Raw genomic sequence first — 288,358 nt, 5'->3', positions numbered from 1 at the left:
ATCTGTATTTCCACTGTCCAAAGATTGTGAAAGCTGAAAGTAAAATATAAAATAGACTTTGTGATTTCTGCCTGATTCTTGATGCATGAACATATTGTAAATGAAACTGTTTAAATGTCATAATAGAATCATGATCAAAGAACTGCAAATCATATATATATTTATTTATCTTCAACAGGAAGTCAATGTTTCAAACACTGATATGCTGGAATCCTGAAAGCTCTTTCAAAAATAAGTATGCACTATACATGCATGCATATTAATGCATATATTGCACATCATACAATGTGTTGCATTATTTAAATGTTTTCATTTGAATTCATCAGGATGTAAATCCCAGCAGATTAGTGAAATAAGCTGAATGTATATGAATTCAAACACTTTTTCTGCTCTGTATGCATATGGTTAGCGGATTGTGAATATTATGTGGCAAAATCCAATCAGTTTTCACCAGCATAACAAAAGTGTAAAATTGTCCGGAAATCTCCTCTAAGCTTTTTTGTGTGGCCAGAAACCACATAGTTTATTATGGATTTCACTTTGAGCATTTTAAAACCCTCTGACAGTGGACATAGACATGGAGAAGTGTTTTACCTGCACAGTGGATTTGTCATTTTGAGTGTGTTACAGGATGGCAGCTGGTGCATCCCTTCTCAGTTCTTTTATATGAAATTGGAGTTCTGTTTCAGCTCTAATCTCAGCCTATTCAACATATCTTTAAATGAATACCTATTGCACCAAAGCAAAAGTAAACCCCACAATGTCACATATCGGTGCTCACAGGGAGCCTGTGAGATCTATGCATGGGCGCCTTTCCTGCAGGTTGGAATAATCAGGCTGCTGGAGCAAGCTGGCCGAGCTGAAGGCAAGGTATGGCAGAAGAAGGTTCACAGTCAAGGATACCCTCTCCTCTCTGCTGAGGGTAAGCTTATCCCTGCAGAGCTTCTCCCAGCTGCCATGTGCAGGCCTGGGTGCTGTGCTGTACACACTGCAAATAAATAATCCAGTAAAGGGAACAAATATGCTCCAAAAGAGCCATTGCTGCCCAGCTTGCTTCTGTTGACAGATATACATCTGTAGGGATAAGCCTCATGCCAGAGGCAAATGTGCTCAGACAAGTGAGGAGAGGGCCTATAGATTAGCTCCACACTGCCCTGACTACTCTGCGTGCTGTCAGTCTCCCTTCGCCATGCTCTTTGTCATAGCTCTCTTACACACCATGCCCCCTCAGAGCGGGTATCAGCTTAGCAATGATGCTGAAAGACTGTAAGGGCAATTACAATATCAAAGATTATTCCGACCCGTATTTGAGAAAAAAAGAGGTTTTGCTACTTTCCCAGAGAACTGTCTCAAGATACTCATGATAACTTTAATGCCAGAATTGGTCACACTGCGAATTGGTTAAAGCAGCGCTTACATCAATCTGGGGCTCTAAGGAGGCACCTGTGTTCACACATCTTAAAGGCGAAATCCACCATAAAACAGAATTTACATGTATTCCTAGGGTCTCGGACAGCTGAGTCAATATTTCTACATGAGCTGCCCAAGCTGAAACACACACACAGCCGAGTAAGTTATTTGTCATCAAGTAGAAACAGAAGACACTTTTTCTCACAGCATAAGGAACGCTTCTGTTCAGTAAGATTTGACCCAGCGTGAGACTGATTTTATAGTTTGGGAGGATTATATTATACTATTTTTCAACCACATTGCTCCAAATCATCTATGAATGGAGGCTGATTAACCTAGTAGAAAATGTGTAATGCTGCTAATTGTGAGACTGTTCATGATGAATATATTCTCATGTATTTCAGGTATTTTTGTATTTTGTATCAAGGCGTGCAAACTATGGTGGGGATAAAAAGAAAAAGAGAGTAAATTTAATAAATCATGACTATCAGTAGTTAATTTCCTTAAACAATAACAAAACATTGTTTTAGGATTAAAAAATATGTACATTGTTGAATAAACATTATTACCTGAATTAACTCACTTTCTGTCAATCCTGCAAATGTATATGTGAATAATTGCAGCCATAAGTCATTGTGCTTAGAACACATTGCAGTTGTCTAACGAGTAATAGAAGTGGGAATTATATAGATGCTTTTTCAAATAGCAGTGTAAACGTAAGTGAGCCAGAGCTAGTGAATCACTGTATTGAACACCATAGGATATTACTTATCTTTTTTTTTTTGTCAGTATTTGTCTGAAAATGTCAAGGAGTTACCATGTTTACTCTGTCAATCGATTAGCTTCTTAACATTTTGATGCACATGTAAGTTATGTAGCCCATCACTTAAGGGTCAAAGGTCATTTAAATAAATCAATAATCTTTAAATATGCAGCAGAATTGATCCTACTTAGGATGTACTGAAAAAGAAATGTAAAACAATCAAAAATATAATAATCTGCAGTGAATGGACTAAACATTTCTAATGGAAGTCTCGATGAGTGATATTCAGCTGTGATATCGGTAAGGTGGTAGGTATTTGTACCATGAGAGGGTTATGCATTTTCCCTATATTTTGGTATTGTGCCCAAAATTAAGCCTATGCTTCATTTTATGCCCGTTTGCAGTGCTGCCCTTTACCAATCTCTCTTGGCCCTCATCTCTGTTGAAGAGGCTTTGTGCCCGACTATGGATGAGCCTCTGAATCTCTTGTAGCCTGTGTGATGATCTCCCTTTTTCTCCTCTTGCTGCAGCCTCTATGAACAAAGTTAATATTTTTTGTTCAGAAATGACAGCAATACACCATTCCCTGACCCAGCGAGCATGTAATCTGTTCGAGTCGTTTTTTCTGAGTGGATGTGTCACCTAAAAGTTATGCCACCTTTTGGTTTTCTGTGTTGTTTCTGGGGAAGTGGAAGACATCTTCACAGAAGTAGTCCTCATTTAGCTTAGAAAAACAAAACACAAGTTTCTTCATGCCAGTGAGAGGGGTGTTGAGATTGTAATGTTAGACATAAAATATGGGAGGCATTAGTATGTGTTTACGGTTATGGATGTCATTTTCTGCTTCTGCTGTGCGTGTTTGGGAGGTTTCCAAGAAGAATGATCGACTATTGAGGCACGGAAACCAACACCTGGCAGCCTGACCAGGAGTGACTGTACTGCGTTGAATTATGTCAGGGTCTTTTGCCATTGCATAAAACAAAGCTGCAATATGAAGTACAATAAACCCCTTTAAGCCTTTGTTTAGTGTTGTTTACATTACATTTAGATATGGCACTGACATGTGCTTTGAGTACACACAATGCTTCCTTTCTGTGGTTTTGTCTGTATGAAGCTTCAGTATTAAAGAACAGAAGTCCTCAGTGAGAAGGCAGCTGTGGTCAAGTTTGGAAAATAGTACTTGTGTTAAAAAGTAATCATAGTTGGTGCATATTGATATGGCAAATAATGGTGTTTTTAAAATGTCAGGATTGTCCTTGTGTTTTATATATACTTGCTCTCAACCAGTTTAAAATGCTTCTATTTTTTACGCGTTAACACAGTAGTTCAATCAGTCTCACTCAGTCAATAGATTTTGCATCTCTGGGTTGCTGTGCTCATAAAGGCCCTTCAGTCAGGCTGGACGTCTGAGCTCCAGATAAAGGAGACTCTGTTCATCTTTGGAAATTTGATAGCTTGGTGCAAAAACTCATGCATTTTCATGGACTTGTGCGAAGCAATTAATGGCAAATGTAGTTATTTATTCCAGGGTAGAGTTTGGCATTCTATGGCTGTGTAATTGTATACATATTTTGCACAAAATTAGAGTGTTGAAATAAATAAAGGATATAGGACAGATTTGAAGAGAAGCCATTTGAGGAAAAGAAACATCATATTTCCATCTTGCTGAATCCCTATGAGGATTATTTTGATCTGTAGTCTATCACAGAACGAAGGCAGGTGCACCTGTATATCCCAGGGCCTCAGAATCCACGGACACACAATGACAATCATGTTGTGAAGCAATTCAATGTCTCCGGTCCTCAGACTTTAATGTCTCTTAATTTGTGAGGATACCTTCGTGAACTTAAAAAAACCTGATGCAAACGTAAATAATCACCTGCTACAAAACTTACATGAAGCTAATTTGAAGTGTCTTTAAGTCTGGCAGTATTTCAGACTATTTTTGTGACATTTTACTACATGCTTATGTTTTTTCTCTATTCCTCAGTGTTGTTATCACTGCAAAATAAGTAAAGCAACTTTTGTCTAGCAAAGACATAATGCACAAGTCCAACCTGTTCATTGTCTTACAGCAATAGATGTGGCCATGTTAAAGAGCAAACTTTCTTGTAGTGATTAGTAGACTAATTCATACTCCATGCACTGTCTGGAGGCAATAGAAAACGCAACTGATTATTTGCATTATGAAAACAGTCCCTGAATGTTTTGTTTTTTAAAAACAAAAGATAAAACCTTTTATTGAGCATCTTACACATGGAACATGGCTGCTTTCCAGTTGTGTTAGCACATACTTTATATTAGAATATGGATGAACCAAAGACTGTATTTAATAAGCACATTTATATTGTGCTGGATACTCTGGTATATTATGTATTTAAATGTACACGCATTTACACACAAGTAAATGCATTTTCTCGTCAGTGAAGACATAGAGCTTTGGCTTCTGTGTAACAGCTTGAAAATTATTTAGTTTTCCATAGCCGTCCAGAAAAGTGTAACTTTGGAATAAAGACACAAAAAGCACACACTTAATCTCATGCATGTTTATACCATTTTATTGACTTCTTCTTTAAAGGCTTCCCACGGGTCTCCAAAGCTGAAGTGTAGATACTGAATGCAGGCATATTTGCAAGTGAAGGTGGGGGATAAAAGCATTGAAACTCATGTCCTCATAAAGAGGGATCAGCAGTCTGAACGGGAGCTGCATACCGATGCAAGAGATGCCAGTGCTCAGAGCCAGAGAGCATGCTTTGCTCGACAGAGAAAAAAAACGGCCTCAAAGCCACTAAGCTGAGAGCAAGTAGGGGAAAGGAAGAGAAGGTGTGAAGCAGTAGTGCACACAAACTGTCAACAGCAGAGGGATGTGGGTGTAGAGATATATCTGGCATTTCCTTGCCCTGTTATGATGGTAAACGTAAAAGGGGTTAATGCACTTTTGAAATAAAGGTTAAACCGTAACATGTATGATAATGTTGAACACCGTCTTCACACAGATTTACCTTTTTAATTGAAGACATAAATCCAAGTCGCAGTGAGTTCCCTGTGAGAGGATTAATACAATTAGTAAAGATGGCCTCCTCTTCAAAGAAACTAAGTGCATTAGGGGTGTTTTTTATGGGAAGGGTTTCACCACCTGCAGACTGCTGCATTAGCGTGACATTCTGAGGGTGTGTTCACACACAGTTTGGATGTGTGGAGCTGTATATTCTAACCTAAGAGCCCTATTGTTTCAATTTGTATGTATTATGTTTGGCAGGAACAGTGCCTCTCAACTGCAGGTGTGCAAGTTAAGTAACCACTCTGAGAATCAAGGTGCAGTCATAATACAGCATGATGCCTTGCACATGTTTCCCCCCAATTTTTGTGAAGGAAAAAGGGTTGTCTTTTGTAGAGTCAAAAAGGAGTACACATCCATTATCTTCATTTGATAGGACTTTTCTTAAAGGGTACAATGAAAAATACATATGTTTGTTTCATTAAGCATTACAAAAGGCTAGTGACATAAAAAAGATGTTTAGTGGAAAGATAGTAAAAAAGTAGACTTTCCAAAATTCATTGCAGCAGAACATTGATATGCCTGACTTTATATGCAGCTGTCAAATGCAGCCTCATGTTCAACAGTATTTAGGCAACATTTGGTCTAACACCCTGGAGACTTTATATTATGATACATTTAATTTACTATGTGCACTGAAATAAAGAATAACCGTTGCAGATGGGTTCAATTAATAAGGCCCGCTGCGGTTAATTGAATTAATTGCATATTCCCTGACAGTTTGCATTTGGCTAACTTAACCTGCTGATTCCTAAACAACATTTTTGCCGTTAAGTTCATGAATTGAAAGCATTTTATCGTTGGAGAGTTTTGCTGTATAATTAGGAGGCAATTATTATCTTGATTTGGATGTTCAGACTGCAGGGTCAGAGTTTTAAGTAAAACCACTCCAATTGTTGCTACTTTCAGCAAGGTTATTATCTGCTTCTAATTTTGTTAAACAATTACTTTAAAATGAACAAAGAATATCCAAAACCTTTTTGGGGAGTACAGAAAGGAACAAATTGTCACAGTCAGACCTGCTAACAAAAACGCAATACTAATTGATCACAATAATTATGCTTTCAGGACTAATTCAAACTGAGAGAACTCTCAGGATGAACTTCAAGCCCAATCCATTCTCCACTATAGTCAGGTATATCTGCTATATTTTAGAAAATGCCACAGGAAGAGATATGCTATTTTGGATGGTGTTTCTGAAATAGCAGGATATAGAGGTAGGATGGACCCTACAATAAGCTCTTATAATGACCAGCCTGGATAGACCCTGCCTTTTGTGGGCTCAGGGATGATTACACACTTAGTATCCTCCAGTACTCCAGGACTGTGAGGACATTCGGTGTGGACCAGGTGACCTTAACAACTGGAGCTGTAGCATCCCCCAGATAATGACCACTCTAAACCCCAGGAGCAGGCTTCATAACCCCATAAATACAGGGACCGTATGGACTCACGGCGGAAAGCTGCCGACAGTCACTTTTCAAATGGACATACACTTGTAGGAGGCCTTTGTGCTGTGAAAAAGGACTCTGTTGGCAAGACTGTGGTTTGTTGAGGCTGTGGTTTAGTAACAATGGCCAAACGGCAGATGTCTCTGAAAGTGTATTGCGATTTTCCAGTGTGTTCTCATCCTGAAATAAACAATACAGTCAGATATACTGAATACATATTTTGTTGTTGTCAAGTATTAAAGTTACTTTTCGAGGCCACATTCAGGAACATTTTTAAACAGATAATGTCCTATTTCTATTTCCCAACAAAGTTTACTAATCTGAGTTTGGACACATTTCTCACAGAACTGGGGTGGCAAAGGGGATGTTAGAAGCTATGTTAGCAGAACCACATGGCTCTTTGGTGTGTGTGTGTGATCCTCCAAAATGATGCTTAGAAGAAGGATTTGGTTATTTTGAAATAACATATTGGACACTATGAAACCATCCAGGATTTTCCGAGCTTGGAGATGATATAACATGTATATCTTCTTTCTTCTGAAGTAAAATAAAGTGCATGGAGTTTTATCTATCCATAGATTCAGCCCTGATTGAACAATCACTGCGTGTGAAGTAGCTTGATGTAGAAGCAGACTCTCTGGACACAATTGCTTTTTTTGATTTACACCAACCAATTCTGCAATGCTGGTCCTGAAGCACTGATATGATTCAACCAGGGATTACCATTCTACAATCTGAAGGTTGCGTCATATCTACAAGGTCCCTGAAGATACTGTACCAAGTTCTTTATGATAGGAGGTGAATTACAAGGTTTATACAATTTGGTTCCTTTTCTTCCTACTTGCATCAATATCAAGTGTTTGTACTTTGTTTTCATGAAGGATAACATCATATGGCTGTATCATTTCACCATAATCAATACATAAAAAGATAATATTAAACACAATTTTGACATCATCAACATTCTTATCATTCACCTTTTGGGATCAGTTTATTGAATGAATCGGGAAAGGACAGAGATTGGAGATGCTCCATGTTTGGATGTGTGAGCGTCTACATTGGCATCTGTGCCATTTTGCCTGTGTGTGTTGCAGTTTGTGCATGTGTTAGCAACCTGGATAACATCACAGCGACTGTAGTCAAGCTTACATTATTGATGTAACCTTGTGCTCGACTGAACACAATCCAAACTGTATGCAACAGTGCGACAAATACACTCTCTCTGACCTTGTTTACACCTCCATATATCTGGATTATCACATCTGATCACAGTTCTTTGCATTGTAGCCCTGGATTAGTGTTATCTAGATTTTGCAGACACTTTGATTGGATTTCAATGGGCAAACAAGGAAGGATGGGCTCGATAAACATGGTGCTTCCCACTTTTCATGGCTTTGAAATATCTTAAGGGCAACAAGAAAATGGCAAACAATATATTTCATCACTGAGATTTATAACATGAAAAAAAAAGCAATAATGGGAACAGTGCGAGTGTAACTGATGGTAGTTGTAATTCAGTCTGACTTTAAGCCGTTTTCTGTGCTGTACTTTTCTCGTTTTCCAAACACAATCAGTGAAACACAATCAGGATATTTTAAGATATTCTTTTTCGAAAACTGCACCAGGCTGATCCTGAATTACTTACACATTTGCCAATGGCAATACAGGAGCAGTAATAAGAAATATGGGTTTTTAAGATATTCTTAGCTCCACAAAGGCTTTATCAAATCCCAGATTGACAGGCTCCAGTGGGATTTTCACATGCAGCAGCGACACTGAAACTCTAACCCACTGTCATTTCTTCATGAGAACAGGGTTAACACACAACATTTATTAATCTAATATAAATTGGAGAAGCAGACGTCTTTTCGAGGCTCATAGAAAAGAAGGTTTAAATTCAAACTCTACTACAAACCCACATAATAGTATTACCAATCTTAAGGCTAAATATAGTCTTTCTCTAATCATTTAAAATACAAATTCTAAAGTGCATAAGAAATTCCCGTTTGCATTGTTTCTTTGAAGGTTGGCTTGTTGTAAATTAAATACTGATCTACAAAACTCTATTGACAAAAAATAAGCCTGCGCAAGCTGTATGCTATAGGCTACATGATTTACAAAGTACTATTTATTTAAAATTGTTGTCATGTCTTTTCCCAATCCCTACTTTCTTTTGATCGCTACTCGAACAATATCTTTATCGCTTTCACATTTCATCCTATTTGAAGCTGTTTGATGCAACAATCTTACGTACTGTGTCCCACACCGTACACCGTTTAGAAAATACATTTCTTAAAATTTAAAAAGTTTTTAGGAACACCAGTGAATTTCACTCAAGAGCCAAGGTAAACATCTAGGGGTTAACCTTAAGTTACGGTAAGATATGTTACATTATATTCAAGCAGAAAGTCTTAGATGTAGTGAATAAACATAAGCTTTATTGACAGTTAATTGGTATCATACTGTTGTTAAAAAAACAACATTTCTGTAAAGTTCTTGTTCCTGTTAATTGAATTCCCAGAGCAGAGGCACAACATCAGGACGTCATGGTATTGACTTTATCCTGCAGTACACACAGCTCCCTGCTGTTTGATATGCCTGGTAATGATGTGGCATTTTAGGAGGGAGTATAACATTTATTGCAGGAAAAGCAGCTCATTTTAACCTGTATTTCTAAGTAGTAGGGCTATATAGCATTCATATTGTGGCCGTTGCAAATTATTAAAAGCCCTCAAATGCTTGTTTTAAGAGGGAAATGCAGTTGATGCATTACTGCTGTGAATTAACAGAAACCATGGAAACAGCCCTTGCAATATGCTGTCATGAAGTCAAAGAGCACAGCTCTTAGAATCCTTTCCAATAATTGGCTTAATACTTCAACATTATAACACATCTCTCCAAAGAACAGAGATCAGCCACAAGCACATTCCTGCTGGACCCAACACACTGTTTGCTTTAATTACTCACTGTACCATTATTTCCACTTAATGATTTTCTTACATTCACGTCATTCTGACCCAATCATGTTTTTAATGAATACAGTGGAGGAAATTCATATTGAGCGTTGAATTATTTGTAAGCACAACTCTCAGTTTCAGTAATTGGAGATGTGGAGCCTTAAGGAGCTTTAAAGACTGGTAAGACTACTAATTTGCATTAAAAGGAAATGTACTTTACCTCTAATGTTTGGACGGTTTGAAAAAAACAGTATGCAAATAACTGATCAAATCATAAAGTGGAGCTGCAGGTAATACTCAAAATAAGGAGGATGGAAAAAATACAGAGCATTTTTCCCCCATCACATTTTACACATGCAGCAATAATTAAAGTGATGGGTACTATAATGGAAAAAGTATTCAAGTACAATGCTATTACACAATGAAAAACAGCAGATAAGGGCTGTCTGAAAGTGCCATATATGACATAAAACCATACACATGTATGTTTTGCTCTTTTTAAAATTGTCAGATTCCATATCTAATTTCCGTAAACTTTCTCTCAGAAGGGTTACATATCTCTACATTTATTCACCACATTGAGTTAAATGAAACAGCCATTGGTCTGATAGGAGTTGTATCGTACCAAATGATACCGCGCTAGAGTCATCACAACATGCCTTATTGAATTAAGAGTTGAACAGTGAGTCTTTTCATTTACGATCAAAACAATCCGTTATATTCAAATTATTAACTCGCACTTTATGGTCCGCTTCTCTAAGAAATATAGTGCTTCTGTGAAAATACTTTGCACATACAGTGTGCAATTAATTGTTTGATAATTTCAAAACCTCTTTGTGATGTATTTATTGCTATTTGGTATGAATTACATATGAATTTGAATAACAGATGCCTCATAGTCATGTCTCTCTTGATATAATGTTTAAAAAAATGGCTTTGAGTTTAAAAACAATCCCTTTAATTCTTAATCAGCAGCGTACAATCTGTGACGCACTTTATGCTTTTGATCAAACCTTTAAAAAAACAAAGCATTTCAAAGTACCAGAAGAGTCAAGCTTCCTGTCCTAGCAGATGAAAATACTGTAATTATGGATGTGAGAGAGAGAGAGAGAGAGATGTTGTTTTTTCCTTCAAATTATCCTTTAATTTACACTAATTTCCTCAGCCTCTGCCAAATACCATCCCTGTAAGAGCTGCAGACTGCTTCTGTCAACTGCTCATACTGGGCGAAGGTGGCAAAGTCTGTACTGACTTGACTGGAACCAGAAGGTCACCGTCAAGTCTCCGAAAGAACAAGTGCTACAGAGGTGTTCCTGAGCAAAGCACAGTTCCCTAAACTGCTCCCTGGGTGCCATACATACAGTATGGCAGCCAACTGCTCCTTTCACTTGGATGGGTCAAATGCAGAATTTAAAATGTCCCCTCTGTGGGACGATTAAGGGTTCCTTCTTCTTCTGAAACACCGTATGGAAGCTTTCAGCTGTCATTTGTCCTCGGCTTTCCAATTTGTTTGTTTTTTATAAATGTATATTAAAAGAACCATGCTAAGAAAATTATCTCATAGTCATTATATTAAAGCTAGCCCTTCTCTGTGTGATACATCTGAAGGAAGATTTTCTTTTTTTAATCTTTCATTAAAGATAACAAATCGTCCTCTTTTTCCTACTTGTACCGGAATAGCACCGTATACTGTAAGAGGAGTATACTTTTTCAATGTAGGGTTCGCAAATCCTTCTTCAGGTTACATTATAATCTAATCAAGCATGTATTTCTTTTAGTATATCCTTAAGCAAGCTGGCAGGAAGGATTTATTTTCATAATCTCTTGGAAAGTAATCACGTTACACCTCTCCTTCCATCCATCCTCCATCAGAGACTTTAAAGATAAACTGATTTACCTGGAAGCGCCCCATGTTTTTTAAAATACATTTACAGTAATGCACTCTCTAGTGAATTTTATTCAGCTGCCACTGTGAAGGGGACGTTTTCACTCCAGTAAAGAAAATGTGCTTCCAAAATTAAAGTTGCAACATTTGTAGAAATGTAAATTCAGAAATTATATTACAACTAGTCTCATATCTGCACACAGTAAACGTTCGACTCTGAAAACGAAACCTCTGTGAGAACTGATGATCCTGACTTACATTTCCACCGGCCACCCACATGGCACTTTGGGTTGGGAGATTTATTTTCTTATTGGTTTGTTCTGGGACGTATCTTATAGTAAAGTGAGAAACCCTGCAAGGAGAAGTATACTTTGTTGTGGCAAAGCTTTTACAACCAAAGAAATGGTTATAAAAGCTTTCTACAATTGAAACATTGTTCCTAAAAGTGGGTTCCTTAAGTGCTTTCTGCACCGACTTGCATCATCTCAGAAGCTGCACAGTAGCTGCCTTATAGGCCTTGTTGTGTTCCGCAGTTATGTAATTGGCCTGCATTCACAAGAGATTACAGTGGGGTGCCTGTTGCTTGCGGTTTTCATTTGAACTCCATCAGAAATGTATGTTAGGCCTAGATGTAGGGATTCAGAAGTAATCATAATAGTTTGAATAATAATTTTATGAGGGACTCAAAAGTTTTCTTATCCCTGGGAAGAAGTGAAGATTAAATGATATGTTTATTGTGTCATAGACTGATGTTGCTTTTTGGATCTAATGTTATGATCTAAACATTAGTACCTATCAGGGCTGCTGACTGCATCCATACCACGCAAGTTAATTTTCAAAACACCTCTTTTTCTCTTCATCTTCATTTTCTTTTTCATACTAAGCCAGCATTCCTCAGAATCTTATATTGAAAACACTTTCCAAACACATCGATGTCAAAATAATGGGGTCAGGATTTTTTTTATTTTAGATGCCAACTTCCTGTCTCCTCTTACCCACTCTGTGACCACTCATACAAATACACCCGATCACATCCAGTAATACAGGAGTTCATTTTGATTGTTTTGTCAGAGCACTTGGCAATAATAAAATAGTGGTTTGATTGACATTTCTGCACCACAGGAAATACACTCAATATGGTTAGTGTTTCATGTAGGAGATTTGCAGTCACTGCATTTTACTATTGCAAACAATTGCTGTGTCACAATTCACAATCTACTGTCTCTTCTGGAGTTCAGATAGTGTTATGCTCATGTCTGGCTTGCAGGTATTGCATTTGTTTAAACAAGGGAAATGCTTCAAAGTAGTTTAAGATTACATGCTTTTGCAAAATAGAAACTTGTTTAAATTGAAATGGCCCTTGATTAACAAATGGGAAAATATTGTACAAACAACAATAAATAAATGGTGAGTTTGGCTCTAATTAAACACGACATAGGGGACATTGAAGAGCATGAATGGACACAATAGGATTTAACTAGCTAAGACTCTGCTGAGCCTGTATTATTGGCCAAAATTAGCTTAGCTCATACATGCAGGTCAGTGTTTTTTTTAGAAAAAGATAGAATGAGAAGAAGACAAATTGGAGGATGAAACCCTCTTTTATTTATTTATTATCGTCATACATGTAGAGTACACACGCAAAATGTAACCTCTGAATTTATCCTATCCTAGTACTAGGAGCAGTGGGCAGTTATTGTACAGCGCCTGGGGAGCTGTGATGCGTGGGTTCGGTGCATTGTTCAAGGGCACCTTGGCAGTGACCATGGGTGAACTGGCACATCTCCAGTCCGACAGTGGACGTGAACCAGCAACCCTTCGGTTCAAAGAAAGTCCCTTAACGATTTGACACAATTTTCATAATTTTGGGGTTATCATACAGTTTTTGGCGAACAGAAATATTGTTTTAAAATGTAACGGGGGAAATCGGCTAGTTGGTATGAGGGCGCACGGCGAAAATAAGAGAGCGCAGCGCCCCTGTTACCTGGTTTATACAAAACCCTGCGGGTATTAGCATGTATGTTTGCCAAACTGTTTGTTAAATGCGTTCATGCGGGACACAGACGGTTTACTATCTAAATTGAGTGTTACATAAACTGTATTGAGGGTCCTAGAAACGCTCAGAGCAATGCCCATGTTGCTATGCTCGTTATTGTGACTCCTCTGAGTTTCAAGGGGGTGCTTACGCTTATCAAAGAGTGAATTATCAAGCATGACATAAACAGGCATAATTAGACGATCAATCAAGTAAATTAGTTATGGATTATCTCTCTGTAATTGACCCTTTGGTATTACCGGGCTCACAGTGAAACCTTGAGAATTTTAAAAGTGAGTTGGGTGGCCATGACTTATTGTTTTCTTCCTGCCTTTTATTAATATAGTAGAGGTTATCCTTTTGTATATGCTCATCCAAACCCATCAAATGCAATTGTTTGTACTGTGGGCGTTAAATGTGTCCAAAGGCTTACAGAATTGCTGGGGAAAGAGAATGGATCAACACTGGCGTTTAGGAAAATGCATTATTAGATCATGAAAAAGGGAAGGAATCTGTTTTAAGTGATGAATCATAGGCTGAAACTGAAAGCCAAAGCTTGGCTGTGAGATGTATAAGCCAATATGACACTTTTCAGGATCCTAGAATGTAAATGCTTTCTGGCCGGGGTTCTCTGAGATTTCTAAATGAACTTGATGTACTGTATCAGACGAGATAACAACAAAGGAGCTGCCAATGTGCGGAGGCGATTTGCATTGAGGCACTGCTGGGCCTTCTGCTATACCTGAGTGAGCTCTCAGACAGGTTTCCAGACACCCTTTGGTGTAGCAAGCAGCAAGCCAGTGATTGTGATGTCTTGAGATGTTTACTGCAGAGCTGAGCAGGAGGAGGTGGGGCGCTGGTGTGTCTCATCCTTTGTACAGCCCCCCTGTGTCTGTGACGACTGTTACTCGAAAAATCTCTTGACCACAAAGTTGACTGAGCAGCATTTTGAGATTTGGCACCATTTATTTAAATGTCACTGTGTTTTTCCAGGTGTGGTGGTTGTTGTGGTTTCTGTATATACCTGGCGCACATGTACATTAAATCGACACCATTTATTTATATCACAGTAGGCTACATATGATGATATAAAAGTACATATACAGTACCATACATATATTTTGCACACATCAGTTAATATTTGGGAAGCTTTGATTGAAATGTTTCACCTTCAAATGATCAATATTGAAATGTTCCTCTAATTGAATTTACAGCTCAATGCCATTTCATCAAGGAGCAAAACAAATCTAAATTTGGACAACAGAGGTCAGGCCATAGAGGATTTAAGGTGAGCCAGCAACCATCAAAGTGCAGTTTATTAGCACGAGACACCCATCAGTCAAGAAAACACGACCGCAGACACCACTCTTAATGCATTAACATCCTCAGAAAGGAAAAAAAAAGGCCCCGTAGAAGAAGTGGTATTAGCTATTCAGAGTCTTACTTCTGCAGAAAAAACTGAAAAACAATTGACTTTGTACTCCAAGAGATAAGTTGGAAGGTTTCCCTTTCACTTCCACACAGTTTTATTCAGAGCCAGCATCTAGCAGCCATCAGGGAGCTGCATCTTAAGGAACTTCCACATTAATTTCAACATTCATGGTTCCTTGGTTGTTGTTGGTGCTTTAGGCTGAGTACGGCATCTGTGGACCTTGGCATTTCTTCTTGTCCTTCCACAATTACTGAAATCTTCAAAGTTCTGTGCGTGTGCAAGGCTTTTAAATGAATTAATTTAGTCATTATTGTTGCTTATTGTTTTCTGAGTTTTAGCTGCATTTACATAATTTTACAGTATGCCATATTTGTTTGTGCATTAACCTGGATTTTGATTTTTATTGAGTTTCAATTGTACAGATTTTAAGTGCATTGAGGAGTAGTTGGTGTTGTGATTGTGACAAATATTCCCCTGGAATTGTTTCTCTCTGTATCACTATGTGGCCTGATAATAGTATTACTAGAAAACCTACAAATCATATTTAGACGTAACAGTAGCAGAGGGAGCGAAATCAAAAGTAGTGCAAGGCTGCTCCAACATAAGCTTCCTTTTTAGTTTTTTAACAATATGCCGTAGTGTCAGTGTCTTAATTATTGTCATTTATATTGCATGCAGTAAATGCATGCCTAAACAAAACTACTCCATCAATCAGATTTTCAGTGCCATTGGCGAAATCAAGCTCTGCTTTTCAGCATCTGAGACACTATCTGATATTCAAAACCAAATGGCATGAAGATAAAACTAGAAATGTGTTAGTCCGTCGTGATGCATCTGTTATAGGAAGGTAATGCCACACATAAATCAGAATGAGTGCCTCAATAAAACCCACAGTGAACACTTTTCACATCTGCTAAGACTGACCTCAAATTAGACAGAAGACAGAACCCGGTAATGAAAAGAAGGTCTGACAGGGTAACCTCAACGAAACCTTTTATTTCAAACTTATCTTGTTTTAAAAGCACTAATTTCATGGTGTGACCTAATTTACATTGTTTACGATTGCATTAGTTTGAGGTGATAGTGGAGCACCAGTACCTATAGTATTGGATAACTGCTGTCCTGTGTTCCAGTTGTCTGCTTAGTGTGTGTGTGTGTGTGTGTGTGTGTGTGTGTGTGTGTGTGTGTGTGTGTGTGTGTGTGTGTGTGTGTGTGTGTGTGTGTGTGTGTGTGTGTGTGTGTGTGTGTTTGTGTGTGTGTGTGTGTGTGTGTGCGCGCGCGCGCGCGCAGAAGCCTGCAGGGAAGGCCCATGCTGCGGATATCTGTCACTCACGTATTCCAAAGAGCTTATCACAGAGGGAACATTTTCTGCTCCACCAGTTATTTGAATCGAGATTTTTTTTTTTCTGTATGTCTGCATAGTACAGATTCTTACAGGAGGAAATTGACAGTGTTAATATGTAACCTGATATTGTAAGAGATATTGAAAACCAGAACGGTCATCATTTCATGTTGAAATACCACACTACTTTAAAACCCCTCACATTAGTTAAAAGCATGAATGAGCGGATGAGGTCGGCTGACCTAAGCAGGGCAGAAGGGTTTCGAATTTTACAGCGTAATGAATATGGCACTTTTCAAAGGTTACAATATTTATAGAGCTAAATTAATTTTAATTTTTGCCTTCAGTGTAGTTGGCATAGAGTGAAATGCTTTTGATGTTTAGTGTTCTCACAGTGGGCATTAATGTCAAAGCCGGGTGTAGCAGATGGTAAGGAGATGCCTCAAGTGAAAGTCCCTTAAAGGCTTCTGTTAATTGTTTTTATAGACGTAACACGAGTTGCGGCTCTTTGCAGAAGCTGTTACTGAGGGGGACATCTTTCTGAGTTTGATTTCTAAATAATATCAGATGACTTTCTGATTTAACATCACATGCAGTGACCATTATCCTGTGCATTGTACGTCTAATTTGGACTGTTGCTTTATAGGGGACATATACTCATTCTCAGGTTTAAACTTTGACTTTGGGAATCTATTTGAACATGGTTCTGAATATTCCTTTTATTAACCCTCTGTATGAAACGCTATGGCCTGTCTCTTTAAGCCCCCTCGGTTTCCCAGTCCTTTGCTTCTGTGCTCTTGCCGTCTCACCACAATTGCAGCCATGGGAAATGACTGTAGCGACACCTATATATGTAGAGTTATGACTTCACAACCCTGCAAACCTTACAAATTGGTTTGACTACTTACACCTGCTTCAAAATTAAATTAAAAGGTGGACTGAATGTGTGATAATACAACTGCATCATGTTCCTGATATAATAATAATGAAGCATGTTGTAAATGGTTGAAAGGATCAGTACAAATCAACATGGTTATTTCAGTATAATGTTCCCTGTGTTATGTGGTCTTAATACAGTATGTCTGTCAGATTAATATTCTTTCAGCGAGAAACCCACTCAATCTAATTTCAAAATATATCTTTAATATTCACTGGAGTTCATCTGATATTCCTCAAATGCATTTCAACAGTGATGAAATAAGCTGCTAGCAGGACATCACCCACAAATGCATGAAAGAGGTAAAACGGTGCTGATGTGCAAAGTTCATAGGATCTGGACTTTTGAAGAATCGCCTGATTTAATGTCTGTCAATGCAATATCAAACCTTACTTGTGAAATGTTTTCAGCAAATAACATAAAAGCAGTATCAAATTGCAATCTGACATTCATAACATGTGTAATTTACTTCCCACTGCTGCTTTAATTCATTGCCTGCAACACATTGATTTGGCCTCTGTATGCACTGGCAAGCCCCATACTAATTCCTAAAGTAAGATATTCAGCCATTGCCCTTTTTAACAGCCCAAAGTTTCCTGACCAACTTCGCGTTAATAACCAATCGGCCCCAGAGTCCGGTGTTGTGTTGTTGTCTGGAATTTATTTGTCCTCCCATAAATTATTCAGTATTTTGCATCGACTAACTGCCATACCTTTAAGGTTGCATACCAAGACCTTGGCACACCTTGCATGTTAATATGGCCGGACTCACAAGGTGAAAGACAACCCCAAAATTGCCAACACTTTAACAGAGTTATCCAGAGACTTAGAGACAGAAGTTTTGTCATGTATCCTTATTGTGTGTCAACGTCCTCTCATGCCAGGAAATCGGTAGATCCATTTGTATGTCACGCTCTAGGCCTGTAGCTATCTGAGCCGCTCTGTAACAGCTTGTTGGGCACAACGTCCATTATGGCACTGTGAAAGGATCCTTTGTTGTCAGGCCAACATAGTGTGAGGAATCATGGCCTGTCACCACCAGGAGGTCAATGCAGATCCTCAGTCCATCTGTCTATACACATCTACTGTGAGGACACATCCCATTCCCTCTGACACCCAGTGCAATTACAAGTGCCGGGCAGATGAATGACAGCCTGCAGTCGAGATTAAACAAGCTCACAGTGAACCATATTGCTTACATTCGATCCTGCTGCTTTTCAGGAAATGAAGTTGAACCCGCACATTGCAGTTGTCATGTTGTTGTGGGTACCTCGGATAACCATCTCAACTTTCCTTTTCTCAAAGGTGCAAGGCTATTATAGTCGCTGAAGAAAAACCTAAGAAAGCATCTGTTTTGCTTGAGGAGGGAGGAGACCTTAGTTTATAGAATAGTGCAGTTCTCTTCATGGTTAACAAAAAAATACATGTACAGTAAAGTGAGTAGGAAGTGTTCATGGCAGCAATGTAAAATTGATCAAAGTAAATGTTTGCTCTGTGTTTCTCTTGTTCTTCTCTTTGAGAATTGTTGGGAAGGACAAGATTCAATAAGACGGCAAAATAAAATTCACTAAAAGCCAGCCATCACAATAACTATTTAGGTGAGTAAAATGTGTATTACTCAATTACACTGCCATTGGATGAAAATAGAAAAACAGCATAGAGCTTGTCCACCACAATTTAGATCCTCTAGATTTGACCTGTTCACTCAAACCCACAAAATCAATTTGAATCTTATTCCAGACAGCTGCTGTCACAACAGTACAGCTAAAATATTCCTATTTCAGCATCTTCACTCTCACAAGCTACTAACAGGAAATATTCTAGGTCAGGGTAATATGCAGTCATGTTAGATAAATGAAAACTTTCAAACTTTCAAAAATGTAAATGGCTATCTCCTGCTAGCAGAAAGTGAAGTTTCCTACTGTGGGTCTTACGTGACTTAAAGACCCACCGATCTGCAGGTAAGCAGTGCTTTGGAGTGTTTGCACCTAAGCCATATCTGTGAACGTACCATAGGGTGGTGATTGAATAATTGCACTTCTGTGTATGTGCTATAGGAAGGTGAGGTGATGAGACACACGGAGTGTTAAGAAATTACGCACACTTCAGGTGCCACTTTGGTTTCAGCAATCACTGCAGTGAATCGCAGCACATTAAAAACGTGCGAGTTCAGGCTGAGAAATTTGTCACACAGTGGTATGTGAACATTTTGTTTTTGTGTTTGATAAAAGCTTTCAGATCGTGAAATTACCATCTGTTTTATAGCTATGGGAGTTTTCATCAAATAACCAACTTGATATAGTTTAAATACAAAATTCCCTTTGAATTCTTGCTCATTGTGGCAAATTGTATTGATTATGTGAGATAAAGAAAAACATGGCAAGTATTTAGTCAAAGTGTTGTTTAGATGAGTTTGTAATATCCAAATGAGATGAATTCATTTCTTAAAAAACAATAATTACAGGTAAACGTATGGCAGAAATGTGTTAATGTAATAGATGATTGCTTTACACTGTTGATTTCGTGAGAATAATTACAGCATCCACTAATTCAGTGAGCTGTGTGAGGGGAAAAAAAGAATCCTCTAACTTTGAGAGCATTTCAATTGAACTAGTGGAAGAGTATATCTGACTGACCATTTGCAGGCTCAATGTGCTGACATCAGCCATCTTGCTTCTTCAAACTGCCTATTAGCTCAGGTACAGCAGTGCTGATGTGCAAGCTGCAGGCTTGCAAGTTTTTCAGACCAGGATTGTAGCTCACGCATGCTCACATCCATTCACTCCATACCTCAGAATCAAACCACTAACAAACCTTGGAGCGGTCCAGTACAACTTCAGTCTTAAAGTACTGATCACCAAGCACCTTCTCAGGAGCAATACAATATGTGCCTTGCTTAAGGGCAGCTCGAAGGTAATCATTAAGCCGACTTTACCAAATGGTACATAGATTTCAACCAGTGACCTTCTGCTCATAAATCTGCCTCTGCAGTTTTAACCTAAAATCTTATCCTGAATTTTAATGTAATACTGTATTTTCTCATCCTGGCAATTGACAAAGCACAGATATTTTGCTTAGTCAAAGGTAATCATTTATGTACATATTTTACTGCAAAAAAAAGTCTTATCTAGGTTGCAGTTGACTTCAATAGGATGTTATGAAGCATTTGGCCGGAACCCATTAAAATGTTTGTTGTGATTTCTGGTGCACTCATAATTTCCTGTTGTGTTTATGAACTGAAAGGTAAAAAGAGATTAAATAGCATAGGCTGGTATTGGATTGTGGATTGAAGTGTTGCACATATTGAAATTTTTACCTCAAGATAGGATTAAATGAAAGGTCAGAGGATCACCAAAGTTGCTATGATTCATCCCGAGAGGCACAGGAATATCTCTTTAAGATTTCAGGACAATGCCACTTTTATTGGGAATTATGTTTAGCCTTGCAGTTAGCTAGCATGGCTAAATACATTGTCATTTTTCTATGTTTTATTCCCAATCCACTTGTTTTATTATCTAATGTCATCAAAAACAGACTTCAGAGTCTCTCTTGATGATGGTACTTAGAGGCTTGTCGTTCCATAAAGCTTTAAAGAGTCAGTTCATTATTTAAAGACCTGTGTTTCTACTTATTGCTAAATATCAGAAATCTTTCACATTCTGGCTGCCGTCCCAATACTGTACAGTAGAGGTAAACAGAGCTCAAAGCATCGGAAGACTGAACAACAATGTGTCTTTCTAGAATCAGTGTATCAGTAGTTTTCACTGGAAGATATTTACACATATTGTTTGAAAAAAAGCAGGAACAGAATCAAAATTATTATCACCTTCACTGTTTCTGCATGACTGCACATTGCTGGCGATAGCTGAGAAAATAGATGTTTTATTTGTAATTTAAGGGGTTTTCTCTGAAATATTTTTACTTTTGCAGATTCATTAATCTCCTGAGGCCTGGATGTTGTAGAGTATAGACACAGCTCATAACCCATGTATGTTTGCTCAACTCTGCATGCCACTGCCAGCTTGTTAAATGTGTTAAGATAACTTACAAAACATTGAAAATAATCCCCAGAGAGACCAGAACTCGGCACAGACTCACACTTCCTCCGATTAAAGGAAGTGTCGGAGGTGGCAAGCAGGGGGATTATCAATTCAATCTGATCTCTCACGCTCAATATTTACAGCAATATGGTGTGTGTGTGTGTGTGTGTGTGTGTGTGTGTGTGTGTGTGTGTGTGTGTGTGTGTGTGTGTGTGTGTGTGTGTGTGTGTGTGTGTGTGTGTGTGTGTGTGTGTGTGTGTGTGTGTTCTGCTGCACATTGCTTTGTAAAAATCATGCCTTTTCAGGAAGAAAATCATTCTAAGTTTTGAGCATACAGGCTTTTATTATTAAAGATGATTATCCATTAAATGTTCAGACATTAGAAACTTTGCAGCTGATGTGCGGAATTTGGGATATGTAGATCTTACACGGCAGACCCAACAGGTAAATGTGGGATACTTAAAGATTTACGAACAATACAGAGAACTTGAGAAACTGAAAATACTTCTTGAACTTACTCAACAAGTTTAGCGCTCATCTAAACATACTTATCCTTACAAGGTTAAAAGTTTGAATGATTCAAAGTCGCTGCTTTTGTTTTTTGCAGATGTGATTTTATCTCCATTATGCAACACCGGCTGTGAGCTCCGGAGTTCGCTCAAGCAACCTTCAGTACTTTTAAGCACAAAGTGCCTTCCATACTCGAAGCGAAGGACAGTTTTTGAAAACTATAGACGGGTCATTCAGTATATTTTCTACCAATAGTTATGCAAAACTGAACTCCAGACATACAGGGTCTGATTACCTCTTAAGTATTAACCCTAACCCAGTATCAAACCAGTGACAGAGGATAGACATCATATTTATCTATAAATATCTCATATTATGAAGTGATTAGTGTTCATTTGATCAGACTTTAATAATTGTTTTAATATATTGTCAATCATCTAAGATTCATTCAATTTCAAATGTATACTTTTTGTCTGAAAGCCCTGTCCCATCCAACAGTGCTGGTCCATATAAATTACACTTCACACTAAAAATAAATATCATTTCATTAGGGCTCAGACATTATCATCAACTATTAAAATGGAGTTATTCAGTGAGCACAAATGCACTTGCACATCCTGTTACAGGCTCTAAACCATTGGCAACATAAAATCAACTCCCACACATAAACTGTACTGTATAGGCAGTATTTAATGGTTCATAAAAAAACAGGTTCAGATGTCAGAGCGGGAGTGAACTCTGTAATTTATGTCTTTAACTGTCTGCTCGGTTGAAAGGTCTTAGGTAGTCTTAATAACTGAAAGCATAAATGATTGAATAAATAAAGTAGTTTCATCAATAAAGAAACACAAAAGTAAATTTCTTTAAATTGTGGTGGTACCAGGCTGATAATATCTACAAAGTTACATGAGAATTATTATTGTTTTGTTATTATTTTTAACATCAGTGTGTTTGAAGAAGTGTTTGTCTGTGATGTAAATCAGGTAAGCTTTATAGGCATATTTATGCTCAAAGCACGGCAGTACAATTAGGTCTCATTAGCATTTTGATTTAATGTAAATGCTGTTATTTTTACAGCTTCCTGTGCATTATACATATCATAATGTAATCACAATAAGTTTTGTTCTCTGATGATGATGACTGATCGCATTGATTAAAAAAGAAACTTTGTATATCAGACATTGCTATGGCAGTGGAATAAAAAATGAGATCAGTGTTCAGCTGCTAATTTATTTAGTAGCATGTTCAATGCTAAAGTAGTCAAAGTCATCATGTTGATTGACTTTAAAGTGAGTAACTGATGCACTCTTGCCTGCATGCTTCTCACCTTTAACTGTGATAAAGTAAAGAAAAACTAACTCAAGTAATCATCAAAAAACAAAACAGGAGGAGCCGTGATGAAAATGTCAGAATAACATTTGATGTGCATAATATAAATATCTTAAAACCTAAAACTCACATATGCATCTACAGGACTAACTCACTAAACCACAAAAACAGAAGCATCTCACAGTATGGGTTTGCTCTGTATACTCGCCGCTATACAAACAGTGCCTAAAGGTATAGGTTGAGATGCATGTTAGGCATTTGAATAGTCGAGGATGAAGTGCACTGTGTTTGTGGTTATTCAAAATGCTGGGTGAAACTCTCTAGGCTGCAGAGTTTCAGCTATTGTGGAATTATTTGCAAACTTTTCACATTGCTTCAATTTTAAACAGTGGTGTGTATTGTGAGTTTGTTACATGAAGCAGTCACTCCCAAGCAGGGAGTTGCAAACTAACCACACACTTATTTGAATATTTCACTGTGAGACTGTCAGACAATATTACACTTTCAGTAATAATAAGAGTTATGCGTCATTGTATAAATGCACAAAGACAAATATTGTTAGCTGAGCTTCTGAAGATCAACCCTTAAAGCATATGACTAGGGATGGGTACCGTTAAGATTTTAACGGTAGGCCTACCTCTTAAAAAATGTAGCCCCATGGCTCGTTTAATACATGGTTTCAGCACCTAACCCTACATATGATTTTGAACATCTGCTTGAAAGAAGAAATAGGAAATAGCTGTTTGTTTTTTTGGGATGATGATTCAATTCAAAAAGTAATTTTAATACCTGGTTAAGTTTTCTGCAATGTGTTCTTCTTTAAAAAGGTTTACACTTGAATGTATTCCTTCACATTTTGAAGATTTTTTTTTTTGTACTAAGTTGCTGGTGTACAATTTACTATTTTGATTACGATGTATTATGTTGCCGTACTAGAATGATCAGGTTATTTCCTGAGATCAGGTCTTTGGTGATAGCCAAATCCCAGTTAATTTCATCAGTATCTGGCCTGACAAAGTTGGATGTGAGCATCCCTAGATACAGTACAAGTTTCCACAAGTTGAAGCCCCCTCCCACAACTCGTAATGCCCCTTTCAGCTGTCAGATAATTGGAAAGTAAACTAGTTGCTGATAAACAAGATTTATTTCTTCTTCTTTAATTTGTCATGCTTCTCTCTGGTCAAAGTCAACTGAACTGTCAGGAACCTATGAGCTCATTTCCATATTGTTTGGAGTTGTATAATGACTCAAAATTAGCTTCTAATTAAATTTGAGGAATTCACACTTCAGTGCAGACTGTGTGTGTGTGTGTGTGTGTGTGTGTGTGTGTGTGTGTGTGTGTGTGTGTGTGTGTGTGTGTGTGTGTGTGTGTGTTTGTGTGTGTGTGTGTGTGTGTGTGTGTGTGTGTGTGTGTGTGTGTGTGTGCAGACATCTGAGTGTGTGAGGCGTCCACTGAAATTCATTTAGTAGTTCTTCACGGAGGAGGCAGAAAATAATGGGTGATACACTCAAGCGAAAACACATCATCAAGGATCAAGTTCACTTTGAGTGAAGGTAAAAGTTGTTTATCAGATAAAGATTGAAACTACAAAAATGATATTATTCGGTTCATCAGTTCTTTCACACAACCAGTGACTGATTCTAATGTGATCACAATAACTGTAGGTAATAATTCAATGAAACTTTTGTAAGTTTGCCCAAAGCCACCTTTATCTGAGAGTGAACTACATCTCCTACCTATTTGATAGGACTATTTTTGAAAACCAGTTTACAAGTTTGATAAAAAGAAACTGTGTAGCCATGTTTTAGTTGAATCGATTCGGTTGCCAATGTTACACCCTCGACATTTCAAATGTTTTTTCTGCACTTTGTCATAACCTGCCAGCTCCTGCGGGTGTCTGGTCTGAAAGATTACTTGCATGTTATCAATCACCAAACATGTGGAATACAGCAAACTATAAGTACAAAATGAGTTTGTGTTTTCTCCTTGTCGGTTCTTACCTGCAGACTGTAAATTGCATTATTCACTATATAACTAGCTTGTGTTGTCCCTTTTTATTTCACTTCTTGATGATTGTTAATTGCACTTTAAGCTCATAGGCAGTTTGCTAATTTACTGCACAATGTAAGTGCATTCCTGTAAACTATTCAGCTATTTCGGCTTTACTGTGGCAGATGGTTCCATTTGTATGTGGCCGTTAAACCACATGTCCTCCTCGCCAATCGGTTATTTGAATTTGCATTTAAATGTGTTTGACCTTGAGACTTTGCACACGCCGCCTCCTCTTTGTTGCTTCACACCTTTAATTGGCTAATTATTTTGGGTTTTGTGCTCAGCCCGCTTCATTACACTTTGTGTTTGTTTTTGCTTCCTCATGGGTTGCTGGTGAGAGGTGATTAGGTATGAGATTTGTAAGTGTCGGATTTTCTCAGTAATTGTGTTTTCAAGGATTGCGTGAATTATCTTGAAAATTGGCAGAAAGGAACAAAGTCGGAACTGTAACTTTCTATAAAGCGGTTTGCCTGCCCTGCTGTAAATGTAATCAGGTTAGAAGATTAACATTGTCTAAATCGACAAACTGACTGTGAGATCTGTAGTTTGGTCTTTTGAAATCAAAGAAATATATTAAAAGGTATTTTAGAAAGTCTGCAAAGCGCTCACAGCAGATGAGTTTTTGCATTCGACCACTGATCTCAGCACAAAGACAGAACAGGTTGCAGGTAACAATGTGAGCCAAGACTGAAATGCTGTGTGAAATTAAACAAATATTGGTGCATTGTTGTCTGTGTTAACATAGGCTTTTGAAGCTTTGGAGGCTTTATAAGGCTCTATGAGGCAGAGGTGCTTTGTTTGCTCATCAACAACAACACCATATTTTTAAGATTCTTCAATGTGTCAAATGTTACTCACAGTAATTGACAGTTTCTGAAACATACTCTATTCATTTGGTGATGTAGCTGATGGATGATGACATTAGTCTTGTACATAAGATGGAATTGCATGTGACAAATCCTGCAGGAGGAGCCTGCAATGACAGAAGCTTGTAGAAATATGCAAAAATACAGGAAAATTTCTTGTAACCTTAAAGCATTATATAGCATATCTGTGCTCTGAGTTACAAAGAGGAAGCCATTTTAAGGGAGAACCAAAGCGTATATGTTTTAACCAAGGCACAGGGACAGAACACTGAGTATATAAGATTTAGTTGGATGGAAAATAATTTCATTTTATATTATGAGTTACACTCCTTGAGATTCACTCCGTGATCAAATATAACTCTACAAATGAACAAATGAGAACTTAATTCTATTGTAAAAAAACATTGTGGCCCAGCTGCCCTGCGGTTACCCTACACAGAAAGAAACCCTTTAAATTATTAGCTTGTTAATGCATCCATGTTTCCTCGAACAAATGACATTTCAATCCCACATCAAACAAGGCCTTTCAGTCACTTTGCAAGCGATCTAGTTCTTCCCATCAGGAGCATTAGCATGCGGTGATGATCCCTGCAGCCGTATATGCCTAATGCCATTGAGCTGTCGCATCACAATAACAGTTTGTCATTTTGATCAGCCAGCCTTCCACCTGGCATAAACCATGGCTGCAATGAGAACTGTTTACATCCCAGTAAGCAGATGACACTGATGAGAAGGCGCGTAAGCAATCAGGTTCGTTTTAGGTAACATAAATATTCGAAGCAGATGGAAATTGGCCTCTTGAGGATCAGTGATGAAAGCGGTTGCAATGGCTAAGTGCAGTTCACGGGGAACAGGACTCAGTCAGATATAGACTCCTTTTATACCCATCACATCAGTCTCTGTCTGTGGGAGATCTAAGCACACAAAACTGGTTTACGGAGCTTTCAAAGCATCCTCACATTTTGACTTGTTTTAAAGACATACAAACACTAGTCGACTAATCAATCAAACGTGTCATTTTAGTGTTCATTTTTGGAATCTGTTATCAATGAATGTTAACAGCTAAGTCACATGGCTGTTAAAGCCTATGTCTATTTTTTTATACCAGTTAACTGGTTTGAATTTAAACTTCTATTTAAACATCAGGGATATGAGTTGTCTACATGCCCAGTTTTACATTTTTCATACTGTGTTCAGGTGTTAGTTAGGATTTCCTGATAAGTTGTTACATGCTACAGTTTTACAAGTGCTGCAGCCAAAACCAGCTTTTGAATTCAGGGTTTACAATAAGAAAGATGGAAGCAAATCCCTGCTACTGTGAAGGGGATCCTCGGAGGCAGCCACAGTTAAACAGAACTCTGCTTGTGTTGTACACATGACTTGACCATTACATAGACATCACAAGAATATAATATGCATTTAAATATGTTCATTTAGGGATTAAAATGCTAATAAGCCGTCTTTATGGTGGCTAAAGGACACATGTTAAAACCTTCCCCATTATGTGAGGAAAGCCTGGTGAAGAATAACTAAAAATTGAAATGTCAAGGCACCTCTTCATCTTATTTCAGCTTTTATTAGACTTTTATTAGAAATCCATCTCCTGCAGTATGGCAATTTCAAGCTGCATGGTAAATCTCCTCAATGTTCTCTTTTAGTTTGCTGTGTTTTGTGTTTATTATTCGGATTGTATATCACATTGTTGCCTTATTTTCTTAAGGCTTTATGCAATACAGACGGGATCATCATCAAGGTAAGCATGCCTTTGATAGATTGGTTGATGCATTCAGACCGAGCCTCTTCATCTTGTTTGCTTTCAATGCTTCTCAGTCTGGCAAGCGAGACCATCTGGTTGTGTGGTAACACTAAACGGCTTACCTTTCAGCAATGCAGGAAGATTCCAGGAGAAAAATAATTACCGCTTCCCGAAATGACTTTCCACAGACAGCTGACTATATTCAGATGTTGCTCCTAATTAAAACAACTTTTAAACATATGTTTTAACATGGTTTGAGGTGTTTAACCTTCCCAACCTATAATAGCAAGTGTAGTTAAGGTGCAAGCTGTTAGAAGTGGCACAGTGGAAGATGGCTTTTAGTGGCTTTAATATTTAGCGCCTGAGATAAAGTTAAATAGAAGAGGACAGACATCAAATAATTAGATTCATTGCCTGACTTAAAATCATGTCTGAATTTTGATTTTGTTCAGCTTTCCTGATTGTTTTTATTAATACCATCATAACAATTATCCAGTGATATTAATCATTACAGCGATTGGCCCCTGTGCTGTCATGTTTAATAATATCACTAGTAGTTAATTTTGCTCAAACAGACATCAGAATGTTCAACACTAAGAACAAGCACTGTGAAGAAATGCAATGACAAATGAATGATCGATGTGCAAGACAAAGCCACATGTCACATCTCCACATTACTATGGACGAGATGCTCTGTTCCTCGCTCTGCACCGGGTACTGTATGAAGAAAACATTATTCTTCTTTTCAATAGCGTTTGCCCTACCTGAATTTGGTGTTGTGTTATTGCAACAATAGAAGGTGCAGACCGTTTTCCAGAACTAATGGTGAAGAGCATGACCCTATTCTCAGAGGATCAACATCAACAACATAAAAAAATAATGAGTTCAGCCCCTAAACAAGGCAACCACAGCAGAGTAGCATTAGGAAGCTGGGCCCACTGTGGATACTGGCTGCTGTTTATGGCCAGTATCGCCACTCTGCATCCCAAAGCACTTTATTAAAGTGAATGTATAGAATCAGCAGATAAACACAGCGATATAATAATGTCACATGTCCTGCGATACACAAAGCCGACTCTTGTTTATGAGATCAGCTGGTTGTATGTACAGCTGGGTTGTTGTTTCTTTTTTAAAGAGAGTAAAATAGGACATCAAAAAGGGAAATGATCTTGAAGAATTAAGTAAAAAGGGGTGGGGAAAAATGTAAGCAATGTTGAAATCAAGATTCATATTATCTATTTCCTTTTTTTATGAATAGATGTTAAGCTGTGTCAAGCATTGCTTTTAACAGTGTACAGTTTTCTGAGAACCAATTTGATTCATGTAACATATTTTTATTTGTGTTACAAGTAACATAGTAGGTTATCAGCGACTAAAATTAATCTTTCTTCTAGTTCTTAAAGCAGTACTTAAACATTTTGAAAAGGTTGACCAATGTGAGTTTGTTATCGCTGTACATGATAAAGAGACACTGAAAACCACTAGAATTCTTTGTATTATAGTGTCAGAGGTTGATGGCTAGCCGAGTCAAAACAGGTACGATGTGTGCTCTGAAATAAATCTGATGCAGCCAGGTGAATTATTGGTTTGAAAACATGGGGAAATTTATTTTTCTCCCACATGATATTTCTTTAAAAATGTTCCACAGTGGCTTTTTGTCAAATGGTTTAGAGAAAAATAAAGTGCCAACCTCTATCGTCTGCTGAATTATTTCCTGTTACAGTGTATATATTTGTAGAAGGCATGCACGTAATTGTATACTTACAGCATTGATGGATGAAACGCAAGAGTTAAAGTCTTATAGATCTTGTAGGTTTGTGCGGTGTTATTTTAGCACTCTCTTCCGGCTTTCCCTGTTCTTTTGAGTAGACGGATGAAGGTAGGTATGGGCACAGAGAGGCCAATGGAGTGTGGCTTGCCTCAACCCTGTCACTTTGATAGAGTGAATACATTGTGGAAGATAATGGAAACTTTCTATTCAGCGAGGGCTAGAATAAAGAGAGCCTTCCTACTCATTCATCAACATTGATTACTGTACAGCCCATGGCCTGGAAAGAGCATGGGAGCACTACTTCTCACAAAGACTCTGCTGAATTGCAGGTAGAGGAATCAGAAAACAACAAAAGTGCAATACTGGCCTTTTAAGAAACATCACCCCAATTTGTTTTAAGGTGAAACCCAACCAGATCTACGGCACTGAGGTTTAGGTTTATAGAGAAGGTTGTACTGTATAAAGCATTGCAGAACAACCTGTAATCATTTTTGCTACCGGTATTGATAGGCAAATATTTTATTAAATATATCAGCGCAGAACAGGAGGCCAATGTCAATTGCATTCAGTGAAATATTACATGAGCGCTAGTGACACCATTAAACACTGATACTATATGATGTTAATAAAGTCACAGAGAAGACATTACATGATATTAGCACTTCAAACCAGTTATAGCTGCTCTGCCTTCTCCCGCAGTGGGATCTTGACACTATAGTATTTACATGACGTTTTTAGGATATTATGGCCTTAGAGGGCTTGTTACCAACACATATTTGGCACTATTGCTTGATAAATGACCAGGTATCGATTTGTTTTCTCTATATTTTGTTGCACAGTTATTCCCACCAGCAGGTGACACAGTTTAGACATTTTAACTCATAATGCCTTGTGAGAAGGCTTGTGTGCTGCAAACTCTATTCCTTTCACTTCAGTTGGTCTCCTTTCAAGCAAATTGAATAAGTCAGGGTCTATTCAACTTCTGTATCGGCGTGTGTGGGGGGCTGGCAATCTGAGCTGAAGAATGTAAAGTACTTCAAGTTTCAAGTGACAATCACAAACAATCTGAGGACATTTTTCTCTTGATGAAGCCAAGGCAGCGGCGATAATTGTCATTAAATTTGAGGTGCTTAGTTCCGTTGACACGCTCCATGGTGCTTGCTTGTCAATATTTTCCTCCTCCACCGCCCTGTAGCAAATACTGTTGGCTAGATAGCTCACCCTATGCCTGAGCCCTGTGTTCCTCACCTCATTTAGAATGTGTTCAGTCAGCATTACTCAGGTGTCACGTCATATCAAACTGTGAGCTGGTTTTCACCTAAAAACAGTTTAAGCTAAACGGATGTTGTTTCCTTATTCATTTGTTTGGGCCCAAGAGGACAGAAGCTGACTGCTGGCAAAGCCTGCATCAGTGGGCCGCCCTCTACATTACTCCTGAGTGATGTTTTCTCAGTCCATATCCTGTTATGTTCAGTGGAAGTAGTTGAAAAACATGGAAACAGAAAGATAATAGCATGTTTATTCACACATTACACCACTAAACCCATCGGCACAAAAGGACTTTAAATGAAAGCAGTTTTTTTTTTAGCATACTACAGTCTAAGGAATTGCTATTTTCTATCAAGTGGCAGTTAGTTTGATAACAACCTGGCGTGTTAGCTTAATATCATTTCACCACAGTTGTCTGGAGTATAGTGAAGGCTATTCTCTGCCACGGCTGTATGGCCAGAGGCCTGTGATGCATACTGAACAATTCAGAGAGCAACGCTATAAAAATACAAACAGGAATTCGAGCAGTGCTGTGAATTAAAACACTCTTCCTTTTTTCAACGTTTAATGTAAAAGGCGCTATATAAAATCAAAATTCAGATATGAAAACTGTCAAGTACACATGTGTCACATTCACTTTGTCCAGTTTGATAAATGCTTGTCAAACTGTTTCATTATTTCAAGTCCAGGCTTTGTTTGTGCTGACAATGTTTTTTCAATAACTAGAAATTAAGGTTCAGCACTTATACTTTCAGTATGTAAAGGCTTGCTCACAGGCGCATTTACAATGCAGGCGGCCTCGACAGATATAATTACACACAGCAGAAACTGACAAGAATGGATGAAAGAAAGCAAAAATACATTTATCCCCTGTTGATTTACTGCATGTCGCTAAGTTCCAAGCTTTCTTGTTGACCTGTCTTGCGGTAATGCCTCTATAATAGTTAACAATCAGAACAATAAGAAAACTTGCTGAATAAGCTGTTGGGTGTTCATAGGAGAGCAAGACCCATTTGCTCAACCTGTTGAGCTGAAGCCTCAGCATGAGGCCGATCCATTGGAAAAAGTTTTTACAGGCAATTCGTCAATGTACTTTCATTGGATTTCAGTTAAAAAGTATTGCAATCTCACAGCACTAAAGTAAAATAATAACAAAGAATGCTAATGTACAGTTGGATTATGTTTTATTACATCATTTAATTATTTAAAAAGCATAAATAGGACAAAGTGGTTGCACATGTATTGCAAAATCCATGATTAAAATGTCTCTGAAATATCTGAATAAGGTACAAGCGCAAACCAGCAGGCAGTGCCCTCAGCAGGTTAACAAAGCCGTGAATATGAAAATGAAGAGTGATCTCTGTTACAACAGCTGGTACTTGCATGCAGTACATGCATTGGCCTGATTGGTTTGACTGTTCAGCATAATGCAACTATTCCAAGTTAGCAATTCCTCCTCCATGAAATTGTTTTAGAGGAGATTTCGTCCAGAAGTGCTCCACAAAAACACTAACATGGCAGCAGAAAAGTCAACAAGAGCTTTGACACTTTTTGAAGGATGAAACCTCCAAAACATACCTTTTATTGAGAGCACCACAAGCACTCTCAGCTTGTGAAGAGTTAAACCAGATCCCAAATCTCCCTTAGGCACAAGAACACTTGGCCGCTGTAGTTTTTCCTGCCATCCTTGAGATGATGTTGTGATATTAAGGAGCAGAGAGAGATATCTTGCTTCCTGTTCATCTATACGACTCAGGCTGTAATAAACTTACGAAGTCTTATCTGGATCACCGGGATATAGAGATCAACTTGCACTCTCTGGCACAATGACATAAAGAATTGCATTTGACCTTCAACATGGGGGAATTTTACTCAATCCAAAATGGAGTCAAATTGATTATAGATCAGTCTTAATGTTAACACATATAGTGTTTATCTCAATGTAAAAATGACAATTTTAAGTACTTATTTGTATCTTTTATCTTTATAATTATATGAAATTGCAATACATGGCTGCATGATTTCCAATAGCAGTGAACGGGTGTGCTGCAGTCACATTTCAGCAGGCTGCTCCGGGCTTATTAAACATGTTAGGTACTGGGTGGTAGACAAATATGTCCTTCACACAGAGGATTAGATATTATCAGCCTGTGTTTCCCACAGGCAGCCCAGCCCACTCAGTGTACACCTCAAACCGCACAGTTAAGCAAACAGAGAAGCCTGGAGTCAGGCGTGGCTGCTGGCTGGCTGATGAGGATGAGTCACGATGGCTCTGGTATGCAGGTAGAAAGGGCCGGGAATATTCCTGCTTATGTAGCCTGATTTGATTAAGTCCTGTCATGTTGCGTGTCTGTAAGAAGTAGAAACACTTTTAGATCATAGCTGTTGTATTGATTTGTTTTTCCTTTATGTGGATCACTGCTTAATATTTCAGTCAGAGTTTCTCCTTCATTTTTGTCATATCAGTACTTACATGCTGCCGTCATGATTTTCTGCCTAAACACAGGTTTCTCACTCAAGCAGGAGTCCTAAAAGAAAAACAATTATACTAATAAAAACACAGTTTGTAAAGTGATTTCTATATGAAGCAGAACTGCAAATGTTTGCAATATTCTCACACTCTCTACGAGTCACACCTATTATTAAATTATTAATTATTATTAAAAACACACTCTTGCATTTATCTGCTAACATTTATTTCAAGCTAATCACCTGCACTGGAACCAACCACACAGTTGATTTCCTGGAATTTGGTTTGCCAGGAAACAAGGAACTGTAATTGATGGAGCAGGTCATCCATTCTGGGTAGCAAGCTGGGCTATATAGATACATAGCTACATATGGCAAGCACACTTCAGATTGAATAATGGTATTGTGAATGAAAAAGGTTTGCTGGGCATTGTAAAGCATTGTTTCTGACATGTTTTCGGGGGTTTGCAGATAGTACTGCTTATATGGTGGTGTGGGTGAGGGGTGACAATGAGACCAAACTCTAATTTAAGTTGATATGCCTTGTTGTTTCTGCAGGGCAGGAACAACAGAAGGTAGACCACAGAGCTTTTTTTTCTTTCCAATTAAGTTTGTTTGTTGCAGTGAGATCTAGGTCTTGCTTGTCATGACCACCCACTGGAAATGAAACTTGTCATATTTTTTTCAGTTCCACATCCACTTGATGAGATAAAAAAAATAGAGTGAACGTAGGTTCAAAGACTTACTAAGATAAATCTGTCTGAACTCTCCCATTATGTGCCAAGTGGGACACAGTGATTAAATCTGCTGTTGACTCGTGGGTTTATCAGCAGTCACATTGCCCTTGGCGAGGCCTCCTGTTGCTTGACTAAAGCACCGCTTGTGGCCATGTTTGTCTCCCTTTAAAATATATTAGCCTTAATAATTGAGATGGCATACAGTTGGCATACAGGCTCTGACGTCCTATTTCAAGGCTATTCCAAGTTAAGTTTATTTCTGAATGCAAAAAAACTCAATGAGCTCTCAGCTTTCAATCTTGAAAGGAGTGTATTTCAAACTAATGTATTATAAAATGACACTTACCCTCACAGGTATGGTTTTGTCAGTTGCTGCACGTTGTAGCTTGTCTTCCATCAAGTTTAGATTGCTACTGTTTGTGTCGACAGTCAATAGTTACATATCAACACTCGATCTATTTCCTCTCACAAACAACTCGTGATTAAGCTCTTCATCAGCATGTTTTCACTGACTTTAGTCATTTATTTTCAGAAATTATTGTTGTTGAGAGTACAACACTGACATAAGGTGGCAGACAAAAGATGATATCTGTTTTACCTGATTGTTGGAGGCTTGTATAAACAACCCCATTATAATCAGGGAGATTGAGCAAACTTTAGATTTGTGCATGTTGCCGTAAGCTCTGTCTTTATTAAGTGTGCATTTAGACCTGAAAATCATCAAAAATCAGGCTTCGAGGGCTCTCAAAAAGCTCCTAAAACATGTTTAATTTAAAGAAGGCAGCTTCTCTACAGCTCAGGTAGAGTTGCAGATCTTTATCAAACAGAAAAACGAGAGGAATTTTGTCAAAAGTTAAGCTTCACCATTTTCTTCTCTTCATGAAGCATGTAACACTTAATACTTTATAATGTTGATGGTCATTTTAGCAATTAAAACACAGCACCATTGTCATAACTTATATGTGCTAAAACTGAATTTTTCATAGTAGTTAAATTGGAGCAATGGAGATAGATTCACTGGTTACATGATCTTGTTGTAGTTCTGTATATTTTGCGTCGCCAATATTTATGTTTTCATTTAACTAAGAATAGGCTATATTGCACTTACTGTAAATGGGTCTACAAAGCTGTGCACTTTAATGCAGTTTTTGAAATGCAGTTGGTGTAATTAAATGATGACTTCTTATGTTATTCTCTCTTCATTGCTGCTGGGCAGTCTGCTGGCAGTCCAGTGGTGAAGCAGACAGTTTTGAGATGAAATCACTGTGCAGAACACCACTTTATGTTCTGAATTTAGTTATCCAACTACGGCAACATGACATCGCCGAGGCATGGTGTTCAGCCTTTAAGGCTCTGCTCTCACAAAGTGGTTTATTATCAGTTTTATCTTTATTTTGCCAGTGTCTTAAACATGTGCTAGAGAGTGCATCTGTCTTTGCCATCTTATATTTGGATCTAGTGGCTGACAGTTTAGTTACAAGGGTACTTCAACTTGGCAGAGTATCACTGCAACCCTTTTCAGACTAGGCAGATGTCATAAGCCAACGATTACGCCAACCAGCAGTCTATGAAATGGCAGATGGGTGGAAACATGTGAGCATCTCATTAGCTATTTGCTATAACTGTAATATTCGTAATTACTTATTCTCTTTCGGATCATACAACTGGATGTCACCATTTTTTAGCAAGAGGTACTGTTAATAAATGACTGACTGATGGAATTACTGTTTTGTTGTTTTAAATGGAACCTGATTTACATAATAATATTATTACATGAAAAGAGAAGTTAATAGTGGTTTGTTTATAGCCTGATGTACATTACGTTGTCTTAAGTTAGACCATTCAAATACTTGTATCAGCATTTGACTGATGTATGTTTAAAACCCCTTTTGGATTCCTTATTCAATTATGGCTGAATTGTCAGGGGCTATGAGGAAATGATACTCCACTGATGTTGAATAATTAGATTAAGACAATAATAGGATTCAATATATGTCTTTGTCCTCTGTGGCAGATATTTTAATAGGAGTTGAGACCCTACCAAGCCATTAGCCAGATGGGTGAGAGTAACTTAATCTCTAAACAATGTCTTCAATGAAGCAAATGACCTAATTAACTTCATAATACATGACACACCGTACAGTGAGTCGCAAATGATAATTATTATTGCAGTTCTCCATTAAGTGCAATCATACTTTTTTTAAGTGACAGCAGTATAACAGTGACACTTTTTTGAGAGGCTAAATGACACATCCTGTTAAACAAAATACACACATTTATGAAATATTGATCTAAACTAGGAAGAATATACTAATCCTTTTTAAAAAAATTTTTTTTACAACTGTTGACATTTCTGACAAACTCCAACAGTTAGGAATAAAAGCCTGTAAAATAATGCTTTACTATTAAATTGTATAATGGATTTGAAAAACAAGTCTGATTACGAGGTGGTACCCTTCTCAGTTAATCTCCCTTCTCTGTGTTAAGTGATTTTGAAAAGGAGCCTGTAAGAAATGTTCGTTTATTTGAAGCCCAGGAGTCGGTTTAAAATAAAGAAAGCAAAACTCCCTTAAAAGTTATAAAAGGAGTGTTTAATAAAAGGATGCAGTAGTAGGTTTTACAAAAGTTTCACAGCTGTGGCTCAATAGCCCGGGACACGCGTCCACAGGCCACTGACTCAGTGGAGCTCATCAGTAGTTACTGTCTGGCGGTCCGGAACAAATGAGAGCTCGATTTCACAATCCAAACATGTTTTATAGAACCACCCCTTTCCGACCATACAATAAACAACTTCAAAATCAGACGCGCCCCGCTGTCGTGCTCTCATTGGTTGGTAGCGGGGGGCTGGATCCTCCTCTATAGGCTGACGTCGTCGGGGGCGGGTCCTCTTATGACGTCACCGTCGCCATCTTGTTAGCGAAGTCCTGGAGCTGTCATCTACAATATTCTATTATGCAATTCTTAGGAGCTTTATCAGTTATTAAACAGGCAACTGTATTATTGCAGCATCAATGAGTGAGAGGTAGAGGCGGTGTGTTTAGTATGCAACTCCACTGGTCCTTCTCCCTCTACTCATATATACAAAACAATATTAGCTTTATGCTATCTGAGGCTAAAAACAACATCCTGTAATACTACCGGAAATGGACAAATATGATCCGTCCAGAAACAGTGAATTATCTTTTAAAGTTCCGCTCTAATATATTGATTATTTCTAACAAGCCTTTTCCATAAAGCATCTCGAACCCCCGTGGGTGCCATCATGGAGTTTGCTCATCTGGCAAAGTAACATGGATCATTTGTTTTGAGATACAACTGATTAGGTTTTGTTTACTGAAATTCAGTCTGCTTTTACATACTGCTCTGTAGATTCAGGAAGTATAGTGTGATGAGCTCGGCACATGATGGGAGACAGAAGTCAGAGGTTCAGTTTCAAACCGCCCCCTACACCCTACCCCTACACACTACCCCTCCGTTTGCGCGTTCCCGCGGAGGGTCCGCCAATTAAGTGCTATTCCAAATCAACGAGTGTGGAGGGGGAGTGGGTTATCAAGCCCTCCAACAGCAAGTCTGCATCGCACCTCACTTCACCTGCTGCACTACCTGACCGGACTCACCGCTGTGTGTGTCCGTCAAGAAACCTGCTGTGTACAAACAGTTGCTGCAAACATGTAGACTGGTGAACTGCGTAAATCAAGATACACATTAAATATCATACAGAAGTTACCTCGTTTTTTTTTAGTTTTTTTTTTTACTACAGTACCCGTATCTACAAAACGGTATGAATTTAATTAAAGGTTGTGTATATTTACAGACTAGTGCGAAAACTAAGCAGCTTATAAACATCATATTTTAAAAAATAGAAGAGGTTTGCAAATAAAGAAACGCCATTCAAGATGTTTGGAGTTTTATTTAAGTTATTATTTTATTTTTTGACCAAGAGATGCTGATTTGAAACTGTTGTTACGAAAAGTTACGCTATTTCCTGTTTTGGCTAGCCTGGGTGCCAGCCGAATTTAGCCCCGCCCATAACATTTTTGGTCGGGAAGTTCTGTCTGGCTCTGCTCCGTTGGGGAAACATTATCTCCGATCTTGCGACAGTCGAACCAATCACATTGCCAGGGCGGGCTTTATACGATGATGGACAGATGATCAACAGGGACGTAATCGACTACGTCACTAAAGAGCGCTGGGGTTGAATTCGTTTGAAACAAACATGGCTGCCGCTGGAGAGCGAGGATGTTTAGATTCTGCCATCGAGTCTGTTCTACAGGATCTCAACATTGCATTGCATTGCACAGTCATCTTCTACCCTCCTTCTTCCAGCTATCCAGCGTGCGTGCAGCTGGGTTCCGTTGACAACAAGTGTGTGTCGCTTAATCTACGTCACATACTACGTTGCTCTGATTGGTTGTAGGTCTATCCAATTGAGCGAAGAGGCATTTTTTTTCCTGGTTCGGTTGAAACACGCCCCATAATCAAAGCTCTATGGATCAGTTTCAGACTCACTTTCTGAATAAAATCGTGAGTATGACGTAGTCAGGCTACGTTTTGGCCGGAGAGAGGGGAGTTTGTCCCAAAGCTTGCCGCAGTATTCATACCCTCCACCGGGAAGAAGGGAACCTCATTCAGTTGCAAGTGAGACTACAGACCGAGTTCACATCATCACGTGGTGGGAGTGGGTAAGGTGTGGTTTGGAATTGAGCCAGATGCCTGATGTCGAGGTTTCCAAAGAAGCACAGGCAAGAAGGACTCAAATACATCCTCAGAGATAGAGTCCGAAAAAGACAGTCAGGTAGACCTGGTTGATAAGAGGAAATTATACCCAACAAATAAACTGGGCTGTCTAAAAAGTGAGTGACTAATAATAGGAACATGAGCAGGAGGTCGGGTGAGTGCAGGGTTAACGAGGGACAGGTGAAACTAATCGGGGCGGGCAGTCAATTAAAACAGTCGGGGAAAACACAAAAGGGCAAGAAGAAAGGGGACTGGAAAAGATAACAGAGGTGAGTAACAAAATAAAAAATAAACACTTAACATGAATGAGTAAAGCAAACAAAACATAACCTAAGGGCAGTGCTCATAATGACAGACAAAATATGCCATGGATGCAGCAATTGGCTGCTTATGAAAGAGGCCTGAGCACAAACACGCTGAAAAATGGTTGTCTCAGTCTCAGTTTAAAGTAGAAGAAAAATAATACAGAACAGACAAAATATCCTTATTATATATATTGTTCTTGGAAACAGATTGGTTGATGGTGAGACAGAACCTCCAAATGTTCACATAACATGCAGTCTGTTAGTAGGATCTTATTGGGGCATTGTTCCCTTTTTTCGATATAGTTGAAGCAAATGGGAAACACAGGGAGACAGAGGGGTTAACATGTATCAAGTCCCTGTTTGGACACAAACTGGGAAAGCTTCATGTGTGTGTGGCCACTAGGTGACAATGGCACTGTTCATGCCCATGTTTTAAAGGAATAGTTATTGAGGAGACTTGACCTACTGTATCGTAATGCCTTAATGCGTCCTTGAGTTATACTTGCCACAGCCGTTTTAGTCAAATACCTACTTGGAAGGAAAAATCCTCAAACAATAACTTGAAAACAAGTAAAGGGGTGAACAGATGCGCCAATCTTTCTTCTACATTATCAAGTGATATACCGTCAGGTGTTGTCCAAATAAACTCAGCTTGAATTGCAGTTATCCTATTATAACACTGGAGGTGCTGCAGTATGCATCTGTTCCGTAAATCTTGAGAAAAAAAAGCAGTAAAGAACAGAAAGTTCATGTGCGAGTTTTTGCAGCTAACGATCAAGAGGCACACAATGGTTGTAATGCTAACTGACAGTGGCTATCTATCCCATTTATGAGCACAAGGGATTGTGGGAATTACACATCTTTACACTCCCCTAACAAACACCCACAGCCTTGTTTGACACCTCATGCGTCCTGGTGCTAGTTACGAATGAATTGTGTTTAACTGGGGAAATGGCGGCTACATTTGTGAAACATTTGTGTGGAAACATTATTGGGCCTTGCGGGCAACCTGGATGCTCACAGAGTAGGTGTCATTTCCCGTTGAAGCGGCTATTGCGAGATGCTTTTATATCTCTGTGGATGCTTTGTGATATCCCGCTCTGCTTCTGTCTAACAAAAGAACAGCTGCCCAAAAAATATACGACCATTAAGAGTTGTTACTTGTTCGAGGCGCTAAATACATGTGCCATAGTACAGAAGAAAAAGTTATACAAAGCTGAAATAAATGAAGTAATATTCAGGTTTTAGGTTGGTCAGGTTTAAGTCAGGCTTCAGTTAAGATCATTTTTTTTGCTGGGTGTTTATTTTACATTTGAGGATCTGAAAAATTAGAAAAAGTAAATAAACATGTGGCTTCATTGTGTTTGTAATTTTTTCATGAATAATTGCCTGTACCAGACAATGTATCATCATGCTTTGGTATTTCCCTTATATATTGAAAGCACATGCAGGTCACATCCTTTGCCCTTAGGCATAAATGTAAAATGATTGTCTGTTGAAGCCCTCTGATTAACTGTTGAGCTGTCCATTGTGTTTCACCGCCTTTTGTTTAATGGGTGCGGGGAATGTCCCTGTGACCCTGAATAACAATAGGAGGGTAAATGAATTATCTTATTTTATATCGTTCATTTTCACATCTGGATGAACCGGCTATGTACAGAGTAAGCGCATTTTGGAAATGATGCATCATCTTCGCAGTGAATGACAGATCTTCGTTTACAATCCCATTATCCAAACTCTGTGACTGATGCGTTCTCAGTTGGCAAGTAAGCTTCTTGTAATGTTGTCTGTCCTTCGTCCTACTTTAGTCTTTAGGGTGCCATATCTGCTGTTGTGGAATGAAACATCAAAATTGTATGACAAAATGCGGTGGAGGTGTCACCGTAAGACTGATCTTTCACACCAAACAAAGCACAGGTCGGCCATGACATGAATTATTGTTTATATAGGGTCGATTACATTTGTGTAATTTATATTTGAAAATAATTTATGAATATCAGGGTTTTATCTAAACCAGGTGACAGGGGCGCTGCACCCTCCTATTTTCAGCGTGTGCCATCATACCAAAATGCAGATTTTCCACGTTAGATGTTGAAGTAATACCAGAAAACAATACTTCTGTTCTTCAAAAACAATATAATCCCTACAAAAATATGAAAACCGTTTCAAATAGACTGTCAGATGGCATAGAGAGCTTTTGTTTTTTGTTGGAGCTCCGACCTTGTGTTGTTGTTTACGTCCGTGGCGTCATTTGGTAAACAGGCTTCATGTTCTCGAGAGAATTGATATATATTGTATACAACATCAGCACCACAGTATTGCCCTCATACTATATTTTTCTAGAAAAACTCCATAATATATTTACATTCTTCCCTTCTACACTTAACGTTGTCCCCCTTTTTAAAGAGTCGTGTGTACCTGAAATAATGTAAACGCACACAAAATAAAGCTGTTGCTTAAAGATTCTTCATGGTTTTTTTAATGCAGTATTAGAGGTTATTTTTATTGTTTGAATGACATCATTATCCTTAAGGTTATTCCCTTTGTAAAGTATATTCTCCAGGTGGGATAACGCCATCATTTTTTATGTCAACAATCATTGATGTTTATTTTCCTTTCACTTTTTGCCCATAAGTAACATTGCTATGATTGTCCCTCCTTATGTTTTTTGAGATTCCATTTTTTTTTAATCAATGTTTGCTCTTCTTTATTTTTTCAATTCATCTATGGATCATAAGTTGTTTGTTTATTTATTTACATATTTAGAAAACAAGATCTGTTTGTTTTGACAGATGCTTGTTCTGGGGCAGTGGCCAAAGCTCAGCGTGATTTTCTGGATTGTCACGCAAGACTTGTGGTTTATACTTTGTTGTCGGACAAACAAAAATGTTCATTTGGCACATTGGTGGATATTTATCTCTCCTCAAAGAGATGTAATTGTTCAACTTGTGTTGGTTGGGGGGGAATTGCAGGACACTAATTTCTGTCTGGAACAGTGCTTTGGCCTACTTGTCACTTTGGCTGTGGAATAAACCCCAGATGCAGCTCTAGTGTTTTTTTTTATGTTGGAACGCCACTGCTGAAAGATGATTTCACTTTGGATTCCTGGGCTTTTTGGAGGGTATAATCGCAAGAAAAACCGTGGGCATAACTCGAAATATTGAGGAAGTTTTCATTTGCTTTACGGCGCAGTTGTTTAGTTTATGAGTCTGAGCTGATGTTTTGTTTGGAGCCGAAGAATTACTGTCGGGAGATTTAAGCAGGCCGATCAGACTCCCTTAGGATTTGACAAGTCATGCCCTTCATGCAGGGGCTGTTAATTATGTGTTTAATCATTTAGGATGTCTTTACTTTCAATCTTAATAACTCAACCTTTCCCCTCAAGCACTTAGCAAATGCAGTAGATTAGCAGTCATGTTCAGAGGTATATCTCTAAAGGTGGCGGCAATGTCATTTTTCACCGGGCATAAAAATGTGTGCCAGGCAGAGATTTTGTGTGGATTTACAATGGAAACAAAATGCATTTTATTTGTAAAGTGCAAAGTAAAGTAGAAACACATCTATTTAGTGTTGCTGTGACAGCCCCGAGTGATCAGATTTAATCCTCACAGGGAGCTAATGAGCTTTTATCACAGAAGAGGTTTGTTCCTTTCTTTGTGTGGGGATGGAGCTGTAAACGAGTACGCTGTTCTCCTCACTGACAAGAGTGTGTTCATTCAACTGTTTAACATCTGAGCAAAGGTCCTGCCTGCTCTAAAAACCTCCTCACAGAGCAACAATACACACATGGTGCTGAGTTGATTGAACCTTAAAATTAGGCCAATTGTTATTAATCCCTTATTTTCACTATATTTCCGCATACTATCCTAGGCCATTCAAACTAAAATCCAAATTCATTACTCAGGGGTTTTATTTTCGTCATAATTTAGTCAAAACTCAAATTTGACATTACCCCAGAGAACATCCAGAAAATGTGTTGCAGTGTTGTGTGTTCCCCCTCATTTTCAGACTGAATGCTGCCGCATCGTTTGAGCTGTATTTTCTTAGCTTTGATAACGTTCTATTGTAGCAAATCTTTTTATCCACGCAGATGTTTGCTGCAGCAGTCAGTAGTTAGCAGTTCACACAGCCCTCCTCCGGCAGCTGGCTTTACCTCTGAGGACTGGTTCAATCACAGGAGGCTTTCATGTGTCAAAGAATTTGAATAGTGACCTCTGTGACTCAGTGGCACGCTGGAGATGTGTTCTGCAGGTAGCTACGCTAATCTTGGCTGAAGTCTAAACAGGGATTTATTAGCATTGCTGAGTACATGCATAACAAATTCCCATCTCAGCCACTTTTTAAAAGCTTTTGAGTATTCTGGAGGTGTCGGGAAGGATTTTTGGAGGTGAGTTTAATTAGAGCACAACTCCCCTCTGCAGTGCTGGCAAAAGAATGCATAATAGCTTAAAGACACAAGCAAACCTCTTTATAAGCTTGTCATGGTTGTGATTTCTTTACTCTTTACTTTATTTCTTTACTGTCCTAGAGGATGTGTGTAGAGGCTTAATTTGTTTTTGTGTTATGGAAAGGACAAGCATTTTGGCAGACATTTAATAGCCTTTTTCACTTGTATAAGTTCACTTCAGGTCTCCCTCGCTGTGTGTGGCTTGTATGTAAATGTAGTGTTCAAATGTGAGTGAAAGCAATTGATTTTTCTTTTCCTCGAGGAAAGGGACAACAAGATTCTGCAGTAACAACGACACAAAGAATGTATAATCTTTGGTCACGTATATCCTGCCTAAATGTTGGCTCCTTAAACCTCACTTCCAAGTAATGGAAGTGGGCCAAATAATAACTTATTATAATGCAGCTGCCTTAGCCATTGCAGCCACAACCTTATGATAATATAGAAATGTACACTGCATTTTGAAATGAGATCAAATAGCAGTAAATAAAACAAGAGAAAATGTCCTTAACTGAACAAGGTTATTACCAGATTAAAGAATAATTTATGAATGTGTGTGCGGTGTGTGACTTGGTGATAACAAATGAACGTGTTCCCACCTGTTTTTAGTCACAGTAGTTTCCCCAGCCCTCACAGGGCAGCGTTATTTTTACACTGATCTCTACTAAACACCGATAACTGTGGAATTTGAGAAGATTTCCCTGTTGAAGATTGTGCAATGAGTGTAGGAGAGAGAGAGAGAATGAATGAAAATCATATTCCCAGATTAGTCAATGAGGATTAAAAGCAAAGAGCTCCTTAGTGAAATATTGAGAGGGTAGCAGCGTGTCGGTTAGATAGAACAGTCTGTTTCTGCACATCTTCTATTGAGATACCGGCAACGTTGTAAGCTGTTTGTCACCGTCCTGATCAGTGGCTCTTTCTAAATAAACAGTGCTGTGAGATTTTCGTGATTAGGTGTGTGATTCAAGATGTTCTGGTTACCTCTCGCATTAATAAGATATCACACTCAAGGACATCATTTTTGCTTTGCCACCTCTTCTATTTTAAAATATTATTGGTGCATTCAGTGCTATTTGTTCCACTGCTTATGTTCTTGGCTAGGTCTTAAGTATTTCACAAACTACGATTTCCGTTAGTGGTTATGAATTTTGAAGTGTTCATTTTTCAAGACTTTTTTAATGGGAGCTGAATTTTCTGCTGGGGTCTCCTCTCCAAAACAAACAGGACGGCTGATTAAAACCGTTTACAAAAAACATTGTTGTAGAATCTTTAGCATAATGATACATTTTATTTTACAAGTAATATACACCACCTGTAGAAAATATGATTCTGTTTTATCTCTACTGTCATCAAAAGACCTGATTTTTTGGAGACACAAAGGTGTTTAAATGTCAAATATTTTTCTGCACCCACATTCACTTTTAACTTTTTTATTCATGAAGTGTAATGCCTTGATGAGAACTGATACTGTAATGTTGCATATTGCACATGGGGCCTTCATTGTTATTATAAGGATGGAGAAGAAATGATTAAAACCGGAATGACGTTTTTTTTCTCAATTTCTTGTTTGCCGTTTCACTGAAAATTGGAACTAAATGGTGAACAACAGTGTGTAACCTTATTTACTTACATGACATAAATATAAACCTATAGGATCTTTTATTCTCAAGTCCTTTGTTTGGCAGGTTTCCACGTTTTTTATTCTACATGTAACTCATTTTGAAGGGGGATTGAGAGCGCTATTGTCCTCCGTAGTGAAACTCAACATGTAAGCAGAGCAGAAGGGTGACCTCTCTCTTGATGTGGCGTTCAGGTATGAATCAGACAGCCAGCTGTGACGGCTGATCATGGAAGCCGTCAGCCAGAGAACTTTTCAAGGCAGTCCAGGTTCATCACCAACTGTTCCAAGCAAGATTGATGCTGGGCCTGCGTTGAAGGATTGCTCTCTGGTGCAGTCATTGGGCACGGAGATTGAGGCTCACCCATGGCAGAGCAATGGTGACATGACTCATCACCGGAGAATTATATGGAGAGAAGGGAGATGGAAAACACAAGGCTCCTACTCAATCAATCCTGTTTACTGGAAATTCCGAATGAGCACCAATTTGGAGGATCAGAGTACAGTAAAACAGGAAGCACTGAGCTGACTTGCTTTTTATTCACAGAGCTGCCATTTGTTCAACTCTAAGGTTTTTTTTTACTGAACGTAGCTTGATGTGCTGAATTGCATAGCATCCCAGTGGTTCACAAACAAACCAGCAAAAATAAAGGTTTAAACAAAGCCAACATTCCCAATAGATTTGACTATTTTGTCCAACTATGGACGATTGTAAACCCTTGTTAGATTCTAAGGATGGAGGAAAACAAGCAACTTTGGCTCAAAAAGATGCATTTCAGCACAAATGTGTCAGAGTTGCTGAAACAGTATTCGGGCTGGTTTGCTCTCCCCATCAGGTTTGTTTAACAGTGCGTGGTATGTGGTGGAGTGCTGCAATTTCATTGTGCCACAGAGAAATGTCAAATGCTGTGTTAATATTTGGTTATGGTGCATTCATTATGTGACTCTTGATAAGAAAGGCATTTGTATTCCCATCCTCAGACTGATACAGTTTGTTGTTGTGAGACTTTTGTTCAATAACAATTTTTCATGAAAGATAAAGGCGTTGTCATTCTGTACCAACGTAGTTCAAAAAATGGCACAGTGCCATATTCCTAGCATCATTTATTTCTTGTTTTATAGTCCATCATTCATTACTTTCATCCCCCTATCGTTTTATTTTACTTCACAAAAGTGCCTCGTACCTAATCATTTTTTTAGAAGTAAAGATGGGCTCTCCAGACAATTATTTTATTAGAGTGAACGATTAGCTCTCTAAACAAATTCCTCTACCTATTCCCACCAAGGAGAACTGAAGGTCATCCATCTGTCTGGCTCTATTTTTCCTGTGCTTTGTTGTTAAGTTGCTTTTCCAATATGTGAGGCGAGTCATTCCGTTCAATACACCGCCTGCCCCAGCACTACTGCTCGGCATAGTGATAAATCACAACACTGAGAAACAGAACTTTATTTGCATTCAGCTTCCATCCACTTCTGAAGACGTGGATTTGGAATTGAATTTTTTCCCCTCCCAGCTCTCTTTTTTTTCTCTTCAGTAAGAGGCTATGATCCTACAGCTCTGAGCTTTCCAGCTTGTTTTGGAAAACCTGATTCTGCTTGAATCTGTTAAAGCACAGAAAACATTTGCATAGCAATATGAATGCCACTTGCAGGTTACCGTGTTCCCGGCTCAGTAGCAGGAAATCAGTTTTAGTGCAGTTATCTTTCAATCTAGCAAAAACATTAGAAAGTGCATGGTCATTTATGTTGCCACAAGTTACAGAGATTATGGTGAGAGGAGAGCGGCTGGGGCAGGCCCAGAGGATGCAACCCGCCACCAGATTTTGGAAGATAAACAGTGGGGCATGTGGCAGGATGTTGACTGGCTCCCTCCTGGCTTTGCGGAGCTGCAAAGGGAATCTATCACGTCAAAGAGGCCATAGCCTCCAGCACACACCAGATTGCTCCCTCTGCATACGTACTCACACACACACACACTCTCATAAGTGAGCCTGCTCAAGGGCTGGCCCCTTACACTTGACCGCTCTTGGTGGCAGAGAGGGTATACTCCCTGTGACAGTTGCACTCTGTTGTCCTCCTGGAGATGGAGCTCATCCCCTCCAACCTTCCTTTGCTGCAGAGAGCGTGCGCACATCGAGCCTCGTGTGCTGTGACCTTCATGTCATACAAGCAGGGGTGAAAGCTGAGCCATCCTGGCACGACACCTTCGATCAAGCCTCTTGCCGGACATGGTTTCCTCTATTTGCTTGTTCTGAACAAATTAGAGATAATTTTGCATTTATCTGTGAGTCAAATGACTCAGCGATGTTGCAGGTGTAGAGCCAGGGTAATCTGCTTCGCTCGTTCCTGTTTGAAAAAGACTGACAAAGTGCTGATAAAGCCTGAACAGATTCAAAGCAGGTTAATCGGAAGAGGCCGCAATATTGTTCCCACCGGATCACATTTCAGTGTGAGACACCCTTTGGACATGGGAACACTGTGATCCCCGATGTGTTATCCTCTTTCAAACTTACATCAGGACTCATGCAGAGGACATGCCCTTTACTTCTCTAGTTTGATATTCACCTGGCGTTGAAGAAATAGTCAACTAAGACTTCATAAGTAATTGGAAACATAGGAAAGATTGCATCATTTTAAATTAAACATCACCAATAAAAATGGTGTGCATTTTAAAAGTGTGGATATATCTCTTGCAGACAGGGAACTGAATTCCTGCTCTTCATTGTGCCATGTATAAGCTGCATAAAAAGTTGAGGGATTTCCCCAATTCTCAAGAGACGTCTAGCTTTGAAACTACACACTTCCGTGGCAGGACCGAACTTTTTGCTGCTGCATGGATTTACATTATATCACCATAATCAAGGACAGAAAGTATTACTGCAAATTTCAGAGTTACGAATACAGGGAGCTTGAAAGTTTGGAGCAAAGGCCAAACTTTTATGTCCTTGTTTTCTTTTTCTTTTCTTTTTTTCAGTATTGGGTTTTTATGTGAAAGGAAAGGTATTCAGCTCATTTTTAAACCATTGGTTGTTTATTCTTTCGGAGTGACAATAGTGGTTGGTGATCATTAGATCATTTTTAGATACCCCCTTATTGTCATATTAACCATTTACCGCCAGAGTGTCTCAGTCAACATTTACAGCAGTGGTCATTTATGTTAGCCTATACGTTGAAAGATATCAGGATGCTTCACCGAATCATTATAAAGGCATAAAATCAGTCCAACAGAGATTGATCTTTGGTGTAATTACTACTCTGAAAAGTTTCTGGATAGGATTCAACAGTCTCAGCACAGTAGCACTGGTTATAGTTACTTAAATCATTAACATCTCCACCTTCACATACATAGTTGTATGCACTGCTGACCTTAGCACCATTAAATACATTAAGCTAGCCGTGATTAGATCCTGAGTGAAGGCATTATGTGAACAATTGATTTGATCCGTTGAATAATCATTCTAACTCTGTTTAATATAGTCAATACAGTGGGCAGTAATGAGTAGCATGCAGGATTACATTAGAGGTCCTTCGACATTTCACTGGGTCCAAGATTGCTTTGGGCACAGACATCCCTCCTTGCTAGGCCTAATGAAGCATTGTGCACTCCTGTGGCAGCCTACTTAATCTCCCCACCATGGCTGCATTGTTTGAGAAAAAACTCAACTCAGGTTGGAGGTGTGAGTGCGAGCCCAAGTTACCATCAGGATTCCATGGAGTCGATATTAAGCGCCATCTGTTAAGATGTTCAGTCAGAGGTGCTTTAGTTTCTGATTGTTGAATTATGTCGCTGCTTCTTAATCTGGTGCAATTTTTGTGTTTTTGTTTTTGGTTGCTCAGATGTTTATTGAAGCATTGATGGAATGCAATATGGAAAAATAAAATTGTGTAAGACTTGTTAAGGAGGTACATTTTAAAGAATGTATTTTTTATATTATAATTTGGGTTTCTTGCTGAAAAATATAGATGAGGGTGCTAAAGTCAATACCGGGCCGAATTATGACCGCGCCCACTTTCCGTTAAAATTTTTGCATTAGTGCAAAGCAGAAAATAATTGTTTCTTCACGTCTTAAAGCTGCTGAGTCATGTATTCATACTCCTCAAACAACAAATGAATTCGGAGTTAGGGGTTCTTTACTTCCTCTACAGAAGAAAGGATAGTAAAATAAACTAATTCAGAAATCACAGTTTCAGTGTAAGCCTGCTGCGTGCCACTTGTCAACCGGCAGACCGACCAGACATCCATCCCCTATTTATTCATTGCGTTCGTCTGATGGTGTACTTGACATGATTTACATTTTTGAGAGTAATTATGCAGTTTTTCGGGCAAGCAGAAATATTGTTTTTTGGCATCACGTTAAGATTTTTCAGGGGAAGTCGTCACTTTGTTACTAGGTTAAGACAAAACCCTGAAAATATATAATATAAGCAGTTAATCCAATTTTCAATCAGCAACATAATTGTTTATATATATATATATATATATATATATATATATATATATATATAAATAAAGGCAGCTGGGATATGCCTAGATGCAGCTGGGATATGCCTAGATGATCAAAAAGGGAACATTTACTACAAATACCTATTGCCGCTGTACAAATATGTTCCCTCTTCAAGCACTAGAATAGGATTAGGCAGCACCTACAGCAGTATTTGAAAGAAAAATTCCAATGTACGTCTGACGAATATACAATATTTAACAGTTTTTTTTGTGTATAGAGAGTACGCTGCGGTGCCAGTTGCAGCGCTGCTTGTAGAATAGTTCCAGCAAAGAGACTGAAAAGAAGGAATTTGTATTGATGGCTACCCTTTGTAGGGTTGGATCTGCTCACTTGTCACAGTTTGCCTCATTGGAAGCCAGCAGGACGCTTCCAGAAAAAAGTTTGACACCTCCTTCATCTCTGAAAATGCCGAAGCCCTGACAGGGCCGTACAACTACTGGCTTTTCTTCTTCATGATTATAGACTCAGCGAGTGCTTACCCAGATGTCATCACACTGTTCTGTTTATGTTGGCATGTTGAGGGATGAAACATTGTTATTATAGAAATGCATTACCACCCTTCATTAAACTGAGACCAAGCGCAGGCAGGATTATGTAAATGAACCCCGAAATGAGAATCAGTATGCCCAGGACAGAAAGCCAGCGGTGCCAGGAAGAGCTGGCTGGGACGCTCTCACTCGGAGCCAAGAGTCTCTGGCTCCAGCAGTGGAGAGCATGTGTTGGTCCCGATGTTGGAGTTACTTTGCATTTTTGCTCCTGACAGTCTTCATCATCCTTTTGGAAATCGTTGGGGTAATTGGAGAATATGTCAGCACACAGATAAAAAGGTACTCATTAACTTTTCCTGGAGAAAAGCTTTTTTTTCTCATCATTGTTCGACAAATTAAGTGTAATGGTCCACTTTTAAGAACAATCACAATTGTATTAATCAAGTGACAACCTCAGCCAGTGCATCTCCCTGTTTTTTTATCACATCAGACAGGCTGGTTACAATCATTTGGCACACACACATACAGACACAGAGAGGGAGGATGACACCCAGTCATTAGCAGCATATTTTTGGAGAAATCACGTCTGTTCTGTTTTTGGAACTGTTGCTATTAATCTACACTGCTTGTTATCTCAAAAGTCTCTGTGATACGCCGGCTGCATATTCTGAAACAAAGGGACATTAAATACATACTTTTAGATGCAGCTGTATCCGACAGTTTAAACAGGCTTGATCAGTATATTTTAAAATAACATTAAGTGCACTAATCCTGCCAGCTCAGGAAAAGAACAGTACCTTCTCATTAGCTCCAAGAGTCTGCTCACATCCCCACGCAATAAAGATGAGACAACTTCCCAAGTGAGCACCACCAGGCACATTTTTAATATTGTTGCCATAAGGAGGAGCCTTCATAAGAAGCATCAGAATCTCAGAGTGTGTGGCTGCCCAGGGAAGTAAAGCTCCACAGCGCCGAAGGTAATGGCCATATTGCCCGCAGCTCTACCAGGGGAGGGATGAGTGTTGCCGGAGGCCACTGTCAGGAGAGGACGGCTGAGCACAGTACTTGTCACGGCTCTTGTATAAGAACCACTTTGAGATCCCTACCTCAACAGAGAGCTTTCTTAAGTATTGGCGGAGGAAAATCCTGCTGATTTTTACCGTTGCCGCCACAAAGCTCTGATGCCTTCTCAGTGAAATGATGATTAGATGACAGCAGCTAGAGACATGCTCTGGTTTGACAATTAGACTGTATCAATTATTCAAAGATTCACCTGGCTTCTTTGCTTTCCGGGCCCTAAGATTCAGTGACACTCCTTTCAAATCTCTTTGGGATGTTCACAGCGTGGCAGAGGCAGCTTGTATGGATGGCTGTGTAAAACAAGAACAACATTAACTTTGACTGATGTCCCATGTATCCATAATTAAACCAAACATCATCCCTAGGGCTAGATATATATCAGAAAAGATGAGTCAGGCTATGGGCCTGTGGAACAGCATGAAATAATGCCCTTGGCTGTTAGCACTTTGTCATGGAACCACAGATCACAATGTGCAGACCCCATGGCACCGTAGACCACCACTGGGCAGTGGACATTATTACGGAAAAGGCCTGTGGTTCTAATGCGATATAGAGTTTACCCTGAGGGTTTGCTACACAGACAGAATAGCTATTTTTCCTTTATGGTCAGTCTGTCAGTGATGTATTGTACATAATTCTAAATGAGTGGAAATGTGTGGCTTTCTTTAATAGCCTTTAACATCACACAGTGCTTTACTAATGTCTTTTTAAGTGTGCAGGCTCCTTCAGTTCCTTTGATATCAAATTGTGTTTTTGCAGGTTTGTGATGAAAGCCAAAATGTATCCCATCACATTTCAAGTCGTTTTTTCTCCGCCACGGTAATGACAGCATGCATTATATTCAATATATTTAGGTTGTTTGCAGGTGGTATTTACAGTCTGTCCTGCCTTGCCGTGGACAAATTCCTTGCCTATAGCATTAGAGAAGGAGAGAAAATGGTTTTGATGGACGTATCACAGAGAGCTCCAGAGTGCCGTCTGAGCTTTCTGCGAGGGATTATACAGAGGTTAGCGTAAGAGGTGCTTCTCTATTCAGCAAAGCCCTTAAGAGACCGAGTAAATGTTGTAAGTTGTATGTACATTTTAATCACAGCAATTTTGGCTTGCTCTTTTTTAGTTTTTGCATTGCCGTTGTCAGATTTTATCAAACCTTTAGTCATTATAGCATTAATAAAAGAGCTATAGTTTAATAAATCCAAAGGGTTCTACAATTCATTAATTTATTAATGGAGGCATTTGGCATTGAGAATGACAGCTAAATCTAAGGTCAATGAGGAGGAGGAAGGGGAAGCTGTGAATTTGGTGCAGCTGAACACTTATACTCGATGCCAACATATTGGGCAGCTCTGGTTGCTCTTTCTGGAAGTCTCCTGGGCCCCTCCCGGAGAAGAAACATGATCAGATTTATAGGGCAACAGCTGCCACCCTTCTTTCTTCAAGCTACTTGTGCTGCAGGGAGATTTGTTAGTATTCATTCTCATCACTGATAATCTGATACCAATCTTTGACCCAGCAGTATAATGATGATAATTCTTAAGTGTCAGCTTATCCCTGACTGCTTCAGTAGACCAGTTAATTTAGGAGTGTGGCTTCCTACCCTCATACAATAGAAAGGAGCGTAAGTGTGCGAGAGAATGTGTGGGTGTGTGTGACAGGGTGGATATTCTTGATGCAGCAGGAGGATTTGAGTATAGGTGGGTGTAAAAGTGGGGTCACACACCATAGCAAACTTGAAGCACATTGATTTGTCTCCGCAAGCTTCATTGACTGTACACTTTTTCACATAAGTCTGTTGTTGATCTGGTAGAACTGGGTGGCATTTTTTTCCAGTGAATCCATACACTGTTTTGTCTGTGAAAGGAGATCAGACATTTTCAAAGCAAGCTTCACAATGTGTTGCTGAAGCCATCAAGCTTTTCAAATCCTATAATACTACTTAGACTAAAATAGTATGGTTTCAAACTTGAATAAATGTGTGTTTCTACTTTTAACTGTGTTGATTGTCTTTTAATTGTATTGTATGTAATTGTAGTTTCCCCTGCTCCTTGTTGTGTATGCTGTACTACTCTGCCACCGTCTCCACATTGCACAATAGTCAGACATTACACCTTTTGAAATTTGCATGCAGTTTATTTGCCAGCTAAAAACACTAGTCTCTTAGAAAATTAAGGGTTTAAAACATTATCATCACCTTGTAAAATAGGATCTATTGCGTTTTTATCTCAGTGCCCAACATTACATAATGTACAAATGTTCCTCTCTCTGGTAATACATGTTGCTTGGACATTAATCACTTAGTTATAATCAATCAGCTAATTTGATAATTATCTTATATCACACTTTGCATTCCAATTTCAAGTTAGAGAACCACTGACTCAAGGAAATGATCTCAATTCTTCTTGTGGTTGTGCACTTGTTAGTAGAAGTAATTCGACATGGAATAGCAACAATTACAAATCCCTTCAGAAAAAAAAAAACTGTCAGCCACACAGGAGGAGTTCAGAGTGTTACCCTCACATAGAAGTTTTCTGAGTGGTCTCTATGGTTGGAGAGCTTGAGGACTTGTTGTAGGGAGTCACAGCTGTGAGTCCTGGGAAGCCAAGGCTGGATAGTTTCAGTGAAAGCGAATGTTCACGCTGAGCCGATGATACAGTCGACTGAAACTCCAGCGGTTTCTGTGCTTCTGTCTTCTGCCTGTGCTTCCTTGCCAAAATTGGATACTGTCCTCCTGTCATGAGTCATTGGTTCTTTTCAGAGATGTTAAACCTGTTCAATCTGGCTTCTTCTCCTGTGTGGAGGAAATTGAATGAACAGTGGTTTGCCTATGTGATACTGTAGCTTTACCCTAAGTTATATCCTTTTAATGTGAAGTTAAAAAACAGTTTTATTACCCAAATGTTGATGATTGATTCAAAATAAGTAGGTCTTAGACACTTTTAACCTGCTGTGACCCTCCCTACACACACTACTGATCTGGTGCTTTCCCGGTCCCAAAGCCTGCCTACAGCATATCTAAGACACTCATTAGTTCTCCTTTTTTCAGCATGGATCCTGGCCCAGATGCAAATGCTGTAGTAGTTCTTTCAGGCCAAGCTGCTGGTGTCAGAAATAATGGTACTGTAGGAGTGTGGGGAAGAATAGTGCGACAAGTGCACTTTCTTTCTCTCCAAAAGAGGAATAATGAAGTACATGGTCCGCGTTTCCCAGGGGAGGTGTAATTTCGTTTGCACACCTGACAGTCTGTGATGTGCATTCCTTTCTCAGGAGCACAGAACATGATTTATTTGCTCTGTTATTTTTGTCTGACCTAATTGGACATTATTCGTATCACATCAATGACAGGTGTAAATGTATCCAAGGAATTTCAAAGTTAAATATAATTCCCCAAAGGCTGAAAATATAGACGTTCAGGCTTTACAGTATGAAATACTTAATGCTTGCTTACTTCTATCCTTGGTAAGTGTTATTTTCGAAGTGGTGTCAGCTAAACCATGAACCCAGAATCATGAATTAACTGTGAGACAACACACTGTAGATAGAGACAGAAAGATATTGGGACAAATTTCGTCTCAGCTTTGCACCTTTTGTTGAGCTTGATTACTTGAACGCAGCACCATGACCACATGTGGCTGGATAAACTGATGTTCTGTCACCTGTGGCAACCAATCATTGTAAACTCATGGTCCTCTTTTGATGGTTCTGATGCTGTTCCAACCTTCACTTTTACGTGTAGTTCATGTGTAAAATTTAGTTTGAACCGCAATCTGCGGCCCAATATTTGCTGCCCTGTAAAACCAGAGCAATATCTCCTTGCAGCTCTGTTATGGGGTCTTCATCGCACGACAGATGTGACAATAATATGGCCCAGATACGTGAGCTGCTGCTATTATAGGCTGGTACACACTGAGTCCTTATAAGTCACGCTTAACCCCATCAGTGAAATCATCTGTTACCAAGTCATCTTGCGACAATGATTCAGCTTCACTTAGAAAATATATATCATAGTGATAACATATACTATACTGCAACTTATACTGTAGGCCTGTCTTTCGCTCCAAATCATGAGTGCTCAAAAAGTGTTTCTCTTTACAACAGGGAGAATGTTGCTATCCTAATATGTAAGATTACATTCAGTACAATCCACTTGCTCAACAAAAAATGTTTAATTTTATATTTCAAACTGATTTATTACCATTATTGGATGAGTAACATCCCCTTACAGTTTATATTACACTTATTTCCTGTGGGTGGCTAGGTTAGTTAAAGACCCGTTAATCATTTCATGTTTCACACGCAAATTACATTGTGAATTAAACACTGACAGCCATCCCCTTCACATAACCCAGAGATGTATCCCCTTATTCCCTTTTTTTGGCTCAAACCTTTAGTTTTACACCACATTCGTTGAAAGGGTGTCGTCTCAACACTCACATTTGTCTTAATTCCAACGCATATTCAGCAGCAGCAGACATGTTTTTTCAGCCAGGAAAATATGATAACAGCTACATATGATACCCCTCTACAAAAAACTGAAATGTTCACACTGTACCAACATAACTTGATAGACTTTTAATCAAAATCTGCAGATAAAAAAAGGGAAGTTAATAATTTAATATAAATAATGTTGCTCTGTTATCTCAGTTCACTTCCAAACAACATACTCATTATATCAATTATTCATACTTGGCCCAATACAAGATTAATCACTTTCAGGATGTTTTGCAAATAAAGTATTCTTTAACTGCCTTATTTTATATTTCTTGTAACCCAGAGCAACAATATAGCAAACCTTGTATGGCAGCCAACACAAACCTGTAGATTTAGGTAAATCTGAGAGGACTTTTACCAGTTTCAGTGATTCAAACTGGCCTGATTGGAAGAAAAACTTCCATTATTCCATTTTGTAATCCGATTGCTTTTTCCAATTAAAAAATGCCCGTAAAGTGAATTTTACCACTTAAATTAAATCAAACATTAACACAAAGTCTATGATGTATCATCAATAATGTATCAAAACAGAGAAATTTGTAGGGCACTGCTCTTTCTATCCTGGACATCCTGCTGCAGTGTGTATGTGGTTGGCACATGTTCGAGTGCTGAATCCTGGCAGTTATTGCTCGGCTGAAGATGTGAATCCATGCAGACTACATCCATTAGGAATATAATAGGCTATCATGGAAGAGCCAATCATCAAGTATTGGCATTTATTACGTGATACAGATGACATGAAACTCAAGCAGGTGGAGTTTCGCTTGTTTAATTGATGCACGATCAGTAGTTAAACTGCATAATAAAACATGGAAGGCTGTCTCAAGGCTGATACGTGATTATATTGTGATGTTCTGCTGGATTCCAGTGGAAATTGGCAGCGTTGACATTTGGAAAATAAGAGGGATGAGCTTCTGTTTGACGCTTTCCTGTTGTCAAATCATAAAGGAAACTCCAGTCTGTTTTGGTGGTGGTTGGGAGGGGGTTGGCGTTACAAAATAAACAAAATATTTGTTAGTATGTAGATGTTGGTGTATTACATAATCACTTAGTCCATACATTGCAGATTTTCAAGGGGCAATATGAGGAAACTTCTATATCTTATATAAGAAAAAATAATTTAAAAATATAACAAAGTATGTTGTTGTATTTTTCTGGTTCTAAAAGGAGTATTAGCACACATGTTGTTGTAATGTAATTGTTATATCTTTAATGGAGTCTTCTTCACATTTTCAATGGTGTTATTTTACATCCGAGCAGGTATAAATGTTCTAATAAATGTTCAACTGATCTGTTTATCTCCAACTAACCTAGATATTCTTATTACCTTAAATATTATATTCACCAAAGATGGTGTAAATACCTAACACATTCAAACTACACTGGACGAAGATACAACCTTACAGTTCCAAACTCACAAGGTTACCCTGCCAAGCAATACATCTTTGCGGAGGAAGAGTATTCTGTCCGTCCATCTTGTGAGGAGTGTGATGGAGGGCTTAGCCAGGAACATCACTTAGCCAACACCACACCCCGACTTTGCCCTCTCTACAGAGGCTGAAATGATACTTCAGCAGTGGTGAGTGAACAGCCCCTTCCCACACGATGCCTCCATCACTTCAGACACATAGCAATCAAGACACATTAGTCCAAGGGGATTTTATTTTAATTGCGAAGATGTTGCTTCGGAGGTAGGTTAATAACAGTAGGGTATATGCCACGGCATGCCTTTTCTTTGTCACATCGTAAACAAACACATGAAAAATAGCCTGCACCAGGGAGTGTTTTGTTGTCAAGGGCATTCAGTGTGGCTTGACTGGAATGACTGCTGAACTGACATTGCTGATAAAATTGAAGCTCTTGTTTTTCTGTCAACATGGGGACATGAAAAAATCTGATGATTGTTGGTCTATGAAGGAACTATCAGCAAGACTGTCATGGATATCAGTTATGACGGTGCGATATTAAATGTTGCACAGGAGACAGACAAACGGGGGAAAGAGACACTTGTTGGACAGGGGGTTGAGATCAGAACATGTTGATGGTGTTGTCTTGAGAATGTGAGAAGCTTGCCCTGGAAACTTCAGTCAATAGTAATGTATTTCCTGTTTCCTCTGGAATAAAGAGTAAAGCCATGAATACATAATCAACAAAAGGCAAAATAGTCCAGTACAAACATCAACCCCTGCAAGACCCATTAGTGTGAGCTGCTTGGGCAAACCCAAAAGCTAACTGCACTTTCTCTGGCAAAATAAAATGCTCCCAGAGCAGAGAGTGGCTTTCTAATAGATAATTTTCTTTAATACTAAAAAGTTTCCTTGTGACTGCAATAATGAACATACGAAGCCTTATCTTAAGTAGTGTCTTCACCCTTAGACTCTGTCAAGTGGTGGATTAGAGAGCTATAATTATTGAACATGGTGAGGCAAAATGGTATTTATTGGCATTATCTCAGTTCATGATGTCAGCCTTACTCGATTAACTCCTCGAGTGAAGAGTGAATGAGGTTATGAGCCTTATCAGGTGGGATTGTGCCTGTGAGCTGTTTGCTGTTTGCCTGTTTGCCTTTGTCAGTCATGAAGACCTTCTTATTGATGGCTGGGGTCCGGGAGGCTAAACCGATATTACAATTTTTAATGGCAGCCATGCAGATAGTGTGCTCCCAGTACAGCGCAGTGAAACCTTTTCTTCTTCCTGCCTCTAAGCAAACATGCATTTAATCAACTAGAAAGGCCTTGTGCTGAAGAGTAGCTTTAGTTATATATTAATGAAAGCAATGAAGAAACACATAACCTGGGTCCATAGGCAAGGACTGACACTTCAACACATTGCAGAAGATGTTTGCAAAGCTATCATCCTTACTACGTATGTCCCCTCTCTAGTGGTGTTATCATCTGAGGTGGACAAGCTGAAATGGAGCAACACAGCCCGATGACAGATGAGGTGTTTGTTCTGAGCTGAACATATAGCAAAAACAACAGATTTCAAATGATGGAGGAACGGAGTTGAATGCCACTCTGAGTGCAGGCTACAACAAGTCTAATAAGTAGAAAATCCATTTTATAAGGATTCTGGAAAATGGCTTCTTATCGAGTGACATATTATGAAAAGCAATAACGTGTGGAATTTACCTTTGTTTGTAATGCCACAATACACCTATGCTGGAGTGATGCGTTAGGATGAAGCAACTACAAGGGCAAATAACAACAAAATATGTTTAAAGAAAAAAAGAGATACTTTGCCGGCGATGTACAGGACGGTTCATTGCGCAGAATACTGGAATCATAATGAAGTCACGGCATGATATCTCTCTATAAGAATCCTGTTTGGTGAGAAATAAACAGCTGACCTCAGCTGTTTGATGCCCCGGTTATCTTCATACATATGGATCTCTCAGCTACTTCAGAGAGCATTGTTGTAGCCCATTTGAATCATTGTCAGCCTTTCCTTTCCATGATTGGAACAGTTTTGCTCCTGCTGAGAGATAAGAGGAAGTTTAGCTCAGTGTGTGAAAACGTGGTTTGAATAAATGAATCATTTGTTAATCATCAAAATAAATGTAGATGTGTCCTTGAGGTCAGAAAAGGGAAGTTTCAGCCTCTTGGTTTCATGGGTAATTCCAAACTATATCCTTATGCAAGAGGCTTTACAACTTCTTTCAAACACCTTTCAGTAACTTTAATCGGTGTCATTTCTCTTTCTATTTGCTGTGACATGTTGTAGAAAGACTGGATGCCCTCAGAGCACAACTCCGATGATAGCTTGTGATGGCCTGCCCAGGTGCAAGAATAACATTAGACTTTCTGGACAGGTGGCAATGTGAGAAAGGAGGGCTTGGAGGCTCAATAATGAGGGCTATGCCAGCTAGCCTCCCATCTGTTGCCATGAACAGAAACTCTGATCCATTAAATTGTGGCATACTCAAGTTTTGTCACAGATGAGAAAATGTCTATTCCTCCAAGGTGTGATCTCGGGATTTCTAGTACCTTGAAGCCATTTTAACTCACCTTTATATTTTGATGGGCCATTTTGTGTCTTTTAGTTGTATAATATTTGCATTAACAATTTTTGTTCACATGAAGAATACCAACATTTGCACAGTATTTTTTTTCTAACAAAGAGCATATCATTTTGTTTTGCCTATAGTTGCCCTGCAGGGAAGCTTTTTGAAGATCCCACTCAGCCTGTGTACTCACTAATTAGAATAGGTGGCAGTGCTCAGAGGGAAGGTGCCTCATAGGCAATGAAATGCAATGAAGCAAGAGATAAGAACTCCTTGAAAGCACTTAATAACAGGCTTCTTATCACACCCATTTTTCTTCTTAGGGGATCAGTTCACCCATTTTGCACCACCCCATTAAAAGCTTTTTTTTGTGGTGCTTGCAGTTTTGAACAAAATAAAGTTTAAATGTTTTTGTTCTAGAAAAATATTTATATTATTGTTTTATTTTGTTAATATTAAAAAGAAAGATCTCGTTTCAAATGTGTTTCTTAGCCTGTATCAGCTTATTTGTACTTGTGAAATGTGCCTTATTAATTAAGTAAATTATGATTAGTTTGTTATTACTTTTGGTCATCAACAGAACACTATTTAAACTGCTTCAACATAATTCAGTAAAGATGCACACGAGAAAGTGTATTTGAAAACTTCAGCAGATACAGTACCGGTAATACCAAAACTGCGATGCCATTTGGAGAAAATGCCATTTTGTAATTTGGAGATATATATATATCTCCAAATTACAAAATACATATATATATATATATATATATATATTGTATATGGCATATACTTTTTTTTTTATATACTTTTTTTCATAAACTCTTTCCAACCAAACTTGTTCCAAAAACACAAGAAAAAAACAAGATCCTTCTGAATAAACCTTGAAAGAAGTCCTGCTATGAAATGGCCACCTAGGAAGACGTTGATGGTTACATGCTGTTCATTCTGCTTTTGCCACTTTGAAAATCAGCTTTGACGATTAGTCTGTGACAGTGCCATGAACACTCAACTGTATCCATATGGAGGAATGTGGATAAGTACTGTACTGCCTTGGTTGAACCCAAACAATCTTTTCCTCAAGCATTCTTGTTTTTTGTTCGATGTTCTCTCTTTGCCTCTGCCTATCTCAGTCTCATTCCTTGTCCTTTTATTGCATTGAATCCAGCAATAAACATAAAAGGGCTGCTACAGCAAAACAAGAGGCTTGTGTTTTCTCTCTTTTGAGGCTCTGCTTAGATAATATGCATTGTTTTAGAAGGAAATTCGACAGTATTTTAGGGATTACAGTAAATTGTCTCACTGCTACTGGGAATGATCCTGTTTATGGGGATGTTTCAGAGGTGAGCAGTTTACTTGGATTTCCCACTCTTAGCCAAGTGGTTGCGAGACCCTGAGCTGTGCTTGGTGTCAAAGGAAAAGGAATTCCCACAATACCCTTCATCAAAACCCGCCTGGGCACTGCACTCAGTCCATCTTCTGGCTCATTTCCAGCAGACACATCGTCTCGTCCACAGCAGGGCGTGTTTCTGGGCGCGGTGGTTATTACCCCTCACCTCTCCTCTCATCCCTGAGCCTACTCCACAAAGATCTGGGTGGAATGGTCTGTATCAGTGTGGTGGTCACTTTATTATCCTAAAAAGACGAAGGAAACACATCTACTCAGTATGTTATTAAAACAGTGATATGATGTCATCATTGCACTTGAGTATTGATCTTACTGCTGCAAAATGGACCAGTTTGTGTCAGTCCCCTAAAGGAACAGGCACATTGGCAGTGACACAAAAGGAAAGATTGAAAAGAGTAAAAAGGCTTATATACTGTATTTAACTCAAATTGCTTTTTGTACACTTAACTCCTCAACTGGTTCAAATATTGGAAATCCCCAACATACCATTCTGTTTGGGGTGAATACTAGCTATTAGTCTAGTATCATTATTATTTAAATGGCCTTTTCTCATTTCCACATAATAAACAACAGTGGATTCTTGACACTTGCTAAATTGAATACATAAAAAAGGAACAGGGCAGGAAAGGTAATAATTAGAAGAAAGAAAACGAAAAAAACATTCAAAATGTAACCTCTGACCACATAATAATTAAAGAGTTTTTTCCCCAACCTCCAAAATAGATTTTACACTCCCATTAAAGAGAAAAAAACGCTGCCTAATTCCTAAATAGTATTAATATTTTTTTAAGTACATGTAGACATAAAGTCAAAGAGTCAAACATAAATAGAAGCTCAATTTGTTCATGCTTATTCACTTTATTGGTGAATGATTACAGCATTAAGTAGGAAAATAAACACACACATATATATATATATATATATATATACTGCCTGAGTGATAGGTAACTGTAGACACAATGAGTAGTTTCTTTAAATTGTGCAGTCTTGATTGTTCTTTGGTGCTCATGGCCTAATTACTCTAAACTGTGCACATTTTTGTACAACAATTTGACCCATGTACTCACTGCATGACATACTTGTCACTCACCAATAGCTTATGGAAATATTGTGAAGAAATATTCAATTAATAATATCAAAATATATAGTGGCACCATAAGCTTGACTAATGGATTTTATACCGGGGCCACAGTAGCTGTTAATTAGATTACTTAGCCTAATGCCGTAAAGCATTGACATGAATGAAGCCATTAGTTTCACCAGGTTAATTTGTTATGGTGTCATTGGGAAGCACCATGTTTTTAACAAGGAGGAACAAGGTTTATTAGAAATGTCTTCATTCGATGCACAGATAGCATAACTGGCATGAGATGAAGAGATGAGGCTTTCTGACCCTCAGACCACAGAAATTGTTTGATTTTTAAAATAAAATTAGAAAAATAAATATCTAAATGAATCATATAATCATAATAATTATTATTAATAATAGTAGTTGTATGCATGCTTACAGTCTATAAGGTATCCTCAATACATTCAGAAAACTCAAATTATCTGGTGTTTTCTTTCACAAGGAAACTGCTAGCAATATTTTTCACATAAAACATTCTTTATTAAATGGGTTTCCAGGTTATTTTACAATTATGTAGATCCATAAAGTTGATCTATTAAGCATTGCAGATAGAATTGTGTAATATTAGTCCAAATAAAAAAAATGTTTTACTTTTTATAACTTTTTTCATGTGTTGCTCAGAGATCAAACATCCATCACTGTCATGGACCCAGTTTCTGTTTCTAATGACACCATCCTCTGGCGGGCCACTGGTCCAGCAGCGGCTAAATCTTGTTGTAGCCAGGTGAGACCAGGTTATGCATCATTGATCCAAACAGCCTCTTAATTTCTTCCAGCTGCAGCTTTTATTGACTGTGTAAAGGGATTTCAAACGGGCACAATATGTGGTGAATGATAGACCGTTTGCCTAAAACCTGATGTCAAATCTTATTATAAAGTGAAACTGTTTTACTTTATGATTACTTTAAGTTTGCCCCCCAAAAAATACATATACAGTATATGTATATACAGTATATATTCTTCTGTGTGTTATTCTTAACTGTGAACAGATGATCAGATATTTGTCGCCAAAGTCTGGACTTAATGTATTTAATGACATCTCTTATAATCACACTACCAAGTTTATATCATATTCAGAAAAGGCTACGTGCCCTGTGGTCTGCATTGTTCAGATGAGAAGATGTTGTTAAAAATAGATTTTATAATATTGTATATATTTCCTATAATATTTATTCTAATGCCACCCTTCACATAGCTCCTGTTTTAGTTGTAGTAGTCATTTTAGTTTAGTAGTGCTTGTTATTACAATTGTGTATGGCTGCTGGCCCTAAAGTATAATATGTGGTTTCATTTTGAAATACTTAAAGTTCTGGATTTTGGCTTTCCTGGAAAACATTCCTTTTTATTGTACATTTTAGTTATGCGGCTTAGTAATGATTCTATATTACCTTTTAGGGTGTTTTGCATGAGAAGCTGTTATGATCCGTTATCTCAAAACAAATTGCTCATTGTTCTTTAGGACCTGGACAGCAGAGAGCTGTTAGAATAGGGATATGAAAAAGAGATAGGAGATTAATGTAGCCTGATAAATATTTTTGCCTGCGCTTGAGTTTTATAGCCATTCCTATAAAATAAAACACAAAGAGAAAATGTGATGATATTAAGATTTTGGAATCGCTCTGTTACAATGGTGCCAAGTCAATAAAAGGGCCTTTGAGTAGAAAGTCACTGAAGCAACTGTGGGTGATTTCATTCCACTCTGCCTAGAGAATGCTCCTGGTCAGCTTCCCTCTCGCCTCGAGCACCCGCCTGCTGGTGCTGCTGGCTCTGGCATTGGACAGGTTACCACCTGCCTTAAATCATTCCCAATAGGCTCTCAGGTTTTCCTGCTGCAGTAGGAATGGTTGACATGTGGTCATGCTGAAATGCAACTTTAAATGGTAGATATCAGGCACTCTTTGAAAATAACTTCTCTAATGCGTCTGGCTTGTGTCTTTGAAGACTTCACACTCAAACAGTTTGAGCGCCAAAGTGCAGAGCCCATGTCAATTTGCCCCGAATCAGGTTCTTTGGTCAGGGAACTCCAAAAATGATCAAATGGAAAATGAGTGTAGTGTTAACTATGCATCTATTTGAGAAAAAAATAGGGTAGCTCACCTATGGAAAATGCATGAATGATATTCCATTGGCTGGTTTAAATAGGTTGGCTATTTCTCCACTATCAAAACCTTATTATGTTGTTCGCATGTATACTCACCAGTGCTGTCATATAGAAATGTGTACATGGATGTTGGGAATTTGAGCCCTTCCTTGCTAAAGAATTCATCAAGGCAAGAGAAAAGGTCAACCACTCAGTCCCCCGCTCATTATATAGGATATATGGAAATAAATTCCTCCACCCCTGATCTTAAAATACGCCTACCATACCAACAGTGACAAAGGATTGTGTTTTAAAAAGAGTATTCATTAGGTGGAAAAGTCACTGAAATAACAATTTAAATAGAAAGTCATTAAGAAAAGTGTCACAGATTCAAATAGGTTATGTAATGCTTTCATCAAATACACATGGCGCTAAATGGCAAAACACGTTTGGTTTCAAAATTTGCTCTTCTTCAACTCTACATTTGAATGCCACTGTTATATTGTTTGATTCCAATTGTTATTCCCAATGTCTAAAAACAGTCACTTTTCTGGCCGCAGCTTCAATCCGCATTTTTTTTTCTTGAAATACTGAAAGTGTCAAGTACCCCTCATTGTAGCATCTCCAACACATCATATTGTCATTCTCAACAAGTTTTCAATTCAGGCTGAAGTCACAAAGAACACAATGTTTGCGAGTGGGGTGATTTATGAAGCATCTGTTCCATATTGAGGTGGACGTCGATGACTCCAAAAGGCTTTAGGGTGACACTTTGAGACTGTGAACAGATTCATCAAAGTGGATTATCTTTGCTGCCCAAAGTACTCTCCAGAGGTTGACCTTCTTTAGAATTCCATCACTGGGACATGGAACACCAGTGCGAGTGTGTTTTGAAAGATAAGGGACTGATATGCCGGAAGGGTGATGAAGTGAGTGTGTGTGCAAGTGCTCCTCACATGTGCTTACGTTGTGACATAGCAACACCCCCAAATCATTTGTATGAATACATTTGGTTGAAGAGTTTTTGACAAATGACAACCTGCTCTCCCCCAGTTTTCAGGCATGTAATAACCTTGAGAACGTCAGCTCCTCTTCGTCCCTCTTTGCTATCTGTTTTTTTCACCTCCAAGGCAGGAAACATGAATTCAAACCTGACACAACACACCAGTGGCCAATCAAAAGTGAATATGCTTGACCCAGCAGTTCATTCAATTATGCATTTAAGTTCCCTCAACATGATTTCCATAAATGGCGTCAAACTCACTTTGATTTGGCAAGAAACACTTTATTCAACGTGGTGAGACCAAGCAGTCAGGCTTTCTCCAGGGTTTAAGCTTTATGTAAACACTTGTAAAAGTAACTAAAGCCAATTTATACTCTCAAAAAGTCAGTTGTAAGCAAAATTGGTTATTACTTTGTTATTTGTGTATAATTAACACACTAATGAATCCGATTGTTGATGCACAACACACACTCTTTGCCTGGATACTTAGTGTTATTTTTTCCCATGAGTCTTGTATTTTAAGCAAACACCCTGCATGATATCGTCATGGGGTCCAATTCAGACTGAATTCTCTCTCAATATCCTTGCATCCCAGTTGTACACAGCTACAGTCAAAATTGAGATTGTGTGATGAGTGTTGAGAAATAAAACATGTAAACATATGTGTTTGTTACCTTTTCCCTACAATAATGTTCCACATTCATTGCAATTTTGGGATTTGGAAATATCCATCACCCTTGAGTGTTATTTGAAATCTGACAGTGGCGCCATCATGCTAGACTGGAGCCAGGGGTGGAGGGGTAGTGTGTGTGCCATTTTCCTGGGGGTTGGCAGATAAAGACTTGGGAGGTTTGAGTCCTGGATAGCCTTGAGCGGGGACCCTCATCTGCATGCACATGGCTTCAGTGAGCCAATGGTGCAGCCACATAATGTCAAGCAATTTTCTGTAACACAAGGACATTTGATTTCTAGTAGAGCAGGGAGTAGAGATGGACACTCCAAAATCATTTTGAAATATCAGAGTTTAAATCAAATAGAGCTCATTTGGACTTAAGCGTATCCTCAAGGCATGGTATCATGCACCCCACAGTGCGCACACCACAAACCATCTTACAGGTAATGCCGAATAATGGAGGAACTGCATGCACTGTGGTTGTCTTTGTTGTGGTGTGTTTCCCCTAGGGACAGCTATAGAAGTAAGGGTTCCATGGTGTAGCATACATGGAACACATTGAAAGTAAAATATAACTGCCACATGATTTGTATTATGGGGAACTCATGTCTTTTATTGCGATCACTTTGAAATTCTTCTAAACTTGCATTTGTCAGATTTTAGCAAAATAGCACTAGTTTTTTTTATTGTGAATGGCAAAACAAAAGTCACATAATGTCAATTGGTGTCATTGTGGTAAATATTTTGGGTATTTTAAAGAAGGCCAATGAGACATATGGGTGTTTTTAAAATGTGCAGTTGTTGATACCAGGTAGGAGTTATAAAAAAAAAAAGGAAATCAAATATGCATACAGTTCAGGTTTTACTCACCTCATGCATTACGTTCAAGGAATGTTTGTTACATTTAACACCAGTGTGGCATGTAGTGGTAGGTCTTATTCATTCACTGCTGCTGCATGTGACAGCAGTGTGAAAACAGGTTTTCTCAATTACTCCGGCTCGCCTTTCTATGTTTGTGTTGCTCTAACAGGAGGGCCACTCGCAGGCTTTTGTTACACGTAGTGCTCCGATGGAAACACAGTAGAGACAAGATGAGAAAATTGAAGAATGAATTGGTTTGGGGCGTTGTCGGGAGGTACACTATTTGTGTGCCTGTAATGTTACCTTCCACAGTGCTCTGGAAGTGTGTTTAAATTGTGGTTTTCTCATTGGATCAGCAGCAGAGATGCAGGCCTCTGCTGCAGTGTATGCTGCCAGGATAAAGGAGTGCCACTGTGTGTGGATGAGTTGGCTCTTAATTGGGTTATTCATTCTGTATTACCTCGGAAAAAACTAACAGCTCAACCTCATCAATAATAGGTTAAACACTGAATAATTAACAGAACTCTTGACACAGAAAAGCAAGCTGTCACCTTTTGTTTAATACATTAAAGACCTAAAGTTGCTACTTATGAAAGTCAATCCTCCCACTCACAAAAAGCTTACTTTTTTATTTAAGAGCTATGCAAAGTTAGAATAATACTGTTACTCTATTGAAAGTCATATCATGCACTCAATTAGCACCACTTATATTTTACTAAGATATAATATTTGTATTCTCCATATTTGCTCTAATGAAATTCTAGTGTTTCTAGAAAACTTGGTTTACGGTTGTATACAAACTAAATGTGTATTTTGATAATCCGTTGGTTGTTAAAATCTAAACATGCATTTTGAAAAAGTTTAGGAAATAGTGATTTATTTGAAATGTTAATAACCGTAGAGAGAATAGTCATAAAACCAGCAGATTATTAAAAGTTTAAGTGATAATACAAAAAAAATGTATTCAGTCTTTTAGATTAAACTGATTTAAGCTGATTTCGCTCTTTGAAGCCAACCATTTCAGTGACCGGCTTCTGTTTAAGCGCCACCAACATGCACAGCCACCCCGAGCAGCTATTTAAACTGCCTTGTGATTCCACTTGTAGGTAGTATGTTTGTGTGTGAGCTGAATTTGATGAAGTGCTTCCCTGTCAAAGGGTTACTTACAGCCGGGCTGTCTCAGGAGAGTTAGTTGTGTGACATTGGCAGAGGGAGAGCGCTGACCCCTGTGATGACCAGCTGAGGGACAGAGGCCAGCTCTCACTGTGTTAGAGGACAAACGCCTCAGTGGTCGGTTAAACTAATCACCACAGGGACCCGCCAATATTGCTTTGTTACTGGCCTGCTTTCTCGCTTTAGAACTACGTTTGATAGATAAACGAATGGACTTAATTCTGCTCGACTCTGAGCCTCACACAATGCAAATACAACTAACTAGCAAGCTTATTGACTTCCCTAATTGTATACCTCTGGTGGCCTTACTGGCCGAAATCCCATCTTCATGCCTCGTTGTGCTTCTCTTCTTCTAAATGCTTTTGTATCTCAGTATCATTGACATGCTTTAATCCATTTCATTATTTTCTTCCGGCACATATTGCACCCCATGTCTAGAGTGCATGGTATCCCTGTTTATCGTGCATATGGTGTCTTCCATTTTCTCTTAAAATGTTCTCCTTGTCTTTAATGAGGTTGTTGGGTAACACTAGGCATGCTATTCCTCCCTGTGCTCTGCTTGGTTTGTTGTGGAATATTTAGCATTGTCTTATTGTCAGTACAGTTAGCAATAATATTTGATGCATGGTTTGGGAAATCTGGTCATAATGTACAAACTACCTTGACTGGTATTTGTTTGCTAGAGACTGGCTTGTACATATTGTACATTTTCAGAACAATGTATCTTAAAACCAGGCTTTTAACAAGAGTTAACATTGCCGTTTGTTCATAAGCAAGTGTCTTTTATATCTCAATCATGTGACAGTGAAGCAGTTTAAAAAAAAAAAGAACTAACATGAGTCGGTTATTACAATTAAGAAGATATGTGAGATCGTAAATAGTAACGAACATGTGCAAAATGTATACTTATACCCATTTATATTCCATTCGTTTGCATTTGAGAAGCCCAAAACGCTCATCTTAAACACAATTCTAAGAACATCTGAGAGTTGATAAGGCTTCTAAAATGTTGAATATGATACTTATATGTAAACCTTTGTTTTCCTCATTTCACTACAATAACGACTGTCTACTATTAGTGTATTCAGGTTAGGTAATCGTAGAGCGAAAATGGGAAGGTGTTTTCAGGTAATTCTATGTAGGGTTGGATTTATTAAATGCACTCATGCATTTAACCATGCGATAAATGCATTACACACATTGACATTCTCCCGGAGAAGTGTGTTGTTATGTGCCCTGCTATTGATTTTCAGTGAAAAGTCCTCTTAGGAATGTCAAAGCGTTATACTTTTCAGATAGAATATATTGATATGCTTGCCATGTGCTTGCAAACATTTCCAGTTCACTGCAAGGAGAATCTTATCATGGTGTCTGACTCTGTCAACACTATTAAATTGAGAGGGAGTCAGAGATTAATAACTTCAACGTAAGGAGAAATAGGAAAAGGCGCAGGCTTGGGAGCAAACAGAATGATTAATGAGTGTCAAAAACCAAGAATTTACAATTAGGTTATAGTGTGGCAAACGTTATGTGTTAAGTCTCACCAGTTTCCCCAGCTCGTTGAAAGATCACCAAGAAATAAATCCTTTTGTTTTACATAAACTCTTTGTTCATTGTGCGGCCCTTAGATTAACTCTGACCTATTTCAAGTCAGAGATAGTTTTCCAAAAGGCACATTCCCCCCTCAGCTATGGGTATTGAAACTAACAGACTGATCACTATCTTACTGAATGTTTGGCCTGGCTGTGTAAGAAATGCAAAGATGTGTAATATGTAAAGTTGGTCTTATGGAGGCTGGTTAATGAGACAGATTGCAGCACCATCTTTACCACCAACACACACACACACACACACACACACACACACACACACACACACACACACACACACACACACACACACACACATACACACACATACACACACACACACACACACACACACACACACACACACACACACACACACACACACACACACACACACACACACACACACACACATACACATACAGAGAGAGAGAGCAAGCTATTGCCTTTCAAATTTCAAAGCCTTCCCTTCAAACATGTCATTATTGTTATGATGGATGCCTAGCAATTCCTGAATATCAGCAGGGTGTAAACATGAATCCAGTATTGATGAGCATTTTGAATACAGATGCAACTTTGAGCAGCAGAAAGATGTTAAGAAGCCAAAATGTTACAAAAAAGAAACGAGGAGTGCATAGTGTGAACAGTGTCGGGTAGGACACCTTGGTAGCTGTTAAACACAGGGTGTGATGGCACACGATGCGTTGTATACCAGCGGTGAAAGAGGGGTACATAATACAAGAGGAGCTTATTTCTCAAAGAGCTAACCAGTACTATTGTCAGCCAACCTCTGGGTCCACAAGAAACAGCAGGTGTTGTGCTCTCCAGTCGGTGCAGATTTGGTCAAAACCTCCAATCTTGTTTGTCCTGCATCTGTCAGAGGCTAAAATTGAGGATTGTTGCGATATACAGTACTGGCATTAATGTTAACTATAATAATTATTACATTAAACATTGATACCATGATAATTATACACATATGATAACATTGTGTAAACACTTTAGTCCCTCTTTAATCATTCCTTTTTCTTCTGTTCTCGCTTGTCTCTTACCCCTGATTCCTTGTTGTCCAAAGAAAGAAAAATACACAATAAATAAAGGTAAAGGGGGGGATATGTATTCATGTATTATTGTCTAATGTTGGTGTTGTACTGATTCATATGTCATGATATGGTGTTTTATGACCACTGACTATACTAATCCCTTTTCCGCGCCTAAAACATTTAATATTACACTTCAAGTTACCATTGCTTTGGCAAATACTAATCATGCTGTGGATCCTTCAAACTGTACTACCTATCTAACCTGCTGTTTCCTTGCTTTACCCCCTCATGCTATCAGTGGCTGGGACAAAAAGCAAAGCGAAAGGTGAGTTATTGCCTCCATTTTCTTGCTACATGATTTATGTTGCACACAGTTCCCAATAAACAATGTTTGGATCGCCCTTTTATCTCCCCCTAGAGCCTGGGATGCATTAACATACGCTGCTTTTTGCAAAGCTTTCTTCACGTTTTTTTTACCTTTATTTCTCCAGGAGAGGTCCGATGAACATGCTTGATCTCTCCCAGATATAACCTGCTTCTGCTTCACATATGTATAGATTCACATGCTCACACCAGGGAGCTGCCTGCCTCCCCCAGTCATGCCTTTCCTCTATTTGGCCGCTGTGCAGCTCCACTGGAGCAGCTGGGGGTTGTCCCTGGTTCAAGGACACCTCAGTGGTAGATGAGGGAGGAGAATATTTCTCATTTGCTTTCCCATCCCAAATGTTCCCAGACACACTGTGCAGACAAACTGAAGACCTTCTGACAAGCCTTCATACTTTTTATTTTTCTGCTGCCCTTCAGGACTTAATGCTTTGTCCTGATATTCCGTGGCGCAGGTTTTCCCTTCATTACCATTTAATATTATCTGTTTCCTATAAGATTTTTATTTTCATTATGCAGTGAGTGGTGAAATCATAGGATGTTTTTTCTTGCCACCCACCCTCAAAATGTACTTCTTCCTTGTGATTTTCTGTTACCCTGCTAGAGAATATTTGATTAATACACTGTCTCTTTCTCTTATTTTGCATATTCGTTTTCTGTTATTGCCCATGTTCTTCCTGGCTGACACTGTAGCATAAATACCAAAGTGTCTGACAATTTATGGTTATGGATGCCATTGTTAGTGATGTTACCAAATAATCTATAAAACAAATATACGTGCTAGTTGCTATGGCTTGTTTCTTTAGATGAAGTTAAACTGTTTGACATTTGAAGAGCCATCTACTGTTGTCTTTCCTGTGTCGTACAGTACAAGATTTACCTTTCTATCAAACCTTACTAACATCATACACTGGTATTTTTTAGGCAGTGTTTTTCTTTGTGTTGTTTGTTGTTTTTGGAAATGACTTTAACCAAACCTACTGATTAACGCTGCTAATGTTCATGAATGAACGCAGATTTTTTCCTTTATTCTCCCCACTTTAAAAAAAAAGCAGTGTTTTGTAATTACAGGAGCAATTAGGGGGCTAGTTTTTAATTAACAGAGGATACACATTCAGCATCCCCACCTCTGGAATCTGGTTCCACATTGAGAAGCCTTTTTCAACAGCACTTTCATCACTCTAATTACAACTAATAACTTTTATTAATAACTATGAAGATAATGAATTCAACCACATGTTTCAGTCTTGAATATTGATTAATGGGTTCTGTCAACTTTACCAGTGCATTCTTCTAATTGCTATGTCATTTGTGAAGTTACTGTTAAAAAAAATAATCGAGGAAAAACACTGTAGATGCCATTAAAATGGGAATCATGCCTCAGGGTTTATTTGGTGGGACATTAGAAACAGATTTTTTTGCATCTCTGAGGACTCACCTCAGTGTATGAAGCAATGCTTTGTTAGCTGCCGGTGCAAAGAAAGGGGTATTTAATCTATCCAGGTGTAAACACTGTAAATGAAAGGGAAGTGCTTCATGAGAGAACATTTCATGGTCGTCAATATGTTTTTCAGCTAGAAACAGCAAGGCAACTTGTCTTTTTATTTTACAAATGGGTAAACCATGCAGCTACTATATTAAACCTTAATTCTCAGAGGGAAAAGATGAAGCTGAAATTAAAGAGTTAGTTTTTAGAACTGTGTTATGTAACCATGGAAGTCATGTTCAGGCAATATGAATGTAAATGCAATACCTTTTTTTGATGAGGTCATGATACAATTAAAGAGGATAGCGCATTGATTCTCAGTGTGATAATGGTTAACTGAAAACATGTTTTTTTTAACCACGATATTCATAGGGCTTTGTGGAGATGGAACATTTATGCATATTTCTTACTAACAGTTTGTAATATTTAAAATGTTAACTACTCCTATTCACTCTTGGCTCCTCAACATTTTAAAGGAAATCCATGCTTGTGGTTATTGCAAAAATGTGCTGCAAAATTCACAATCAAGCTTTCGTTTACTGAATTCCCATCCATTAAAGCATTTATTAGTGTGTTAGCATTTTTTAAAGTTGGGTTGATCATTATTAGGAGCATTTCATATTGAACCGTGTAGACTTTATGCTTATTAGTGTGTTTGCAGGCACCAGGATTTGTCAAAACAACATAATCTCAAGTCATTAAGGGCACATCACATGCTCAGTCGGATAAGTTACACCAGTTGATCGTGTAATTTCTTGTTTCACCTGGAGATAGAACCGTGTTTCTGACCCACTTTCTAAAGCTGATGTATTGCCACTTTCGTCTTCCTGCACAGCAGGAAAAAAGAAAGCACTGCTAAGAGTTTTTCCCAGCAAGGATATTTATTGCCAGCTCTGTGTATTGTCCACCCCCTACCTTCCCCCACTGAGGCAAATCACAGGGGAGGATGGCGCTCAGTACCACCTCTGAGTCAGGGGAGGTTCACGTTTGCTCAGGTGCTACTCAGTAACAGGTGCCAAATGTCCTTTTTGATGGAGGGTAAAGCTGACAGACAACTTACTCCATCTTGGTTATTTCCTCTCTAGCAGGCTTCATCGGGCTCCGTAAGCTCAATCAACTGACTGCATCACTTTATATCACACCATCGCTGCCCTATGTAAATACAATGCAGAGCTCTACTCAGTTGTCATGGGCTGGGTCATCCCAACATGTGCATTGCGTCCATCTGCTGTCCACTGGTCTTGTTTACAGCTGACGGAAGCATTGAAGAAAACCAGTATATTCCCAGTGCAGATAAAGGATGCATGCAGCCGGATGTGTCTTGATAAGATTCAACGAAAAAACATTTAATGCAAGAAAGATTCCATATTAGATTTTCCAAAAACCCACGAGAGCCACCAAGAATGAACCAGCAGTTGGAATAGAAATCCCAGCTGGATTGCTTCTGAAATTAAACAAACCAAAATGCTCATGAACGACATACTGTATATTGTCTTCTCCATACTCTTTGCATTGGTTCTTTATTGCCTGATGGAAATGGGTGCAAAAGAGAGTGACATGGAGTACATGACTAATCTGGACAAAGGTACCGTAATCACAGCCTTTGCTTTTATCATAATTACATATGGATTTTCTATGAATGAATGAATTACATTATTGGAAGGCCCTTTATTCTAAGATTTGAAATGTTCCCTGATGATTTTAAATTGTGACATTATCTAAGCTGACTGAGTTGGAACCAGTAGTTGCACAGTTCTCAAACATGGATCACTTTGGAAAGGTAATTTAAAGATTAGCTTCAGTTAATGGATCTGATCTAGATTTAGTGCTAATTAGCTGCTGCCCTTAAATAGTTGCTTAAATCTATGTAATCAACTTGGCTGATAGCTTTTAAAATACCCACAGCTTATTGAGTGCCTCAGATCAGCAGGTTTGCAATGAACTTAAGACACATTTTTGTTGGTGTTGAACCAACAGGGCCTAAATAACACTGTCAGCGTAAATGATCGTTTTCTGGTGACAGATGTGACCTTTCTGTCATTGTAGAAATAAATTACAAGAAATGTGTTTTTGCCAATGTTTCGTCTGTTCCCAAAAGGTCACTGGAGGTGAAAACAATCAGATATGAGGGGGTTACTTCACGGGCCAGTTGATGAAAGAAAGCAGCCTGTCTTATCTACTCTCATTCACTTTCAAAGCTTTTTCCTATATCAACACGTACAGCTCAAAGTAGTTAATGAATGTGTCAGAGAGCATATTATATTATTTGAATAACACTGTGGTCAGATTCATCATTCTGCATCATCTCTTTATAAATTGTGTTTAATGTGCACATATGCATGATTATAGTTTTATTTCTCTACTTGTAGTATCTGTTTGGCGAGGACATACTATGTCTCAAGTTCATAATTGTTTTTTTCATTTTGATTAAAATGTCTTTTCATACCTAAATGTTTAACAAAACACATCATTTTTCTCATGCTGTCCGGCTGAATTGTTCTGTCACTTCAAGTCCCCCCTCTCGAAAAATCCCATTGTGCTCTGATTGGCTCAAGAAACGTATGACCTTTGCAAAGGTAAATCTGAAGTAAAGGTAACACTTTAGCTGTAGGTGCAGATATTAAGATAGGGTGTGATATATTCTGAAGAACCTTTGTGACATTGGAAGGGGAGCCAAATCATGTCTCTATCTTCGGCAGCCCACATTATACTGACTGAGGTCTCTTATTCCACAGTTTGTGGGTTGGTACAGTAAGAACAGATGCCCAAATGTATGTGTACAAGCCTTGGAGAGTCAGGTTAATGCTTTTAAATGTAGAGTAGAGCTTTGTGTTGACCATGTGATCTTATGCTCTCATACACACAAATATATTTTGTAATTCTTTTCACATCCTTTCCTCTCTTACCCTGTTCACACATGCTTTACATGTTTGATCATATGCCCCAAATAAATTAGTAATTACTTCCAGCTTCTAACAAAGCTGTTGCAATCTCAAAAATGTTTAGCATTGCGACAGACAGTAACCACAAGAGGGGTTTGCATGTATTAGTGTTCTCCATGCTTGCAATATCTGGTGGTTTTATTTGGACTCTAGTGAATGGAACATGTTGTTTACATGATATGCATCAAAGAGTGTTGGTGCACTCCAGTAACATACAGTATGGAATATTAATGTGCTGAAAAATTCAGTATTGCTATATGTTTCTAACCGGCAGATAAGATGGAGGCAGAGCTTCCATTAATAGCAGAAGCTTTTGTTTTAAAAGTAATGACAATAATTAGACTGTGAGAATTCTTTAATATACATAGAGAGTAAACCATTGTGTGAACTGATTTAATTGCTTTACAATGGAGGGTTGTGTTCATGTTTAGTAGTCACTATTAATCTTAGACATTTTACCCCCTTTGATGGATTAGCTGTATTAGTTTTGGCAAGAAGACCCCATACATAGTATACTGAGCAATAATATCAATACTCCTCTGGAGAATGGTGTGACAGCGAGCCATTATCTGGACAGCTCGAGACAGACACTCTCAGGACTGATTATGGGTCTTTTTCTGAGCTACTGCCTCAAGGTTGGGGTTGAGAACTGCTTAGTTTTATTCAATTTTTGATTACAATTTCACTAGTTCCTGAACATGGACATATTATCCTCAACCCATATGAATCAGCCAAGTCTCTAGACTGTGCATTTCTGTAGGAGAGGATACACAAGTCACAGTAAGTAACACTAACAAAAGCTGCTATTAACAGTCTTTAAAAGGAAAGAACAAACTCAGATTTTCACAGGTGAATCCAGTCTGGCTCTCTGGCAACAAACACGTCCAATAGTGAACTATTAATAAAGTCAAATCAAAGGGTAGGGTTTGTTCATTTGAACAGCTTCTTATCATTGAGCTTCTGTGAATTGAGCTGTAGAGAAAAGTCCTCCTAGACTTGACCAAACAAATTCGTTTGAAGTTGTATATAATGCCAACATAATCTTCAGCTGGTGATGTATATTGGCAAGAAAATTCTTTAAAAAACCACAATATTAAAACGGCAAAACAAATACGGGACTACAACCACGAGGAGAAAGCCTGCAGAAGAACAATATGAATAGCAATCACCTTCAGACATTTCATGCAGTATACACTGTACTGATTTCTTAACTGTATATTTACAACGTTGCAACATCACTAACATTTTGTACTTTCGAAATGGTTGTATTCAAACTATTTACAACCACACACTTTTTTTTAAATCTTGCACTACTTGTACATTTTGAAAGCACTTAAAGAGAGTACTAGAGTTGCTAGGAAATAACATCTCCTAAGTAGAATGTCTTAGTGTGCTGTGAAAAAATGAGAAATAAGGAGCTGCTTATCTTTTTACTGTTTATGAATGTGTATAGTACAGAAATTAGAATTTTAAGTAAACATTCATCTGTTTAAAGTTGTATTTTCTTCAGACAGAAAGAAACATTTGGACTTTTCACACCTAATGTTTGCCCAGCACCTTTCCACTGTTGTAGGTCCCAAGTTGCCAAAATAAATAGGAGTTTATCTTCAGCGGCCAGTTTGATTGAAAAAGATTTGATGTGTTACTTCAGAAAACGTCTACAGCAATGTGAGGATATAAAAGATAAAAGCATTTTGAAATGTCCTGGTATATTGGTAATAAGTTGACAACTGAGCTTAGCTTGGAAGCCACATAAACACAGTGTCTCCTGTTGAGTTTTCACAGTTCCCTCTGCTTACCCTCATGTCGCTCTTCAATAACCTTATTGGAAAATAATAAGAAACAATCGCCAAAAGCCGAATTAATGTGCTTATCAGCAATTATTTCCCTTGATATACCTGCTCTTGGCAGAGTGTCTGTACTTTAGACCGACTCTACCTTACACTGTTGTTTTAACCGTGGTTTTTATTTTGTGTGTAACAATGATTGTTATAGCAACAGTATTACAAAAGATTACTTCAAATATGGCTGCTGATGCATTTACCTCTACTGTATTCCTGCAAACAGAAATGAAAAATTGCCTGCAAAACAAGCAATTAAAACAATTACAATTTGAATTTGAAAGTTAGCTTCTGTACATTTGGGATTTGAGTGGATTTCAAGGGATGGTGCTGATTTAGCAGTCAGAGCTTGTCTGGCAGGACATTTTACAGCGTAGGTGTCCTGACAGTGAAATCCAGCCATCTTTCATCCTGAGCCTGGACCTTGCAACAGACAGCAGCCCTGCCTGTGGTGTCAGAGCTCCACTCTGACTTAAAAGGTCAGAGATATAGCTGGGGGCAAGGCCTCGACAAACCATAAAAAATGATCAATAAAATCTTGAAATGAGATTAAAGAAAAGAAATGGTTGCCAAATGGTTCTTCACTTAGACCTGGCCAAAAGCCTGGCTGGATTTTATATTATGATTGTCTGGTTGTTTGCTAAAAGGATAAGGAAGTTTAGTGAATCTTATGCATATATGCCAATTAAAATGTGCCTCAAGTAGGCATTTTTCTGTAGACCATAGAAGAAGGCATGAAAGGGATAAAAGAAGAAGTTGTAAAAGTAATAAGCTATATAAGAATATGTTTAAGTCTCTGCATTCCTAAAGCAATTTTATTTTGTTAGGATTCCCATGTTAATGAAAAACCTGGCTAGAATTAGGAATTGCCACCCAACCTTCAAACTCTAATTGAAGGTTGAAGGTTTTTAAAAAGAACATTCAGCTAAAATGACAGAAGTCCACCGTTTTAGAGATTGAATATTATAGTATGTTTTTTTTACTAACATACAGTATATGGCTATCACTAACTTGGCTCTAAAGGGAACCATCCAGAAAACTGACATTAAGTCTTGGTGTACCAAATGTAACTTAAGAGGTGAAGGAATATTTTCATTTCTTCATATTTCTTTCTTGTCTCATGTAAAATGTTCCTTCAATTTGAGCAGGATGTTTTCAGTGCTTCAAAAAATGTTGTTTTACGAGCACACAGAAAATATTGTATTTTTGTAATAATCTCTTTCAAGAATATTTGAGAATAAACTGTTATACTGTAGGTCTTTAGTTAGTAAAGAAGGTTGAGTCAAGGTTGGGTGTCTTCAGAAAAGGCTTCACGGGATTATAAAATATGTGACATTACCATTAGTCCTGAAGCAATTTACAGTGGTGTTACAACCTATGTGACCTTTTGAAGAATTTAGTAGGTATAATGTCGGCTGAACTGATCTAGGAGTCATGTGTGACAGTGTCTATTAGTCCTTGTGGAGAAAAAGACTGAACCAAGTGAGGATAAGTTATGCAAACACAAGTGAAAGAGGAGTAACACTGGGAATCCAACAGGATGTTGAGAGCAAACTGTAAGGCTCGTTTTACAAAACTTCATACTGAGTTGGAACTGAGAGCTGTCTGTATTTGTCTCACTTGGGAGGCGGCAAGCTCCATTATTTCTCTTTCCCTCCACCAAGGAACGCACACCACAAGAGGCTTCATGTTTTAATTAAATGGAATACACTGCGGATATTCAACTTCCATTTCTCCCAACATGCTGGCAAATAGGCCACACAGTTTAGACTAAGCAAATTAATTACACTTGTGTCAACTAACAGTAATTTCAGTGATTAATTACTATGTTCTCAAGAGTATATTGTCTCCTTTAATACCTTGTGACTATTATTGCAACATAGCCTGTTTTTTTTTTCTCCAAAATTACAGTTTTCAGCTTCACAAGATTAACTGTGCACACAAATGAGAATTAATGTTCTTTAGTTTATTTATTTTTTGTTTCAGATTTAGCAATAACATGTTGGGTTGAATAAAGTCTTCTCAGACTTAATAAAACACATTTAATTGTATTTGCATTCAAAAACGTTCATCCATTCATGTTTTTAATTTTCTATTGAGCTTTAGCACCATAATTAAAATAAAACTCTTGACATGTTAGTAGGTATTGCCTGTATTATCAAGTCAACGTGTCTTATATGAATCAAACGTGTATATGCATTGCTGTTAAACAGTCATTTATTACAAATATCAGATGTAATAATTGCTTGGCTCAATGGAGACCTATAGTGTAAGAATAGGCAGTTTTTCTTTGCAATATCAACAAATCAATTTCCATAAGTGAGTTTTCAGTGTGACATGTTTGATTTGTGGATACATATTGTGTTATTGCCGGCACCCTATGACCTTGCCATGACTCATTTGCATGCAGAAGGGAGCTCAGAACCTCCGACATCTTTCTTTGCGCTGATGCTGTCGTAGAATCAAGCACCAGAGGTGAACTTGGTTTGATAAACTGCCTCGAATTAATTTCATATGAATATTAACAATTGTTATTAATCCGTAATGAATGGAGACATTGGCTATTTCTTCAACTGTTTTCTGAGTTATTTGTTTTCTTTTTATCCTGCCCGCAGTTTACAGTTTATTCTGCAGTGGTGTGCTTGACTGCTCTCCAGCCATTCATCAAGGCACTGCTTTCCATTATTTGGTGCAGTCAGCTGAAACTGAGAAAGACTTTTGGGGTGGTATGGCTCATTCTTCCTCTACTAACTCTCTGTGCTGCTCAACAGAGATGCTCCTTGTATTTTTCTTACCCCCTGGATCACTGGTCATTAGAGGAGTCGGTAAAATTATGTATGCGATGTGGTTTTAAGACTGGCTTTCCCAGCATGCCTTTATTTTCCAAGAGATCAAAACAGAACCAACAGATTTTCACATCATCATCAATAATAATAAAGCACTCTATTTACATTCATCGGCCAGCTCTCTTAATCCTCCCTTTAAGATTAGTCATAAAGATTTATTTCACATTCACATTTTCAAGATTCCCACACAGCCCGCAACTATGAAAATCAATACTCAACTATTGTATTCTTGGCTTCTAATATTGTCAGACTCAGAATCCATCAGGCTACGGTCTGTGCTGTTCTGATAACAGCATGAAGAGCGGCTGGTTGAGATGAAATGAAATAGTTTATCACTAATGCACATACTCAACAGCCAGCCATTCTGGACATCTGTATTCATATTTATACTCTACACCTGCTGCACATCCCACGCTCAAATGTGTAGAGATGAAGGGCGGACAATTACATCTAGTCTGTGTTTTAGCGGACATCTGTGTCTGTGGTTTCCCTTGTAAATCAAATCATTAAATATTTGTGTACAATGGAGATGCTATCCTCTCTTCCCAATTTACATTTCTACCTCATTTCAGCTCTGCAGGTAAATATTTGATTCATGAGGCAGTGTCACTTGATGCTGTATGAAAGTTAATGTCACAGTGGAGGGATGTGTCAGCAGCATTCTGACTGTGAAGCACAGCAAACAACTTGACTAATCTCGTCTGTGCTGACATTGTGACTGATGATCAGTGAGCTGTGGGCCCACCTGAATGTGCTGGACCATAATCTCCCGGCTCAGGGTGATATTGCCAGTTTCAGCCTTCACTGGAGTGGGCTTTTAGCTTTAGCACTAAGAAGAAGAAAAAAATACAGCAGCTCTCAGATCTATGTGACCATCATAAAAAAAGAAAACATTGTGAAAGGGGAAAGCACTGCCAAGGGACCAATTACAGCTTTAAGGCTTAGGCCTATAAGCAGGCTGATGTTGGGAGTGTTTTGATTAAAAGCACGACACAAAATCAAATTGATTAAAAGCTTGGATTTGAATTGATTTAGTTAAATGTATATGCAAAAATAAGTTCATTGTAAGTTCAGGGTTCCACACTTCATGTTTTTATCTTAACCTCCCTTTCTGGAAAGCCATAAGGAGGCTGAATTGAAAAGACAACGAGACAGAGAAAAACACTGATATGACTTATCATATATTGGGTTTTTTCTTTTACCAAAGCACTTCAAATAGTTGCCAGCATGAAATAAAGCAAACGCTAATGTTACTCATGTGTCAGGGGCCACCAGCTTTCATCAAGATATCTCGGGTTACTCAATCCTCACCTCGCCTATTCACAGCCATGGCACCCTCGTGGCAGGCAGGTTGAATGTCTAAAAGCTGTCTGTAAATATGTGCACACTGTCAAACAGTACCTGGCCTTGATGGAAAAGAAAAAGTTTCCTCTTATTCAGTATATTACATTTGAGTGCATGAAAAGTGATACAGATATGCCCAGCATTGAAGTCCTTCAACATGTAGAACTGATATGCTTTGTGTTTTAGAGTTGGCAGTATGCCCTCCCCAAAGGCATATTGCAAAAGTACAGGTTTATTCCTCATTACATCACTGCACTTCACTGAGTTTTCTTGGATCATCAGTGGAGCAGACAACCTTCATATTTCCGTTACTCCTCTCAGAGATGTTTGTTCCCTTTCACTGGCAGGCTTTTACAGGAAATCACAGCCATGGCTCAACATAATCTACACGTTTACTTCGAAGCTTTTATTGTATCTTTCTTGGCCTTAAGTATTTATTGTTTTTTTGCGGTAAAGCCACCATGTTTATTTTTTATGTAAGACAATAGTTTTCTGTTGGGAATAAATTTGACAATCCAAGTGTAAATTGGTCTAGTGTAAGTCAGAAATGTTCAAATCCTACATTTAATTTAATCTGCAGTTCCCGTAATTTAAAGGTGCATCTTTCATTGGTGGAGGACAGTGTATTGCATCTTAGAAGCAGTTCATAATACATCTCAGGTATGACAAGTTTATGATATTTTTCAATAATAAATTAGGCAATTGTTAGACACCAAAATGTATAATCTTAAAAGTGCTAAAACAGATTTCAGTCAAACACTCTGCTCATGCCCAAGCCTTTTAAAATAGTTAAAACTACGATGTGGGTGTAGAACGTTTATGTCAGGTCTTTAAATCAGTATTGACACATTGTTAGGTTATTTTTTTTATTATTGTTCTAATGTTTTTTACCTATACCAATACTTGTTTTACATGGTGCTGCAACAAAAACATTTCTCAATTTGGGATTAATAAAATTGATCTTATTTTATGTTACCAATATCCCTCTGTTACTGGAGTAAAGCACCATTAATCTTTTATGATTAAAAAAATATGATCTAGTTGTTACTTTTTAATTATCAAGGCCTTCCCCATAACAATATAATAACAATGTATTATCTCTTATGTAACCACAATATAATAAACCATAATAAACCAAAGGTCAATTAAATATTGTTAGTGGAATATGCTGCCTTGCGGGACACACATGAACATATTTCTATTTAAGTGAGGTCAGTGTAGACGGTTACACAGCACTACTCAAAGTAGCTTTTGGTTACGTTTAGAATATAGTTTGGCGCTGTACTGTAGAAGTTAGACCCTCCAATCACCATCTCAAATAAAAATGAAATACAGTCTGTAGTCGGCACTGGGGATTATGTTTCCACAGAAAGGACAGTATTTGCCACACTCTAGGCTGCTACAGAATGTCAAGACTGGAATTTCATGAATGTATTAGGGGAAGCTCAGTAAGCTGCAGTGCACTGTAACCTGCACTGACACTTCTTTTAAAACGATGCTCAAGAGAGGGCCTTGTTACTGATTATGTGAACAGCCTTTATTGGCCTCGCTGGCGTAATTACAAGGAATTTCAAAACAGGTTTTTAAAGAAATCATGCATACCTCAACCAAAACTTGAGGGATTGAGTAATATATTCATTACCATTTGGATTTTCACCTTTTATTTCTTGCAATTCTGTGAAGAGTGAGTAGTATACACTGGAGACACTGTCAGAAGAGATGGTAGCGTAGATGATATGACAAGAGTTGAAAGTCATGCAACAACTGACAAAAACACCTCTGCATGGTTCTCCACATAAAATTCATTCACATCAATTTCACTTTTTAAATGACATGTAAGTCTGATTTTGCTGGACTATCTACTGACACCCAGCCAAATGCATTTCAATTATTGTAACGATGAAATGGTGACGTATTTGTTGATGTGATAGTGAGTGATAATATTTAATGAGCAGATAAGTTATGTGCACTGTTGGAATCATTTTCCTGTTGCTATTTATAGACAGCCTTACCTTCACCTATAGCTGACAATGGTCTCCATCAGGACAATCAAGGTCAAGGAAGGTCCACAGACCTCTGGCTGGCCCGATCGCCTCTGCTCCACCATTTGAGCTGGACTAATGAGGCAGACAGTTGCTCCCTTAGCTGAAAAGTCCCCGTGGTGAAGTGTACCTGGGAGAGGCAGAGACAATGTCACCTTCATATCAAGGCACATTACAAGAAGAAAACAAAGCAGATCTGTGAAATCAGGAGAACACATGAACAAAGATTAGCAGTGATAATGCAGCGCATTTAGCTTCAAGCATGAACTCAAGAGCTCTTACACGGTTGCTATTTACTGCTGTTATCCCTAAAGAGGCCTGTCTGGTCAGCCTCATTTTAAGCCTTCACTTGTGTTCGCACAAATAAAGAGTATTGGTTTTAGACATCTGTTTCTGAAGCTTGCCAGAGTTCAATAAAACATAGGCAGGAAACTCTTCTGCAATGTAATTAGGGGACTTTGCTGAGGCGACAAGTACAAATGCGGAATAAGAAGGTAAAATCCAGCAAGGCTGGGTGATTAGGCCTCATTTGGATGTCTTCTGCACACTGTGACGAGCGGCTGTTTCAGGGCAAGGCAGTCGCTCGGATCGAAGGCCCACAGTGTCTAGGATTATGTGTCAATTTACCACCCAGCTGCAGCTCTAGACTCTACTGCAGAACATGACTACCTCTAATTAGGCCATGCTACCAATTAGGGCCCTGCAATAAGGGAGCAAGGAAGGCGCTCTGGGAGAGTAAAACCTACCATTGCCTCCATTGTAAAAAAAAAGAAGACCATTGTTTTCTAGCACCAACAGCTGTCCAAGGCTAGAGTCCATGTCAACCAGGCTTCCATTAAGTTATATTTGGTTTACAGGGATGTAATGAAGACATAAATGTAATTGGGCGTAAGTGTAAATGTATGGTGATGGAAATTACAATGAAAGGTGTCAAGTCTGAATGGCATATTCATGTGGTTTAGTAAAAACACAATCATTCCAACACTCCAATTTATTCACGTCTTGGTGATGACCTCAGACTTTGTTTTTATGATCCAACAGGTGGACAAGGTCAGTTCCCCATAACTCAGAATGTGACCGTGGTGGAGGGGGGCTCAGCCAACATGACCTGTCGTGTGGATTACAATGATAACACTTCCCTCCAGTGGTCAAACCCTGCACAACAGACCCTATTCTTTGGGGACAAGAAAGGTGAGTAATGTTCCTGAGGATAACGGCTGTAATGATAAAATGATGAGATATGATAAAGATGTCTTACCCACACTTCATTACTGCAGAAGTCTTCTTCATTAAGTTTTCAAATTTGGAATGAGCGAAATTGTCTCTGTCTGCCTGCGAGCACACAATTCCACTGAATACAGGAAAAAGACAAGATAAGAGGGAAATGCATTACTCATAATGTAGACACAGACCTTTAATGAATTTATGTCTCCATTGATGTCCCAGGGCACACACTAAACAGAAATACGCTGTTTTTTAATTGAACTTTTGTAATCATGCAACACTGACAGTGTTGTCTACAACACAGTAACGCCTGTGGATTGTGAGATGATTTGGCTTAATTAGCGTTTTAGCTGCCCTACATTTGTATTGCTGTTTGGATGTCACTGGAAAAGGACAAAAAGAAGCACACTGTTGCAACCTCGTGAAACAAAACCCTAGCCAGAATTAATTATAATGTGCTCTCACCAGCCAAACCCAATTTAAAGGTGACAAAAGTCTGGAGTTGATAAATTGGAATTGGGGTGAAAGGGAGTATAACAGTGGACTGGTCTTGTAAGAGTTGGGTGTGTTCATATTTCAGTGTTTCTCACAGCATATTACCCATTTCATTTATGCTGTAGCTGCTAATACAATATCATTGGTTCAGTGATTGAAGATTAGCTTTTCCTTTGAATAACAATTGATAGGAGAGAGAGACGCCAGAGTGAACCAACAGAAAGAGAGTCACAGTCTGGTTTGAAGTAATACTTTCCCTCTCGCAAGTGATTGGATTTAGTAATGAGGTCTAAGGTGTTTTATTAGAAGAAATTACTTTCAATACCATTAAATGAAAGTTAACCAAACCTTACGAAACTCTTAAGTAAATGGTCTAAATGTGTCCTAAGCATTTGAATTCAAGCCAAAACGCTTATTATTTTTACCTCTATTTTGTCAATGTGCAATTGATAAAGCATATTAATATTTGACTTAGCACACCCAGTTCATTCAATTATATCACAAAAAAAACTTCTTAAATAACTTATTTTTGTTGTTTCATTTAACTTCATTAAATCAATCTAACAATGCTTCATCCATATTTCTCATCTCCTGTGAATGCAAATTCTTAATCTGTATCTATACCCATAATGCTGCTGTAATAACAATGTTGCGGGGGCTTGGAGAGCCCAGTATGTTAGAGCCATTTTGCCCTTCTTCGGCGGCCATTTATATTGCATGACAGATTTTTTTTCCTCAGCAATATGGATGACAAAAAGAATGTAGCCACTCAGCAGAGGTTGCCAGGGCTAAGTATTGGAACACTTCCTCTCAATCGCCTTTTAAACAGCCAAATGAAAAGCTTTATTGGCACAACTAATACGATACTTGTGAGGCCATCAGGAGAAATGGGAGGTGTGGATCAACACAGGCTTCATGTGGGGAAGAGAGTGGGACACCTGGGAAGAAATCTCTACTGTGCCAAATCACCAGTTAATTGCTTGGCAAAGGACTGCAACTGTCCTTCTTCCCCCGTTTGTTGTGCCTTCTTGTAGAAGCCAATAAGAAATGTTAGAATCACACTTATGCTAGCTCTCAGTCCAACAACTAACGGCCGACTGGCTGAGCTTGAGGCAGGCTGTTTCCTCCCTCTGATGAACATCTGGTCAGTGAGTAGATTAGATTAATATAACTATGTTGCATTCTCTTGATCTCAGTGTTTAGATTTTCTTTTTTAACCTGCTGTTTAGATGCGTCTATTCATTTTCCCTGTGTTTGTTGTCTCTGTCCTTTGTCTTTGTTGTCCACCTCTCTGCTTACAACATCCCCATGGGTGTTCATGACAGCATAGCCATATGTTACCAGTTGATGCACATGCAAGTTTCGCCTTATTCTCTTCCCACAAAGGTAGTTTGTCATTGTGCATGCGTGTCCCCAAGGAAATGCAGCCTTACCACTGTGTGGGATTTAATGCTCAACATAGACAAGTAGTGATGATAAACAAACATCAGATTTTCTGTCTTAAATTAGACAAAATGCATTTTAAGGCATTTTCTTAAAGTCTATTTTCCGTTAAGCTTCGTATTAAAGATAAGGGGCATTTGACTGGATGTGTTTGGAGTTTGAGTTAATATAGGAGGGAAGGGAAAGACTATTAAAATGACCTTTTAAATTCCTTTAAGCAGCTGTGGAGTGAAGTAAAGAGAAACATCTGTAGGAGGTTTGCTATTAGATCTATTGGGTTTGACAGCTGCTGGGTAAAGTAAGACAAAATCTGATCTTTGCCCTGACTATAATTTGCTCCATTTTAATTCAGGTCTGACAAATGAGAATATGAAAAAGCCCCAAAGAGTAGCTATTACAGCCAAGGACAAAGGGGATTTCAGTGTCCTTCCAGAATTTTAATGACCCTCAATACCTTAAGTCTACTTCAGTATATCAATAAGAAAAGCAAGTATGTGTATGTTTTGCATCAAACATTATTCACAAAAGTGCAATTTATGATCTTTTTCTGATCTGCTGAAATGGTTTGTTTGAATTTAGGCCACCTATATAATATTGGGAAAATATATTTGTAAAAATGAACATTGACAATTGGAAGGGGAGGGAATATGATCTGTGTTTTCTTAATGTGTAAAACAGATACAAAAACATACAGAGGTCATTTGAACCAATGACTGATGCCATAATTTTCTGTCAAGGACAATGTCCAGTAATGACAATGTGACTCAATTAACAATTATTCTGTTGCATGTTTCAATTCAATTACCATAAGGATCAGAATGGTACACTATTACTTTGTAAGCCGCTGGGAGTCTTCAGGTAGGTAAGTATGTATCCCAGCAGTGCGTCCTACAAGTTGTGACCTTTAATTTGTCTACACAGCAATGTCACATCTCATCACAGAAGGGGAACAGGGATAAGAGTTGTGGTTGCAGGTGGGAAGGAAATAGTTGGCAGGTTACAGCTTAATAGCTTAATGTATCTTTGGTGTGAGCGTAAATGGTAAGAAGGAACTCTATCTCATCCTCTCCAAAAAAGAGGATCAGTCAAACCTTGTGGAGCTCCAAGAGAGTGTTGACCTTGCTGGATTCCAAAGCCGATCCATATGGGTTGGACTGTCTTCGCACATTTGTCTAAAAGCTGAACACAGTCCTCCTCTTATATCATGCCAGCTGGCTTCTTGGCACGTTCCACCTAATCCATTATGTATATCTGAGTCTTGGTTGATTGTTTCCACCTCAAAGGCTTCCGACTACAATATGGCAAGGACCATAATGCAGATTCCTTCACACTACCGCCACAGATCTGAGAAAAACAAAGATAGATCACCTTAATAGCCGTGGCAACACATCTTTCATACATTAGACCAATTAGCGTGGACTGTCGACGAAGCGGCTCTCTGCTGGGCCGCCACATTGAGGAAATCGATTTGGACCATATGTCTTTTGTAGTATTATGCCTTTTATACGTTGCCGGGGTTATGAATTATTATTACTGAGCTGGACAAATGAGAGCAGAGCTGTCCGTTGCTGTCTTCATTATGAATTACTACTCTTTCGGGTTCTATGGGAAAAGGATAAAACTTAGGTTGCAATGCTGTAGAGAATGGTAATGACATCCTGAAGGCATGCAGGATGGAAGCAGATACTGTTGTCAGATACGGTGAATATGAATAATGAAATTAATGGGAAACTACTGCCAGTTGCATGTCAAAGGCAGATAACAAATTGCTCATTTGAACTACAGTAAGTGTTTGTAGCAGGGATATGGAGACATATACATACATGCTGTGGCAACTTGCACAGCCTTTTTCATCATCTCAATTCAATCTCGCAGAGGTTTATGGTTCATCGTTCATGACATTTAATTGGGGCATTCAGCTTGGACCATAAAGGTCACAAAGCAAAATTGATCTTAATCGGCTTGTAGTAATCAAAATGCTGTTATGTGCTAAATGAATGCTCTAATGTGAGCATTAAAACATTCATTAGCTTGAGAGAATGAAAGATAATTACCAAGGACGCAATTACTGCACTGAGCACCAATGAAAACACATTTTAGCGTCCATTCTAGTAAACACACAACATTTGATGGTGGGGCAATTTGAAGCAAGTGGACGAGGCATTTACTTGAGTTCAGTCTCAAGCATCTACATATACATCTCTTTATGAAACCCTCTTTATTGTCACATACATGCACACAGCAGAGCACACATAGGGAAATGGGTCCTCTGCATTTAACCCATCCTAGTACTAGGAGCAGTGGGCAGCTATCGTGCTAATTTATACATACACATAGAAAGCAAGAGGAAAAAGTCATGTACAGTACACAACAACTCCAAAACAACATATACATAAGAGAAATTCAGTTTGTAAACGTTAAGCACACTATGAAATTGTTTTATTTAATGGATTTGCTTGGCCATGCTTTGCCACACTTTCTTCACATATCTGTGGGAAAACATACACAGAAGCAATGCTAAAGGAACATTTGACAAGCTGCAAGTTTTATTCTCAAGTGGTTACTTTTCAGTCACTGTTTTTACTGGAACTAAATCTAAATGGGGTCTCGTGGCCCCAACTAATGTCTTTCTTCAGGGAGTAATGGGCTTTTAAGTGTAGTGGGTTACCTCCAGCTTCACTCAAATGAGAATCTACCATTATGGCGCGATACAGTTGGTTTATTATCACTAATGTGAAAAACTGCTCTTCAGTGTTCTGTACTCAGCTCGGCCACACTGCATTTTAATGTTTTAATGTTTATTAGAGTAATGAAGAATACGGTGTTTTTACATACCTGTAGTAGGTTGAGACCGAGCTGGATGTTTACCCATTGGTTTTTGCTGTAAAATAATTGATCTGTTGTATGGAAGAACAGGAAGATGTTAACCTACTGGTATTTATTGTAATGCAAGTGACATTTAGAGAGTTTGTATTGTATGAAAAAAAAGGGGATCAAGGGCAAGAGATTTCCCACAGTGAACATTCTTATGTCAGTTGGATGAAAAATGGACGGACAAAAATACATTTGTCTCATGAACTACTACTTAAAGACGGGACATAGGATTGCTGCTGGGAGAATTCCTCCTGCTTTCCTTCCGTTCTTTAAGCGCTGAAAATGACTCCAATTTGAGTAGCATCTGCTCTGTGGGATCTCTGAGAGGGCGGGCAGTAACAATGGCCCTCTGGAATATGGCCCTTTCCTTCTCTTAATTGCAGCCACATGTGTGGTGGGAAAGAGCCCCCTGCCTGCACAACTAGCCCTGGAACACATCCAGAATCGCCCACACAGTCGCTGAGTGAGCACAGCCAGCAGCAAACACACTCTAATTGCAAAGAGTGGAGCCCCTGGCTGGAGAGTGGGGGGGTGCGCCAGAACCCTGTGTTCTCGCTAAAGGACAGTTGGTGCTTTCACATTCCAGGACTGGCTCAAAGTGGTTACAGGCCACACAAAATGTGTCCAAATGAGGAGACTCTGCATTGCGGATGAAACATATTTTGGCTGAACCCGAGAGCCATCAGCTTGTTTCAAAACTAATGGATACAGTAGATGTAGAATCTCCTTTTCTATCTGGACTGTCATGAGATACTTCATGTTTTGGATTAGAAACATTGGTTAACATCTGTCTGCTGCTTAGTGGAGTGCAGAAGTGAAAGACATGATAAGTGCACTTGTAGTTTCTCTTCCTCCAGTTTCATCAGAGGACAGAGCTAACATAGCAACCCAACAGACTGGCAGCTCTTCTTTTACACATTAAAACAATGTAGTCTAAGTCGTTGAAACTGCTGGTTTACATGTTGGAACAGGATCTTGGATATTTCAAATTCAGAGAACTCAAAGCAAAATTGACCTTGGTTGTTAAATCTATATCTGACAAACTACAGTATTCTTGGGAGACTTCAAATTGGCCTTCCTCTGACATGTGGGGTAGTGCAAAGGGATGTCTGAAAAACAAGGCAAACATTACTTTGCATTAAGTGGCCAAAGCAACAGTATCCCTTGCCCTGAGGGGGAACCGGGTGTCAGTTTTACTGATTTGAGACAGCCTTGGTAAGGCCTCCATCACACGAGATCTACTGCACATTAAGCTGCCATGCTGCAAGGCTGTAGCATACACAAGGTCATGGTGCCGATTTATGCTTTCTGCTAAGCAGTCTGAACAACGCAGGAGCTATCTAGGGTTTGTGGGAAATGAACCTTTTCATCACATTGATTTCCTAAAGCACCTGGAAAAAAGCTTTGTCAGCCCCTGGCATTTGGGTCTGATTGTGACAGATCTGCCCACAAACTGGGCCTCTAGCCTGGATTGGATGCTAGTAGTATGGTTTCCTGGCCATATGCTGTTTGAGTAATAGAAAGCACTTGTCTTTGGGTTATTCAAACCTTTGTACAGCTCTTTCTATCAATATGTCATTGATTCATGTGCTGTGTAGAGCCAGTGGCTGTCTAAGAGATGCGTCAGTCAAGTCCATCTTTTGTAAAACTGTTGCATCTCTGCCACTACTTGCATTACACTGTCTGAATCAGTATTTCAGCTACTGACATTTAGATTTAGCTCTGTTTTCATGGCAGTGTGATATTGTTGAGCAGATAGAAAAACGATGGTGGACAGTAGCTTATCTAATACTTCAGAAATGTCACTTACTATAGTTAGGTCCATAAATATTTGGACAGAGACAAAGTTTTTCTAATTTTGGTTCTGTACAATACCACAATGAATTGTAAATGAAACATTTCAGATGCAGTTGAAGTGCAGACTTTCAGCTTTAATTCAGTTGGTTGAACCAAAAGATTGCATAAAAATGTGAGTAACTAAAGCATTTTAAACACAATCCCTTCATTTCAGGGGATCAAAAGTAATTGGACAAATTAAATAACTGAAAATAAAATGTTTCTAATACTACCGTATGCTGGCAATGACTGCCTGAAGTCTTGAACTCATGGACATCACCAGGCGCTGGGTTTCCTCCTTTTTAATGCTCTGCCAAGCCTTTACTGCAGTGGTTTTCAGTTGCTGTTTGGTTGTGGGCCTTTCTGTCTGAAGTTTACACTTTAACAAGTGAAATGCATGCTCAGTTGGGTTGAGACCAGGTGACTGACTTGGCCATTCAAGCATATTCCACTTCTTTGCTTTAGTAAACTCCTGGGTTGCTTTGGCTGTATGTGTTGGGTCATTGTCCATCTGTATTATGAAATGCCGCCCAATCAATTTGGCTGGATTTGGCTGGATTTGAGCAGACAGTATGTCTTTGAACACCTCAGAATTCATCCGGCTGCTTCTGTCCTGAGCCACATCATCAATAAACTCTAGTGACCCAGTGCCACTGGCAGCCATGCATGCCCAAGCCATCACATTGCCTCCGCCGTGTGTTACAGATGATGTGGTGTGCTTTGGATCATGAGCTGTACCCCGCCTTCTCCATACTTTTTCTTGCCATCATTCTGGTCGAGGTTGATCTTAGTTTCATCTGTCCAAAAACTGTTCTTCCAGAACTGTGCTGGCTTTTTTAGATGTTTTTTGGCAAAGTCCAATCTAGCCTTTCTATTCTTGAGGCTTATGAGTGGCTTGCACCGTGCAGTGAACCCTCTGTGTTTACTTTCATGCAGTCCTCTCTTTAGGGTAGACTTGGACATTGATACGCCTACCTCCTGGAGAGTGTTGTTCACTTGGTTGGCTGTTGTGAAGGGGTTTCTCTTCACCATGGAAATGATTCTGCAATCATCCCCCACTGTTGTCTTCTGTGGACGTCCATGTCTTTTTGTGTTGCTGAGTTCACCAGTGCTTTCTTTCTTTCTCAGGATGTACCAAACTGTAGATTTGTAGCAATTTCTTGGGTGGGTTTTTTTCTGTTTTCGCAGCTTAAGGGTGGCTTGTTTCACCTGCATGGAGAGCTCCTTTGACCGCATGTTGTCTTCACAGCAAAATCTTCCAAATGCAAGCACCACACCTCAAATCAATTCCAGGCCTTTTATCTGCTTAATTGATAATGATATAACGAAGGAATTGCCCACACCTGCCCATGAAATGGCCTTTGAGTCAATTGTCCGATTACTTTTGGAGGGTGGCACATGTTAAGGAGCTGAAACTCCTAAACCTTTCATCCAATCTGAATATGGATACCCTCAAATGAAAGCTGAGAGTCTGCACTGTATGTTCATGTCCATTATATAACTATAATGGGAATATTTTTCAGTAAACAGGTAAAAAAACAAAACTTGTGTCAGTGTCCAAATATATATGGACCTAACTGTATATCTGGTCACTGTTTTTTAGGGGGACCATACTTGAAATGTGATCCATAAAAATGTTTTGACAGTTTACCCTGTTTGTTTTTCTTTTAACCCTGTCAGAGACTTTATGAGTCAGCCTATCATTACAACCTAGCGAGGCTGTCCAACAACATCATCTCTGACCCAAACCTTGTTCTGAACAGTGAATATGAACTTCTACCATCTAATCGGAGATATGGGGTCCAGCCATTCAATAAAGTCAGACTGAAGCACTCCTTTGTGCACCAGTCAATCAAGTAAATACAGAGCTAAATCCCAGATCAAATGAAAGGGTCCTTGAGTAGTAAGTTAGTTAGTTTTTGTTCATGTATTGTGTCTTGATATTTGTCCATGTTGATTTTGCAAATGGAGCTAAAATGTTAGACTTGATCTGACCATTGAAGTACTTTCGTATCGTAAAAAAATAATAATAATCTTTTACTTTTTACAACTAGAGTTTTTTGGTGGAATACAACGTTAACCAAAACATGTCTGATTTCACTTAAGAAATCCTTCTTCAGAAACAGCCAGAACATTTATCAGCATCGTGGAGATGTTTGAGCTTTGAGGTTACGAAGAAGAATAGCTGGCCTGTATCTCCTCGTCTTTTCCTTGTGCGATGCAGAGATAAAGAGATACGCAGGGGAAGTACAGTATGTCATCTTGTCCAAAGCTTTGATCTTCTCTGCCTGCACTTCCATATCTTTTGAGTTCCTGCACGATGTTTGTTTAGACCCTATCACCTCTCCATTGCATCCACCAAAGGCATTGCTTTTTTTCTGCCAGAGCCTCTAGGCATTTTCAAGCTCTGTAGTGACTGTAGTTAACTACAAAGACCATCAAGATGCAGTTTTCTACAGTAAGACTATCAATTGTTTGTATTAAGCCCCGTAGCACATAATAAGCTGCTTCTCTGATGGCAAAGCTTGTTGTAAAGTTGTAATTCTGGTTTGAAGATTGTTTTTATTTACTGTTTATTCTTGGTTTACCAAGCGTCCTTAAGGGAAACTTCTTAGGGCCATCAGCATCTCCTTTGCCAATCTTTCTTTTTTTCATGTGATTAAATGATAATGATCATCAATTGATGTGGTGTTATTGAAGCTAAATACCTATGTCGGCGTAAATCTAATAATCATTTCAACCAATCTAATTTAACCGTGTATCACATGGCTGCTGTGCATGTTCATGGCTTGAATCACATAAATGGAATGGAGCAGGTGATTAATGATTTTCATAGAGATTTCTTCTTTATCTGAAGTGATTTTACATTGGCCACGTTGATTAAATCCTAACCAACACCCTCCACTTCTGCTGCATTTTGACCAGTGTTGTACAATCCAATAGAGTTAAAATTGCTGTAGATGAAAAAGTGTCCAGGGAGAGAGCTGCCCAGGCCTAGAGGGAGTAAAGATTAAGAATGTGTAATTTATTCAATGAAGAGCACTTTCCTCCCGGCCTTCTGTGGTTGGTTGCGTGTAGGAGTATGTGCTTCTCAATTTGAAATTATATAGGAGATGACAGGTGGGAGATTAACTTTTTTCAGCTGTGCTGCGTGGTTTTCCCAGGTTTACAGTGTTATAGTCTGAATGAGCAGTAGTGTGTGTGTTTAAGGAAAACTCTGAAATGTTTTTCTTTAAAGAAATTCCCATTGTGTTGGTCATGGTAGTAGTTAATTATTTGTATATTGTTATATCATAACAATATTTGACTAATATTGATGCTTATCAGAACACTGCCAATCTATTAACATTCTAATCTAAAATAATGTAATTGAGGTCCAATAGAAGAAATTGTGTTCAATGGTTATGTATTACTTTTCTATTTTCTTAGGCTTTTATTAAAACATCCTTAAAATCCCTTGTTTAGACAAATGACATGAATACTACAAACACATGTTATTATTAATACCACTATGAAAGAATGAAATATTGCTCTGCTCTTATCTATACTTTATTTGTTAGCGTACCGTTACAGTGGAAATTACAAACAACAAGCACTGAGTGGTTTGAATGATACCAGGATATGTTCAAAATTAGAAATCCCAACCCAGAGTCAGTTGCTGAAAATATTAGTGAGTTTAAATGATGAGCTGAATTTTTGATGATTACCTAAATAGATATGTTAATCGTAAGCTATTTGCAAATGAAGCTCACTGACTTTGCAACAATGTTAATGTAATAAGGGTTAAAGCCATTGGCCCCAATGTGTGTTTGATGCACTTAAAAACTATTTGAAATAAAAGAACAGTGCCTTCGGCCTTGAACTAGTAGGATTCATCGGGATAACAAATAGTATTTATACAAGCCAATTGCCATCACTGTACTCAGCGTGAACTTGCCCATTGGTATCTGAGTTTTCTGACTTGTTTCTGTTCACTCTGTTTCTTTGCCTGCTTCTTTACACAGCTCTGAGGGACAACAGAATCGAGCTGATACGGGCTTCATCGCAGGAGCTCACCATCAAAATCGGTGACGTCAGCCTTTCAGACGATGGCCTGTACACCTGCTCGCTCTTCACCATGCCTGTCAAGACCACCAAGGCCTTTCTCACTGTTCTGGGTGAGCATGTCCAATTTGCCCCAGCCTCTTTGCACTGTGGCTTACTTTACATGTTCTTTCAACATGAATACAGGCACTATGCTATTTTGCTCCACCAAGCAATACATTTGACCCTTATTTACTCAAATTCAGGATCACACCAAGCTTGCAAGCTAGTATGCTACTGAATGTATTTGTCTGCCAGTCAGGACAACCAAAAATAATAAAATCCTTTCACACCTGTGTAAGACAGATAGGTGTGTTGGGTCACCTCTACGATGACCTTCATCAGCCTCAGTCATCTTGAAGAAAAATGTTGGATATGTTAATTTTTCCTTTATTTGATTATGTTTAGTTTCCCAAGTACCACCTGCTGTGTTAATTCTGCTGTTTTTATCATACCCTTTTTCCTGCCTAAAAATCTAACATCAACGTCAAAGTTATGTATTATGATAATGCTAGTGAGAAAAGGAAGCGTGAATATCTGAATAGAGTAAATTATTCTCAATCTTTTTTTATCAGAAAAACACAGCCCTATTCATGTATTCAGTATATTCTTTGCATTTATATTTCCATGCTTTACAGGTGTGCCAGGACGACCGGAAATCACAGGATTCACCAAACCTGCCATGGAGGGGGACATAATCACCCTTACATGCTCCACACTGGGCAGCAAACCAGCTGCCAATATCCAGTGGTTCCGAAATGACAAGGAGGTTCAAGGTAGGCATGTAGTGTCGATTTCACAGAGCATCGTATCCTCTGTTACCTCATGTACACTCTTAGAGACATCTTTTCTGTCAAGTCAGTCTGCTTCCTGTTTTCCTTTGTGTTCATGCATTGTTCACTGGCCGGGGGTTTAGCACTGCCTGTTCGCCTGGCTCACAGCCAGCACTGCTGCTGACTTTGGAAGCTCTCCAAAAGTTGCTGGATTGTAACAGAGCCATCCACATCTCCCTACCTGACCAAGGTGAAGACATAAAATCTCGTGTTGATTCTAATTTTAAGGTCAAGTGTACATCCACAACATTCTGCTTTTACTGTTAGTTGCAATAAAGCAATGACTCAGCTGGTTGATTTATACTAAAGGTGATCCTCCAAAAGACAAATGTTTACTCAAAAGTTTGCTTCTTTTACATTTACAATGATTAAGAAGCTTCAAGTCCTTACAATTTAAAAGCTGAGACCAGCAAATGTTTGACACGTTTGCTTAGGTTTGTGACTTGAAAATTGTGTAGATTAGGGTTAGGGTTAGATAATCAACTCAAGGCCAAAGTTTACGTCAAAATGAGGAATCAGGTTTTCAAAGAGGGCTATCCTTACACTGCTGTAAGAGTGGACAAAGAAATAGAAATACTCATTCGTTGTTGGAGACTGTGTTAAAGATTTGTGTTTCATGTTTGTCTGCCTTCAAAGAAACACAGGTGTTAATTAAACGGTTTGAAATTCTCTGTACCTTGGCACTGTTTGCATGTGATGAGTTGATCTTGCTGGGCATTCGTTCCGCAGGAGGCTCTAAGGTGCTTTATTTTTCAAACAGCCGCATTTGATTAGTCATTTGAGTTAAGGAGGATACAAGAACACTCTAGAATGCAAACTCACAGAGGCCACATAACTAGCTTCACCCAGATGGAAAGAAAAAACATTGACAGAGACAATGCATTAGGCAGCAGATGGAGCAGCGTAATGTGTGCTGATAACACTAAACCATGCAGCTGAAGTTTTTTGTGGTTTCTCACAGTGTGCCTTACAAGCTTACACTTTCTTGTACACCTTTTTTCAAACTGTCTGAAGCTCTGTACTTTGTGTTTTTATAGAATTTATCACCGTCTTATTTATGCTTTAGAAATTCACAAAAAGACAAAAACATTAAGAAAAAACAGGAATGGAATGTTTTTCCTCAATTTGATGGCAGAGGTAAGCTGTGTGGAGCTCTTTAATGTAACAGAGCCCGCTGCAGAGACTCACTGTGACAGTTGCTCTTTATTGAAGATTTGCACCAGAGAGCTTTTCTTGGTGGTTCTGTCTGTGTTTGCCCAACATGGCATGATGATTGATGGGAGACGGGCCAGGATATGAAGTTTTCTTGTTGAAATGACATACACGTAGATTCCTGAAAGGCCAGTAGAGAGCCGGCTTACAGCGTCACGACCAGACTTGCTGTCCATCTCAAGAGGCATTGAGATGATCTTTTTTTGTGTGTTATGTCTTGAGGTAAACTTTAAAATACAGTTTCAAAGCTCATCATATAATATGGACAGGCACATACAACTAATCCCAAAAGTTAATATAGCAGAGTTTAAGGGGTGGCACAAATTCACTAAAGGCTCTAACGTATTTTTGAGGTTAAAAAACCAAAGGGCAGCAGACATACACAGAAGTGCATAAAGAATTATTAAGATTAAGTCATGATTCCCTATATTTTTATTTACTGTATGATATGAACAATAATGTGTTTGTTCAAATTCCATATTTATATATAAGAAAAAAATGATTTGCCTCAAGACTGTCCAAAACTGGTGCCTGGTATTTAAATGTGCTTTTATTAGTTTTACCTGGAAACATGGTTTATTAAGCCAATAAAGGCAAACAGACCTGCTGCGATGCATCTGCAAGTCAAAGAGAGAAACAGAACAAAGCGGAGACTGGAGGGCTTGACTTAAAACGTCATTTCCATGTCAAAGTGTCAAAGAGGAGGAGTGTCAATCAGTGCCCCTGATCCAAGTCTTTTGTAGGTGTTGCTTTAATGCTTTCTTTAGTCACTTTGTGCTGGGAGCAGCATGTTTTGCCATTGGTTCTTCTGTGGTAGATCATTGCCGCCAGTGTCTGCTGTCAGTCAAATCTATCCCCTCTGGGGGACCAGTCTACAAGGCTCCAAGATAACAGCAGGTGTAATAGCAAAAACATGTCATATTTATTTCATGCTCTAATGACTTGTTTTTCAACTATTTATATTAGAAGCACACACCATTACAAATGTCAATATGCAACTGTCATCCAGTGTCAATGCATTTGTTTGCAGAGTATAGAGCCTGAATGACAGCTATGCAGCAAATGACAGCTATGCTTCAAATGATAATCTATTGCGGAAAAATCCACCCACTGACATTTTGCATACGTAAAGTGACCTATATATTCCTTTTCACAGTGGCACAGAGGGTTGAAATATCTTTATTATTATCATTATTTGAGTATTAAATCTTTGTGCTTTTTGTGCTTCTCATTTTGATTCCTGAAAGATTAAGGACAGCATAGTTCACAAACCTTGACTCGTGCGTACACAAAAGATACACAACACTTGCTAATGAATATAACAGGCAACACATTTTGACCTAACTACTGGTGTATGCCAGACACAATTAAATAAAAACATGCTTCTGAAGTGTATGATTTAATTGTTGTTGACTGATTGCATTATGAATGAAAACCCAACATGACAAAATGAACAGGCCTGTTTAACTTTAAATCTATAACAATGGAACCCTGCCATCTTTCGGCTCTGTAAGCTCATGCATTATGGGATAGTGCTGAATGAAGGCAACATCATTCCTTCTCTTGGTCTGCTGACTTTTTTGAAAATGAGACGGTGTTCATAGTTTGTTCCCTTTTTCTGAGAAGATTAAGTAAATAATCGTTTACTTCTGTTCTTCAGTTTTATATTATCATCCTCATCAAGGCCATGATCAAGTGCCTCAATCACTGAGGAGCTCAGCGTACGCTCAGGTCAACTGTGACATTCTTTCAAATATGATTCTAACACCTGTGGACCCAACCCTTAGAAAATAACCACCTCCATGTTTTTCTATAGTAGCTTTATATACTTCCTCTCTCAGTTTTCACATAGGGGGGCATTCTGCGAAATATTGGTGAATTATAAAAACACATTACAGGAATATACAAGCATATGCTGAAGAACCACAGAGTGTTTTCTCACATTTATTGCCTTACATGGGGGGTTTGATGTATTTTTAGACAATACACACTCAATCTTTCTGTACATCTGTTTACCCCTTCAGAACTATATCAAGAAACAGATCAAGTTTAAGGGCCTTGAAACTATGGAGGAACTTAAAGAGAGTTATGGATGGTTTATGGATTTTTACATAGAGTGGTTAAATGGGAGATACAACTTGTTATCAACTGCAGCATTGTAAAAAATAGATATATTATCTATATGTATTTGCTAAATAACCTTGGGAATACATTTGGGTCATTTAAACAGCTCTGTTGAATTTATTTTGAAAGTACAGACAACACTTTGCTATTCCCAGATACACCCTGCATTGATCTTCATAACAGCAATACAGCACCAGAGGATCATCTGCTTTAAAAAGGGACCTGAGCTCAATACACATTTCAGCTCTGAATATATGAATGGTGATTCAACATTTTCAGCCATTTGTAATAATGTGCACTGTGATCTAAAAGGACAGTTAGACACCATTTGTTTAATACTGTGTTCCCTACTGAGCCCACTTGTGTGCTGGGAGAAGATGTCAATACAGTACAGTATGTGCATGCCTGTGTGTTAGTTGTAGCAGAAGAACATATAATCAAACATTAGATTCATTTGTTGTAAAGAAATGTTTACAATTAATCTAAAGTGAAAAATAGAATGGTTGTTGTTTTTTTCCGAGGCCTGAAATACTTAATATAATATCCATCTCATGTAAGTGTTATCATTAACAAATTGTGCATTGTACGGGTTTTTTTTTCCTGTTCCGTTTGTGTTGTGGTAGCTACATTGATGTTTATTTTAAGTTAACCAAGGAAGCCTTTTCAAACAGCTGTGACAACTGCTTTATCAAATAAATAAATAAATATGTTACAGGCATCTAATAAGGCTTAATGAATATGGAACAATACCATCATAGGCTATTAGTTCCAATGAGTGGATTAAAACCACATGTTAGCATGGATAGTATTGTATTAATGTGTAAGCATTTTTTACTATTTTACTACCCAAGGCAACATTGATTGGTAGAAAATCAACAGTTTTTACATTTAAAAAAATGAACATTTAGTGAGTAATTACTGCATAGTAAATCTTTCTATATAGAGAAACAAGCCTAGACATGCAAAAAAAACTGAGATCCTTATTAGGCATATCATATAAAAATATATTTTTCAAATTAGAGAGTGTAGAGGAGCCTCTTTGCACCTTGAGCATGTAATTATTGGTCAACAGGCAGTAAGCTGCAAATGGCACTCAGCACTAGGTGATAGCCTTAAAAGAAGTTCAGTCTAAAATAGCTGCATGGGAAAAAAATAAATGTGCTGTTGAATGCCTCCAAGGCCTTCATAAAATAACCAAAAGCTGAAATTGTTACACACCTATTTCCGCAACGCTGAGAACAACTTGACGCAATGATCATAAAACAATTATAAATCTGAAGTGAAGCCAAAAGCCGAGTATTACTCTTAGTATAACATAACAGGCATACGCATTTAGAAAAAATAAGATTCTGCTTTAACTAAGAACTAAGGTTCTTCTTTGCAGATGCAGACAAGGTGATTACAGGAGCCCACTTGCCTGAATGTATATCTGCTTGCCTTTTGGGGTTCTGGTTCAAAAGAGGTGAACCTGAGCACGTTCCCATTCTTAGGGAAAATGCCTCTGCATGCTCTCTAGCCATGCTAGCAGCCACCTTGAAACAAGCTGACAGCTTCTTTAACCACAGCTCCTACAATGCTGGAGAGATTTGTGTTTGTCGCCACAGAGATGCTTACTATCTCCCTTTGTACTTCAGGGCAAAATGCATGGTATATGACTTTCCTGTTTGTTTAAATTCTATGTGATGTTTGAAATTAGGTCTCAAAATTAATCTAATTTGTGTTGTATTTATCAATAGAAGTGCCATGTTTTTTAGGCTTTTTTTATCTTTTCTTTTTACTATCAATGATATTCTGCTCTAAACTCAAGCTTTTTTTGCATACAGAACCCTTTAATAAATCATATAAATCAGACCTGGAAGAAGCACATACTTTAAGTTAATTGCTAGAAAGTACAACAACCAACATTTCACATAGCTTACACAGTCATGTTCATGTGATGTGTAGACACTAAAGTAATGAATTATATGTAACTCATAAGACAGACTAAATCATTTTGTGCAGAAGAAGGATCATCATCAAACTGCAAGTGTAATGGCAAAAGAAAAATAGCAAAAGCTGTCATAGTAAAAGTAGCGGTTCCAAAAGAAAAAAAGCTGTGGAACAAATGGCACGGATCAGCCAAGAGGGATGATCATATCGGTGTTCTAGGTTTCATTGCATGGGGCTTTCTGTATTTAATAGACCAAGTGATTGAACAATTTGTATGCTGCGTGTGTGTGTGTTTGTGAGTGAGGTAGTGGAGTGTGAACATACGAATGTATTGATTGTTTGCAATGGATGGGGGGAGAAAGGTAGAAGTAGAAGTGAAAGTCTTTCTGACACAGTCCTGAAGTAATGCCTTTGTCTTTTTTTGCCTTGTTCAGGTGCATCAGTAGCCTTGTGAAGCTTTTTCCTGAAAAAAGCTATGCTAACACACAAAGCTTTGACAGGAGAGCAGCAGCAAACCACAAAGAAATGCTTCCAATTATAAGTTAAGAGGTATCTCTAAATGAAGATGGCATTGCAGGGCAGGGACAAAACAAACAAATCAAGATCTGAAGTTGCATAAAAGAGTGAATGTGTGGACAAGAAGACAAAAGAGAGGAGAGAAAGGAAAGGTGTCACTACAACTATGGAAACTCTGCACTGTCGGAGAGTTTGTGTCTGTTTGTGTTGACTGGGATGTTTGAGAGATGGTCCTGGAGGAGCAAACACACCCAACCAACCGAGTCAATGCTCACACTGCTCTCCCTCCTTATTCACTCTACTTTGACTTGACTTTCAAAGGCCAAGGATTCTCTCCCTCAAAGGAAATGCAGAGAAAAACAACAGCAACAACAACAACACTGCAGCTGTCTATGTCAGAAAAGCTACATCTCAAAATAAAATTTCATGTTTCACAAGTTAAGGTAGAAACTGATTTCAGTTTTTCACTGTGTCTTTCTAAAAACATGTTTTTGCATGAAGGGCTTGCACCAAAGACAGAACTGTTTCCCAATAAAATTAGTAATCCACTCATATTCATGTTCTGACTGTCTGCAGGCACAAAGGAGCTGAATGCCACAGGAAAATCCTTCACAGTGCGCAGTAGCCTCCAGTTCCAGGTGGACAGACGGGATGATGGGGTCGCCTACACCTGCAGCGTGGAGCATATGTCTCTGTCGAAACCTTACATGGCAACCGAGGTCCTAGAGGTCCACTGTGAGTGCAGTCATACACACCCTGCAAAGCTGGATTAGGAGTGAGATTAGCAATGAGAAGAAATACAAGGATTGAGATTACCTTTATGTCTGCAGGTTTAGCTTTGCATTTGCTCAGGATTAGTGTAGGATTAGTTTGCAGGTAAGGGATTAGTACCAAAGTAGAACAAGGATATGGGAGCTGCCCAGTGGGTAAAGAAATAACTACTGTGTTACTCTGTCAGTGTTAAAGTAGAAGGTTCTTATATTCAGCTCTGTGGTAACGTTCCATTCTTTTTTGTTCCCTTCTTTAAAGATGCTCCACATCTGGAGATCAGACAGCCACAAATGTATCCACAGGAAGGGCAATACTTTAAGTTGGAGTGTTTGTCCACAGGCAACCCAATGTAAGTTGACATATATTTACAAAATTAAATTTGATGGCATTTTCTTGTATGTTAAAAAATTGCTAAAATTCGACTTAAATGGGATTACAGAATGTTATTTTCTTCAGTTTTTCTTCATTGTTCCTTTGCATAATATTTGTTCCTATTATAAATTGTTTTAACATTAAGGAAATAATTTGTTCAATGATGAAAAATGATCATTTTTGGTATTTTTCTTGACCAGACCTGAACCAGTGCTGTGGTCTAAAGATGGAGGAGAGCTGCCAGACATTGAGCGTATGATTGTGGAAGGCAGGGAACTAACCATCACCACACTAAATAAAACAGACAATGGCACATACCGCTGCGAGGCCAGCAACCACCTGGGGACCAGCAGTGCTGAATATCCTCTGTTTGTATATGGTGGGTACAGTAATGGTTTGTCTTGTTATGTATGATCAGTTTCGCTGTTGCTTCATGCTCAAGGCTTTGCAGCACACTGTGTGCTTACTCAAAGAGGGTTAGTGTTCATTACAAATACACAAAGCCAGCAGAGGGCTCGACACTCCAGCAAATTCATTGTTAGATTTTCAGCCAGTGCACATAATGAATTCAAAGGACCTCCAATTAAAAATAGCATTATGCCAAAGGCTACATTAAAAATAAAAGACATTCAAAAGAATCAAATAGCATTTCCAGGAACCAGAATGTTTCTCTCCCTATCAAAATTCCTTCTTTAAATCATTTTTGAAAATATGGGAAAAAAGTAATACTATATTCTTGTTGTAAGTGCAAAATGATTTCATTGCATGACCTCACAGAAATACTGAAGTTTCTCATTGCCAGATTGATCTCTGTAACACTTTCTTGTTGTTAGTATACGTTCTGGCAGACCCATTATCATTCTGTTTCAGAAGGAAAACACTCTGGCTGGTTTGTATTGCTTTAAACCAACCACAAAGTTCTTGGCTAAGCAGAAAATGTAACAACGATGCCATGACAAAATACACTGAAAAAACTGAAACGCAATGAATTATGTCAACAAATTACACATGATTGAACGTTTCAATTCTTTCTGAGTAGTAACATGAAGACGGCTTAATGGAGGCTGTAAGGAAATACAAAAAGAATATCTGTATTAATCATCATATAGACATATTTTTTCGCAAAACATGTCCACATTTGAGAAATTAAGGCTAATGACAAATCTTGTCTTGGAACTGTGAATAACTTGGATTACCTCAATGCACTGTAAGTTTTGCCACAGGTTTAATTGTTGGTCTTTTCCTATGAGGGAACTTCCAAATACAGCCTGGGAGAGAGATAAATGAATCCAGAGACAGTGGAGCAGCTGAGAGAATAAAGACAGCATGGTGTTGAAAACGGATCATTAAGAACTCTGTGGCACACACATTTATAAAGTTTATCAAATACTGCCAAGTAAAAATACAAAACAAGTGCTGAATATTAAAATCCAACATGGATTTATTTGTTCTCTTTTTTGCCAATTAGACAGTCCCACAGTTTGTTTGGGAGCGACTTATCACGGCTCAGATGCTGGACTTATTTAAGCTCTCAGGCAGTTAGTGGATGCACAGCAGCTTCTTTGTTCGATATTAAAGGCTTTTGGGGAGAGAAAGCGGAGGAAAAGAAGGATGACACATTCGTCCATACAGCTTTTCTTATGTCACTGTTTTTTTCATTATGCTCGTTGAGGGGTAGGCGGCAGTGTCAGACTAGTCCATATCATCCTGTCAAATCTGGGAGCCATGTAATAGACCAACGTTTCAATCATTGCATTTCACAGTCAATCCAGAATCATTCAAATTGTTGATTCAACCTGGGGTTTTAGAGTCATAGGCTAGAGGTATATGTGCCAGGTAGCAGTTTCAAATTCTTGGCGGATTAAGAGAGGAAATCGCTAATTGTAAAAACCCTCGGCAGTCCTCTCACACTAAATACAAAAACCCATGTTGGTGGGAAGTATGAAAAATTGAGTCGAGCCGGTAAAGGATGTGTGAGATGGGCTCATTTCCACCGATGATGACAGTCATTCTTCAGAGCTACATCGTGTCTGGCTGAATACTTGCCGGGTCTCACTGGATCATCTCAGCCTCTAAGCCTAATTTGCTAATGACAGGAGAGCTGAGAAGCAATAAATGTCATCGCTTCGCCGCAATTTATCACCGTCTGCAATTATGCTCCTTAGTACGCTATATTAAATAAAGCAAGGAACCACTGTATATGAATTACTCTGGGTGAGATGTAGAGTGGTAGTAACAGATAGTCGTTTAGTAAAACACATTTAAGAAGTGACTGATTCTGATTGAGAAACCGCAGCCCTCACATCTCAATTATCTTACATGTTTACCTCAACATGGGGAACACATGATTGGTTCTACATTCCCTGTGTGTAGACTATTTACCAACCCATCATCAATCGCTTTGAAAATGTAATAGATGTAAGACATACGAGTCCTTCCTGTATGACTTATCCATTTACCAAAGATATTGCTGAACGAATTTACTCATTCAGAACTCATGTCATTTGTGCAACTGTTGTATTTCATCATCTGTGCATTTGTTTTTATTATTTTGCCTGTATTCACTGAGGTGATAGAACAGAATGAACCACTGCACTAGCCACGTGCAGTAATTGATTTGTGTTGTTTATTTTTGCTTTAAGTTTTCTCATATTGAACCAGTTCCTCACGGAGAGGTTTGTTTTTGCTCCCACCCTGTTCCTAGTGCCTCCATCTTCAGCTCCCTTGACTCCCTCTCTAGCCTCTATTCTTCCAGTATGCTAATGCCGACAATCCCACATCAGGCATAGGCAGTCACAGCTGCGTTTGCAGGTACGCTTGCAGCCCCTCCATGGCCCCGCCTCAACGTTCCATGCACCCACCAACATGACGCTGAACACACAGTTGATGATTGATGAGCAAACAACTGTGCTTTGAGCTAGAAAATAGCATTGTTTCATGAATTCAATACCCTGTCAACTAGCTGTTCCTAGTATTTTTGTAACAATTTCTGATTATCTATTATTATTGGTAGCTGACAATATGCAGACTGTGTAGGAGAGCATTACCACATCAGGTTGTTACTGTTCGCAAACCACTGCACAAATTACCATCTTCGCAGAAGCAGAAAATAGAAAACATTAGTGTTTATACTTTTGTACTTAGGCTGAGCGATTTTTACCATTATAAGAACACATGCAATTACCCTTGAATAACATTAACCAAAATCGCACACTCCATGTGTTTACTTCAGTTCATCTCTCCTGATGGAAAACCATGTTGTAGTGTTTGTATGACGTTTTCCACCTTGAGCCTAAAGAGCACTCCACTGGTAAAACATGCTAATTGCCTTAACAGTCCAAACAGCTCTGTTGATGCGATGGAGAAGACAGAAATGTTATTTTAGATTTGGGTTGTGATTTATTTTGATAATCAACATGACATCTTAAGGTGACCTGTGGCATTTGGATGGCAATTTAATGTTTCCTTGAGGTTTAGCAAACACGTATTCCTTTCAAATACTTGAAAATCCCTTTTTGGGTTAATATTTGAAATTGTGTATTGCTTACATTCAGTTCATAAAAAACACATAACTATTGGTGAGTAAAAAAAAAAAACGTTCTCAGGTTACTTTTGAATTTTAAGATTGTGATTTTAAAAGCTGGACTCAATATTGCAGACATTTTTGCGATTTGCCTAACCTTCATCATAGCCTGGCCAGTAGTTGTTGTTAAAGTGCTGGTTTTATTTGCCCAGACTTTAAAACATTTGTCTCAGAGATTCAAGCTTCAACCTATAAACCCAACAAAACCAATGTTGGTGACCAGAAGATCCCTATCTATTACTAAAGCATAAAAAAGTAACTGTCTTTTGAATAAAAATATGTGTAATTGTCTGGTTGACTGACATATTAAGGATTTACATAGCCAATTTAAGACACTTAAATTCTCAGTTTGTAAGCCTATGTTCTTCAGCTGGTCCTGTCGATGTATCTTGAGCTGCTCCCCCTGGGTCCATTTCCAGTAACTTCGATTAGGCAGGTTCACAGCTGTCACAGCAAGCATCGCTTCAATCACTTCTGTAAAAACACACCTTGCAAATTTCTCATATTTCTTGCAAACTTTGTGGTCACGTTTTTATATCACGGTGTTGTCCCCCTCGTCTTCCCTTACTGCTGTCACTCTCTGCAACCATGGCAACAGCCAAAGACTTTCCAGGGCCTACAACAGGTAAATATCCCACTGGACGATCATTGCCAGCCAGATTTACAGTGTGTGATGGTGGATCAAGATCTGGGTCAGGACACATCACAGCCTCCACACAGCATGAGCCAAACCATCACCTTGCATGGATGCTTCCTATGCAGACTCCCTCCAGCCATGTCACAGGCTGCATAAGTTATCACACAATGTGTTTCTGGTTTGCCTTGTCTTTGCACAACGAAGTAGACAGATCTATCTGAGTGTAGCTGGGCGGCAGATTGTATCAAGGCCAGTGTGTAAATATCTAATTTCAGATCTTGTGATTCCATATAAATCGAACGGAAAGCCAAAAACTATTGAGCAGTCTTTCACTCTTTTGATTACATGTAAATGTTTCCATTTACCATATTTTTCTAGTTATGTTCATGATCTATTCTATTTTCATATTTTGTTTTTGCTGCTTTAGTTTAGTTAGATATGGTATTTCTGAGATGTATTTGTGATGTTTACATTATAAATACAGTATTATTCATAAGGTCTAAAGAACATGGAGTATATTTGCAGACAGGATGAGAAAAGGATGGAACCAATATTCACATTTTATGTTGTCTTAAAGTGACCAAACACTATATCAGACAAAAATTTGCAAATGTAGTCATTGATGCCTCTGTGTGCTGCTGAAATATTTGTGGTTGTTCGTTCACAGCGGAGTGTGTAGTTTATTACGTGTCATCCTAATCTTTAAAGAAAATAGTTTTAATAAATGTTAACCATCTTGATTTTAAATGTTGCCCTTATGTAAATTGTTTAGGATTGACATAGGAATTATCAGTGTATTTACATTTGAATTTAAGCTCAATTATCTGTATGAATACTCATTTTGTCACACTTAGAGGGGGAAACATGAGTAGTAAGATGTGTCGAGAATATACGTTCAGCTTGTCTCTTTCCTGTGTGCAGCATGCACCAGCAGAGTGTGATATGAAAATTGCTTATGCTCCTTGTTGACAGTGAAGTCACCCATACAGATCATTATGTCCATCAACATGCAACCAAAATTGATAAATTGAACTGTTGTACCAGAACAGTTATCGCTTCAAAGTCTGAAGTGCCTGCTTGTGACTCACAAAAGAAAGCCATTGTGATTCTATTCTGCATGAAGTTTATTCGACTGCACGATTCACAGTTCCATCTCTTTTTATTTTTAACATCCCACACCGGGTTGCTGAAAATGAGGGTTGCATTCTGTTAACAGAGGAGTATAACAAGGTATGTAGGGAACATTGCCGCCGTCATTTTCCAGGGTCACTTTGCAAAACTGAGCACAAGCCATAGCCATTCATCAGCTTGAGATAATGAGAGCACACAAGGTGCACAGTAGAGACACAGCCACTTACAGGTTATTACAGGACTGACACAAAAACATGCTCTTGCCTTGGAGACCTTCAGCTCGTTCCCTGCCCGGAGGACGCCTTGTGTTAAATAACACTTATTTATAAAAAACATGATCCTCAGCAGCCGAATGTTGCGGTGGGTTAGGGGAAAACTAAAAATAGCATTTGTAAAGACTTTGGGGAAAGAAAACAAAACTTCAGTTGTCTTGCAGCTTTTCACTGTTGACACATTTTTTATTTAATACAATTACATGTTTTAAACCTACACACATGCACTTCAGAGCAGTGACATCAAGGAGGTCGGTCGACATTTGACAGTAGCTCTTTTGAGACTGTTCTGCTTTTAATCTTAAAGAAACATGTACAAAAAAAATGATGATTGCAGGAATAAAATATTTAAATTGCTTTTCGTTATATGTCTACACATGCACTAGACAGCAGTGAATCATCTTGCAGATGTAATATCTCTTTACTTTTTCCTACATTTCTCTCTGTCTGTTTCAGATCCTAATGCTTTAGGACAACATGGACCTGACCACGCTTTAATTGGCGGTGTGGTTGCAGTCGTGGTCTTCATCACCTTGTGTCTGATAATAGTTCTTGGACGATATCTGGCCAGACATAAAGGTAAAATAGGTCACTTGAGCTACCATGAATAACAATTTTCTAGCTTGAAGCAAGTGTAGGCTTATTTGGCATATAGATAACTTGCAGTGTCGCTCTGTATGTCTACAGGGACGTATCTAACACACGAAGCCAAAGGAGCAGAAGATGCCCCCGACGCTGACACAGCAATCATCAATGCTGAGGGAAACCATGTGCATGCAGAGGAAAAGAAGGAGTACTTCATTTAGACCTTTGTTACATTTTTTCATTGTTTCATGACAACTTTTGACAGCAGACATGCAATTTTATGCTGCCTCAGCCTCACGACATGATCTGTTTTAGTTCATTTATAATTATTATGTATACTTCAGCAGGCTCATACTTGGATTATGCTTGTATTCAAAGCATTGGCTGACAATATAGCTTTCCCTCATCTTCAACAATATAAATCATGTACAATTGGACTATTTTTAGGTTTAGTTTTACGGTACCTAAATGCTGTATACTTTCTGCATTTTGTTAAACGCTTGCATTAACTTTTTGGATTTACTCCTTTTTTTCTACTTAATTTACATGTTGAGTACTTCTGCAGATCTTTTGCAAAAATAATTGTGTTTCAACTCTAGTTCAAGTTAAATGTTTTGTTTTAAGAACAGTATAGGTATCCATTTATCTAACACTAAACAGGTTAAAATGTGGTTTTGGATGTTGCCTGAAGCTTGATCCATAACAGCCATACTGCATACATGAAATAACATAAAACTGATCAAATACTTTTACAAAACATAGAAGCACAATCTATGTGATTGGCTCTAGATGAAATCAAATCCCTCTTAGCACTGTCTGTATATTTCTGCATTGAGTTACTTTCCGTTATTGCTGATGCTGTTGATTTGTACCAATGGAAAACAAGTTAGAAAATTAAAGCACAAAGTCTGAGGACTAACACGGAAGGATAACACATCAACAAATCTTGTCTCAGGATTCAATATGAGTCTTGTTGGAGAGATGGTGTCGAACAGAAGACTTCAGTACACTTACAGTTTTCGTCATGGATGGTTAACTCTCATTCTTGTTGCTGAATTGATGTAAGATCCAAACTGAATGAGTGGAACCTTGTGGGGGTTCATTATTTATGTTGACTTTTATTGAACAACTATGCTCAATGTGTGGATATTGCTGTAAAATACTTTGCTAACGTGAATTTTGGTGACCAATATTGTTGAAACTTTGGATCCCTGACATTACAATTTGTATATTAGCATATACAGTATTTAACATATTCCACATCTCTTTTTTTTTCACCCATTTATCTAACAAGAGTTTGTTTTGCCAGGCGGCATGTAAATAATGTGTAAGTATTTAAATTTAGTAAAAGATAAAAACACTGGTTATAGCTTTTAGTTTCAGGTCAGTTCAGTCCCCATCACTTTGATGAGATTCTTTTCATATTTTTCAAGGTTTTTTCAAACAGGGATTCTAATAAATTGCTTAAAATGTAAAAAAAGAAAAAAAGGAATTCTGGTCTAATACTGTATATGTATTTATTATTATGATTGATTGACATTTATTATACTATATTGATTGATATTATTGCTGTTATTACTAAAGTAGTTGTCTGACATTAACTTTTCCATTTTTTAATTCTGTAACGTATCATAAAAAAAAAACAATACAAGGATCACCGTTATGGCCTTTGAGTTTGCTGCAAACAGTACTAATGACATGTTGAGGCATTGGTGAATCAGATATGCCCTCACTGTACTGTATATAGTCACTGTATCAAAGACATTGAACCACATTGCCAATGCTCATACATGTTATTTTGTTAGTTCGGTATAATGCTATAAATAACTCATTTTGTAAAAAGTTTGAATCACTGTAATTAATTTGCTTTTTATGGGGGATGTGTGAGGTTTGCTTTTTTTCTCAGTATTGAATATTCATTTTTCAATTATGCCACTGTAAAAAAAGAAAAAAGAGAGACAAAGTGCGGATTAAAATATGAACAACTTCAAAACTGCCCTTTTGTTGTGACTAGGTTTTGTACTTTGAAATGCACTCAAGACTAATGCTTTTTGCCTGAGAATTACAGCGCTATTAACAACAGTCAAAATACGAGTCTGCATCTCTACAGTTATAAAACAGGAAGCATATGTGGATGGACAGCACCAGTCCAAAAGCTGCAATGTAATTGTAATTCCATGCAACTGTCGAGTATTACACAGCCTTTAGAATTAATAATATACGCAAAGTTTTAAAGGATTAAAAAACCATGAAGCTCCTCAGGAAGATTGCCCGAGGCTCTCAGCTCAGCTCATGATTTGTGCATTAATACAGGGCGACAAAAGGAAGTCTTGAATCTCCCCGAGTCCCTCCCTGTCTCACTGGAGACAAGTTCGATATGCTTGAAGGGGCTTCATTAGCTTCCGTAGATGTCAATGCTGTAGGCTGCTGTGGCCTTTGTTTTAACAAACTTGAGAGAGGAAGTGGGCTGGGAGGCGAAAACTGGAGGCAAACCACTTTGTGATTTGACATTACGGTCAGGGATGTTAGGATGCAGCTGATTGCTTCAGCGGAAAGTGAAATGATAACACTTAAGATAAATGTTATTGATCCCTGTGGGGATACCTTACATTGGATCATTGACAAAACAAATAGTAAAAGCAGGAAAACACAAATGGAATAAATGTACTGCCAAATAAGAAAAAAATATCCAGGAACAACACTGGAGCATTAAAATAAATGGGATAAAAGTTATGCAAATGTTGTGAAATATGGAAGGAGAGCATGGATCACTGAAGATAGGTAAAGGTAATACTGCATGTTTTCTTACTTACAGGACATACATATAATTGCATTATATATGTGCTATGGATAAAGTTTAGTATGCTAAATAATGCTTTCATAAAATCAAAAGCAATATGCGTTGTGAATATTTCAGGGAAGAGCCTATGGGGAAATTTGAAATGCATGTTTTCCATTTACATGGTATGCAAATGCATATTACATGCACAGGGCTAAATGTTTGGTAAGTGTTATGGTCTGGAGATGAGCCCTATAAAAACAATATAGCTTTCCCTCATCTTCAACAATATAAATCATGTACAATTGGACTATTTTTAGTTTTAGTTTTACGGTACCTAAATGCTGTATACTTTCTGCATTTTGTTAAACGCTTGCATTAACTTTTTGGATTTACTCCCTCTTTTCTACTTAATTTACATGTTGAGTACTTCTGCAGATCTTTTGCAAAAATAATTGTGTTTCAAAGCCCTATAAAAACTACACATTTGACGAAAACAAATGTTGATTATATCTTACAATAATTAGTAATCCCCATACTACACATACAGTAAACCCTACCAAGAATGCACCTTTTGTTATCCATTATCACTGCCTCAGTGGCACTGGGGAACTTTCTGAAGTTTGAGGATGAGTATAATAGCCTTGTGCAGATTACTGAGCTCATATTAAATATCTTGACATCCTTAAAGGGAGATCTCGTTCCAGCACATGGCCATTATGACCCTCTATTCTTCAGCTCCGATTGACCTTGAGCATAATGTTGCTTCCCAGACTAATGTTGCCATTATCAACACTGTCCGGCCAGCCATCTGCCTGCTTCACACAACGCTTCGCTCTCCCTCTCGCAGAGACAGTTCCCAATGCTCACTTCATAATCATTACCACCAAATCTCAGCCCGTTCAAATAAACATCAGCTCCCACGATCACAGTGCTATGCGTTATTAAAAGCTCAGTGCTTTGTTAAGCTATGTAAATTGAGATAGACTGCTTTGAATAATGGCTGGCAGAATATATGCTGAAAATCCATCATAATATAGTAATTGGATATGGAGTGGGGAAAACATGGCATCTGCAATCGTAAATAGTGAGTAGGAAAATGGATTGTGTCCTTACCCTTGAAATGTGAGAACCAAACCCTGGGCAATGTTACAAACTCAGCATGACCTCTGAGGAGGCCTTGTAAGTCTTACTTAAGTGAAGAAACTGATCCCCACTGTACCCTGTAGGCAGGGTCCATATCAGTCCTCCAGCTCACAATAAGCTCTTATCATAGTACAACAGAAGTCTCTGACAAAATCCTTCAGGGTTGAATTGATATCTTAAAAAAAAAAAAACATGAATAAACTCAGATCTTCAGCACAACTTAAAATTTGAGTCCTGCACAATTGAAAATGTAGTCTGGGTGTGGTGCTTCATGAACATTTGCATTTTTTGTAGTTTAAACAACAAGTCTCTAGTTTCCTATTTCATAGCAACTTGGAGCTGATTGTTATCAAAACAGTTCGGGTTTTGTTTTTTCAGTTTCAACAGTTCTGCTGTAAATTAGTGACAACTAGATTTGTCATTGCGAGCCCCTAAACCCTGACACAAATAGTGATCCTTTTTTGGATTAACAGCACAACATTTTATGCAGAAATAATATTAAGTCCACTTGTTTCCACTTTCCAAGCATGTAAATTGCCTTGTTTAAATCCCGGGGCGATTTGCTTGGGAAGTGAAAGGATAAAAGGATTTCAAAGATGTGGTAGGATTGCAAGGCAAATGCAGTATTCCCAAAAAAATGATGAATAAATATTTGTCCTCTGGATCATATTTTTAATTCCAGATTTAATAGGTATTAGGAACACTGGGAAGTTAGCCAATGGTTAACCCAAATCTTTAGTCAGTGCTGTATTTACCGATAGCGATAATCATTACATTCCAAGATGGAAAAATTCCATCTAACTATGTACTTTTACTTTTGATTAATACTGTGTCATCTTTCATATTGCCTGCCAGGCAGAACAAATATTTTGGGAGAGTTTACTTGTAATCATTCCTGTGCACCAAAAGATGAGGCGCAAAGAGCAGACAGTGGAAGATGAAATTCACAATTTTTCAATATCTTCTTTTTCATTTTCAGAACTTTGTGTTGGGAGTCGTTTATCGTTGCCCAGAGAAGCCCAGGGTTGCATTGTTTGTATAAATAGTTTTGTTTTTGATTGACAGCTCATTGTAATGGAGAATTGGGCAGAATAATAAGTGATAAAAAAAAGTGCTACCTCTGAGAAGAGCCATAGCAGAACAAATCTCATGTTGAGGCCTGTAACATTGCAGGTATACTCCTTTAAGATCCTGGATTTGTCAAAATGGTCACAGCTATATTAGCTAAACGTTGTCTTAATTTTATATAAGCTCAAACAGAACATGTTATGTTAAGCAAAAAAGGTGGAGCTGAACCTTCCGTAGCCCCTGTTGACTTACAGCTTCTACATTTACGCATCATCTGTATTGCTGCTGAATCAGAGGGCTGTAAAATATTATCTTGAAATGTGTTTTGCCTAATCCTATTTGATGAGATTAAACAGATCACTCACACTTCCACTTGTGACAGGACCAAGTACAAGTGAGAAGGAGTCAAATGATCTGGAACAAAGAACATGAGCTTGTGTATCCCCCTGGATGCATCACCATGCCATTAGTCTAGATGAATGTGTACAGTCAGATACAATTCCCTTGTTTCCTGCATGAGGGCTTCCACTTTGGAAGGCTCCGCTGTTTGAATCAGGCCACATGCAGGCCCGTGGATTGATGACGGAAACAGGGCTACCCACTGTATTTTAAACTCATTCATCCACACTGACTCACATTCTCTGTGGTGCCTCTTTAAATAGCCTGCCCTGGGATTGTCTGTCTGCCATTTGATTTATTCTATATTGTATTTTTAGATCTAATTAAAACAAACTTTTTTCAGCATTGTTTGGCTGAATTTTGAATCGTACAGGCCCAGGAGAGTACATAAAGAGAAGTCTTATCTTGAGTAGTGTTTTTTTTTTCTTTTGGAGGGGGGGAAGGAAGTACCTGTTGCACAAGGTGTGCCATAAATAGAGTGCCATCTGTTTGGATTGAGCACTTGAGATTCTTCCAAGGAACACACCAGAGACTTAATTAAAGTTGGAATATTACTGAGTGGGAGACTGATGTTTCTCCGATGAAATGGCAGCTATAGAAATCTTAATAGTTTGATAACAGAGATTTTCTTTTGAGGCGGAATCCTGACAGAATGTCATAAGATATGATTTCCATGCTTTTTACCAGAGGTGTCTTTGTAGCCGTTCAATCTATTAAAGTTCTACATTTATTTTTTTTTAATCCTGGTTTCCATTTATGCTAGCAGGGTTCGCCATTTCCATTGGATGTAGAAAACAAGTGCTATTGGCTAAATCGTTTATTAGCCAGTGAATAAATGAAGGTGCATATATGGGAAAGAGAATGTTCCATTGGCTTATTGTTGGAAAGAGAAATAATAACTTGCTTTTATTGCATATTTGAAAAGTAAGTTGTCAAAAATGTCATGTCTCTGAAAACTGTAGTTCAAAACTCCTATCTGCTGCCATAGTCTTGTGAACCATTGCTTTATAACTGCAGTTAGAAGCATGTTTGTCATATAAAATTGACGCCCTTAAGATATAAGGTAAGATATACAGTACATATGATTATATGAGATTTACATGAATTTGTCGATGCAAAGAAATCTAACAACTGGATGATGTGCTGTCCATACAAAAAAAGACTATCATTTGTAATGTTGTCAGCACAATAACAGTTAATATTAAGGAACATTTTTTTTAAAACAATTACAACTACATCATTAATTAGCATACCACTACAGCATTATTTATCCTGCGTATTCTATTATAGATATTTCATCTTCAAATAACAAACACGCTCCAATGCAAACAGAATAATAATGTGTAAACAGTGTATTGAGAAAAGGTTCTGACAAACGGCTGTGCCTGCAGGAAGCAAGCTGTCTGGATGTAGGTGGACATCAGGCATTGGCATCAGCCTCATTATCATCAAGGTCCCCCTCTCCTCCTCTAGATTTCCTCTTTTTTTTTTTTTTCCTGTTTATAGTAATGGCATAGGAGAACATCAGGTTAAATTCCTCTGGTTCAAATCAGTGTCAGTAACACAACATATGCTTTGGCTTATTACACGGCTGTCTGTTGTTGCAATATGCTTTTAATAATGTCTGTCATCAAATATTCTGGGTTTCTTGAGTTTGCACAAGAATATCATTAACCAAATAGATTGAGTATTGGTTTGAAGTAGCTGTGAATGATTCTCAAAGAGTTTAAAATTAGCGCTAAAGCCAGTATTTTGTAATTCTACACGCAGATGTTTTAAGCAGACACTACTGTCAATGTGTGTAATGCACAAATGGTTTCTTTACGAATGTGGCTGTACAGGGTGAGATTTTCTTCCTTATAGAATACATTTTTGGCAGGCTGGATTTCTGCAAGGCCTTGACCCTAGTCAGTTTTATATGTTTCATTTCCAACATTAAAACATGTTGGATATCAACAACAGTGCCACAAAACTTCAGTGAAAAATCTCTTCAGCATGGTTTAGAGGGAAGTGTTTAGGGTTAAAGAGAGAAACAGAAAATAAATCTCTGCTCTTATTGGATTGCACGTACAGCCACTTCCTTAACCCTTATATAAATATAAATCTGTATTAATGCACAAAAAAATCACACTAGCACACTGCAAGCATATCACGAAGAACTTCACTTGATTTGTAGGGTTGTCGCTGTTAAAGAGTGCATACAAAGAGGGGATGGACCAGTGGGATTGCTATGGCTTGAATACTTCTTGAGCAGCGTGCCAGTCATCATGATGCCAGTCAGTGTGATGGTGAGCCTCAGGGATTACGCCAGACAGACAGCTCAGTAAGACAACTGATTAAATGTAGTGAGAAGAGAGAAAATGTTTAATTCAGCCATATTTAGTATTCATGGGATGGACAGCCATACAAGAGTTCACCTTGAGGGGTCATCAGGGGAGAAGGTCCAGAATCCCAAAGAGCTGCCAGGCCAAGTTTTCACACAGCACTTTGAAACACAACTGATTGTGTTTTTAATTGCTTTGATTATCAAGTTTACTTTGGCAGAATTGAAAATGGTAATGCAACACATAGCGAATTAAGAGACTGATATGCTCTGAAAGGGAGTTCTGTTGTGCAGCTCCTGTGAGATTGTGATAGATTTATCAGCAGACTCAAAGCTGAAGTTTAATGAAATACTGCATTTTTCAAACATTGAATCCAGTGCTTTAAAATATTACAGTCAGATTGTATGTATGTCTACCTGCTTTTGGCATAACACAGAGTATGTTACAAAACTAAAGTGAAAGATTGTGCCCATTATTTCACACTTTACACAGATATATTTTATTTTAAATATAATAGACGGCTTATGTCTCCACATTTATTATATCACAGTACATCTAATGCTATGAAATAACTTGTGGAGGAGTGGAGTGCAACCGTGCAACATCTAAAGACAGATGATTAATGCTTATCCAGGAGTCTCATCTGCCGCTGGTTTCTCTTATTTGCAAAAGGGTCAAAGAAGAATTATTATTGCTCACGTTGGCTACAAAACAATGTGGGATGAAGCCACAGCGGTGTGCAGAATTCTAAGCCTACGTTTTGGAAATTCAAATTCTCAAAACCTTCGGCTCAGTGTTTGCTGCTTCAAGTAATTCAAAACAATACTATTTATATTAGCTGGGCTCTGTGAAAGAGTGCCAGCTATGGAGACATGATGAAATCCCTCTGTTGAAATACCTCACCATGACGTTCAAAACTAATTCAATTATATGCATCACCAGTTCAATAGACCTACAGAATTGGGTTATTGTCTGAAATGATGAGAAAAGAAAAATACCAGTAAATCCTTTGTGAATGAAGTTTAGTGTAAAAATTATTTTCATAGAGAGTTGCCAAAATGGGCTTCAAGAACAAGGGATATGATTTCTGCAGTCATTTACCAAGATCTTGCTTGCTATGCATCAACCACAGAGCTTTTGGGTCTCCAAAGGTAGCTTTATCATTAAGCCTTCATAAGCAGTTTAGAAATATTTGATACATGGTGTATAACAAACTCTAATGTAGTTCAAAGCAGCTAAAAGGACACATATATAAGTGTTTATCATTAATCACTTATATCTGACTCCCCCCCCTGTGTTATAAACTATGTATTCAATGTTTTCGCTTAGCTATGCTAAATGAGGCGACACCAATTAAAGTGTGACCAACATGCTGAAGGGTTAACAAAGGGAAAAAACAGAACAACAACAAAAGGTGGAAAGCAAATTGGAAACTATGTGGAGTTTAAATTACTGGCTGCATTTAAGTGTATACAGAATAACCATACATCATGCACTGCTCTGGAGGAGGAAACATCCCATAAATGTACATTATAATTGCTTATCATACTGTTTAGGCTGGCTCATTTAATCAAGGCAACATTTTTAGGTTTTGATCGATTGATCAACCAGCTCATTGCATCAAACATGGGGTGTGTATACATATGTGGAAAGTAAATATGGATGATGAGAACCAGGAGAACTGTTGTCAGTAGGTAAACGTCTCAGTTGATTGATTCAGAAGCTGCTGTAATTTTTTCTCACTCTTTTCATGATTCTGCACCTCAATGACACCGGAGCAATTCAACGAGCGATAAAAGTACACAATGGTGTCTTAGCCATTTAAATACAGGGGTGTTTCCCATTTTCAGTTAATGAAAACATATTTATATGTCACAGACCAAATTGGCAATGAAAGGCTGTGATGCAGCACTGCCTTGCATCCTTTGTCCCTGCAGTTTTGTGATTATGCTGTTAGAGTTGCAGAGACCCCTGATCAGAGGAAACGAAAAGCACTCACGAGATTTCAAGATACTCTGAGCAAAACTTTGATCTGCAGAGTGGTCTTGGCATACTTCCATTAAACTATCAATGAAACTACTATATACAGTGCTGTCTGTTAGTTGAAGGACTGTGAAGTTTCCCTTCTTTGGGTTCTGTACAGAAAGGAAATAATGTATTGAATCTATACAGGTATACAGAGCAACTCTTAACTGTTTCAGGTCTCAATTTGACTTTCTCTAGCCGCATTTGTATGGTGTTTGCTATGTGGAATAGAGTCTGCTTTTCTTCTTCTCTGAGTTCCCCTAAAGGTAATGATTTCTTTCATAAATGTGCCAAATGTTTCCCATTGATTGCACTGTTTCAGATCAACTATATTAACATGAAGATACAATAAAGTCCAATCAGTAATAATTATAAGACTATATACTGATCTAAAAAATAATTTAATGTACATTGAGACTGGGACAGAATAAACAAGAATATTCAAACACACAAAGAACAGTCAAGAAAAAATACTGAAATGTACGTCTACTGTTACATAATTATACCGTTTTTTAAAATCTGGACCTTTTAGAATCTTTACATTCATCTGTGCATGGAATAAAACTAATTAAACGTTGGGGAGTTAAAACTATTCTGTCTTCATTAAAATAACTTGGCACCTCTTACTCCACTGGTCATTGCTTTATCAAGGCTATTATAAAATGATATAAATCATTACATTTAATCATGACAGGGGATATTTTAATCTAGAAAGGTGTACTTTTGTTTCATGCCAGTTCATTTAATGATATATCGACAGCTGTCCAGGTAATCTAAACTCTGCTGATGAGACTAGAGCTCAGCAATATAATGGCAGAAATACTGCTTGATTTACAATATCTTAATGCATTTGAAGTAGCCATCAAATAATTTGATTCATTTGTGTGTCAATTTGATTATTTTGAAGCCTTTACTGCAGGCTATCTTTCGATATTTTACAACCATACGCATGCGCAGCAGAGAAAGACACTTTCTCTATGCTGAATATGTTATTAACCAAGTTCAAATTAACACAACGTAAATTCAGTTTATTTTATCAGGAGCTAAGAGTGTTTAGTCAAGACCATAAAGAACACTTACGATAAGGTATGGTTTGACCAATTCTGTTTCCAGGGCTAACTGTAGAAATACTAATCCTGGGGGACAAGCTGGAGCCGTGGACTCACCTGGGAGTTCAGATACAATATACAAACAAACAAACAGAAGACTGCTCTGATGAATCTTCTGAAGAATTCTGTTCGAGTTGGAGTGAGAAGGCAAAGCAAAAACTTGTATCATCAGAAGGAGCAGGACCAGATGACTGACCAGAATTTCGCAGGAGAAAAAAAGGGGCCTGGGACTGAAAAATAGAATGAGCAACCCTTCCCCATAGCTGTTCATCAGTTACAAATTATAGAATACAACTTTTAAAAAGATGGCAATTATTTAAAAAATAGCACAAATGAGATGTTGTGAAAGTCCACATATAACCCCAGTGTATTTTGTATTATACAATACATATTTATACTTTTTAAATAATCATGATTGTTCTATTGCATTATTTTAGATAAAAACTGGTCTTTCCGATCAGGATTGTTTAAGGTTTAAATATGTTAACCTCCATAAACTACAGGTAACACCTAAGGCCATGTTTCCCAACTTTGATAATATAATGCTGCCATCTGCTGGGCATTGTAGACTCAGCATGTTTGTAAATCAATTCAATCCAGTGCCTGTAACTGAACAAGCAGTGCACTCTGGATTTCCTGATATCATACAAGTCCATGTTGAGCTGAACTTCACCAGGTCATCTAAGAATGATCTGGTACGACAGCCCTGATAAAAACAAGGCAGAACCAAATAGGAAAAAATGCTGATTTTCATATTTCATCTGTTAATTGTTAATTGTTAACAAAGCTTGAACTCTGAAATGCTCCCTTAGGGTTCAAAGTCCTATGAGTTACACATCTTCTGATAATGTATACATTTATGTAAAAAGATATGAACTGATGATAGACTTTAAAAGTGCTGCTTCCTGTGTGGAGATAAAATCAGCCAAAAGTTGCCTATAACTTTTGATAATCATACATTGAATCCAACAAGAACAGAATTCATTGTTTATTTTGGTCTGGGTTGAAATAAGATTAATGTTCAATAACCAGGCCTTTTCATTACTGGAAGTGTAATCCATTATTACACATTTTAAGAACGAATCATTCAAAGAAAATAGGAGGGAGACTTTCCACAGTTATTTTATCTATAATTCATAAGAGGAAAATCAACTGATTTCATAAACAGATATCAAGCATATTTGTGGACTATTTTGTCCAATTATTAATGTGGTATCTAGATCTGAAAATCCTATAATAGCCTGGCAGCAGTACACAGTGGTACCATTTCAGAAAAGAACACTTAGGGCAAGGTGTGATCTTTGCATGGTGTATTAAAATTGCAAATATATCTGGGGTCCTCGAGAAAAATCTCAAATAAACATCTTTTTATTGCTTTTTTTTTGGAAAACATGCCTAACAGCTAAACATAGGTTTTAGTTTCTCAACATTGCAGAAATGTTGTTCACGTCAGTGTTTCAGGCACGTGTGTGATTATTGTAATCTGAGTGAAACAGTTCTGAATCCTACTTAAATGTTTTAGTTAACACAGAATAAGTGAATTTAATGACAGGCACTAGTCAAATAACTATGTAAATTCAAAGTATGGTTCCAGCCATCACCTCCCTTCAATGCCAAAATACCTCTGAAAGATGTCACAACAGCCTTTCTCATTTAAGAACTGGTAGAGCTGCCCAAGGTCCATGTGATTACCTCTGTTCCCATGGGGGTCAAACATTGCCTCTTCAAAGCCTGTGAATTTGCGCAGGGAGTCTATACTTTCTACAGTCCTGCTGTCCCCGCACTGAGCATCAAGGGGAAAGTCCTCTCTATGTCGAATCATGATCTTCTTCCATGTCAGAACCTTCACTCTGTGAAATGGGAAAAAGTTTGGAAAATCAATAAACCTTGGACCACAGCAAGCATCTGGCTGTGACATCAGCAGCAACAAAATAACACTATTCAAGATACCTGGACCAGAACTCCTCGCAGGCAGAATGAAGACCTTCCACGCACACAATACCAGGTTTCCCAGGCATGCTAAATCCTGACAGGCCCAGCTCCTTGGACCACTCCAAGATGTTCTTCCTTTTTGTCTTGTTGTAGATGTGATGACTGTAAATCCACAGTCGGCTGAACACTTCCTGTGGCCGTGAAGAGGAAGACTCTTTCTTAGGTGTCGGTGCTGCTGATAAGCTCTGGTTAATGAAAAGCTGCAGGTTATCTTTCACCCATTCCACAGCAGAGAGCACACATACTTCCCCCAGGCAGTTTTCCATGAGGAACGCATTGAGATCTGTGTGGAGCTGCGTCTGCTGGGCCCTGCTGAGATCTGCACACCTAGAGCAAGAATAAAACATGCTGTGAGAGGGGTTCAAGGACATTCAAGGCCACATGTAGCTGGAAGCTTCCAACATTGGGAGCAAAAAATACTAAAGGAAATTTTGAAGAAGCTAACATTTGCTCTACAACATACTGTAGCAGAAAATCACATATCTTTAGGAGGTTGATTTACAAATAAATATGGATGACCAACCCTATATATTGACAAAATGTGTTTTTCTTTACTGCTTTTAATGCAGTATTCTGCACTGCAATTAACATATTTATAACCTGTTCTCTATAATGATTCAATATATTCATTGTGTCACTGACCTTTGTTGTTTCCTGGCCACCTAAACAGGCACAGGTGAATAAACCAAATGTCCCACACAAGCTGTGATGTCCACCATTAATCAATAGAGATAGATGAGTGTTGTTCTACCTCTTTAGCAGCTTCTACAAAGACTTCATAAAATTAGAACAATATGAATTAATGCTAGTGGTCAACATAAAGTGAAATCTAAAACGTGAACACATAGAGCGCCCAGCTAAATGTATGCTAACTGTATTTGTCATGCACATTTCTTAACCTCCTATAAAGCCATACCAGCAGAAAGCACTTCCCTATGTGTTGTTAGTTTGTTGCCAATCTATGTCATTTTTGATCATTTCATTTTCACATTAGACCAGATTACTAAACTGTTGTGCTTTGATTTGTTTCGGGGCTTGTTGAAGTTCAAGCTTTGCAGGTTTATGGGATGAAAACCTCTACATGTCAAACATGTTTTAAGCCTGCATATTCCACACAGATTATATCGTTTCTTCTGACCTCTCCTACATTAGGTTATATGAACATGGTATGTTGATGTTTTACAATATTATGTTTCCATTACTACCAATTGCATGCACATATTGAAAGCGTTATAAATTAAGACACTTAGAGATGTTGTTTATTAAAACTGCATCACCGTAACACTAAACTAAAAGTGGATATTGGCTTACCGGACTGTTATTTCTGGTAACACACTGGGATATTCGGATGGATAAGCACAGGATAGAATGACATCAGTCTGAGTGGAACAAAATGAGGAAATAAGTATATTTTAAGGACATATTCAAATCATTTAGACATACTATGACAGACAGTTGGGTGTTTTGTTACCCTCTCCAGCTTCTGTTTGATGAGAAAATGGGGTCTGGAGGGAGGGGGGCAGTCTGTTGAAGCTGAACCCTCCACATAGTCCCTGAGCTCAGCTAGTGCCAGCTGGTCTGTGATCTCCAGCTCCTCTCGGGTGGGAAACATGCTGGTCAGCAGCTCGATCTCTGCAAGCTGAGACTCAGCCCACTCCAAGTAAGACATAATGATAACAGCAAACTACAGCGTCGATCTTCACTACTGATATTCATAAACAATCACTGTAAATAACAGCTCTCTGTCCCAACATTCAAATATAGTTTGCTGTATGACCTGTCAAGCGTCAAACATCAGCAATACATATTTATGTCAGCTGTATACAGAAGGAGTTGAACAAGCTAGTTACACACCTGAACAACTTCAGTAATGTCAGTACTGCTGGTGCTGTGGCCAACGTGGAGTTTCTGTACGGTGGGTCTTAAATGAGCTAGTAGCGTTGTTTTACGTCGGACTGTTTAACGCGACGCACACAGGAAACACACGTAGCGAGCAGCCGATACAGCGGCACTATCACATTTTTTTATCTTGTTGTCCACATGTGTCAGCTGGCATTTCCTGCCAAATCAGCGTAGGGTCTTTTTTCTTATTTTTTAATTTTGTCACATTAGACCCCTTTATTATCAAACTGTAGACTTGCATCGTACGGCTGTCATTAGTAAACCAAAAGTGCTGTGTCCGGTTGAGATATTTAATCCACACAAAATAAACGTAACTGAAAACTGTGAAGGTTTTTATCAGGATCTGTTGTGACAGTAAGTTGGCTTGAATCTAATGAATGAACGAACCTGGTCATTGAAACAAATGTAACAGTATTCATTTGCTTCTGGCTGTGTGTGTACTCGCAGACTGGTGACTGCTGGTTGTGATTTCCATTAATTTCTTATTGTGCTTAACTTTAGGTGAAAATGGGAAAGAAGAGGGGGAAGGACAAAAGCTCCAGAGAGGATGATGACTTTGACATTACAGGTAAATAATATCATCATCATGACATGCATGTAATGTAACATATGATCACCTGTAGGAGGCCGGGGGTAACCTTCCCACATCGTGTGTTTTTATCTTAAGTTCCAAACTGTAGGCACATTAAGAAGGGCACAGAACAAACTCTTCTAAAGAAACTCTCTGGGAGTTGTGATTGGACAAGTTGCCAGGATTGTAAGCATGAAGAAAATGAAGAAAACAAAGAAAATATCAACACCTCTGTGCCACAGGAATCTGAAGAGGAAAAAGAAATGGCACCCATATGGATGTGCTTGAAATGTGGCCATAGAGTGAGTTAAACATAACATTGTGAATGTGGATGAAGTGATTTTTTGCTAACTGACAGGTGTACTTTCTACCAGGGATGTGGACGCAACTCTGAGGACCAGCATGCCATCAAACATTATGAGACTCCTCGGTCGGATCCACATTGTCTGGTGATCAGTTTGGACAACTGGAGTGTGTGGTGAGTATGTTGCAGTGGTGTGGTAATGTCAAAGAAAAAAGAATGTAAAAACCTACTTTCGTTAATCATGTGTTGCCAAACTTGCAGGTGTTACATATGTGATGATGAAGTCCAGTACTCCAGAACAGGGCATTTGGCTCAGCTGGTGACCAACTTAAAAAAACAAGCCTCTGCAGATCCAATAAAGAGACCACAGAAGAGTAGGTCCCGTTGGAAAGTTTAACACAAATACATGTTTATGGACATGATTAATGTATGTATTATTGGAATGTGTGTGTATATAACAATTTCCACCATGCGTTGATTGGTTATTTAGGAGTGAAGGAAGAAGACTGCTTGGTAGAAGTTGATCAGAAGACAGAGCCAGCAAAAGCAGAGGAAAAAGAGGACAAAGAGAACAAGGACCAAACAAAGAAAAATGCCAAGAAAGAGAGTGTTGGGAAATCACATAAGTCTGGCACATCCGAAGACTTGGGTGGTATTTCAGTGAAAGGGCTGAGCAACCTTGGAAACACATGTTTCTTTAATGCAGTTATTCAGGTATGATTGTGATTTATAGGAGTTAAAATTAGGTAGTCATACATTTTATGTCCTATTTAACTACTGTTATTTTCTTTTCCAGAATCTGTCTCAAACACAACTCTTAAGACAGACTCTCAACAAAGTGGTTGAAGAGAAAATAGAACTTAACATTCAACCTGTTGCGCCCTCTGATCTGGTATGTTTCCATTATTCTTTAAAACTTCTTTAACTATAGTAAATCTATCCACTATAATATACAAGGTTTTTTACTTAAATACTTATTTATTGTGATCGCAGGAGCCTCTCGTATTGCAGTTAGATCGGCCCGGATCCCTGACTTTGGCTATGTGTCAACAACTCAATGAGATCCAGGAAACCAAGAAGGGTGCAGTAACACCGCGGGAGTTGTTCTCACAAGTTTGTAAAAAGTAGGTGCGGCTAGCTTGTTTGCTTAAAATGTTCTTCCTAGCATCACGGCATTTACTGTTGTTTATTGTCTCGTCCTCTCTATTCAGGGCGGCCAGGTTCAAAGGTTTTCAGCAGCAAGACAGCCAGGAGCTGCTGCGCTACCTTCTGGATGGGATGCGAGCTGAGGAGATCAAAGTATGCATTCAGTTTGAAACATTTCTTGCTTTATCAATCAATCAATCAATCAATCAATCAATCAATAAAACACAAGTAACCCTAGGGGGAAATTGGGTTAGGTGACACCATATTCGAATACCATAAATAAATATTTATACCAACATAGGTTGAAGAAAAAGAGTCCTTCAAGATCTCCTCATGGTTGATCAAAAGGTAATTCTTAAAGTTTTAAAGATTGTGTTTTTCCCTACAGAGAGTGAGCTCAGGGATCATGGAGGCATTGAAAGAATCTAGAAAAGGCGCAGATGAAGAGAAGCTGAAAACACTAGTTAAAGGTAGGTAACTGGGCTTTAAATTAAATGTGAGCAAATAATACTTTTTTGCATCGTACATTGGTATACAATCTTGGTCCACCTAATTATTATATGTGGTCCTTTGACAATGTTCTAATTTCAGAGTACGAGAAAAACGGATTTCCCAAAAACTTTGTTGACCACGTTTTTGGTGGGGAAACAACCAGCACTATAATGTGTCAGCAATGCAAAACGGTATGCAATATGGATTTTACTGTTTTTAAATGACAAAAAAGCTGTTGTTGTCATGTCAATGTCAAGCTTAATGCCCACTTCTTGGCACTTACAGGTGTCCGTAGTCACAGAGATGTATTTGGATCTTTCTCTTCCTGTATCTGATGAGGTATGTCCCTTAGGTTTCTTTCTAAACAATTATTTGTTATTTTTTTTATATTTGTGTTACCCTCCTTTTGTTACTTCTTACAGGCATACAGGAAGAAGAAACTGAAAAAAGAAGTTCCGCGCACCAGTGAGTCGAGTCAGGATGGCAGAAACAGCCCTGCTTTGACTAACGGGAATGATGACATTCCCACGGGGTCCGGCAGCAAGTACCAGCAGAAGAAAGCCAAGAAGCAAGCAAAGAAGCAGGCAAAGGTAACTCCCTGAATGTTTTTCCTTTTATCCCAATTCATCAGTGTGCAGAATAAATGAATAAATAGGCTGTATTGTTCCCTTATCTTGGCTTACAGCAACAAAAAAGGCAGCATAAGCTTGACGGCAGAGTCACTTTGGACTGTCTCTCGAGCCCAACGGAGAGCGAACAGACCGATCCTACTGATCCAGATGCACAGGACGGGGAAAACGCTGACAATGAAACAAATGAAGAAGCCACACTAATTGGAGAAACTGCTGCACAAATCAGCGTGTCTGAAGAGGACCAGAAAACCCTTGACACGGATCAGGATGAGAAGGAAAAAGAAGAAGAGGATGATGATTCGGTGATTGAGTGTGACTCGTCCACTACATCATCAGTAAGCAACCGCTTTACAGTCTTATCAGAGGAGCAACCCTCAAAGGACAGCGTCTTTGACAATGACAACATTTCTGACATGGATCAGGAAGGAGAACAGGACACACAGCTAGTGAGTGAAATGGAGAAGGTTACCCTGGATGATGCCTTCATTCAAGATTCTATTGCTGTGGACCAAAGCATGGAGACTGAAGAAGAGCCATTGGAAGCTAAAGAGTACACTGTAGTAAGTCAGGACCCAGAGCTGGCCTTCCAAACTCTGGCTACGAGGAAAGCACCTGAGAAACAGGAGTGTTCAGTCCAGTCATGCCTTTTTCAGTTCACAGAAGTGGAAACTCTCACGCAGAACAACAGCCTGCTTTGCGTCACCTGCACTAAACGGCAGCCCAATAAAGACAAAGCTGGAGGTATGTTTCTGGACTTTGTGCAGACAATAACACAAATCAAGTAAATACCAAAACAAAAAGCCAATTAATATGTGTGTTGGTTGGTCTTATTTCTGATGTTTTCCTGCTTGACTCACTTTTTCATTTGAGGAATCAGTGAAGTTCATCGTCTTGTATTTTTCAATTTTTTCTAGCATCCAAGAAAAATGTCTACACTGATGCCTTGAAGCAAATGCTAATCTCGTCTCCCCCACCGGTGCTTACCCTTCATTTGAAAAGATTTCAACAGGTAAGACAGTTGAATAAAATGTCAACATTGCACACCTTTGATCCAGTAAGCAAAGCTTTTATTATTCACACAGCGGTGTACCAACTGTTTAAAGAGCATTACACGTTTTGTTTTTGATATTTTGTAAGAATGAATGTGGATTTTATGGATTTTGAAATCACATCGTTTGTTCTTTTCCTCTAGAATGGATACAGTATTTGTAAGGTGAACAGACATGTCCAATTCCCCCTGATACTGGATCTAGCTCCCTTCTCTGCGGTTAAATGCAAGGTAAATATTGCTATTAAGAACTTTTATTAAATATAGATATTCTTATAAGTCTATTATTGTTTTATAGAAGTATGTGCACTAACAGAAAGTTGTTTCCTAACAGAACTTGACAGAGGGAGATAATCAGATTTTGTACAGTTTGTACGGCATCGTAGAGCACAGCGGAACAATGAGGTCAGGTCATTACACAGCGTATGTGAAAGCACGACCTGAGTGTCCTAAACTCTCATCCAATGGATATACAGATGAAGGTAGGTGTACCCAAGCGGGACAACCTATAGAGTAATAAGTTGGTCCTAATGTTTTATGTATCTCCACTAACTCATCTCTTCCCTTAATAACCTGCAGATTCACCCAGAGGATCCTGGTTCCATATCAGCGATACAAGCGTTCAGCCTGTGAGCGAGAGCAAAGTGCAGGGTTGCCAAGCCTACCTCCTCTTCTATGAAAGAATCCTCTAATGAAACTGCGCCTCAATACTCAGGGAATCCAAACAAACCAACTTTCTGCTGCTGCTTCAGCTCCACAATACAAGGGATCTCAAAAAGTTAACCAATATTTGTGACAATGAATTAAACTAGGCTGTGATGAAATGAAATTGATTATACAGAATGGACATTTGAGAGAGTGGACATTTTCAACACAGTCGTTTCACACAGTATTTCCAGTAACCAGGACCAGCTGTATGTTTCCCACACTTGTTTGAATAATGGCAAAGTGTGTGTAATGAAAGTCAACAAGGACATTGTACGGATTGTTGTATTGGATTTGTGAGAAAAAAATATAAGACAAACAAATGTTGAGATAAAAAAACAACTTGTAAAACATATTTATACCTATTTTTATCAATATCATCATGTAATGAAATGCTTTAAAATCGGAAAAGTTGTTCCTGTCCTGTGTGCTGGATTCCCGAGTCTTACACTGAGCATGCGCAGTAAGTACTGTACAGTACTTTTTCCTGGTCCCAGTAGTCACATGACAAGAGAAAAGCCTGGCTCCGGATGAGTAGAAACATCTCTACTAAAGATTTCCTAATGCCAGATTTATCAAGCTGACATGGCAGGTCAGTGAACCTTTGCCCTTTTTAAAGAAATATTTAATCGTAGCGTTACTGTTTGAGCATGCCTGTGTGTTTTTTAGCCAACAACAGGAAGATCTGTCCGCTCGGTACAGTAGTCGAAACATGGCTAACGGTCTTGGCCTAGCGTAATGCCTCAGTTTGGATAAAATGATCGACCATTAACGTGACTTATCATAATGAAACGCTTCCAGTTATTGGAAACATAATGTTCCCTTAGTCACTTCGGTTATTTTCTGTACGCCTCTCCACCAGGGAGAGTTGTGTAACTTGGCTAAACATGAGTCAGCATTTATAACTCGCTACCCGAGTGAAAATGAAATGTATCCTGATTGCAGTCATTTGAGTTATCTTGTCATCTAACCTTAGCTAGTGGCATCAGCTGCCACATCATTAGATTTCTCTTTTGCTGACTTCACACTGGAGCATGTAATGGCCTTAACAAAGTAGGTAATCTTTTCTGCTGCATATAACAATAATGTCAATGAAGTTAAGTGTTTCTATACAATAAACAATGCATTTTGTTTTTACTTAGTATTAACACAACCTCTCCTTAGAATGTTTTGAGCCATGGTTTTAATGTATTCTAGTAGTGCTCGGATCAGCCTTCTCAGATGGCTTTTTTTTTTATTGTTCCTCAAGGGGTCCCCATCACCATGAAAATGAGCTTGTGCTCCTATAAAATGCTAGTTAATTGTGAAAATGTCCATTTCCAATTCAAGGTGATTTCTTCAAATCTTTTATTTCAACCCACCTGTCCAGATTCAAAAACTATTTAGTTTACTATCATCGTGTGGTATAGAAAACCGGAGTGTATTCACATTTGAGAAGTGGGAACACATGCATTTTTGCTTTTAAACTAATTTGTAAACTAATAAAAAAGATCAAAGATCAAATTCTGTTTATTTACTACTCAATAATGAACTTATCACTGCAGCTAGAATCCACACTGGTGTCTTTTTGACAGTGTTGTGACCATGACTCTTTTTGACTCCTCCCTGCTCCCTCTGTCACACAGGCTGAGCTTGTATGAACCATGTCGCTCCAAGCTTCTCGCATGTCAGTGTTCACCTTTCAGTCTGCAGTGCACAGTGCAAATGTGCTCCAGAGTCTCGATGACCAGAGGCAGCGGGACGTCCTGTGTGATGTGACGGTGTTGGTTGAAAACAGGAGTTTTCGGGCCCACTGCTCTGTCTTGGCTTCCTGCAGTGAATACTTTCAGAGCAGGGTTACAAATGTCACCAGACAGAATACCATCATCTGCTTGCCTGATGAGGTTGGTGTGCTGCTGATTCATCCTTTAGTCGCTTAAGGATTAGGGTCAAAAAGTTGACACTGATAATTATTTTGTTTGTGCATGATTGTGTTATAAGTAACACGTCACCAATAATTGCCACTGCTGAATTAACTTGCTTTATTTTCCATTTTAATTCAAATAAAGCAGTTTTCTACTTGAGTACAATTATTATGTGACTATTACATTATGTCCAAAGTTTTAACTAAGCCCTGACCTAACGCATCCTTGGAGGGAGTTTCTCTATCTATTAATGACTTGTTAATTTTGTGAATTGCTAAACATTACATTACACTAAGCAAGCAGCAATGTCTTTGCAAGACCAGCCACTGAAACATTTTTCAACAAGACTTTCAGTTGTCATCACGTGGACTGAAGCTTTTCTTCAAGATTTGCCAATAAAATGCAGCAGTCGTTGTGAAACATGACATTTGTTAATGTGCAGCCCTTTCAATGTGACAACAATTTATATCAGCCCCTTAAGCGATCAACTATTTTGAGCTTTGATGATTTTAGGTGGGTTTTTTAACCACTGAGCTTTATATTGTATTACAGGCTAAACTACATTTCAATGTTTACATTTTAGGAAACATATCAAACAGCCATATAGATCTTGATATAAACCTTTCTTCATTAGCTGGTATATTTTCTACAATAGGAATTTCCAAGCTTTATTGCTGCTGTTTAGTTTGTGGTGTGAGTTTTATTGTACCTTAATGTTTTATATTTCCTTTTCTCCACAGGTGACAATTGAAGGGTTTGAACCTTTGCTTCAATTTGCCTACACATGTAAGCTCCCCTTCACGAAAGAAAATATTCATGCCATTCACCGCAGTGCTGAGATTCTAGGATTTAATGACTTGGAGTCAGCATGCTTTGATTTCCTCATCCCAAAGTTTTCTGAAGGTAATAGAGCCTCTCAGGAGGTCAGGAGGAGAGCCTGTTGTCTGAATCGGGAACCCAGTGCCAGTTTTGGCCCCCGCGTAGAGAGCAGCCAACCAAAATCATTTGAGTCACACAGCTCACTGCCTTCAAGAGGTGATGAACAAACAGATTTCCCATCACAGAGTCCTCAGAGCGCACAGGGTCAGATGCACGGCACGGAAGAACATTTCTGCTTGGAGAATTGTGGGCCACAAATGGCCCCCTTATCTCTCGAGTTAGCGGCAAATGCTGTGTGCCCCATGTTGTCTTTGCCATGCCCAGCTGCGGAAAATGCAGATCATCCCACTCAGTTCTGCGAAAGAGACATTTTAGAGATGGGAGATGTGTGTAATCAAAGTGAGTTGAGTTTAGCAGACTGTGGCTTACCCTGTGAGCTGTCCGCCCCGGGGGATGTGAATCCGCCAGAACTCATTGAGCCAGCAGGCGATGTTAAGCAGAGTGTCGAGACGCTGGTTGCTGAAACCGACTGCAACCCAGGTTCATGTCCACTCAACACATCAAGGGTGGAAGATTGCAGTGAGTTATTAGGGCAGAGTGAGGCTGGTTTCATTCAGAAAATAGAAAGTGATCTGTCAGACCCGTCAGAAACTGATTTAAGCCATGAAGAGGGAACTGGGGAGAGGAGCAGCGTTGAGAGGGAGGTGGCTGAACATCTGGCTAAAGGGTTTTGGTCTGACATATGCCCATCTCAGGCTCAACAACTGCCCTTGGAAACCATTGACCAAAGCAATCTGGCAAAAGCATCAGACTTCCATTGGCTCAAGCAGCTGGACCTGACCTCCAGTGTAGGAGACTGTCCCTTCCTCAGGGACTTTGGGACAGGTGATGACCCGGCCCCACGCACTGACATCCTGTCCCAGTCAGAAAAGAGCCCCTACATGTCCTCGCTCAACTCTGGGGACGACTCAGACCTGGACACTGACGGAGATACTGAGGCCAACAACAAAAGAGCAGCAGAGGTCATTTGGATACACAAATGATTTTTCAGATGGATAAAGATAATACATTAAAACTGATCTAACTCCTTACCCCTGTGCTCTACAGATTCAGCTTCCATTCCCAGTGGAGCAGATCTCAGCGCTGAGTCGGAGTGCCTTCCAGCAGCTTCTGAGACACCATCAGCTGACTCAAGATCAGATGGAGTTTGTCCATGACGTTCGTCGACGAAGCAAAAACCGCGTGGCTGCGCAGCGCTGCCGAAAGAGGAAGCTAGATGGCATACACCATCTAGAAATTGACATAAAAAAACTAGTAAGTTGCATTTTTATACGTCTAGTGAAACAAGATTTGATTACATTTTGTGTTTTTGTTACCTTTGTCAGCCTCTAGTGGTGACCAGCATAAACTACAGCAATGTTAATTGTAGAACAAGTCACAGCCTTTCACCTCTTGTCAAACAGAATAATGATCTTCTAATAAATAACAATAATTTGAGCGTACATCCAACAGAATGACTATACTTAAAAATGTCTCTCAATTCTTCAAAAAGTTATTTGGAAATGTACATAGGGGAACATCTACATGGAAGCCTTTGCTGAACTGCTAGCTCTGAGGAGACTCAAATACATGTTATGATTGAATGCAGCTTGCACCTTTCGTCATAGATATAAAATAACTTCAAATATGTGATTCTCTAGCAGCTACAGATTGGACCACATCATTTTAAGTTATACTAATTTGCCAAGCTGCCATTTCCCTACAGAGTAACCACCAGTTGGAAGCTTTGGTCCAAAAAATGCATCTGTTATTACAATTTAAGGAAACAAATGAATCTTAACACTTGTTCTTTGTCCAGAAAAGTCAGAAAGAGCGACTGCTGCAGGAGCGAACTGAGCTGCAGCAAAACCTGGATGAGGCGCGGCAGAGTCTGTGCGGGTTATGTAAGTCCGTCAGCCTCGAGTCTGGCTCTGATCAGGACCATTTGCAGCTTGTTGCCAAGGTCTCTTCACCAGGCGCCCCCGTCTCCTCCCCTAGCTATTTGGGTAAAGTAGAGGAGTTCCAGATCCCTATCGAAATGGTAAGTTGTTCTTCAGAGTGTGACCCAAGCAAGCCGCCTGCAGGCTCTGTGCAAACTGCTGCACCAGATGCTGGCACTCAGACAGAGGAGGCAGGTTCTCCCCTCAGCTGCCCTGTTCCCACTGCTCTGCTCAATGTGTGTATGGACATTAACAACAGCTTATAATCGGACTCAATTTCTATTGTCATTTCTAATCTTGCAGGATCATGGAGCAGGGGTTGGACTCTGACTATATACTGTAAGCCCCCTTTGCAATGATGTGTAGGTATTTGAAAGTGACATTCAGAGATGTCAGTTTTCTTTTACTGTACTTCCAGTAAGCATTTCACTGTAGTTAAAATGGAATCATTCATGGTGACTTTGAAAGTGCGGACAAGGTTCAGGTTTTTCCTGGATGTTTCAATTTCTTAAAAATCTTCCTAAAGGGTTTTTTTTTCTCAGGGAAACTCATACCCTGACACCGTTTTGATGCCTCAAATATTTCTCACTGCACAACCATCTCATACACACATACAGTGGGGCAAAAAAGTATTTAGTCAGCCACCAATTGTGCAAGTTCTCCCATTTAAAAAGATGAGAGAGGCCTGTAATTTTTATCATAGGTATACTTCAACTATGAGAGACAGAATGAGAAAAAAAATCCAGGAAATCACATTGTAGGATTTTTAATGAATTAATTGGTAAATTCCTCGGTAAAATAAGTATTTGGTCACCTACAAACAAGCAAGATTTCTGGCTCTCACAGACCTGTAACTTCTTCTTTAAGAGGCTCCTCTGTCCTCCACTCGTTACCTGTATTAATGGCACCTTTTTGAACTCGTTATCAGTATAAAAGACACCTGTCCACAACCTCAAACAGTCATACTCCAAACTCCACTATGGCCAAGACCAAAGAGCTGTCAAAGGAGACCAGAGACAAAATTGTAGACCTGCACCAGGCTGGGAAAACTGAATCTGCAATAGGTAAGCAGCTTGGTGTGAAGAAATCAACTGTGGGAGCAATTATTAGAAAATGGAAGACATACAAGACCACTGCTAATCTCCCTCGATCTGGGGCTCCACGCAAGATCTCACCCCGTGGGGTCAAAATTATCACAAGAACGGTGAGCAAAAATCCCAGAACCACACGGGGGGACCTAGTGAATGACCTGCAGAGAGCTGGGACCAAAGTAACAGAGGCTACCATCAGTAACACACTACGCCGCCAGGGACTTAAATCCTGCAGTTCCAGACGTGTCCCCCTGCTTAAGCCAGTACATGTCCAGGCCCGTCTGAAGTTTGCTAGAGGGCATTTGGATGATCCAGAAGAGGATTGGGAGAATGTCATATGGTCAGATGAAACCAAAATATAACTTTTTGGTAAAAACTCAACTCGTCGTGTTTGGAGGAGAAAGAATGCAGAGTTGCATCCAAAGAACACCATACCTACTGTGAAGCATGGGGGTGGAAACATCATGCTTTGGGGCTGTTTTTCTGCAAAGGGACCAGGACGACTGATCCGTGTAAAGGAAAGAATGAATGGGGCCATGTATCGTGAGATTTTGAGTGAAAACCTCCTTCCATCAGCAAGGGCACTGAAGATGAAGCGTGGCTGGGTCTTTCAGCATGACAATGATCCCAAACACACCGCCAGGGCAACGAAGGAGTGGCTCCGTAAGAAGCATTTCAAGGTCCTGGAGTGGCCTAGCCAGTCTCCAGATCTCAACCCCATAGAAAATCTTTGGAGGGAGTTGAAAGTCTGTGTTGCCCAGCGACAGCCCCAAAACATCACTGCTTTAGAGGAGATCTGCATGGAGGAATGGGCCAAAATACCAGCAACAGTGTGAAAACCTTGTGAAGACTTACAGAAAACGTTTGACCTCTGTCATTGCCAACAAAGGGTATATAACAAAGTATTGAGATGAACTTTTGTTATTGACCAAATACTTATTTTCAACAATCATTTGAAAATAAATTCATTAAAAATCAGACAATGTGATTTTCTGGATTTTTTTTTCTCATTCTGTCTCTCATAGTTGAGGTATACCTATGATAAAAAATACAGGCCTCTGTCATCTTTTTAAATGGGAGAACTTGCACAATTGGTGGCTGACTAAATACTTTTTTGCCCCACTGTACACCTACAGTTCTGCAAACAAGACGTTTATTTCTATTATACTAATATGTCTATCATTATAATCGAAACACATTTTGTATTATTCTAGCATCATGCTGTTTCTTCGCAATATGTACAGCACTAACAGATTGTTTCCTACAGTCAACTACAACGAGTTGTTACAGCAAACATAAATTCAGCATTTTTTGAATATGCCAGTACATAGTTTGAATGATTAACTGTCAGCTTCCCCTGAATATTTGAGGAATAGCTCCTGTGTGTTTGCAAATGTTAGAGGCGAACATAGGAACTCATTGATGCAAAATGTGCCTTATGCAGTATTATAGTATGAATACAAAAAGGCAATCTTTGTATATCCTTCTCTCAAGCACTGTTGCACATTAACCAAGAGCCCGTATTGATGGCATTTTCTTATGCTAAGTTCTGTAGTCATGTTTTTTATTGAATGCTTCAATTGATTACAGATTGAATAAACAACATTTTGTTATCAACCGGTGTTTTTCTTTAACTGGCAATTTCATCTTCTATGGATGCACAGTACCACAGTTTGGCCAATAGATGGAAGTACAACTCAATTTTGCTCACCAGTTTATGTGACATGAATTGACACTACAACAACATGAATTGTTCCTTCTGGAATTCCTCCGTAAGATATTGGGCTTTTCTGCAAGACCAAAGCTTGATGTTGCCAAACTTTGGTAAACTTTGGGCCACAAGCTTAAGTTAAAAACCTAAACGCCATGTAGCATTGCACATGAAAGACCATGTGAGCATTGGTTTAAATAATCAACAAAACTAAACTAAAACTACGAAGAAAAAAAGTTGGGCTGGGGCTTTTAGTGAGGAATTTTAAGATGGTTTTCAACAACTTTCAGTATTCGAATACATTATTATCAATTATTTTTTCACCCCAAATTCTTGCTTATTGCACATATCGCTGCGGATATACATTAAGACAAAACTTCATCCTTTCCCACCGGATATTAAGATAAGGTTGGGTAATACTACTGCTAGAATCTTAACAGAACTAAACTGTTGTCTACAAATGTTATGGATCTACAGAGTCATTAGAAAGATTACAGATGGAACTGAATTAGAGTCGAATTAGAGTCAGACTCAGATAAGGCTGATAAACGACCTAAGCTCTGCAAAGAGTGAGTGTACCCAGAGACAGGAAATTGGAAAAAGTAAGGTGTATATGACAACCATCCATTCCTTTAACCCAGCAGTGCAAACTGATATTAAGACTTGTTATGCTGTAAATGCAAGGAAGAAAAAAATCAGATGTTCCAGGCTTACATTTATAAAAACTGCGATGAAACGTTGTATTTCTTAAATGTAAAAATAAGCAACACAAAGCAGGATTGGTTGCAAGTCATTACTCAATCAGTTCTACACACATTCCGCCAATAGAAAAAGAAAGGAAAGAGCCACCTGACGTCTTGGTATTGTGCCAAACATAAACAGAAGGAATGCCCTTTTTTTATGTGGCAGTCCTAACTTAAATGCCACGCATGAAGACAGTTTGCTGCAGATACTTTTGTTACCAATAGGTGGTGTAGTTTTGAGTTATCGTTTGCCTTCATTCATGGTAAAGTGTAGCACAACATTGTATTTTAAAAGAAGAAGAGGTCCTGAAGCTATCATCTGACGAAAAAAAGCTAGAGCTACTTTTCTTTCAAGGCAAGACCTTATAATGCAATCTGTTGTGAAGCAATCTCATTATCTATTTAAAAAAAACAAAGTACGTCATTCTGTTTGGAGTTTTTCCTCACATCATTCATTATAGCAACCCAGGTCTTATGCAGACTATGCATTGTTTTTAACAGTTTGTGCATGATGCTTGCTTTTATTACTCCTTATTCGCATCATTCCTCATCCCACTTTAGTTTCAGCATCTCATTCTTGTGAAGATCCTTGTTTGAGCAGGAAACATCATAACACAGTTGCAATCATTTATACCAATTCATTTTTCTTTGTTGGTTGTCCACTGTGTCTTTTGACCTGTTTCAGCTGAACACAATGGGAGTTTCCAACAGTTTTTTTGTCCATTAACATTATATTACTGTAGCACTTGAATGAAGGAAAAAGCAATCTCATTGTGTTTTCCTCAGAACACAATTTTCAAGGTTAAAGTGGTAATTACAGGGGCAACACTGAAGCCACTAATAAAACCTGTACTCATCTTTAAGAAGTCAACACACACACACACACACACACACACACACACACACACACACACACACACATGCACTGAGAAAAACAAAGCTCAGCTCTGAATTCGACAAGTGGTGTTGCATCTAAAAGTCAAAAGGATTAGATGATGATAATGCCACAGAGATTAGATATCATGACACACATCTGTAGAAAATCCTCAAATTGATGTTTGTCAAAAGTGGCATCACCTTCAAATACCAAAGCACTCCAAAGCATTATGTATTGGAACAGTGTATAATTTTCCCTTTCAGAAATTAGGATTTGTTTGTCTCTTGTATGCACAATTTGGATTTAGGAGCATTGTAGCGCAAAAAGTAAGATTATCCTCTCTTGCGAGCTACACAGGCAGAGAAACTTGATTTGAGGAGGAAGCAGCTGTGCGGCATGGCAAGGTCAGAGGCCCATAATCCGCGGCCTCATTCATGCGGGATTAAAAACCTGCTCTGAGTTCTGATTAAGAACGCAGGGTTAGAAGATTAAAGACCAGCAAACAAAATGAAAGCAGTTTAAGCCCAATCCTGGAATTCATCAGAATACCAAAACCTTAAACTGTCATTACAACGTGAGATTAATGCAAAGCCCCTCTGAACTCTGTATCAATCTTGATATATCTTCTGTGTCAGAGGCTACATTTCTCTTTCTTAAAAAAAAGGATGTCTTGATAAAGATCTCACACTTTGCCGTTTGTCTCCACCTCCCTCTTCTCAGCTGTTTCTTCTCTATTTGAATATATATCTTTTGTTAATCCTATTCAAACAATGTCAGTTTGTATTGGCTCAGATACTGTCAATAACATAAACAATCCTTATTATTTGATTTTGTTCTAGTGTTGTATGTTCTCCCTGTCTTAGCGTTTGTTTCTCTTGGTTCTCTTGCTTTCCCCCACAGTCTAAAGACATGGAGGTTTGGTTCATTGTTCTAAACTCTAAACTGCCTGTAGGAGTGAGCTTGAATGGTTGTCCCTCTGTGCCCTGTGATTGACTGGCCCACTCCCGCCCGTTTTCAGCTGTGATTGGCTCCAGCCCTCCCCTGTAAAGGATAAGTGGTTACAGATAAAGGATGGATGGGTTTACTTGTTTTTATTTTACCTACTTTTCACAATGATTCCAGTCGTTATCCTTTGATAGACAGACTCCACAGTACTTAGGTAGCAAGGATTAGGAAACAGGAGGCAAGCGGGAAAAACAAGGATTAGAAATTAAAACATCTGGAAGTTAGTTGGCCTGCAAATATAGTGCAGAGAATATACAGCCCCGGAGACCACTTCAGCATTATCATTTTCTCTTGTTTTATTATTTATAGGTATGTCTTTGAGTTGAATGACAATTTATCTTTTTTTATTCTATTCCATAAATTACTGACAACATTTCTCTGTGTTGGAATTCAACAGACACTGGAATGACTGCCTTACATGTAGAGATAAAGATTTAAGAAACATTTGGAGTGGTTTCTTCATTTTTTCCGGGGCTGTATAGAGTAATAACATTGACAAACACTGTTCAGTGTGTCACTCTGACTGCAGACTTGACTTTCCTGCAGGCTAAAACTGACCACAGATACAAATATCATAAAGTAGGTCTTGTTAAACAAGCAGCAACAATTGAAAGTAACGTGTGGTTGCTAAACTTTTCCTTATGCATATTTATTTTTCATTAAAAAAAAGCACAATCAAATGTTTGCAAGAGAAGAACAACAACAGTATGATACTAAATCTCACCGCTGTAAACACCGGATTATCAACTAATATCTCAATGAGCTTTTTCATTTCCCCTGTTTACTGATAAAAAAAACATCTTACTCTTTGTAAATATAAAATAGTGGCACAGCAGGGACATCTGTGACAGCCTTATGAATGCAGAGCTGAGAAGTGGACATAAATATAGTGTTGTAGTTTGTATACCAGGGGTCAAAATCCTAGAGAAAAACCCAATACTTGTGTAATCAATCCAAGCATACGGTCCATGACAACATAAATCTTATAAGCTGTTGAGCAACTGTATCCTAACTGATTGAATGCTGTAGTCACAATGAACTTCATTTTGGGGGCAGCGCAGAAAAGGGGGCTGTATCCCATTGACAGGATTATATAAATGAGGACCATAATACTGTAATCTCCCAGAGAAATGAGAGAAACCAGGGGACATGCCGACCCCAGCTAGCATAGCACCCTGGTCTTTAACTGTCAGATTAACAAACAGCTGGTTGAACAGTGACAGATGACATTCTTTCACACTTGCTTTCTTGTTTTAATATTCCACTCTGTGTTGCATTTGCAACTCCTAAAACATAAGGAAAAGCGCAACTATTCGATAGGATCCATCCATGAAATCATACTGTATCAGTGTCTGACTATTTAACCAGAATGTATCATTCAAGAACTAAGTGGAAAAGCAAAAATGATGCCTGCAATTCCGCATTGGTATTTAATTAACTTTGCCGTATTGAAAGTTAGATTAGGAGTTAAATCCTTTCTTTAAAGCAGCACAGAAAATATCTTCAAAGGGGGAAGCCATCATCCTTTAAACAAATTCCCATACTGTAAGTTATACAGCATTTCATGTGTGCCCTTGTTGAGTTGACCAAATTAACAGTTAGATCATTTTTTATTATTGGTTGCTGATTCACTTGAGTGCAATATCCAAACAGTAAACATCATTTACAAAAGATTCTCAAATATATCCAAAATATATCCAGTTCACTTGTGCAACTCAAGGCAGAAGTACAGGTCTCTGAACAATTTAAAACAACAATTTAAACTTAATATAAGATTTATCTTTATTAACTAATGTATATCAATTAATATAACAGCAGTAAAATCATGTTTTGAACCTTAGATTTGTTCACTCAAAGTGTGTTTCTATGGCAAAGGAACATACTGTGTAATCCTGCTCTCTCATTTGCTTTGACTTTTCTTTTCATTGTCGTCTGAGTTAAAAACATACCCAGGTCCTCCATCACAGCATTGAAAGGAAACTGTAAAGAGGAAAGATATTGGATAAAATAGTAAAAGCAATGAAAAGGAAGACACAGCTCTGAATCAACAGGTCAAAATCAAGAAACCCACTGGACTCAAACATCTTTAACATCACAGTAGAGTCCCTGTTGATTGTTAGATTTTGAACTGACATCATACTGTTTCGGTCACTAAGATACACCTTTAAAACTGACACAGCTGGGAGTTTACCTTTCAGAGCTCAGCATTGTTAACGCCTGTAATCATTTGATTGTTGCAAACTTGTGGTGGGTGAATATTTCCCCCAAAGTTCATTTCAAAATCTATATCCCTTTTTTTTTCATGGTGGGCATTCACACACCAAGAATAGTTCAACTTAAACTTTTGTAAATGAACAAACATTTATTTTCCTACAATACAAATTCAATGATTGAAATTACAGTGTCATTGTGAGCAAATGGGTGATGCTGTGTTGACAATAAATGCAACAATGGCATTAGATTCCCATTAAATATTTGGGCTTTCAAATCTAAATGAGCCTTATATTGAATGAATGCTGTATGTATAATGCAAGAAGTCAGTCAAAAAGCATCTTTCCAAAAATCGTAATCACCAGTCAGTCAATCATAGTTGTTGTTCATAAATCCCACCAAACTGACCTTAGCTACAGGTATTATTATTTAAAACCTGAAATTCCGTCACTGAAAATTGAAAGTGACATAAATCCTATAAAGCACAGGCAGAACAAGCAAAGCTTAGAATTAACTGTTAGATTTCGGGGAAGAACAATTTCATTACATATGCAGGATTTTTCTAATCTGTGGGAAATGACCTCTAAACCAGGAGTGTTCAATATGTGTTTGTAATCCACTTCATAATGAGGATGTTATTTTACAAGCCTAAACCTGAATGAGGTGAATATGTGTCTGATTAGAACTGAGAGCAAGCTAAGAGAAATGGGATTCAGGGATACAAGAAGCTGTGCTGAGACAGTGAGATGTGTCATCATCCAATGTGACCACCCGGGTTAACCTTTCATCCCAAGATCATCTCGCTGAATCTCAACTGCTGCAGGATGAGTTGCTTTACATTGTGTGCAAAACCATAGTAGTGGTTGAAGACTAGTTGTGCTGCTTCACACCAATTGTTAATTTACAAAAGTATAATAGTTGGTTAATTGTTGAGGATCTTGCAAGCAACATGTATGTATGCCAAAAATAAGACCTTGTGGATATACATTCAAGTAAGTATGCAAACAAAATAATATGTTGAATAAAGTATGATTTCTATAGTGCAGGCCAAAAACAACAACAACCAAACCTGAGTTTACCTAACTCCTAATAACCCCTGTTCTCAGAATACACGAGTGAAGCGTCTAAACTGTTCCCCAGAAACAAATTATAAGGGAACTAAAAACGATCACAACCATGAAATATTCAAAATGGGTTGAGCTGTTACTTGAAATCGTGCAAATGATTTCCCAATTGCTATCCTCTCCACCGAGTAAAGGAAAAGGTTGTGCGTGCAGAGAATGGGAGAAATCAAAGCCAAAACAACCGGGAAAAAAGGTTAAAGGACGTAATGTTCTCACATAATTTTAGTCATTCTGAAACAATTCCAACTTGACGAAACATATACATGCATGTTTGTGAACTTTGTATGATACAAAAGCAACAAAAAAACAGCAGACAGTAAGCAACTGATGGCCTGAGTGTAAATCAACTTGAATAACATTTTGTGGGAACACTCATAAACGAAATGGAAACATGAATAAATCAAGTTTTTTTTTTTTTTTTTAAATACATGAATACATACAAAAGTGGTCAGGAGAACTTCTCTCATGTCTCTTTGCACTCTTAATATGAAAATTGCGAAAACATTTTTACAGAACACTTCCAACCCTACTGCAGTTGTTCATAATAATACAACAAACAAGCCTTAAAAAATAACTCTTGCTAAGGTATTCACAATATCATGGCATGACAATGACCTTTTTGTTCCACACAAAACATTGTAACAGTTTTTTTGCAAAAAAAGCAAGGCCAAGATGGTCAAGTGTCATGATGTCAGAAGTCAACAACCATCTGTCATCATAGAAAAGGGTTTCAAACGTATTCTTCCAATCAAGACTAAAATGTCCTTGTGCTCTACATTAAAACTACTGAAAACACTAAACTCTTCATTAAAAAGTATTTCTTTTTTGATTGTAACAATGCAGTTCAACACATTCAGACATGTTTATGTTGGCCCAGTGATTACTGTAGTCCTCCGAAGACAACAATAACAACACAAATGTGTAGGTGCGTTTATAACAGTCTTTGATCAAGTCCCCTAGTGTGTTAATACTTGTTGTGCCATTCGCACTGACCAACACTCACCTCCTCGATGTCCAAGTTTTTTCTGGATTTGTAAATAAACTCTCCAATTGCTACAAAAACTGAGAGGACTAGTCCGGCTGCCAGCACAATAAAGATTCCCCCAATGTTCTCCACACCCAGAGCACTGGCCTCTTTGCTGTCCTCCTCTGGGCAGCCATTCCCTCTCCACCATTTCTCCTTCATCATGTGCAGCTTCCCTTCCTCCTGAAGCTGCAAGATGGCGATGGTGACCTTGTCTCTGTAAGGGGAACCTATAAACAGCAGCAGGATAAAATCATTATTACAGTCAAAACCAGCAACCTTTGGGTTGGTTGTTTTGTGAGGGTTATAGGGAGCATATTGGTTATCATTGTTGTTTGTTACTCATGTCTCTTACCAATTGGGGTTCCCACTCCATAGCCCTTTGAATCTATCAAGCCTCCGATCTGTGTGAGGTTGCAGTTACGCTGGCTGATGTACTCGATGCTGGTCGACTCCATCAGAAGAGCGTAGTCTGTAGTGAGAACCCTCTGAATCCCCTCCCGGTTGTTTTTCACCAAGGCCGTGTTTTTCCTACTGCTCATGAACGCCCACATTTTTTCGTAAGTTGAGATCTTAGATTTCTGTTAAATAAGAATTGGGAAGTTTAGAACAATGCATAGTGGTAGTCAAGGGACCTAACAACATAGACCTTTGCATATAACAGATAATGTGGTTGACGCTTTTATTTAATATTTCAAATGAAACAGTATTTGGAGTCTCTCTGTTGACTAAAGCAATCATCCTGACGAATAGTAGGAGATGGGATGGGACAAGTGTGTACAAATTTGCCCAGGTTGATTCCATTTTCTCCGACTAACAATCAATTCTTGAAATCTTTATAGAAGATTTGGCCAGAGGCTTTTCTTAATCTGCAAGTGTGAGGAAGTTTCTAAGAAACTAACCCTTAACCCTCCTCCTTTTTTTTCCTGAACCCAACCCATCACACGGCACTTGTCATGTTGCGATAATGACTGGTCGCTCAAGGGTAAAACTTATTTGACCCTATATTAAAATCAAAAGTTGTGTTCTTGTTTGCATCCCTCCCCCCCATTTTTGTAAAGTTACATTTTCCGTTTACTCTACAATGAAAAGAAGATTACCTTAAAAAAGGTCATGGTGGAGCCATCTCTTACAGCACCGTACTCTATTTTCGTTTGCTTGGCCAAGTCATCTGCAGAGTCGATTGGTGAGTCCATCCTCTCCACTGTGAGGAAGGCAGCCAAGTTGGCAGTGTATGAGGAGATTATGATCAGCGTAAAGAACCACCATATTCCACCAACTATCCTCGTAGAGAGGGCCTTAGGCATCAGCTCAGATCCTGTAATATAACAACACAATGTACATTATGAATCCCACGAACAAATACAAGTCAAATAAGTAAAGACAAAAATAGCCACGCCATTGATCATCTTATTTTTAAAGGCAGGACACACTTATTATAATATGCATTAGGAGATGGGAAAAGGTGCTCAACCAAAAGGACACTTCTGCCAGGTATGAACACAGCATAATAACATAATGCTATTATAATTGCAAGAAGTGTACCTTGCTGCATAAGTGCTCCAACTCCAAACCAGACACTGTTTATAAGAGTGAAGTTGTTTTCGACCACATCCGAGTCTGGGTTGCAGGGATGAGGGTTGTACCACTCATAAGGAGTAAACCTGAGGAAGAAGAATCAAAATGAAACAATAAACAATATTGAAAAATGACAATGACATCACATTTTGACTCTTTTTTCAACTCGTGTCAATAAAATTAGGAAAAAATCACAAAACTCCTTCTGACCAAGGACACAGAAAACAAACTACTGTTGTTAGTTACTGCAGCAGTGTGCAAACAAATGTTTAGGTCCTTGTTGCAGCCAAAATAAATGCTTGACTACAAATAAATCCAAATGGCCAAATGCATACACAAAGTTAATGAAATTCAGTTTTAAAAAACAGACAAACAATTGTATACAAACAATATTCATTTTGTTGCATTAATTTAAAATGTTCTTTATGCTTTTACCTGGCAATAACAAAGAGCACACAGCTGACACCGAGGCATGCCAGTAGCACATACATCCAGATATCAGGAGACAGAGGGTTGAGGAAGGAGAACACTCCTGGATTGGTGCCGTTTGGTTTGTGGTAGAGGATGCTGATTCCCAGCGTCATGAAGGGTTTGGAGAAATCTATCACCTTTTCCCTCACATATGTGATAGTGAGAGGGGCCACAGCGAGGTCAGCCACCTGGTTCACAAACATCAAGCAGAACCAGAGTCAGATGATACTGCGGATCGCATGGGTATTCTCTCACATATACTGTAATATTGGCTGTTACTCACATGGTCAATGAGTTCTCGCACCATACCGTTCCACTCGCCCTTGTCATTCTGAGCTCCATATTTGCCATCAGACACCAACTTCACCTCATAGGAGAAGCCCAAAATGTTGGAGAGCTCTTTGAGCAGGTCGAGGCAGTAGCCCTCAAAGCGATCATTTCCATACAAAGGCTTATCAGATTTCTTATGCATAACATAAGGATTTTCCTGGAACAAGGCAGAAAACAGACTTCATTAGATTTGTTCAAGATATTCATGATTTAATGCTGTCTGATAATTACTTGAGTTCATACCAGAATAGTTGTGACAATGAGTGTCCTGTTGGCCATGGAGTCGGTCACATTTGTGGATGAGTCCTTGTTGCTTTCTGTTAAATTAAGGCCAGTTTGAGAGTTCCACACGCCAATCTGTACAGAATACAATATTGAAATAATCAGTCATTTGGCAAAGATCCACAGTTGCCCAGGTCACACTTACATGATCAAGGTAAGGAATGCAAAAGGGGAAAAAACACAAGAAAGAGGAATCAGATTACATTGAAAGTCCAAACAGAGATGAGAGTGGTAAAGGAAAAAAAGGAAAAGTTATAAAACACAACATCATAATTAAAGATTGAAATTTCTTGTTCAGCGCAGAAATGTTGAACATTTCTTTCCAACCGGTACCTAAAACATATTTTTAAGAATAAGGGGAAACATCACAGAGGGCTGAAGGTGGAGAAAATTCATTAAAAAAAAAGGTAATATTCGAATTAGTCTGCTAGGGCAGCTAAAGTACAAACCTTTTTCCACACTTTATTCAGGCGATTGTTGCCCGCGATTGTCTTGTAGAAATAATAAAGAGAAAGCATTAAACTTAGTCAAAAACAGCTATGATACATTTTGGCAAAGAAAAGAAAAGAAAAGAGATAAAAACTGGTCAAAGCACTTTTTTCATTTTCTTTTGTTTGGCATAATTGGTACAACAGTTTTCAATACTGACACTGTATTGTTCAGTTCACGGTGAATAGCAGTGGCCCTGTTTGTCTATATTTGTCCTGCTCTGTTTAGCTCTGCTGTGAAAGTCTACAATAACATCCTGTAAAAATAGACTTGGGTCAGATAGTTCACCTTCTCCAAGCCATCTTCCTTGAGGCTGATGACATCTAAATCAAATTCTTTCCGCAGGCCGTCCGTCTTGTTTATAATTATTTGTCCCGTCAAGCCGTTCCATTGTGCCTGTGGCAAAGAGAGAACAGAAAATCTATCAGTCCCTCAGCTTTTAAATGCAAAGTCAAGCAGAAGCCTGAAAAAATTCAAAACATTAATAATTGAGTGCTACTTTAAGCAAAGAACACTGACAAAGGCTAACTGCATCTTAATGGACATTAGCATTGGCTGGATCCCCAATGGAAATATGAAGTATCTCTGAATATATTACACGGTGGACAGTGATGTAAATGGAACAGGCAGCATGGCCTCTGTGTGTGTGCGGAGCAGCGGGGGGGCAGCAGTGCTCAGAGATATTTGAAAGCAGTTGATAATGAAGTGAGCTCAGCTTAATAACAGTCAGGTTAAGTCTCTTTTACAAAGAGCTTAAAGAAATGGGCTGCATCTCAAGAACGCTTTTTCTTTATGTGAAGATGGCATATATGCAAATCAATACACCAACTGATATTTGCCAATGTTGAGCCCTTGGCATTTTGGTCTGGCTGTGAATCAAAGTGCGCCGAAAATAGAATTAAAGGAGCAGTCAACCCCAAAACAAATAAACAGAAATTATTGGGGGCATTTGGAGTGACACAATCCAAATGCCACTGATCGCATGGCTTCACACCACCACAAACTCACAACAACATTTTTTGGACGAATGAATGGTGTGATAAGAGATGGCAAACCAAGCTGAACCTTTTGGGTTCTTTTATCTTTTCAACTATAAAGCTTTTTTAGCAATGTGGCCCTTTGTCATAATGAAGTAACATTTATTTTACTCTGGCCAGAAAGAAGCATAAGATTTGAGATTAAACTCGATGCCGTCACGTTATCCCCTTCAAGTAGTGTCCATTTCCCATGCAAAGGTCTCTCACACCACATAGGTTAAAGGGTATCACTTGGTGAAGTTTCTCTTTGATTAGACTGCTTCACAGTCTTATTGCACACAGCTGTGAGGCCTACTGGACTCCTAAATCCAGATTTATTCATGTCATTAAGTCCCTTTTAAAATCCTCACTAATCAAAAGTGTCTCTGTCTGACCATGTGTTGGTGTCATTACTGTACATGTAGTGATGACATGAATCTGCTCAGATTGGAGAATCCAGATGATAGAAAGGATGAGAATGACCTTCAGCACGGAGACCATGGTCATAATCCCTGAATATACTAGACAGATGAGCATTGTGAGAAAAACTCATTTGGCTTTTCCACTCCTCCCTCAGGAGTCTTTATACCACCCTCACACACAAACATGCCCTGCGTAAACATTGTTAAATTAAAGAGAATAGTCCAAGTGCACAAAGCTCAACTTTCTTTTCTTGAATTGTGAGCTTTACTTGAAACTCTCTTTGCAAAACGTAACTTTTAGTATGAGGCTAAATAAATGATTAGCATTGATTCCTGTAGGGAAAATTGTCTGTTTGCCTTTCCTCCTCCATGAGAGCCATAGTAGCAGCACCCCTGTATTCTTGCTTAAGGGCAACTATTCCAGTTAAAACAGTTATAAAACACAATCTGAACAGACCGCATCAGTGTTTTGAATGTCTAATTTCAACTGTTTGAGTATATGATGCTACTGAAACAATAATACACACATTTTAAATGTATTTTCCAACATCCAGGCAGCCGTTAGTGTCTAAACAGTATCAAATGAGACTCCATAATTAACATAATGTCAGAGTTGAATGTTGTCAAAGTTACATTATTATGTAAGTCATGCTGTCTTATGTATTTGTGTCAACCACTCTAAAACAGCAAGAGGTAGACGGATCATGGCATATCCATGTACACCAAAATAGTTTACAGAGTCTGGCTTTGTCAGAATAGACACATCACTTTCAGCTCTAGTGCAAAACAATAAGACCCCTTCTAACAAAACTCTCGAAAAACCAAGATATTTATTTTCTTTCACAAAAACTTTCAAAATCATGGGTAAAAAAACAAGACTTGGCTTTGCTGAAATCTCAACAGTATTACTACTTAATGATGACTAATAATATAAGGACAGACAAGATGTTCACAATGACAGACTAGATATACATTTCAAAACCTCCAAGGTGGACACAAATTGTTATGGTTTCTCCCAGTTATTAAAATAAGTTTATTTCCTGTTAGCTTGCCACTAACCTCTCCTGTCATTTCACGTCATGATTTGTTGTGAATGAGATGAAAATATAAAAAATAAACACCAGTATGCTCCTTTTAAATGAATGCACTGTATTAAAACAAGCCCAGTGAAAATATAGGCTGGCGGTTTGTTGAGTAGAAGAGCGCAGAAATATGCAATGTTATCAGCAAAGGACAAGAAACTCATATTCTACGCTTCAATGTGTTTATGTATATGAATACTGATTACATGTCTTAATACAGACAATACCTGCTAAGGCTTTACATCACACTCTGCACTCTTTCAGGCTCTTTCTTGCCTTTGTCCTTCAATATTTTGTCCGCACCCGCAAATGAAAAGTTAATTTGTCAAAGGAAAACCAAACTAGAGAGTGCAACTTAACGAGACAGCCTTTTAAATTTCAATATCTGAGCAAAGCTGACAAACTCTGCTTCCACAATTAACCGGGTATATTTTCCATGTTTTTCAAACTGTCAGTGTTTGCATTTAAATGTACTTTTGTGTTCATTGTATTTTCTTTTGTCTGCTTTCAGATCAATAGCTTATGCAGAATTTAATCTAAGAGAAAACACTTAGTATCTACAGTTACACTTTGAAAAAATATATTATACATTTGGTGTTAGTTTGGGGAGTCCTTATTATTTCATGCATTGTGCAATAAACATTCATACAACTCTCAACAGGCAGATCTTAACAGTAGCTGTCTGACAACCCACTCATCTGAGCAGCATGCAGCACATGACAGCAATCCCTATCTCATGAGAACATTATTTCGAAAATTATCTTCACCCACACGTTATTCCTCAGCACTTCTGATCTGCTGACTCAATTGTTTTGCTTCTTCAACTTAGGAAATGAACTGTAGGCAGCACACTGTGAAATTGATGAATGGATGGATGCATGAATAGATGGACGGATGGAAGAAGAGGAGTGGGTGTCTCACATTCATAGGCCAAACTTACGTCTTTGAGCATGTTCATAAAGCGCGATCCAAAGCGCCAGGGTTTGTGTCGGTGGCATTGAAGCGAGCTGACAGTGATCTGGGAGGTGCGCTGCGAGGCAGCAGCCACCATGTAGACGGCGTCATACATCAGAGCTGCTTCAGTCTGAAAGAGAAATGCGGCCGTCATCATCCATCAGCAGGATAACCTCATGCACTATCACGTCAGGACTGCTGATGTTCATGCACATATCCTTATGTTTTCTAAAAAAGTTAAGCCCCAGTTTCACAAAACTACTCATACAGGGAACCACAAGCAGTCACAGTAGTGTTTTTGACTGAAATGTGAGCGTTGAAGAGCTCCTTAAAATTCAGAGTAAATGTTACGTGCAGCTTCCAAAATTAGACTACGTGTTCAAACATTTATGTATAATATCTCAGTCATTATGTTAAAATGTAGCAAATTGTCATGATCCTTGTTTTCTGTCTGTTTCCTGTTCTGCCATGATCCTTGTTTTCTGTCTGTTTCCTGTTTTATTTTGAAATGTTTTCCCTCTGTTGTGTCATGTGTAGTTTTACTTCCTGTCTTTTGGTTTTCCTTCCTTCCTTGATTGTTTCATTGTTGTCACCTGTTGCCCTGTGTTTCTGCCTCCCCTCCCCAGCTGTGGCTTGTGTTGTGATTAGTGTCTTTGTATTTAGTCCTGCTTCACCTTGTGTTCTCTGTCAGTTCGTTGTGGTCTTTCATGTATCAAGTCAAGCGTTTTTCATGCCTTGGATTTCCCTATCGTCTTCATGTGTTCAAGTCAAGTGTTTGTCATGCCCTGGATTTATCGTCTTCATGTGTTCAAGTCAAGTGTTTGTCATGTCCTGGATTTTTTCCTAACTTCGTATTTTTGTAAAACAGCTTTTGGAATAAAGCTCGCCTTTCGTTTGTACCCATACCTGCCTCCCTTTGTTGCTGCACTTGGGTCCTATTTCCCCAAACCCTGACAAATCTGTCAGCTGTTTTACAAAAATACGAAGTTAGGAAAAAATCCAGGACATGAAAAACACTTGACTTGAACACATGAAGACGATAAATCCAGGACATGAAAAACACTTGACTTGAACACATGAAGACGATAAACGATTCAAAATAAAACAGGAAACAGACAGAAAACAAGGATCATGACACAAATGACATTTTCCGATATATTATAGGTTTGAGCAAAGTCAGCAACATGCAGAAAGAAAAAAATGTGAGTTCAATTTCACTTATTTCATTCTGATAGTGAGATGTTTAAATAAACTATGTTCATTCCTTCCTTTCAAAAGAGGTAAGGAACTAGAGGATTTAATCATTTTTAATTAATATGTGATAATTTGCTTAAACACACATAAACCAAATAATGACAAATCAATGCTGTTTGACAACTTCCCTCTTCTGACAAGCTCAAACTCTCCATATATTTTCCATTTCTTTTAACTTTAGAAATATTGAGCTTTCAGTGTCCTTTTGAGCATGATGCTTAAAGTACATGAACAATCAGAATAGCAGCAGTGGAGACATTGTTAAGATGGGGATCCCCACTGGGTCCCTGTCCTCGGTGAACATTTTGCATGAGGAATAAAAGGAGGAAGGTGAAGTCACTCACTGTCATCATCCCCTCCATCATTCCAGATTCAGCTTTGGAGGGAGCCTGCAGCCGCTCCATGGCCCACCTCTCCACCACCGAAGCCACCTGCGGGCTGTCTATGTTAAGCAGTCTGAAGCCTGTCATGTTGACCCCACTATAGCGGTACGGCTCCAGATCAAGGGCAAACAGGTCCTGTAGTGGTACAACATCATCAGTGAAGAATCAATTTGATTCTACTCAAACATACCCAAAAGTAGTTGTGAGTTACTCAGCATGGGACAAAGGGACACTTGATTAAAACAGAGGAACAATATACTGCATAATACTATGGAATTATGCCTGGTGCACTGAAAACATCCAGCAATCTTGTTATAAAAAACCCCACAGATGTTTGAGTTCATCTGCCTAATCTTTACATAACAGGATCGCTAGGTGACTACACACATTTCAGCTTGCAGGATAGGATAATAAGATACCTAATTAAGACAATAGGAGAACTGTAATTACGAGCATAGCCATCATGTTTTTCTATTTAGTTTCAGAGATAAACTATTTCCTGTAAGTATAATGTGAAATGTTTTCTTACCAGTGTGGTGAAGAAGAAGTGGTAATATTCAGTCATCATCCCCATGGACAAGATCTAAACAGGATGAGAAATTAACGGTTCACAGTTTCCCCCCGACTACACGGTCATGTTTTTCTCCAGCCAGCATAAAATATATTTTCTTTCAACCACATCCATACCAAGAGACTTGCAAATTAGATATTCCACGCTTTTTCAGAATTGCCTCATTTACTTTTGTTTGGATAGTTTGTATTAACAAGTTTCAAAGTGAGTATATGTCACAATTTGCTCATGGAGGCGTAGTGCTTCCAATTAATCTTCCGTGCAGCTTTAGGTTTTGAATGTCTATGTCTGGCTCAAAAATAGGCTCTGCTTGGATCTGGAAATGATCATAACACTTTCTAAAGAGGATAGAATTACACTAATCTTGCACATAATGAACATTAAACAAAAAAGCACCAAAATAACACAGATACTTCTCTGCACTGAAGAATTCAAATTGGATGTCAAACAGCTCGTTGTATTTTGGGTGTCAAGTTGTGAATTAAACCCTGAGGACAATGAACTCTGTCCAGTGTGGTGGTAGATCCATCCATCCATCCATCCATCTTCTCCCGCTTTTCCGTCAGGGTCACGGAGGTAACAGCTCCAGCAGAGAACCCCAAAACTTTCCTTTCCCTGGCCACATCAACCAGCTCTGACTGGGGGATTCCAAGGAGCTCCCAGGCCAGCGAAGAGATATAATCCCTCCACCTGGTCCTAGGTCTACCCCTCGGTCTCTTCCCAGCTGGACGTGCCTGGAACACCTCCCTAGGGAGGCGCCCAGGTGGCATCCTCACTAGGTGCCCGAACCACCTCAACTGGCTCCTTTCAACGCGAAGGAGCAGCGGTTCTACTCCGAGTCCCTCCCGGATGACTGAACTTCTCACCTTATCCCTAAGGGAGATGCCAGCCACCCTGCGGAGAAATCCCATTTCGGCCGCTTGTATCCGCGATCTCGTTCTTTCGGTCATGACCCATCCTTCATGACCATAGGTGAGGGTAGGAACGAAGATGGCCCGGTAGACAGAGAGCTTTGCCTTCTGGCTCAGCTCTCTTTTCGTCACAACGGTGCGGTAAAGCGACTGCAGTACCGCTCCAGCTGCTCCGATTCTCCGGCCCATCTCACGCTCCATTGTTCCCTCACTCGAGAACAAGACCCCGAGATACTTGAACTCCTTCACTTGGGGTAAGGCTTCATTCCCTACCTGGAGTGGACAGTCCATTGGTTTCCTGCTGAGAACCATGGCCTCAGATTTGGAGGTGCTGATCCTCATCCCAGCCGCTTCACACTCGGCCGCGAACCGATCCAGTGAGTGCTGATGGTCACTGACCGATGAAGCCATTAGGACCACATCATCTGCAAAGAGCAGTGGTGCAATCCTTAGCCCACCGAACTGCAGACCCCCTCCCCCACGACTACGCCTCGAAATCCTGTCCATGAATATCACAAACAGGATTGGTGACAAAGCGCAGCCCTGGCGGAGGCCAACCCTCACCAGAAATCGGTCCGATGTGCTGCCGAGGACCCGGACACAGCTCTTGCTTTGAGAGTACAGAGATTGTATGGCGCTGAGTAGAGACCCCCTCACCCCATACTCCCGCAGCACCTCCCACAGTATCTCCCTGGGAACCCGGTCGTATGCCTTCTCCAAATCCACAAAGCACATGTAGACCGGATGAGCGTACTCCCAGGCCCCCTCCAGGATCCTTGCGAGAGTGAAAAGCTGGTCCTTCGTTCCACGACCTGGACGAAGACGGCATTGTTCCTCGTCAATCTGAGGTTCGACAATCGGCCGGACCCTCTTTTCCAGCACCTTAGAGTAAACTTTCCCGGGGAGGCTGAGTAATGTGATGCCTCTGTAATTGGCACACACCCTCTGATCCCCCTTTTGAAAAAGAGGAACCACCACCCCGGTCTGCCACTCCTTCGGTACTGTTTCCGACTTCCACGCAATGTTGATGAGACGTGTCAACCATGACAGTCCCTCAACACCCAGAGCCTTCAGCATTTCTGGGCGGATCTCATCCACCCCCGGGGCTTTGCCACTGTGGAGTTGTTTAACTACCTCAGTGACTTCCCCCTGTGAGATTGGAATTGATCCCCCTTCATACTCCAGCTCCGCCTCTAACATAGAGGGCGGAGTTGTCGGATTCAGGAGTTCCTCAAAGTGTTCCTTCCACCGCCCTAACACCCTATCAGTTGAGGTCAACAGCATCCCATCCTTACTGTACACAGCTTGGATGGTTCCCTGCTTCCCCCTCCTGAGGTGTCGGATGGTTTTCCAGAACAACTTTGGTGCCGAAAGTCCTTCTCCATGGCTTCTCCGAACTTCTCCCACACCCGCTGCTTTGCCTCGGCCATGGCTGAGGCTGCTGCCCTTCGGGCCCGTTGATGCCTTGCAACTGCGTCAGGAGTACCCAGGGATAACATATCCCGGAAGGCCTCCTTCTTCAGTCGGACGGCTTCCCTGACCACCGGTGTCCACCAGGAGGTTCGAGGGTTACCGCCCCTTGAGGCACCTAAAACCTTGAGACCACAGCTCCCCGCCGCAGCTTCGGCATTGGAGGCTTTGAACACCGCCCACTCTGGTTCAATGTCCCCAGCCTCCACAGGGATGCCTGAAAAGCTCCGCCGGGGGTGTGAGTTGAAGGCCTCCTGGACTTGGGACTCCTCCAGACGTTCCCAGTTCACCCGCACTACACGTTTGGGCTTACCAGGTCTGTCCAGAGGCTTCCCCCGCCACTCGACCCTACTCACCACCAGATGGTGATCAGTTGACAACTCTGCCCCTCTCTTCACCCGAGTGTCCAAAACATGCGGCCTCAGGTCCGATGATACGATAACAAAATTGATCATGGACCTTCTGCCTAGGGTGCTCTGGTACCATGTACACTTATGAGCATCCTTATGTTCGAACATGGTGTTTGTTATGGCCAATCCATGACTAGCACAGAAGTCTAGTAACAAACCACCTCTCCGGTTCAGATCAGGGGGGCCGTTCCTCCCAATCACACCCCTCCAAGTGTCTCCATCATTGCCCACGTGTGCGTTGAAGTCTCCCAGCAAGACTAAGGAGTCCACTTCAGGAGCCCCATACAGGACTTCTTTCAGGGTCTCCAAGAAGGCCGAATACTCTGAACTGCTGTTTGGTGCATAAGCACACACAACAGTCAGAGTTTTCCCCCCCATGACCCGCAGGCGTAGGGAGGCGACCCTCTCGTCCACTGGGGTAAACTCCAACAAAGCCGCACTCAACCGGGGGCTTGTGAGTATCCCCACACCCGCTTGGCGCCTCACACCTTGGGCAACTCCGGAGAAGAATAGAGTCCAACCCCTATCCAGAAGTAAGGTTCCAGAGCCGACACTGTGCGTAGAGGTGAGCCCCACCAGATCCAACTGGTAACGCTCCACCTCCCGCACAAGCTCCGGCTCCTTCCCCCCCAGAGAGGTGACATTCCACGTCCCCAAAGCCAGCTTCTGTCGCCTGAGTCTGGTCCGTCGAGACCCTCTGCTTTCACTGCCACCCTTCTGGCAGCGCACCCGACCCCATCGTTGTTTCCCGTAGGTGGTAGGCCCGTGGGACGGAGAAGCGGAGGTGTTGCCCACGTTGCTTTTTCGGGCTGTGCCCGGCCGGGCTCCGTGGCAAGCCTGGCCACCAGACGCTCGCTGACGAGTCCTCCTTCTGGGCCTGGCTCCAGAAGGGGACCCCGGGCTTCTTCCGGGCCGGGTATCCTCGCTTCCAAGTGTGTTTTTCATGAGGTCTTTTTGAACCAATCTTATTCTGGCCCCTTACCTGAGACCAATTTGCCATGGGAGACCCTACCAGGAACACAAGGTTCCAGACAACACAGCCCCCAGGTTCATCGGGGCACACAAACTTCTCCACCACGTTAAGGTGCTGGTTCTCGGAAAGGCTATAGGTGGTGGTAGATGTTAGGGATAATTCACCTGCTTGAGAACATCAGCTGATGTTTGGTAAGAGCAGTCAAAGATGACGTAAAACTCCTTTCCCTTCTTCATCTCTTTTAATAGAGGACGGGCATCTTTACTTCCTGTTGGCAGCTGGCGGATCTTGATTTTAATGCTGTATCTGGATGGAGCTTTGATCAACTCTTGCAAACGAATCAGTCCTACATTAAAAGATAAGGAAATCGTGATTAGGGTCAACAAGCACAATTTACAACAAACCCACATCTGGATAGTAGGCTACTCCAAAGAAAAGACAGTGGAAGTAAAACTATGTCGTTAAACATAATCAGCTTTTGATTGTGTTTGAGTGTTTGGTTTTCATGGTATTGAAATTACAAAAAAATGCATGTGCTTAAGTCACTGGGCTATTAGGCTACAATTGTTCACAATGCTTTCTAAAGACATAGCTGAAGCTAACTGAGTATGAGACCAAAAAACGCATAATCCAGGTACCAACAAATAGTCATTTGAATAAACCAAGATCTGCTTTTAGATGAGATAAGAAAAGAGAAGGAGGTTCATTTGATAAATGTCAATTCTGCAGGACTATATAGGCTACACTTTTAGCAGATCAAATTTATCTGTGAATATGGAAAGAAACTCCCACAAATCCCCCTGAATTTAAGCTAGCAATAATGTTGCTAATGTTTGCCAGCAAGCTCATATTAATAGTATTTCTGTTATCAGCAAAAACATATTGTAAGAGACACAAACGGATAGAGTATTTACGTTTATTTTACTAACACTGAGCACAACAATTAATATTCAATTAGTTAAATTAATGCAGTTACTTGATTTATCCAATTTATTTTTGAAATAGTTCACCGGAAGTGTAACGCATATTTAGTGTACATTGATGCTAGCTGGACAGTTTCTCACTGTGACCACAAGAGGGCACTACTACTATTATCGATTCTAAATATACAGGTAAACGGCATATCTCCCATCTAGTCAAAATACTTTCCCACAAACTTAATTTTGTAGAATCTATACTTTTTAAAAAGATAAAATTAAACGGTTCAGCAATAGACCAGTTCGAATCACAATAGAGACTCTTAATTGAATTATACATATAAATATTTACAAGGAAGTGTTAGCATAGTCTTGGGTCAATGTCGTCAGTGTCAACTAATGTCAACTAATTTGTTGTTACAACCACCACTAGAGGACAGATTCGCGTAACGATACACATTTTTGAAAGAATATAACGTTACCGTAATCAGTTAAAAGAAGAACCAAAATCCTATAGCACAACAATCGTATTGGTGTACTCTACTACCACACCAAAGGGTGAAGCTCTATAAAGTAAATTCTATACGGTCATCACCAAAGAAAAAAGCATTCATGTTTGCTCATCGTTTCTAACTTCTCTACTTTGTTTGACTTTAATTTGAAAGCAATGAACTGAAATAAACTAGCATGTCACTATTAATACTAGTTTAACTAATTAGGATTATGAAGTTTCCTTCCATGACCACAAGAGGGCACTAAGACAAAACGCCTTAAACTAGCCAAAGAAGCTTGAGGACTTGAGGATAACCTTATTCAAGCAAGAATGTTTTCTTCGGAAAAGGTGGTACCCACACTTTATGGGAATCCTATCTTAGATGGTTTTTGCAAAAAAATGTAACGTATTCACTGTCCTCCACTGGGCACAGTGAGTAATTGCAACACATTAAAGTGGTCAAGAGACGGCATTGGGAACGTAATCATTATAACCTAAGTTCCTGTTTTTAAAATAAAATACAAATTTAGATTCTAATTAGGCATGTTTGGATACGCCCTTCAACAACCACCGGAATATGGGGTTTGCGTTCAAAAAGTGTCTAAGTGACGTCGTGCACGTAGCCTAATCAAGACTTTAATTACCGAGTGAGGTAGTCTTTGCAAACATCACTAGCACCTGGCGCTAATCAACTTCACGAAGCTAGCTAAATTGGGAGTGCTCAAAGATAAAGGTTGATGAAGAACTCCATGGCGGGAGTTTTAACGCAGCATCCAAACATTGAATTTGTTTCAAAAGTAGGATTACAATCTGCAGTCGAAGAAGAAGATGATCTACCAAAGGTAAGAAACATTAACTAGTATACTGCACATTTAGAAGCAGGCTAGTTCTAAAGTGTGTGTGTATTAATGTATTAATTATCCGGTGAAATGATTTTTCATAAATTGCTCTTTACATGGTGGTGTGATTTTGATGTATCCTTTGTGATCAGTAGTTGGTGACAGTCTATTTCCTGGATTTGTCAAGGGTAATTTGTGCTTTTTCCAGTAACTACACAACATATGTTTGCTGTATAGGATGATTTGCCATTTAGGCCTGCCTGACTCTGGATTTAGACCCTTTCCCTCCACATTAGGTGTGGTTGCATCTGGTAGTTATTCATTTAAGTATTTGTAAAGTGAATAAATGACAGAAGCTTGTTTGTATTGTATGGGTTTAAAAAATGTTGGCTTGTTATTCTGCCTTATGATATTGATCCCAATCAGCAGCTCAAGCAAAATGCAAAACAGCTGTGCCTAAATATGTCCTCTTTGCAGGAGGGAGGTCTGGGTTCTGTAAAAATGGGAGCAACAAAGGTCAAATAGCTCTGCAGTAAATTAAAATCTATTTGCTCTATGCTGATTAAGATGGATGGGTGCCTATAGATACATTGAGATGTTAGCAATAACATAGAAATGTATTATTATTGCCATTTTAATTCTTCTGTTTGATCAGGATGTTTGTTTGGCTTAGCTCACCCTGTGCATGTATACAAGTGGTAGGCTCCAGTCAGGTGAATCTCACATTGTAACATGCAGTTGTTTAGTTTGCATTTGTTTTCATTTTTGCGTCAGTCTAATTTAGTTTTATTGAATTTCCCAGTTTAAAATTTTGATTAACAAATGCCACACATTCTTTAGCACTGCTCCTGCTTAGCAACTTAATTCTCATAACTTTTTACAATTTTAATCATAGGTTTAAACAATAATACATGTGGGTTTATCTACACATTTTGTGAACCACACAATTTTGCTAATCTTTTAAAACATTTTCATGATGGTAAATTGCTACAATTTAAAGCAAAAAGGCTAAATAAATGTATGGAAATACAATTTTACAATTACATTTTACATTTAATGTTGTTTCCTCAGACCATGGTCCTTATATATTTCAATAATAATAAAACACACAAAATGTATCACATATTCCAACATTTATGTAAATATCACATATTCAACATTTATGTAAGTGCACTTGCATGGTGTTTTTAAATATATGTGTTATAATTTGACACATGTTAGTGCTCCTTCTGTTTTAACAACTGCTGACATTCAACTCTGAAGTGTTTTTAAGCTTTGATGGTTGGACTCACCTGTTGCATCTTCATAAACAACAGTGACTGTCTTCCACTTGTAGTACTGCACTATGTCCAGCACAGCTCGGCTTATAGAGGTGTATTCAGGATAGAGGTTAATGTAGAAGCTGTCTCTGTTGTCCACTGAGGGGTGTTTCCAGCGGGTCTGGATGTGAGGGACTTCCAGGGCATTACAAATAGACTGGACCGCACTGACTGATGAGCTGTGAGAGGGGCCGAACACTGCCCCAACACCCAGGGCCAACTGGTCGCAGGCTGATGTGATGAAACGGAAAGTGGAGAGAAGAAATAACAAATGATCAACAGAAGGGAAACCCATGTCACATAAACAATATATTTCATAAAAGCTGTCGCATTAAATAATATCCTTACCTCTTCTTGAGGCTTCAAAACTGTCATATAGGTTTATTCTCTGGATATCATAGGTCAATGTGGTGTTTGGCATTAAGGTCCGGTTCCTGTTTATGTTGGTGACCGCAAATTTAAAGGCCAGTTCTTCAACACTAACGGGGTCATTCTCAAGAGTCTCAAAGATGCCGCCTGTAGGAAGAGAAAAAACAGGGTTGGTGAGAAGGGACTTTGGCTTTCATTGCAGGTTACAATGTAAAAAAAAAACAAATGAGTATTAGTAATACATTTTAATTATTGGGATTATCGTAAATATCCTCACGAGCTGTAACACTTGCTGGGAAGTTTTTAATAAAGAGCCTGATTTAAAAAAAAAAAAAACAATACAGGAATTATCAAACTCATTGTTGCTTTATTTGAAATATAGTTTTTTGTGTAAAATGTAAGATATAGTAACCCAGTATGATGTTTGAAAGTCATTTAAACAGGCTTTGAATATATTTTACTCCGCTATTGGCATGACATAAAAAAATTGCAATTATTCTGACCAGGATGTTATAGTGAAATAACATTTTTATTTGGTCCAGTGCCTAGCGGTGAGATTTTATAGTCAGCACTGAAGTGATAGTAGTTTTTTGGAACGATGACTTCAGTAGTGATTCACCTCTATCATAGCGTTGGAAGGTCACAATGACTTAATACTGACAGTTGCATAATGTGGCCCAATTCTCTATGTTACTTATACCGCATAATGCTACTAAGTGACCTGCTTGAGAAAACAAGATTCAATCTCATTCAGAGAAAAGGTTGACCTTTATTGAACTCAACCTATTTACATGGCCTGAATTTCACAAGCTGACACTATGCCATGTGAATGATTTGTTTTGGAAGACATGCATCACCTCCGGTTCATTAAAAAACAACTTCCCAGCTAATATATCTACAGATTTAACAAATCCTATCACAGATTATCATGGCAGACTTTTAAAAGCATCCCATACCATATTTGTTCTCCTTTTTCAACAGTATTTTAGCTTAGTCCAACCATAAACTGCCCAACTCTTTCACCTCATACTCGTATTTGAAATACTTTAAAAAATGTTTTCGATTAAATCATACTTAAACCAGCTTGGGATTTATAGTATCACACAGTGAAGCACAAAACATAATGCAATTTACTGTGCAGAGGTTAAGTGTTACAGCTCAAGCTGCTGAAACAATGAAAATGCAAATGCTAACATCTGAGGTGTAACTGTTTTTAGAGAAGCTGCTTCGTGTTGCAGTGTAAGGAAAAAGATTAAAAGATAAGTGATGCTGCAGTAGATTAACATCATCTACCAATCTCATCTAGAAACGGCACGTTATGTATTGTAAGGCTTACATATTTTAATTTGAGTACAACAGCCATCAGCAGTGTACAAAGGATTTCCTGTTCATGATAGTCTCTTTAGTAATTGTTTTAGGAACCAACTTGCATGCAAAGGTAGCATAACAAAGCACTTTCAACCAGGTTTAACATGGAATTTCGGAAATCTGACAGTCTTTTGAGCATTATATTTAAGTATCCAACTAATAACACTTTCAAGAATTGTTTCATCGGTATTGGCTTTGAAATTGTGGGAGCAAAAAACATTTTAAGAGTCTTTGGATGTTTTTGTTTTAATAGCATTTCGAAATCCAAACATAATCAGTTCACAATAGATACAAATGAATTCTCTCAATATTGAACTAATCAATACACCTTACCATTTCAGAGTAATTGTTTCAGGTTCTCAGAAGATCGTAATGTCTACCAATATCAGCTTAATTGAAAAGGTCCCTAACAGTAATCTTAAGTATCAGCCTTTATCAAGCAAGTAATGCAATTTATAATTTGTTTTAAATCAGCATATAAACCTGCAATTGACTGCTGCATTACCTCCCATTTCACATTTCCCACTACATAGGACTAGTCGAAAAACACTGACGTATGAGACAACTGTCAATATGTAATTTAAAGTAACATTTCTCTTTTAAATACAGTCAGGTTTTAGCTGGCTGCGTGTGTCAAGGGGTGGTTGCTTCAGAGTTGAGAAGATCATTCTAAAAACCGTACGACTCTTAATCCACCACGCTGCGCCGTGGTAATGATACGGCTAGCATGCCATGACCGGCAATATTGATATATATTACTCCAGCTGGGCTCAAGTGCAACACACAATGTTTTACATTTCAGTTATATAAAGTGCAGCATGAAAAGCATCAGGATTAAAGCCAGAAATACATTGTCACCACCTGCGTATAGGGTGACATGCAGTGTCCTTATCCCTGCTGAACATGTCCCTGCACTTTTATAATACCAAAGCCTTTTAGATGTATATTATTTAAAACCGCGTTCAGTGATAGGATTTCTGAAATAATACACTCAGGGTTAAATCTTTTTTCTCATTGACATTCATCAGTGCAGACAGAAACAAGGCCAGTGCAGAACAGTCAGGATGAGTTTCTTTATTCTAAACAAATCCAAAATGAACTGTCTCATGTACATGCAGTAAACCTAAAAACAAAGCCTAAAGGAAGGTTCTTTTAAAACCACCTGTAGTTGTAAATCAATAGTCACATTATCCATGAACCCAAATCATGAAGATGCCATTTTGTTGCTACAATAGTTTGGAAATGACCTCACAAAACTGAGACTGCAGATGGCAATAGGTCATTGCACTCTCTACAGTGTTTGAAGAATTGCCTGTGAAATTGTGATTGATTTGGAACAAGAAAGGTCCTTTAAAAAGCTCCCCTAGAGACCTTGATTGTGAATGACCTTTTTCTTTGCTGTAGCATAGCCTCAAACCCCAAACTGAGAGAGCCTTGTCTGCGCTCCCTGGTCCACTAAAAGCATGCTTGAAAGTGCCAATCCTAATTATTTTACCAAGCCTCAGTCAGCAGCTGCTAGGCCTGTTAAAGTCCCTAATTCTCTCACTGGAATATGATTTTTATTGCAAAATACAATAACCTTTGATCCAAATTTTCACAACAAAATGTCTTCCATTTCAGCGTCTTTGATGTGTTTTCACGGTGTTTTTGTCATTAAAATGGAAATAAACACGAGTTTGACCAGATGGTAGATGTTTGTTTGCGTACAGTGCAGTGGCTGCAGTAAATGTCACAGGCCTTATTAAGGATTCAACAACAAAATAATCCGAGTGGCAGCAGCGTCACACCATCATTTCCAATCAGTGATTTGTTTTGCTCATACTTTCATGGGCTGTGAAAGGCAAAAATAGCTGCTGCAATTCAGATTTTCTCAATTGCATTTTTGTATCAGACCTTTAGTGGCTTTCATAAAAACATGCATCCATCCCGATGCAAGAGCTCAAAATGCAGCTGAGATATACTTCCATGTCTGCAAAGTGCATAAGGCTACATGGCAAATGATTGAAATGAACAAACAATGAATATTGAAAAAAGCAAAGTGTGCAAACTTGAAAACCTCTTTTAAATGAAATGAAAGTAACTTATAAATGTCGGCATTTATCAGTAGCTTTTAATCATATTGATTTGCCATTAGAGACAATTTAATTTACTGCCTCCTCTAGTGAGAAATTATTTATTGACCTCATTGGCTTTTCTACCGTTGTAGGTCTATAAGCTTAGTGGTACCTAAAAAGAGACCTATAAGGAGCTGTCAGACAGCAGCAGTATCTGCTCATGTTGGAATAGGCCACTGTATTCAGTTGCAAGATTTTAATTTTGAAATGAGCTTTATCGTCTATTTACACTCCAAACTTTTTATTGTCGGCAAAAGACAAATATATCTTTTATTGCACAGTTCGCTTATTCATTTCCTCTTTGAAGTTCAATAGAGGCCCACCCCAGAGTGAAAGAAACACATTTATCTCTCCTGTCATTTCCACCTGAGATAAGATCTTAAATTTCTGCTAAAGTAGGCTATAACGAGTTTCTTGATTTCCAGAGGGGGGATGCAGTGTGACGGCAGTTTGCCTGCAGCTCAGCATGGACAGTGCTGGTCCAAGCAATCAGAGCTGGTCCACATCAGAGCAACGCTACTAGGAAATATTGATAGTGTTTAAAGCAGCCAAGCCTTTTGTTAAACATGTCTTTGGACCAAACACATTATTAATACACCTGGTATGGTTATACACAAAATGTGAAACGGGAAACAATGATCCATCTGTTAGCTTGGATGTTGTGCAACAGAGTACCGAAGCCCAGCTATAATCACTCGGTTATCGTCATGCCCATGGCCACGATCAACCGTCCAGACATCTGGAGTGAAGCACCAACCATACTTCATTTCAATTATGGAAAATTGGTTTCAAATTAGCTTATAGATTCATGTGAAAGGATATGTTATCTCTTACATGCATTTTCAATTAAAAACGCCACAAAACATAATGCGCATATCACAAGGAAAATAATTAAATCTGTCTCTAGCCAAGCCTTTCACATTTATGGCCCAATGAAATTGAGTCAACATTGTTGTCCAAGGCAGGCATATAATAAGTTACACTGGGTGCAGATATTTGTTTTTACTTGAGCACCTTGAACTCAAGCAACTATTTTCACAGCTCAACCTGTCTGTGGTCTCTCTCAGACAACAAGGTATTGCGTAACGTACATCTTTGGAATTTCTGTACTGTTGTTTGGTAAGTCACCAACATATACTTAACATGTGTCTTTGTTCTAGCTGTTCTTCAAATGGATAGTAAAAAATAGATCATTGCTTTCTCTGACAGATTTGAAGCTTAGTCCTATTCTTGAACTCTAATATTGAGGTAATGCAAATATAGATATAACAGCATGTCTTAAACTTGATCGATATTTTCCGAAAGCATTTGAAAGTAAAATAAGATTAGGACATAGACATGGATGAATTTAAATAAGAAATCAATCCTGTTTTTATTTTGCAACATAATCCTGTGGCCTGTGAACAGTCCTGCCTGAAGCTGTTGAGGCGCGTTGTGTGGTTGCATTTTGAGTGTAACTCCAAAAATGGGTCATTGGATCATGACTCAGTGCACCTTCTTATATTCAGCTCTCAAACATGGAGTTAGACAAACCAACAGTATAAATGGAATTCATTTCCAATACTGACACAGAGAAAATAGGGAATTTCACACTTTCTGTTTGCAGATGACTCATGGATCAATGCACTGACTCAATAGACTGTTAGCAGGCAAATTGACGAGGAAGTTAGAGCTGTGTGTGATCATATATACTCCAGTAATTGATAGTTTGAGCTTAGAGATGCAGGTATAACTGTAGAGTTAGAGCAGAAATCACTCGACAAGGTTGTGCATTGTAGAGGAAGAATGAATTCAGCCATACCCTGTCTGCAAAACATAATAAAGACCTCTCTAATCTCCTGCATAAAAAAGCACAGCTTCTTTTGCAAGGAAAACACTTCCTTGTAATTTGAACACTGCAGAGTTCGCTAATTTTTTTTATCAGGGCTTTATATTAATTCAATTTATAAAGAAGGGTTGAGAAAAACATTGCTACAGCTACCATTAATTACTTTCCAATATAATTTTCAGGATCACTGAGCTTCCATCTCATCTTTAATAGGCCAGACAATGCTGTGGGGTGATGCACGCTTAGGAGGTCACAAAAACAAAAGATCTGGCTCGTGCTGCAGGCAATGCTGATAAACCCTGAGGCGTTGCTTTTTATAGGCTTCCGTTCCTCCCTTCAGTGCTCAGAACAAGAAATATAACAGTGTTCAAGTTAAGGCATCTGTGTGGATCAGTTTTAATCCAGAAAACCCAAATAAAAGGTGAACTGATCTTTAGAGCCTGATTCTAATCTGGTTTTTCTGATCAGTGCAGTTATCAAATGAAGGGGAGCCTTTAAGGCAGAGGGACACAATGACGTAGTGTTTTGCTTTCTCCTCTCTCCCCATCCTGGGCTTGTTCCAAGTGAGCCCCCCCCCCCCACCCCCCACCCCCACCTCAACAACACCACCAGCACCACTCCAACCTGGGCCCATGCCAGACTGTGAATGAATGAGGAAGTCCTAACCAGTCTACTATCTTCGTTTGATGTGGAGCACTGAGGTTTCTCTGTTTAAAGGATAGCTGCTTGCGACCCAACTCCAAAACATTTAGACTGAAAGAATTAAAATCAGGTTTATAATCTGTATCAAAGCTACCTAATTTATAAAAGCGCTGGGTGTAAGACTCTTAGGGGGATGATTTTATTAAATCGCTGGCTGGTAGCAGTTTATCAAACCTTTCACATCCTATGGGTTGTATCGTAAATGAATTAATCAGATGTCACCAATAAATGAAGCATGCAAGCAAGAACAAAAAGGACGTTAACAAACTGCAAAATCAAGAGGAGGCTAGGCTGCTGCTTCTGTGCTCTCCCCAATGAGCAGATTTGGTCGCTGCCTAAGTACCATATTTGGGGAAGAGACTTTCTGCATAAAGACGATTAGTGTAGTTGTTTAAGGGCTTGAGAGAGAAGATTTACCATTATTACCAACCCCAGTGCAAAGAGTGGAAGCCAGTCACAATCTGATGCCAGCACTTGCCAAGACAGAGCAATGTTAATTGAACGAAGCCACACACCATATGGGAGCGATTAGGATGTGTGCGGGTCATGAAGAGAATGACAAAGATTAGGTGGCCTCAGAGAGTGATAGATGATTTAGAGAGATTAACAATATAGTGCACAGATCGGGACCAATAGAACGGGTGGTGGCACCAGCCTATTAGCCTTTAAAGTTATGTAACGCACACGGCTCAATTTTAAAGTCTCTTTTAGAAGAAGAGGAAATTCAGAAAAATACAAAGTTGCGTAGGAGAAAGTCCTGAAGCCTTAATAATAAATAAAAAAAACGTGTGATGCAATCTCCTAAACCATAAGGGGAGCAGAGAACATTAATTTGCGAGCAAATATCAGCTCCATTGTTACAAAGTTACATCAGAAATCAAAGGGGATAGTTGGAGCTTGAACTCTGTTTTTATAATTAAAAGTGAAGGCAGGGTTCTTGTCAACTCTCAAAGGCTTTACAGACAATTTGCAACTCAGATCCACATTCACAGATGTCATTAGCCATCATCATGCATATTCATCAAGTCTAAATAACTTTCAATGAGACTGGCCACTATTTTCTATCGCTCTGTATCCATTTCACATTCCCCAGTGCCAAAAAAAACCAAAGGGAACATGCTTTTTCTGTAGAAAATCCTAATCACTCATCCGCCTCTGACCTGCACTGTCGACATGGTGGAACAGAGACAGAGAATATGGCATTAGCCAATCAAGGTGGATTAATCTGATTTAGGTGAAAAAAAAATATATGAAGTGGTTTCAAGGGAACGTAGAACTCTGTCCTTAGTGTACCTCCCTTGTGATCTCTTTTTTATAAACATCATTCCACTATTGAATACAGATTACTGATGATATGATTGCATGATCCAGAAACAAGTTGTATAGTGGCAGCAAGAGATAAATCTGAACGGCATCAAAAATGCAACATGAACACATAGTGATTCCCTTTTGCAATGTTTGGTTTTATCATGCAAGGAGTTAAGTTATCCTCCTCCCATTAACTCCGCTGCCGTGTCTGAGCTGCACAATTGCTTTGAGTAGATATCCTTACATGACTTCCACATGTTAATATATGACAAAGTATACAGAAAGTCAACTTTTTAATAACACATGCAATAAAAGGTAGACTAAGTTGATAACCCAAAAGGGAAATTAACTTCAACCTGGGTCTTGTCATCACATAATAAGCTCCGGTCTGTATATTTACACAAGGGAAGGACTTAAAAGGATAGACCATTTTACCACTTACCTATTCTCAGGACCTGCTGCGAAGTGAGCCAAAACTCTGCTATAAAGTACAGCAGTGAAAATAACAATCCCTTCCCTTTCGCCATGGTCCTCTCTCCAAAGTCGAATTTAACATTGATATCAGTTTTTCTGCCCTCTGTAATTCATGCTGATGACTTGCCAGTCCTTGTATCCGTAAAGAAAATAAACTGGCATCCGACCCGCATCCATCCCTCACACATTGTGATGAGAAAATACAACAACCAAAACACACACTCCACCTGCAGCTGTCACTGATCAAAACTCCAGTTTTCCCATTTTAAAATCCTTTATGTGCCAGTGAGGTTTTTCTTCCCATATTCACTGTCCAGACATCCCTCTTATCATGTGTTTTTTTTTCTGGTTCACACTTGAATTGCAGGCTGCAACTGAGGAGGAGCACTGTGCGCCCGGCTCCTCCTGTCACGCGTGCATTAATGAAGAGTGCTGTTTGTGATTAGTGTTTTCAAAATAAAAGGTGACCTGGCAACCCTATAGCAACAATACAGAAAATAAACACGTTTTAAATGTAACAGACTTATAGATATTATGCACATTTTATTTGAATATGTAAACAAATCTGACCCTTAATTGTACTATTTCCAGTGGTGTGCCTATTTAGTTATTAATTAATTTATATATCTTAATGATCTTTGTCTTTCATTTTCATTTTTTTAATTAAATGCAGTTGATTAATATATTCAATCAAACAGCGTTTTTTTATGATTCTATTTACCTAATTTCCAATTCTTTAGTCATGTAAATATTTAATTATATATCTGCTACAATGCCTTTATTCTGAAATCTTGCCTGCCATGTTTCCTGTCTCCCTCTTGTTATCTTTGGCTGACTTGACACAGCTGAGCATCCCTCCCGTGCAGGCACTCAATTGAGGGCACAGCCAAGCCACTAATCCGCAAACATGGATACGTCCTGAAGATTAACTTCAAATCTGGCAACGTTCGACCTCGACAACGTCTTTGCTTTGGTACACCGAGGAATGATTAAATCTTTGCTCCAGTCCTGATGGAAACGCAAATCTAATCTTCAAACTGGTCTGTGGCGCTCTCTTGAAGATTAACTACCTCACACTGTTTATATGAGACAGTCTGGTAGGAGAATAAAATGTGTTCACATTACCTTTAGTGGTTTGGGGTAGAAGTCAAAAAGTCGGTTGTTCAGCTGCACCGATCATCAACTGGTGTGAACACTGACCCCCCCTGCTCCTTAGAAGGTATAGGCACCATGGGGTGTTCGTTGGTTTTTGGTATTACTGTAATCTCTCACTATGATTTAATTCCCCAGAAATAAGCTAAATTAGAGACAAAATGTTTTATCACTAGAGGCTAAAAATGTACGGTCTCTTCTTGAGGTGAAAGCGTTAATGATGGTTAAATCATACAACAAGTAGCATATAGAATATATCCATCTTTTTTAAATCAAAAGCTAATGTAATGCAATGTAATGACATAGTGTACCCACTTCACCATGTTTATCATTTTCTAAAAACAGCCTAGTCCTTCAGTTTTTGGTGTTTTAAATATGTACGTTGTTAATAAAGCTTCAGCTAAAGAAGCAGTGAAAGGAGGGCATTATCCCTCTGATGCCTGCTCAGGGAGTCCAGGGTTTTGGATGCTCCTGACATTCTCTGGTGTCCTCTAGTGGTGAAAAATCACAGATTCGAGGATTGATTCAGGCCACAATGTTGATATCATAACAAATCATGCAATAATCACAACACACAAAGTGTTTGCTGATACAAAGCTGAGATATATTTCAATGGTTCAATAGCTCTTTAACATGTGTATGTGAAGACCCATACAGGTGGTCTAACCTTTTTACATTATGTTGTCATTTAAAGGCTTTGAGTTCAGCACAATTGGAACGCAAATCAAGCACTTCATAACACATTTACCATTACCACAGTTATTCAGTAGCATTAAATATTTTCTTATGTGCAACACATCTTAGAAAACACGTGGGCAATATGCAGAAAACCATTCTTAACTGGTTGCTGGTCCACCACAGGGCTATAAACACATGTCTTCTACTTCGTCTTAGGAATATTTTTGTTATTATTAATAATAACCGAAATAATATATTTTGGAAAACTATTGCCTCTCAGAAAAGATTAAAAACAAAAAGGATTAACTGTATAAACTGTTACATCTCAAAGACTGGACATTCCACCTAAAATGTGCGTGACATTGTTGTTTATTGATCATTTGTAATACAAACTTATGACAAGCAACTTCAAGAAGGTTTAAGTGAGTTATACTGTTAGTAAAAGACAATTAAAAACACACTAAAACAATACAATTTAAAAAAAATACAAGACAGATCCAAAAATGCTAAACCTAATGTCTTTCTATTTCTTGAAAGTAAGCCCATACCTTATTTACACTAACATCAACAGCAGTTATATTCAACCTTGTTTTTTTGGGTATTATTTGTAAGAAAAAAAAAATCAACACATCTACTTGGGCGTCCGGCAATCATTTATCTTCATCTTGCCTCTTATGTACAGCAGTTTCAATAAGCTTGTGCTGATAAACTATAAAAGCATAGTGTTTGTGTCTTTAATGTTTAACTAGCTAATTAAAACCCACTCACAATGTTTGTTTAGATGTATACACCAGGACTGCTTCCACTGCGAGACTGTACTTGTGTCCTTGATGAGTTATATCCTATGAACACAGGAGTGTGTGGAACTGGGTGAAAACTGGACTGGTAGGACGAAGCAGGATTGTGGATGTAAGTCAGGGAATATGGTGGGGTGTTCTGGCTTATGTACAAAGAGTTGCCTGGTGTATACAAGCTCTCAACATGGTTTGAGCTCTGCATGGAGGAATGGTGAGCCAGGCTACCTTGATATAACAAGGACTGATTGTCAGGCAAACCTGGATTATAGACGACAGGAGGGCTGATTAGTGTTCCGTCATTGGTCATCTCTCTGGGCATGTTTTGCATTGGCGTTGCAGGTTGTTGTCCAACAAAGCCGTTGTCCTGCAGAGAAGGATGGTAAGCATTTGATCGGAGGCTGGGAACACTGGAGATGGGATGATACCTCATTAGAGTCGGCCTGCTGGCTGCTGGCTTGTAATGTAGCAAGTTGGCTTGGTTGTATATGTTGAATGAGCCTTTGTCTCTAGGTATACGGCGGCAGACGAACAACAGGCCTGAGGCAAAAAGGAAGGCGCTGGTCACCCAACCTATGTATAGAGCGTCTCCAAGCTCCCTTCTCTGGGCATCGATTAGCAAAGGATTATAAAAATCTTGAATGATGACATGACCTGTCCACGACACCGGGATAATGACACAGATACAGGCCATGAACTGCATTCCACCTGCAACCATCAGGATGATAGTTTTAACCCGATCATTATTCTGAACACAGGATATACAACGCATTCCTGCCATTGCCACAAGGAGCCCAAGTCCCGACATGGCCAGAGAACAGCACATCAGGCCCCTGGCTGCCTGTAAATCCGCGGGTAGGAACAGCAGGGAATCGTACACCTTACATTGCATCCTGATGTTGGATTGTCTGTAGCAGTTCATCCACAAGCCCTCCCAGCGGGTTTCCATCACAATGATGTTTTCCCCGATGAAAGCTGTCACCTTCCACATGGGCATCCCTGTAGTAGCCGCCGCACCGATCAGGCCAATCAGGCCAACAGCCATTGCGGCTATCTCGGAAATTCCTTGAACCATTTCGCAGTCTTCAAGACGTCAGCTATGTCCACATTAGAGTAGCCCACGTTGAAATCAAATGCTGATGTTCTAGTATAACATCACAGAGTCTTGGTGGGAGACATGTCCAAGGCAGTAAGGGTTTTCCTGTCTGACGCAGTTTGTATGCTTTAAGTAAGAGGTGGTTTGTTATGGGAAAGATGCTGTGCTGTCACCTGGTTGGCTCAGAGCAATGGGGGTAAAAGGACCTCTGCTTATTCTGTGTTTATGGTTCCTCAGGCAATAGTGGTATCTGGGCCATCAGCTACTCCAGCAGTTTACACCAATATATCACAACAAGATACAACAAAAACTGCTCAACTTCAGTTTTTTTTTAATCAATGACATGTTTTTATTCTCCCTAGTGTATTTCATTACAATTCAGAAGTAAACATTTATAGTACGATGAAGCACATACACTCCTGCAGTACTGATGTTGTCCACAGGGTTGCAGAGATGGCTTGTGAAGAAATGAAACAGAGGAAGCTTATGTCACACAGTGCAGTTGATATTCAAATCTCAATGTAAAAAAAACAACAACATAGACAAATGGGTTATTCATTTTGCTGTAACAGTGGAGAAAAACATCAAGAAATATTTTCAGTATGAAACATCAATGAAATGTAGTGTACTGTACTGACAACCAGTTTATAAGGAATTGAGATTATACAGTTTCAGCTTGCTTTTAAACACAATGAAAATGAAATGTGCTGACCTAATGGTTCAAGAGCTAATAAACTGCACTGCTGGGGTCCCCCTGGGAATGAACTTGAAAACGTCTGAAGCTTCAGTCTCAAGTTTCAGTCTCAAGTTTGAATGCAAAATGACTTGCAAATTCTTTAATCATGAAATGACTGCGAGGTTGTCTCTGTCTGGCTTCTTCACAAACAGTAAGCTAAACACACCTTCAACAAACAGTCTTAAACCTGCATCTCATGTTTACTCAGCCATTTGTTCAGTTTTCGTCAGCTCCCAAAAGCTCCAGGGCACAATACCAAAGTTAAACAAAGACTTACAATTATTTCCTGGTTGAATAGACCCACAAAAGCTGTTTTGAGTTTCAGACATGCATTCCTCTGTAATACACACAATCAGTCACCAATAAATCATTTACTGTCCTAAGGGTAGTACCTGTGATTTCCTCGTCCCATTTCTAATAGTGGTTTAGACTGGAGCAACTGGTAAAACTAAGCAGGCAAAGATTGGACTCTGTGTAAAGTGTACTTGTAAGATGGAAAATAAACAACAAGGATGTGTGACTTAATGTGCATGTGTGTTTTGTGCAATGGATGGGGGATATACATTTGAATACGAAGCTCAAGCACAGGTTATGTGTTAAAGGAAATACATTGAATTATCCAGTATATGTATATAAACTGTGTCTCTAACTACAAAGCGCTGTCATATGTACCAAAAAAAGCATTTTAACAGTAAACAAATATACACCTGCGTTATGTCTACAACTCAATGGTTAACTTATATACAGCGTACACAAACAGAATCGGGAACCTACACTAAAAAGGGTGTCAATAAAAATAAGATTATACAACACGCACACAAGTCATGTAAATCATGTATTGATTTATACAGTCCGTTTTACAATGTGATTATAGACTGAAATTAAGATTGTGTTCTCCTCAAATAATGTTTAAAGAAGTGATTTTAATTATATTCACAGCAGATTTTTTGAAATGTGTTTTTGGTTTGCTTTAACCTATAAAAGTGTCAAATGTTTGGATTGCACTGCAAAGGAAAGACGTATCAAAAAGAAATCCCCTTGTATAGGTGCACAATATCTGTGATCATCATTACCTCAATCTGTTCAGTGTTCAGAGATATGCCACCCCCTTACAGAGGGGTGTCCGGATGAGTAGCTGTAGGTGGTTGATGGATGTCTTGACAGCATTGGCTGAAACTGGGGTTGTGTTTGGGGAAGTTGCACCAGCTGTTGAGGCTGTAGAGGCTGTGGATAGGCAACGTAGTCAGAGTTCCTTGAGTACACGTACCTCTGTGAAACCTTTTCTTCCGACTGCAGATTGCAACAAATAAAAATGCATCCTCCAGCGAAAAAGAAAGCGGAGGCCACCCATCCAATGTAGAGAGCCTCTCCAAGCTCCCTGCGCTGGGCGTCAATCAGCAAAGGGTTGTAGAAGTCCCTGATGATGACGTGACCTGTCCAGGACACAGGGATGATAACGCAGATGCAAGCCATTAGGATCAGGCTTCCTGCAATGATGAGGACCAGCCGCTTAGCCCGGTCATTGTTTTGGATGCATGACGTGCACTGAAGCCCCACCATACTGATCAGCAGCCCAATGCCACCCAGTGCCAGAGAGCAGCACATTAGCCCCCTTGCTGCCTGCAGATCAGGGGGCAGAGCCAAGAGAGAGTCGTACACCTTACACTGCATTCTGATGTCGGCCTGCCGAAAGCAATTCATCCACAGACCCTCAAAGCGGGTTTCAAACACAATGATGTTCTCCCCAATGAAGGCTGTGACTCGCCACATCGGCATCCCAGTGCTGGCTGCTGTCCCAATCAGCCCGATCAGGGTCAATATTAGACCCACTAGCTCCAGTCCTGAGTTGGCCATGCTTTCCTCCTCTTATTCCTGCAAACTCATGCGTTCAATAATGTGTGGACACCGTGTGACTATAAAGGGAAGTAGTATATGGAGTGTATTTGCATCCTAGTGGAGGAGGAGCAGGTCGTGTTCACCTGTTCTGCCTCCTCCCTGTGGACAGGACACCATCATGGGAGGGGTGGGAAATGCGACCGGTTGCCAGGAAACTGAATACCCCAGGCCCTTTCTTTTCTTTGTACACCTAACCCAGGAGCTTCTCTAAGCTGCCACCTTGTTTATTCAGAAGTCTCGATTAACATGCTCAGATCACATTTTACAGGGAAAATATATTTTTAAAAATCCCAAATTTGTATATTATCTATCTATCCATCTATCCATCAATCACGGGGTGTTTAATAAATCATAAAATGGTTACTAGCTGTGACTTAATGTTATACCAGTTATAAAACAACATTGAAAAACTGTTCAACATCATATTTTGTAATATTTATGTCTTTTATCATGAGACAGGGGTAATTCTAGTGAACCAATGTGTCACTGTCATTATTGGATATCTTGTCCCATGTGTCTGTCTGCTCAGGAAAAGGCTTGCAGTTGGAGCTCTGGCTTGTTTGAAATGAAATATCTAGGCTGGTTTGCTGTGTGGGTAGACCTGTGTGAACAGTCTGGTTTTACCAGTTAAATAACATTTACACTGACGACAATGGAAACAACATACCAACCTTCCACTTCCACACCCGTGAGCTAAATGGGTGCAGTTTGTTAGGCAACATAATAAAAACACAACTTATGTTTCTTTACATTATCCCTTTATTGAAAATCACAATAGCCATTTTATGCATGTCATCATTTAAAAAAAGTACATTCACACAACAACTCGGCAGTTAACACAAATCATATGGATGTATATTATCTGAAAAAGGCCTAGTGCATAATTTGTTCTCAAAGAGCATGTCGACAGAGGCAGTTAAGACAGTGAAATCAGTAAATTTTGTATAATGCTGTTACAGATTGAAATACTTCTGAATGATTGATATAATTTAGTGTTAACTACACATATGGCAACAAACAATACATAAAGTAATTCAGCACAATTCATCATGATCAAAACACAATCTGTTCCATAATGAATTTCCACCTCTGTAATAAACTTGGCTCTCTTTGAGGAAGTAATAAAAGATTGGGCCATTTCCAGTGACGGCCTTTTGTCATATTAGTCCGTTCAAACTCATTCAAATGTGCCAAGTCTTGGCAAGTTAAAAAAAATAGTCCAAAAAGGTCTTGATTTTCCTTATTAGTACTGACTTGGTGTGTATGCCACAGACCCAGGTGGGGGTAGTGAGTAGGGAGGCTGGTAAGTGTAAGCTGGCTGGTATGTGTATGCAGGCTGATAAGCGTATCCAGGTTGGTAGATATTTCCGTTGTTGTATACAATCCTCTCATCTGATTCCTGGGTGCGGGGAGCGTGACGGCACAGCAGGATCACTCCCGCAGTGAAAAGCAAAGCTGAAGTCACCCAGCCGATGTAAAGAGCCTCACCAAGCTCTCTGCGCTGGGCATCGATCAGCAGAGGGTTGTAGAAATCCCTGATGATGACATGGCCAGTCCAGGACACAGGGATTATGGTAGTGAGGCAGGCCAGAAGGAACAGACAGCCCCCAGCAACAAGAACAATATGCTTGGTGCGAGCCCGATGGTCCACCACTTTGGTACACTTCATCCCCACTGCTGAAACGATGAGGGCGATGCAGGACAGGGCTACGGAGCTGCACATCAGACCCCTAGCAGCCTGGAGGTCTGGGGGCAGAAACAGTAGGGAATCGTACACCTTGCACTGCATCCTAATGTTGGCTTGTCTGTAGCAGTTCATCCATAGACCCTCCCAGCGGGTCTCCATGACAATGATGTTCTCCTCGATAAACGCTGTTACCTTCCACATCGGCAGGCCCGTCACGGCTGCAACTCCAATTAGTCCAATGAAGCCAATGATGAGGGCCACTACCTCACAACAGATGGCATCCTTGCGGTCTTTCTTCTCAATTCTCCTTTTTTCCTCTTCAACAGAGTCTTGATAGTCTGCATATGTCCTGGCCTGCTTCTCATCGTAGTAAGAGCCTGCGTAAGATTGAGGCGGCTTGCTGTAACCGCTGTAAGCAGTGTAAGCGGCCATTGCTATCACAAAGCCAAAGTTAGACCTTTGGCTGTTCTCTTCCGGCTCCAGAAACAAATCTGAGGAGAAAAGCAAGACAAGGAACTTATACACCCAGAAAGACATGCTAAGTATGCAATGCAATCTTACTGGTTGAGCTGCTCCACAGCCAGATAGATGAGAACACAACAGAGAGTGGAGCTTATTTTGACATGCTAATACAATTGCCCCACAAACAATCAACCATTTAGTTTCATGATTGAGTAGATTTAATCAAAAACAGATGTAATCACTTTATAGGGTAACGTTTGGTCTAAGTATGTTGATCAAAGCAATTATTTGAAATATGGTAAAGTAATTTCAAAACCACTTTAATACTACATGTTTTTAATTTATTTACGATGGTTCTAAACAGAAAACTCACTTGCGAAAACTTTACTATAAACATAAAAATAAAGTGTCTATAATATCATTACTGTCAAAAATTGGGACTAGGACCTTAAACTGGATTTATTACATGTGTGGTGTTTATACCTCTTGTCTAAAACAATTGGTATGAAATGTAAACAATATAGTTGTGGATATATTGTGAAACAGAAAGGCTACATAGTGCTTTTTTTTTTAAGAATTGGTAAGAATCTGTTGTCTCTCTCTAACTGTAATCTGATAGGATGATCTCACAGATGTCAAACTGTCTCCTCCTTCAAATGTAACCTGAGCTGATAAATAGGTGTGGAGCACAGAAACCCAAGTAGGATAGGTTTCATTGTATCATAGTGTCTATTTGCCAGCCATTCGCACCTTGTTACTGCAAAACTGAAGTCCTCCTGCCCTGCCTTTTAGACAATCTGTACAGTTTCGAAAAATGTAAATTGTAGCGTTCCCGGCTGAATGATGGTCTAACTCTGGAACTGATGGTATCTGTTTATTGTATACAGTGGCGGTTCTACATGGAATTACACCCCGGGTGAGATCCCCTCCGAGAATCTTATAACTACCAAAACAAAAGTGCAAAAAGAAACTCCAAAGGTCATTTACATAAATCTATCTGCATTTGGTAATAAAATAATGATAATACCAACAGGTTTCAAATGGTGTATTGATGCATTAGAAAAAATACAATTTATTTATATAGACGGTATAGAATTGTGAGAGGAATTTGTATTGTTAAACATACTGATTACTTAATAAGCATATCTATGGACTAGAATAGTTTTATATAATTCACATTTTCTTTTGCAACTGTAAAGAATTTGGACTGAGCATACAACAATGGACATGAGAACCATAAAAAGAGTTGGAAGAACGCTATGTACATTTGAAATGTACAGTAACGGTGATTCAAATGTGTAAATAGTTAGGATAAACATTTACATTCATACATAAATTGCACACTCTTGGCCATATCTGGTGACCTTTGCTCAGGTAGCATTATTGCAAAGTGGAAGATGTACAGCTCAGTTCTTTACACATATTCTTGTTGCTTATAAGAGCTGGATGGCGTCCTCCCAAGGAACACGCTCCCCTCTTTCTGTATGCTCTCCGCCATGAGATGCACATCAGCATAAGGCTCTTCCTCCTTTGATCTACGTTTGCAGTAGCTTGACAGAAGGATGACCCCAGTGATCAGCAGAATGCCAGAAGTTGCCCAGCCAATAAACAGGGCCTCTCCCAACTCCCGTTTCTGAGAATCCACCACTAGTGGGTTGTAGAACTTTATGATGACGGTGTGGGCCACCCAGCTAACAGGGATGAGTGTGGTCAGAAAGGAAAGCAGATATAAACTACCCCCTAAAGCCAACGTGATGTTCTTGCTCTTTTGGTTGTCGCCACAGCAGTTGCTCTTCTTGGTCCCACATCCTGTGACAAAGAGGGAGATGACAACCAGGACTATGGACACACACATGAGCCCCCTGGCTGCCTGCAGCTCTGGTGGCAGAATTAGCAGTGAGTCGTAGACCTTGCACTGCATGTTGAAGTCGGCCTGTCTGTAGCAGTTCATCCACAAGCCCTCCCAGAGTTCCTCCATGACTATGAGATTGGCACCAATGAAGGCAGACACCCTCCACATGGGCAGGGCCGTGACAGCGATGGTCCCACACAAGCCGATGGAGCCCAGGACCAGGGCTAGGACCTCCAGCTTTGCTCTCATGGCTCCGAAGCAAGTGCTCGTCTGTCGTTTTATGAAGAGACTGCTCCAACAATCTTTTCTGTTAGGCTGTCAATCTGTGATAATATCCTCATGACTGCAATGTCATCCTACTGGTTTTCATTGGCTTCACTTCTATTCCTATCAGCCTTTCAGGTGCCAACATCACTGCATTTTGTTAAAGAGTGGCCGTCATTACTCTCCATGCATGACAAGCACATATACAAAGAAAGAGTATGACTATGTTGACATGTTGAAACCCTGCAAGTTTATTGCTTGTCACTGAAGTTTACACAGTATTGGGTATGTTATACGGCTTTACGGCTTTTAAAACCTCTTCAAACTCATGAAAATAAATGACACTTTGGAGAGACCACTTTTTCACAATCGCACATTCCTTTACTGTAGTATATTTTTATGTTGTGCCCACTGCCCCTACAATTTCCAGATTCAGTTGATGTGGCATGTAATTGGATGGTTTTGTTAATTGAAGGACACTGCTAAGAAAAGCTATTTTTAAATGAAGTCTGACAACCAAAAATGATTAGGCATATTTCCTTTTTTATTCACAGTCAGTCTGCAATCATGGACTGAAATACAGATGGGGAAGGACTACTCTACATATTATACCTATATATTTTACTTTACAAAAACAATAATACAACATTGTAGAAATACTGTTTTACAAGTAGAAGTCCTTTTTACTTATTAAATATATTGTGAAGTACAATTTTTGGATTCTGAACTGTGGTGGTATAAAGTAGCAGGAAATTAGTACTTTTAATATTTCAACCTGGATACGTAATATGTTTATACCACTGCAAGTACCTCAAAAGTATTCTTAACTACAGTATGAGTCAATATAATTATTTACCAACCACCACTGAGACTCTATAGCATTGTCCCATCAAACACATGATGCATGGTCATCCTTATGTATAACACACATGCCCAAACATAACTAATTTGCTTCCCATGGTTATCTTTGTGTGTGCTATGGGCATTATTAAAACAACACAGTTCTATGGAGTTATGTTTTATAAAGTGAAGTTTGTTTTGAATCATTAAGTCTCAGATGGCTTTAATGTCAGGATCAGAATACTTTATTTATCCCAGGGGGGAATTGGGTAAAGGTTCGACTTTAACTGACTTTTCTGTTTTAAATTAAATTAAAGGAAATAGTGTATTGATGCTGCTGCTTCTATGAAAATTACAATCTTATCTTGGTTTGGTTGCAGATAAGACAATGGGCGATTTCACAGTGAAAGAGCCACTTCTTTATTTAAACATAAGTTGGTCCGGAAAGTTTACACCCTGTTGGTCATCCTGTTTCTGAAAAGTACCTGTGACAGGAAAGGAAGGAGAGATAGAACGAGATCAGGCAGGAGAGGTCACAAAACAGAAACTGGAAAGCCTGTCGAGCAGGTTTGCTGAGTGATACCATTGTCACATCTCTAGCTGCTTTAAATGTAAACAGATACACTCAGGCTGAGAAACGTGAAGTTGACCTGTAGCTCTACATACATCAGATGTGCTTTGAAATATTTTCTTTAGAAATGTAACCATAAACTGCTGTTATTACAGTTTTAGAATAAAATTTGAGATACATTGGTTTTAAAATGATGATGCAATTCAAAGTAACCAAGTACACATTATACTGTAAGATGGTGCAAGTGCTGTGGCGCAGATAGTAATGAACAACAACATCAGGCTGTGTGTGCCACCTGCTGTAAGTTAATGTGTCCTGCACATTTCTTGACCCAAATAATTTTGAGATCATATTTTTAAAGAAATGAACTGACGTTTGTCTCCTCTTTATGTTAGTTATGTGTTTAAGAGAGAATCCTATAAGTCTACCTTTTTGCTTTTTATTTGGGGTAACATACGAGTCTGTTCCAGGGCATTAGCAAGGCAACCCTGTCCCATCTCAGCTCTCTGCCATTCAGCACTGCATCAGATACTGTCGCTGCAGATCTACAGCACAATTCAGTCTGAAGTGATCTTCCCCTTTTTATCTGAGTGAGCACCAGTGCTTTTGTGGTGGGGGTGGTGATTGACAATAGTGAGGGGGCTCCTGAAGCTTGGGTGACAGGATATCCATAGAGCTCAGAGACAAGAAAAAGAAGAGATAGGGCTGTGAGCTCATAGTCTGGGCATATTGTGCTCTGGATCGCTGATGAAACAGGAACAGCCCAAGTGAAATTGTGTCAAGACAGTAACCCTAGAATTGTGAAACTGTGGATTGTTGAGGTTAGGTATTTAACAACAATGCAGATAAGTTGTTGGGTGTCGAGATTCACAACATTTTTAGGAAGTCAGTGGCTACCATCCTTGAAAGGTAGACAACATACATCTACACTTCAATGAGGATTCATGCAAATACAAATAATTGGCTGATATGAGGTGTTTTGTTTTTTTCGTACATTCCTGTTATTGCCACTAAGTGTGCAAGAGATTTTCTATCATATCTAAATTAAAGATTGTTGGTAAGGTTGTGGAGCGCATATCCCAGATACTGTAAATGCCTTTCAGTATGTGCTGGAGAGCACTGGCCATTTTTGATAATGCATTTTTCTGTTATCATTCGGGTATTGTTTGTTGTGGATGACGCACGTTTTATTCCTGGAAAATCCTGACATTTGCCAGAAAAAGAGCAGAGCTCGAACATAAAAGGAATAAAACTCTGTAATAGGGCTGCCCCCGATTAGTCGACTAATCGTTATTTGGCCTTAAAAATATTCGTCGACCAGTTTTTCATTAACCGATTAGTCGAGAGGGGAAAAAAAGGTCCATCTGCGCGCTGCATGCGCTATAACGCGTCAGGCGGAAACCCTCTCAGACTTCATTCAGAGCTGTGCCTGGTCCTTAAGTTATTTTGTCGGGCAGGATATCCAAAGTGTGCGATCCTTCTGAGCATGTAAGGAATGAGCCCCAAAACGTGACATGCAAACTCCGCTGGAAAAAAGGTGCCTCCGTATCCACGCCATCATAACAAAACACGGAGCTTTATTATCCCCGACAATGTGTGTTCCTTCCTCAGACTCGGAGGAAAACAGCAGCAGTGAGTCAGGCAGTAGCTAAAACTACTAAAACTCAATGCTCAGTGTGTGTGCTCGCTGCTTGTACTCACACACATTAAGAATCCTTACTGGAGCTTCTGCTGTTTGTACCGCTGCCGGGCGGACTGCTCCGTCCGTGCAGTGCGCTGTGACTCTGTGCTTTCTACGATCTACAGTTGAATTTATATTTCAACGGTTAATTATTACAGTTGTATTTTATATTTCATGTGGAGCACAACGCACCATCCTGTTATAATAAGGTTCTTTATCAGCCTTTTTAACTGAAACCATTTTGGGAGAAGAAAAAAAAATATTATGATATTCTTTTTATAACTCATAATATATCATATAGGTGAGACGATGAGTCGACTAATCGCCTGAATTGACGACTATTAGTCGACTAGAAAAGTCTTTAGTCGAGGGCAGCCCTACTCTGTAATGATGATGAAATTGCATTGCAAAGCAGCTCCCTGAGCTTGCCTTGGGGTCTAATATAATTTTTCTTATTTAGCCTGATCAATTTACTTTAACTTCGTTGTAGACACCACATACTTTCCCATTTCACGATTATTTTACATTTCAGTCTATTAACATTCTCAACAGATTTCTGAGCATTATTCTTTTTTTTTTAAACCAAGTCAGAGCATCTGTCTGAATTAACTACACTTTGATTAAACATTTCCTATTCCCTGTGATAATTGGGTTAAGGCCCCTTAACCACTTTTCAGGCACCTAATCAGTTGTGGCTTGAAAACACAAAGTGACTCTAAACGTCTTCTGAAGACTATCTCTTTTGTTGTGGCATTTCAGTCTGTAGTTTTGGGGGCCTTTCAGGTTGGAGAGCATCTATCAGCTGCATAGTTTCTGTCTTTTAAGGCATGTCTGAGCACATTGAGCATTACGTTTTCCCCTCGCATCACAAGTTTGGGTTTCACGGATGTTATCAGAGCTGCAGGGGAGGAGTGAGACTCTTGAGTGAAACCAATAGATTTTTGAACCACACAAAGCAATGAATCACTACAGGGAGGTGCATTGAATTATAAGTAGGAAACAACTGTATTTATTATGATATCAATACATTTCTCTATATACACACAGTAATAAAAATGCAGTCTTAGTAGCACAATGAGTTGTTTACAGGTATGTCTTCTTTCACTGTTCAGGCATACTGCAAGTCTTTCCCCTTGATTGCTTGAGCAAATTTGGACTTTCTTTGTGGAAAAAAATACATCTTATTTTTTCCAACTAATTCATTTACATATGAATAAATAAAAATACATTGCATTGTGATCAATTAGCAGTGGACACTCTTTTTGACCACACTTTTAAAAAATAACTGATAACCGTGCAAATTCCCTACAACACAGACGGACAAATTCACAAAGCATGGATTGTGGTCGTGGATGGCACCTTCAGGTTGCTCAACACTTGCGACTGTTATCTGCACCTTCTCAAGGTGCGAAGCAAGATCACATCAAATACTGCGCTAATGCTTTACATGGCGTTGAAGTGTTGCGTCTTATTAAAATCATGCAATTATCCATCTGGCAAAGTATACCCGATGACTTTCAGCCAGGAAAAGAATACACCATAATCACAGGAAATTCTGCGTGTGACACCCCTCATAAATGTGCTTCAGTTACCACCTACTCTACACCAATTATTTCACTGTAGCTGTGTTTGGCTTTTGCGTGGTCAAATGATCCTAAAACCATGAGAATTGGTCGAAAACAAAAATAACTTTGAAGACTTCTGAAATAAACAGAATACTTTAATGTTGTAATAATCTGTACTGAAGATAATTTGAATCATTTTAATAATCCTCTTTTTGGTTGCTTATACCTTATACCAATCCTTAGGCAACCTATTGAGAAATATTTTCTACAGCTACTTGAGCAATATTGACACCCCTCATAAATGTGCTTCAGTTACCACCTACTCTACACCAATTATTTCACTGTAGCTGTGTTTGGCTTGGGCTCATCTGTCTTAATCGCGACTGTTTTTGCAATGAGGCTCATTTACATGTTGAGGTGCTGAATGTATGCGTACTACCCAATTAAAATTGTGCGAATAGCACACAGATGCTATTCGCTTGGCAGATCAGTTAAGGGATGGGCATTTAAACATTTTTGGGTGAGGATTTGTGCAGGTTTAGTGGCCACAAATGCTGTGCAATTCTTTTGTGAATTCGCCCCGGAGTGTGCACGGTAAGTATGAAATGTAACATTGAGCGTTCTTTAAATGGCAATACTGAAAAAAATACAAGAAATTGGTTTCACAGTAAGACAGCAAGCTGAAACAGCAAATTCAAGTAAAGCAGGATTATGTTAAATAAAAACAAATACAATTCCCCTTAGCGTCTGAGACATGGGGGCCTTTTACATAATCCCAATATTAAATGTAACTACAAAACAAAAAAATGTCAGGCTAAAAAGATAGCTTTAAAACAAGAGAACAAAATCATATATTATACATAACCATAAAATATGCTCCAAAAAACATGTCAGTGTCAATTCATGTGAAAATGTACAAGTACAGTAAACTATGTAAGACGAGACTGTCCTTTTCAGTTATTCTATTTCTTTAAGGACAAATAATATACAGCCCTTAACTATGATAATATCGGAGTCACATAGACAAAACAAATATCAATGTTCTCACAATAACCAAATTTGGCAACAGCAGGCAGGACTATAGGTTGCTGTCCAAATGTGCAAACCATGCCAATCAAAGCCACTGATCTGATTCCATGATTGTACCATTAGTTCATCTCTCAAAGCTTACACATGACTTCTATGTAACAGCATTTGATTTGGGATAAAGCTCCCTCATTCTAGATTCCTTTATTGCTCCACTGATGCTCTAACCTTTACAAAAAAGCTATCAGCACAAGTAAGGTAAGGGAGTATATATCTTCTAGTAGCTGTGTGCGATATATGTCAATGCCCATGCATTGTTTGTGAATATGACTTGATCTTTATGGGGTCCAATGTGAAGCCATCCTCTTTTATGTGCCACAGTCTGGGGACAAACCGGATTGCTGCCTTTTGACCCAAATCTCATCGTTCTCCATTTGCTTTTGATTCTCCACGTTATCATCGATCACTACGCTCTGCTTCTCGGTATCGGACAGCCTTATGTCATCCGGCGTCCCACTGGCCATTGGGGTCTTAAGGCTCTCACTCTCCTCTGTTTCTTCACTCTCCAAGGACAAAGCCATGACTGAGGCCTCCAGGTTGGCCTTGGAGGACAGCGCTCTGGGTGACTGGCTGAACTCGTCATCCTCATCACTTAGGATGTCCGTCTCTTTAACCTCTTCCTGGTCTTCGTATTCTTCTAGGTCAAACTGTTCTTCCACCCAACGATCTGTGTCTCCTGCTAACTCGGACTGCTGCAGCTGCTGACCTGGGTCTTTGTCCTGCTGCAGCAGGTTTGAGTCGGGCTCCTGCGGTGAAGTAATGTCCTGGTCTGGCTCACCGTCAAAAACAATGTCAGTGTCTATGGTGAAACGATTGCGTACTAACTTCCTCCTGCCCAGGGTCCTGGTTGGTGCTGATGCTGCAGGAAATGAGAAAAAATAAAATAAATAATATTAATATTCAATAACATCGTGCCACGTTATAAAGCCAGCTCCCTCCTCACCACCCCCTCACTGCTCATATGTCAATGCTCCTAGACTCCGAGTGTGGAGAAGAGAGGGTAGGAAGAGTTAAGAAAGGATGTTGGAGGCGGTTAAGAAAATACATCTCTAAGCTGGTTGAAAAACAAAACTGATAAACTTAGAGTCAATTTTTTTTGGGTTCAATCTACGTCAAAGCACCCAATTTGTTAGGTAAGAAGGAACATGTTTAAAATCAGAACACTTCAATCTGTCGGGTGATTGCAGCCCAAGACTGGCATTTACCTGCTCTATTTATGGCGGGCCGGGCTCCCTTCAGGGCACAGAGGCGCTTTCCTCCAAAGGGCACATACTGCTGGTTGAGAGGTAAACTCTCTGTTTTAAGGAGCTGCCGGCGGTGCTTTTCCCTCAAGATAGAATGGACTGTCTTCAGAAAGTCTTTTCTGCTCTCTGGAGAACTGAAGGAGATAGAAGAGCATGTTATCAGTGTGTCACTCAGCAGATAGCAGCAGAGAGGACCGAGAGGTGGCATCCCAGCTCCAATCTCCACTGGTTGTCATCAGGACAGACACTCACCTACAGCACAGCTGAAATGTCCTTTCTGGCCTTCCCTCTGACTCAGACTTTGTGTGGACAATCTCACACATGGCTGAGCCCTCCCCATCTGAGAAAGTAAAACGCTAACGTCATCTCAAGGACAGAGCATCCCAGGAATAATAATTTCAGATTTTATAACAATGTATTTTAATACAGCACTAAACATTATGTATTATGTTATCTACCTGCGTTGGCCAAGGACCTGACTTGAAGGGCGTCAGTTGGGATCATGTGACGGTATCGGAAGGGGTCTTTTTCATCTGAAGATGCAGAGACCCGATGGGAGCCAACCTACAATCAGTCAAACAAAGGAAATTCATTTTTAAATCTTGCTATTTCAACCCACTGGACTGATTCTGAAAGTGGCATACTGTACGAATTGTAAATGGTAAAGAATTCACAATGCTTTAACTAAATCTGTGATATTTTACGGGGGCTTTGGGTGAAAACCTACCATTTTCTTTTTCTGCTTGGATCCATCTTTGCATACAAAGACCACTGCCGTTTTGAACACTAGGGAGGAATGGAAAGACACACATCAGTTATCACTCAAAGCGGAGATGACTTTAATAAGAGTGTCCTCCAAGATTTGGTAACGATTAGGCCTGACATACCAAATGTAGCAATCTGGGGCTCTTTCTTCCATTTTCCTAAGGAGGCAGGGGGGTTGATCCAGGTCACACTGGTGTGAAGCAGCAGGTCCCCCATGGACAGATCAGCCACCTGGCAAGAGCAACAAAATATCGGAAGTCAATCTACATGAATTCTTTAGATGAGCGGACACAGCCAAGCCACGTTTTTCCAACTTACCTCTTTCTTTTCACCACTCTGCTCAGTAATGAGCAGATCGAACACAGCTCCGAACTCCTCATGGATCTTTTGCATCTCGTTGATATGGCTGGCAACTTTGTTCATGGCCTTCATGGCAACTGCAGATGAGCAGAAAACATGGTTAGCGTTGGATTGGTGTGACCGTATGCTTTCACCCACATTCTCTACTGTCAAATCGATTTTCATCTTTTCAGACGGGGTCCTACCGTCCAGGTGGTAGTGCTCCTCGCTGTCTGGGTCTGTGAGCGAATACAGTTCCTTTAGCAGGAGGGGATACTTCAGCACCCTCTGGATGGGTTTGATCAGGTAGGATTCCAGGGTGGAGGAGTGCTGCTGCTTGGGGTTGCGCTCATCCAGGAAGGCCTTGAAATCGGTATCGGTTTTGGCTGAAATGATAAATAAAACACTTATTACAAAACTTCCAGAAAATATTGTCCATCATTTTTGTCAGAATTGAATGTCGTGTTAACAGTAATAAAGTTTGTATTTATATTTGAATAGACATTGTTTGGCTAAGGTGCTGAATATTAACCAGGTTAAGTCAAAGGGGATTAAACTGTTTCTTTGATCATAGAACTAGTACTTTTATCTATGAACAGGCAATCACAAGTGGGCAGATAACAAACATTAACTGCTTCAAAAACTTTAAAGCAACAAAAAAAAGTCAACACATTACAGGAAAACAAGCAGCAAACAAAGGCATCAATATGAATGCTAAAAGGTAGTGGGTGTGCTAGCTAGAGAACACACGGTTCAACACCGCTGATTATACATTTCCAATGTTGCAGGGCTTTTTAGCCCATGGAGACACCAGCTTTGAAGTATGCAGAGGTCAAATGGACAAGTGTCTGGCTGACAACCCTGCCTTGCAGATTTATGGAGCCTTGCAGGATATGGCAGATGGTTGATGGATTAATACATCTTCCCCTTTGAGCCAGGGAGGAATGTTGACCCAACAGCACTTTACTCACCCTTTACGAGGACCTTGGGGACTTTGGTGTGGCTGGCGCAGAAAGCACTGTAGATTTTAAAACGGTCTGCGTAGTACAGGAAAGAGCCTCCCAGGGAAAAGAGTATTTTCTGTGAAAAAGAGACGATAAGTCATCCAACCAGTCATTACAGAAGACTTTATGGGTGTTTTAAATGCTTGTTGATGATCCTATCTTTTGGTATACGTTACTCAAAAAGGGTTTACCTTAAACTGATCCACTGTCTCCAACTTCTCTAGATCTGGAACCAGTCTGGTCCCGTCTTCCAGGGTCTTGAGAAACTCCAACTGAAACTCCACCATTTCTGCCAAGTTTCCAAACAGTACATCCAGCTAGAGGAAAAGGGTATTGGAACAAAGTTAAAATAAAATCCCCTCATTACAGTTTGTCTTCTGTAATATGTCTCAATATCTTCTCATGGTGCATACACTAGAAGCCCTCTGCTACAGTTAGAGCATGGAACCTCAAACATTATAACACAACCAAATTATTGTCAGTATTGCAAGTGCATGTAAAACACCTCTACTTTTCAACCTTCCCCCCCACCCCCCTCTGTCATCCTCCACTCCTCTTGTCCTCGAACACAGCTACTCTTCACATGATTATGTAACCCACTTTTTTAAGAACAGTTTTGGCATTTAAAAGCCAACTTCCCCTCAAAGGCTGACAAAGAAAATGTGACATACCTCATCCTGTGTGAGGAAGGTCTCTTTCTGCAGTGGGGTTAAATATCTCCCAATGAGGCAATTGAGATCCTGCAAGATAAGAGTAAATTAAGTTTGATCCAGGGTTGACGAATCATTACCTGGAAAATAGATGTGAAAAACATGCAGCTTTGACACAAATCTTTCATATTCCTCACTACAAACAGTGATTGAATCACAGGGAAAGTTGGAAAGTTCCTCTTGGATCAGAGATGGAGTACATGCCTTTCTGCAGCTTTACAAACCCAAATAAATAAAAGACTATGCCTACAGTTACCTGGGCTGAACTGTAGAGAGCCTTTGAGATCAATAACCAGCTATTACAAAAAGTAATACATTAAACCATTTAACTTCTCCAAGAAGCCTGGCTGGCACTCTAAATGTACACATTTTCACATGTCTTGTTAATTAACAATCAACTGTAGCATGTATGAGTATGTATGTAAAGAGGAGTAGCCTAGGATATGTTTGTTATTAAGAATGAAATAATCAGCTTGAAGGTGTAATGTCTCACTTTGAATAGAAGGAACAACATAAACCGATTTGATTCTGAAGGGCCTGAATCACACCAGCATTCTGAATACCTGCTAATCAATGTGTGGGTATGAGTTGTCAAGGCAACGTTATGAGCTTAAAAAGCCTGTAAGAGGCATATTCATTTATGTCCAAATTGGTTTAAAAAAGGAAAGTATTTAAAATGTCAATTGGTGTCTGCCAACATGTGCCAAACAAACTGCATCAGCAACGGCTGAAACCATCAGGGATATGGGAGGTATTAGTATTTCAAATACAACTTACAAACACATTACTTAATATGACATTGATTGAAGTAAAGTATAGTCCCTCTTCATTTATTCCTTTTCCATTATTTGGTATCCCCCTTTATTATATTAGCAGTTGAGCTACTGCAAACTAAGCACAGAGACATAACGTCTGTTTGGTTCGGAGTAATTAGAACAAATAGCCCAAGTCCACCAAAAAACAGACCATCCCCTTGAAAGGTTGTACAATACAACATACATCATGCATAATGTGATTTCTATAATAAATATATATGAGCCCCTTGTAATGAAGTATAATATTTTAGATAGCGCTGACATTATACCATTATACTCCCTCTCTAACCCAGTTATTGTACCAAGCCACATTTATACCAGGCAGAAGAACATTAGGCAATATCCAGGCAAGGGCACAGCTGTGTCCCCCTTACATCTCCTGGGACACAGAGATAAATATGGATTGGCCATGTGGAATAGGTAATGCGTAGGGCTAAAACAACCAGAGGCAGACAAAAACACAGATCGATGGACAGGAGGAACACACACACACACACACACACACACTAAGAAGAATGGTACTTACTTTGACATAGGTGCGTTCGGTCTCCACTAGTTCACAGATGACTTTGCGTAGTTTGTCGGCATCAGAGAGCTGTCGGAGAGTTGCAGGAGGTGGGAAGGGTGAGTCTGGGCTAGGCGAAGAGGACACACACTCCGTGGGATTCATGTCATGGAGACTGCGGCAGAAAGCGGCAACCTGCTCCGTACTCTGCAACGAAAAAAAAGGACGGAAGTGTTGAGGAACAACTCCTACTCCCTGTGATGTAACTCCAGCCTGAACTCGAAGGAAATATCCAAAAGAAATCAAATCGGTAAAGAATCAGCACCTCAAATATAAACTTGCCGGAATCAATTTAGGCCTACTGGTGTGCACAGATTCATGACTGTGCAGAGAGTGAGCCTGCAGAGAGGCAGAGACGCAGTTCTAAAAAAAATCATTTGCACTAATTTGGTCTATTTTCAGTCTGTCATAACAATGGCTCTCCACCGCCCTCTCTTTCACTCACATCCCTCTTCATGCGTTTTCTTCCTACTTACTGATCGCTGGTGTAATGATTCAGTGCTTTTCACAGATTCAAAAGTATACCCACAACAGTGTCTGTCCACATGCAGTATAGTATAGGTTGCCGTGGAGACCAGAGCATTAGACTATCATTCTAGACGAAAAATAAACCCCACTCAGCTTAAACGGCTTATTAGTTACTTTGTTTGCAACATGCTAAAACTTCAGCAGTCAGAACAATTACATCGCATATAGGCTTTGTTCATAAGAACACAAACAAACTAATTCTATTCTTTTGGAAAGAATTGAATAGATCAAACACTAATTACCAAATGCTTTTCTATAAGTCGATGACACATGAAGCTTTATAGAGAAAGCTGCCGGAAGCAAACCGGTTTGGCCACATGACAGGCACCACTAGCAGGTACTGAGCGCACAACAGGGAGCTAAGGTTGTTATACAGATTTTTATAGACCAGACAGAAGCAGTTTATCCCGTCACACCTACAAGCTCCTCTGGGAGATGATAACAATATAGTCTCGACACAGCTGCAGAAGATGTAACGTTATAATTCTTAAAATAAACATCTTAATTGTGTTTTTAGTAACTAGTCTCACAGTGTAAGCTTCAAAAACACATCATTTAAACTGTGAAATACCAATTATTTTCACGATGAAAAACGTACCTCAATCAAAAGAACACTGTTATCCAGTGACAGTCGTGCATCTTATACAGCTTTGCAAATGACACTGGTTATAATCAGCATTGTTATCTAATCAGACTGACAAATCCATATGTGAGGCACGACAACAGTTTGTCCCTATTAATATCGTTCCCACAACAACCAGGCAGCTTCCAGATCAACAGATGAACAAAGGAGTGCCATCATGCCTGTGAATATAATGTTGCAAATGCAATTTACACCAATGCCCTTTTTGGAAATGTAGCTAAATCTCTATTAAAAGAGCAGCTGCATTTCGTCCTCTTTTTTATGGTGTTTTCCGGTTTTCCACAGTAAAACATGTCTGTATGCCTTTATTTGTGTATGCAGTGGTTTACTGTTGTGAGGACAAACTGTACATTTAGGCAAAATAGAAGTTTAAGAGCACAAACAGGCAAAGAAGTTAGAAAAAAAAACATACGCAACAACAGCACAAAACCCAAATATGCAACCAAAAATATAATGCAGAGAAAATAGGGTAGACAAATCCTTTAAATTAACCTGATTTCTTTTTCTTGCCAAAGTAAACTAAGCAAAGTGTACTGAATCCAAGTCCAGTCACATGATTCACAATGTAGACTAATCAACACAGTGGCAGCTTGGGTGCACGGACTGCCATGACACGACAGAACGAGGAGACAGATCATAGACGGGGGGCAAAGCTTCAAGTATTACATGAAAATCACAATACGTAGAAAAGAGAGACTGCCATGCGTTAATATGTGAGATGCTAAAGGAGAGGATTTCTCTTAGCAACTGAAGTATAGATAAAAACTGTTACAAAGCATTAAAGCGCTGATGAAGTAAACAGAAGACAGCATCTGCCTTCTGAAACTGAGAGAAGCCAACAATCAGAGAGCGACGTCTACAACAGTCCGGCTGTTTGTAATGTAACCCAGGTCTTCTTTGGTCAGATATGGAGAGATTCAGCTCCTGAGCATACAACGATACATTTTGGCATCCTCTGAAGCACTTCAGTGATTATGGGACAATTCTGCGACACAACAGTGACTCACTGCTTGCTCTTGTCTGTAGCAGCAAAGAGTATGTGTGAAACAAATTCCCCTTTCTTGCTGAAAGAAAAGGTGCAACTCTCACGAGAATAAAAACAGCAGCAGCTTACGCATGTATCACAGCAGCAGCAAGAGGGAGTCAGGTAGAGAAAAGGAATACAAAGAAAGGAATCTCACCAGATGAAGCATGTCATACATGGAGTCAGTGGAGCGCTTGCTGTGTTTGCTCCACTTCAGGACGGACATAGCCAGGTGCAGGTGGACAGTCAGTGACAGGTAAAGTGCCAGAGAGAAAGAGACTCCAGGCTTTGGAAAAGTCTAGTATATACTGCGCCTCTCTAATACATGTCTCAGCCGTTTTGTCTTTCCTCTGATTTAGAAAAGAAGGAGAAGGTTCTGTTGTGTTCCTGATGAAGATGAGTGGAGCTGCTCAGCCTCCTCCTCTCCGCCCACCAACGCTTACAGCCTTCCAACTCCCCTTCTTTTCACCCTCGTTCTGCTGTATTTCTGTCACTAATATTCTGATGTTTTCTCTCTCCCTCTCTCTCTTCTCTAAACTCAGGCACACAGTGTGAGTGTGAAGATCTGTCCAACTCCAGCAGCATTGTAAATGAGTCTTCATAATCCTCCAGCCTGGGGATGAGAGCAAGGGAGCAGGAGGGAAGGAGTCTCCTCTTTAAGGTTGTGGTGGAGCAGGATTGGCTGGGCGAGCCACGCTGCAGTAGAATATAAATGCAGTTTTCAGGAATAGGGGGAGAGTGATGGGGAGAGGGGAGCTTCAAAGGAGCAGGCTGCATACGAGGGTGAATGCAGGAACTACCAGTGTGGGAATATTGAAGGACAAAAAGGAGTGGAAAATGTTTAGGCGTGCCAAAATGTATGTAATAAAAGTAATAAATCAAATGAGATATGGGTTCCACCAGCCAATATCCCAGCCCTTGTATAGATAAGTAACCGAGGGAAACATGAAAAATACAGTAGCAGAGATTAATGTCCTTCCTCTCGCGGTCGATGCCAGGACTTATGTAACAACTCACTCTCATTACTTTTCTGAAGTGCATTTTTACCCTCAGGTAATTGGGACTTCTCCAACAATGCCCTCAAACAAAGACCAACATCCAATGAGTGTCGGAGGTAGAAGCGCAAAGCGGAGTCAGTACCTTGTGGTCGGCACTGATGGTCATTCAGAGTCCGTGCTCTGAATGGCTGACACTGACCAATGTGACCATCTAAATATACCCCAGACCACGTGAAGGGGACAGAAATGTATTTTTGCGAAAGGTTTGTCCCAGTTCTAAAGCAGCCAACAAAACATTTCTGCAGGAGCTGGATTTCGTACATTTTATGGATTATTTACCCTTTACATTGACAAGAGCTTCTGTAAATACAACTCAATGGTTGCGCCGCTGTTGCTGTCAGTAGGTGCATTTGTTGCTACAAGAAGTTGAGGGATTGATGATGTTGTACAGTTGGTTTGGGCTATCAGGCACAGCCAAAAGGTGGAACAATTTGCATATCATTTGTGTGATTTTGTTTTGTTATTAGTGAGCTTGTGGTGCAATGTCAGACATAGTTACCGCATTGCAGATACAAAGACTTCATTCAATCTTTCAGAAGAATTAAGTATTTCAGAGTGCAGCGTCTTACAGTGATTCATCAAATACTTTCAATCCTACACAAAGGCAGAAAAGGGACGCTGTAATGTAATTCATCTTCAGAAATCTAGCATCAGAGCGAGAGGAGGGGCAGTCAGCGATACAAAAGAAAAAGTAACGTTGAAAAATAAAAAAGGCACAGTGGGTTTCAGACCAACACTTTGTTTGATCAAATCCTTATTCCCCATCCTTATTTAACACATTCAATTATAATCAAGTAGAGCACAAGTACCTAAAAATTGCACTGAGTACATTCATTGCGTAAATGTACTTAGTTACTTCCCACCTCTGATAATTATTGGTAAACAGATTCCCTTAGATATCCTTGGAGCCCCTCATTCTTATTGATAAGAGGTAAACTAAATGAAGAAATTATTTAATTTACCATTTCATGACAGGAGGCTATTTGTTTTTACCAAGCAAAAGAATAATAATTTATATTTATATGCCACTTCAATAGTAAGTCTTTGAGAGGTCTTTCTCCTATACCGCTTTCCTATATTTTTTTATTTGTGTCTGTATGTTCATAGAGTTAAAATGAATACACCTCCATTCACCACCTAAAGCTAATCACCACACACAATTAGAATGCAACCTCAATCAAAGACCCATACATCACGAAGCTGTAATAGTCTCCAATGCATGTAGGCATACGATTATATTATAGTCCCTTTGATTTCCATTATGTCAGAGGCTACACTAAGTGCACTTACACAACAGCCATGTGTCATGAAAGAGAAGTGGAAACCTGGTGCAGATTTGAAGATTAACACCTGGACATATAAATATGGACCCTGCTCAGCTTGTCTCAGAATAAAACGTGCCAGCGTCAGATGGCGCCTCAAGCTGTGTTGAAACAAACTGTTCTAAAGCGTTCCTTTCATAATAACATTAAAGACAAGGACAGAAGCCAACACATCTCCTGTCAGATGGTGTAAGCAGTAATACTAAATCAATGCTCCACAAACCAATAACAAAATATTGCTCTTACCTTTCTGCACTCAAAATCACTGAAGATCTCAGAGTCGTCGTCCAGGCTATCTCCTGAGCTCTCGAGCAACAGTCCCACCCCATCATCCAGGATCTCCTCTGCAACAAACATAACAGTCATGAATAAAAAAATATCTTTAAAATTAGATAAATGCATCTTTCACAAGCACTGTAAAAGTGCATGTGAAATATTGTCTCTGCTTTCTCATTCATGTTAAGATTGAAAACCTTTACGTGACACTTATCAAACGTATCCATAAAGTGGGGCTGCGACACACTGCTGAAAGCCTCCTTTCCTCTATAAATACGACTCTCGAGATTCACTCTGCTTGCATAATTTAGACTGGTGTCACACTAAGGACACCAGCGTTAAATAAAAATAAAGATTGAAAGACTGACATATAAAAACTGACAACTTTTACTGGACAGCTGGGTTGGTAAACATGACCATTATGACAGAAATTGAGGGAAATTGAAGCGCAAGGGGAGAAAAAACCTAGGGTGGACTAGTTTTTAAAGTCATATTGTTTTTAGGCTGCTTCTCACCTTGACTCTGGGAGAAGATGTCCGTGTAGAGATCTTCCTCCGCATCGGAGCGGCGAGGCGGTAGGTAGCAGAGCTGTCGGCGTTCCACAGAAGGCAAGGTGTTTACTGTCAGAGCCAGCGAGGCTTGAGAGAAAGCAGCCTTCATGTCGGAGAAGTTGAGACTGTGAGAGTCTTTTCCATTCAGCTGAAGTATTTCATCCCCTGCATTAAGACCTGCAAAGTGAGAACACAATGAGCTTGGATTCAAATGGATGCCTGTTATACATCGATGCACCAAATTAAGTGAGTATATCCTTTCCCTAGTAAGTGATTGTAACATCAATCCATCTCATTTTAAGCATTGATTAACATGCCATTATAGCCATAATTAAGAGAGAGAAATATTTCTCAGAATAAAAATACTAGTTTGGAGGAAATGACCATATTATCTTTGCCTTTCAGACCCACTCATCTGAATACCCTGTAGTTTCAAATGCTGAGACACTGCAGATGTATCACTTTCTGCAGCACAGCCTCCCTGCATGCGCTCTGCTTGGACTATGACCAGCTCCAGCATGATATTTTGACATCAATCAACCAATGCAGTCTAACTTCACAGCAGGGGTACCGATGTGAAGCAGCTGTGGTGAGGTGTATTCAGCGCCATCCTTCACAAGAGCCAGTGAGAGGCAGTGTGGTTATTATTACAGTAATCATTGCCCTTGAGAACAGCTGTGTTCTCTGAAGCCGTCGCTGCCTATTGCAAAACATGCGCTAATGCATTTCTAAAGAGATGCAGTGAAAACGTCTTGACCTCGATATGCGAAAAATGCAGTGTTTTGAAAACATAGGAAATATTTGCCAGTGCAGGCCCGATTCTTTTTTTCTAACTTCAACCCATCGGTTCACTGAGACAAATTGATTGTTTTTGGAGGGAGTTTATTTTAAGGGAATGAACGGTAATGACGAACCTTTTGCGAAGGCCAATCCTCCCGCCTTCACATCAGTGATGTAGAGCTGTTGTACTCCGTCCTCCTCCACCACCGAAATTGAGAAACCTGGAGGAGGAAATGGCAGAAGCAGAGAGGCGAGTGAGAGAGAGAGACAGAGAAAGGGGGGACTCTTATATAAAACACATCAGAGGGATTTGTGCAGTACAAATGGGAATCGTGTGCGAAAAGAAAAACACACAGGTCATGTATAGGTCAAAGAAAAGCAATTATTTCACTGAAAACAACACCACCACATATGATATCTCGGACATTAAGGTCCTTACAACATCTTAACTGAAAACCAAAATCATACCATAACATCATAACACAGAATCCTTTAAATGGTTCTTACCGTATCCAATCATGCAGGATTCATCTCTGTCAAACTGGATTACTTTCGTAATTTTGGAGCAGAGCTCAATTTCTTTGTAAAGCTGTGAAGAACAAAAAGAGTTATTATACAAGTCGTGATATATCGACTTATTTTATTAATATTCTGGTGGGATGGTTATTACATGCAAAGAGTGTTCATTTTGTGTATTTTTAGACACAGCAGCTCTTTGCAGAGACTTTATGCAAGATGGTCTGTGATACAAGATAGAAGTCACTGCAGATCTGATTATCAAAGGCTCTCCATAAATACATCTATGTTTAAGTACATGGTCCTCCCAAGCAGGCATTCCTCCCGAGGATAAAAATACAAAGCATGTTAATAATTCACAACAAAAGGATGTTCCTATGGTCTGTGGTTTTCTCCATGTTGTGATTCCCTCCACATCTAATACAATATTTTTTTACCTTTTAAAATCTAAGAAAAAAAGTGTTTCAGAGAGGATGAAAAAGATCACGTTTGAGCAGGCAGTTACATACCAAGTCACACACGTCCTCTTCTGGTTTGGGAATGTAGAATTGCACTTGGTTTTCAATGAGAAACTTGAGTCGCAAGTAATGCTTGGTAGGATCAAGCTGGTGAGCCTGTGGGATGAGGATAGACAGTTTTGAAAAAAAAGTGTTAAGTTATGCAATATTTTCACACAGCAACATAGTAGTGATGTGATGTCTAATTCACACTACAGGACCTATAGGCCTTGTATGTTTTTTAGTTAATTTACAACTCAACTAAAAAACCGCTCATCGTTGCAGTGATTGACCATTTTGGGAAAACCTATTTTAATATGTTTTAAACCATCATGAATGTTGCAGTCCATATTTTGGCTATAGTCATGGTCAAAAACACTGGATATATCCCGTAAAATGATGTCATGACAGTCCAGACATCCTTTTAAATGTCTTCTGCTTTTGTTTCCTTAATCTTTGTCATACAAACATTACTGGATAGAATTGTGTTTTAGGTCAGGTAGATGAGAATGTTCCAATACCTTGCAGATGGTTTCTAGAACACACAGTGCAGACTCCCCGGGCTGGATGATGGTCAGCACAGGCTGGTCATTTGGCAGACACACCCATGAAGGGGTGAGGTGGTCCGGGACCCAGATGTCACTTTCTGTGCTTGGCCGTGGAAGGCGCGAAGTTCCATCCTCACTTTTCTTTAAACGGAGACATCAAAAGGCTTATTTGGTGTGGGAATAATTTAACCATACTTGTGAAATACTCAAACAAATGTTGGGATAAAATGTGTTTACATAGTTAGTTGTATTAATCATCTCAAAAGCAGCATAGTAACTTTTCTCACAGTACTTCCAATCTAGACAGCTTCAGTAAACCCACAGATGTGTAGCAATACAGCCTCTACTTGAAAACATGGAGGACTAATATTTTATTGACGTCAGTGTTCCCACTCATGTTTGACCTACACCTCGCTGTGAAGTGTATGAATACAGAAAAAGATTCCTCCTTACTGTGTGTTCCTTGGAAGGATCAGCATATATGCCATCTACAGACTTTTTCACTGGCTCCTCGCCATCAGCAAAGACCTGCTGGGACAAAAAGAGGTGAAGGGGTTATAACTCAAGCAGAGCAGTGGAGGATAAATGGTGGAAAAACAAGCACAAATAATGTATCTGTAAAGGCCAAGGCGGTTGTATTGATTGCTTTGGAACTTGAAATATAACTAAAATAATCGCAGACCTGGTTGATACTTGGATGGGCTTTTGTTTTTTTCTTTGAGGTAGTATCCAGACCCCACAGGGAGGAGAACCTGCTCTTGCGCTTGCTGCAGGAACGGGACATGGCCTGCGTTCTCCGTCTCACTCCGTTCTCCGTACGAGCTGCCACCTGCAAACAGCATGACATCTTACTCACAGCTCAATTATACCAAAAGGACATGTCGACAACTATCTGTTTCCCCTTATGTACAGTACACATGTTGCTAAATTCTAGGGCGAGTATGGCAAGCATTCATTTTTACACCGCACTCTGTACAACATTAGTTTAAAAAAAAAAGGAACCCAGGACACAAAAACAATAAACTCAAAAGACACATATGCCTAAAAGTGGTATTTGCTAGAAGTAGGTTTTTCAGGAGCATTACTCATTTCGATCAGGAAGCATTTCAACAGACTGTCTGCAAATTATAATGTTTTTTAAACTGACTTATTGGGTTAAATGAAATGAGGAAAAGAGGCCCACATGGATCTCAGCATGATGAAGATGTATAACAGGTACTAAGCTGTCATGACTATTTCACACATGAGCACTTAGCTCATGCTGATTTTTACTCAACCTGGCATTTCTAGGCCACTCGTTTATGAAGAAGCAAAAGGAAAAGGTCTTTTAAAATGTGCTGAAGCAGCAAAAGCTCTGTGGATGTAGGAGCATGTATGCTGTAAACGTAACCTCTGCACTCATTCTGTCTTTTTTTGTTCTGTCAACTTTTTCGCGCCATGTTTAGACATAGTGCTGATACAATTATAACTCATAGTAGAAATAAAGGAATAAGAGAGAGGGTTTAAAAGTCACAAGATTGGAAAAGAGGAGAGAGGTGTAAAGCTTCCTTGTTAGATATCCCACTCTGTTATCTTGCAGCTCTAACGCCCACCAGCTCCACAAAACTGCTTTGGTGGAAACTCACTATTCTGCACGTCTCTAGAAATCCAATACCTTTTCCTGTACTTCCAGTGTTTCTAGCCGTGGAGCACACAACCTCAGTGGGAGGCCAAAACTGAACTTAAGCTTCACAAACAGGTGTCCTGGCCTGCTTGAGACCTAGGCCCTAGAATAACACTGCTTTTAGTTTCAGGAATCCATTTCCTTGCCAGTCACCTTGTGCTTAGGGGTGACTGTATTTTGAGGGATATGAAGTATATAAGGAACTTATAAATAAAAAGGAAAATATTGTGTTTGGAAAGATCAACCTACATCTGAAGTTACAGCTCTGATTCCTGCACCTTTAGTTGGTGCTGCTTAATAATACTTCTGCTACTTCTATTCCCTCAAATATTCACTGATTTCAAGTAACATTTGTGTAGGCTCCAGCTAAATTTGTTTAAATTGATATACACCTAAGATGTCCTGAAAGAGCGCATCGGTTCTGAATCTTACTAAATGTAATAAAAAGCACAATGTCTGTATCGTGTATACAGGACTTCTGGACTAACTTTACCTCATGTAGATAAACAACAAGGATTAAACTTGTAAATCGCTTTGGATAAAAGCATCAGCAAAATAAAATGATGATGTAATGTATAAAGGGTTTCCCATTTCCCCCATCTCCTTTATGTCTCATGACAGTACTTGTATTTTAACTGTGTGTGAATCAAATTGAGAGAAAGGTTTTTTGTTACCAGTGCATGGAAGGATGAGACGGAGAATATACCAAGCCGGCCCATTGCCAGCTTGGTGGGACGAGAAGCAACGGCTAGCAGGCGTTTTGGGTTGGGCAGCTCTCCGCCCTGCAGGCTGGCCAGGTAGCACCTGAAGCGGAAGAGATCCATATGAAACTGCTCCAGGTTCTGCTCCCACAAGAAGATCTACAGAGTGAGAGGAACAACACAGCACAACATTGGGTTAATGGTTTGTCTTGTTTGTCAACTTCAGACCAAGATGGAGCATCTCCTATTCTCCCTAGGAGCTCTGTTACCATTTTGCAAGTGTTGCCAACCTGCACTCTCTGATCCTAATGGATGGCTGTATACTGGGGCAGTAGAGCAGGACATTGTGATTATTCACTGGGCCACCCCTACCCAGTCACGGTCCTGTACTGGTGTTTGGAAGAGGCAGCCAGTGCCACAGCGGTGCCAAGTAGCCCAGAGATGAGAAAGAAACAATACAGCACATTCCACTGGCAGATAGAGGCTGGGAGCGTTAGAGCTTTCTAAGGAGCAGGCCTATATCCATTCAAATCTGCACAATGTGAAACTTGACACTGCCAAACAGAACCGCTCCAACCAAGCACTACCTAACCGACCAAACAAAGGCCATTTGATCTCCCTCTTCTGTAAACACACCCATTAAAAAGGACAATGTGAGCTTTCAAATTAATTGAAAGAATGGCAGGCTATCAACTGGTGCCAACCTGCAGGCCATGTTTCAAAAACAAAAAGCAATATGGTGGCTGATAGATAGGCAGCATCATCAGCAGTCTCTAGCGGGTGATAGCATTTAGATCTGTTATTTAATCCACACAAACCTCTCTCTGCATCTCTGTCATGTCCTGTTTCAAGGATCAGAATAACTGATACTGGACACTTGTGAAATACTAGTTTCTAGTAATACCTCTTATTAAGTGGTTCATAACCAGAGTTGGGTGTAACGCGTTACAAAAGTAACGGAGTTACAGCAATGTACTACTTTTTAGTGTAACGCAGTAATATAACGCATTACTTATGAAATGTGGGTAATATAATACCCGTTACAACACATTTTAACCCGAAATGATGTGGTGTTTTGTTTTTAAGAATGCACAAACATCGTGAGACATTCCGACACCAGAGAAATAATTGTGCCGGTAGAATAGTAACTCAGTAAGCCCTTACTATTAGTTAAGAGGGCTGGAGAAACAGATTCGCGATTGAGAGCCACTTTCTCGCAATGGAGAGCTGCAGGCTCACAATGCAGAGCTGCAGGCTCATGGAAAAGAAAAGAAAAACACGAGTGCGCGCAGGCCGAAGCAGCAGAACTCTCGGGCTGCTCTGCTGGTTGAACCCGAGAAGTTGAGAAACTTGTGGCAGAGTGTTGAAGATCTGCAGCCTCTGTCCTCTGTGGAATCGCCGGCTTTTAGAAAGCTTGTCAGCAAAATCCCCACCAATGACAAGGTGAGCTAACGCTGCCATAGGTACTCGTTCATACAGTATACTGCAGGTTACAGGGCCGTGCAGAGGCTCCACTAACATGTTAGTAATAACAAACAGACGTAATGTTACCATTATCAAATATTATTCAGCCCAGTTAAACGGAGCATGAGTTTAATTTCAGCATACTGCCATAGATAGCTTTAATTAATTTTAGCATTTAAAGCCATACTTTTGCGGTTATTTTGGTGAAAGTAACTCAAAGTAACGCAAAAGTAGTGTAACGCATTACATTTCAGCAACAGTAATAATGTAATGTAACTTAGGCTATTACTTTAAAAAGACAGTAATAAGTAATATGTACGGTATTACATTTTGGAAGTAACTTGCCCATCACTGTTCATAACAATAACAGGTTATTAAAATATTATTAAAGTTATCGTTACTTTAGTCGTGCCAGGTATGAGAAATGCATGTTATTGCTGCAGGAGTTTTTCCTGATTCGCAAGTGAAGTTAAAGGTCATTTTGGAGCAGATTTCCTACTCTTTAACGTTTAAAAGTCAAGAGTCCACATTTAGGTGCATCTGCAGGAGGTTGATGACAAGCTGTTATGTTGATATAATACTTTAGTTTTTAGTAAATCAAGTTGAAGCTTGACTGTGACCTTTTATCAATGGCTCTTGGGTTGTTAACTTGCTTAACTGTTCAGAAAAGTTTAAAATCCAATTAATGTATCACAGCTGTGGCAAAAATCATTCCAACACAAGTTCTACTTTTATCCGTATTCAAATAACAATTTAATTATTTAAAAAAATGTAAACAATCTTAATTCATTTTTATACAAATGAGGTGGAGAGGTTTTTTCCACATTTGGCAATGCATACAGTTTCTATATTATACAGTATATTGTTAAGAAGTTATACAAGCACAGGTGAAGTGCTGCCTGGCATGTATGGACTGTATGCGAGATGCGCCTCAGTGAGAAAAGAGAATAAAAAACCCACCTGATCCAGGATGGTCTTCCTCTTCTTGGTGTCAGTAACGGCAGACAGCTGCATGTCACCCATCTTTTTCATCTTCTCGTCCATGTCTATCTTCTGCTCGAGCTTCTTGATCTCCGCGCGAAGCAGGCGCACCGTGTCCTCTCTGTGGTGCTGGCGGGCGACAGCAGTAGCACATGCCGAATGGATGGCTGTGATCCAGTTCTCCAGCTCAGTCTGGCTGCACGTCTGTGTGGGGGTCAGACAGGGAAATGTCAGAGGTTAAACAACAACTGGTTCCCGCCATTCAATATAAAAAGCTCTTTATTCACTTTTCCTGTACTAGTTCACAGCTAATTATAACAGCCTTCTCAGTCCAGATGCCATTTAATCATCCTCTTACCTGAAACAGAAAAGCGTCTCCCAGGGAGTTGCTGAGACAGAACACAAAGTCCTTTTTGGGATGCTCTGGTACAGCCTGGACAATGCTGTTCTCCACCCAGATTGCATGCTTGGGAATACTGTTGTTGTCAATGCCTGACCGCCCATCAGTCTCATAGAAGAACAGAGTGCAACCTAGAAAACCAAAACAATCCATTTAGTATTTAATATATCACATGAAAGCACTTCCTGGCCCCAGTCTATAGGAAAGATTGGCAACAATACAGATGATTCTTTTTAACATAGAGCCATATTTGCTCCAGCAATTTAATTCTGCTCTCCAGTGGCCAACATTAAGAAGTGCAGCCTGGCTGACAGCGAGGGAGGTTTCATGATCATTAGAGTTCTAATTCAATTTCCAACCCATTAAAGTGGCATCATATTTAATAAAGAAGTTTACCTCATGCTTAAATTGAAGCTTGGTTCAATAAGTGACTATACATTTAAATACATTTAGATTAGATTTGAGATTTTTCTGCCTAGGCCACTGTAAGATGTGATGATTAAAAATCAAAAGCATTCAACATTGACTAAGCTGTATCAGTACTGACATTATGGAATAGCTTGCAAATGCTAGGGACACATTGAGGGCATTACAAACCTTTCAGGGAAACCCAGTAACTCTTCCACTTGCGCCGCGTGGCTGACTCTACTTTCTTGTTCTTCTTGTGCACAAGGAAGTTCTTGACGGCAAGCCTGCCAGCTTTTCGCACCATGCCCTGGGCCACACTGAGCAGCACGTCAGACTGGTAGGCGGAGCTCATGGTGCTTTGCTCGTCACTCAGGGCAGACCCCGCCTCCTCCAAGCTCTCCGTCTGGCAGGAGCTCATCTCCAGTTCTTGACGAAAGTTCTCGTACACACCTTGAACGCACTCACTGGCCCCGCCGCCACTGCTGCTGCCGCTATCGCTGCCGGCGAACATGCTCCTGCCGGCCGCCGAGCACATGGAGAAGGAGGCCGACATGGTCTTGTAGCGTCGGGACTGGTGCTCTGCCTCGGCCGTCACCCCGTCGATGCCACTGTCCTCGTACTCGCTGCCCTCCCCGGCTGTGACATCCTGCGTCGTTGTAGAAGCACAAGATGGGTGAGAAGGCATGGCAACCACGTTCTCCTCATAACTAAGAATGGAACCCTTCAACAACTCCTGTCCTCAGTGCAACACATTTTTCGATGTACATGTAGGATATAGTATCCATTCTTCTAAACATGTGGCAAAAACTGTAACTACAGAGGCCACTTCTACTTCTGTTGATGGGTTGCTTTATCCTGAGGTCCTTTGCCAACTAATTGCTCAAAGCAAAACGTCTGCTGTTGTGTGCCTGCCCTCCCTGTGGCACCGCCGGGTCTGCCCTCTCCTACCCACATGGTCAAAGATCTGGAAGATGAAGGGGGCTACACCGAGCTTGGTATCTCCATCTGGTCACATGACCCAATCATGCGCTCCAGAGCCCCATTCTCTAGGGCCAACGGTGCCCCGCAGTGACAGGTCCACCATACACATTTTACTGTTACACTGTTCCACAGGCCTCCCCTTATTATCATGACAAAAGACTGAGGCATTTCAAAGGGGGGAGTGACTTTAAGCTCTAACTCCCCCCCCCCACTACCTCCCGTCATCGCAGACTCCTCTCCCAAGAAAAACAACAGTTTCATCAGGAAACGAGACATTGCTCCCCTGATATTAGCTTTAGTTTTAAACTTAATCTGTTTCAGCAGCTTATCATCTGAAAACTGAATGCAGCAGAGGAAACAGACAATGGGAGGGAAAAAAATAATGAGGGGAGCCGTCTTTCTTAGTGATGCCACCAGACCACATTTATATTCTGCTCAGCTTTTGATACTCTATCCAAGGAGCATGAAAGAGCCATGACACTTCCTGACACTTAATAATAAACATGAATGCATGCTTTATACTTTCATGGATGGGGCAAGGAATTGGTTCTTTTAGCTATTAATCCTGCCACCTTTTAAAAAGACATCACTTGGTCTTGGTTGTGTAAAAAGAACAGCACAAAGAGAAATTAGTTTTCATCTTACCTGTATAGTCTGCGCTCTCCTGCCTTGCATACTGGCACACATGGCAGCTTGGTGGCTGCTGAGGCCTTCGGACAGGCAGTGGGAACGCCGGCATGGCAGGGTGTATGCACTGTAGGTGTTCCCTTCCTCCTCAGATGGGGAGATCATCTTATCATCCTCGCCCTCCCTGATGGCCCTGTTGGCGCCGTGCCACTTGGCATAGCGGCCGTGGGGTTGCCTGCGAGTAGAGCTCTTCTGGCTGTACAGCTCATCCAGGGAGTTGGCCCTGTCAGCGGAGTCTGTGGGGCTGGACTGCAGGTGTCCTTTACAGTCAGTAAAGTCCCTCTCGCTGGCTGGGTCTATGATCTCCTCTGTGCTGGTCAGGTGCTCCTGGCTGAGGTCAGAGAGGGAAAACTCCAGGCTGTCTTCTCGCCACATGTCTGCAGACTTAGACCTCTTTTTCTTGAAGCTTACAGTTTCATTGGAGCTGTCCCGTGTTTTCTGAAGGTAAGTTACCTCACCCATGTACTCGTCTTTGTCCTGCACCTCCTCTGCAGTGGGGCCAGGAAGGGTTACGTGCATTGTATTCATATGCACAGAAGGATTGGTCAGGTCGTTGTGAAAGGACACAGGTCGCAGGTTCATTGCCACACGGTCCACCCAAATTGGACTTCCAAAGTCTGGGAGGATATTCGTCTCATTGAAGGGCTCCAGGCCATGGTCAGCTAGGGATTGTGGGATACTGGGGGTGCTACTTGAGCGTGTACTCGTCTCAGAGTTCCTGTGCTCTATTTTCCCTGATGAAGCATGCCGAGAGCGTCTGGACTGCTTGTTGGATATGCGAAGAGATCGAGACATGTGCTTACGTGAAAGATAGCCATGTTCATTACCGTAGAGGGCATGGTCCCCGTTCTGGCTCTCAACATTTCCCATAGTTCAGAGGCTAAACAGAAGTGAACTTAGGTTAAGATAACTCCAAAGGAACATAGAACCACTGCAGGCACATTATGTAATTGAATGTCTGAACAGAAATGTGTGTTTGCTTGTGTGTATGTCAAATGACAGAATTGTGTCTGAATGTTAACCTACCTGCAGGATCGTATTGATTTTTCAGGCATTTTGTTCCGTCACTGGAGCTTCAGACAGTTTGCTTGATCAGCTGCAGGTAAGCTCTATACAAAAGAAGAGAAAAACAAAAGTCCACATGAGAAATAATATCAAATATGTTCCTTTAGTGCTTCCAATTATGGATAGTATTATATGATTGAATATTGGATCTATCTTTGACCAGTAGTCAACAACGTTGTACGCAAAGCCAGAGCCATTTGTTTTTTCCCACCAAGAGCCTCTTATACATGTATAGAGCATAATCAACAGGACAAAACATTATCAAGAATCCCTCAATAACAATATATAAAGCAAGATGCAGATATTATCAGTTAAATCAGAGTAAGGTTAAGCATTCATCAACTGTAACTAAGATGAGGATTTGAGAAGCCACCACCCTTATAAAAGGAGGAAAAAGACATAATAGCAGGACCAAGAGTGTATGAACACATACGCCTTCATAAATTATTGTACTTTTATACCCATTATCCCATGTATTTCTACTCCTTTACAAAATCCCTTTTTGGAAAATGAGATGCGAGACTCCTTGTCACTTACTACCAGAAAAAAAGAGCCAGTTTTGGTCAAAATAGATTGATAGTCACCACCCTCACTTGGACAGAGAAGTGATCCATGCAGCCCCTTTCAACGTGCACAGGGGTTGTGTGAAGTGGAGGGGACGTAATGAAAGTATGAGCACTGTTTGTGACAGCCTGAGTGAACATGAGTTATTCAGAGCTGGAGCTGAAGCAAGTCGTCTATGTAGTGTTGTTGTTGTTGTTGTTGTCGTCTTCTCTCAAGAACTACCACTTGCATTAAAGGAGACTGGAAGCAGGAGGTAGGGGGATAACAGATTTTCACCATAATGCAAATTTGGACTCCATTTACCTGCCTTTAGGCTGGATGGCCTGCTCCAAAAATGTCCCATTCTATGCCCGGGACCATAAACAGATGGGACAGAAGATTAACATTGTGGCTGTTGTTCCTGCTGATGTGTGTTCCCCTCCTTGTAGGATATACCCTTTGGGGGGTCAGTGTTTGTGCATGTGTAGCTGCTGCAGATGAGTGGGAGCCAAACCCTCTGCTAGTGCATGCACTCAGGCTTACTGTGTAGAGGGGCGTTACATAAACTGGAGCTGACCCCGTTTCTCTACCTTATGTTTCTCCCTTTCCCCCTCTTCATTCTGCTCACTCATCACTGTTACTGCAATGCACAATTTTCCATGTTGATGGAAGATTTGTTTTTCATATAACCCTTCAGTTTATTTCCTGTTTCATTGAATCCTATTTGGTGTACAAATTACAGGAAGTGGGACTCGTATAGGGAAACACACACGCCTTCACAAACATTATACCATAGGCTACTTCAGATTGTTTATACTCTTTTCCACACAGTACCCTTTATTTTTGCATGTGTATAAGGTTAAAGTTGAATGGCTCTGCAGATGTCATCCGTGGAGCAGAAAATGTCCAATGTGTTTTTGCCATATTTGTCCCGCTAAGGCCTACAGGGTTTCATAAAACTGTTAATACAATAAAATATAGCCAAGAGGGGATATTTTTGACAGGTCAACATTCAGTATTTATGGATTTTTCGGCTAATTATAGGGAAGCTTTCATATGTTGGATTTGCTGATGTTCTCAATGGTTTCAATTTTTTATTTCATGTAAAATTGGCCAGCTATAAATTAGATGGCGAGGAGGGGTTTGAGAAGCAGAATATGTGGTTTCCAGTTACAGTTAAGGTGCCTACTGTGAACCGACCTTGCATTTTACAGCACGACCCCATTTGTTCAGCCCTGAAATTAAATGAGCGCGAAAATGAACACAGATTTTAGTTATTAATAAATGGCTGATTAATTCTGCTACACTGTTTGAGTGCAACACAATTCCTATTACTGTCCCACTCCCTACACAGAGTCTGGCCTTTACCTTTTTCTCTCAAGGGCAGCCCCATGGAAATTAAAGGAACAGCAAATCCGCAGAAAACTTAAAATCTACGAGACTTGGCATAGAAGATCATTAGATCGAGGTTACAAAAAGACCTCAGTCAAATCTTTTTGTAGTTGGATCCATGATCGATCAGCAAGCTTCATATGCCTCTTCCCACTGATAACAGAAACACAAATTCCTTCTGAGCTCATTGATTTGCACGAAAGGTTTTAAGATATGAGGAACACAGACACTTCAGAGAAGCTCTTAATAATACAAATATATGAATGAATAAGCATGCATGTCCTACATTTTGAAATACAGGGATTTGACGTGTGACGGCATTAATGTTCCCAGAATATCTGAATACAATATTAACATGAAATAGTTTAACACGATATTCTGTTAAGCTGCAATACTGCTAGTGCACAAAATACATCACAACTCTTTATTAATACATGACAAGGAAATGCCAGGGTTGGAAAATATGTTGTAGCATCCAATCCCCAGGAACAGCATGTGCGTACTTCTATAAATACCTGCTAAAACACGTTAGTAAGTCAGTGTCCCTGTCTTGCATTGGTACTATCGTCCTTCATAAACTGCTAAACAAACATGGAAATGAACATGTCTAAGTACATGGGTAATTTCCAGCAAGCTGCATCAGAGCACAGTACAGCAGAAGTTTGAAGGGATTCATCCGTTACAGGCCCTTAATGAAATACATAACCACAGGAGATTCCAGCCACCCACAGATCACAAAGAAGAATTGTTTTATTGTGCCTCAAAAATAGCAACACAACAGCTTCAGGGAAACACACAGAATTTCCCCACCGCTAACACCACTTAGGAAGCTGCAAACAGCTATTACATAAAAACCGTCAAGCTGCTTTTGAATGAGCAACTGATGTACAAACACATTTAATCAAATCCAGTTCTCAGTAAGACAATTATGGAATAGCGCTTTCATTTTATTTTCACTTTCTAGAGTGTGATAACAAGAAAATGCGTTTATGAATTTAATTTCATAAAAGATACTTTTTTCTTTTCCTAGAATCCGTTTGATTCTTTCAGTTAAACTGCATGTTGTGATTCAAAACGTTAGGAGATTCATCACTTACCCCTGTAAGCTGTGAGTTGGAGGTGAATTAAATGATAAGTTATTGTTAATAAGGGACTATATAACAAGTCATGGAACCTGAATTATATTGCTTCTATTCTCAAATGTTACAAATGGGAGTGGGAGGTTTTAGGTATGGTTTTGACTCGAGTGGGCTAACCACAATTCATGGTTAAACAGACTTCAGTTTTATCTGAACATATTCAATTCCGCATGACAGTAACAGAAACACATTGTGAATGCTGAACTTTATTTCCCAGCAATGTTGCTAATATCTGAATGTTTTAGGGGAGTCGAGCTCATAATTTCCATTCCCTTTGTGGTTTGGGATTGTCATCACTGAAATTTGTGAATTATGCTCCTATTGTTATGAATGACTTCTGAAAAGCCCAGCTCATATTTGAAAAATACTTGGGCCTGTTGGAACATGAACAAGGGAAAACTGTCCAAACCTCCACCTGCTCTTCTTCTCCCCAAGGACAAAAATGTCAAGACACTTGTATTATTTGAGGAAATTATGAAAATTCTTACCCTACGGCCAAGTCTGACTTATGGACTTTCTCATAAAGTACAAACTCCTGGCAGTGTGAAACAGCTGGTCACACATTCCTATACTCATGAGCTCCATGTATAAAACGTACACCAGATAGATCTGGAGATAACAGAATTGTTTCACCTGCATAGACCATTAGTTGCAGATGAATAATGCAACTGAAGAGATTGGTTTTAAATCAGGACACCATCGGATTTTGACTTTATACTATGCTATAGATCTCGCAAACACATTCCTGTCATTTGACCTAACCACACTAGTGAAAGGCAAGAATGCATTTGGTCGACTAGTTACAAGCTCAAACACAAAACCCTGTAATCTGAACACTCCAGTCTAGAGATAATAACACAGGTAGTCGTACAGGAGGAGGGGGAGGGGGTTAGCATTGAAAGACTCAACTCAAAACAGCTCATCTTTTCCTGCTGATACGGTCATATCCTTCTGAGCAAATGGAATTACCATGGAGGTTACCAATGTTTGTGACTCATATTCTGCTTCTGGTTGTGCTCAACTATATTTAAGATAGGATAGGCCAGAGAGAGAATTAGTAACAACAAAAGTCCTCTTTCAAACATTTCATGATATTGAAACACAACAGTGTAATTTGGGATGTTGATGAACAAAATAAGTACTTCCTATCTCATTTCTTGATTTAATAGCTCAACTGAAGACTGCATACCATTGTCATGTAGCCAGAGTATTTTTCTGACTTGTAGCTGTAGCCCTAGAAACACTGAATAGCAAACAGCTGGAAAAGGAGGCTTTCAGTGATAATGAAAGCAGTTTGACTCGTCTTGGAATCGCTTTGTGCCAAGTTTTGGCACAGTATGCACTTGGAGGTAATGGACTAGCCAGCGAAGATTTGTACAGCCTTCTTAAAAAATGATCAGTAAGGACTAAAACTGGAATTGAACAGGTATATTATTATTGCCCTTGTACTGCCCTTGCTAAAATTTGCCATTTTCAACAACTACTCTAGCTAACAATTGCATTAACGTAGCAGCAGGTGAAGTAACACTATATAAAGAACAACATGGTTAAGCAACAACAAAAGTGGACAATGATAACCCAAACCACACAGTAATTTTAATTTGCTGCAGAATTGATTTCACGTTTCAGTGGAGGGCAGAAAATGCTGGTCTGACCCCGTCCTGAGAGGCTCAGGTGGTTGTTTGTTAAAGGAATTGGTTATTGGAGGAGAGCAACCTTTAGAAGGATGCCAGCACACATCAGCCACAATAATGGCCAAGTGTACAGCTGGTGTGAGAACTGGGAAGACAGCAGCAACCATTGGTAAAGGTGGATGCTGCATCAAGTTAGGCTTTTTGACTTTTAATGCAAACCATGCTATTAAATATATAACCTGTAAAACCAACCAAAAAAACATGTATAGTAAGTTTTTGCTGTATTCACACGATACAAAATTGAGTAGGGTAATACTTGAGATACTCTGAACAGCAAAGTAAGATGCGGTGCTACAAGATGGTGGTGACACCATGACAAGGGTTTGATTGGAAAAGGCATTTGCTCTGTTTGCTCTTATCAAACAGTTTTCCCTTTGCAGCTTAAATAGTTTAAACTCAAAGCTTGAAAACAGTGACCTATCGAAAAGGAATTTGCTGATACTGTATTGTGGCTACAATTACATTTAAAAAAATGTTTTTAAAGTTCACATAACAACGGTCTGTTTAAGATGGTAATCCAGTGTTTTTCTATCTTATGGGTTGCAAAATAAGCCCTACTTGTGAAAAGGTATTCAAAACAATGCCTAAGATGAGCACTTTTAAAAAGGGATTTATATTCTTTGTAATAGGGCTGCAGGCACTGATTTTGGAGCCCATTTTCGAGCAACAGCTGGTGTTTAGCTTGGTGGCACCTTTGCACTCTATAACCATCAAGGCCCCCGGTAGACCCCACACATATAACAACACTGACTATAACACCCACTGTTAACGTGCATTTTTGTGTATTTTGTCAATTGTGTGATTCTTGTATATATTGTTTAGTATCTTGGGTGTAATATTAAGCTGTCTTTGGCTCTTTCTGCTGTAACAACGAACATGTCCCCTCTGTGGGACGATTAAAGGTATTTTGGTTCTGATTGTTCCTGCCAGTGCGTTCTCCAGTGCACCACTGTATGCAGAGGTCACTGCATGTGGTGGTCTTTAAGCTGTATGGGTTTCTTTTTTGTTGTACAGCAGATGCTGCAGGTTTTGTTGTTTTAACAAGTCTTTTGTCCACTCTATAAGTTAAGAATGATGTATACACTTCTATGGCCTCTGGTTAAACTAAATTTACAACAAAAAAAGTGTATTTTGTATAGTATACATTTCTTATGATTGCCAAAATACCAGTTGAAGTGGTATTTTTTGGCTCAAGAGACAAGATTGTGTGCCAGTGTTCTTTCATCTCTGTCATCAATACCAGCAATTTACTTGTTTGGAGGGTCACAACCAAGGTGCTACCAAACACATCCTGTTTACAGACATTTAGCTCCTCATTGAAAACCTTTGAAGTCCTTAAAGAGCTGTTAATTGGAAGTATACGTGAGCCACCGGCCATTGTTAACATAAAGGGGGTGGATACATGTTGTAATTGTAGGGATTCCTCTGCAAAGGAAGGGGATCTGTGCTTTTCTTTATCTTGAATTGGTAGTGGGAGATTGCCATCCATTAAAATGATGAAAAACGATAAACCACCCAAAACTATTAAAGCAATTAAAAATGAGTCTGTACATGTTTCTGGTTTAACCAGGCAGACTACTCCATCAAATGATACTGTATTACTTGTTTAGATGAAAGGAGAACTGAGAACGCTGTCTGAATGTTGCAGGTTTAGCCACAAATCTGTCTCCATTAGTGTGTCAGATGAATACATGCAAGGCCTTTGATAGCCTTTGATGATTTGGATTTGCCAGAACAAAGTAAATCTGTTGTAATGACTGAATTCAAGTAAACATGCTATGTAACTTAACCTCCCATTTTTTGTAACTTTCCTTCAATGGTATTGATGCTCATTATGCAACACTATGTGTCAGACCACTATGATCTGGTTTCTTTTTTTCTTTCATTATGGCAGCAGTTGCTTATAGACTCGGATGCAAGCAAAAGGTGCTAAGGTTAATCTTTTGAAGTCTCTCAAACTTATCTACAATTATGACAGACTTCCATCCGATCTGAATAAATGTTCACCGGGCAACAGAAGGATCAGACAATAACGCAGCATCATGGCAGTGTATAAGAAAGGCTTCAAAAATGCTTTTGCCGCTTTGACAAAACATTGCAACCACAACCACCAGAGACCCTCAGCCATTGACCTTCTCCTAGCCCGTTACTGTCACTGTCAGTGAAAAGGTCTCCCCTGGCCACACAAAACATCCACACCAATCTAGCTTTACATGCTTTACATTCCAGGCTTTTACTATTTGCTCCTCCACAGTCCCAATCTAAACACACCCAACCATTACATGAGGAGCAAATGTGCCAGACAGTTTTATGATTTTGGATTTGTGATCAACAGTATCAATGTTGGAACACACTTATTGCCAAAACACAGGGTTTCTTTTACAGTGGCAATTTGATGCATGCACAAGGGTATAGTACCTACTGAGCACTGGCACAGGGTGATGTATATGAAAAACAGCTGCAAGCAGAAATCAGATAGTTTTGGAAACAACTGTGAAGGATCTACAATATAAACTTTGCAATACATTTAGTCCTAAAACGGTCATTTCAAAACTGGGTCTTCACCTCGAATCAAAATGTGTAGGGTTAATATTCAGATTGTAAGTATAGATGAAAAGAAAAGTAAGTAAAAGTAATGGGGGCGGGGGTTACTTCAGGTCAGAGATGAAAACATGTCTGAATTTTTTTTGTGCTATAGTTTATTTTGTAAATTTGAGTATTAAAAGTGTATTTTGCTATTTTGGCATTGTATAGAATTTAAATCTAATCACTGCTGCTCGTATTCAGTAAACCAGCAATACCAACCAAAAGAGCAATGAATGGATGTTGATGTCCTAACACCAGAAGCCAGACCACTGCTGAGTGAGCCATTCACCTACCAATCTCAGTATGGCAGCTGAATGTCCTTTTCCTGGCAGCAGAAAAAACACAATGCCAAAGAAATAGAGGAGCAGAGTCCTGCATTCTAAATGTGGTTCACTCATGATCTTCTCCCAGAGATGCAATCATTAGCTTTCAGGTCAGTTAGTAGGAATAATGTTGTAACATTAGGGATTCCGAAATTCATCAGCAGGAAGTAAACATTTTAAGTTACTTTGCAAATGGATACAGAAGGGAGATGATGCATAATCCCAGTGGACTAGATGATGAGATAAACTAGCATCTGTGTTCCTGAACCAACCCTGGGAAATAGTTTCTACACAAAACTCTCGTAAAAAAACAAACAGTATTTGCACTATGTATACAGGTTTGTTGTTTCGACAGTAACATGTCCATCGTGTACATGCACTTATGAGATTTAATCAAAATCATATTTGTTGACAGAGACCCAGTCCTTCCTGAGTACCACCTCAACCACAACACCCCTTGAGCTCCCAACTCCTTACTTTGTGCACTGAAGCAGATCCGTGGTGCATCCTGATACACATGACTACACAAAGCTTGCTTGAAAATGTGTTTGCTTCCTCCAAGCTGTCCTGGTTACATTTGCAGTAAAAGCCTCTTTTATTGCCCTTTGGTAAAATGTCACTTAGAAAGTTATGTTTTAGCTGGAGTCCAGTTCACAAGATTATGAATCCTGCTAGTAAAACATATTTATTTCTTCCTCCAAAAAGGTGGAGGATACTTGTTTCTGGCAATACTTACACTGTGAACATTTGAATAATTAGCAAAAAACTCCATTCTGAAGTATTAGTGAAGTACAGGCCATGGTCAAATAACCCATGGCTGCCACATTAAGGCTGTTCACCTTGATATACATACATAGACTGCATTCACTGATTTCTGCTTTTAAAAACAGATGGTTATGCCCTTTGCGAAAATGTTTAGAATATGCCAAATTGCATATTTATATTTACATTTAGCACAGTGTATGACAGTGAATTAAATGGCAAACCAAAAACATTCAGTGACTGGTGAAAAATACCACTGAGCAAAGAATTACCAAGTTTTAAAGCTCAAGACTCTTAGTAATAGAGATAACATATCCTCTTATTTATCACATTCTTGTCCAGAGTGTTTGTAAATGTATGCACTGTGCCTAAATAACTGCATCATAACTCTACACATGCTACAAGCGAGGATTTGCAGAAGTAAAGCCAAAACAAATACAGCAAAGTGCTGTGGCTTGAGTGGCGTGCAATCAAACTGAGTGGCAAGCAAAATGGCATTGTAGAGCTGCATGTGCCGTCATGTTAAATGCTGCTGCATATCATAGTCCAACTTTTATAATAGGATAAATGTCTCAAAGACCACCTGATCTTTGATTAACTCTGCTGGCTTGTAAATCTACAATACAACCATTGTTATACTGCACACTGTGCCTTTCAAGTATATGAAGCTTATGACACAAGTCCATGCAAACCAATCTGTGATACAAGGATTTTCCTTTCAGGAGTTTTTGTGTTAAGTTTATTGATAAAGAGTCATACTCGTGTTGCATTAGATTTTTAAGTTTGAATAAAGAACTCAGAGTTTGTGTTTTTGTAATGCTTGTTTTCCCCAGTCATAACAGGGGCATTGTTAAGGTTTACAAGCCTCAAAGCACAATCCTGACCTCCTGTCCTGCTAATCCTTGAACGGTCAATACATTTCCATATCTATGACACCAGATGACCATTTCTCGCCCCTCTCCCCACCGCAGGAGTCACAACGGGGCTTTCAGACACAAAGCCAGGATTTTAAATGAACTCGCACATCATAAAGTCGTCCAACCCCCCTCCAGGATGCGCCCAGGGAATTCTCCTTGACTTTGGCCATCTCATACATTTGCAATTCATCATCTCGCTTTCTCAGCATCACAAAAACCACCACCACCACTTCTTTGTCATTACAACGACACAGACACAAGCCGTCTTGTTTGCGTCTGGCAGTGAATGGAGAGCAATACAATGGCTTACCGCCTGCTGTTGTAGATGAAGTATGGCCCTACACTTGAGTGCTACAGGTACAAACATGAGGTGGAAACCCCACCCTAAACACAGGCTGTGAAGACCCCCAGGATATAGTTACAACACACACAGAACATCACATTATGGAAATGGGAATACATTTGAATCTTATATGCAAATGACATTAACACTGTAGTTGCATCTGATATCATGCATTTGACTACAGTCACTGAAAACTATGCTTACAGGCCACATGTTGACTCAGTGTGTTACTGCTGGTGTGATTTAGCACCTCTTTTGGGAAGTGGGAGCTTTGAGGCTGGGCAGCCATTTGTCTCTTTTCCATCCACAAACACAGCCAAACATGCAGTGCTACAAAAACGCACATCAGTAAATACAATGACTTACCTCACTGTGCACAACCAGGAAGTGCTTCTTCTGCTTTTCCACAGAAGCCTAAAGAGATCCCACACAACACTAAGAGGGAAATCTGAAGCCTCATGTGAGAGGATTATTGATACTCCTCCTGCAAGTCCACAGCAGAGTGACTATATGCAAGGATGAGTTGAAGAACTGAGGGAGGGAGGGAGCGGGAGTGACTGTTTGCCCCCCCCCACCCCCCAACACACACACCCTCCTCCTGCTGACTCTTTCACACCCTTTGCTCCCTCCCTCCCTTCTTGCTCCCTCCTTCATTCTATAATTCCATCCCCCTAAACTACAAACCTACTGCCAGCAGGAATGTGTGTTCCCTCCCTTGTCTCCTCTTTAATTGCCCCTCCACTCCACTGTGAGAAGCTTCATATTTACACTAAATATTGCAACCTTTTAATGTAAAAAACAAAATAGAGCTAACTGCCAGACTCAAGCTTGGATTTCATGAACCTCAATTTTTGGGATAAGACCAAATGTATTCCTGCTTTCCTCTATTTTCTCTGTGGTTCAAATGGGCAGGAATTGTAATCACAGCATTCTGAAAAATCAACCTTAGTGCATGTAATGTGTTGTGCTGCATAATTTGGAACATTCACTGAGAGCCCAAAATGGACCTGTGAATGAGAGAAAGGCTGGGCTTGCTGTTGTCATAGCACCGGTGATGTCGTGTGGCTATCACGTCAGCAGTGACAGTGGTGTGGGACTCATTTTAAGATGATGGAACCGGCAGAGTGGAAGGGGAGGACGGAGGCTCTGAGGGCACAGCGACGTCTGTTCGGCTGCAGCCTGCATCATTTGCTCCATTGGCAGCTTTGCATGTGCATTGAAACATGCTCCAAGCTAAGCTAGGTAAACACACTGACAAAACACTGAGGAGGGACAGAGAAGCCACAGAGGTTAGTCTGTCTGAAACGTGTCCAGAGATGTGAGGGCTGCAATACCAAGTCTAGAATTTGCGATGACTATGACCAAAATAAGAAGCATGGTGGACCTCACTTCCTCTCAGCACATTTTATTGTCCTGCCAAAGTTGTGACCCTGATATTAAACCTAACCACTGGGTTTGATTGTAAGACAGGAATGTCTGGTCTGCCGAGGCTTCAGACATAATAACATGTGTTCTTATCAACTTCCTGGGCTTGATTTCACATAGGTAATCTTTTTAGGATAACTGAGTTTTTTTGCTTCTTTCTCACACTCTGTGCCAATATCTTCATTTCTATTAGTGGACAATTTGTTGGGACGTGATCCAATGACAACAAAAGACTTGGAGGCGCATGATGTCAAGAGATTATTAATGATCTTGAAAATCTCAACACTGTAGAAAAAAGGTATTGATAAACTTCCTGGATGGCGTGTTTAGATAGACTTACAACCAAATATTCACCTTAAGTGACTGTTGTTGTATTCTTATATGTGTAAAGTTAAATGATATGCAATAATATGTGCATGAGATGAGATCATCCAATCTGCCACCGCCCTTGCCCAAAAAAAAAAACTGTATCAAGGAGCAGCACAATAAACGCATCCATCAGTGAAATTGGGACTAATGCTGAATCCACGTCTGCTCTCACCACAGGCATTTCAGAAATGTAGATTGCTTGCATGCAGCTCAGCTAAACAAAATAATCTGCTTTCTCATTACCAACACAAGGCTATTAAACTCACCTCCATCCGCACTCAATTTAGGAGCTGATTGGACAGCCAATACATTGACAGGCCATTTAATGCCGCTGGAGCAAATTTGGCAGGTGATATTATGGTAACAGATCCACAGCAGCACTTCAGACTGCTGATGCTGTCCAGGTGTCACAATCAACTGCTATCACTGCCAATCAACTTCAGCCAAAGCGAACAAAAAAAATAGCTTAAGGCGGGGGGAATGACAGCAATCCATTTGGCAGGATATGCAAGTTTGCTACATCCAACTATTCCCCCAACTACATCAATCTGGTTTACTCTAAATGTTTTTGTGTACAGTATTATTGTAATTATTATATGTTGGCTCAAATTAGTCAAGAAACCCTATGAACAATTATCTTAAAATAATCCCTACCCCCCCTCTTCATTTCTTCTTGTGCAGTAGCTCCTGCCAGTAAAACAGCTGATGTCTCACCATGCTTCACAGCAGGGACAGTGTTAGACAGATGATGAGCTGTGCCGGTTGCACCAAATTAAATGTTGAATGTTAGTGTAAAGAGCCTGAATGGTTGATGCCAAACTTTAAATATGTATATGTTAATTACTTTTGGGCTCTTTTTGTAAATAAAATTTGATTTTTTTCATTTTGGTTAGTGCATGAATTATGTCACGTGATATAGTTGTACTTCTTTGTTCTGATATAAGGTTGTTAACAATCTGGAAAAGCCTTGAGCAGAGCATACTTTGTTACATCTGACAGGATAAATCACAGCAGCTCCCCAGAATAGCTTTAAGGTTAGTTAATAATTAATTGTGCACTGGTTTAATAAAAGCAATTCTGTGGACCACAGGACAACCGAAGAATACAGTCTACAACACTAGTGATCAAAACAATACTAACTGAAGGCTATTTTCAATATAGGAGGTCAATGAAGACCGGGTCATAACCACAACCAGGGCCAGTATGTAATATACTTTGTCAATATGTCAATACATTGTACCACAATATGAAAATAATATGAAATAACACTCGTACAATGACACCACTTGTGTCTAGGAAAAACTGAACTACAAAGCCAAAATACTCTTTCTTGTCTGAGATGATTAAACTCTGAATTAACATGCAGGGGATGAGCATTGCCGACAATTATGCAACAAGATGTACTCTAAATTCACAGCATCTGTCTGATGATTCCAACTATATTCCCAGAACTATACACAAAGCCACTGGTGTTTAAATACATACCATGCAAACATCACATTGAACCTGATTTAACACAATGAAAAAAACATCCGTCACCGCAAGGGTTCAAGTATTTATTTTCTTGAAGGTCTCCTCAATCAAAACAACACGCGTCCCCTGGGTGTCCCTCTAAGAAATACAGATGATCCATTGTGCTGAAAGAGAACACCATGTACAGCTGATATCTAAAGACAAAATGCAACTGTTACGCAAGTCATGAAAGCAGTTTCCCCCTGCTCGGGTAGAGATCATTAGTGGAGGATCCAGTGGTCTCCAGCAGTGAGTTGGCTCTCAGGAGTCGACTTCAAAGACACCGGTACAGAGAGGAAAATCATTTAGAATGTGGAGAAGAAGCTGGAATTGATTGGATGAGACTGAACCTATACAGCATAGGGAGCTCTCCAATAGTAGTTATTAAAAGAGGATTGGAGAATATTAAGGGTTTAGTGATCTTTACTTAACAAGCTGCTGGGTAGGGTCAGCCACTGAGCCAGTTACAAGAAGCACACTGACCATAGTTTGGCCGACGAGAGTTAGTGCTCTACATGAAGGCATCCATTGCTCAGAAAGTGCTGATATAAGCCAAAAGATAACATCATGGAATTCATCTGTGTAGATCAGTTGGTTCTTATTCCTTTAATAGCTCACACTTAAGAATATTATACAAATTCACAATCACATCAACGCACATCACAATTTAAAAAAAGAGGGTAGTTTACATCTATACATGTTACTTGTTCTGTCCAACCAACATCTTACAGCTAGAAGTATTCAATTTAAGATGTATAGAAAACAATAAAAGCAGCAAATCCTCACAGTTGAGAGATTGAAACCAGCAATTGTTTATTCTTTTCCTACTGTTTAGGCATACATTTAAAAATGATCAGATATTATTTATGCAACCTACACATCTTCCAGCCTTCACTTTTGTACCAATGTAACCCAGTTTACCTTGATGTCTAGACCTCTTTTGACCACATATCACCAAATAAAAGCTTACTAAGAGAGGTCCAGGTGCACACCCAGGATAACTACATATTGCTGGATGCCACTTTAAAACAAATCCCACACCAGAGTCAACCTCAGGTAAACAAAAAGGGCTGGGAGAAGTTCTTATTCATGGTTTGTGGCAAGGTAAACTTAGAACAACTGCAACGCCCCCAAAATGACTCAAAGCTTCACTAGTTGAGTGCACTAACCATGTATTATTCATCCTAAACCACAAGCCCTATCAGCCACATGAAGCTGAAGGTTATCACTATGTGCATTTCTGACAGCCAGTCATACATTCCTGCTCACAGCTCGGTAATAGGAGGAGGAGCTGAGCTTTGATGAGGCCTTTTAATGCTCATCTGTCATGTCTTTCCAAACCCCATCACCATTGTGGAGAGGAAGAAAAAAAAAGTGCAATTAAATACCATCCACTGCTCTGCATATGCTCACTGGCCTCTCACTTTGCAATATAGTAGCTCACAGTAACTGGAAGAGCACACTTCAGAAATCACTTTTCTGAGACTACCACAACCTCAAAGGAAGCTTTGAAGCTCCATCAATACTCTATGGTGCAAACAAGTCGACTCACTTCATGGGTAGCACTTATTTGCGTTTTTCTAAAAAAGGTGCAAGCCACAGCAAAAGGCCTATTTATTGTGACTTTGATGATGATATGAATTTGAGTTTGTAATAATTCAAGAGAAACCCCATTTCTTCCTTATACTAAGAAGACAAGCGGATCACAATCAAACAAAACTCCAAACTGCTTCTCCAGCAATCATCTCCTGTACTAAAAGCTTCAAATTAAAATCTGAAATAACCTTTAAACCCAACATTTTCTCGCAAGATACAAAGTGACTCATAATTACTCTAAAGTGCAGCAATGCTTGAGGGGTTGTCCTCTGGAAAGCATCTAGGATCAAATCTTGGCAAGCCATCCATAAGCTTTCCCAAATGATGCTGACTGTGGGGACATTATGAACTCATCGTATGTGATCTCACTTTATAAAATGCTGGAAGACGTGCAACCTCTAGAAACATTGATATTACATTAAGAAATATGCCAGTTTTCTTTTAAATGTCAATTAAATACTGAAGTAGGGTTCACCGAGTCAGTGAATCAGCTGGTTAGCGGCACATGGTCTGGAATCAAAACAGAACCCTAGGCTTAAATAAGTACAACCTCTCTTCAACTGTCCAAAGATGGGGGAAGACTGGCTGATACAACAGCACATCAATAGTTCTCTCTAATGGAGATAGATGTCCTGTGAGAAGCAACAAGGGAAGACCGGGCTTTTGTCTGAAACTCAATACAACATGGATGTAAACAGAGGTGATGAGGAAGGCATGGTTGTCCTTCATCCATCAACTTGGGCTGAAAGGGAACAAAAGACTGCTTGATCTGATATACATGTCGGGCGAAATTGATTGGATAAAATCTCATCTTGCATATGGCCGCCACATTAAGTCTATTTCACTTTTGCACAAGGAATCTCTTGTTATGTGCAGGAGCAGAAGATAATTCTCACAAGACTAACTTGGCAATCAGCAAGTGCAAAACTGTATTCAGCCCGAGAGGCCGGACTGAGACGACCCCTCACAGCTGCAACATCAACACTGTTACACAATGTTACAGGATTTGTGTGGGAGAAGGCCACTTTTACATTGAAAAATGGGATCCAAGTTGCAATTTCACAAATGTAATAATGAAGGGTCTGTCCTTTAAAATACACGGAGTAAATATGTTTGGCCCACAATAATGCCTTTTTTAAGTTATTCAACATTATGCAATGCATGACATGTCAAAAGGAGGGGAAACAGCATTTGTCAAAAAAAAGTGTTGTGAGAATTGATTACATTTCCTGTCAATCAAATGTCCCATTAATTATTTTTTCATAACATAATATTGCACAAATACATATCCAGTTTCATACATGTATAATGTATTGGAGAAAAAAAAAACTGCACACGAGATCTACGGTCACTGAACAAAGCTTCTATTCAGTGTGAGCAAATATGAAGGACTCAGACGGACACCACTGACAGAGTTTATTCAAATATTTAAACAACTCCAGCAGTATGCATTTAAGTGAATTGCAGAGGAGTGGTTATATTATTAAACCCTGATAGGCAGAATAATGCATATTAACACATCTGAAGTTACTTCTGCATGACACAGTAATACACAATCAGCCACAACAGGATCGACATAAGTTTCCTGCTGGAAAAGATTTCCAGCTTAGTGGTTGTGGCCTAATTTGTGTACTTACTATTTCTACCACTCCACTTTTTTTCAAAAACATGGCTTGACTTAGCAAAGTAACAAAGCTAACCAGTCAAACATCTTACGCAAATTCAGAACCACTGGAGGTTTATCTTGGATTCAATGGTCTTTGTTTGGTTATGACACTAGTCTCAGTCTGTGTTTCTCACTTGGCACTAAGCAAAACACTACACTGTTTTCAGAATTTACTTTGTACCAATTGCCAAGGAATAAAAGAGTTATGTGCAAGTGGGACGGCAATGAATAATTCACAAAGAGCACTTATCAGGGTTAAATTATGCGCATTTCAAGTAATAAACTCAGTTTGGTAGTACATGGCTGTGCACGCATGAAGAACAAAGTCATGGATTGTACAAAAAGCCAACAAATTACCATATTAATGAGTAGACATTCTTTCATGTGTGGCTACGACAGTCGCTACACTGCTGCAAGTTGGTATAACATTTGAAATCTTAGAGATGGAGAATCTAAAAGTGTGGACACAAGCCAGAGGGGGAGCAAAACTAGTTTCAACTCGACCAAACAAAGAGAGAGACAGAGGGTGAGGTCCCTATGCAGGTATGTCATACAGGTGGGCTCAGGTTTCCACCCCGATGACATCTCCAATACACGGAAGCCCTGCTGCAGGATGCTCCACAACATAGCAGTTCCCTTCACTGTTTTGCAACCTGTGTGTTGGATAACTTTAAAGTTGAAACAGCAAGTAATCAATATAACAGCAATCAAATGTTCAATTATTCATCCACCCAAAATCTACAGCATCTTTTGAATAAACACAGACTATGAACGTTTCCTGACATATTTTGGCAAAACAAACGAGCAAGAGGAAATTGGGAATGAGCATTCATTCAGCATTGCATTTCGGATCTCAGTATCACCAACCATAATCTGATAACAGGACATCAGCTATTCTTCCTCGGGTCCACAATGACATCAGATACTGGTATCAATATATTGGTCTAGTTAAAGTAAATAATGTATACTTTTTGTAACTTTCCATGCAATAAAAATCAAACGATATCATATGTAGTGGAAACAAGCAATCTCTCACTTGTCTGCTGTTTAATTGGGTGTTTTTTGTCTTAAGGAAGGAGGTTTTAGGGGGAAAAAAGTTTCAAAAGCAACACATTTAGCAAAATGATATGACTGGAACAAACATGGATGGATAGACAATGAATTGGATTATGCTTGGAGTGGTTTAAGACCTTTCTGTTATGTGTTGCTGTTACTCTTTTCCTTCTGTGAAAACTCAACTAAAAGAATCATTACTGACATGAAATAAAGTCACTGGTCTGTGAAGAAATCAACTATACCCTTCTGACAGCCAAGGACACAGGTGGGTTGTTTGACACTCAAAAGATGGATTATGATGATGCCACAACTACAGGTCAAAGAGTGGTTTCAATGGAAACCTTCTGTTTTTAATTGTTCATTTTTATGAAACAGTTGTGATATTACAGTGTATCTAGTTTCTAAACCCCTTTGATAGATCCATTTACCATGTCCTGTACATAGAGCAGTCAGTTCCTATCAGACTCACCATAAATACAAGCTGCTGACTGTAAAAAATAAAATAAATAAAAAACTGCACTTTAAGCTTTCAGTGGTGAGGTTTTTTTTGTCGACACGTTGCATTTCTCTTGGCAGAAACAAATGGACAAGGACAGCGTATACATGTCTGCCCATAATATTGTCTCACAACATCTCTAATAAATATCCTTTGCACATGAGTGAAATGTTTTGCTACAGCACCCACATGTGCTTATAGTCACCTGTGCACCGACCCGAAAGGATGTTTATCACAACCATATAGAAATATGTCTGGGAGACACCATTTAAGCGGCAGACTATTGCAGTGACGCTGCAACAAACTTGACACCAGAGGGTCATCACAGCAGTGAAGCAGCTGCATAAATTAGCTATCACATGTCAGTTCAGTCACCTGCACATGATCTGTTTGCCAAAGCAAATTGTAAATACAACAGCAACAGCTTGGATCGTTTGTACAACAACGAAGAGAGGGGCAACGGATTACATGACTGTGCTTCATGCAACAATTTACCGCACTGTCTGAGGCCAAACGCTGCTTATCTGATCCCAAACAGTATGCTACCAATGACCAAAACACCTCAAAAGGTATTTCCGCGGAAAAGTCCTTATGGCTGTATTTTTGAAACAAAATTATATTGGTTCAGGAAAGCATTTAGTCAATTATTTGCAGGATGCGCAATCATGTAGGCTACATACAGGGATGGAAGAAATTGAAATGTCCGAAGATGCACGTTAACCCTGCTGTATGTCCGCCGTCATTAAGGTTACATGGCGTTTCTAACCCCCAAATACCTTATTGCTGAATGAATGATGCGCAACAATTTGTGGGTACGAAAACCCAGCTTGTCGGCCTTTCACACGGGTCCGCACCGGTGCGGCAGCGTCTGTCAGCCCCGATAAACTTGTATGATTGAGTGACGCGGTCATATGTGAAGCCAGCGCTAGGACCATGCGGAAACATGATCGGACATCGAGCCTATTATCTTTACCATGATTAACACAGCATGATGCTTCCCGGTCTCCCTTTACATACCTGCTGTTACCGCCACCGTCGGCATCCGGCTGCTTTCGTCCTGACATTGAAATGTTCATGTTTCACACGCCTGTATTGTCCATCCCCATGTCTCTATATCCTGCCGCCTCTCCAAGGTCTGCCTGCCTGCCTGTCTACGGACCATGCGTGTTGTTTCCACACCGCTGAGAGGGGCGGGGCCCGCGGTCCTTGGAGACGGCGTGCAAGTGGATCGTGAGAATGCCACTTATTTTTTCTAACAGCCAATCAGCTGCGGTTCACCTCGAATCGGCATTCATTGACTGTGTGAAATGCACACTAGTAGCTAAAGTGTGTTAGTTTTAGAATAACGTGAACAAACGCAGTCAAATAATCTCCCTTTCAACCCTAAAGCATCATTTTAACATGTGGTGCAGTCTGCCTGTGCAGATATTGCGATGCGTTTTCATTTTCAAATACATGGGCAAGAATTGAGAAAAACTTCTAAAAACAAAAATAGGATGATGTTTAAGGCATCTATAGCAAATCATATGATTATCACTATGCTGTATGATTTATTATTCGTTTTATGCTGCTGCAACATAACATTTTCCCAGTTTGGGATTATTAAAGTGTGTGTGTGTGTGTGTGTGTGTGTGTGTGTGTGTGTGTGTGTGTGTGTGTGTGTGTGTGTGTGTGTGTGTGTGTGTGTGTGTGTGTGTGTGTGTGTGTGTGTGTGTGTGTGTGTACCATAGAAGATGCATGATAGCTCCTAAGTGATATTTAAAATCAATACGGAAATCTTATGCAGCTCTATGTATCAACACAGACTGGAATTCTGAGGAAAAGGTTAAAAATGTAAGTTTGAAAAACACAAAAAAGCACCTGATCAAATGTTAGTACCAGATTTTAATATTCACTGCACATGATCCTACAAGATGTGACCTTAATGTACAACAGAGGTCGGCCTTGGTAACAGGGTTAACTCTACCCTCTACTGGCAGGACAGAACATTTTCTTCTGCTTCAAAAGAAATCCAACTTCTCTGGTAAAGAATCAATAAAAATCAGTGTGTTACAAAGACATGTTTAGTAAAAACAAAATACCAAAAAGGTATGAATCATTTTTACAGTGTCCTTCCAAACACAAAACTCTGGTAACAGAATCAGCTCAAAAATACAGACTTTGCCTTTTGCCTCAAACTACTTATATTAGACTGGAGCATTAGCTACACAACTTAAAATATACAAAAAGATATCAAACAGCTAGAAGCACATACAGTATTTACAGCAAAGAGTTTCTTCTCTGGTGAACTTGAAGGAGCATGGACCACATTCACAACACTGTGTCCTGTTTTTCAATGTTTGTTTGACACTTAGAAAATGTTGTTTGGGTGTAAAATATAAGTTCATGCACCACCAAATGTTCACATCATTCCTTGTTGAACCAGATGACTTGATACGTAAAAGTATCTCACAGTGATTCAGCATCCTCTTTCCTTAAGTTCTTCATTGAGCCGACTACCACCTCCCTCTGATGAAGGGTGGGCAACCAAACCCTGCCCTTCCATTTCGGAAATGCCTCCCCTCACTGTCATTCATGCCCTCTAGTCCCATAGGAGGAGGTCGATGGAAAGGAGGGCCACGAGGGGGAAACGGCATATGCATTCTGAACCTATCCGGTGGAAACATGGGTCCTCCAGGCATCATATGTGGCATGGGTGGCATGTTTGGAGGTGAGAGAAATGGAGGTAGATGATGATTCGGCATCCCTGGGGGAGGCTGCATAGGGGGCATACCCGGTCTAGGCCCCTGCATGACTCCTGGGCCTGGAAGGTTCATCACTGGTGCAGTAGGGGACCCCAGCTTGTTGTCTGTGCCCAGATCTGAGGGTCTGCCTTGGTCTCCTTTAGAATCCATGGTGGACTCCTCTCGAGGTTTTCCATTTCCTGCTGAAAAGAAGATTAAATAATATTTAATTGATCCCCAGTGGGAAGCCACGTATTGTGGCATTTCAAAAGGAAAAACACATTAGAGAGCAAATGTTTCAAGTACTAACATCAAGCCAAGAACAATGACAGCACGGCAGCACAGATCTTTTCATATTATTATCATCATCAAGAGAAGTTGTTTTAAATCAACATGACATATTTAAATCAACATTTAAATCCACTCATGTCTCCCCTTTAGAGTATGGTTGACAAATCCACACTTTTCTTCCTTATAAATGTCTCACCTGGTGCCAACTTTGTAGGGTCAAACTCTGTGGGGATGAATGGAGCTCCGACTGGAGGACCGGCTGTAGGGGACAGCATGATGGGGCCAGGGAAAGAAGGGGGACTTGTTATGGCTGCTGCCTTTAGAACTTGTGGCACCTGGAAGACAAAGAAGCACAATGGCAACCTGGTAAGATTAAAGTAAAAACAAACGAGAAAGCCTTCATAAAGTAGCGAACTGAAGGGGAAACAGTGTGAACATCTTCAGATTCCACCACATAAGGTTCTTTGATTGCATCATGTGTATTTATTTTTCACATTTCAAGAATGAAAACATTGTTTGATTATTGTTTTTGTGCAGTCCTTATAAAGTTTCCAGAAACATTCTCAGTAGATGTGTTCTGAGAGAATGCTGTAACACATTATCAAACACCAAAATAAAAAAAGCATACATCATGTGTGTGGTAGAGAAGACCACTGATCAGAAATGGAGGCAAACACACTCATAACCTGCAACCCACAGTAACTGCAACCTTTGTAAAGGTAAAACGGCCTTCATTCATTTGATGTCTTCTTTGTATCCTCTTTATTCAACACTGTGACATATGTGCATGTTAAGAGGCTAAAAGAACTTAATTATATAATATAGGTGATGCAATGTGTCACTTGTGGCATCAGTAGATAATTGCAAATAAAACCTGGTTACCCAGTCCGAATCAGAAGCATCTTCATAAAATATGCTTGCCCAGGCACACATTAAATTGTACATATTGAATTAAGCTCATGAAATAATTAATGACAGGATCAACAATGTAGTATTGAGGCAAATTGCTGGAACAAAAAGTGGTTTATACACAAATGTGTTGTTACTTACCCATTGCATGTTTGGATGCAGTCTTTGACCCACACATTTATAAAGTCCACATCCTACATATACCCATAAGCTCCTTTGACAGTGTAAGAGTGTGTTTGTGAAAAACAAAAGGATTTAAGCACCACAGACAAACAGGGGTTGTGGTTGTGTTTCTGTTTAAAATGACCCTGTCACAGCATTAAATACAATTGATTTACACAACACCTTGTGCTTTACCACAACAGCACAGTTGAAAAATAGAGGTTAACAAAGAACAGTGGCCATATATGGGAGAACATTTGCCATATGGAGCGTAATGTTAACAGTAGAGTGATTAGTTTTAATTGGGGAAGCTGTGAGAGATTGACACTTGAGGTGAATTGCTTAACTAAAAAGGCTTTCAGAGATTAATCACCTCCCTAATATTGATGAACCGTTCACTTGCTTCCTGCAGTACAACCCACATCTGAAATGTCCAATTCAGCATGCCTTCAGGAATAATGGGTTGAAGAGTTACAGCACCATAGATTTGCTCTAAGGTAAAGGTAGAAGGTGGAGACCAGGACAAGGAAGTGTTTTAGCGCCTGGGAGGGTACAGAGTTCACTTACTCTTGAACTAGGAAAGGATAATAAACATGCACAAATAAAATAATTGTAACCACACCAAACTCAAAAAAAAATCTCTTCATTATTTTAGATCCTGATGTCAAACAAATAATCTATAAAAGCTACTGCATGGCTTTACAACTTTGGAAAGGGCTGTGATCAGTTTAACTGATAATCAACTTCTATACATACATTTTACAATATACAGTACACACTTATTACTTACTTTTCTCCATAATACAACTCAACCTATATCATATATTTTTGTACTGATTTTAAATTCAGAGAATGTGTTAGTTATGTACATATTGCAAATTATGACTTGAACACATCAATAAATAGTATTCATAAAGCATTACTTTATCATTTATAATTATAATGATTGGAACTGAGGGGTTATTGAACCTAGACAGGTTTAAGGCTATATAAATATACAGAAAGCCTAGCCATATTATTTCCTATAAATGACAAAATCATATCAGTGTTTGCATTTAAGTCATACAAATGTTACAGTGTCACAGTATCTAAAATAATAAATCAGAACAGAAATGTAATCATGCTACATTTGCTGTACAATCTGTACGCTCTTCTACCAGTCTGTTGTTGCTAGTGCACTCTTCTTTGCTGCGGTTTGCTGTGGGGGCAGCATTATTAAGCAATTAAGAAAGCTGCCTCTGTCATCTGCATCAAACTGGACCCTTTTGAAGCTGTGGTGGAGAGGAGGGCTCTGAACAAGCTGTTGTCCATCATGGATAACCCCACCCACCCTCTCCACCTGCAGCTGGAAGGACAGCGGAGCTCCTTCTCCAACAGACTGCTCCAGCGCTGCTGTCACAAGGACAGATACAGGAGAACATTCCTGCCCACTGCAATAACTCTACAGTAATTCCCCTCTGGCTGGCATACAACTCACTGCTCCATAGCCTCTCTGTTAACTGGACATAACATGCACACTTTACACTTAACATTGTACATTTATATTATATTTTCATTTAATATTACATTGCACTATTTACTATCTGTATATTTCTTATTTTTATTTCTAATGTGTTGCTATGCTTCATATTGTATTGTATTTTGCTGCGGTAACAAAAACATTTCCCAATTTGGTTTGGCTGATTCTGATTAACACAGATGACATTTTCCTCTATTAACCCATGATGTCCGCTGGCCATAGGATGACTGAGCACATGAAGTTTAAATTAATAGCCTACCAGATGCTGGAATGTGATCCCCTTAAGTTCCTGCCTCCTCTCCTAGGTGCTAAAGCTGGCTGTAGGTCCAAAGGCTACAGAGCAAACCTACCCATTATACTGATATAGAATGCATTATGATGTTAGCCGTTAAAATAAACCTTCCAGTCCAAATCATCGCAACAGCAAATACACTTAATCAGTCATGTGTTCATCAACAGATTATCTGCAAATTAAACGCAAAGTGCCAATTTCTCTTACAACTCACGACAATCCCATGTAGTGAAATGAAAGGATAAAAGCCATCACTGTACAGATGAGCCTCACATTTATCATGCATAAAATTGTGTATGTACGTCCCAATTTGTTATTTTTGGTAGACACTAATCTCCATTTGACTATTTATGATCAATTAAATGCTTTGAGAAAAAACAATCTAGTTGCTGAAACAGCCCAGATCTCTAAATGAAACCCTTCTAAAATATTATTACATGTGAAATTTGACTCTTCAAAGCGAGGTGAGCCATGTAAACCAATTAAAATACTTTAACCATTCACTAGAACAGCTATATTTATAATGTATAGTAATTATATCCTTTAACATGGAGATGGCTTAGCAGGCTGGTAGCAGCTAACAGTGTTGACAAGGCTAATCGCGTTGACCTAAATATTCTGCGACAGTTCAGTACTGCCACTGCTGGTCACGACAGTGTATTCAGCGGTAACCACCATGTTAGCGCAGTGCAGAGTGCTGTTGGTTAGCTAGCCTGTAGGACACACGCGGCCTGCACAGCTAATAAAACAAAAACTAAAGAAGTTAGGATAACACACGCTGCTGGGACTTTGTTCTGTGCTCTTTGAGATATCTCCATCATAGCTTTACAAACAGATGTCTATTAAAAGTCAGCTATTCTGCAAAATCCACCTTTTAATGTCTATTAACACTTAAATATGTGTCCCCTTTGTGTTAAGAGATTTGCAAAGATTCAGGAAAATAGATGATCTCTTTTTGACCTGATCCATTTATATAAAAACCTGTATAGAAATGAGCAGATTTTAGCCCCTTTGTGATTTTTGGGTGGTGCAACAATAAACCAATAAACAACCAAGGTAACACCCGCCCACCTTATCACCTGAATCTCCTCCTAGAGCACCATTGTACTTTTTAAACCAAACACTTCCACAGAGGGGCATGGGGAGTGGCAGCTCCTTTACAATTAAAGCAACAGACAAGATTTGAAACAGAGGGGATTATGGTATGCTGCAACACACAATCTGTGTAGTATTTCATGCCAAACACATGTCTTGTGAGACATGTTTTGTATATATCTGAGACATAAAATATATTTTTGAAAAACAGTATAATAGGGGACCTTTATGATCTGAATTTCGTATAAATCCTTTAAGTTTTGCGATTTGCATTAGTGAACCTCATTTGAAGGGAGTAAGCACTGTTGAAAAGCACGTTTTCCTAAATTGCATACAGCCGCCTTAAAAGCACAATTCCTATTTGAATGAATAAATGGCTATTTTTGAATATATATATACAGCCGCAGAAAAAATTAAGACCACTTCAGCATTATCATTTTCCCTTGTTTTATTATGTATAGACTTGTCTGAGTTAAAGGATTTTTTTAATTTCAATTTTTTTATTATTGTATTCTATAAACTACTAGTGTTGAAATTCAACAAACACTGGAATGGCTGCCATACATGTAGAGATAAAGATTTAAGAAACATTTGGAGTGGTCTTTCCTCCAGAGCTGTATATATAGACAAACACACGAATAACACTACCTGCAGCAGCAACATTTAACCACACAAAGAACATAATGACAGAATATCATAGTCATTTGTGAAAGTAAGCAAATAATGCAATCATTTCATGCTGTTTAAATATTGTATTGCCAACGTATAATTAAAATAAAGAAAGAGAAGTTCATTAGTCAAACAGCCTTAATGAAATTAGTAGTCTGGGGATAGCAACAGATGGGTCTGCTCTTACCCTGGTGTTTCAGTCCATCAGCAGAAAATACAGGATATCTGCTGCTCCATTTTTCCTGCACGTGATTTCCAATTTGGAAACCCCCACGAGCCAGGCAGCTGGGCATTGGATCTTTGATCAAGACTTTCATCTCTGAGGGGTATCAACTCAGTCTTTTCACTCCTGTCAATACAATGCCTTTGTTCTTTGTTTATACCGGCTACTTATAAGACATGGTAATGAGGCAGATCTACAATAGACTGGCCTTTAGAACTTAATATCTTAAATTATTTATGAGGAAAGAAATGGGATGAAAAAATTCAAAAGACCATTTTATTATGAATGAGCCTTACTTTCCAATCACTCCACGGTGTCATCTAAGTGCAGGAATCCCAACATCCAAAGAGAAGTTCTTTCACACTCACCTTTGTGAGGCCTCATGTGAGACGGGTGTAATTGAAGAGTTCCCCTCTTTTCTTGAAATATCAATTCACTTGAAAGTGACTGAAAGGAGAAGACTGCTCAGAGTTTAAATGATAAACCATGGTACGGACTGAGCTACATTACCAGAGACTGAGTCAGATCTGTGATGCCTAAATGCAAAGTAACAAGCTTTTCCTTGTATAACGAAAGTACATTAAAAAATGCAGCAGCTAGCAGATTTACAACATGACATCCGAATCTGAATCTCCTAACTGATCCTGTCTCTCACTAACATTCTTAGCACAGACTCGAGATGTTAAAACTGCAAAACCTTTGTGAAACATAAATCCAAACCAACCTAATGTGTACCAAAGATCTTTAGTTAAAGCAAATACAAATCTAAATTATTGTTATTGTTCATTGAAAAGCCCTTTTTTATTTAGGGACATAAATATACAGCTGTTTGGTAAACAAAAATGTAATTTTGATATCTTTCATATATTAATTTCATCTCAACTCGGTCCCTCAAATACTAACAAATAGATTACAAAAATATTAATTCTTTAATAATTTGCTAACATTTTCACATAACGACAATGTGAAAAGCTAAACTGATAAATTAAAGTGCAATTTATTTATTTTATTTTTACTATAACAAAAAGAGTTCGCAAAGAGGGAAAAAATAACAATAGTGGACTATTTAAACAGTCCACATTTTGAAATGTGCTCACTATGTAAACTATCCAAACAATTGTTATCTTTTCATAATCATTGTTTAGAATAAATCTAAATGAAAAGTAATACCCTTGGCTTAGACCGACATTTTTTACCTTATCCACTTCCTTCCGAGGGAAACATTTTCCACCAATGATGTATCCACTTTACTTCAACATGCCTCGTTACCTGTAGGATGAATGGCTAATAGTTGCACAAAAATCCCGTAATGTCTGTTTGGTTCCACTGAAAACAGCTCAATATGCTGCCAAGCATGGACCAAGGGATGAAAACATCCTGGGTCTCACTTTTCTTTAACCAGTATTACAAGAAAATGTCTGATATTATTCTTGTGACCTTCCAATGAAACAAAGGTTCATACAAATGAAATCAGACCGCCTGACCGTAAGGATAACTGTTCAAGCACTTTTCGTTATCAAACAATATTAAGACATTTTTACAGTGTTTAGTCCCACAAACCACTATAGAAAGTCCGTGGGAGTATTTCTAAGATGAATCGTTTACATTTTCACAATGTAAACGATTCATCTCGATACATTCGGAGCTAAGGATAACAGAAACATGCTGTTTGTTCCGTTATTTTCACACATTACATCAACTGCATGCTCAGGTGCATTATTTATTTTTCATCCCGGACCAGTACTCTCCTCACAAAGGTGTCATTTGACACCTGTACCACACACACCAAACGTGCCATACAAACAGAAGAGCCAGACAGAGTACAAAAGCTAGGAAGTCTCCATCCAGGCAGCATATTAGATGAAATAGCACGTTCCTGGCGAGTTGACGAGTTGAAAAAAGCAGAGCTGCATGTCTCGACACGTACATGTGTGCCACCACACTGTTAGTGTGTCCGACAACATACATAGAACACAATGGTGTGTGGGTGTGTGTGTTTGTGTTTTCATACAAGTCATACAATGCAGGCTTAGTGAGCTTACATGTCACTGTGCCTAACAAAGCATAAGTTTCTGCTGCTTACACTGCTCAATAGATCTGAACAATGTTATAGATTGCTAGATAACTGAAAACTAAAGGGTTTACTTAGCTATGCATTGCGTTTTAAGGCTTAATTATGGCTTGATCAAGTAATCCTGGAATAATTGCAGGTTTGTATACGATGTGCATAAACGTGTATCCCCGGAAAAAAAGTCTCTTTAGGTTCACACAGTTCATGTGGCAGTTGCCATAACCTGCATCCAAAAGGCCAAATCTGCCAAAAACGGTAGCGGTTAGTATTATTTCGGGTAATAAAAGTGGTTGTAAAGACAACTTTTCAAACGTAATTTCTTTAATCCCAGAGAATATAAAGGGCCTTCCATTTAAAATGAAGGACGTTCAGTGCTCAATACATTTGCACCGGCTGCATGACCACTTTGTGGAGTGTTGGATAAAAAATAAATAAGGGGATACTGCTGAGGATTTAGAAGGCCAATGTGAACATTTTATTAAATCCCAATCTGCACACTCCAAAATTTGCATTTTGCTTGCCAGAGAAAAATGGTTTTCAAATAGAAAGAAAATATGGCAGCTGTTAACCGAATGAATTAAATAATCACAAACCTCAAGAAGACAGAGAGTTTGATGAAATGATGTTATAAATATTAGCTGACTGATGATATGGCTGACATAGTAAAGTACATATCAAATTATGCCAGTCGCTATCAAAACTGCAACAAGTGCGTTTTGATCTTTTTCTCCCATGTGTATTTTATATTCTTTACTATAAAGAGACGGTCATGTTGCATGTTATTTTCGCATGCAAATTTAAGGTCTAGAACTAAACAGTTTCAAAGCAGAGGACTGGGTAGGTTTACATGGCATAGTGTAATAAATTACATCAGACCCAGGCTGTATGCTTCTCAATGAGGAGGACATTAGGAAGGGTTTGGGGAAGTTCCACAGTATTAGGAACCTGATCACTGATCTGGCACTATGATAAAAGCTCAACAGTAAGAACAACAACAAGAAATAAGTCATGCATTTTTCAGTCTGTCGGACAAATTTAGCCACAAACACAACACATCTTTATATAACATGATTGAGAAAGTTGACGATTGGGCACAAGCCTTCGTAACGGCAAAAACGAAAAGTTAATCCAAGTAAATTCAAGTGCCAATGTAAGATTTTAATCTTGCAACTCTAGGAAATGGTATTGCTCTAAATAAAAACATTTAATCCAAAGGCAGTAATAAAACTAAAACTATTTTGGGGGTTTTGGGGTAAGAAGAAGATATCATCTTTAGTGTGAGGAACACAGATTGCTTCTCTAAGAAGATTGGCCTTAAAAATAGGTTTAGGCCTGAGCAGTACTGGAATCCTCCAACCTCAATACTTTCGACATCATTTCTTTCTCAGGTTTGAACCTGAATATAAAACAGGTTAAATGCATGTGTGAAAAAACAGTTCATTTTGGGATGGCTTAGCTCTAAGTATTTCTTAACGTGAGAATTGAAGCAAGCTTTTTGTTTTTTATCAGTCGTTAGGCTAACAAGTCAACAATTCAGCAGGAAAACTAAGTTTTGTTGATATCCAAGACAAAGCCACACAAATGGTTTGAGTAGTTTGCTCGCTTTGGACTTTTTTCTCTATAAATCAAACAGCACACACTCAAGATCCCTGTCCAGTATAAAGAAAAGCACAGAAAGCTGCAATACATGGACACAGGGTCTGAACAATGGCTTAGGCCTTGCTTTGTTAGGCAATATTCCCCTTGCCAAAACATCACCAATAATTCAGAAATCCTTCTTCCTGTTCAGTTTTCATTAAAAGGGTTTGGTGCAGCATTTAGCATAAGTTGCCAATGATGCTCTCGGCTTACCTTGTCTCCCACTTGGACACTTCCTCCCAATCGGGCCCTTATGCCAGCAGACGACAGCAGTCAGAAACTCTCGACCGAAAGACACGTGAGCAACCTTTCTTCAGAGAGGAGTGCCGTTGAGCACGTCTGCTAAGTATGGCAGGTAGCAGAGAGTGCAGCTGGATTTTCTGGCATATTGTGGTCATGAATATCATCATCATGAATGAATATTTATTTCTCTCTACATTTTTTTACAAAACTGCTAATACTAAAACTTAGATTTTGACGTGTCACAGGTGTGCTTTAATTGAATTGCAAGCTCATTATCAGTTGGTGTATTCTTGAGTTTAGGGTTCACCTCATTGCAACCAAAACACATTTTACCTCAACTACATATTATAAATATCTCTTTGTAATTAGATACTCAATTTAAACATTGTTCAAACAATTACCGGCACCTTTTCCAAACCCAGGCATTCTGTATTATAGATATCAAATACCCAACAGAGAAAGGATCACATGAATGCTTCCGTCTACACATACCACAGTAAAGTTTTTTGTAATTCCCACTTTATTTGAATAAGTTATACTGCACAGTACACGGTTGCTGAGTGAAGATGCAAATTCTTAACAAAAAAAAAGAGAAGCGGATGAATAAGCATTACTGGATGTAATGCCCATCAGCAGAGGAGCTTATCTGAATTGTGTTCAGGTGTTTATGAATCACCAGATTTGACTCGTCTGTTCATTTTGTCACTCTTAAACCACCCATGAGGAAGCTGTTGAAAACCTCTGTTACAACGTAAATATGGTGATATTTATTTAGGACACAAACATGACAATTTCTCACTTTAATTCAGCACTCCAAAACACTCAGATAGCATCAAAAATGACGGCCTATTTGACCACTTTGAGATACCTCAATATGACAAGGGTCAAGCTCCCTAATGAACACCAGGTGGAAGGTGCAAAATAAGCCAGTGGGTGCCGGCATCAATAGTGGGTTAATTTTACAGATTCATGGCAAATGTCTGAAACTGAAAATCATCCATTTTTGTATCTGTATTTTGTTTAAAACAGTGAGCACATCTGCTTGTAATGCCTTTTACTTTCAACGTTAAAATAGCAGAGACATCAGTATTAAGATGGTAACGTATGGCCGCACTGTGAATTTAGTGAACTACAAATCTTGCGTCCCAGCACAGAATTTGAATATGATTTTCAGCCATTTAGGAATAGGTATTTCCTCTGGTCCACGGTACAAGTTAGCCTAAAACCGCTGCCATGTGTAGACCTTGATTGGCAGAACATTTCTTCCTGATGATAGTATTTTTGACCTTTTCCTGTATGGGTCAATCTTACCATTCCCTATTTTATTTTGAAAATGTTAGCGTCTCTGCAGTGACTTGGATTTGGCAAGAAGAAGTGGGTGGTTCAGATAAGCTCCACTACATTTATGCAACAATAATTTATTTTCCTTACAACCTAAGCATCCAATACCAAGGCCATTATACCAGAAAAAGAAAATAATCAGAATTAGTTTAGAAAGAATGTTTAAAGACTGTATTAACATTACCTGAATGTGAGCAGGGACGGTTCCATCTGCTGGGACACTCTCCAAGTCTCCATTCACAGCTGCCTTGCTATTGATGTCCTTGCCATAATTCCAATCTGCGCACAATGGAACAAACATGACGTTAGAAAAAAAAAAGGTCCAATAGCCGGCAGCAGGTAAATATTGGCCATGCTAAAGGTACGAGTAAGTGTTTACCTGTATTTAGTGTCTCTACGTCCAGCATACCCCCTTCCCGATAAGTCTCCAACTCATCAACTTTGACTTTGCTCCACGGAATGTAGGTAACTCCACGCTCAACGTCCCAGAACTTTTTGTGCGCTGATTTTATCCCTTTATTCAAAGCCCAAGCAATCTAAGCAAGAATGAGAGTTAGAGGTCACCACTGGAACAATTATAACAATGGAAATGATTAAATCCATGTTGATGTACCTTCACAGGTTTCTGATTGACTTTGTAGGACCCCCTACTGAGTTTGCTCAGCGCTGTATTAGCATCTTGTCTGTGAACCATAACGATGTAGGCACAACCCCTCGGAGGAATCATCTGGAAATAGAGAAAGAATATATAATTATATATCAATAAAAGTATAACTTTATCACAAAACAAAGGATTATATATATATAATATAAATGTGTATTTGTTCAGACTTACATTGATGGAGTCAATCTGGCCAAACTCTTCCAAAAGGGACATCACGTCGGCCTGCTGAGTTTTCTTGTCTAGCTGTCCCACCCAAAGTGTAGTGCTGCAAACTGAGGACAAAAAGTGTTTTTTGCCACAGCTTGGAACATGGAACAGCCTCCATGTTCTACAATCTGAATGTGAACGCTTAAAACGTTTAAATATTACTGGTTTATGTTGTCATAGAGCTGGTTGACGGTTTAATGGTAACTACTCAGATGCCCTAGCTAACCTGAATGAATGAAATGAATGGTAAATGTGGTTGCCATGGAAATGGCTCGATGGCCCAGCTTTCCACGGAAATCAGAACCCATTCTGATGGGGCTGGCTCTGTTGGCAAACAATTAGCTGTCTTTGAGCCTTGGGCCCTGCCTTTCTTTCGGAGGTTCAACAATGTCTTGTTAGCTTGTCGGGGAAGAGGTTAAATAATGCTCAGGAGTGAGGCTACATTTTAGCAAAAGTACTAAAGTGGCATGGCCAAATCCACACGGGTCCTTTGGCCTCTAAACTCAAGATATCTGAATGAAAAGTCTCCCGTTACAGCCTCAGAACTACAGATCCACAAACTATAGACATGGTAATGCAGGGAATGCATAGCCTAGCTTCATCAAAAATAAAATCATGAGTGCTTGCTGGCCAATAACCAAATGCAACTCTTTTATAAATAGCCAAATGTCAAAAGTTTGATATGAAATCACAGCGTGGAGATGATACATTTGAGGAATATCTGACCATTTGTGAAAATTCTAAATATTACTGCAACAACTTACAACACAAAGCATTGAAAGGGCCATTGTACACTAAGATGGAAATGTTCTAACACCTTACACAATACTGTAAGATTAGAGGCGCTGACAGTTGAACATGTCTGTGCTCTGCTTGAAAAATTACTTTTTTAAAGAAAAGGAAAAATGAAACGTCAAAGTGAAATACATTTTCCCTTCAAGTCTGCCACTCTTATTGACTCAATGAGCTTTGCTGTTGCAAGTGTTTAGTTTTTATTTTGTGTTGTAAATGACTTTGTATCGTATTTTCTGCTGGCTTTGTTTTGCACTTTGATGAGGTTAAGGTTGTTTTTGTACTTTATGGATCATAAATCACATTTCTGTTACAGCACTTACCACTGAGTGTCTGACTCTTTATGGTGGGAAGGCCTTTCTGTCTGCGCTCTCTGTCCTTCTCTCTCTCATTCCTGTCCTGAGAACCGGAGCGAGATCTCAAGCGCTGTTCTTTGGAGCCAGAGTCAGAGTGCCGATGCCTTGGCCTTCTTGAGCGGGACGAAGATCTTGACCTTCTTCTCCTGGGAGATCTGAAACACAAAATAACCAGCTGAAATATGTTGTTGACATAGAATTCAATTCCTGGGAGGAAATCCCTTTCACCATTCACTTAGTAGAGTCAAACGTGAACACTGAGTCTGAGGCAGCAGCTGAATGCTTCAGAGGTTGCCCTTCAATAACCGCTACATGCTTTCTGATGTGCAACTCCAATCCTGACAATGAATTGACTATTGCAGCAGTTGATCTTATTTTGTCTTAAGTAAATACATTTTTTCGTACAGTAAATATGAAAAAGGCTTTTAGCAGGTGTAAGATGTGATTTAATGAAAACAATGATTACACTGATGATCTGCTATGAACAGAGCCTCTTACCGTGAGCCAGATTTGGATCTTGATCTCCTGCCATAGCCTCTGTGTCTGCCCTCCCGCCTCACAGATGAGTCTTCTCTTGAACTTCCCTTAAAGACAATAATGACATCACAATTTTATTTTTAACAAATTCATTTGTTAACCAGGGGTCTCAAATTCAAATGTGAGCTAACGATGGCACTAAGGAGTCTCTCTCTCTCACAGGAGAGCATTTAAATCATGTTCTAACTAAACAAGGTGTGCGGATTTACCCGTGCTTGTGAATAACCCTCATTTATGGAACGGTATCCGTCAATCATCATATGATGTTCATCATGACTCAATCCTCCACCGTGCTGAGGGATGACAAAGAGGCAGCCACAAAAGACAGTTGAAAAAAACTGATCACTAACCATTATCTTTTATTTCTCCACATTGGTCAAATTTGTTAAACAGACATCATAATTGTGGGCACATGCTTTTTTTGCGAGCTTTGCTATATTGAAGAGTGAGTACTCTGACTTGTTTACCTCTATACCACTGATCTGTCCCATCATATGTGGATGAACAGTATCCGAATTGGGCATCTGGCCAGGAAAATGGTTAAACACATGTCCAGGGACTCCTCTGTCAAGACAAAATATATACAAATTGTGATATTTGGGTATCAAAGAACTACAAAGCATTAAAGCACAAAGACAAAAGTCCCCTCAACAAAAATAATAATAACAACAACAACAACAACATTTTAAAAAGGTGAACATTCATTTTTGGTTTCCAGCTCCAAAGCCTTTGGGACTGTGCCGGCTGGATTTGGTTTTAGCACCAAAAAGTTCAATTATTGGTTTAGAAGTTATCTGAATAACATCTACTCATTTATAGATCCAGAATCGATGAAGTTAACTTCTGGACTATAGATGTCTCCTGCTACATTGAAAAGCGATTTTTACTGGAGGCACTCACTGCGACTGGGCACTCCCTTCTTTAGCCGTCATATCCTCCGGTTCATCATCATAGTCAAATCTATCCAGGAGTTTCTGAGGAAAAAAATGTACATTTCAGTTAGGTGAATGATAACAGGAATGTGTAAGAGAGCTGGTTATGATGTGACGCTGAACAATGCTTTTACCTCAGCTAAAGAGTTCCTTTTTTCAGTGTGAGCATTGTACGGGTTGAGCTGGGCCACTGGCATGGGCTGTGCTGGGTTTGGTACCGTGTTAGTAATGGACGCTGCCCGGGTCTTATCTGCCTGCTGGAAGTTCTGCAGCATTCTCTGCAGCTGTTAGAGGGGGGGAGATCAGCCATTCAAACTTCAAACAATGCTGTATCTCTCATGATGCAGAAGTGACTGAGCACTTAAACTGATGAATGCTTACCTCTTGACCATGGGGGGACTGAAATAACTGGGCGACAGCAGCTAAGGCATCTGGAGAGGGTAGCTGAGGCACAGCAGACACAACTGAGGCACTAGTGACGGGCAGCGGCGTCTCTGATTTGGGGTGAGCGGTAACTGACAAGATCCAAGAAAAATATTTGACACATTTTCCTGATATTGCATATTTCCGTTCATCAAAATAGTGGATAACAACCTCACGACATTCAGTGCATTTTTTAAAAAACATTCCAAATTGCCAAAAAGACAATGTGCTTTTCTCTACCTTGTAGTGCAGGGGCAGGAACAATGGTTCCATTGGACATATCCATCAGAGGCTGAATGATGTCCATGTCGAACACGCCATTCTTCTGCCACAGGTTCAGTACACGAAGAATTTTGATCTGATGAAGAGAAAAAAGCAATCACACACGTGACAAATTTCCTTTTAACATGTTATTGTGTAAAATACCGAGCGCAATCATGGAGTACCTTATCATCTTCTGAGCAGTGGTAAAGGTTTTGGAAGGTATCTGTGAAGTTCTTCAAGAATCTGGGCCCAAAAACATCCTTCTCAACGCCAAACTGATGACGCGACTGTCGAACAATGGAGTCCACCACGTACAAACCAGGGACTTTTAATTCTGGCTTGCACTATAGGAAACACACAAAGAAACATTACATTCATTTTGTCTCATGACAAATTGCATTTGTAAAGTGCACTTTAAATATAATATATATGGTAATACATACCTTCTTGATGAACTTTTCCACAATCTGGACAACATGTTTGTAAAGCTATTAAAAGAGAAGAAAAAAATATCAGACAGTATATAAGAGAATACCTCAAAAAAGTATAATAGATGGATGAAAATAGTAAAGGTAAAAGGAGGGCTGACCAATAAATCAATACAATATTTTATCTTCTTTCAATAGCATCATACTGTGAATAAATCATACACATTGATACCCAATTTGCCTAAATTGACCAAATAAAAATTTCATAAAAACTTTCATTTCAAACAGTTCATTGATGTCTGTGAATGTAATGTCCCAAAAAACAATTGAAACATTGGGATCGCAAGAAAGAAAGGGCTTCTTTAAATATATTTGTTTCCCTTTATGCACTCACTCAAATATTATACCATGGAGAAGAAAGCTTTCAAACAGTGTCAACTATTATCGAATACCATTGAGATATGGAAAGATAATAAGCAAAGATGGCAACATGTGGCACAAATGAGGACATTTCTCATCCTTCAGTTATTTACTGCAAATGTGTCAAAAAATAAGCTCATCAAACATTTATACCGTATTTCAATTTACCTTGATGGCTTTGATGGCTGATTTTGTTACAGACATCATCTTTGCACGGGATATTGGAGGCTTCATGTCAATCATGGAGAACAGCTGATTGGATGTAAACAAAAGAACAACATGGATTCATTTATAAGAAACAATAGTGTTCAAAAACATGGGAAAAGCTAATGTCATGCTACAGGTAGGACAGACACCATTAAATTACCGTATTTTTTAGTAACAGCAAACTCAGAATTTAATTGAGAAAGTAAATCGCTTAAACACGATGTTCTCTAGGTGCTAAGGCAATCTTTGTTCTCATAAACGTACACATCCAGAATACCTGACACAACAATATAACAGATTTAGCGACATGCCTTGCAGACAGAACAACATGACAAGATTTGTGGGTTTTTCTTAGATTCTATAAGGATATTAAACAGTCTGATCAGGAAGAGTGGAAGTTTATCTGTGAGTTACTGATAGACATCCTGAATTGTTTAGCTCATGCTTATTAACATACAATACAATACAAATGAGTAAGCCAATTTCCCCCATTACCGTAGCTCTGAAATAAAACTTACCTAAACGCATTAAAGAATGTGTCAAACATATGATAGGAAAGCTCAATGGTCTTAAAACCAGTCTGGCAACACACAGGTTAATACTCCAAATATAACATTTGGTTTATGTGTGGAGCATCATCGAAAGTTTTTAAAGCAGCCGTCAGATTAATACGACAGCCAACATTATATCCCTCTACCTACGACACACACATTCAAATCACATTGCAATGCCACAGTCCAGAGTCCTAGCGTGGTAACAATAGTATAACACGTATTGATCTATACCAATATGCCTAATTAATTTTTGTTCAGAGTAGGTATATCACTTTCTCAAAACAAGTAACATTAGCAGCAGTGCTAACGTTACCAGCAGACTCTATAGGTAGTGTTAACGGTAGCGTTATTTTACACATAGATAATTGTGTGGGAGCGGGATATAGCGATACCGAAGCTTTCCTAACCATAAATACCTCCTGACAAGTCATTGACTTAGCAGTGGTGCAAGTTAACATTAACATGGACACTAAAATCATAGGCCTTCTAGATTAGCTTGCTAGCGTTGAACTCGACTTAAACTAGCGGCTAACAAATCCAATCAAGCCATGTTTGACGTTACGTTTTAACTGACCAGCCAAACGTGGAAAAAATCTGTAGATTAGGTTGATTCAATTTTCTATAACATTAGTAATCCAACAAAAATTAGCTAAGGTTGACGTTCAGCCCAACATGTGTTTGCGTTTGCGTCTTTAGCTCTATGGACTGGGCTACAACCAGAGCAAATTTTACCTCCATGTTGAACGCGTTCACTGCATCCATAACGATCCGATATATTTAAAACCAGTTGACGAACGTTTGTATTTCGTTGCTCTACCCAATCATAACCATAAGTGGTTATATAACGTTAGCTAACAACATAAACAACGACGTTGAAATGCTCTGTTTTGGTTGCAATGCGCTCACATATCTAGTCTAAACTCGGCTATGCTAAGTGTTGCTACTAGCTTCGCGGTTCCACCCCGTGCGTCCTTCAGCGTCAGATGTCATGAGGTAATAACGCTGCCTTCATGATTATCGGACAATTGGCCTCTCCCCCTTTGGTTAATTGTTGATACAATAATTTCACTTCACACGGAAAGTCGGGAAACTATTTCAATTAACATTCTATAAATTAGATGAGGTATCCCTAGGGCCTACACGCTACACCCATTATTATTGTTGTGTTGGTGTCCTTAGAAGACAACACATTATGTGTTAACATTATTACCCACATTTAGAATGAGTTAACTATTAGAGAAACAACCACATTTTAATTTTGTCACAACTATAACTACGACACATTGAATGAACACACAGGATCAAACAATTGCACAAAATGTAAATGTCCGACTAAGGCATAAGGTTATGTTATTTAAGGATTTATTACATAAGACTGTCATATTCTTCAATCGAAACCACAAGATTACCGAGGAACATTGAACGCAGCCTGTCTGCGTGTTTATCCTAGTTCCTGGCCTGTGCCTAGAACATTTATAAAACGCTTTTCCACCAACCCGGATCCGGAGCTTGAGCTGATAAAGATCTGTTTTGTTCGTGTTTCCACCGCTTTAAGCGCCGAAACCCGGATCTTTGCTGACCCCACTCGTGCCTCTTTCCCACCAAACCAGTTCCAGCTGTAGCTCCGTGTTTAGAGCCCTTCTGCTTCCGAACCGGCTCTTCTTTTTCACTATGGATGCCACCACATCGAAGCAGCAGTGGACCACTGAAGAGACACAATACCTCCTCGGGATTTGGGCCACGAAAGAGGTACAAAGAAAGTTGCACGGTACGACGCGGTCCAAGGCAATTTTCCAGCAGATGCAGCGGGAGTTGGCCACTGCTGGATATCACCGGACTCTGCAGCAGCTAAGCAATAAGCTTAAAAAACTTAAAAAGGAGTACCGGGATCAGAAAAGAGACCTCGGTCGAAGTGGAAGCGGCCGCCCGAAACTCGGTCCACATTTCGATGTGATGGACTCTGTCCTGGGGGACCGACCAACGAGTGGACTAGCGTCTGCTATCAACTCTATTTCACTGGGGTCTCTGGTGGTGGACGAGACGCAGAATGTTCTGGACTCTACAGTAATTGGTGTGTATTCGTTTAATATGTGACTTGTTGTTATACAAGAGTTACGTTGAACAAATTAATAGATAATGTACTTGGAAAACGAGGTGGGGCAGAGGGTGCGCTGGGGACCAGTGGATTGTTTGTTAGGATGAAATGTGTGGTCTGCGACTTTAGATAAATATCCTAACAGAAAAAAGTATAGGGAACACGTAATACAGTGTAAAACTGCCGCAGGTGCTTCAAGCCCCTCAAATATTGTAAGCAAACAACCAAGAGAGTACAATTTACACAAACTAGCTGGCATTATTGATCAGTGTCAAATGTTACTACTGATTTAACCAATTGCCTTTTTCTAATGTAACAGACAAATCCCACACTACAGAGAGCAGCGGGTCCTCTGCCTTAAGAAGAAGTTTTCTTAGAGTCAAAACAGGTAAGTCAAACACTAGTCCTGCCCCCGGGCTCCCGTGGTGTTTCAGTGATGCCCCCTCCCAATTTCTATCAACAATTTGCTGTAATTCTTTTTTGCTTTAAGTAAAAATAAGCACTAAATCACCCCTGGATTCCATTGAAACCTATTAACTGCCAAATATTGATTGCCTTTCATATAAGGTTGATTCATTTTCTGAATCAGGTTCACGTGGATGTTGGACCATAACATGATACACTGCTAAAAGTAATGGGAAACTTTTTTAAATTAAAATAGCACTTAAAACACTGCAAATGATTGACAGCCGCTCTGTTTTGCAGGGGCTCTTAAACGGAAGGCTGACAGTGATACCTCAAAAGACTTTCTCAGTGCTATGACAGAGTGCCACAGGCAGTGGCTGGAGATGGAGCAGGAACAGAGGAGGGCGGAGTGGGAGAGGGAAGCTCAGCTGAGGCGTGAGGAGATGCAGCAGGAACTGGCTCTACGTCGAGAGGAAGCAGAAAGAGAAGAGAGACTGAGGCGCGAGGAGATGGAGGCTCGAAGTAAAGACAGTGAGCTGCTGACCGCTTGCTTAATGCAAATTGCAAAGATTATTTCAAAGGACCCTGCTGCTTCGTAAGGACAAATGCCTTTTCAAGGTTTTATTGGTCATATGCACAGCATGAATGACCAATATGAATGAATGATTGATTTTTGACAGCCAGAATAGCAATGGACCAATGGTATTTGGTTAGTTAGTATTCTAAATGCTTTCAGTGATAATGTGACCACTTTTTTTCAGTAACGAGTAATCTAACGCGTTACTATTTCCAAACCAGTAATCAGATTAAAGTTACTTATCCAAGTCACTGTGCGTTACTATTTTTGACATTTTCCTAAAAAGATATATTTTTGCTTTCTTCTTGAGTCTCGGGGAGTGATGTCTATGCGACTATTAAATCACGTTTTCAGCACGAGGACAACTCGCGTGTAATACCACGCAGCGACACAAAAATAAACAACAATGGAGGGAGGAGAGAGATGTGCGTTTTCTAGCTGGAAATACAGTCACTATTTTGAGTTTGTGTCAGCTAAAGATGACAAAATTAAGGTTCGTTGTTCTCTCTGTACTGGAGACAAAGTGCTATCTAGCTTCAAAAACACTACGTCAAATCTGAAGAAACATTTGGAGTCGCAGCACCGCACAGTCAAACTTACAGAGCAAGTCCCACCAGGTGGAGCGAATCTGAGAGCTGCGACTAATGCAGGAGGTCCCCCACCACCCAAAAGTTGGACTTCGGTGCAAAACCAGTAAGTTTGTTGTCGGCAGCTGCTGAATGTAACTGATAAAGTAACTTGTAATCTAACGTAAGTTACTTTTTAAAGGAGTAATCAGACGTCTTTTTCAAGGTAACTGTGGCAACACTGCTCGCTTTTCTCTTTAATGCTTGAGTTCAAGTCATTGTATTAAATGAGTCAATCAATGTACAATCCAACATCTCTTTACCCCTGAGAAGTGTGATGTCATATAGATCATTGTATTGTTTTTTGGATGTGTGAGAAAAATATTTCAATAAAACCCAAATGACTATAGGGCAAAAGTGAAAAACAAATATGTTTGTATAAGATTTACGTTTATTTTTCTAAGCCTTTCTGTAACTTTGAAACAACAGAGCAGCATAAGTAAAGGAACTTTGCAAAAATATATGTATACAAATATTTGTGTTCATACAGTATCTCTCTCTGGCACAGGCATACAAAGTTAACAGTGGATAAAAAGTTGTCTTTAATTGACTGAAATAAATAGGACATATCCAACAACTCAAGAGATAAGAATGGGAAATGATGGCCACATTTGTCAATGTAAGATTGGGTAGTAAAATGTGAGGAGATTATTCTGCACTGTCCTGTATCAACTACTGAAAATCATCTAATGACTCTGTCTCAATTTTTATTTGAGGGATTTCATTATCAGTCTGAAGTGGCTCTTGACCGATCCAGTCTAGAAGGAACATGTTGTTGTTTTTCTCACAGAGATTATGAAGCACACAGCAAGTCTCTACCATGTCCTTGACAATCTCCACATTGCAGTCATTTCTTCTGTTCAGGCACCTCCACCTACCCTTCAGCCTCTCAAAGGCATCCTGGGCAACACTGCGCGCTGCACTAATCTGAGTATTAAGCATCTCGGGCTCTGCAGTCAGCCAGCTTGTATTGGTGTAGGGTTTGAGAAGCCAGTGTTGAGAAGGATACCCAACATCACCAAGAATAAAACGGTTACTGTCCGTTCGACAGATATCGTGCATCCTGATGGAAAAATCCTCACATACCAGTAATTCTCCACTGAACTCATTCACCCACGTTGGGCAGCTCATGCTCAGGTCCCAGAACAGGCCTTTGCCATCAACCACTGCTTGTAATAAGATAGCAAGATAACTTTCTCTATTAGGTTGCTCAGACTGGAGATGTGGCGGTCTGATGACTGGGATGTACATGCTGTTTAATACTCCAATACACACAGGAATCCCATATGTGTGAAAGAAAAAATCCTCCATTTCCTGAAGTTGAGATTTGTTGGGTGTCAAAACAAGCTGAGGTTTAAGCACTTCAATGATCGCTGTGCAAAACTCATGCACACAGCGGCAAACAGACGCTACCCCCACAGCGAAGAGATCTGCCACAGTTTTGTAGTCACAGGCATGGGCCAATTTATAGAGAGTCAAAGCCACTCTCTTCTGTAAGGGGATGCAGAGGCGATAATTGGTGTCCTGCCTCTTCAACTGTGGCTTTAACGTTGTGCAGAGGTAGGAGAAGGTCTCTCTCGACACTCTAAAATGCTGCAGCCACTGATGATCTGTGAAAGTAGATGCTTTGTTCTCCCACCAGTCGCTGGTCCGAGGGTGAAACCACACTTTTGGACTTTGTCGCATGCGATCCCTCAAGAACTGATGTGTAATCTGGTTGGAATGGGAAGACAAGCAAGTATTAAGCACTGGAAGTGAGGACAGGAAACAACAAAGCACACAGTGAGGCCCTGAAGACACTGAATAGCATGTTTTCCTTAAAACTTTTGAAAGGCAATTAACTATTAAGAGCAGCAACAAAAGAAATCATTTAAAATAAAAATCTAATTCATACCCATCTTGTGTTTTTTTATATTTATCTTTGATCTTTAACGACTGTGCTTGTATTTGTTAATTATCCTTTTATAATGTTGATATCTTGTAATGTGCCACATAAATTAACTTTGCATTTCTCGCTCACAAAAATACACTTGCATCATCTGACATTTCATAATTATGGTAAATGCCCTGTTCTTGTATTAAAAGAGAGAATTACTGTCCAGACCATGGGGAAATTAGTTCTGAGAGGACTGTTGCCTCACCTGTTCTTTTTTTATAGTTTATGGACTTTTCCTATTTTATATTTTTTGTTTTTTATAATTTTGCAGATTTTTATGGTCACATGACTAGTTTCCTTGTCATGTGACTATGTGACTCCAAAACAATAAATACTTGTATAAACCTGCTACACTGGACAAGTAGGACCGATCTCTTTTTAAGATGACTATACTTATGTGTATGTACATTTAGTAGTTTTCCATCAACATTTTTTTCTATAAAAGTATTCCTATATAGTACAAAATGGAGCAGCATTCAATAAAAACAGTTAGCTAGTTTAGCAATACAATGCTTAATATATTTGGAGTCATGGAATCTGGAAAAGACTGCTAACTTTTAATATTCGTATGAAATAGAAAAAGCACAAAAATATATTCAAGGCATTCAATACACAGGCTCATTGAAAGGATTCGTCAGATAAGGCACAACGGTATTGTTAATGGTCCCCGAGTGAACCAGACTAGACTGTTTAAAAGACCAAACAAATCATGGAAGTCTACAGACTCTATTGTAAGTTGAACTAATGTGGCAAGGTTTAGTATTAGACTAGGTGTGTAAGTACACATTTCCGCAACTCTTACCCCTTTTATCCATGTGTCATGAGCACAGAGGCGACGCAGTTTACTCTGTTTGTAGACCTTTTCTCTCAGCGCCCATGTTTCGTGGAGCTTCTTGAGGCGCAGCCGCCTTGCTGCCAGCAGCTGCAGGCGGCGCTCCTTTCGCCGAGCCTCAGTCTGGCTGTCCTGTAACTGTCTCGCTCTGCACCAGGCAATAACCGGGAGAAACACATCGGCGGCGTCCATGCTTTACTTTTATATAGAAGTAGTGACTTTCTATGTCATTTTTGAAGAAAAAAAAAAACAACTGCATCGATTCGGAGTCAATGATGTGAAAAAGGTTGATCGGAAATGTCGAAGCGTGAAGAGTCAGACAACACTTTCATCTGCGGGAAACAAACACTGGCGTCCCCTAGTGTCCCGGAGTTTGAAATACCGTGACTTTTAAACTCTACTGCCATCCCATTTTACAAAAAAGTAAAAATAACCAAGTACTAATAATATATTTTCTGTAATAATGCAATGCAGACATGACATTATGACACCATAGTAGGAATTTTCATAATCTAAAACTGGCCTGAGTTGTTTTCTTGCATGCTATTGAATGACCCTATCGTACACTCATGTGGATGAACCTATCAACTGCATGCTTCTGAAACAAAAAACAGTCTGCAGAACTGACCAGATGCAACACAACTGAAACTGAGCAGACAGACAGACAGACAGAAATGCAGGTGAGAACAGGAGGGATTTCTCTCCAGGCTTGATGAATCTCTAAAGTTGTTAGAAACGACATTTCAGCGTGGTTAAATTGTCATCATTTTTCACTGTCAACCTTTGGGATTGACACAGAATTATTCCATTCAAAAATGAGATGATTGCTGTAATGGAGAACTCAACCAGCGCTGTTCCCTATGAATGGGAATACTATTATGATTACATTGATCCTACGATTGTGGATGAGAGCAAGCTGAAATACAACAAGTGTAAGTCTTTATGAGTTATAGCATTTTTTGTCTTCTTCTGGTTTGAATGAAGTTAATGGAAACTTTCCTTATCCCTTTCAGACTTAATTGTTATAATATTTTGGATAATTCTGGCTGCTTTTATGGGATTCCTCTTCCTCAGTTTGAATCTAATGTCCCGCAATGGAAACTTTCCAAGGTAGGTTGACTTACTGATAGCATGAAATAGATACACAAAAACAAATAGATACGTTCATTGAAACTTTGTTATTATTGTTGCAGGAGAAACAGATCCAACATCAGAAGAACTCACAGGACATCAACTGCTTGACCCAGGACTTTATTTGAATGAGAGTACTTTTTATAGATGTTAGCTGTTTAAAATGAAGGGTGATGGACACAAAGCAATAATCAGAAGGAAAACTGTTAAGATGATGTTGGGGGAGAATACGTCTGTAGAGTATCAAAAAGGTTCTGCTATCTTTCCATTTCAATGAATACTTACTGAGTACAAGGCGATGTTAACCATTAAGTACAATGTTATGTAAATATTATCCTATGCTCTGGCCTTCACTGTGTGTATTTGCTAACTTTGCCCTGGATGTTAAAAGTAAAAGGAGAGCAAATGTATATTACTGTGCTTCATCTGAAAGCAGCTTATAATTTCTTAGACTTTGTCAAAGACACACTTACACCTTATACAGCATGCTTCAAATAGTCAAACAGGTCTCATGTAAATAAAAAAAACATTACAAAATGTGTAAATCAACATTTTATAATGGAAAGTTTTACAAAATATCTCCAGTCTTTTTACAAGAACGTAATTTAACTAAGTTTATTAGTTACAAACAGCAGTGTTCAGATGTTTAACTCTTCAGGGTGGTGATGTCATGACAGATTGCTCTGATGGCTGTTTGAGTCTGAGATGATTTGGATGCTTTCTGTCTGTTACACTTAGCTCTGGTCACCAAACTGACATGAGACAGAAACAGCTCTGCTGACGTGGCTCCTCTCCACAACTCATGGACGTACGAGGACAACAGAAACAGCCCTGCTTCTGGAACGGGAGAAAACAAGAGGCTTAATTAATGAATTGGTGGCACACACAGTGAAAGATGATATATCTGATTGCTAAGATTGGAACTACAATAAATGTAACATAATTAAACACTGTCTTTAACCACACATGTCCTTACTAAGTCCCCCGCAGAATTAAAGGTCAAGGCTTTGTTAAATGTTGTCTAAATAAAAAAACAAACTGGATATGTATCACATTGTGACGAACTGTTATAGGACTCATGTCAGATTTATCTTATTTGTGCAGTTGTTCATAACAAAGGAAAGCTGCTGTCATGCAATATAAATACATTTTGGATGGTTTTGATTTATTTTACATTTGAATATCATACCATTCGAGTGCATTTTCATCAAGTTGTTAAAATTAAGGGCAGCCCTGATCTAAAAGGGTCTTCATTATATGCAAATCTTTCAGTAATTAGGAGTGAGTTTTCAAAAGTTTTGTTATAGGTTGTTTGAAATGTAAACATAGAGTCTGTAAATAAGGGAACATGCTCCTACCACGTCTAGACTGATCATGTGTGACTTCTGGCAGGCAGGCAGAGACCACTGCCTGATGCAGCTCTGGAAGGTTGCCTTGGGTCTCTAGCAAGCAAATCATTATGTTGGTGAATAGCTGGAGGACTTCTACTCTTGCTGAAAGGCTGGAGGGACACTCAGCTTCGAAGGCCTGATGGTAGAGTCGAAGGACGTCTGCTTTCATCCCAGCATCTAGTAACACAAAATGCATGCCTTCTCCTTGTTTTTTCACAGCCTTTTCGATCCAATGCAAGAACTCTTTTGTTTTGTTTTGATCATACGTGTCCTCCACCAAACACCTCAGGGACCACTTGGTGAGCAGGTGTGCAGTATCACTGGCCAACTGACTGGGATCCAGTTTTTCTCTTGGCTGAGCCGGCTGGGGTTCAGAGAGGGGGAACACAGGCTCCCAGTGGACAAAGATACTGCTGAGGTAAGATGTACACTCGGTCAGCAGACTCTCATCCTGTTTCTCAGTCTCAATAGCATCTTCTGCCAGGTTCTCTTTTCTGGCGCGAGCTTGGGAAGAGGAGCCTCTACCTCTGGCTTTATCCTTCCACATCCCTGAGGAGGAAGATGAACAAAACCGTGTTTATGCCATTAAAAATACAAGCAAAGATTTAGATACCGCGGAGCGGAACAAAGCTATAAATTCACCACTGTGTGTAATGGAAAAACTATGACAGAGTCTAGCATTTGTCATCACATTTAACAAATTGATAGTTTTTAAAGCCTTATTTCTATTAATATCCCTACAGAATAAAGAACACAGTTGGCAAAATAACAGCCACACTGGAGTACTTATAGACCGGAGATGGTGACGTTACTGTATAAACTTTCTAACATCAGTTTGGCTCCATATCAAATGTTCAGCATCTTCTTTTTTTTGGTTTTTATGTTGTTTCATTTTTAATGCTTAAATGAGCAGCAGAAGACAATTTTAACGGAATGGAGTGACTGTAAACCAAATGTCTATTTGCCTAATGATCAGTCAGTTTGAGCAATAGTGAAGACATAAATAACATGTAAAAAACATTGATTATTAAGAAAATAATCAATCAAATGCAAACACTGCAACCCTAGTTTAAATTAGTTTGACATTAACATTACATGTGGATGTATATTTTAACACATATGCGCTGTATAAGTCAAATTCATCTTGGAGAGATTAAATGTGGAATAAATATTTCTCTTTGATGATATACTTAGGTCTGATGAATAACACATTTTCCCTCTGCAATTTAAGTTTTATGTGTTAACAAACTTTTGTCCATCTCTTTGACAGAAAACCCTTTCAGAATGATATAATTTGTACACACTGAGTAGCACTCACCCAGCAATTCCTTTAATTTGTGCCTTTCAGACAAGGCTTGTATTTGGGAAAGGAGTGCTGCGTTGCGGGACAGGGAGGCCCAACACTGAAGCAAAGTGAGTGCTTCGGTACAAGAGAGAGGCTGTGGGTGGAGTGTTAGCCAGTCAGCATGTTTGTTTACACTGAGAGCTGTCCCACGGTGCTTCAGTACAGAGCGAAGGGTCTGCAGGAAAACGTTGAGCTGAGCGGCCTTCACACGTGACCTGACAGGATATCAAACAAACACTGATATCCTTGGCCAAAAGACAGTCAACATCAATTATATCATTTTAAATGATTATTATGGTACGAGTCAAATGTCTGAAGAGGGACTTAAAACATGAGTTAAATCACACTTACACTGTCACTGAGATTTCCTATCAAGGCTAATCATTTCTGGTTGTTAGGGAGCTTTACCTTAGGTGTCTGCTGATGGTTAATGCCACAGACAGGAATTCAGTGATGAGTGGGAGTGGGATACACTTCAGTGAGCTCTGAGGTTTCTCCTCTGTAGATGAAGAGGTCTTGGCTTCATCCACCTGCTTCTCCTTCTGCCCGAGGTTAGTAAACCAGAGCACGTGGAGCAAGTCTATGATGGCACTAAGCAGTTGCTGGTCCAGATTCCTAAAGAACATACAGATGTATGAAGAAATACAAAGAAAATCTACAAAGTCTACAAAAAAAATGAATTCTCAAGCTTACTTTTTTTCAACCACCTGTACTATCCATGTTAGCAGCCCAGAGCTCTTGGTGAGGTTATAAGCTGCTCTGGTAACACGGGCAGCCTGGCACAACACCCTGATTATCTGTGCCTGGTGGAAAGATACAGTTAAAATCAACACATTTTTCCCACATTTTTTGATTTTACTGCTACTGTGTTGCAGCAGTGTGTACCTGGGAGTGTTCATCACACAGGGGGCTGCTGCTGAAACCTAAAAGGGTCTGAAAGATGCCTTGTTGTTCACACAATTCATAGCTGTGTCCATCACTTATCCCTTCCTCCAGTACACTCAGGATCCACTCACGTTCCATTTTATTCTGCGGAAAAAAAGCAGACAGTCAGTCACACTCTCACCGCTGACACCCCTTCATACAACGTATAACATAAGACTAGAAAAAGCATGAGCTTAGCTAAAAAAAAAAAATGAAGGCTAAATCTTGTTGCCACAAGAAAAGTTTATTAATCATTTATTTTGTCAAGGTAAAACTCTAAGCATTAATGACTTTCAGTAAAAACTATATATTGTTATGCAGCAAACAGAGACACACAAAAACACATCCTTCTAATTACCTCCAAGTCAAAGCCATAAAATAGCTTGAAGAACTCTGGGACTCTTCTGAAGTCCAAACTTTGATGTGACAGTAGAAACCTGTTCAACACCAGGTACATGTGGTCCTCTAGGAAAAAGTAAAAGGTCAATGACCCTGAGGGAAAAGGTGGTTGTGTGGCAAGCAATAGTAAAGCATATACATACAGCATACATTGAAAACAGTTATCAATAGAGCAATAAAAAAGATTACATTTGAAATGTTACTTTATTATAACTTTAACTTAAGAACACATTTCTAACAAGTCCTAAACAAATCATATGTGGGAAGAATACTCCGGTTAGAGACTAACAGGTTTTCAGGGATACACACCAGGTTTGAGCATCTGCTGAGCCACTTTGGCGATGTAGGTGGTCAAGACAAATGGAAGTCTTTGATTCTGCTGTCGGATTCCATTCCTCACAGTGTCCATCAGGTACAGCAACTGTTGAAAACCAGCTCATTAGTCTTTCTGGCGGTGATTTCCATACATATGATATTTAAATACCCAAACACTTTACCTGTCTCTTCTCTCTGAAGCGAGCTCCCTCCAGGTGATGGTAGAAGCAGCTCAGCACATGGTACGCTGCCGCTCTCGTTTTCGGGTCGTAGCTACTCAGAGCCATTAAAGTTAGTCCCAGGGCATGACTGGATACAAACTTGAGGCAGTCAATCACACACTCTGTCACAAGGAGACAGGAGAAAATGTAATAGTTATAAAGCAGTAATTACATTAGCTGATTCGGCGCGATGAAAACAAACAGCAATGAAATATATTCACCTGGCTGAAGAATGGTGCTGAACAGAGGCAAAAGAAAACGGGGATCATAGAAATTCCTGAGGTCCTCAACTGCATTGTTGTAGTACACCCGCTCCTCCTTATCCTACAAAAGAGAAAGCTTTTTATACGTAAACGTTCATCCAAATGACAACAAATATATTTCTCATGTGTTTTACATATTTATCTCTGAGACTCTCGAGGTCGATGGACCTTCATTTGTGATGCTCAAAGCAACACAAAAAAACCTACTTTTTAAACCATTTACTTTGCCATGTTTATGTCCTGCTGTAAAAAAAAATGGAATAAGAGAATTCTGTGTTTAAAGTTTAATATGTTTTTTTTGTTCATTTATGAAAAAGGTACAAAAAATAGTTGTATACTGGACTCGACTTAAATTTGTGAAAATAGGTGAAAAAAATGCTGGTAAACAACTTCTTCAAGAGCATTTTTCTTATTGATTGTTGATGTAATACTCATTATGGCCACTACACGATTAAGTGCACCATTGCACCACTGCCCCATGTTCTTAATTGGACTAAAAGCATCTACCAGAAGAGAAAAACATTCTCCATGTATGTACAAAAGTATTCACCAAATTGAATTTAGTATAACGACAACAAATACTAAGAAAAATAATCCTTATCCCAATAAAAGTTTTTCCCTCACCTGTTTCAACAGATGAAATAAACAAATTTAGAAATATCTAGATATTTCTACCTTTACTTAAACTTACAAAACCAGGAGAGAAATTCTAGACTTAACTACACCTGAACCCATTAAGAGTTACTTCTTATAATACATGCTGTTTTGGGAATCATATATCAAAATAAAAGTATGGACCTGCAGGATGATTTTGCGATGCTGTGGAAAGTGTGCGATGGTTTGGAGCATCCTGTCAGTGTTAAGCAGGGCCAACAAGTCGTCTGAGCTCTCTTGCTTCCACAGTGAAGCCCCGAGGCTTTTCCTGGTCTTGTGGTGCTCCACAGCTGCCGTGCCCCACAGGAAGGATCTGCCGTTGGAAAAAACAAGTTAGTGATTGCAAAAGTAAACTTCTTTCGTTTTAAATAAACAAATATGAATGTGACTTACTGAAATTTCAGCAGACTGACATTGTTTCTTTCATATTCCTGAAGAAGCAGTAATAGTTTCTGATCTGTAAACCAAATCAAAATTTAAGAGGAAAGAAGGACAACACCTACACAAACACAAAAATGCTTCAATTTTATTTTACCTGAAGTACTCAGGGAAACTCCATACGCTCCCAGAAGTACGACAAATTGATTGGTGTTACATACTGTTGGGCATTTCTTCACCAAAGAGAGAAGTAGGGACACTAACGCTTCTGAAATGACAACACCATAATTGTGTTAGTGTTCAGTAATAAACAATTGAAGGATAAGGCTTTGTAATTTATCATGTATCTGTTCCATTTAGCTCCATTTTACATACCTTTAGCCGGACACCTGCTGTGCTCCTCATCAGAGTCCAACATGGTGGGCAGGAACAGAGAATGACTGCTTGTCATCATGTAAAGGACGGATAAAGGAATCAGGTCCTTCTGGACTTCACTGCCACCGTACATCACCCCCAACAGGTGGCTCAATGTGTTCAGAAAGTGGTGATCTTTGTAGCGATATCTATAGGGGAAAATACATTTTAAGTATTTGAATAAAATAAATCTAATGAGAAGCTCTTGAACTATCTTGCAGAATGAAGACAATTATCTTACTTCAGTCCATTCTTGACAAAACTGTTCCATTCAGATGCAGTGATGTCTTCAGCTGATGTCTGTGTAAAGAAACCTTATTATGATGCATGAAATAAAACATAAAATAAACAGTTTGTGTGAGGAATATAAACCCACCAGCAGTCCTTGCAGTCTCTCCAGGATGCTATGCTCCTGCTCCAACCGGGCAGTAGCCTGATCTTTGGAGTGACTGTAGGAAGCGATGAGACACTCGAGGGCAGCAGCGGTGACAGACTTCCTCCAGGTGTCTTGTTCCTCTGGGCAACCAGTCAGTTTCTCAGTGACAGCATCTACAAGTTGCCATCTGAAAGAGAAAACATCCAGCTAATACCTTGTGACACCAATAATTCACTCATAGTAAGTATAATATTTTTAATTAATGAATACCTTTCAAAACTGTCCACTTTTTGCAGAGCATCTGGCAGTGGGTTGATCAAGCTCTTGGTGTCCTTGATGTTTGCCGACAGCCTGATCAGATTGGCTAGTGTTTCAGTCACCTGGGCTCCGGAGTCTTCCGTCAGGTTTCCCAGAGCACATTGGGACAATTTTTCCAGCAGTGCTTGCTTCAAAGCCTTTACAACCTCTTTTTGCACTGTGAAAACACAGCAATTGAGCATTTCTAAATAAATATACAACGAGGAATACAAAACAAAAGAGTGACTTAAATATTGGTGCTGTATGTACAATGGAGAACTTGTTTTAGTACAAACCGTCTTGGGGCCTGGTGGGATCCTCTCTTCTGGCCACCTGCAGGTAGGTGTTGATAAGTGGGAGGAATGTTTCAGTCTGGTCTGAGAGCTTCGCCATGTTGGCTGGCTCGAGGCACCACATTTCAAAGCAGAGGCGATGTGTGGAGCAGTTCTGCAGCAGAAGAGAGCTAATGGCAAGAGAGTGTGGGAGAGGCCACAGGAGACAGTGCAGCAGCACATCAGTGCGGATGAGTTTAGCACTGCCTGGCTCAGAAGACAGAGTCTGCAGCAGGAAGGCCTCCAGCGCAGGGCTGGAGCAGGACAGCAGCAGGGTGCTCAGGCCGTGGAGGTGTGCCTGAGATAGAAAGATGCCGTGGTCCTTGGAAGGGTTAGCTTTAGACTCGGTGAGGATCTGCAGTGCTGCATGACCATAGACACTAAGCTCAGCCTGTGCACCCTCACTAGGAGAGGAGATTAGGCTCCCGTGGGGGAGGAGTAGCAACTTGGAAACCACTTCTTTGAGGTTGCAGGAGTCCATGAAGCTGTGCAGAGACAGCAGGGCCTGGAAAGGTCGGGACTGTTTTATTTGTGCCTGGGAGCCCTTCTCAATCAGTTCCTTGAGCACAGCTTTTTCTATCGCCTCCATATAGCTACAAACGAGCTCCTGGTGACCAAGTTCACTCAGAGTAGGGGAGCATGTCTTCAGCAAGGCCAGAATGTCATCATTCAGCTGAGCGCACATGTGCTTCAGCCTGACGGGGTTCAGAGTGTGAGGAGGCAAAGCAGCCAGCTCCAGAGCCAGAAACCACTGCTGCAAACATGGATGCTTGAAGATGGAGCCAAGGACTGAAACAAGGACCTAGACACAGAGGGGGGGGGGGCAAAAATGCAATCAGTTATTCGGATATCAGTAGAACTTATAACAGTGGTCACAGATTGAACAAAAAGTATTTTTCATTTTCCACCAATAAAAGCCATAGTTAACAGTGAACCTTTCCCCACCTGGTCTTTATTGGCCTCTGCTGCGGACAACTGGTTGCTTTCCAGGAAGAGGTCTGATCCTTCCAGGGAGTTCTCTGCTCCTGGCTCAGAGTTTGCATTCTCCTGAAAGCCTTGTAGCTTGCTCACCAAATCCAGGAGAATTCCCATTAAAGTCTTCAAAGGGGCAGTTCCTATGTCTTTGGGGAACTGTGCAGAAGATCATGATGTGTTGTGTATATTTTCAACATAGAAATTAGGGCTGACCTCCAATATTCGACTATTCGATTCGGAGAGGTCTGATTCGACTATGAACCTCGTAGTCGAATCTTCGTAAAATGTTGTTATACAACAAAGACCATACCATTCTGACTATATGGGGTGCCCGCGGCTGTCGAGCATTAATTGTTAAATAGAATGTCTTTTTTTGTTATATAAAAGCCTATTTTAATGCAAAATCTGTCTATTTTATGTTAATAAAGAGTTCCAATGATTTGTTCGTTTAAATGGTAGTCTTAGCTTATTACGGTATTAATAAATCACACCCACTGCAGTTGCGCAATCCAAATGAGCGCAGGTGAGCAGCACACAGGACCGTTAGTGTTTACGGATTTATTGGCTCACAATGGCTACTAAAAAGACATCAAAAGTGTGGAACTATTTTGAAAAGGTTAAAGATGACCCTTAGAAAGTGAAGTGTAAGTTGTGTGAGCAGGTTCTTGCATATCACATGACGACAACCAACATGGCATATCAAGGCTTGTTAACTTTACAAACAAACAAACAAACAGTTCAACCAATCTTTTATCAATACAGGCATTCAAATATTATTGTTATATTATTCTATCATTTACAGTTACACCCGCAGTGTCATGACGAGAACTCAGCCGGCACGTCTGCATCAGCGGCGGCCCCGAGATTAACGCAAAAAAAAACTTGATTTGAGACCACCACTTTCAGAGAAGAGAAAAAGGGAAATTACTGAACAGATTGCGGAGCTTGTGGCACTTGATATGAGGCCTGTGCGCATTGTTGAGGGTGGGGGATTCAAAGAACTCTTGCGCACACTTCAGCCAGGCTACACCGTCCCTACAAGAGCTATGATGGATATCGTGCACACAAAATATCTATCGACACGGTCAGAGATATAGGGCAATACAGGACTGTGAAGCTGTCAGTTTCACAACTGATATCTGGACCTCGCTTCAGATGGAGGCTTATCTCACAGTCACATCACTGGAGACTGGCAACTGGAGAGTTTTGTTTTAGAAACAGTCACACAGCCGATCACATTGCACGAGAACTGACGGAGATAATTTGCGAGTGGGACATTCCAAGTACCAAGATCGTTTCTGTGGTGCATGACAACGAGGCACCAACCAGTTGGTCCAGCAGCCCTCCTGGGGAAATATGAAAGGGGTGCGCTGCGCGGGCCACACATTACAACTCTGCATAAACAACGCTCTGAAGCAGGACCCCATTTGCCGCACTGTTGCTGCTGCAAGGCGCTTGGTTTCTCATTTCAAAAAAAGCGCAAAGGCCACCAAAGCACTTCAAGATAAACAGAAACAACAGAATGTTCCTCAGCATAAACTGATGCAGGATGTTGTCCCCCGTGGAACTCTGTTTATTTGATGCTCGATCGCTTGATCGAACAGAAGGGGCCAGTTTCAGCCGTGCTCACAGATGACAGTGTGAGCAAACGGTCCGATCGTGACCTGGAGCTATCCACATCACAGTGGCGCACACCAGAGGACATTGTCGCTGTTCTTAAACCAATGATCACTCTGACAGAGCTTTTGTCCCAAGAAAATAATGCATCCCTGTCTGCTACTGTACCCATGCTTATGAATATTAAAAAAAGACATTTGGTGGTGCATGCGGAAGACAGTCGAACCACAAAGATCATCAAGACTACGCTGTCCGAGGAGATGGACAGGCGATGGGAGCTTAAAGGGCCAGGGCTGGAAAGAAGTGTCTACATCAGTGCAGCGGTGCTTGACCCACGCTTCAAGAAGCTCTCCTTTCTCTCCGACGACCAAATAGATGAGGCGTATTCAGTGGTGGCAGAACTAGCTGAGAGTCTAACTGACAGGTCTTGCCAGGAGGAAAGTGACACGGTGGATCCTGGGCCGACTGCAAAACAGGACACTGTGATGGCTATGCTGCTGGCCAGTGATGAAGATGAGGAGGAACAGGATGAGACAAGCGAGATGAAGGCCTATTTGAAGGACTTCACTAAATGCACTGGAGGCCCCCTGGAATGGTGGAAGAAAAATGAGGATAGATATCCAAAGTTGTCAAGAGCTGCTAGGAGATTTCACAGCATCCCCTCCACGCCCTCAGAGAGGATATTTTCCAAAGCGGGTTTCATTGCCATCAAATCAAGGAGCGCACTTTTCTCGACCAACGTGAACAAGCTGGTTTTCCTGGCACACAACCTCAGAAAAATCAGACAATCACAGGTGCAGTAGAACACTTTTCTTAAGTGATTTTTTTCTTTTTCTTTTGGGACAATTGTGAATTAAGCTGGAGGCTGCGTGGGGAGCGTCTCTTTCTCTCTCACTCTCTCTCTCTCTCTCTCTCTTTTTGCTGCATGTGCACTTTCTGAAGCCCATTCGATTCTGACTTTTATTATGTTTATTTTTTCGTTGTTGTATAATTGTTTTTATTTATTCAGGCAGGCTTATTGTATTTCTAAAAACATTTATGTCATTTTGCACTAGTTCCAGGCTGTTGCGATTATTTTATCCCGATTCCCGAGTGTAAACTGTGAATTAAAAGCCAAGAAATAGGTTCTTAACTGAGCGATAAAGGCATGTTTTGGCACGTTGTTGTTTTTGAAGCCATTTTGTTCCGATTTTATGTGAACTGTTGTGATGTTTAATATGCCCAGTTTCGTTCATCTGGCTTTAAATAAATAAAGGTATTTGTTTCACACCTACCATGTTTTTTGAGCTCTTTTGTTTGAACTGAAAAATAAGATCTAGCTGCTATCTGAAAAAAGGTTCGACTATCAGTCGACTACGGCAAAATCTGACGAATCAGATTCGACTATGAAAATCCTTAGTCGAAAACAGCCCTAATAGAAATATACTGATTAGTAATCTTGTGTGCTCTTACCGTGCCAAGGTTTTCCACTGTTGATTTGATGTAGAGTAATATCTGCTTAGTTGCTACTGGAAAATCATCAATCAACATTGAAGCTAGAGTTCCTTCCACATTCTTCCTGAATGCATCCTCAAGCAAAGCCTTTGGTCCTTGGCTATATGCAGCTTCCATCAGTGCAGTGAATGAAATAGGGGTTGACGATCCCTTTGAATGGTTTTCAAAGGATTTGAACTGCAAAAAAAGAGTAGCATTAATGTAATTATTGTAAGGACTTCACAAGAATGTTACTCTTTCAGTTAAACAATCTCTTTCTTCAACCAAATACCAACCAGTTCCTCCCGGCTTTGCTGAGGAAGCCATTTGGAGTAATACTGATGAAGGTGTACGATGGAGGGATGAGGAGGAGCGGAGAGTTCTGTGGACCCAAGTTCTTTATCGTACTGCAGCAGAGCCAGACAGAGCGGGAGCGGCTCTCTCTGACAGTGCAGCACATCTGAAAGCACGGCAGACAAGTACTCATATACCACCCCTGAGAAGAAAAAGGCAAATGATTATCATTATTATACCATTCTAAACAAGTTTTGAAAAATTCAATATAGAAAACACTTTTAAAGTATAAATCGCAGGCATTTTTATGAAGAAATGATCACTTTCTTTAAGTTCAGATTTAAGTAATCATATTCATTTTGGCTGAATTAGGGTTATTTACATTATTTTATTTGAGGGTATTATAATTGTGCAAGCTAGCTAACTGTCACTTGGAAACTTGAATATAATGGAGCTATCTATAATATGCTTAGTGTTAAATGTCAGCTGGGGGAAAGAAATGGCCTATAGTAATGCTTAAAAATGTGCATCAACACTAAAACACAATTTTCATACAAGGAACAGACCCTATTCATGGTTCCACTCTCAACATTACATGCTGTGCTTTACCCTTGTCTGCTGGCAGTTTGTTGCGGGCCTCCAGTGCAGCAGGTACGACCACACTGAAGGGGAAGGTCTGGATGATGAGGTCTTCACTCAGAGATGGGCCGAGCGCCTCCATCTCACCTTCATTACCCTCCATGATGACATCCAGCATGTCTAAGACATCTACAAGACATTGTCAGATTTTTAAAAAACAAGTTTCGTAAAACGTTTTAATGGTGGAAAGAAATTAACTGTGATTCCATCTTTAAATGCTCACCATCTATGTGTGAGATTGGGATGCTGGCTGTGTCGCCCTCCTGGATACTCTGGTTAGCTTGAAGATAAGCTGCCTCCTGGACCAAGCTGGCAACCTTGTCTGTGTATGTGTAAGAATTACACACCAGTTTCACCAGCACCTGGACCAAGGAGGGGAATATCAGTTATAATTACAATGTATTGATTCACATTGTCTTATTTTGTCTAATCCAAAGAAAAAATGGGCTCACCCTCTCTAAGAACTGGATGACAGCCTCTTGTTGGCTTGCCTGTACTTTGGCCAGCTGGTCAAGCCAGAGCTCCAGCTCAGTCCAGGTGTACTCAAACACTCCACTGTCCTTCAGCACCTGAAAACAATATAGCGGGTAGGTAATATCAGAGTGGTCACCTTTCTCCTAAAACTGAGTTTAGGCAATACAGAGAACAGAGGCATATTAACAAATACTTTCCCATATGCTGCCTGTTCTTCATGACCTTTAATGATAATGAGTTTTACCACAGTGTCGTTATACTTTTCAAGTAATATAGATAAACTACTTTTACTAATTGTAAGCACTGACCTGTTTCCTTATGTAGCTAGGTACTGCTTACATCTCCCCTACAAAAAAGGCTGTGCTCTCAGATGAAATAACAATTACTCCAAGCTGTACTTTTATGCTCAACAATGACTGAGGCATGAACTTAATGTATTAATGTATTCTGAAAGTGCATTATGTGACTTACTTACAGTGTCACTGCCCAGTTAGACTAAAGCAGGTCGGGTTTGAAGATTTAAAGTCACATATAGCATCTAAATACCTATGTCTCACATATAGTGCAGGCTGGAATCAAACACACAGAGGAAATGTTCCTTACTTTTAGGACCAGCTGTCGTGTGGAACTTTTCAGGTGGCTGCTGCTGCTGCTGACAAACATCTTGAGCAGGAGGTAAAGTACCGACTTCTCTCCAGATGATGATTCTGTGTCTACATCCTGGGAAGAAAAATGCATACACAACACATTAAAACAAATACAAAACTGCTCAACAGCAACCATTGAGAAATAAAGATGAAATAGTGAACAAAAGTACAACAGTGCAATATTTTCACCTGTATGCGAAACCAAGAAAACTTGCTTGCAGGGAGATCCAAGGCCAACTGCAGTATCTGATACTGCAAAACTGGAGGAACTTCTTCCCGCATCCCTTTCTCCGACACTATCCCTGGAGAGGTTAAACAAAAGGTACTTTAAAAGTCTTGTTAAAGACAAAAGAGCATCACACTTGAAACATACAGTATAACTTATATGTGAACTCAATGATAAATAAAACATTACCTTTTAAGAGCTTGCTGAAATCAAATTTGCACTGGCTAACCAGATGTGGCACGACTTTCTGGTAGAGACAAATGACCTGGAGAATCAGAGTCTTCAGCAGAATTACTTCGGCTGTCTCAGCAACTGCTGAACACAAAAAAAACAACGTCAATAAAATGTTTTAGAGGAATGATAATCAATATACTAAAAACATGTTATGCAAGTATTATTACCGGGCACTTCGTTTTTCTTAGGTGTCGGCTCAACAACCCCTTCAGTTTTTGTCTTTTTTTCTTCACAATCCGTCTTCTCTTTCTTGCTAAGTGACTGCCACTTTGAAACTATGCTTGTCATATCTGGCAATATCTGGAACAGAGTAGGAAGAGTTGTTAAACAGTGCTTCTTGACTGTTTGTGGCCATTAAGACTACACGTTCCTGAGCTTACCTTGCTGAGAATCTCCCTGTACTGTTGCACCAAATCCCCCATCATGTCCACAGTGTATACATCTGAGCTGTGCCACTCAGACTTATCCAAAAGGTAATTCATGTTCTTGTTGGCTCTTTTCAAGAGGAAATTCATCAAGGACAGAGTTGTGAGCTGCACACCTGTGTTGGCAAACTGTCAAATACAAAAAGAAATATTCTGATAAAACATGACAAGATTCTACACATTTTCAGAGTTTTGTGGTTCAGCAGCTGAAGCAGTGATTGATGCATTGTGTGAGTCTCAGTCACTTACAGTGAGGCCCTGTGTGAAGAAGGCCTTGTTGCAGACCGGAGGAAGGGATACCACCATGATCATGGACAGCAGGCGAGGGAGAGGGATGACTTCACGAGTTTGAAAGACCGAGGAAATCTCTGGCTGGGCTTCATAGATCTGACAAATAAATTCACAAGATATCATTGTATATTTGTTTAACAGAAAAGCTTGATATGAGCCAAAAGTAAATTAGTTTAATCCAAATCTAATATACTAGCAAGTACCTTTTTAAGTAGCTTGACATTGTCCTGCCAAGCACTTTTGAGGCGGGGGGTATATGAGTACTGCGTCTCCTTAAAGTATCTGGCCAACATGTCAGGGGTTGCTTTCAACACATTCACCACCAAGTCCGTCAACAACTCATCCTCTGTGGCCTGCTTCTGCCCCACCAAGAACTGAAGCAAGACAATGTTGCCAGCTCTGGGAAACAAAATGAAAGTCCTTTTATCAGCAAGACGAGTTTCCAGAAGAGAGAAAGGTACATTTGACAGATTGATTACTCACCTGCCGGCTGTGCCAAAGCTGGCATCGTGAAAGCTGATACCATGCTTACGAGAGCAACAAAGGTCAAGAAGGAAACTATGAACAAGTTCCCGGATGACAGATATCCCAGCATGCTCTGAGTCTTCTACCATCTTAAGGAGATGCATAACATTTAGACTCACAGGTTGAAAAGAAAAAGCAGCACAATAACACAAAAGATAATAACTCACTCTGTCGTCATCAGTGGTTGCATCCACAATCCCACTCCATTTATACAGAGATGCTATGTTGGCCAACACAACAGGTGTGAAAAAACGCACTTTCTGTGTCTTACTTATTCCCTTGTTTATAACCACCTGCAGAAGGACAAATAAAAACAAATACAATAAACAAATCCATGTATTTAAAAATATATATATATGTGTAACCTGCTGAGCACTTACTCTCGTCTTCAGTGTGGACAAAATCAGATTGACTATGGACATCCTTTCCTCCTTCAGACCCGTACTCAGGATCTCTGGCAGGAGTTCTGACACACCAACACGTACATGTCATTAACACACCTGAGATACGAGTTGATCGTGTACATTTGAATGCATATTTAATTATTACCTTTGATTTCTAATATCTGTCCAACTGTAGCATTGTCTCCAGACACCAAAAAGGACAGCACAAACTGGATATAAGCCATGCGGACATCAGGTCTTCCCTGGAGTAATTTCAGAGAAGATTTTAAACAAACATATCTACAGAATCCAACAAACATACTCAAAACTGAAAATTGCTAAATCATACCCTCGTATCCCTTCTCTTTGCCAGTCCAGACATAGCTTTGTTGACGTGAATGTTACTCAGGACATCTCTGGCAGCTTCTGGACCCTGAGACACCAAGGCTGACAGGAGACTGAGGCATTGACGGACAAACCTGTGCACAAAGGGAAACACGAAATGAGGCACATTTTAAACTGAGAGGACTGAAATTTGAAGTCCTAGCAATGAGGTTTACACACTAACCTGTGCTTTTCTGATTGGAAGGATCCCTGTAGGAGTTTCACATGGCTAGAAACGATCTTTTTCACAATAGCACTGCCAACCATACTGAAGTGGGACAGGTCACTTGCTGTCCGGAGGAGGATCATCTCCAAGCTCTCAAAAATCAGCATCATCTGGACAGAAGCAGAATTGGATTAGATCCACTTACATGCCCCAAAACAGGTTTAATAACAGTTTCACTAACATTAACTGTGAAAAGTCACTTACCTCAGCCTCTACGTGCTTTTCTCTTTCTAGCAATTTGAAAATTTCTGCACACTCCATAGAAATTTTGATATAACCCTCAACCACATCATACAGATCAGAGCATGGCAGCTGCTTAGCGGTGGAAATGAATGTCTCCAGTCCTGCAGGGGAACAAAAGTGGTACATTTATGTATTAACGAATTGCAATTATATATTATTGAGATGTAGCCAAATTGTACACAATAAACTCACCTCTCATGGCTGTGGTGGGTTCCTTCAGCATGGCTTTAAATACAGTCCCATTGAACTCCGGGACTTCTTTTTTCAGCGGAATTTCTGACTCCGCTGAGTCTTCGCTTTGGCGCTTTTTACCCATTTCAATATGCAGAAAAAAACTGATATTAATGACTTTAGGTTTTACTTCCTAACATGCCAAAAAGTTCTGTCAGTGACCCACGTTGTAGTCGTGTAAACAGAAATCTGTCCGACGTAATTGTCATCCGGCCGGAAACGTTTGCTGCTGTACTTTCGTTCCGCATTGGTTGCGTTCTGCGTACTTCTAAGCAACCCTGCATTATTATTACCGCAAACTAATGCAAACTAGTCTACTGCATGACATATAATAATGTCTCTGCAATATATATATAATATACATATTTTTAAATAAATGATATAGGCCCTACTAAACATTTTTAACCATGGATTCATTGCGATCAAGATCATTTTTGCAAGACAAACTTAGACCGACACAGTAAAGAAGATGGTAATATTATTATTTTTTATGCTTGAATACCATGAATAAATGTCTCATATACATTATTTTAAATATTGTAGTGAAGATAAACTCTCTAACGGATAGAAAACGTTCACACACAAGCTGGCATTTCCTAACGATGCAACTGTATTTCTTCGTGCAAAGTGTGGACAAAATAAATGGTGTTCTCAGTCCAGTCTATGTTTTATTTGCTTTAGTTCTCAACATACCTTGTATGTTCTAATTCCATTCAATAACAGCATCATTTTGGCAAAATACACATTTTGCTGAGAACATGTAGACGTAGTTGTGGTTTAGTTTTGTAGCCTATTTAAAGACTGTGTGGTTTACAACAAAAATGCAGCCTTTTCTCTGTTACTTTTTTTAACAAACTTTGCAGACATTGCCAAACCAAATCTCAAAACTTTAAGCTGGAAAAAAACATGACCAGACTCCCACCTCAATCTGAACTTGGCTCTTTTTTCTTTCTTTTTTTATTGGAGACTGGAAGAATACACAACAGCGACCCAAATGTCAAGGTCAGGCTATGTGTTTTATTTTATTCATTTAGGGGTGAGCTATATATTGTATTCTTAGTCTGTTGTAGTATTCCACATGTATTTATAAAACCGTCATGAGGTACAATCAACAGTTTATCTGGTGATTGCTTCCAAAGCTTAACTAGAAAATAAATCATCTTACAGAGTATGCTGCTTTATGTCTGTAGGTTTTCATGACAACTGTATCCCCACTAAAGTAATGGCAGAATGTGCAGGTTATTGTTCACCAGCGTAATGGAATCTTTGGGTTTTCATTCAGTTAAATGACCACAAGGGTGCACCATTGCTCGTTTTCTTTTTTTACTTTGGAGTAAACTCAAACTTTGAACTGAACATTGCACGGTAAATTACCATTCAGCAGCTGTCCAGACCATTTAAGCGGCTCAAATAATCAAATACAATTCAGTAAGAAAGACTTGCTGTGAATTGCTGTGAGGAGCCTCCAGATTCACTGTTCAACTATTGCGGATCCACTGTGAGGCAGTGCCCGCAGGCAGTCTGCTGTTGTCTGGGATGTTACTTGGGATTCTGTTGATTTGATTACAGCTCATGGCTCTGCATGCTATAAAACAAATTTGCCTGTGGTGAAGAAACCATCAAAAACTACTTAAAAGGTATTTTGGAAAAAATATTATGAGGAAAAAATAGCTCTGCCTGTGATACAATACACAATACAATAAGTTTCACATTTATTACAGAGCTCCTACTAATATGCAGTTAAACAGACTCTTAATTGGGACCAATAGTGCAAAAGAAGTTGAAGAGATCTATTACGTTTCAACGTCTAACGTGAAGCTTTTATTTATTTATTAATGCTAATACTCTATAGCATGACTATTCTGAGGCAACCCAAGAGTGGTTGACTGACTGAACAGAATATTAATGAATGAATAGCTGCGGGGCATGGCAAAATACATAAGTCTTTAACCATAGGGCAGGGGTGTCAAACTGTGTTAAATTATACAAAAAGTACAACAATGAAAAAATATTATATTGAAACTGAAGTCTCACAATACTGTGAAATTATTCATGGCAAGCAGAAAATAGACTTGTTTTTTGAATAGGGTCAAAACAAGCCTGATGCCAGTAATTTAACATATTATACAATTCACGTCATGTTATTATAACATTGATGTCAACCCAAGCACAATGGCAATAGGAAAAAATAACATTTGATCACATTTCAGGGATTTTGATAATATTTCTTTATTACACTTGTTTTATAAACAACAGACTTGGATAATTTTTACAATGAGAGTACAGTACGCTGATGCACGGAACAGCATTTTGAAGTTGTTTGGTTTATCTTACAACTCCATGTTGTTGTCTTAAAGTTCGGCTAGTTTTGGAACTGTTGCCCTTGAGTTGTAGCCTGAGTTGTAGACTTGACATACAGTATATGCAGTTTATAACACTGAGATATACAAATAAATTAATCATGTCTTAATGTCTTAACTGAAGGGGAAGATTAATTTCAAAATATCTGTTAAGCAGTTGAATCATTAAAAAAAATGTATACTCATAAAGTATGCTATTCATAAGTTCAGAGTCTCAAGATCAGACAATCTCACCTACAACAGATGGTCTGCCTAGCTTTGTAAAGAGGTTGCTCCTCCTCCCCTTTGTGGATGAACCGTGGAATGTGAAAAAGTTGATTTAGTCACCAGGATATCACAGCTTCGTGGACTATTTGAAAGCAAGAATAGTTTTTTAAAGATCAAAAATGTTCCAGCTAACTTTTATGAACTGAAATCAAATTATGAAAGTGTCAAAGTTCTAAGATGAAATCACGGAGAGCAGTCAATCACAAGGTAGTCCAGCTCTCAAGCATACCCTACTTTATCATGTTTGAAATTCAAATTGTGATCATAATTAAACTAAATAAACCTCATAGTGTATTAAAAAAATGACTTGACACTCTAGGGATTGTGTAATTTTGTCATAGACTTCCATACAATTAGACATATTTTCCAAAGAGTGAAGTAGCCCCCTGATGGATATTAGAGAGAATGCAAGTATAAAGCACACTTGTGATCAATGCATCAATCGCAACATTAGCTGTTCACTGCCAATATGTTACCATTTCTGGTAGGGCACTGTTACTGGTTAGACCACGCTGATTAGAGTCTCTAATGTTATTGAAACTGACTTGATTTACACTTCAAATACTATACTTTGCTAACTCTTCAGGAGTGGGTGCTAAAGTTCTCTTGCAGTGAAACCAAGCAATGCTCGATGAGAGGGGAAGCAGCAGTGGCATAGCTATGTGAAGCCTTTTCCGGTCCATAAATGCCATGTTTATTTTTGAAATTCTGGCTTGGCCGGCACCACTTCTCTTTTAAACAAAATGGTGGGTGTATAAAGCTTGTCATGGCGCTGACAGGGATGGTCAGGCCTTTATAGCCCTGGGATGTAGGAGCAGGATGTTCATGCAGTTCAAAGAGGTTTTAGCCACGTGTAGCCCCGGCAGAGTGATCATGTAAGCAGAAGGGCAAACCTCTTCCCTTTTTGCAGTGGAAAAGAAAAAAAGGGTTATTTATGACACAATATGCTACACTACTCAGCACTGATATATAATGGAAAAAGTATTTCATTGTAGAAATAAAGCATCATATTTTTTAATTCAAAAACATTGATGTTTTTAGCAGTTATTATTTTTTAAGGTTTTATTACAAAGTGTCTTATTCATTTTCTTTTATAAAAGACACGTTTAATGATTATACTCTTCTCTTTGCTCTCAGTTAAACTGTAAATCACAAGGTTATAAACTATACTTATGTATTTACTCCCTCTATTATGATGCCAGTAGCGCAACTTGGTCTGAATAAAGATGCTGGGTGGTTTCCAAAGAGTTCTTTTCCACAGCTGAAGTCACTTTACTATGCCTGTTTTCACCACAGTGCACCACAGGCCGTTCTGTGAGGTTGCTGCGCTTCCGTTGTGTGCCTCTCAGAGCCTCTCAGGCCCTCCTCACGATAACACTACTGCCAAAGCTGTCGAGGGATCAAAGATCACCCCACGCCTAACAAACAGCTAGACACTTGGCCTATCAGAAACATCTGGGAGTGGTTGGTTGCAGCTGTTGGTGCATGCCCACACCCCTGACACAATCAGGACACAGGCCAGATGTGCAGATCATCTCACGTAAGGTACAGATGTTTCTGTTCCTCACCACAAGAAGAAGTAGGATGCTTTCTGAAGTCCAATACATTTAGAATGTTTGTACTGCTCCCAGATTGGGTCCAGTGCTCTGGGATATGCCACCAGCTTTTGGGTTGTCACTATTCAGCAAGCTGATTGAAAACAGTGCTGCCTGCAAAATGCTTTTGAAAACGTTGCAAGAAATGTAGTTTTGTCCAAATGGATAAATGTGAACCACTAATTATCACTCAGTCTGACCCTTTTGATGATATTGAGGCGAGAATGTTGCAGAAAGTTTTTATACATTTACAGTTTTTTTCAATTGCTTACACCCTTTTTAAAAAAACCATGGCTATTTTTTACTCCTCATATATCCTGCAGAATGATGCAGGTGCACCATACAGATCACCCTGACCAGCTGCATCACGGCCTGGTATGGCATTTGCACCGCCCACAACCGTAAGGCTCTACAGAGAATGGTGAAAACTGCACAGCACATCACCAGGACAGAGCTGCCATCCATGGAGGACCTGCCGTCTGGGAGCAGTACCGCAGCTTCAGGACAAAGACCACCAGACTCAGAGACTGTTTTATCCCACAGGCCATGAGATTACTTAATGCCTGAGCTTGCCCTTTATTATTGTAATATTGTTTATTATTGTTGTTTATTTGTTTTGTTATGTCTTGTAATTGAGGAACCTTTGACCGACGTTTTTCATTCATTACAGTCCTAGACTGTAGTTGTGTATATGATATGACATTAAGCCTTTGAATATTTAATCTTGAGAATGACTAACTGTACTCAAAACTACATAAACACCCAACTTCTTAACCTTTTGTGTTCTGTGCATCTGTTTTTTTGTTGCTGTGTGTCTAGTTGTACGCGTCATTGAGCATATGATGGTTTAGGGGATAAAGTAAAATCATATTGAAAATCTATAAATAAATAGTAATAACAAAAAAGCAGCAAGAAATATTATAATTATTATCAATTTATAGTAATAATTAGTTAATAATCAAATAATGATCAGAAATAGTTATGTTAGCTAGAGATATGTTAAAAACCGGAAGACAAAAGTAAATGGACGTGCACAGGGGAAGGAAAAAACAATAGTAATATTGGCATAACAATTTGGGAATATAATATATTTATATAATATAATTATAATTGTTATTTTATAAACTCCAAAATTATTTAAGTTAGGAAATATTTGCTCCCAAATGCTGCATACAGTGAAATATGGAATGAAAAGTGATCACACACACAAAATAGAGTGTTCATTATAGTCTGCAATTTATTTGAATTTATTAACTAAATTGACATTTCCTCTCCTTTTGAATTTCATCAGTACATAACTTTTTGCCGTTAAAGCAAATAGAATGGAGGGGATGTGTTCTACTAGAATGAGTGGAACCCAGAACTGGAGTGTTGGGTCATATGTGCTCAACATTCCGGGCTCTGAGAATGCAGCGGTTCTGATTCAAGTTTGGATGCTCATTTCATTGGTGAATGATAACTGAACAGTCATGGATTCAAAAACATGTCCCACAACAAGCACTATTAAGTGCCCGTCTTCCAGGAGACAACGGGGTGAGTAGTGAGGAGAAAGTCCTGACAAAAACTGCACTCCCTTTTACTTAACATCCATTTAAATTGGCTAGTAGGCTAATCGAAACTAAAGCTACATTTCCCTATGGAACTCAAACAGCAGATAATAAAGTAGCGGACATGCAGAACATGCAATAAACAAAATCATTTCTTTTTATCCCTGTAGGGTGCAATACTGACCCCATTAAGGCCTACAACAGGAACTCTGAGGAGTGTCTTAAAATAACTAAGAAGAGGAGCAGGACAAGTAAGAGTCCCTACAAGGGCTGCAGACGAAGATCTAGCGGGCCTTCATCAAGGGCCCCTGCTGCCACAAGTGCCCAAGAGTACAGTAACACAACTCACAGCACAGGTTAGATAAAAACGAAGTGCTACAAAGATATTAGTTGATTAAGTAAAATGATGAAACTAACTAAAAGAAGAAATACATTCAAACCTCAGTAAGAGGTTATTCTGCTTGAACCCATTGGCCATATGTCAAATTGAGAGTCAGAAAATAAAGTTATCTTCCTAAGTGAAGTGACAAAACTATTGAAAATATATTTAGATAAATGTGTCTGATTTAATGTGGATACCAGTTCACATCTCTCAACTCCTCACACTGCAAACATGCTCATGTTTCTTGGCTTTTCTTTCAGGAGAAACTCAGAGCCTCCCTGGACAAAGCGCTGGAGGTGTGAGTGTCAGCAAAAGCCAAAAGAACAGGCATAAGAAGAGGTCCACCAAAAAGAGGCAGTGGTCCCCACAGTCTGAGGAACAGGCTCAGACCTTTAGAGGCTCTTCCTCCTCCACTGAGGATGCTGGTGCACCCACACCTGCCAGCAATAGCAACACCTCTGATGCTAAAGAGAGGAAGAGGGAAAAGAGTGATTCTGAGGAGTCAAAGAGAGTCACAAAGAGGAGCAGAAAGACCCTTAGCAAGTGCCCCTCGGGTGATATACCCTCATCCTCAGTCAGCGCTGCCTACCGTGACAACATTGGTAAGATAATACAGGAAATCAATAGTTTATTTTTTCTTTTTCAAGCCACACACACATTATCCAGTTATTCTGCAAAACATTTATAAGTCAGTAGATGATCAACGGAATGCTGTGCATTCAAGTCTCTATCTCGTTTTGTTCTGTAAAAGTCTATGTTCCATCAGAACGTTCAGATTGCTTTACTCTTGTATATATCTGTAGAGGGGAATGGTAGGTAGATTTTGTTGCATTTGGACACAATCAAATTAGCTATTTCCAGTCTTTATGCTAAGCTAAGCTAAGCTTAACGCCTGCTGGCTCAAACATTCCTCTCAGGTTCATCCATGGGTTTTTGATGCTTATTGTAAATTAGTCGCATTTAAATCAATACAGGTTCGTTTTAGAGGTTAGTTTATTAAGAAAATACACATTCTGAACAATGTATCATCAAAGTGTTTGTGTGTTTTGTTGCTGCAGCTGACTTCTATGCAAAGTACCAAGAGGAAGATATTCTTGGTGAAGGAGGCTTCGGGTCAGTCTATGCCGGCTACCGTAAAGAGGATAATCTGCCTGTAGGATCTCTCAAACACACAAACAGAATCCATAATTCAGATTCACTCTGTTTGCATGAAGCTAACCATATGTCTGTTTCTGTCCCAAAGGTGGCCATAAAACATATCCCCCAGCACAGCGTTAAGCACACAGCAGTGGTAAGTTATTTGTTCTAATACAAACCAGAATGTAGATTATTAATGTAGTAACATTTCTTATTATATGTCTTTACATTATACAAGTTCCTATTGTACCAAACAATTGTTAATGTTTCGATTTTTGTTTATGTGAACATAAAAGTTTCATTATTTGCTTTTTGTTGCCTTTTATATCAAAAGGAACTGGAAGGGAAAGTGGTGATGGTGCCTATGGAAGTAGTGCTGCATCTTAAACTTAAGCCAGCAGAAGGAGAGTCCAGTGCAATTATCTCCCTGCATGACTGGTACAGTCTAGACTCAGAACTCATTCTGGTGATGGAGAGACCAGTACCCTGCATGGATATGATAGACTACCTGAACTCCAGGCCGTCCATCCTGCAGGAGCACGAAGCTAAAGTAAGTAGCTGATGACGTGTTTCTGTCTTTCTGTGTGTGTCCATGCGCACCGTGTCACACAGTCTTAATGTGTTTGTATATTTCTCTCAGGAAATAACAAGACAGCTGGTGGATGCACTGATCGAGGTCCACTCAAAAGGTGTTTTCCACCGGGACATCAAGCTGGACAACATCCTAATGGAGACCGGCTCTGAGATCCCTCGTGTGAGGCTCATTGACTTCGGCTGCGGAACATTTTTGTTACAAGGAATGTACCACAGTAAACAAGGTAGGCTACCTTTCTTATGATCATGTTCTCTGAAATAACAAAGCATGTTCACTGGTTCCCCTAACATTAATTTTGTCTCTGGGTGGCTTTGTGTATTGTAGGTACCTATTCATACACCACTCCTGAGTGGTTCAAGCATGGCAGCTACAGGGCAGAACCAACAACTGTTTGGCAAGTCGGTATGGTGCTGTTTGGGATTCTCCATTCCTATCTCCCCTTCAAGACGAGGGATGACATCATCAGTGTTATCCCTAAAATTAATAAGCGGCTGTCCTACGGTAAGTCACAAACACAGCGAGTGTAGATGTTAAATCCATGGCCAAAATGCCATTAAATCACTAATCCCAGAAAATACTCCTATATTGCAATATGTATCATATTATCATAGAGCATTTGTGCATTCATGTGACGTCAATAATAATAATAATATAATCATTTAATTGAGATTGTTCTGCAAATCTGAGTAATACTTCCACCTCTGATAAACACACATCATTTTTTCATTCAAATATGATTCCTTTTTTTCTGTACAGAGTGCCGTGATTTCCTCCAGGGCTGTCTGAAGAAAAGCCCAGAAGGCCGAACCAGCCTGGAGGGTCTTAAACGCCACCCCTGGCTGGTGTAATCAACACACTAGACCATCGATGAAGCCCTTAGCAGCAGCAACACACCTCCAGCTAACATTATAGAACCCCAGTTGCTCCTGTAAATTTTATGCCGTGCATTCTAACTTTTAATAAACTAAGATATAATCTTACTTTTTTTCCTTCTTAATTTGTGTATAAAAAGCTGATATGACATGTATGTGTACTATAACATCCTAATGTTTTAAGGATTAATAAGATGATCCTATTGTTAATTAGGTGTGAATTGAATCTGTGTGTGACAGTTTAGCTCAGAAAAACCTGGAAACGTGTACTTTTATAGCATTATCGACAGCGCCTTTGTTTCCGTGCACTGCATAAGAAATACTAAATTGCCAGCAAGCCCACAACCTTAGTTCCTCTCCCTAAGTGTTTCATTGGTGTAGATGTTTCCTATTTTCCTGTGTGTTGCAAACATCTCCTGTCTAGGCTCCCAAAGTCCTCACCTTTATGTCAAACGGTTGCAGCAAACATTTTGAAAACGTGGCCAATTTTCTCAAAACCACCCAAACTACCTCACATATTCTGCAGAATGACTCACTGCACTCAAAACCACATAAAAACGTATCAAAATCTGACTTTTTGCACAAATGGCACACACTTCATTCATATTACCATACACATTGTCCAACCAACTACAAACTGTGGTGCTCAATCAAAAGCACACTCATCTTGAATGGGCTTTGTTCTCTCTAGATAATACTGCAGTGGCAGAAATATGTAAAGAAACACAAATATACGGTTGAAACTAGCCATTTTCATTTCTCTCCATTCTTTACAACTAATCAACGCAACATGCATGCACAGCAAATACAGTTACAGTTGTGTGAACAAAAAAAGATGCTCTAAGATTACTTACTTAGAAAACTATGTGCAGTGTCTAGCAAAAAGTGCCATGTTGAATAGCAAATTGGGTGCAGAGCTGAAAATGTGTTTAGAGTTCTGGAGATTTAAGCAGAGGTTTTGCTCTTTGAGTGTGAGTTTAAATAATTATGCTTTATGTGTCATTTTAGTGTGTCAGCAACTATAAAAACTGTGACATAATAAGCGTTTATTTTGCAGTTCTCCAAATATGCTCCCTAATGCTCCTACTATGAAAAAATGTAATGTTTACCACAGGACACTTCCTAAAATCCCATAGCCTTTCAATGTCATATCCCAGCAGCTGTTTCACTAGATTATTGTTAGCATCCCATGGAAGATATAGTCAGTTCATGGTAAAAAAAAAGATACCCAACTTTAAAAAAGTGAAAGTCATGAGGAAAATGTATGTGGGTACAGTACCAAAGTATGAGCTGTGACGTGTAAATATGGAAAGTTACCATTTTGATATGATATAACTCCTCTCTGTGTGTTACATTATTGATGCATTAAAGTGTTGGCCAATTCTTAGTGATGTATAAAAGTGGTGGGTAGTTCAATCTAGGGCAATGTATAAACTGATATGTGTTTGACTGCAAAGGGAACCAGTAAAGCCTTTAAATGCAGTAGAGTACAAAGTAAATTTGTTCCTTTAGAACGATGAAGTAGAAAGTGTTTTCAATTGATATTGATGAGTTTGGAAGCTGATATGAAATGTTTAAACATTTGAGCCATTACTTTGATTTAGAAATAATATATTTTATGACAGCATTAGCTTATCTGCTAGTAACACTTCATAAAATATGTTGTTTGAAGAAAGTGTTTTTAAGAAACATTTTAACGTAGTTCAATATCCAATGAGAGATGAACTCAGAATATTAAAGTGGCTTTGTTTTAGTGTCCAGATTTGTACATTTAACCTAAGAATCCTTGGTGGAGGTGTACATTTAACGACTCATAGACATGAAGACACCTATTAGTGTTTGCATAGTTGACATATTCATTGACTGGATATGATGTTAATAGCAGACATGGGATGTTCTGGAGAGAGTCTTCCGCTTCTGTAGACTCCCTGTGGTGATTATAAAAACACTTTGGTGAATGATACACCCTATTATTCTATCCCTCTGCTGTCTCTGCCTGTTCCTTCTCTCTGCACACCATTAAAATCAAATCTTTGGCCCAGGCTCACCGAGCATGACATCGGAAGTAAAGTTTAGTGAACTTACCTCCACATCCTCATGAATGACATGGTTTTGTTCTGCTTCAGAGAGAGGTTTCGTGCTTGTGCTGGCTGAGTTAGAGCCTTCTTCTAGATCTTGTTGGCCGTGGTAACATCAGTGCCCTTTAAATTAATTAGGTTTTTGTCTTGAATGCAGTTGATCCTCCATTTCTGACGGTTTAAAATGCAACTTTAATACGATACAACTCTCTCCATCATTCATCTGTCGTCCAGCTGCCTGGTGGTCTTTAAAGTGGAACCGAAAGGCCTTTAAATCTCAGCATATGGTTACCTTTCCCAATATGTCATGTAGAGAAGTTGAATCCTGCCTTCATTAAGGTTAAGGTTTTGAATCCAGATTTAACATTGTCGAATGGGGCGGGACAGCACAAGCGTGATAAATGAGGAGATTTCAAAGGGTTTTCTTTTAAACAGTGGTGTAAAGCAACTTAGTTAATGGATTATAATGAATACAATTACTGTACTTAAGTACAATTTTGAGATACGTGTATATTACTTGAGTATTTCAATGTTTTTACTTCTACTCCACTACAATTCAGAGGTAAATTGTATTCTTTCACTCCACTACATTTATTTTATACCTTTAGTTACGTACATATTTGGATTAATAAGTAGCAAATTCACAATCTACCCTTCAGTATACAAAGTCATTAAAACTAGCTGCACCTTTACCAGCTCTGATAACACTTTGATGCAGGATGGCATATTTAGATGGTAATACTTTTGTACTTTTGCTTGGGTAACATTTTGATTGCAGGACTTTTACTTGTAACAGAGTATTCCTACACTCTGGTGCTTCTACTTTTACTCAAATACAAGATCTGAGTGATGTGATATTCGAGCTGCTTCAGATATATATTTGTCAACTGTGAGAGTATGATGTTTAAAAATTAATCAACCGATTGATCAAGCAGAGGTCACAGGACAATATTAAATGAGAGGCTCTACTCTTTAAACATTTTTTTTTCTTATTTCCATGTTAATCAACATTTCACTAGAGAATCAGGGTCAGTGTCACTGATGATAAAATCTCCTTTCTTTATACATAATTGATAGCTCCCATTTCTTTTTCTAAACTTTTTTTCCCATTTGCATTGCAGTGACAAATGACTGAAATATCTGTTGCTTGTGTGATTTGCATTTTTCAAGTGAGTCTTTGTTTTAACAGCATTCAAATCATACTGGGCCTGAGGTTTAGCGCCTTTAAGCACCTGGTATGGAGCCTTGAGGGTCTCCCTTTCCTGTCAGGTGTTTTGACTAGAACTGAGTAGACTAACAAGGAAGGGAAACTGAGCTGGAGAGATCAAATCTATAAGAGGATGATGCCTCCACAACCCTGACCAGGTTAAGAGCATCAAGATTAGTAAGTGGATAAAGGAAGAAATGTCAGGCCTTTATTTATATTTTTTAATATCTGAACAGAGCAGATATGTTTTAGGATCCTTAGAAAGTGCGACTTTAATTATAATCTGCCTTAGTTGATCCATTTCTTCTATTTTTTTATTTTTTATCTCTACCTTCAGTAACTTTCTTACCAATGAATAATTGAAAACCTCCTGTCTGATTTTCATGCTGTTCAACTGTGGGGGAAGAAGTGTGTAGACAGTTCATGCAATGACTCAGCTTCAAACTCAATTAAACTTTTGTTGAGCATCCAGTTTTGCTTCACGTGTTTTTAGTTGAACTAAAAATATACTCTTGGAGGGTTTCAATCTTGAAAGAACTGACTTGCTAGTCGCTACTGGTAACTTGTCTAATATCCTACTGACATACAGAAGCCATATGCTGTCTGCCATCTTGCATCCTGAGCTTCTCCCACCCTTCTTTGATCATACAACTACAATATCTCTCAAGGCAGCCTCGGCAGTTGTTAATTATTTGGCTTCAGGCGTTGGCTCTAGGTTCCTTGACTGATGAGTCAGAGAATCAAATGACTCCCTGTGCTTCAGGAAGAGGACTTTAGGTTTACAAACCTCAACAAATCATCAAAGGGGAAAACTGGGATGTGGTTATTCACTTTATCGGATGTTATTATCTATTAACATGATTATAGTGGTATATTTATCTTTAATTTCTGATGTGTAACCTTGCCAGTGTATTTTTAGTTGTGGTCCCAGCAGCTGGTTTATATAGTGCTTGTGATTATAGTGTTTGTGCAAACCAACGCACACATGGCTTTGACAGTATCATAGCAGCTCTCGTCTCGAACATGTGTGCATGACTAAAATGGAAACATGACATGCTGATCCTCCCATGGACCATTTGTATATGAGATTTACTCCCACTCACCTTTATACCCCATCCCTCTTCTCAAGTGAACAATGGATTTAAATGATTTTACTATTTAGCTTTATTGCTAAACTCCTGACAAGCATTTATTATGTTTCCCAGGATGGGCTTCTTTTACACAACAGGACGTGTTGCATGCTATAGCCGTTTCCACTGGGTGATTTAAACTCATAGATCAAAACTGACCAGCTGTACAGACTTCAGAAAAGGATGTAAATGGCCACAGCTGTGTGATATTTCCCCTTTGATGTTGCCATATTCCTGAGATTCTCACAGTATAAATATGAGGTAAAATTCTTACATTTAGCAGTCGAACCTATCCAATCCAGGATATATATCATTTTATTTTGAAGGCTTTGCCCCAAGGAAAAACACAGCTGAGACATTGAAGCCCCTGGAGAGTTGTTTGTTATTATGGTATTTATGAAACACTTATATTAAGAGCACAAGGGAACCAAATAAAACAATGTTTTTTCCTTCTTCAAATAAGAACATATTATCTTTTAGTTAATCTTTATATTTTGCTGTATGTTTACATTTGTTCTGCTCTCAAAATGAGACTTTATCATCAGGACAACAAATCAACACCTGTCGATACTTGAACGTTTCTGACTTGTGTCATTTGAATTACTAAAAATAAATAACAGGCATAGGATGAGCTGGACTGAGTCTGGAAAACCATGAGGATTGATATAGTTTTCCTCGCGGACAGATTTTAAATAGCTTCTGTTGCTTTCCATCATCACTTGGGAGATGGAGAGTCATGACCTTTACTTAATTGTCCAAATACATGCATATTTCCAGCGCACACTTCCTCAGTCAAATGGCCAGATACACTTGACATCCTAACCCTTATCCCCTTTGGGGTTTTTGGGTGTAGCTGAATGATTATTTAGCTGTTAAAGTGAGTCTGTGGATGCTATGACCCACGCAAGTTTTGATTCAATATAGGTTTCATATTTAATTGTGCAGAAATAACAAAGAGCCAATTTCATTACAAAAATAATAAAATCGACCATGGCAAATAAAAAGCAGTGGGTACAAAGAAACCTTCAAAGGTAGTTGGTTGAATGATTACTGTATGCATTTGAAGCTACGCTCAAAGCGAGCAACCACACATTCTCAAAAACACTGCAATGAGGCAACCCTGTTTTCTGAACTGCAATTCTGTAAAAAACTATGTCCAGCATCAGACTCCTGTGGACAAAATGTTTTTCTTATTAAGAGTTACGATTAGGAAAAAGTTTAAATACTCAGTTTTATGTTTTGAACAGGTTTATGTATGTCATTCAGAAAACTGTTTTGTATTTGTATCTCCATAAGGAACTGTTTACCATTTGTAATTCATTCCTGTTTCTTGTTATGTAAATGTTTGCTCATGAGCGTGACCATATGGATCATGTGAGCCTTGGACAAATTGTTGGCAGTCTAGAGGGCTGATGACTAACCCCCAAATACATAACAACAAAACAACATTCTCTGCAAACCCTTTTATGAATGCATAAACACATAATTAAAATCCTGCTGATGTTGTTTGAAACAAACTGTGTGTTTGGAACATCACTTCATAAGCTTTGCTCAGAATAACCATGGCAATCTCTAGTTTGTGAAAGCACCATATGTACAAGATCTGCTTCCCCATAATAGCAGGATTTAAAGAAGTTAACTATACATGGACATGCATAATTGAGTTATTTACCTGAAACTCAAGCAGCACTTAATACCTATCTTTATTTGATTATCATAATTATTATTTGTTGTGTTGTGTGTTGATATAAAAGTTAAGAAATAAACTTGATAGATGGCTTATGTTCCCCTTGCTTTAAATAACATGGGAGTATGATTTATTGGTGATAGGAGGGTGTGGATAATTTATGTTTCCTGTGGAACAAAATGAAAGCTTCACATTTTCCAAAGAATAACATCACAGCAACTGGCTGAGAGAAATTGTTTCCACGATTAGATATTATTTACTGTCACTCTGTATGATGCTTTTCAATGCTTCCTTTGTTCAACAGGTTGATTTTGATCTACTGGTGTGGTCAGGTCTTGCTGGTTGTTGCAGAGCTTAGTAAAGAGTTTTGGGAGGCTGTCTACTGCAGAGAAGAAGGAATTTACCCAGGTTGCTCTATGCTGACCCTGCAAGTGATTGTTCACTTCAATGCCAAGGCTTACTGCTATGGTGTGCTCAAAAAAAGGACAGACCAAGTCGAGTTTCTAAACTTTCCCAAGAGACAGCATTGTAGAGTGTGGAGTAATGGGATTAGATTTTTTTTTCTCTCTCTCCTCAAAGAAATGTTTGCTTGAGCAATTTAATTGTTTTTGGAATTCCAGGGCATCCCTCTCAATGCAGAGCATTCCTTTCCTAAACAACAGAATGCATTCCTGGAGAGAGAAAGTGATCTCCATCAGAATTGCTCAGACTCCCTACAATGTCTGAGGAATTTCCTCCTGCAGGAGAACGACGTGCAGGACTGTGTGATTGATAGAGTATCAATTAGAAAGCATTCACAGAGGACAGCCCAAAAGATTGTGCTTTTCTGAAGTGGGTGTCATTGTTATAAGCCAGACTGCTGTTAACTGGGCAAGAGCCTGAGGCAGATCTGATCCTACGCAGGAGCAATGACATTCGAAGGAAAAATTATATTACATATTTACATTTATTTTTGATGTTTTCTGTGAATACAAATATTTGGGTTTGTAGAAACGGAATCAATTTAGATAGTAGATAGCAGAGGTGCCCAAGGTACATTTCCAAATCACAGTACAGCTGCATTTTCAAGCAAGATATATCCTTTTTGCGGATATGCCTAATATATTGTCATTTTCATGCACTTCTCTAGTTTAGAAGAGCTTTTTTCTGCATAGCTTGAGGGAAAATACTAGTTTTATTGATTTTATTTGAATCTTTTTTAGTTTTCCCTCGACTGTTGTCAAAAAAATGTAATTGCCTCAAGCTGTTTATTCGACCCTAGTTGCTCCATCTAATTAGGCTTAGTTTTTGTTCATAACCAGGACAATACAAATAATAATTTAACTGCAGTAAAATGGTTATTCAGCAGCTTGTGCCCTAGTGATCTCAGTCTTGTACCCTGTAGAGAAAAAACACCATTGGATGTTTTCCCTTTGTTCATGATTTTTCATTCATCTTGATCCAATTTTTTTGCTGAACTGTCCCAACTTGCCCTCAAAACCTTTTGTTGTTAGTTTTTTCCAGGTTTGCCCAAATTAAAATCAAGAAATATGAAAGATACAAAAAAATCAAAAGGGCCCATTAATACAGGCTGCACAGCCCATAGCTGTTTTCCAGCAGCATTAAACGGTTTAAAGTGGATTCGTCCTGTACTGAGAGGATGGATTTGGCTCATCTACATACAATATATACAAGAAAAACAAAAGAGTCACAGGCAAATTACTGGCTTTGTCGTCAGAGAAGGCACGAGAAACAAAATACTGTTGTGGTTAGTCATACTGTTTTTTTGGCCATTGTAATCCACACGAGCATTTACACAGCAGACTAGGTCTTTGTCGGCAGACCACTGCTTTATGTAGTCACAAATTCATACCTGGGACTAGCTGAACAGCTTTATTCAAGGGTACCTCAACATTAACTGTCAAGAGCACTCCTCACAGAATTATGCTTGCCCCACCTTTTCGCAATTTCTTTTTTAACCTTATACCGTTTTTGCAATTTAATACCATTGCTTTCTTTTGTCTTCTGGTGAGAGTGTGAGGTTATAATTCAAAGAGAGCTATGACTGAACAGCTGTGAGAGCAGAGGAAACAGATTTGCTGTTTTTTTCTAGCTCAGACAGAAAATACTTTTAAAGGTTTTCATGCTGGCGTCACAGAGAGATTTGACCTACTATGGCAGATCTGGTAGGATCACATCTGCAGGCACTTGGAAAGAAGAATCATCTTATGCATAAATATCATAATAATGACAACTTTGTTTGGATAGTGTATAATCACCTATGAACAGGAAATTGTATCAGCTTAAAAAGAGCCCGTTATATCTACATAGGAGAAGATATTCTTCTTTAAGTCTTCCATGTTGCAACACAATGTTTCTACAGAAGCCTAAAAAGGACTAATAACACACTAGCTTTAGATGCATGCCAAATGCATTATTATGTTACCTGATGCCCACTGTTCCCGGAAATGCTCAGGTAGGCAGCTCAGACCAGTATGGCCTTAATCCTCTGAACTCTGCCATCAACAAGACATATTTCCCAGGGAATTGCTGCTTTTTTGTTTTGTTTTTAAGCTTGGTGTAAACTCCTCCACCATGTCTACAAATGCATTCTGTTGCTGCCACTTGACTGATTAGATATTTTGCGTTAGGAGCAAAAAAAACGGTGTATGGTATATGCAAGCAAAACACATATTGGACATGGATAAAGCAAAGCAAAATTGTAGTTTATAGACTGTCAATGTACCTTGACTGGCCTCGTGTGTGTCCCTGAAAGCTAAAAATCTATCATTCTTTTAATGTATTATTCATTTATCATCATCATCATCATCATCATCATCATCATAGACTGGAGATGGCATGTTATCCATCTATCAGCTAATTTTACATTTTGAATATCATATTGTTTGATATATAATGAGTCTGTGGGGCTTGATTTTAGGGTCCAGGGTAGGCTAGGGTATCACCAGGAATTCAGATTTTTTTTCTCTTTACATGTAAGATTTATTGTTGCAAATTCTGGAGTCAGGAAGCAGTGGTAACACTAAACAGAAACCTATAAAATATCCTTTACATCATGATTAACCAGAATATGACAAAGAGCTAGTGCTCCCAGAATTTGTCTTAACCCAATGAAAACCACCTGCGCACTAAATATCTAATATCCTTTTGGAAAGGATCACACAAAGTAAGTCTATTTCAAACACACACTGCACAGACAGAACACTTTATGAAAGTGTGCTTTAATGCAGTGCTATGGAAATACTCTTTAACTTGATGAAGAACTGATCTCAGGCCTTCTCATTCATCAAGTGTGTGAAACACATTCTTGTAAAAGTGACATTCAATAAACCAAAGCTCATATTTCCTCAAATGCACAGCAATCTGGAGGAAATGGTCCACTAGTGCTTCTGGTTAGTGTTTTGTCTCAATAAAGCTCCACATTAGGCTTCTGCTAAAGCACATGCCCAACCTCCCAGAGCCCCTTTCTGGATTCCCCATCAAATATTTTACACAGTGATATTTTATTTGGTAAGTATAGCTACACGTTAGATTTAATTTAAGAAGCTCCACAATGTTTGCAACAGTTTTCTGACAACAGCATATATGTATTAAAAACAACTCAGATAAAGAGCATATTTGTTTTACTAATGCTAAAGTGTTATCTTTTCGTCATATCATATTGTCTTGATAAATAATAATAAACTGAAACAAAATATTCCTATTATTAGTTTATGAATCACAGTTTTTTTTTTTCAAGCCTTGGATAAAATTCAGATGTTGTATTCTTCCGTCTAAAAAATCCTCAGACATTTGTTAGTCCCCTCACTGTAAGTGTAACAAACAAAACACAAACTTCAAGGATTTGTGGGCCAACTGCTGCCAAAAAGCCAAAATAAAAAAATTGAATTTATTGAATTTTAATGACAAGAAAAGATTATCGAGAAATCCTAATGAGTTTTTTATACCTTATTACGCAAAATTAGAAAGTTATGTGAACAGCCATGGACATACCATTACTTACCTACTTTATCTCATTTCCTTACATTGTTTGTATCAGGTTGGATGCCTTTGTTATGGCTGCAAATACATTATTTCAAACACTTTACTTTAATCTTGTTTGAACTCCATCTGTTCATTTCTTCCATGGACTTTCCGCACAATGAAAGAGGCCAAGTTCTGTGGGTTCGCCTCTAATCCATGGTCAAATTTCTTAAAAATAGCCATCACAGAAAAATCGCGTGGACCACAACCTTGTGATGTGGACAGCACCTTACCTCAAAGTAAAATTGCAGATCTGTCTACCATTACAGCAATATGCTTTTTAAAAAACAAATACAGCGTCTTCTGTGAGGCTGAGGCACTGAACTCATCATTAGACAGTGCAGATATCATTAGACAGTGTTATGCATGAAAATAAAAACATGAAACATTCATTGAAAGTTTGACAGGACCTTACGTAAAAGTAATGCAGATAAGGCTTAACATAGCAAAACTTAATTTTGATGTTGAAACCAAGATTATACCACTGCCAAATGAGCAACAGATGCTCCTCTAAAGTTTTGAAGCAATTTATCCTCAGTCCAAAACTTAATCTACTTTTGTTTTTATAACCATAAACAAATACATCAGGTTGGCATTTTTTTCATTAAGTTTTAATCATCTTTCCATCTTTCACCATTTGTCAAAGTCAGAAAAGCCAATTATGACTTGTTCCATTTTCTCTTACCAGTATGCTGTCAACAGGATGTTTGACAATGTATTGTCTTGTCAACGGGCAATGTTTATGCCATCTCTGCCTTTTACAAATTGCACAGAAAGGTAAAAACAAAGGATATTTGAAATAAAACTGCATCATGATAAGACAAGGAATATTTCAATTTATTTGCCGAACTTATCACCCAGTGACAGAGTACACAGATATTGAGTCTAAGTTATAACTTAGACTCACTACTACGTTAATAATATGAAACAGCACTAGATGTTATCTAAGAAGAGAAACCAAAAGAGTGTCATTTGTTTTCTGTATAACTTCAATAGTACGCTTGCATTTATTGAACAACTTTTTCTTATTCTCCACCTTTACTTCTTTTAAACTTCAGTTAACTCAATTTATGAACACAATGTTTTGAACGACATGCGATTACCTCACATTAATGACATTGGGGGAAGATAATGCTGGTGATGTGCATGGTTGGCCCCTAAGAAGTAAAGCTTTAGGCTATTCTGACTTAGCAAAAAAAAGAAAAAAAGAATGCCATCTGACTTTGTGATTGTGTGTGTCCAACTCAATGTACTGTGTGCATGTGCGTGACTGTGTGCGTTGGCTTGCTCTGCTCTGCTGTCGCAGGAGTAATGGGTAGCTGCCAGCACAGGCACTCATTCCACTTGGTGATACAGCATGCAGTTCACAAAGTGAGAGTGGGGAGATATAACTAGGTTGCTTGGAGGAAAAAAAGCTTTAGCCAGCAAAAATGTTGAACTGTGGGAAGATGACACTGACCAAACTTTTCTTTTTCAAAAGTTTTCCATTTCTACATCAGCACAAACAGAACGAGCTATGCAGCTATGTCACTGTATTCATACTGACTACTAAATATATTTTGGGCTAATGGGTTTTTAACAAAAATCATTTGCCGTTATTTAGTTTGACCAAGAGTTGCAACAGTTTTTCATGATGATAACACCAAAGATCAAGAAACCTGTACAAAATAAAGCCAATAAAAGCCAGATAATTATTGCATGCATCCATCCCACTTATGTCAAATGTTTCTGCGCAATAAATATGATAGTTGACAAAACGGGGCCCCTCTGTTGTTCTCTTGTTTGTGAGTTCCAAATGCAAAGTGACAAGGCTTTAATATACGTTTCAGTGATCTACAAAAAACAATGCTATGGCTCCAGCACTATTAGGGCTGAGCTCCTCATGGGAGTTGACTGAATATTTAGTCTTTGCTTTGTTAAAGAGTCACAAGCTGTGAAAAATGTGAGGGGCATTGTCTTTTCTTTAGATGAAAAATATCCCATGGAGGTTTCCTTTTCTTCCAACATCTGAAGGAAATAGACTCTGAGTGTGATGTGTGAGGCTTTCCATGATGCTGGGCTTTTAGTGAGGTTGTTTGGTCAAGGTATTGCTTGTATGTGGAAATAAGGTCAGCTGCAGAATGGTACCCAAGACACTGAACACAGAATCTATTGAATATGACTTTTTTTTGTAAGATTTATTCAAAGTCAAAGACAACTTCAGGTCAATTCCTTTATTTGTGTTACACCAACATTCTGTTTCTCACCATCCCGGAATAATTATACAATATATTAATCAAGTTTTAAAAATCCTTAACAGTACAGTACTGTTTTAGCAAAATAATATAAGGTGGACGATTGTCTATTAACATGAACATACTGTTTTGCCAGATATAACCTGTTATGCCTAACAATACACAGATCACGAATAGAAACTTTATTCCATATTTGTCTGTGAAGCAGCTCTGTGACACACCACTTATGTACACTTCCCTATTGCATAGGATGGTGGCACCAAAGTTCAGCAATAACCTGGGCTGCCTCTCTGCAGTCGGTGAGTCTCCTTGTGGCAGCCACAGCATACACAGCAGCAGCAGCAGCAGCA

At 39.3% G+C, this 288,358-nt stretch overlaps 15 protein-coding genes and 1 long non-coding RNA gene across 24 annotated transcripts in view; 6 read left to right on the top strand and 10 right to left on the bottom strand.

Annotated features, from left to right (window-relative positions):
- Positions 1 to 111,501, top strand: part of LOC134879709 (cell adhesion molecule 2-like) — a 115,883-nt gene extending 4,382 nt beyond the window's left edge. Inside the window, exons 1-12 of one of the 4 annotated variants that reach the window (XM_063906197.1) lie at positions 38,611 to 38,708; positions 70,733 to 70,757; positions 70,999 to 71,025; positions 84,627 to 84,776; positions 95,462 to 95,614; positions 96,179 to 96,316; positions 102,731 to 102,889; positions 103,184 to 103,274; positions 103,498 to 103,676; positions 107,479 to 107,505; positions 109,377 to 109,499; positions 109,608 to 111,501. In XM_063906197.1, coding sequence (XP_063762267.1) covers positions 84,689 to 84,776; positions 95,462 to 95,614; positions 96,179 to 96,316; positions 102,731 to 102,889; positions 103,184 to 103,274; positions 103,498 to 103,676; positions 107,479 to 107,505; positions 109,377 to 109,499; positions 109,608 to 109,726 — 1,077 coding nt within the window. In that variant the 5' untranslated portion in view covers positions 38,611 to 38,708; positions 70,733 to 70,757; positions 70,999 to 71,025; positions 84,627 to 84,688 and the 3' untranslated portion in view covers positions 109,727 to 111,501. Of the gene's footprint in view, positions 1 to 38,610; positions 38,709 to 70,732; positions 70,758 to 70,998; positions 71,026 to 84,626; positions 84,777 to 95,461; positions 95,615 to 96,178; positions 96,317 to 102,730; positions 102,890 to 103,183; positions 103,275 to 103,497; positions 103,677 to 107,478; positions 107,506 to 109,376; positions 109,500 to 109,607 lie in introns of those variants that run through there. The other 3 variants (XM_063906194.1, XM_063906196.1, XM_063906195.1) reach the window with 3 other exon arrangements.
- A 10,206-nt stretch (positions 111,502 to 121,707) lies between these two features.
- rwdd2b (RWD domain containing 2B) lies at positions 121,708 to 124,318 on the bottom strand. Its single transcript, XM_063906672.1, has 4 exons — positions 123,819 to 124,318; positions 123,659 to 123,726; positions 122,306 to 122,674; positions 121,708 to 122,205 (listed from the first exon to the last, which is right to left on the bottom strand). Exons 1-4 carry the CDS (start codon positions 124,014 to 124,016, stop codon positions 121,953 to 121,955), a joined length of 888 nt encoding a protein of 295 aa, XP_063762742.1. The 5' UTR covers positions 124,017 to 124,318; the 3' UTR covers positions 121,708 to 121,952.
- Positions 124,312 to 129,558, top strand: usp16 (ubiquitin specific peptidase 16). Its single transcript, XM_063906669.1, has 18 exons — positions 124,312 to 124,603; positions 124,751 to 124,817; positions 124,917 to 125,122; positions 125,195 to 125,298; positions 125,386 to 125,498; positions 125,615 to 125,838; positions 125,921 to 126,016; positions 126,118 to 126,248; positions 126,336 to 126,423; positions 126,659 to 126,740; positions 126,862 to 126,953; positions 127,048 to 127,101; positions 127,185 to 127,352; positions 127,448 to 128,135; positions 128,309 to 128,403; positions 128,587 to 128,673; positions 128,777 to 128,924; positions 129,022 to 129,558. Exons 2-18 carry the CDS (start codon positions 124,757 to 124,759, stop codon positions 129,132 to 129,134), a joined length of 2,550 nt encoding a protein of 849 aa, XP_063762739.1. The 5' UTR covers positions 124,312 to 124,603; positions 124,751 to 124,756; the 3' UTR covers positions 129,135 to 129,558.
- A 69-nt stretch (positions 129,559 to 129,627) lies between these two features.
- LOC134880014 (transcription regulator protein BACH1-like) lies at positions 129,628 to 136,617 on the top strand. Of its 2 annotated transcripts, none has more exons than XM_063906671.1 (5): positions 129,628 to 129,739; positions 130,773 to 131,030; positions 131,792 to 132,952; positions 133,038 to 133,244; positions 133,789 to 136,617. In XM_063906671.1, exons 2-5 carry the CDS (start codon positions 130,791 to 130,793, stop codon positions 134,173 to 134,175), a joined length of 1,995 nt encoding a protein of 664 aa, XP_063762741.1. In that variant the 5' UTR covers positions 129,628 to 129,739; positions 130,773 to 130,790; the 3' UTR covers positions 134,176 to 136,617. The 2 variants fall into 2 exon arrangements, with proteins under 2 accessions (XP_063762741.1, XP_063762740.1); XM_063906670.1 differs by lacking the exon at positions 129,628 to 129,739 and adding an exon at positions 130,001 to 130,200.
- A 6,248-nt stretch (positions 136,618 to 142,865) lies between these two features.
- LOC134880340 (glutamate receptor ionotropic, kainate 1) lies at positions 142,866 to 168,383 on the bottom strand. Of its 2 annotated transcripts, XM_063907254.1 has the most exons (16): positions 167,991 to 168,383; positions 160,208 to 160,375; positions 159,833 to 160,090; positions 156,456 to 156,637; positions 152,486 to 152,539; positions 151,918 to 152,091; positions 150,306 to 150,449; positions 147,134 to 147,241; positions 146,806 to 146,847; positions 146,318 to 146,431; positions 146,028 to 146,231; positions 145,709 to 145,932; positions 145,241 to 145,359; positions 144,796 to 145,013; positions 144,051 to 144,276; positions 142,866 to 143,925 (listed from the first exon to the last, which is right to left on the bottom strand). In XM_063907254.1, exons 1-16 carry the CDS (start codon positions 168,073 to 168,075, stop codon positions 143,636 to 143,638), a joined length of 2,610 nt encoding a protein of 869 aa, XP_063763324.1. In that variant the 5' UTR covers positions 168,076 to 168,383; the 3' UTR covers positions 142,866 to 143,635. The 2 variants fall into 2 exon arrangements, with proteins under 2 accessions (XP_063763324.1, XP_063763325.1); XM_063907255.1 differs by lacking the exon at positions 146,806 to 146,847.
- LOC134880345 (uncharacterized) lies at positions 158,359 to 188,102 on the top strand. Its single transcript, XR_010167921.1, has 2 exons — positions 158,359 to 158,543; positions 187,959 to 188,102. It is a non-coding gene; the product is annotated as an uncharacterized LOC134880345 (long non-coding RNA).
- Positions 170,204 to 171,865, bottom strand: LOC134880341 (claudin-8-like). Its single transcript, XM_063907256.1, has one exon. It carries the CDS (start codon positions 171,719 to 171,721, stop codon positions 170,630 to 170,632), a length of 1,092 nt encoding a protein of 363 aa, XP_063763326.1. The 5' UTR covers positions 171,722 to 171,865; the 3' UTR covers positions 170,204 to 170,629.
- Positions 172,057 to 174,398, bottom strand: LOC134880343 (claudin-4-like). Its single transcript, XM_063907258.1, is given in 2 exon segments — positions 172,057 to 173,588; positions 173,591 to 174,398. Coding segments are annotated over 2 exon segments (762 nt in total). The 5' UTR covers positions 174,333 to 174,398; the 3' UTR covers positions 172,057 to 173,568.
- Positions 175,111 to 176,567, bottom strand: LOC134880342 (claudin-8-like). The gene has a single exon (XM_063907257.1). The coding sequence runs from the start codon at positions 176,491 to 176,493 to the stop codon at positions 175,618 to 175,620; it is 876 nt and encodes a 291-aa protein (XP_063763327.1). The 5' UTR covers positions 176,494 to 176,567; the 3' UTR covers positions 175,111 to 175,617.
- On the bottom strand, positions 177,385 to 178,731 carry LOC134880344 (claudin-17-like). The gene has a single exon (XM_063907259.1). It carries the CDS (start codon positions 178,622 to 178,624, stop codon positions 177,938 to 177,940), a length of 687 nt encoding a protein of 228 aa, XP_063763329.1. The 5' UTR covers positions 178,625 to 178,731; the 3' UTR covers positions 177,385 to 177,937.
- Positions 182,713 to 224,911, bottom strand: LOC134880339 (rho guanine nucleotide exchange factor TIAM1-like). Its single transcript, XM_063907252.1, has 27 exons — positions 224,754 to 224,911; positions 205,879 to 205,961; positions 204,811 to 205,732; positions 203,374 to 203,830; positions 202,735 to 202,907; positions 202,356 to 202,580; positions 199,905 to 200,090; positions 198,250 to 198,396; positions 198,021 to 198,095; positions 197,541 to 197,708; positions 197,032 to 197,136; positions 196,514 to 196,595; positions 196,141 to 196,227; positions 195,191 to 195,403; positions 194,646 to 194,743; positions 189,786 to 189,971; positions 188,406 to 188,474; positions 187,926 to 188,051; positions 187,702 to 187,810; positions 186,937 to 187,116; positions 186,710 to 186,828; positions 186,514 to 186,622; positions 186,354 to 186,412; positions 186,085 to 186,190; positions 185,879 to 185,966; positions 185,588 to 185,760; positions 182,713 to 185,241 (listed from the first exon to the last, which is right to left on the bottom strand). Exons 3-27 carry the CDS (start codon positions 205,720 to 205,722, stop codon positions 184,691 to 184,693), a joined length of 4,803 nt encoding a protein of 1,600 aa, XP_063763322.1. The 5' UTR covers positions 205,723 to 205,732; positions 205,879 to 205,961; positions 224,754 to 224,911; the 3' UTR covers positions 182,713 to 184,690.
- A 691-nt stretch (positions 224,912 to 225,602) lies between these two features.
- On the bottom strand, positions 225,603 to 244,716 carry LOC134880724 (SR-related and CTD-associated factor 4-like). Of its 3 annotated transcripts, none has more exons than XM_063907777.1 (18): positions 244,193 to 244,716; positions 242,104 to 242,187; positions 241,531 to 241,575; positions 241,270 to 241,431; positions 241,064 to 241,181; positions 240,782 to 240,915; positions 240,535 to 240,684; positions 240,369 to 240,442; positions 239,936 to 240,032; positions 239,678 to 239,761; positions 239,430 to 239,515; positions 238,899 to 239,086; positions 237,748 to 237,848; positions 237,526 to 237,639; positions 237,292 to 237,448; positions 237,097 to 237,191; positions 226,947 to 227,085; positions 225,603 to 226,662 (listed from the first exon to the last, which is right to left on the bottom strand). In XM_063907777.1, exons 2-18 carry the CDS (start codon positions 242,176 to 242,178, stop codon positions 226,232 to 226,234), a joined length of 2,250 nt encoding a protein of 749 aa, XP_063763847.1. In that variant the 5' UTR covers positions 242,179 to 242,187; positions 244,193 to 244,716; the 3' UTR covers positions 225,603 to 226,231. The 3 variants fall into 3 exon arrangements, with proteins under 3 accessions (XP_063763847.1, XP_063763846.1, XP_063763845.1); XM_063907776.1 differs by lacking the exon at positions 244,193 to 244,716 and adding an exon at positions 243,429 to 243,698 and having other exon boundaries at positions 225,603 to 226,659; XM_063907775.1 differs by lacking the exon at positions 244,193 to 244,716 and adding an exon at positions 243,429 to 243,696.
- LOC134880726 (uncharacterized) lies at positions 244,124 to 246,748 on the top strand. The gene is made up of 3 exons (XM_063907779.1): positions 244,124 to 244,767; positions 245,111 to 245,179; positions 245,497 to 246,748. Exons 1-3 carry the CDS (start codon positions 244,368 to 244,370, stop codon positions 245,793 to 245,795), a joined length of 768 nt encoding a protein of 255 aa, XP_063763849.1. The 5' UTR covers positions 244,124 to 244,367; the 3' UTR covers positions 245,796 to 246,748.
- A 24-nt stretch (positions 246,749 to 246,772) lies between these two features.
- LOC134880725 (uncharacterized) lies at positions 246,773 to 249,538 on the bottom strand. Its single transcript, XM_063907778.1, has 2 exons — positions 249,138 to 249,538; positions 246,773 to 248,112 (listed from the first exon to the last, which is right to left on the bottom strand). Exons 1-2 carry the CDS (start codon positions 249,357 to 249,359, stop codon positions 247,072 to 247,074), a joined length of 1,263 nt encoding a protein of 420 aa, XP_063763848.1. The 5' UTR covers positions 249,360 to 249,538; the 3' UTR covers positions 246,773 to 247,071.
- Positions 249,539 to 250,402: 864 nt separating this feature from the next.
- urb1 (URB1 ribosome biogenesis homolog) lies at positions 250,403 to 267,088 on the bottom strand. Of its 2 annotated transcripts, none has more exons than XM_063907773.1 (39): positions 266,856 to 267,088; positions 266,625 to 266,764; positions 266,379 to 266,530; positions 266,160 to 266,289; positions 265,977 to 266,073; positions 265,808 to 265,893; positions 265,595 to 265,720; positions 265,386 to 265,516; positions 265,106 to 265,301; positions 264,861 to 264,998; positions 264,567 to 264,740; positions 264,354 to 264,486; positions 264,142 to 264,267; positions 263,916 to 264,028; positions 263,683 to 263,799; positions 263,058 to 263,174; positions 262,829 to 262,967; positions 262,576 to 262,734; positions 261,969 to 262,168; positions 261,652 to 261,870; positions 258,553 to 258,738; positions 257,572 to 258,409; positions 257,249 to 257,453; positions 256,979 to 257,165; positions 256,844 to 256,902; positions 256,564 to 256,751; positions 256,346 to 256,456; positions 256,204 to 256,267; positions 255,955 to 256,123; positions 255,115 to 255,217; positions 254,855 to 255,015; positions 254,667 to 254,778; positions 254,317 to 254,423; positions 253,920 to 254,063; positions 253,728 to 253,837; positions 253,443 to 253,649; positions 253,008 to 253,249; positions 251,657 to 252,238; positions 250,403 to 251,135 (listed from the first exon to the last, which is right to left on the bottom strand). In XM_063907773.1, exons 1-39 carry the CDS (start codon positions 266,977 to 266,979, stop codon positions 250,945 to 250,947), a joined length of 6,783 nt encoding a protein of 2,260 aa, XP_063763843.1. In that variant the 5' UTR covers positions 266,980 to 267,088; the 3' UTR covers positions 250,403 to 250,944. The 2 variants fall into 2 exon arrangements, with proteins under 2 accessions (XP_063763843.1, XP_063763844.1); XM_063907774.1 differs by having other exon boundaries at positions 264,142 to 264,264.
- A 3,918-nt stretch (positions 267,089 to 271,006) lies between these two features.
- Positions 271,007 to 275,625, top strand: LOC134880498 (serine/threonine-protein kinase pim-2-like). Its single transcript, XM_063907452.1, has 10 exons — positions 271,007 to 271,066; positions 271,463 to 271,604; positions 272,834 to 273,019; positions 273,306 to 273,647; positions 274,104 to 274,198; positions 274,289 to 274,336; positions 274,517 to 274,732; positions 274,823 to 275,000; positions 275,102 to 275,278; positions 275,534 to 275,625. Exons 1-10 carry the CDS (start codon positions 271,007 to 271,009, stop codon positions 275,623 to 275,625), a joined length of 1,536 nt encoding a protein of 511 aa, XP_063763522.1.
- The last annotated feature ends 12,733 nt before the right edge of the window (positions 275,626 to 288,358 follow it).

Source organism: Eleginops maclovinus, chromosome 18, assembly GCF_036324505.1.
Source record: "Eleginops maclovinus isolate JMC-PN-2008 ecotype Puerto Natales chromosome 18, JC_Emac_rtc_rv5, whole genome shotgun sequence".
NCBI lineage: Eukaryota > Metazoa > Chordata > Actinopteri > Perciformes > Eleginopidae > Eleginops > Eleginops maclovinus.
The sequence above is the reverse complement of the archived record's forward strand: the minus strand, read 5'-3'. Positions and strand labels throughout refer to the sequence as shown.

Bases quoted from the DNA above. Each gene is read 5' to 3' on its own strand.
- rwdd2b (XM_063906672.1), bottom strand. From the start codon at position 124,016: ATGTCTTACTTGGAGTGGGCTGAGTCTCAGCTTGCAGAGATCGAGCTG. The intron at 122,675-123,658 runs GTAAGCCAATAT...TTCTTGCTCTAG, and splicing joins TTACCAGAAATAACAGTCCG to GTGTGCAGATCTCAGCAGGG. The intron at 122,206-122,305 runs GTATCTTGAATA...CCCATTTCACAG, and splicing joins TGCGAGGAGTTCTGGTCCAG to AGTGAAGGTTCTGACATGGA.
- usp16 (XM_063906669.1), top strand. From the start codon at position 124,757: ATGGGAAAGAAGAGGGGGAAGGACAAAAGCTCCAGAGAGGATGATGAC. The intron at 125,499-125,614 runs GTAGGTCCCGTT...TTGGTTATTTAG, and splicing joins AATAAAGAGACCACAGAAGA to GAGTGAAGGAAGAAGACTGC. The intron at 128,674-128,776 runs GTAAATATTGCT...GTTTCCTAACAG, and splicing joins TCTCTGCGGTTAAATGCAAG to AACTTGACAGAGGGAGATAA.
- LOC134880014 (XM_063906671.1), top strand. From the start codon at position 130,791: ATGTCGCTCCAAGCTTCTCGCATGTCAGTGTTCACCTTTCAGTCTGCA. The intron at 131,031-131,791 runs GTTGGTGTGCTG...TTTTCTCCACAG, and splicing joins TCATCTGCTTGCCTGATGAG to GTGACAATTGAAGGGTTTGA. The intron at 132,953-133,037 runs GTCATTTGGATA...TGTGCTCTACAG, and splicing joins ACAACAAAAGAGCAGCAGAG to ATTCAGCTTCCATTCCCAGT.
- LOC134880340 (XM_063907254.1), bottom strand. From the start codon at position 168,075: ATGGCGAAAGGGAAGGGATTGTTATTTTCACTGCTGTACTTTATAGCA. The intron at 156,638-159,832 runs GTGAGTCCAACC...CTTTTAATGTAG, and splicing joins TGTTTATGAAGATGCAACAG to GACTGATTCGTTTGCAAGAG. The intron at 145,014-145,240 runs GTACACTTCTTG...GTTATATTACAG, and splicing joins TGGAGCACTTATGCAGCAAG to GATCTGAGCTGATGCCTAAG.
- LOC134880341 (XM_063907256.1), bottom strand. From the start codon at position 171,721: ATGGTTCAAGGAATTTCCGAGATAGCCGCAATGGCTGTTGGCCTGATT.
- LOC134880342 (XM_063907257.1), bottom strand. From the start codon at position 176,493: ATGGCCGCTTACACTGCTTACAGCGGTTACAGCAAGCCGCCTCAATCT.
- LOC134880344 (XM_063907259.1), bottom strand. From the start codon at position 178,624: ATGAGAGCAAAGCTGGAGGTCCTAGCCCTGGTCCTGGGCTCCATCGGC.
- LOC134880339 (XM_063907252.1), bottom strand. From the start codon at position 205,722: ATGGGAAATGTTGAGAGCCAGAACGGGGACCATGCCCTCTACGGTAAT. The intron at 188,052-188,405 runs GTATGTCACATT...CTTTTCCTCTAG, and splicing joins CCTTCCTCACACAGGATGAG to CTGGATGTACTGTTTGGAAA. The intron at 186,623-186,709 runs GTAAGTTGGAAA...TGCTCTTGCCAG, and splicing joins AGAGTGGTGAAAAGAAAGAG to GTGGCTGATCTGTCCATGGG.
- LOC134880724 (XM_063907775.1), bottom strand. From the start codon at position 243,458: ATGGATGCAGTGAACGCGTTCAACATGGAG. The intron at 239,516-239,677 runs GTAAATCCGCAC...ATTGTCTTTAAG, and splicing joins AGGGTTATTCACAAGCACGG to GGAAGTTCAAGAGAAGACTC. The intron at 237,640-237,747 runs GTAAGTCTGAAC...CTCTATTTCCAG, and splicing joins GCCAGATTGACTCCATCAAT to ATGATTCCTCCGAGGGGTTG.
- LOC134880726 (XM_063907779.1), top strand. From the start codon at position 244,368: ATGGATGCCACCACATCGAAGCAGCAGTGGACCACTGAAGAGACACAA. The intron at 244,768-245,110 runs GTGTGTATTCGT...CTAATGTAACAG, and splicing joins TCTGGACTCTACAGTAATTG to ACAAATCCCACACTACAGAG. The intron at 245,180-245,496 runs GTAAGTCAAACA...TCTGTTTTGCAG, and splicing joins TTTTCTTAGAGTCAAAACAG to GGGCTCTTAAACGGAAGGCT.
- LOC134880725 (XM_063907778.1), bottom strand. From the start codon at position 249,359: ATGGACGCCGCCGATGTGTTTCTCCCGGTTATTGCCTGGTGCAGAGCG. The intron at 248,113-249,137 runs GTAAGAGTTGCG...CATTCCAACCAG, and splicing joins ATGACACATGGATAAAAGGG to ATTACACATCAGTTCTTGAG.
- urb1 (XM_063907773.1), bottom strand. From the start codon at position 266,979: ATGGGTAAAAAGCGCCAAAGCGAAGACTCAGCGGAGTCAGAAATTCCG. The intron at 263,175-263,682 runs GTAAGGAACATT...TATTGTTTTCAG, and splicing joins CACGACAGCTGGTCCTAAAA to GTGCTGAAGGACAGTGGAGT. The intron at 254,424-254,666 runs GTGTGTATCCCT...ACTTTTTCCTAG, and splicing joins TCAGCAGATGCTCAAACCTG to AGGACCACATGTACCTGGTG.
- LOC134880498 (XM_063907452.1), top strand. From the start codon at position 271,007: ATGCCCACACCCCTGACACAATCAGGACACAGGCCAGATGTGCAGATC. The intron at 273,020-273,305 runs GTTAGATAAAAA...CTTTTCTTTCAG, and splicing joins TAACACAACTCACAGCACAG to GAGAAACTCAGAGCCTCCCT. The intron at 275,279-275,533 runs GTAAGTCACAAA...TTTTCTGTACAG, and splicing joins TAATAAGCGGCTGTCCTACG to AGTGCCGTGATTTCCTCCAG.